The sequence below is a fragment of the Schistocerca nitens genome, chromosome 3 (genome assembly GCF_023898315.1).
Source record: "Schistocerca nitens isolate TAMUIC-IGC-003100 chromosome 3, iqSchNite1.1, whole genome shotgun sequence".
NCBI lineage: Eukaryota > Metazoa > Arthropoda > Insecta > Orthoptera > Acrididae > Schistocerca > Schistocerca nitens.
In genome coordinates, this window is record NC_064616.1 from 247,308,509 (window position 1) to 247,596,866 (window position 288,358).

Sequence of the window (288,358 nt, forward strand, 5' to 3'; positions counted from 1 at the left end):
GAATGAAACAAGTGATCAGAGTGATGAAGTCAGAAGTGTAGAGGCTTAATCTTTAGCTAGAGGTTCTGCTAGAAATACATTAGGCGGAAACAAATATCGCTGCCCGTTGAAGCCCCTTCCAACGATGGCCAATGGCATTATTTTTCCACATGTTGGACATAAGCTGGGTGAACGTGTTTGTCCTTCACAATTCCTATAAAGACAATACTCAGGTGAAGCGCTTTGTTTTTTGAAGAAGCTTGTAAACTCGTTGATGAAACCACAGACAAAACTCTAATCAACAAATATCATATACCCCGTGAACTTTGTGCTTCCTTCATCACGTTTTGGGAGTAGCAGAACCAAGAGTAGAAGTCGTTGTAGAAAGATTGGAAAAACTCAGACTGCATCTGGGACAATGTGTGAGCAAAAAAATGACATGGGAACCAAGGGTTAAATTTACACACCTACTACAAGGTGGATTACAGGAACATCACAGTTGATCTAAATATTCAAACTTCAGCCGTGTTAAAAGATGGCGTTACGCGTGGCAACATATAGTGGGTGTTAGCATGTTGGAATGAGTTGGGGTAATCAACACTCGGCGATATTTTTGCATGCCCGCGATTTGTAGCAGTGTCGATGAGAACTAAGAACTGGAATTTAGTGTGAAATGAGAATGCAGTTTTTTGTATCACAAAAGTGTTTTTGGATATTTGATCAAACTGCTTTTCTTACACCCGCCGTTACATTACGTGTCTCGCTTGTAACAAACGTGTAATGTGGTCGCCGTCTATCAAAGCCGCCCACAGACTTCGCCATGTCGTGGCACTTCACTGTGCATCAGGCCGGTGCTATCAAAACGCCACTAAAACTGATGATCCCACAGGTCATCAACAATATGGATGTGGATTTTCAATGGCATACTGGAGTTTCCGCATCCATAATTAATGCTGAAACATAATGCTGTTCCGGCTCACAATCTTTGCAGACACCTACACGTCGCTTGGTAACGTACAGTGATCAACCAATTGCTTTAAAATGCTAATAACAGCCGACTTTATTTAAGAACATGTATGTAGAACAATAATATTTTTCATAATGCTTTCACCAGTAGCAGCTAACATTTTAAGTCTGGATACCTTTATCGGTTTTGATTTTCAAACACAAGATTCATTTAAGACAGCCTGAAATAGTATGCAAGGTATACTCTGATTTATTTGACTCTAATGTGGTTTAGCCACAAGACTATGAAATGCACGTACCATTAAAACTTCAATCTGCCCTTCTTTTTGGTCTAGCCCCCATGCCTTTTCGATGAAGAAAGTAGTGAAATCAGAACTTGATCATTTACATGCATCAAGTGTTGTGACACCATTCGCCTCTAGTCAATGAGCGAACCTCATGACAGTAATTACTATGCCTAGCGGTGCATTCCGGATTTTTGGCGACTTTAAACGATCTGTCAACACTCAGTCTAATGTAGGTTTTATCAGATTACGTGAAATCCAGAAGAAGTACTGGTAAAGTTATCAGGGGGCTTGTTCAATTCTAAGATAGACTTAGCGGATTTACCTGCCAATACCCATAGTTACGGAATCAAAGCATTTTATGGTAACCTTTTGGTCTAGATCAATATAATAAATTACCTTCTTGTGTTGAGAGTGGTCCTGCAATATTCAAGAATTCTTATAGCAGATTATGCGTGACATACCGCAAGCCTCGAACTGTCTAGATGACATAGTAACTGGACCTACCTGAAAGCATCACCTTAACAATTGAAAATAGCTATGTAGTAGACTTAGAGTTAGTGGGCTCAAATGTAAATTAAGCAAGTGTAGTTTTTTTCAACTGAATGTTATGTTAAAAACTGGAACAAAAAAAATGGTTCAAATGGCTCTGAGCACTATGGGACTCAACTGCTGTGGTTATCAGTCCCCTAGAACTTAGAACTACGTAAACCTAACTAACCTAAGGACATCACACACATCCATGCCCGAGGTAGGATTCGAACCTGCGACCGTAGCAGTCCCACAAAAACTGGAACACACAGTATTAATGTTCCACAATAATATCTATCTTATATTTTGTTGTGAACCATCTTTCGCTTTCCTACGCAATAATCAGACAGCTCAAGATTAAGTAGAGTGTCCACACATTAGCGAGAGCTTCTAACTGTTTTATTTCCGAAGATATATGATCATTTGAAGATTATATACACTACTGGCGATTAAAATTGCTACACTACGAAGATGGCGTGCTACAGACGCGTAATTTAACCGACAGGAAGAAGATGCTGTGATATGCAAATGATTAGCTTTTCAGAGCATTCACACAAGGATGACGCCGGTGGCGACACCTACAACGTGCTGACATGAGGAAAGTTTCCAACCGATTTCTGCCGACCGGGGTAGCCGAGCGGTTCTAGGCGCTACAGTCTGGGACCGCGTGACCGCTACGGTAGCAGGTTCGAATCTTGCCTCGGGCATGGATGTGTGTGGTGTCCTTAGGTTAGTTAGGTTTAAGTAGTTCTAAGTGCTAGGGGACTGATGACCTCAGAAGTTAAGTCCCATAGTGCTCAGACCTATTTGAACAAACCAACCGACTTCTCATACACAAACAGCAATTGTCCGGCGTTGCCTGGTGAAACGTTGTTGCGATGCCTCGTGTAAGGAGGAGAAATGCGTACCATCACGTTTCCGACTTTGATAAAGATCGGATTGTAGCCTATCGCGATTACGGTTTATCGTATCGCGACATTGCTGCTCGCGTTGGTCGAGATCCAATGACTTTTAGCAGAATATGGAATCGGTAGGTTCAGGAGGGTAATACGGAACGCCGGGCTGGTTCCCAACGGCCTCGTATCACTAGCAGTCGAGATGACAGGCATCTTATCCGCATGGCTGTAACGGATCGTGCAGCCACGTCTCGATTCCTGAGTAAACAGATGGGGACGTTTGCAAGACAACAACCATCTGCACGAACAGTTCGACGACGTTTGCAGCAGCATGGACTATCAGCTCGGAGACCATGGCTGCGGTTACCCTTGACGCTGCATCACAGACAGGAGCGCCTGTGATGCTGTAATCAACGACGAACCTGGGTGCATGAATGGCGAAACGTCATTTTTTCGGATGAATCCAGGTTCTGTTTACAGCATCATGATGGTCGCATCCGTTTTTGGCGACATTGCGGTGAGCGCACATTCGAAGTGTGTATTCGTCATCGCCATACTGGCGTATCACCCTGCGAAACCCTGCATTTCATAAGGATAATGCATGACCGCATGTTGCAGGTCCTGTACGGACCTTTCTGGATACAGAAAATGTTCGACTGTTGCCCTGACCAACACATTCTCCATTTCTCTCACCAATTGAAAACGTCTGGTCAATGGTGGCCGAGCAACTGGCTCGTCACAATACACCAGTCACCACTCTTGATGAACTGTGGTATCGTGATGGAGCTGCATGGGCAGTTGTACGTGAACACGCCATCTAAGCTTTGTTTGGCTCAATGCCCAAGCGTATCAAGACCGTTATTACGGCCAGAGGTGGTTGTTCTGGGTACTGATTTCTCAGGATATATGCACCCAAATTGCGTGAAAATGTAATCACATGTCAGTTCTAGTATAATATATCTGTCCAATGAATACCCGTTTATCATATGCATTTCTTCTTGGTGTAGCAATTTTAATGGCCAGTAGTGTATCTCTTAAAAAAACACAAGTTGTAGTGCATCAATTTGACATGGATACAACACAAGAAATATTATATAACGACCTACTGAATGTCCCAGGCCCTAAAGATATAAGTGTAAATCCCTAAAGCCACTTACTGAACGTATTGCACTACACAAGATATACTTTTGTTAGTTAAATTCTCTAAACTATACACGAACTGGTAAAGTGTCATAACATGTTTAAATGTACAAAAAGAATGTATGTGCTAATAAAGACTATATTACATTGTAATCAAAAATTAAAAATAATGGGCTGATCAAAAAATGAATTGCAGTTCTGTAAGACCCCAGATGATCATCGTCAGAGAGTATGACAGTGACCGGAGGAAAGGTCGCGTTCTTCCAATGTTTTGTAGAGGCACAGCGTTGCCACTCCTGATCTCATGGCATGCGAAGCCATGGGGTCTGACCTCAGCTCACGGCTTATAGTGGTAAAGGAATCTCTGGCGACACAGGGGCATATAACGGATATCCTGCACCCTTATGTGTTACCTCTCATCCAACAGTATCATGGTGCCAGTTTTCAATAGGATACTACTCGTCCACACGAGGGACATCTCTCTGTGAACTGTCTGTGTGATGGTGAGGTACTCCTGCGGCCAGCCAGATCAAAATGGTTCAAATGGCTCTGAGCACTATGGGACTTAACATCTGAGGTCATCAGTCCCCTAGAACTTAGAACTACTTAACCCTAACTAATCTAAGGACATCACACACATCCATGCCCGAGGCAGGATTCGAACCTGCGACCGTAGCGGTCGCGCGGTTCCAGACTGAAGCGCCTAGAACCACTCGGCCACATCGGGCGGTCCAGCCAGATCCCCAGATCTGTCCCCAGTAGAACATGTGTGGGACCAGCATGGACGTAACTTCATCCCAGTGCCAGTATCCAGGACCAATTAAAATAGTTTTGAGCCAGCTTGCCTCAGTCAGCATACAACGGCTTTACGACATTCTACCTCAATGAATCAGTTCAAATGGCTCTGAGCACTATGGGAATTAATTTCTGAGGTCATCAGTCCCATAGAACTTAGAACTACTTAAACTTAACTACCCCAAGAATAGCACACACATCCATGCCCGAGGCAGGATTCGAACCTGCGACCGTAGCGGTCGCGCGGTTTCAGACTGTAGCGCCTAGAACCGCTCGGTCACACCTGCCGGCTAATGAATCTGTGAATGCATCCAGGACAAACGGGATTCAACGTCATACTGAAAAGTAGGCTCATACTGCCAACTTCTTTGTAAATTTAACTCGTTTGCATAATCACTAAAATAACATCACATACCCTCTAAACCAGTCAAGTTTCATTTTGTTTCCTCCTCCCCTTCTGGATGTTTCACTTCGTTTGTCAGGCAGTGTATCTGGAGACATGAGGCTAAGATATGGCCCATGAAGAGGTGAAGCAGGCCGTTCAGTTGTTACACAGGCAATAGTTTTCATCTCGACTGATTTGCCGTTATAACGTTGGCCAGTATGACCTGAGGATATTGGATCTGTATCATGACTGAAAGCAACAGGACACGATAGTGATTACACACTGAAACGCCAAAGAAACTGGTATAGGCATGCGTATTCAAATACAGAAATATGTAAACAGCCAGAATACGGCTCTGCGGTCGGCAACGCCTATATAAGACAACAAGTGTCTGGCGCAGTTGTCAGATCGGTTACCGCTGCTACAATGGTAGGTTGTCAAGTCGGCGAACGAGCGATAGGTCATAGCATCTCCGAGGTAGTGACGAAGTGGGAATTTTCCCGTACGGCCATTTCACGAGTGTACCGTGAATATCAAAAATACGGTAAAACATCAAATATCCGACATTGCTGCGGCCGTAAAAAGATCCTGCAAGAACGGGACCAACGACGACTGAAGAAAATCGTTCAACGTGGCAGAAGTGCAACCCTTCCGCAAATTGCTGCCGATTTCAATGCTGGGCCAGTAGCAAGTGTCATTGTGCGAACCATACAACGAAACGTCATCGATATGGGCTTTCGGAGCTGAAGGCCCATGCGTGTACCTTTGATGACTGCACGACATAAAGCTTTACGCCTCGCATGGGCCCGTCAACACCGACATTGGACTGTTGATGACTGGAAACATGTTGTCTGGTCGGACGAGTCTCGAGTGGGTGGACATGTACGGTTGTGGAGACAGTCTGATGAATCCGTAGACCCTGCATGTTAACAGGGGACTGTTCAAGCTGGTGGAGGTTCTGCAATGGTGGGGGGCGTGTGCAGTTGGAGTGCTTGGGACCCCTGATACGTCTAGATACGACTCTGACTGGTGAGACGTACATAAGCATCCTGTCTGATCACCTGCATCCATTCATGTCCATTGTGCATTCTGACGGACTTGGGCAATTCCAGCAAGACAATGCGACACCCACGTGTCTAGAATTGCTACAGAGTGCCTCCAGGAACGCTCTTATGAGTTTAAACACCTCTGCTGGCCACCAGACACCCCAGCCATAAAAATTGAGCATATCTGGGATGCTTTGCAAAGTACTGTTCAGAAGAGATCTCCACCCCCACGTACACTTACGGATTTATGGACCACCCTGCAGGATTCATGGTATCAGTTCCCTCCAGCATTACTTCAGCCATTAGTCGAGTCCCTGCCACGTCGTGTTGCGGCACTTCTGCGTTCTCGCGAGGGCCCTATGAGGTGTCTTGCCCCACTCGTTGCTAATGGGGTACCTATGGGACGCAGCGTTCTTGGAACGCTATACAACAATTCAATAAAGTAACTTTAGTAGTTTTATTTCTAGAAAGGAAATTGACAATACTTAACTTGGCTATAGCAAATGTCGCTAGCGAGAGGCGACATGAAAACAATACAGTCCGACAGCGAAGCACTAAACACGTTGTAGACTCGGGCCGATCTAAACAGGCGAGGCTAGCAGGAGCTACGTATATACACTACCGGCCACTAAAATTACTACACCAAGAAGAAACGCAGATGATAAACGGGTATTCATTGTACGAATATATTATACTAGAACTGACATGTGATTACATATTCACGCAATTTGGGTGCACATATCCTGAGAAATCAGTACCCAGAACAACCACCTCTGCCCGTAATAACGGCCTTGATACGCCTGGGCATTGAGTCAAACAGAGCTTCTTGGATGGCGTGTACAGGTACAGCTGCCCATGCAGCTTCAACACGATACCACAGTTCATCAAGAGCAGTGACTGGCGTATTGTGACGAGCCAGTTGCTCGGCCATCATTGACCAGATGTTTTCAATTGGTGAGAGATCTGGAGAATGTGCTGGCCAAGGCAGCAGTCGAACATTTTCTGTATCCAGAAAGGCCCGTACAAGACCTGCAACATGTGGTCGTCCATTATCCTTATGAAATGTAGGGTTTCGCAGGGATTGGATGAGGGGTAGAGTCACGGGTCATAACACATCTGAAATGTAACGTCCACTGTTCAAAGTGCCGTCAATACGAACAAGAGGTGATCGAGACGCATAACCAATGGCACCCCATACCATCACGCCGGGTGATACGCCAGTATGGCGATGATGAATACACACTTCGAATGTGCGCTCACCGCAATGTCTCCAAAAACGGATGCGACCATCATGATGCTGTAAACAGAACCTGGATTCATCCGAAAAAATGACGTTTCGCTATTCATGCACCCAGGTTCGTCGTTGAGTACAGCATCACAGGCGCTCCTGTCTGTGATGCAGCGTCAAGGGTAACCGCAGCCATGGTGTCCGAGCTGATAGTCCATGCTGCTGCAAACGTCGTCGAACTGTTCGTGCAGATGGTTGTTGTCTTGCAAACGTCCCCATCTGTGTACTCAGGGATTGAGACGTGGCTGCACGATCCGTTACAGCCATGCAGATAAGATGCCTGTCATCTCGACTGCTAGTGATACGAGGCCGTTGGGACCCAGCAAAGCATTCCGTATTACCCTCCTGGACCCACCGATTCCATATTCTGCTAACAGTCATTGGATCTCGACCAACGCGAGCAGCATTGTCGCGATACGATAAACCGTAATCGCGATAGGCTACAATCCGACCTTTATCAAAGTCGGAAACGTGAGGGTACGCATTTATCCTCCTTGCACGAGGCATGACAACAACGTTTCACCAGGCAACGCCCGTCAACTGCAGTTTGTGTATGAGAAATCGGTTGGAAACTTTCCTTATGTCAGCACGTTGTAGGTGTCGCCACCGGCGCCAACCTTGTGTGAATGCTCTGAAAAGCTAATCATTTGTATATCACAGCATCTTCTTCCTGTCGGTTAAATTTCGCGTCTGTAGCACGTCATCTTCATGGTGTAGCAATTTTAATGACCAGTGGTGTATTTACTTGGTGCAGGGGGCGCGCCTGGTGCGGCGCGGTCTGATTCCGCGCACCATTGGCCGCCCTTTCTTCACCACCTTCTCTGCTCTTGCGTGCCGCCTCTTCGTTTCGGCGTCTATGGTTACGCCGGAACATTAACCCCCCCCCCCCCCAATGCGAAGTACTGTCGTCGTGTATGGAATGCGACAACAGCAGAAGGGTGGACGCTCTGGTGGGCCAGAAGGGAGCTGCAGGGGACGACCAGCTTCCGGCCGTACCCCGCCATCCGGCCAGCGCTCTGGTGGAAACGTCCCCCGGAAACCGACCAGAGAGGTACGCGTCCACCCCCTGCTGCCATGAACCATATGAAGATGGTGGCAACAGCTGCCGTGCGGACGGGTCCATGTCCATGGACAGGACGAGAGGAGGCGGAAGGAGGCGAAGGCTCCGTCTGCATCGGGACGTCTCGCGGTGTCGTACTGTCACCCTCCAGCGGCTGCTGCGGCCGCGCTGTCCTCTGGACCCGTGAATCTGTGGGAACAGACTGAAAGATCATCGTGTACGTGACAGAGTCGAAGTTTATTTTGATGGCAGCGCTGCAAACCATCTGGATCCGTAACAAGATGCATGCAAGTGCCTAGTTGACGGACGATCTCGCCTCGTGCCCACCGTCTGCTGCAGCGGATAACCCTGTAAAAGACAATAGCATGCGGCGCGAAGCGATACTTGTGGCCTTCCTGCGGCGCCGGATGCTGAGGAGGGCGGAGTAGGTGGAGCAGTGTGCGATGGCGGCGGCCGTGAAGTAATTCCACCGGCGGTGGTCCATCTCAAGGGTGCGAGCGATATGTGGCGAGAAACAGTGGCAATGGTGGCCGAGCGGTTCTAGGCGCTACAGTCTGGAACCGCGCAACCGCTACGGTCGCAGGTTCGAATCCTGCCTCGGGCATGGATGTGTGTGATGTTCTTAGGTTAGTTAGGTTTTAGTAGTTCTAAGTTCTAGGGGACTGATGACCTCGGAAGTTAGGTCCCATAGTGCTCAGAGCCATTTTGAAACGTCCCCTTAGAAAAATTATACATGACTGTGCTTAAACTGACACACAATATTTTTTAGCGCAACGCAATCTGACTTTCAATAATCCCTACAAGAGAATGGCCCTGACTAAATTAACCTATACGTTTCACAAATCACTTACCTCACAAAAATCTTCATTACTCGAACTACTGCAATACAGCGAGCGCCACCACTGCCAGCAAAATAAAAGATTCAAACTACTGAAGGCACTAACTACTGATAGGCATAGTTACCAAATTAAAGATTTTGATAGAGAACAGCCGGCCGAAGTGGCCGTGCGGTTAAAGGCGCTGCAGTCTGGAACCGCAAGACCGCTACGGTCGCAGGTTCGAATCCTGCCTCGGGCATGGATGTTTGTGATGTCCTTAGGTTAGTTAGGTTTAACTAGTTCTAAGTTCTAGGGGACTAATGACCTCAGCAGTTGAGTCCCATAGTGCTCAGAGCCATTTGAACCATTTGATAGAGAACAAACAATGTATTTACCTTAATAGTGTTCAAAAGTCATAATATATATCAGTCCATGATATCCAATATTACAAATTTACTGTCTCTGATGGACACGCGTCCAGATCGTCCGCTCTCAAGATTCCGCCGTCTCTCTCCCCACATCGACCACTTCTGGCGGCTCACCTCCAACTGCGCAACGCTACGCGCTGTTAACAACCAACTGCCCAACACTACAATAGCAAATTCCAACAATGCCACCCAGCCACAGACTGCACACAGCACAGCCAGTGATTTTCATACAGAGCGCTACGTGGCGTTGGCGTTACCAATATAAGAACCTAAACAGCCTACTTACAATTTGAGCCAGCCAGCCAAAGAGTGGCAATGCTTGATCCCTGGTGTGTGCAGAGCGAAGTTTGTCTATCTGCTGCTTGAATGTTCTGACAAAACATTCCGCTTCGCCGTTTGACTGTGGACGGAACTGTGCACTAGCTAGATGCTGTATGCCATTGCATTCACCCAATAATTGAAATACATGTAACGTGGACTGAGGTCCGCATTTCAGGTAAACCTTCTAGACAAAAAATCGATGACAACACCTGAATTGTGCTGCGGGACGATGTCGAGTTCATGGGCACACCAAAAGGCAACTTACTATATGAGTCAACCGCAATTAACCAGCGAGTTTCCGAAAAAGGTCCCACAAAGTCTTGCACACGTTGCCATGGCGATTGCGACTTAGGCCAAGCAGAGAACTTTTGTGGCGCAGCGAACTGATTTTCCGCACATGCGTGACATTGTGACGTCATTTGTTCTATTTGGCCATGCCCTACCAATAACAGTGTCGACGCGCAAATCTTTCGTACGAACAATTCCCCACTGTCCTAGGTGAAGTAACTGCAACACATCTTTTTGCAAAACTTTAGGGATCAATACACGTGACAGTCCATTGTCATTTTGAAAAAGAATCACACCTGTTTGTAGAGTGAAGCTATGCCGACGTGCAAAGTATCGGCGCACTTCAGAGTTTTTTATGCTATTCAATAAGTGAGGCCAAGATGTGCGAATATAGTTGACTAAAATGTTGAAATCGGGATCAGGTTCCGTGGCCTGTGCAATTTTCTTATAACTCAACGGAAAAGATTGAAGCAATTCAGAATCCTGAGCATCGATATGACAACAAGATGCAGCAGAAGCGTCAAAGTCCGTGTCAGAACCAATCGGAAGGCGTGAAAGTGCGTCCGCGTTACCATGGTGAGCTGTCTTACGATACACAATCTCATACGGGTATTGAGTCAACAACAAAGCCCATATTTGCAATTTTTGGGCAGTACGGACAGGAACCGGTTTCGTCGGCTGAAACAAAGACTGCAAAGGCTTGTGATCCGTAACCAAGTAGAATTTTCTGCCATTCAAATATTGGTGGAATTTTGTGACACCAAAGCCTCTTTTTCAGTTTGTGAAATGTTACACTGAGCTTTGGATAATACTTTTGATGCGAAAGCAATAGGTCTATCTTTATCACACCGCGCGGGATTAGCCGAGCGGTGTAAGACGCTGCACTCATGGACTGTGCGGCTGGTCCCGGCAGAGGTTCGAGTCCCCCTCGGGCATGGGTATTTGTCCGTAGGATAATTTAGGTTAAGTAGTGTGTAAGCTTAGGGACTGGTGACCCTAGCAGTTAAGTCCCATAAGATTTCATACACATTTGAACATTTTTTTATCTTCATCACCAATTCTGTGCGAAAGCACTGCACCGATTCCCTAAGAGGAAGCGTCAACTTGCAATAAACTGGTTTTTGAGGATCAAAGTGAACTAAGCATCGATCCCTGAGCAATGCAGCTTTAAGTTTTTGAAAAGCTACTTGGCACTCATCTGTGCCAACAAAGGAGACATTCTTACGACGCAAGTGGTGCAATGGAGCTGCGATTTGTAGAGCGAGCATCCGGTATGGACTGAATATAATAATTCATTTTTCCTAAAACTGACTGAAATTCTGTGATAGTACGAGGAACTAGAAAGTCTCGTATGGCTAACGTTGACTGTTTATGACATGACCAAGATACTGTAACTCTGTTTGCAGTCTACACTTTAGTCCTGCATCAGCAGGTAAAGCAAGTAAATTTGCAATATGTTCTTCAGGTGTACGATCTGCTACTGCAATATCGACCAAATAGTTTGAACAGTTTCGCACTTGTGCTGTCAGCTGTTCCAAATACCGTTGAAAATGGCGGGTGCGGAAGCACTGCCAAAACGCAAACGGATATGTTTAAATAAGCCCAAGTGAGTATTCACTACACACACTTTTTGAGATTCTTCAACGAGCGGTATTTGAAGCAAATCAATTCTTTAAAAATAGCGTCCAGCGCCTAATTTGTCCATAAGATCTTCTGGCCATGGAAATGGATAACTATCAATGACTGTTTGTGGGTTGACTGTAGACTTGAAGTCAACACAGAGGCGAATGCGACCTGAAGGTTTGGGGAGTAAACCCAGTGGACTTGCCCACTGACTAGCCGATATGGGCGCAATAACTCCGTTATCTTGCAATTCTTGAAGTCCAGCAGCGACTTTGTCCCATAATGCAATGGGAACAGCTTTGGCCCGACAAAATTTTGGCTGAGCATTGTCTTTCAGTTTAATATGTGTAACAAAATTGTTAGCTTTGTCTAAACCTTCAGAAAAGAGTTGGGAATTCTTCGAGCAAGCTAGCTATACTGTCTTTCACATTGAATGTAGACACTGACAACACATTGTCCCGAATGTTAAAGGCAAACAAGTCAAAAGAATCAAGACCAAATATGTTCTCACACTTGCTTGATTGTAGCACTATAAATGTCACTGTTCGCATATGCGAACGATACATGGCAGGCAAAGTACATGTTCCGAGAACGGGAATGTCTTGGCCATTAAAAGCCGTCAGTTGCATACTAGTTGTAGACAGACGTGGGGAGCCTAACAGTTCATGTGTGTGACGATTGAGTAATGTGATGGAGGCACCCGTGTCCAACTAAAATTTCACACATTTCCCACAAATAAGTAAATGAACAAAAAGTTTGTTTGACTGACATAGCACTGACGAAACTACACGCTCGATAGTTGCAGACGTAGAATATACTGCATTAACGACATGGGCCTTATGATGAGAGTTTTGTGAGTGCGCTGAATGCTGATGTTTGTTCCTTTGCAAAAATATTGACTGCACATGTCCTTTCCTACCAGCAGCGGAATATTGAGCTTGTCGGGAGGTGCAGTCTTGACGTTTGTGCCGTGTATAGCAGCGAGGGCAGGACTTAATTGCCGGCCTCTGTGACCGAGCGGTTCTAGACGTTTCAGTCCGGAACTACGCTGCTGCTACGGTCGCAGGTTCGAATCCTGCCTCGGGCATGGATGTGTGTGATGTCCTTAAATTATTTAGATTTAAGCAGTTCTAAGTCTAGAGGACTAATGACGTCAGATGTTAAGTCCCGTAGAGCTTAGAGCCATTTGAGCGAAGACTTCATTTTGTTTGCCTGTGTAGCCGCCTGTTTCGCGAACTGCTGCCGCGGCGTGGACTTGTTTACGTGGTGTGGCTAGCGCACACCGCCGGTGTGGAATGGGGCGATCACAACTAAGGGACTCAACCCAAAAAATAGCTGGCTGCTCAAATGTATGAGCCAACAAGGCACCGGAATCGTACTGTTGTAATATTTGCACTACCTGCTGAAATGATGGATCTAACTGTTTCAAAATTTGTTCTCTGACTTTGACATCAGGCACATCGTACAGGATCGCATCACGCAACATAATGTCTGAATAGAAAGCACAGCAAGCACATTTAAATTTGTGTTTCTTGTCATACCCTACGGCCTTGCCGCAGTGGATACACCGGTTCCCGTGTGATCACCGAAGTTAAGCGCTGTCGGGCGTGGTCGGCGCTTGGATGATTGACCATCTAGGCCGCCATGAACTGTTGCCATTTTCCGGGGTACATTCAGCCTCGTGATGCCAAATGGGGGAGCTACTCGACCGAATAGTAGCGGCTTCGGTCAAGAATACCATCTTTACGGCCGGGAGAGCGGTGTGCTGACCCCACGCCCCTCCTATCCGCATCCTCCACCGAGGATGACACGGCGGTCGGATGGTCCCGGTAGGCCACTCGTGACCTGAAGACTGAGTGAGTGCTTGTCATACCCTGCAAGTCTGTTATCCACTCGCGATATATTTATTCTGACCGTTTTTTGCAATTAAAGAATTTATACCTAGCTGGTACCACATTCACTTGTTGCTCATAATAGTTCGTTAGAGAGGCGATAACCTGTTCGTAATTAAGTTCACTCCGAGTGGCGTTCGGAAAAAGTTTGTTGATGAGGCGGAACACTGCACTTTCTTCCGTTGATAATAGATAGGGAAGTTTCACAGTACCTGGAACGTTGCGGGTGAGTAAATGTGCCTCGAACTGGGACAACCACTCGAGCCATTCTTCTGCTTTTTCACTAGACTTTCGAAAAGGTGGTATAGCAGCTGTAGTCGGTGGTGCTGGTTCTGTCGGGAGCGCAGCGTTGGCGAGTAGCTGCTGCACCGTGTTGAGAAGAGTCGAAATCTGAAACTGAAACAACTGCATTAGCTGTGCGGCATCTAAGGCTTGCGGCTGCAGCGCCTGAGCAGGGGGCGGGTCAGGTGGGGGTGTCGTATTGGAAGACACAAATGCAAAAAACATATATGGCAACCAAGGTAAAGAACGACGAAATCAAATAAATGTTCTGCAACGTGCACCTGAATACACTGATTAGGAAACCTAACAAGAAACTGTTAAAACCAAAGCGAGCGCCCCTGCAAAGTAAAGACAAAAGAGAATTAAGGCGCCTGCACATAAAAAAAAACCAAGTCCGTAGCCGGCAGGCACATAGTTCCGCGATAAGACTCGTCGCCTGTTGTGGTGTCTTGCCCTCCTATTAAGGGTGCCTACGGGATGCAGCGTTCTCGGAATGCTATACAACAGTTCGGTCAAATAACATTAGTAGTTTTATTTCCAGAAAGTTAATTGACAATACTTGACTATAGCGAACGTCGCTAGCGAGAAACGACATGAGAACTGATAGCGAAGCACTAAACACGATGCAGACTCGGGTCGATCTAAACGGGCGAGGTTAGCAGTAGCTGCGTATTCAGAGTGGTCCATTGATCGTGACCGGGCCAAATACCTCACGAAATAAGCGTCAAACGAAAAAACTACAAAGTACGAAACTTGTCTAGCTTGAAGGGGGAACCCTGGTGGCGCTATGATTGGCCCGCTAGATGGCGCTGCCATAGGTCAAATGGATATCAACTGCGTTTTTTTAAATAGGAATCCCCATTTTGTATTACATATTCGTGATTCGTGTAGTACGTAAAGAAATATGAATGTTTTAGTTGAACCACTTTTTCCGCTTTGTGATAGATGGCGCTGTAATAGTCACAAACATATGGCTCACAATTTTAGACGAACAGTTGGTAACAGGTAGGTTTTTTAAATTAAAAAACAGAACGTAGATACGTTTGAACATTTTATTTCGGTTGTTCCAAAGTGATACATGTACCTTTGTGAACTTATCATTTCTGAGAACGCATGCTGTTACAGCGTGAGTACCTGTAAATATCACATTAATGCAATCAATGCTCAAATTGATGTCCGTCAACCTCAATGAATTTGGCAATACGTGTAAAGACATTCCTCTCAACAGCGAATAGTTCGCATTCCGTAATGTCTCACATGCACTGACAATGCGCTGACGCATGTTGTCAGGCGTTGTCAGTGGATCACGATAGCAAATATTCTTCAACTTTCCCCAATCCGGGGACGTCAGATCCGGTGGACATGCGGGCCATGGTATGGTGATTCGACGACCAATCCACCTGTCATGAAATATGCTGTTCAATACCGCTTCAACCGCACGCGAGCTATGTGGCGGACATCCATCATTTTGGAAGTACATCGCCATTCTGTCAGGTAGTGAAACATCTTGTAGTAACATTGGTAGAACATTACGTAGGAAATCAGCATACATTGCACTATTTAGATTTCCATCGGTAAAATGGCGGCCAATTATGGTTCAAATAGCTCTGAGCACTATGGGACTTAGCTTCTGAGGTCATCACTCCCCTAGAACTTAGAACAACTTAAACCTAACTAACCTAAGGACATCACACACATCCATGCCCGTGGCAGGATTCGAAACTGTGACCGTAGTGGTTGCGCCGTTCCAGACTACAGTGCCTAGAACCGCTCGGCCACTCCGGCCGGCGGGGCCAATTATCCTTCCTCCCATAATGCCGCACCGTACATTAACCCGCCAAGGTCGCTGATGTTCCACTTTTCGCAGCCATCATGGATATTCCGTTGCCCAATAGTGCATATTACGCCGGTTTACGTTACCGCTGTTCGTGAATGACGCTTCGTCGCTAAATAGAACGCGTGCAAAAGATCTGTCATTGTCCCGTAATTTCTCTTGTGCTCAGTGGCAGAACTGTACACGACGGTGAAAGTCGTCGCCATGCAATTCCTGGTGCATAGAAATGTGGTACGGGTGCAATTGATGTTGATGTAGCGTTCTCAACACTGACGTTTTTGAGATTCCCGATTCCCAAATGGTTCAAATGGCTCTGAGCACTATGGGACTTAACATCTGAGGTCATCAGTCCCCTAGAACTTAGAACTACTTAAACCTAACTAACCTAAGGACATCACACAAATCCATGCCCGAGGCTGAATTCTAACCTGCGTCCGTAGCAGTCGCGCGGTTCCGGACTGAGCGCCTAGAACCGCTAGACCACCGCGGCCGGCTTCCCGATTCTCGCGCAGTTTGTCTGTTACTGATGTGCGGATTAGCCGCGACAGCAGCTAAAACACCTGCTTGGGCATCATCATTTGTTGCAGGTCGTGGTCGATGTTTCACATGTGGCTGAACACTTCCTATTTCCTTGAATAACGTAGCTATACGGCGAATGGTCCGGACACTTGATGATGTCTTCCAGGATACCGCGCAGCACACATAGCACACGCCCGTTAGGCATTTTGATCACAATAGCCATACATCAACACGATATCGACCTTTTCCGCAATCGGTAAACGGTCCATTTTAACACGGGTAATGTATCACGAAGCAAATACCGTCCGCACTGGCGGAATGTTACGTGATACCACGTACTTATACGTTTGTGACTATTACAACGCCATCTATCACAAAGCGAAAAATGTGATCCAACTAAAACATTCATATTTCTTTACGTACTACACGAATATGTAATAAAAATAGGGGTTCCTATTTTAAAAAAACGCAGTTGATATCCGTTTGACCTATGGCAGCACCATCTAGCAGGCCAACCATAGCGCCATCTGGTTTCCCCCTTCAAGCTAGACAAGTTTCGTTGATTGTAGTTTTTTCGTTTGATGCTTATTTCGTGAGATATTTGGCCTGGTCACTATCAATGGACCACCCTGTATATTTACTTCTTCCAGGGGGCGCTTGGTGCGGCGCAGCCCGATTCCACGCACAATTGGCCGCCCTTTCTTCACCGCCTTCTCTGCTCTTGCGTGCCGCTTCTTCGTTCCGGTCTTTGTGGTTACGCCGGAACACCCTACACCATATTAGGCAGGTGTACTCGTTTCTTTGTCTCTTCAATGTATATTCTGAGAACATGCAGAGCTACTAAATGGTTCACCACACGTGACAAGGTAAAGGCTGTGTTGCAGCAGTGGCGGGATCACGGCGTTGTTTCTCCTATTTTGTCGAGTCAGTGGGACACCCCTTTTGTGGTGATTCAGAAGCTCGAAAGTACTGTGAGGCTTTTTGCTGATTTTAAAAAACGTTCAAATGGTTCAAATGGTTCAAATGGCTCTGAGCACTATGGGACCCTACATCTGTGGTCATAAGTCCCCTAGAACTTAGAACTACTTAAACCTAACTAACCTAAGGACATCACACACACCCATGCCCGAGGCAGGATACGAACCTGCGACCGTAGCAGTCGTGCGGTTCCCGACTGAGCGCCTAGAACCGCTAGACCACCGCGGCCGGCTGTTCAAATATGTGTGAATTCCTAAGGGGCCAAACTGCTGAGGTCATTGATCCGTAGACCTACACACTACTTAAACCAACTTATGATAAGAACAACACACACACCCATGCCTGAGGAAGGACTCGAACCTCTGGCTGGAGGGGCCGCGCAATCCGTGACATGGCGCCGCAAACCGCGCGGCCGCCCGTGCGGCTGGTGATTTTAAACAGATGATCAGCAAGCAATGTGTCGTCATAGCTGTCATGGAGCGAGTATATTTCCTGCATCAACTAGCGCGATGCTTACCTGTAGTTGCGGCTGGATTCAGTTTCCCAGACTTTCTTGGTCTTCGGTGTCTCTTTTGGAATTCATGATTTTAGGTCACAGACACTACTTGGGAGGAGCCAGAATGGCGATAAGTTTCTCTGGTCTGCGAATTGTCAATGGGCTTTAAGTCTCTCAGACAGCTTTGGTTCAAATAGCTCTGAGCACTATGGGACTTAACATCTGAGGTCATCAGTCCTGTAGAACTTAGAACTACTTAAACATAACTAACCTAAATGAAGCGCCAGCTCAGACAGCTTTGGTGCCCTGTTTCTTATCTGGCTTCCTTTACACCTGGTAAGTCTTTAACTCTGGTCTGCAACATATCCTAGTATGGCACTGCAGCCATCCTGTTCCATCGCATCCCAGACAGTACTGAACAGCCCATTGCTAACTTGGAGATGGAGTACTTCCTGCATACATTTAAGCCCCAAATAAAGAAGTCTGATTTTGCTGTTCCCTGTGATGATGCATTATCGAGATTTCTGGCTACATACTGGGTGATGCTGGTCAGTGAGCGCAGTTTGGTGGAACATTTGCACAGGTGCCAGCCATGGGGTGTCCTGGATTTACTGTATCCTGAATCATGTCCCACAGATCTCTGTGGACTACTGTCTTTCCTCCTGGGGTGCCATTTGGGTCTGCTCCTTCCGTCAGCAGCAGGAATGGCTGCCAGGTGTCGTGGTGGGCCACAAAGGTCAGCAGTTGTTTGGGTGATGCTGGTAGCGAACAAGTTACCCGCCATGCAAACCAGCTATGCCCATGCCATGTTTGGACTTCACTGCCATGGTATGCTGGTCTGCCGGGCAGCAGGTTGGGTCATCATGTTGTTCTGGTTGATGTCTCCCACTTGTGGCGGCGTACTTCCCCATTCTGCCACTCCCTGCACTCTCCAGTACTTCTGTTGCCTGCAGCAGTGGCCCCCAATGGAGCCTGCATCTATGCCCATGGATTTTGAGCCACCCTTCTCCTCCTATACCCTTCCACCCCTCGTTGATGGAGGTGGCATTGTCTCCACTGCCATTGGTGGATCCCCCATTGCTGCAGCCCCCATGCCTTTCTGCCCTTTCGGCTGAGCCATCAGCGTCAGCATTGTCCTCTTTGGTGCTTGGTCTGCTCCTGATTTCTCCATAGGCCGCTCCAGTTTCATGCTGAAGTTGCAGCGCAGTCCTGGTCTTTTTGGCCCTACATGGACTTTTTAGGGAGGCGAGGCCACCTGGGGTATCGCACAGGGCACTGAGACACCTGGCAGTCATCAGAAAGTAAGCTCATGTAGTTCCGCAATTTGGGCAATGTCAGCTAAAGATGGGTCAGAAAAGGTCACGCCTAAGTCTTAACGACATGATGAGGAGCCATCCAGGACAGTCGATTCTGAGTTAGCGAGTCTACATAAGAGGTAGCGCATTTGGAACATTCAAAACGACACTTGTGCGAGAGGGCCTGCAAATCAGTGACCCTGACGATATGTGACTTCCCAGGGCCCTTGTGGTGCTGGTTAACCTGCAACAACACTGCCACCACATGGGTTTGATAGCCAAAATACTGCATAAACAACAGTCATAGATATCAAAGGAAAGCTTGATAGACTTATACTTCTTACCTGGCAGTGCAGGATGGTTCAAATGGTTCAAATGGCACTGAGCACTATGGGACTCAACGGCTGTGGTCATCAGTCCCCTAGAACTTAGAACTACTTAAACCTAACTAACCTAAGGACATTACACACATCCATGCCCGAGGCAGGATTCGAACCTGCGACCGTAGCAGTCGCACGGTTCCGGACTGCGCGCCTAGAACCGCGAGACCACCGCGGCCGGCCAGACAGTGCAGGAAGAATAGGTGCAGGTAATTCTCCCGCCTTACTGTCGACTCACCGAAACCAGCAAAATGCGTTGTAATTATTATTATTATTGTCATTGTTATTATTATTATTATTATTATTATTATTATTATTATTATTATGTTATTGTTTACGATTATCTATTATTGCGCTACATCATGCCCTAGTATTACACTGAATAATCCCGTATGCCGTATATTAAAGCACAAGGTCCAACCTTGTAAAGATTTGGCCTACTGAGCGATACTGGATACATGGAAAATATCAATTACTGGTTCTACATGAATAAGGACGGTATTAAAAGTTGCAGTACTCAAAGTTTTATTTACAATTAAGGTCGATTCTGCGATCCTTCTTGTCGAAACTTCAATCATGGACCACAGAACAGGTCCTTCCAGATGCTACGAAGAGCATTGGGTGCAGCCAACTGCAGGTGGTGGCTCAGACTGAACCAATGATGTGTGTCGCTTTTGATCAGAAGAGATTCTCTCTGGTTTCGAGCGGCTATCAGAAATGGTAAAGACTGCCAGTCTTGCATGCGAGATGAAAGCACAGCTCACCATTTGCAGCATAGTCGTCAGGACCGTTGCGGGCCCCTGGTACAGAGCCGAGTCGAGGGTCAGAATCAGAGGCTCATACGGTTCTACGACCATGTAGGTTGCAGATTCCTCGACTTGCACCATAGGGTTGTGGGGTTTCAGATCCCGCTAAATAGGTCAGGAGTCCATTACACGCAGCAGTCGGCTACACGGGTAGTGGGGATTGTGTGGAGTGGACTGGGCGGATTTTTAGGTTAGAGGGCCTTGGGGAAACACAGAAAGGGCTTCAGTCTCAGAGAATGCAGGTCGAATACAGGAACAACGTAGATCTAGGAACCATCGGTATAACAGTTGTAAAATGTTATAGCTGTGTTGGGAAAGTTCCAGAGCTCCAAGTGCTAATAGAAAGCACTAATGCTCAAATCGTTTTAGGCACCGAAAGCTGGCGAAAGCCAGAAATAAGTTCAGCCGTAATTTTTGCGACGCACCTAACTGTGTTCAGAAAGGATAGGCTAAATACAGTTGGCGGTGCCGTGTGTTGTGCTGTTAGAAGTAGTTTATCTTGTAGTGAAATCGAAGTAGATAGGTCCTCTGAGTTAGAACGAGTAAAAGTCATTCTTGGCAACCGGAATAAAATAATAATTGGATCCTTTTACCGACCTCCCAACTCAGATGATAAAATTACTAAAAGATTAAAAAAAAAGCTTGAGTCTAATTTCAAACATGTACCTGACTCATACAGTTATAATTGGTAGTGACTTCAATTTACCCTCGATATATTGGCGAAAATACACGTTGAAATCCGAAGGTTCGCGTAAAACATCATCCGAAATTGTGTTAAACGCATTCTCAGAAAATTATTTCGGGCAACAAGTTCACGATCCCACTGGAATAATAAATGGTTGTGAAAACACACTTGACGTCTTAGCAACAAATAATCCTGACCTATTAACGAGCATCAAAATGGATACAGAGATTAGTGAACACAGGGTTGTCGTAGCGAGACTGAATACCGTAACTCCCGAACCCACTAAAAATAAACGAAAAATATTCCTATTCAAAAAAGCAAGTAAAAATTCGCTTGACGCCAACTTGAGAGACAATCTCCACTCCTTCCAAACTAGTGTCGACAGCAAGTGAGATATTAATTAACAAACGACGGAGCTCATCCCCCATGGTACTCAAAACAGGTCAAGACACTGTTGCATAAACAACGTGAAATGCATGCAAATTAGACGTTTACAAAAGTCCCAAGATTGGTGATCTTTTACAGAAGCTCGAAATTTAGCGTGGACTTCAATGCGAGATGCTTATATTAATTTCCACAACGAATTTTTTTCTCTAAACCTGCCAGAAAATCCAAAGAGATTCTGGTCGTAAAGTATGCTAGCAGCAAGATACAATGTCTCTTCTGCACGATAGTAATGGAAATACTATCGATGACAGTGCTGCTAAAGCAGAGTTACTAAACACAGCCTTCCAAAATTCTGCCACCTAAGAAGACGAAGTAAATATTCCAGGATTCGAATCAAGAATGGCTGTCAAGGTGAGGAACTTAGAAGTAGATAATCTCGGTGTAGTGAAGCAACTTAAATCACTTGATGAAAGCTAGTCTTCCGGTCCATATTGTAGTCCTTTTAGGCTCCTTTCAGAGTATATTGATACAATAGGTCTGTACTTAACAGTCGTATTCAGCCGCTAGCTCGACGAAAGATCCGTACCAAATGGTAGGAAAGTTGCACAGGTCACACCAATATTCAAGAAAGGCAATAGGAGTAATCCACTAAATTACAGGCCGATATCATTAACGTCTTTATGCAGCATGATCTTGGAATATATACTGTGTTCGAGCATTATGAATTACCTTGAAGGGAATGGTCTATCTACACACAGTCAACACGGATTTAGAAAACATCGTTCTTGTGAAACACAACTAACTCTTTACTCACTCTAAGTGTTGAATGTTCTCGACAAAGGATTTCAAATTGATTTCGTATTTTTAGGCCTCCAGAAGCCTTTTGACTCCGTACCTCAAATGCAGCTTGTAATGAAATTTCCTTGCTTATGGAATACCATCTTAGATATGCGGCTGCATTCGTGATTTCCTGTGAAAGAGGTAACGGTTTGTAGTAATTGATAGAAAGTCACCGAGTAAAACAGAAGTGATTGCTGGAGTTACTAAGATAGTGTTATTGGCCCTCTGTTGTTACTTATCTATACAAATGTTGTAGGAGACAATCTGAGCATCCGTCTTAGGTTGCTTGCAGATGATGTTGTCGTTATCGTCTAGTAAAGTCATCAGAAGATCAAAACCAATTGCAAAACGAATTAAATAAAATATTTGTATGGCGCGAAAATATTGAAAAATGTGAGGTCATCCACATGAGTGCTGAAAGGAATCTGCTAAACTACAGTTACACGATAAATCAATCAAACCTAAACGCCACAGATTTAACTAAATACCTAGGAATTACAATTATGAACAACTTAAATTTGAAAGAACACAAAGAAAATGTTGTGGGGAAGGTAAACCAAAGTCTGCGTTTTGCTGGCGGAGCACATAAAAGATGCAACAGGTCTACTACGAGTAGGACCGTTTTTAAGTAAGGACCGTTCGCGCGTACAGTCACGTAGTTCGCGCGGACGCCGCAACAAGCCACCGCACCACTTGCCGGCATCCTTCCCGTTCACACTGATGCAAGTTGCAGCTCTGTAGAAGACGTGTACGCATCGCTGTGCTACTTTATAATGTTTACGATTATTGAATCGCCCGCCGCGTGTGAGATACGGTCAGTGATACGTTTTTTGACCGCGAGAAGCCTATCAGCTACAGAAATTCATCGTCAGTTAACAGAAGTTTATGGCTTGAATGCAATGAGTGAAGGTAAAGTGCGTCAGTGGGTTAGAGAGTTTAAAAATGGCCGTCAAACGTCCATGGCGAAGAACGCTCAGGCCGGCCCTCTGTGATCACTGATGATTTGGTGGCTGCAGTCGAAACAAAGATTCGTGAGGACAGAAGATTCACAATTTCCACTCTTTCTTTGGAATTTCCACAAGTTTCAAGATCGGTTTTGTACAAAATTGTGTCTGAAAACCTAAACTTTAAGAAACTGTGTTCTCGGTGGGTACCCATACTTCTTACAGAGGACCACAAAGGGAAGAGATTTGCCACTTCATTGGACTTTTTGATTCGTTACGAGGAAGAAGGGGATGACATGTTGAGTCAAATTGTCACTGGAGATGAAACATGGGTATCCCACATCACTCCCGAAAGCAAGCGACAATCGATGGAATGGCGACACACGACCTCACCCGTCAAGGTCAAAGCCAAACAGACGCTGTCAAAGCGCAAGATTATAGCAACTGTGTTCTGGGACCGGCGCGGTGTTTTGCTAGTGGACTTTATGCCACGAGGAACGACAATCAACTCAGATGCCTACTGTGCAACTCTAAAGAAGCTCCGCAGAGCAATTCAAAACAAAAGGTGCGGCATGCTGACAAAAGGAGTTTTGCTCCTGCATGATAACGCTAGGCCTCACACCTCTCAAAAGACTCGGGATTTGATTGGTTCTTTTGGCTGGGAAGTTTTGTCCATGCACCATACAGCCCCGACCTTGCTCCTAGCGATTTTCACCTTTTCCGGTACCTGAAACACCATCTTGGCGGGCAGCGCTTCAATGACGAGGATGAAGTGAAAGCGGCCGTGAACTCTTGGCTGTAGGAGCAGGCGGCCGAATTCTTTGAAGAGGGAATTAAAAACTTAGTTGTACGGTATGAGAAGTGCTTAAATAAACAAGGCAACTATGTAGAAAAATAGGTCAAAGTGTGTAGAATCAGAAAATAAAAGTTTTTTTACAAAAGTATTTGTATTTTTTTTTAAAATAAAAACGGCCCTTACTTAAAAAACAACCCTCGTACTAAAGAGGCTGCCCACACTATGCTTGTACGTCCTGTTTTGGAGTACTGCTCCACGGTATGGGATCCTTCCCAGGTAGGATTAACGGAGGACATCGAAAAAGTTCAAAGAAGGGCAGCCCGTTTTGTATTATCGAGAAACAGGGGAGAGAGCGACACGGACACGTTACAGGATTTGGAGTGGACATCATTAAAATAAAGGCGTTTTTTGTTGCGGCGGGACCTTCTCACGAAATTTCAACCACCAACTTTCTCCTCCAAATTCAAAAATATTTTATTGACGCTGACCTACATATGGATAAACAACCATCATTAGTAAAATAAGGGAAACGACGAACTTTTAAATGCCTACTGTGAAACTTTGAAGAAACTTAAGTGAGCCATTCAAAACAAACTTCGCATTATGTTGACATCTGGTGTTGTGCTTTTGCATGACAACACTCGTCCCCACAGTGTCTGGGAAACTCTAGAGGTTCTGAAGCAATTGAAATGAGATTTTTTGATTATCCCCCATACACACCAGAGTTGGCGCCAAGTGATTTTCATCTCTTCGCTCACATGAACAAGTTGCTTGCGTCAAAGTACTTCGATAATGATGAACTTCAAAATGTTGTGAAAGAGTGATTGTGCACCTAGCAGGCTAAAATTCATGAAGAAGGAATTTGTAATTTACTGTAACGCTATGACAAATGCTTAAAGTTAAATGGTGACTATGCTGGAAAATAGCAAAAAGCTGTAGTTTCAAGATGCATATAATAATTTTTTTCCATGCCCACTTTTTATTTACAGCCAAATGGAGGTTACTTTTTGAACCGTCCTCACAGCATTAAGCATGTATGAATTCTTGCAGATAGGAAGGTTTCCGAAAATCCTACTAATTTCATTAAGAAATTTCTTAGAAAAGTACACATGCATTTTTCTGTTCAAAAGCGATGTTTCTTGTGTGTGCAAGCGCATGGTAAATTCCTGTCAGATCCTCTCAGCATGCTACTGGTCCCACCTAAAGACATATGAAGTATCAGCATTATATTATATATGCTTAGTGGCTGAGTACCAAGCATTGCTCGAGTATGTACTTATTGCACTCTTCTGTTAGTCCATCTCCTCCTTTCCTCTCTCTCTGTCCACCTCCTCTTCCTCTCCCCCTCCTCTCTGTCCATCTACTCCTCCCCACTATCTGTCCACCTCCTCCACTTCCTCCTCTCTATCCCCTCCCAGCCCTCTGTCTGTCTCCTCCTCCATCCTCCCTCTGTCCATCTCCTCTCCCCCCCTCTCCCTCTTCACCTCTTCTTTCCTTTCTCTGTTCATTTTCTCCTCTTCCTCTCTCTGTTCAACTTCTCCTACCCGCTCTATCTGCCTATCTTGTCCTTCCCCTTTCTCTGGTCACCTCCTCCTCTTTCCTTTCTCTGTCCATCTCCACCTCTTCAATTTTCTGTTAATTTCCTCTTTCCCCTCTTTCTGTTCATCTTCCCCTTCCCCTATCTATCTGCTTATCACTTCATCCTCCTGTCTCTGTACGTCTCCTCCTCTTTCCTATCTCTGTTCATCTCTCTCTCTCTCTCCTCTCTCTGTCCATTCCCTCACCACCTCTCTCTGTCCATCTCCTCTTTCACCTATCTGTATCCATCTCCTCCTTCCCCCTGTCTGTCTGTCCATCTGCTCCGCCCCCTTCTCCCTCCGCCTTATCGCGCTCGTCCCAGTAGTAGGCTGGTGGTTCTTACCTCCAGAGTATTTCTTTCCAGATCGTAACTGGACGTGTACTAAATTTGGTTGAAAGCGCTCCAGGGGTTTAGGTTGAGCTTTTTACCTGTGACTTTGCCCATGCACGTACATATCAAATATATTTCACATATATTTAACATAGTTCATATGTATTTGTACGTATATTTCACCTGTGTCTCTAGCGAATTTCACCCTACGGTTTCATTTCCACACAGCTCAAAGTTTATGATGTTGATTCTCCTGAAATATTTGTGTTTACAGTGACGTAATTTTGCAGGTACAGGGTGTTTCAAAAATGACCGGTATATTTGAAACGGCAATAAAAACTAAACGAGCAGCGATAGAAATACACCGTTTGTTGCAATATGCTTGGGACAACAGTACATTTTCAGGCAGACAAACTTTCGAAATTACAGTAGTTACAATTTTCAACAACAGATGGCGCTGCAAGTGATGTGAAAGATATAGAAGACAACGCCATCTGTGGGTGCGCCATTCTGTACGTCGTCTTTCTGCTGTAAGCGTGTGCTGTTCACAACGTGCAAGTGTGCTGTAGACAACATGGTTTATTCCTTAGAACAGAGGATTTTTCTGGTGTTGCAATTCCACCGCCTAGAACACAGTGTTGCAACAAGACGAAGTTTTCAACAGAGGTTTAATGTAACCAAAGGACCGAAAAGCGATACAATAAAGGATCTGTTTGAAAAATTTCAACGGACTGGGAACGTGACGGATGAGCGTGCTGGAAAGGTAGGGCGACCGCGTACGGCAACCGCAGAGGGCAACGCGCAGCTAGTGCAGCAGGTGATCCAACAGCGGCCTCGGGTTTCCGTTCGCCGTGTTGCAGCTGCGGTCCAAATGACGCCAACGTCCACGTATCGTCTCATGCGCCAGAGTTTACACCTCTATCCATACAAAATTCAAACGCGGCAACCCCTCAGCGCCGCTACCATTGCTGCACGAGAGACATTCGCTAACGATATAGTGCACAGGATTGATGACGGCGATATGCATGTGGGCAGCATTTGGTTTACTGTCGAAGCTTATTTTTACCTGGACGGCTTCGTCAATAAACAGAACTGGCGCATATGGGGAACCGAAAAGCCCCATGTTGCAGTCCCATCGTCCCTGCATCCTCAAAAAGTACTGGTCTGGGCCGCCATTTCTTCCAAAGGAATCATTGGCCCATTTTTCAGATCCGAAACGATTACTGCATCACGCTATCTGGACATTCTTCGTGAATTTGTGGCGGTACAAACTGCCTTAGACGACACTGCGAACACCTCGTGGTTTATGCAAGATGGTGCCCGGCCACATCGCACGGCCGACGTCTTTAATTTCCTGAATGAATATTTCGATGATCGTGTGATTGCTTTGGGCTATCCGAAACATACAGGAGGCGGCGTGGATTGGCCTCCCTATTCGCCAGACATGAACCCCTGTGACTTCTTTCTGTGGGGACACTTGAAAGACCAGGTGTACCGCCAGAATCCAGAAACAATTGAACAGCTGAAGCAGTACATCTCATCTGCATGTGAAGCCATTCCGCCAGACACGTTGTCAAAGGTTTCGGGTAATTTCATTCAGAGACTACGCCATATTATTGCTACGCATGGTGGATATGTGGAAAATATCGTACTATAGAGTTTCCCAGACCGCAGCGCCATCTGTTGTTGAAAATTGTAACTACTGTAATTTCGAAAGTTTGTCTGCCTGAAAATGTACTATTGTCCCAAGCATATTGCAACAAACGGTGTATTTCTATCGCTGCTCGTTTAGTTTTTATTGCCGTTTCAAATATACCGGTCATTTTTGAAACACCCTGTACATTCAGTGGTACGTGTGGCTATTGTCTGCGAAATGTGTTGTGAATACCGTCAGTAACAAAGAATTAATAAATTAAACCGTCATGCATGATGCAGCAGTTTTTCTATTATCTCCGTATTTGAAGTCGTATCTCCTGAACTATGTGTCGTACAATTATATATTTTTGTAGGTACATTCAGCGACATATATGAATATTGTCTGCGAAACGTGCCGTGAGGAGAGTTGGTAGTAAAGAAGTAATAAATTAAAAAGTCATGCATAATGCACCAGTTTTTTTGCGCGTCTCAGTATTTGACATCATATCTTGTGAATTATGTGTTGCAAAATGATATATTCTTGTAGGTACATTTAGCGGTCTATGTGGATACTGTCTGCAAAAAATGTTGCAAACAGATTTACTAGCAACGAAATAATAAATGTAAATGTCTGTAAGTGTTGTGTTGGCAGAAGAGCCAACACCGTGTTACTAGAGGAGGCCGAAATGCACGCGTTTTAGCTCACGCAGGCTGGCGTGAGGAGGGAAGGACTATACTGACGTGAGGTCTGGAACATGAAATGGAATTAGAATTCAGAAAGCGGACGGAATTCGTTTGATACTTAACTTTAATCCATTAATGAATAACGTCGCTCTTGACGGTACATGATTCACAATATTATCTGTTCAGATTATAGTAACTGAATATGGCGCCTCGCTAGGTCGCAGCAAATGACGTAGCTGAAGGCTATGCTAAACTGTCGTCTCAGCAAATGAGAACGTATGTAGACAGTGAACCATCGCTAGCAAAGTCGGCTGTCCAACTGGGGCGAGTGCTAGGGAGTCTCTCTAGACTAGACCTGCCGTGTGGCGGCGCTCGGTCTGCAATCACTGATAGTGGCGACACGCGGGTCCGACGTATACTAACGGACCGCGGCCGATTTAAAGGCTACCACCTAGCAAGTGTGGTGTCTGGCGGTGAGACCACAGTAAGAATGTGGCAGTTTTTCACACACCTCAGTGTTTGAAAAATGAAATGTGTGTGAATTCTTAAGGGACCAAACGGCTGAGGTCATCGGTCCCTAGACTTACACACTACTAGAGCTAATTTAAACTAACTTACGCTAAGAACAACTCACACTCCCCATGCTCGAGGGAGGACTCGAACCTCCGTCGGGAGGGGCTCATCTCAGTGTGTATGATGTCATATCTCCTACACTACGTGTCGTGCAGTAATATAATTTTTCTGGCGGATTCAGTGGTATATGCGAGTGATGTCTGTAAAATGTGTCATGAATGTAATTAGTAGTAAAGGAGTAATAAATTAGAACATCATGCTTCATGCAGCAGTTTTACTGCATGGACTGCAAAAATGTTGGACCATAAGTGATTAACGTTTTTTCCTTTCGCCATTTTGTGTTGATTGTCAGCGAAAATTTTTTGTTAGGGGTTTGAAATTGCGTGTAAGGTTTGTTGCAAGTTACTAAGTATTCTCATTCTCAAATACTGCAGCCGCGCGGGATAGCCGCGCTGTTTGAGGCGTCTTGCCACGGGTCACGCAGCTCCCCCCTCGGAGGTTCGAGTCCTCACTAGGGCATGGATGTGTGTGTTGTCCATAGCATGAGATAGTTTAAGTTAGATTAAGTAATGTGTAAGCCTAGGGACCGATGACCTCAAGAGTTTGGTCCCATAGGAAGTTACCACAAATTTCCGATTTTCAAACACTGGATGACTAAAATATGGGCATTCACACATCATGTGCTACACTGCTTTTTCATTCCAAACCCACCTCTTTGATAAGTCAGTGATTCTTACCCCCACAGCGATACTTTCCAGACGGTAAGTGATACATGTGCCAGGTTTGGTTGAAATTGGTCCAGTGGTTTAGGAGGAGATGTGGAACATGCATACATACACACATACATATACACCCATGTTTATAATATGTATGGTTCTCGCATTAGTGCCTCAACGGCACCCTATACATGTTTATTATGCATTGGTGTCTCGCTGACACATAGCCAGTTGCGTCATGATTATTGTGAGTAGTAACCTTAAGTTAATTTTACTATACAGGGTAAGGCACTAACTATTGCCACCAAGAATAACTCTGAAAGTATGATAGGAGCTGAAAAGTTTGTGGGACAGAATTTGCATGAGACAACGGGAGCCATAATATGATAATGGTTTTTTATTGCTAGGTGGGGTCGCTTCAGAGATATGAAGGTCAACTTTGTTTTTTCAAATGTGATGCTCTAGTTTGGTACATATTTTCAGATAGCGGCTATCGAGACGAATCCAGTGATGTGCAACGGTAAGGTCTTTGAAGGTTAACGAAAGTCACAAAGATGGCATGAACGTCCATTTACAGAAGGTGTTCGAAGTGATGACCATTGGTATCACTGCAGTGCTGCAGGTCTTCTTATCATGGATTGAGTGGTATTCCTTATCACTTCGGCACTTCTCGAAGCACATGCTCTGACAATTCTCTCTCACATATCTTCAGGTGCAGTTGGAACGTCTTGATAAACAATGTCTTTTTACGAATCCCCACAAGAAAAAATCGAGAGGCGTCAAGTCTGGCGAACGAGCCGAGCCGACCACGACACGTCTCCTCCGCGTTCAGTCCAACGATTTGGGAATTGTCTCTGAAGCTCATTTCTAGCCATCAGCGAAAAATGTGCCGGACACCCATCGTGTTGGTACCGAATTCTGTTCCTTGTTCCTAAAGGTATTTCTTCCAACAACAGACCTAATGTTCCTTGCAGGAATATGGTGTACTTCCTACCATTAAGCTTTCCTTCGATGAAATAGGGGCCTATAATTCCGTCCTCCATAATCCCACACCATACATTTACCGAACACGGTTTTTGGTGTGCAACGTGCTGCAGCCAACATGGATTTTCAGTTGTCCAATAATGCATGTTACGCAAATTAACATTTCCATGGTTCGTGAATGTAACCTCGTCTGTAAATAAAATCAAATTAATAAATGTATCATCCCTCTGAATCTGAAGTTGAGCCTATCGGCAGAATTCAGTGCGACGCATACAACCCGTAGCAGTTAATTCTTGGTGCAGACTGATATGGTAAGGATCATGTTTATGGGGATGCAGAACACGAACAACACTACTCTGCCTCATGCCAGATTGCCTTGCGATTTGACGCGAATTAACACAAGGATCTCGAACCACAGTGGCAAGAGTACCAATTTCCGTTTCATCGTTAGTAATTTTCCTTTGCCGGATATGTTTCCGATGCGTTGTTCTCAATTTATCATACACATATTTAAATGTACGACGTGTAGGGTGAGTACGTTGAGGATATTTTTTCAGCGTATAGGTCTCTAGCTCTCACTGAATTTCGTTGGCAACCTCCGTAAATGAGAAGCATATCGACTTGTTCTTGGAAGGAATACATCATTCAAAAAAATGGCTCTGAGCACTATGGGACTTAACATCTTAGGTCATCAGTCCCCTAGAACTTATAACTATTTAAACCTAACTAACCTAAGGACATCACACACATCCATGCCCGAGGCAGGATTCGAACCTGCGTCCGTAGCGAATACATCATTCACATTCGCTTGATTCGACGATACTAGTCTTACCGTTCCTGTTAGTGTTGTATTGCGAAACCGTAGAATGATGTTTACATGTAAGTGGCACGGAAGATGGACACGCCGTATTCGGCGAATATTTGCTATTTGCACGATATACAAGAGAGAATTGTCAGAGCATAGGCTTCGGTAAGTGCCGAAGTGATAAGGAATACCACTCAATCCACCATAAGAAGATCGCAGCAATGCAGCGACACCAATGGTCATCACTTCGGACACCTTCTGTAAATGGACGTTCATGCCACCTTTGTGACCTTCGTTGACCTTCAAAGGCCTTACTGTTACACATCATTGGATTCGTCTCGATAGCCGCTATCAGGAAATAAGTACCAAACTATGACATAACATTAAAAAAAACAAGGTTGACCTTCATATGTCTGACGTGACCCCACCTAGCAACAAAAAAAACCAACATCATATTATGGCCCCCGTTGTCCCATGCAACATTTGTCCCACAAACTTTTCAGCTACTATCATACTTTCAGAGTTATTCTTGGTGGCCATAGTTAGTGACTCACCCGGTATAATGGAAGAATGTCTTGACATTTTTATAAGACATCAGCGTTATATACTGCAGAGGATCTTCATCTACTATGAGGAAATGAGAGTACACACAATTATTTCAGTACAGTTAAACACTAACGGTACAGTGAGAAAATATTATTTATATTTCAAGACAAGAATTCTTCTTTGCAGAAACTTAACGCTATTGGTAGTGGAGTCAGCCTTTGGCAACCTGTCACAAGGCTTTCAGTCCTACCCATAAACAAGACGTTTCAGGTCATGAAAGCTAAAAAGTAACCACACCATATGGACATGCCGTACTTGTGGAACTGATCATGGAAAAAGTGTTTCTTCTCTCACGCTTTTCCAAGACGAGTGAGGAGGAATCAGTATTCCTCAATAATGGAAATATGTTTTATAGTGGAAGAGTAAATGGGATGGAGACTACGGATTTTACCTTGTAGTAGTAAATGTTACTGAATCATGAAAAAATGTGAAATACACATTTGGTGTTAAACTTTTTATTTCTCTCTCCGTTCTAATTTTTTACACATCGCCTCCATTTCTCAATATGTCATCATCTTAATAAAACATTTTCTTCATGTCGCCTGGTGTTCTGCAGTCTTGACTCTTTCGAGTGTATACATAAGAAGCTTCGAAAGTAACACTCTCCCTAACACAATGGATGGCTGAGTCACAGCTGTTTTGAATCAAATATTGTACGTCACTTGTAGTCTGTGCAGAATCGGAATACACCTGCATTCATCTCTTGAATCAGCATCGTCGTGCAGTGGAATACACTGGGCTTGTTCGCCCTACATTTTGAACATATGATGTGAGGCTAGCTTCCTTCGATGGCTGCTCGTTCACAATACTCTGTGTGATTTAGCTGACATTCTGTAATATACCGAGCGAGGTGGCGCAGTGGTTAGCACACTGGACTCGTATTCGGGAGGACGACGGTTCAATCCCGTCTCCGGCCATCCTGATTTAGGTTTTCCGTGATTTCCCTAAATCGCTTCAGGCAAATGCCGGGATGGTTCCTTTGAAAGGGCACGGCCGATTTCCTTCCCCATCCTTCCCTCACCCGAGCTTGCGCTCCGTCTCTAATAACCTCGTTGTCGACGGGACGTTAAACACTAACCACCACCACCACATTCTGTAATGTATAATGTTTCTAATACTATCATGTGAACATACCCATTTGTTAGACATGTTGATGTTGAGTTAATTTCAGCTTAGATTCTCATAAGGTCATTATTTCCAATGTGTTGAGGAAATATCATTGCATTTCAAGCTACTTGTTTGCAAGGGTACTGGAAGTGAAGCTTAATTTTTTGTGAACATCTGACTCGATACAGAAGACCAGAAGAGCACGAGTCACTGAATAGACAGTATCGTGTCAAAGACAGTTATGTCCATGGATTTCAGAAGAGGAATAAACGAGGTACTATTCGGCAAATGATAGGCATTTGTGTGAAGCATTATAGTATGTTTCGCAAAACAAGAGTTGCTGCGTTGACGTACATTCTTCTCCTATTCATCATGACATGCAAATTTACAGTCTCAACGAAATAATTATAAACACAATGGAATGGAACATGGCAAGGACGGCATGTGGACATATTACGGTCATTTACAGTGTACCTGCACTGCAGTAGCACAAGCTTCAGGAATAACATTATTCCATTAATATTTTCCTGGTATGTGTAGGGCTAACACTTTAGTCATAAATCGAAGCTTAACATACAAACAAACACAATAAATAGTGTAATAAGATCAGACACATACCGCAAAACGTGATAGCACATCCTATACAACAGTGACATACAAACACACAAAAGAGTGTAATAAAATCAGACATGTGCTGTAATACGTGATACCACCTCCTATACAACAATGTCTTGATTTCCTCATTAAATAATTAAAACTATAGACAGACAGATAACAGTTGGCATTAGATCACACTTGTTAAATGCAGTGGTTTAAGCCTATTCTACATACTGGTTATTTTTCTTAAGACTTACGGAATAACATGCTGTTAGGATTAAATCATAATTCAGTAAGAGTCATAATTGTTGGTATTGTGGCGAAAAATATGTCTGTCATGTTTCTTTAATATAACACTAACGCAATGGCATTGGCATACTCTTCATTTTTTAGTTTACACAAGACATTTGATTCGATCAATTGACGAAATGTCCATACGCATTTTCATATCAGCGAGACTTGATGAGTTGAAGGCTTGCAAAAGGCACTTAGTCAGCGAGTCAACACTTTAAGCAGTCATTGATAGAGAAGAGTTTGCATTTCACAATACAGACTGAGACGTGTAAAAATGCTAGTTCAGGATTGTTGCTACATAATTGGCGTGCATGCCAAACAAATACTCTACAGAGCCATACCTAACATTCAAATACCAGTGGCTCAAGTGTCTCTCTCGTGACTGCTGACACATGATGTAGACCACAGCACACTAATGTTTAGTGCAAGAGAGTGTGCTAAAAAATAGGGCGACGTAATTTTTTATGTAAAAACTCTTAAGCTTTTTAAATAGAACAAACTTTATTAACTATCTACATCGTTATTTATTTCTCAACATACAATGAGCACACCTCTCTCAGTGAGAGATCAGTTTGTTGATGTCGTCAATGTAGAATTTTGGACTTTGTTGACAACCTTACTTCTGCTTGTATTGCTTCATCATTATCAAAGTGAAGTCCTCAAAGGTGTTCTTTAAGTTTTGGGAACAGATGAATATCGGAGGGGGTCAAGACGGGTTGTATGAACGATGATCAATGACAGTCAACCTAAGACGTTGGATTCTTGCAGATGTCGCAGCGCTTGTGTATGGTGTGGCGTTGTCATGCTGAAGGAGATGGTGCACCATGAGTGGAGGCACGTTTTCTGCCGTGAGAAACTCGATTGCCTCACGCTGTTTCTCACACACTGACATTGTTACGTTACACACCACCATGTTACACACTACAATTTGAAACCCTCTAGTGACAGACTGTCACTAGACTGGCAATGGCAAGGAAAGCGTTTCTGAAGAAGAGAAATTTGTTAACATCGAGTATTGCTTTAAGTGTCAGGAAGTGGTTTCTGAAAGTATTTGTTTGGAGTGTAGCCATGTATGGAAGTGAAACATGGACGATAAATAGTTTAGACAAGAAGAGAATAGAAGCTTTCGAAGTGTAGTGCTACAGAAGAATGCTGAAGATTAGATGGGTGGATCACATAACTAATGAGGAGGTATTGAATAGAATTGGGGAGAATAGGAGATTGTGGCACAACTTGACTAGAAGAAGGGATCGGTTGGTAGAGCATGTTCTGAGGCATCAGGGGATCACCAATTTAGTACTGGAGGGCAGTGTGGAGGGTAAAAATCATAAAGGGAGACCAAGAGATGAATACACTAAGCAGATTCAGAAGGATGTAGGTGCAGTAGGTACTGGGAGATGAATAAGCTTGCACAGGATAGAGTAGCATGAAGAGCTGCATCAAACCAGTCTCAGGACTGAAGACAACAACAACAGCAACAACTAGTGACAGAGGGTTGCAACTTCTATCAGCGAAGTAGGAAAGTCGACTGAGTAACATGCATGGCATTTAACACCTCAACTGATATTGAGAACACATAAAAAATTCGGAAGCATTACTTTTCAGCACGCCCTCGTAAATACACACAGAAGGCAGTGCAAAATGTGTTTACACACAGGAATAGTTTATTTGTTGAGCTTGGAATGGGTATTTGTGTAACAAAATCAGCTACAATTATAGAAAACTGCAGAATGTGTCCAGTACTTTGCTGCTAATTGTGTCGATTAAGTTAGAAAACTTGAAGGCCGTCATTAATTACGGTAATACTGGCTAGGATCTTTAGACAGGATAGCACTCAGCTACACACAATTTGCGTAGATGATTAACATTTTTGCGGAATGGACTGTGACAGCCGGCCGGGGTGGCGAGCGGTTCTAGGCGCTACAGTCTGGAACCGCGCGACCGCTACGGTCGCAGGTTCGAATCCTGCCTCGGGCATGGATGTGTGTGATGCCCTTAGGTTATTTAGGTTTAAGTAGTTCTAAGTTATAGGGGACTGATGACCTTAGAAGTTAAGTCCCATAGTGCTCAGAGCCATTTGACTGTGACATCATCAAATTATGCCCACGCAGTAATATCAAAGTATCTTACTTCAATATTTACAACCATTTTGCAGAACATGATATGACGGTATTAATTTTATTCTGTGAAAGTATCTTACCTCATAACATTTGCAGTCATTTTTTAACTCTGATGCTGATTGTCTTCTCACTGCAGCGTACTGACAATGAATGACAAGACTCACATAATATCAATAAAATTAATTTGTTTTAACAAATACTCACAGCCTGATCCTCTTACTACAGAGCACAGACATATAATGGAGATGAAATTGCCTGAGAGCAGTGGAGCACTGCAGCCACTAGCAGAGAGCAACAGCGCATGATTGGTAAATAATTCAGATAATTTTGAGCACAGGCTACAGTGTAACTGGTTCTCGCTTGAGAGCAGAGGACCGAGTGGGGCAGTGCAGAAGTTTGCACACTGGACTCACATTCAGGAGGATGACTGTTCAAACGTGTGTCCAGTGATCCTGATTTAGGTTTTCCGTGATTCCCCTAAGTCCCTTAAGGCAAATGCCAGGATGCTTCCCTCTCCATCCGACCTTGTGTTCCGTTTCTAATGAACTCATTGTCGATGGGACGCTAAACACTAATTTCCCCCTGCCTCGAGAGCAGTGGGTCCCCTGCAGCGATTACTTGAGAGCACGATGGTGACGTCAGTGGAACACGACATTGACCTAATGTGCCATGCATGTAATGTGACGTTGATGTCAGCATGACATTGTCATTAACATTACTCTGATGTCAGTGTGATGTTGGTGTAACGTGAGCCTGATGATGTGAGCTAGGAGCAGACACTTAAAGTCAAGCAGTTAATTATTTAGAATGTCCAGTTACATCCTATTGTACCTGTCTTTTCTACAGGAATGCACGCATTTACACAATTTGCAGAAGAGAGGTACATATCAGCATGGAAAGTTAAATTTTTGGGCGGGTGCATCTACATTTCTTGTTTATCCTATCAATTTGAAAAATAAATTTCCAATTAATTATGGTTCTCCAACTACAGAGTACAAAGCTAGAAAGGACAGAAAATTTGCCTGAAAACAGTGGAGCCCCCCCAGAGATTGGCTGAGAGCATGATGGCATCTACAGGGAGGGAAGTGGCGAGTGATCTTGAATATGACAAGAAGAATTGCCTCAGCGCATTGGAAGTGCAGTTCCTAGAATGCTGATACCAGAATGTGCTGACATCAGTTCCTGAAATGCTGACACCAAAAAGTGCTGACATTAGCTATTATCTGCCCAGAACTGCGAGTGTTATTCTACTTACTATGACAATCATATGAAGTGTTCAAAATGTTGATCTTGGGCGTTGATACACCATATAAAGCGATTTAAGACAGACAATGCTACATGTTGAATTTGATTGGAGTTATTGCAGCACAAGCTCGTGTTGTATGGAATTTCATATCTTTATGAGACATCTATGTTTCCTTGTCGATCTATCGTGTTTTTTTTTTCCTTTTTTTTTCAGCCTCACATAAAAGTACAGAGGTGTTAAAACTGATGAGTGTGCATGTCATTTTGTGTTTCCTATATGACTTGTCCAGTGATCTCCAAATGTTCTGTTAAAAAGGTATGTTATGATTTGTATGGAGTGGGTAGAACATCTGTCATGTTGGCACAACATTAATTGCCTTATGACTAGTGTTATGTCTTACAATAACTGTGGAAGCATATCTGTTGAGTATTGTAGGTACTTAGGAGTCCAGTCAACAAACCTGAGACCGGTTAATCCGCCCCTGAATAGCCTGCACCACACATTGACAAGCCGAGCTCATTGCTTACCCACTTCTCTCAGCCAGTGTGGATTTTTAACTGGCTAGTAGTTGTGAAGATTTATCTTCCCATGGTTTGCTAACGATGCTTCATTTGTAAACTATATTTGCATAGAAACGCTGCATCACTTTCCAGTTTCCGTGAACGTCATACTGAGCACTGTAACTGTTTTTGAAGGTCATTGCAATGAAACTGTTGTTGGAGTAGAGTGTAAAATGGATGAAATGTGTCTGAATGTAGTATTCACAATACACTCCTTTGTGTGATCCTACTTATGCACTCAAGTTTCCTCATGTGGGATACAAATACACACAGAATACATAAAACAGCTCACAGATTCATTTGCGTAACTTTATGCATGCGAGATCTGTTCAAAAAATTCCGGAACGTTCGTAAATGTGTTGTTGCGAAATGCGGTTAACAAAGTCTGTGTTTAATGTGTAACTGCCAGAATTTTCATTGTTGTATGCCTGTTAGTTATTGTTCAGTGCTGTATTGAGTGGAACGTTGTGTCGTACAGTTTGCGAATTTCAATATGGCCAAGTTAGAAGAGCAACGCGTCCGTATTAAATTTTGGGTGAAACTCAAGAAAACCTTTACAGAGACGCACAAAATGATGCAGGAAGCCTACGGTGATGAGTGCTTAAGCCATACTCGGTGTTATGAATGATTCATACAGTTTAAAAATGGCCAGACGGAAGTTGAAGATGGCCCTCACCCAGGACGCCCTTCGACGTCTACCGACGTTCTTGTCAGAAACGTCACGAAATTGTGCGTGGCAACCGAAGACTGTCTGGCTGAGAGATTGTACAAGAATGTAAAATTTCAGTTGGATCATGTCTTGAAATCATATGAGAAGGAAATGGCCTGAAATGGGGAGAGACTATTCATGGTCCTTGCAACACGATAACGCACCAGCACACGCATCTCTGTTGGTGCGCCGGCCGGGGTGGCCGAGCGGTTCTAGGCGCTACAGTCTGGAACCGCGCGACCGCTGCAGTCGCAGGTTCGAATCCTGCCTCGGGCATGGATGTGTGTGATGTCCTTAGGTTAGTTAGGTTTAAGTAGTTCTCAGTTTTAGGGGACTGATGACCACAGCAGTTAAGTCCCATAGTGCTCAGAGCCATTTGAACCTGTTGGTGCATGACTATAGCACAAAAAACGAAGTCACTCCGCTCATCCTTCGTAGTCTCCAGACCTGGCCCCTGCGGATTTTTTTGTGGTCAATGTTGTAAACGCCATTGAAGCGACGAAGATTTGCAACGACAGGCGAGACAAAAGAAAATTCGCAGATGGCGCTTCCCGTGATCCAGCTGCTTCCGGAATTGGAAACGGCTTTAGGAGCGGTGTATCAATTGTGGAGGACAGTCTTTCGAAGGAGACTTTGTGGACAACGTTCCGGAATTGTTTGAACCGACCTCGTAGTAGCGCTTACAAACAGCATCCAGCTTGGTAACCACATAGGTGCAGACTGCCCATCTTACATCTACATCTACGTACATAGTCCTCCAGCCACCATACTGTGCATGCCGGAGAGTGTCTTGTGTCAGTACTAGTCATTCCCCTTCCTGTTCTCGCAAATGGAGCAAAGGAGAGACGAATGTCTGTCTGTGCTAGTGTAAGAACCATGATTTCTCTTGTCTTGTCTTTGTCGACCTTATATGAGACGTTCCTTGGTGGCAGTAAAATCGTTCTGCAGTCTATCACAGATGCGATTTCCTTACACTTCCTCAAGATTGTTTTGTGTAAAGAACTTTTTATTCCTTCCTGGGTTTCCTTTTTGACTTCATGTAACAGGTCCATAATATCCGCGAATTAACTGAATCTACCAGTAAAAAATCTAGAGGCACCATGTGAATTGCTCCATTGTCTTCCTTTAATTTGACCTGGTGAGCAGCACTGAAAAGTGGGTCACACAGGTGTTCTGCACGAGACATCTTTTATAGATGAGCTACACTTTCCTAGAATTATTTCAATAAACTAGACTGTACCATTCGCCCTTCCTACAACTGACATTATGTGCTCGTTCCATTTCATGTCGCTTTGCGAGTCACACCTAGATATTTAATTAACATGACTCTGTCAAGCATTACAACACTAATAAATACTGTATTCGAGCATTGAAGTATTATTTTTCCTACATTTAGAGCATACAGTGATTCATCATATCTAATAGAAATTCTGTTCAAGTCATCCTGTAGCCTCCTACAGTTGCTCAACGACGAAACTTTCTCGTGTTCTACAGCATCATTAGCAACAGGCTCAAATACAGAGAGCAAGAACGGTCTTATCACATTTCCCTAGGGCATTCCTGTCGATGCCTTTGTCTCTGACAAGACTTGCAGCTCAGAACAAAGTTCTGTGTTCTATTACTTAAAGAATATTAGAGCCATTCAAGTACCTAAGAACCTGTTCTATATGCTCGGACCCTCGTTAACGGTCTGCTTTGTGACACTGTGTCAAACGCTTTCCGGAAATCTGAGAATATGGCTTCTGCCTGTTGCTTGTAATCCATGGTTTGCAGAATATCATGAGAGAAAATAGCAAGCTGAGTTTCGCACGAGCGATGCTTACTAAATCCGAGCGGAGTTTTAGATAAACGCTTTTCCTCATAAAGAAATTTATTACATTTGAACATAGAATATGCTCAAGAATTCGCAGGCAAGCCGGCGTTAAGGATATTGGTCTGTTATTTTGTCGATATGTTCTTTTACCCTTCTTATATATCAGAGTCACCTATGATTTTTCCATTTGCATGGATCTTTGTTCTGGACGAGAGTTTCACGATAAATGTAAGTAAGGTGCCAATGCTGCGGAGTACTCTCAGCAGAACCGAAATGGATTCCATCCAGACCTAGCGACTTATTATTTTTCAACTCTCTCCGTTGCTTTTCAACGTTAGGGATGTCTACTGTACACTGGTCAGCCAGAACATTATGACCACCTACCTAAGTGCCGATATGTCCACTTTTGGCAAGGATAACGGCGGCAACGCGTCGTGGCCTAGAAGCAGTGAGGCTTTGGTAGGTCGATGGAGGGAGTTGGCGCCACATCTGCACACGCACAAGTCACTTAATTGCCGTAAAATTCCGGGGAGAAGATCGATGACCTCTGACGCCACGTTCAGACGTGTTTGACCGGATTCAGATCTGGCGATTTGGGGGGACGGAGGCAGGGGCAGCACATCAATTGAAACTCGCCACTGTATTCCTCGGACCATTCTAACACACTTCTGGCCTTGTGAAATGGCACATTATCTTGTTAAAAAGTGCCACTGTCGACAAGAAACATGGCCGTCATGAAGGGGTGTATGTGATCTGCAACCAGCGTACGATACCCCTTAGCCGTCATGGCGCCTTGCACGAGTTACAAAACCCATGGATGCCCATGTGGATGTTCCCCAAAACATAACGGAGCCGCTGCCAGCTTGTCTCTGTCCCATAGTACAGGTGTCAAGGAGCTGTTCCCCCGAAGACGGCGGATTCACACCCTCCTATCGGTATGATGAAGAAGGTATGGGGATTCAGCAGACCATGCAGTGCTCTGCCACTGCAACAACGCCCAATGCTGATGGTCAAGTACCCATTGCAGTCGTAGTTGCCGATGTCGTGGTGTTAACATTGGCCCGTGCATGGATCATCGGCTGCAGAGACTCATCTTTATGAGTGTTTGGTGCGCTGTGTGTTCAGACACACTCATACTCTGCCCAGCATTGGAGTTTGATGTTAGTTCTGCCACATTTTGCCACCTGTCCTGTTTTACCAGCCTGCTCAGCCTACGGCGTATGACATCTGTGATGAGAGCTGGGCACCCAACCCCATGATGCCTGGACATGGTTTCACCTTAGTTTCACCATGTATTGAAGGCACTCACCCCAGTACTCTTCGAACATTTGACAAGTGCAATTTGCGAAATGCTTGTACCGAACCTCTGGGCCATCACAACCTGCCCTCGGCCAAACTCAGATAGATCGTCTGCCTTCCCCATTCCACACGTGGACAGCACACTCACTGATACATACACCGTGTGTGTGTCTGACTAACAGTCATTCCTCGCCAGGTGATGCTTCTATCGCCTGGATGGGTTTATATCGATAGTAGGTCAGTGATGATAATGTTCTGACTGATCAATGTATGTCCTCCATACAGTAGTCAAATGGTAGTATGTCTGTACAGTCCTTCTGCATGAATGATTCTTTAAACCTTTAAACACGAGATTTTAAACGGCAGCTTTCCTTCACTGCGGGTGGTCTCTCGTAATACCAGGTAAATCTGTGCCCTGATGTTGCTGATTCCGCAAAGTTTAACTGTGGGGCATTGCACTACCGCACCACTTCCTGCGAAATGAGAAAGAAATCATAACGGCAAGCGCATAACATCGCTCATGGGTCCAGGTGGAATTGCACTCTTCATCCATATTGCATCATCACCGTTGCGCCCTTGTCTTCTGGGATCTGTCGTGACGCAGTGCCCATGTCTGGATGTGGCGTTGGTGCTGACTGAATTGGTAGGGATGAGAAGTGCTGTTGGGCCTGTGAAGCCATGGAATGTGATCCAGTAACATCATTGGCATTCAGGTATGCCACTTTAAATCGATCAATGGGCACAATTTTCTTTCTTCTTTTAGATGGATTGTCAGTGCCCCATCAACCTGAATTATGGCCAGGAAGGGGCCTTAGTAAAGCAGCTCCAATGCTTAACACACTCCAGTCTAGCCACAGTCACTGTTACAGCCCCCCAGATGTCATACACTTTTTGGACTTCTTTGTGTGGCTTCTGCTTATAAATGAAGTATTCAAGCAGAATACTGTCCATTTCAGAAATACTGTCGTCGATTTCAAAAGCATTATCATCAATTTTAGAACCAGAATCTTCAAGCAGCCTCAGATATTCATCAGTCAAACTGTCTCCCATTTTACGACAAACTTTTGTGATCGAGACAACCACGGAAGCGCGCAGCAACAACGATTATGCGGGAGGTTATTATGCCCATAATGTGTTTTTTAAGTCGTGTAGCACTTTGTGGAAGCACGAACATTCATTTAGCGGCTTTCAAAATTACTAAAAGAGCGAACAACTAACTCCACACCTTTACTGTTCGGAAATAATGCATCTAGAAATAACACTCAGGGAATTCGCATGCGGAAATTCTTCGTGCGTCGATTATTAGGGAAATCACAATGCGCCAATAGTTTCTGGGGGCAGCGACCAGAATGCGTTAATATAGTGTAACTCAGTGTAAGAAGACATGTTTCATCGCGGCCAGGTCTTTGAAAACAAACATGAGTTGTTCATTATGGTGCAAGGCAGGCGTTAGTTGCAAATCGTCCTCTGGAGGTTCGCTACAAATCTAGGTGCTGTACAGCCTGGTGTGACAGATTGGAGGAAGAACTCATGTGGTGACTACAGGGGCTCACCATACATGAGATCTACCACAGATGCCTGAAATTCCTCCTTCCATGCCATTAGAAGCTGCTTGATATGGTGTTGTTCTGCTGAACAATAGTACCATGATACAGAAGCTCTCTGCCTTCCATTGGCGACTCTGTTTCGTATCACCTATTCTTGACAGCAGAAACATGCTATCCGGCCTAAGCTAAAGGCACAGTCCATAATTTCCACTGAATGATCTTGTAGTGGCCAAACTTCTGGTCACCTTGTGAACCTTTTAATCATTGTGAGGCAGTTTCAGGAGCTGCGGGGAAGAGGTAGTGGGCCAAATAGCTCCACATACAGATGTGCAAAATTATATTGGTGTTAACAAAGGTCCCATGTGGCACTTGTTCGTAGCATGTCTCTTTGCCCTTCTGACGGGGGGCTGCATTCCTCGGTCCATGAATGGCAATCTTGCAGCACACCAGGTCACACAAAGCATTGTGGCACCCGTGTCATTGTAGAGCAGATGCCTATTTGATGCCTTTTAATTTAGTCCGTGCAAGGACTAAGTATTTGGCAGCATAGTGATGTAGGTACATACAAAGATAGCCAGCCTGTGGTTTTGTCACATTAAAGGGTGACATTGGTGCCTGGCAGTGGCAAGCAACATTCCTTGCAGCAGCTACGTCAGTTCTGCATTGTTGTTCTGTGCCATTATCAGCTCATTAAAATCTATTTTCTGAGATATGGTACCAACTCTGGACAAGACATTAGCAATCACATTTTCTGCGCCACTAATGTGGGTTGTGAAGTGGACAATTAAATTCAGGTGGTTAAGTTAGACTGGCAGGTAACTGCTCTGGGGCAGAAAAATGTGAATATCAGCAGTTAATGGATGGTATGTATGGTGAAAATGTGGCCTTCGGCTGTAAACCATTAACTTTTTATGGCTTTATAGGTAACGGGGAACTCTGTATATGATAGACAAGAACACCATTTTTCAGGCGGTTATTTGGAGAAAAGCCCAAGGGTTCAAATGCTTTGTTCATACGATGTTGCAGAACGACACTGAAAGAACGAATTGAAGCATCTGAAAAAAAATTGCCAGGAGCAAACGGATGCGCAAGAAAAGCAACTTGTGTGAATCTCTCCTGGCATCAGCTTGAGAGATATGGAAGTGTGGGGCCAGCTTGCAAGGACCATGTGGAGTGACATCTTGACACTCGCAGCCCGAGGTATAAGATGGCGATAGAAGTATACCATGCCTAGACATCCATACAGTTCTCACATTGTTGTTGTCGCCAGATAATCTCCAAGGGCAGCAGATATCTTTAATCCGATGACGATCACTTCTATAGTGCCACTAACACATTTGGTGGAATCCAGTGGTTTTCTATAGTAGTCAAAAAGACGAGAAACTTCTCAGAGAAGATGTTTGTGTTCTTTTAGCGGAGATGATACTACCAGCATGCCATCATTGTAGGCAATACAGAAGTCTAGGCCCCGTAACACTTCATTAATAAACATTTAGAATGTGTGTAGCGTTGCACAATCTGTAAGACAGATAAGGGAGTTCAAAGGCTGAGAATGGTGTTGTAATAGCCATTTTTATGTGTCCTTTAGGGCCACTGGGATTCGGTTTTAGTCCCTGACAAGGTCCAGTGTGAAAATTACCAGATAACCGGAAAGGTGACATAAATCCAATGTTTCACTACTGGTAACAGTCGAGAATCGTAAGAGCATTAATTACTGGATGGGCGCCAACAAACAGGCTTCTTTGCTACAAACAGCGGTGGCTACATCTACTTGCTTTCTGACAGTTGTTCGGTGCCTGTGTGAATTATTGCAATGAGTACCGCCTTGGTGAATTGTAGCTTGCCAGGAGTAAGATGCCATGGTTGAGAGAAGACCGGAGGACCACTGTAATTTTTTTGTATTTTGTAATATTCCTTAAGACAGCAAATTAATTGTTGTAACATGAAATCAGTCCCACTTCTTTGTTTTCCCTAATCATTTCATTTAATTTCCTTTTCCTTCCATATGATACTTTAATTACATTTGTAATGTCCGCCTGCTTAGCTGATTAACGGGCACGGCAGCTCAGCGTGTTCAGCCAGACGGTTAACCGCCGTCTGTAAATAAAAAACTGAGTTAATGGAACTACATGAACTTGAACAAGCGTCATGGGACGTCCACCCCTAACAAATAGAGCGAACAATCACGAAATTCTGGCCAACAATGCCATACGGTCATTTCATTTCATTTTTCCGTTTGTAATCCGAAACTTTTTGATTTTCATGAGAAATCAGCTCTTAAAGACTGACAGAAACCCATCTATAGATACATTAAATTTGGCATTAATAACTGTCATGTTGTAAAAGCCCGTCTAGTCAGCTTCCTGTAAGGCTGTCTTGAAATATTCCGTTGCTTTTTTTGGTAAGTACTGAAACTGTTTTCCACAATACCACTTCGTTGTAATCAGTAAAGTTATTTAGTATAGCTAGTTATTTAGTATAGCTAGTTATGCACTATGGACAGAGAATCCATTCCCTACTGGCTGAACACTTATATTATCATTGATTAAATGTATCACTTACAAATACGTTGCCTATTAGTTTACTGTTTTCCAGTGAAATTAACGAGGGATAATTAACAATGAAACTACGGTTATAAGTGTTGAATAAGGATTCCAAGTCGTTTCTTGTTTAAGAATCTTTCAGAGAATTAATACGAAAATTTGCACTATCATTTTTTTCTGTCTGTCACTCAAATTTTCCTAAGGATATTTAACAACTTCCCAGTGGAGATTTATATACTGTAATAATTATGCTATTGATCTAAGCAGAAACTACCGGTTTCAGCAGAGTTGAATTTCATGTTATTTTTTACATGCACGACAACTCCTTTCTTCATATTTTACCTACAGAAAGAGGTTCTAATTTATCGTGTCTATATTTAACATTTAGAGTCCTGTGTTTACATGATGCTCAGACAAACATAATACCTTACATCAGCTTTGTGTTGACATCCTAGATCGCATAAACAGATAAGAAGTTTGTTAACTTATTTTGTTTTCTCCTCTGACATCCTGATGGATCAGGGTAAGCTTATTTGAACAAATTTCATTTGCGTGTGACCAATTATCCGGACTTCTTTTACGGCAGTCTCTTTAGGTGAAGTAGAAAACGCTTACATCTAACATCTGAAATCAGAGTAGGCTAATTCTGTCATTTTGACGGTGCCCCCATTCCCCCTATCTTTTCAGCTACCAGTTCAGCTACTCTCCCTCCTCCTATCATCCTTACATTTTCAGCAACACAACATATTTCACGTCGAATTGGCATTTACGCACTAGAAGTGATACCCATTAGTTCAGCCCTCATGCTTTGTGAAACGATTTACAGTACTTGCTTCATGTGGGATTTCATTTGTGTCGCTGCATTTCTTCTCTGCCACTTGTTTTGACAGTAAAACTCGTCCAGCGCATTCCATCACAACAGACATCTCATTTCTTTAGGTATTGATGATTTTTCCTCGTTCCTCTTGCAATTATTTCAGAGAAAATATAAGCAATTTTGTGTTGGCGCCGTCTTGCCTAGTACGATTGAAGTAAGTATCGGTAAGTTATAAGATGACCAAGAGCCAAGTATTTCTACAGTGAGATTCGACCAAAGTGCAAACCACAAATACATCAAGAAACCAATGAAACATATCAAGCTGACTGACAGCATTAAAAAAATTCATTAGAATGTTTGTAGGTATGTTACCTTAGTTGTTTACTCAACCACAGAACATTTTACACTTGTTTTATTTAATTTGGGTATAAGCAACATTGACCATGCAGCCAGCAGTAATCATTTTACAATTGTATTAGAAATGTTAATTTGGTACAACAAGAAAACAATTAAAAGTTAATAAACATTCGAGTATATAATACGGTAACTTAAGGGTCTAGTAAATCCTTAAACTAATGTTACCCCATTTATTCAGGTCTTCCCACGAATCACTGCACACATTGCGCTCAGTCCAACTACTTCTTCACAACTCACTGGACATATTGGACTCAGTGCAAAAGTACACTGGCAGAAAGTATAAAGACGAGAACGAATCATGTTTTTTTTTTTTTTTTTTTGCTCAAAGAATTTTGATTGAAATTGATTAAATGATTGAGCTCTTTAAAACATTTGGAAGTAGTACGTCGGCATGAAACATAGTTTTCTGAGTATTGGCTGAGAAACCGCTGCTGGCAAGAACTGTGACGTTTGCACAAACACAATCAGTTCGATGATGAATCGCTCAAAAATAATGAGAGCTTACAAAACAATATAGGATTATGGTCTGAAACAAAACATGCTTATTGGTAACGGGCCCTTATAGCACGATATACAGTGAATTAGCAGTGTGCAAACTGACTGGTATTAATCGCAACTATCTCATGTATTTGTTTTACGGCACAGCTGCACATTAATTATAAAAAACGACTGCACCTTAGAAATGAATTTCGCGCCACAGAAGTAACGGGCATTTGTTTAACTCCCATCGTTCAGTGTCCGACTGAGGTCGGAAGGAGGTACACGCGGGTCGTGGAGTCTTGAATGTTTATTTTGTGCTTATTTATGTACATCCATGTGTTTATTTCTATCATGTTGTATCATCCATATTGTTTCAATGTTAGATGGCAACATTTACGTTCGATCACACCTTTTAACTGGAAAATATGACGCATTCAATCATCTTGCGAAAACTCTCCGCCATTCCTCATGACGTAACCCATCTAGCGTCGTGTGAAGGTTTTTGTGAAAATTGTACTGAGGACGGTGGTGTATATTTGTTCCCAATAATGAAGACTCCAATATATGTATTATTTCTTATAATTAAGTGATGAACAAGTGTACTAGTGTTATTTTAATTATATTAGTAGAATGTTAAAAGACGTGTAAGGAGTAATTTACAATTATTACAATGTCCTAAAGAAAGAAAACCATGGATTCAGTCCGAGCATTCAACGCAGAGGTTAGTTAAATTATGTAAATAGTTCTCAAGTGACGTATTTATTTGTTTTTATTGTTTGTTCACTGCTTTCGAAATGTCCTGCCTCGTGTTGAAGCCCGATAGATTATACTCGGTTGCCAGTCAACACATCGTTAATTGCCCCTTCTCTGAATTCTGTTTCGTGCAGAAAGATGTTTTGTACTCTTTTAAATAGTAGAGTATGTGTTGCACCTTCAAATCCCTGTCTAAATGTTGTATTCAAATGTACGTAACGCTGTTCCGTATTTCCATGTCTTGCCTCGTAAAACAAATTATCTGTAGTCTCATGGTTGATTGTGGCTCCGCTTTATATGTAAATAGTTGCACGTCGTATTTTTTTATTCACCTTTGTATTTAATCACTTAAAATACCTAGTATAGAGCAGTTTCCATACAGGTTACCGTACAGTGTCTATGAGACGGTGGAATATATGTACTGAAGTAATTCACTGCCGTGGTTCCGCAAAGAAAAAAGACTAAAATAAAAGATAAAAAATTTCTCTTTGCTTCCCGTGTGAAATGTATACTGTGTACTGTTTCATGACTCCCGCGCATAAATTTCCCGCGTGGTTTTTGTTTTCAACAGCTGGTCAAGTGCAAAAATTCTTTTCAACGTGGAGTATTGTGCCCTATTATAATTACTAACGCCGCCCGGGCCAATTAAAGTATTTTTTTCAGTTGTCGTTGATGATTTTCGTATAAAGAAACGGTGATAGCGTACTGACTATTTTATACCTTGCCCAAGTATGATGGTTAACGTTTATTTAATTATTGCATTGGTTAATGTTTATTTACTTATTGGATTAACATTTTTCATACATCATCAGTCTTTTGCTAATTAATATATTACGAATTTCTTCTCCCTTCTCACCTTTCATTACCCTTTATAAATCTTCATTAGGCCTAAATGGTTTTCAATTGTGTGCTGTGCATGTCACTGCCCAGGAGAGCACTTTGAAATCACAATATATGTCCAAGACTGACTGTGGGTGTTGGAGAAATGTAGAGTTTTCAATCGACACCGAAAGTCAGTCGCAGTAAAAGTTTAATCCTTTGCTTTGCCATGTTACTTCAGTTGTCTGTATTGATACTGTAAAATGTAGTATTGTAGCTATTGACAAAAATCATTATGTTCACTTTGTGCATTATGGTGTGAACATAACAGGCACTTATTTAGCTTCTATAAGCATTACAGATTTTATTTCTACAATTTAACACACTTCTAAATACACATTATTGGTGTAGTGTAATGTTTAGAAGATACTTTTTCTGTTTAGAAGATACTATTTCTTGCATTGATTAATGTTTTCTTGTATACACTACCCTCTCCCTTTTCATCAACTAAAATTCACCTTTGAGTTTCTGAATGCAGTTTCTATGTGTGGAGACTAGTAGCAAATTATTCAGTGTTTTATTGCTCTTGGATCACCAAGACATTTGTGCCAGTATCCTGTTCAGAGTTACAGGAATACCAATTGGAGAAAACCTGAAAATTTTGTGCTAATGTGAATAAACCTGCATGAATGCATGACTTTGTAGTGAATATGATTTACTGTTGTATTGAGGTCTTACACAAGCAGGAAATGTAGCAACTGTTACACAGATGTTAAAATATCAAACACTTCAGGTATAGGAAATGAGGATAGTGTTCTTCGGCATTTGGTGGGATTATTGAGGTAAAATACTTTAGAAACTCATTGAGCTGTCTAACAGTGTTGTATCCATAGAACAGTGTGATACGGTAGAGATCAGTACTTAGTTGTAAGTGATATGATTTGAACTACTATAATATTTAGCCTCTGCACAAACCCAGAAATGAATAATATTGAAACAAGTATTCCTGGAATTGAAATCCAATTTAAATTATTCAGAGAAAACAAGATACCATGCTGTGACAGAATTCAGATAGGTTTTTATACCTAGTAGACTGTTGAATTAACACATTGGCTTGTATTTGTAGAATAGCCCCATGCGACTGGAAAAAAGTGCATGGAATTATTATGTATAAAAATGGTTTTGAGACAATTTGGGCAGTTTTGCAGAGCAGTAATACCAAAATCAGTTTTGCACAATCTTAGAGCATATTCTTTGCTCAAAATTTGCGTCAGCACTAGAGGAAAACAAGCATCTCAAAAAATCTCAGCATATGTTTGCAAAACCAGCTTTCTTGAAGCACTGCTCCCCCCCCCCCCCCCCCCCCCCACACACACACACACACCAACCACGTGTTGAAATTATTAGGTGGAGGCAAACATGTAGACTTTGTATTCTTAAATTTCTGATTGTTATTTGTCAGAGTGTTAAGTATCTTAGGGCTAATAATAATAATACGAAGTGTACTGAATACGAGGAATCAGTACTAGGGAAGAGAAGGGAAAGACTAATATTTTTGAGGATGGCGGACATTACAAATAAGTACTGCAACAATAAAGGAAACTGTATATGGCACCAATAGGAAATACTATACAAGATTAAAAACAACTTAAATTCTTAAGTACGTATATTGGTGGATGCTCAGAATTGGAAAACAAACATATGGCCTCTTCCAGTTCAACTACTTGTGCTGTAAAAATAAATAAGACCACACAAAAGAGGGTAGTGAGGCCATTTCTAGTATATTACTCTATCATTTGGAGTCCTTAACAGATACAATTGCCAGCAGATGACAAACTAATTGTGAGGCAGGCTTCTATGGTCATAAGATTCGTTCAGCTCGCGCAAAACGTGTGTAACACAGATACTTAGGGTACGTCAATAGGCGTCTTTATAATAAAAGTAACACTTCTTGGAGAAAAAAAAAAAACTGCTGGGTAAATATAACAGTGATTTGAGGAAGACTGTTCATAGTTTTGCTTCCTCCATCATACATTCCACAAAGGGGCCATGGGAATAAGTTAAGAGAGAGTAGGACTAGTACCAAAGTGTATGATGTCATTTTTCACCTCACTCCATGTGCAAATGGAAGGGAACAGGAAATCTGATACTGATACAAAATGCTTTATGCAATGCACTGAAAATTGAGTATGGAGTATATGTCCAGTAAGTGTACAAATGTGACTAGCCTCTCAAAACACAAAGCTTGTGTTTTCAATACTAAGTAACAGCTTTAATGTGGTAATCAGTTGCTTTTCATTATCCATAGGTACACATTGATCTTACCAGGTTCTGAAAAATTGTCTTCACAGTACTGAACTACTGTGGAGCAAAATATTAACTAGTATGACCAATATATTAGTACTTAAAGATGGACACAGTCTGTTCTCCCCCTCTCTCTCTCTCTCTCTCTCTCTCTCTCTCTCTCTCTCTCTCTCTCTCTCTCTCTCTCTCTCTCCCTCCCTCCCCCCCCCTCTCTCCCTCCCCCCCTCTCTCCCTCTCCCCCCCTCTCTCTCCCCCCCCCTCCCTCCCTCCCTCCCTCCCTCCCCACCCACCCACCCCCCCTCTCAATGGTCAACTACAGTTTATTGGGAGAATTTTTAGGATACTGTTCTTGAGTACTGCTCGCGTGTTTTGGATCCACACCTGGCTTGATTAAAGGAAGACATAGAAACAATTTAAAGGCGGATTGTTAGATTTGTTACCGGGAGGTTCGAACAACATGCAAGTGTTACATAGATGCTTTGTGATCTCAAATGGGAATCCCTGGAGGGAAGGCGACGTTCTTTTCGAACAGAAAAAGAGAAGACTGCATAGTTGTATAGGGTATCCTCCGCCACGCACCATATGGTGGCTTGCGGAATATGCATGTAGGTGTAATTTAGATATTCACACTGTTGTCCCTTTCCTTCTTTCTATTTATTCTCTATGAGTGATGCATGTCTCTTGAGTTATTATCTTGTAGATTGAAATTATTATTATGGTTGAGTTAGGTAATTTATTGTTAGCACTCTGTTGAGACTGTAAAAAAATTTTCTATGGTTTAGACATTTATTTGGGAAAGAAAGTTCAGGCATCCACATAAAGTTTTGCTTCTGTACAATTGACACCCACACTATAGCATTATGTATTCTCAGTTGGTATTGATAATGACCCACACAAACTAATTTCCTGGCAGCAGCTAGGGAACTACCCCCTCTAGTGTGCCACTTAACCATCCTGAAGATTTCTTTGTTACTGAATTTGGTTTTAAGGAGCTCATTTTATGTAGAATTCTCCTTTTTTTCATATTTCTGTTGGGTCATTCAATGCCAATTTGGAACATTGTCTTGCTCGACCATCGTGGATTTCATTGAAATTTTGTGAGATCATTCGCACATGGCCCCAATAAACATTTGTAAACTTTGATGTTCGTCAAAGAAATACTCATTGAGATATAGTCACTTCTTTGACTCCATGCGCGACTTGGCGCAGACCGAGGATAAATTTCTGGTGAATATGAACTGTTATATCTCTGACAATGTTTTCTTGAAAAACATAACATTTGATAATCTTGTATGGCATCATGCATTTTGTTGGAAATAATCATATTCAACCATAAAATTTTGGACAAAGTTGTCGAAAAAATATTAAAAGTTTGGCTTCTTATATCTCTGGGACTAAATGTATGACACATGTGAAACTTGGCATGTTGTAACCAATCAACTCAAGGTTCTCAAATACAAAGTTCCATTTATGTACCACTTTCTCATACTGAATAAATGAAGTACAGGGTTGAAGATCCTGTGAAAATGTAAAAAAATGCAATATTTTCGACCTCATTTTCCCAAAAACTTGTGTACTGTAAGATTTTATAAACTGGGCTCATTAGAAAAACCATAGTTTTAACCGCCAAAACAAGTCACACGCTAACAATGCTAGATAGTGTACAACAAAGTTGGGCACGAAAATTGCAGCACAGAAAAAACATAAACTTCGGATTCTTATATCTTGTAGAATAAATGCATGATGAACATGAAACCTAACATGCAATAGCTTGGCAGCACAAGGAAGTGGCATACAAAATTTCATTCACCTTCTATGTTCCAGTAATCTGTAAATTAGTCAAAAAGATGATCTTTGTGAAAAGGTGAAAATAGAGTGTATTCAGCACTTCATTTTACTAACACAGTTTTATGTTGAAGCTTCAGAAAAGTCTTATTAGAAACAATGTGTTTTAACCCCCACCCCACCCCACTGGGTTTGATTTCCAACGTGGGCTAACAGTGCTATGTAAATTGAGGCAAACTAACCGGTAAAATCACACTGCTGATAAAGTTTTAACTTGAAAATCGTGTTCTATCTTTCAATGTGGGCTAACAATACCTGAAAATGACATACAAATTTGAGGGAGCCCGTCAAGCCATTCTACATTATAGCAACCTGTCTCTGTGTGTCGTGGAATGTTTTTTTAAATAAGATAGAAATGAGGGAAATGTTAAATGACTTTGTAAGCAGACAGATATCACCACAAGGTTTTGGAACCTAAATTAAGAAACCAAATTACAGGCTTGGGAACCTGGATGAAGAAACCCACCAGTGGCTTGTATTGCACAGCTATTGGGCATGATCCCTCTGGTATTGGGTGTTGTTGGTTTGTGTTCTTGAACTGGTAGTGACAATGTCTCCATGGACCAATGTGATATAGTGATATATTACTTAACAATTTAAAAATAAAATCCACATGCAACAAAACATGGACAACAGGTTGTTGCAATATAGCCTGTTTGCTTGATAAGAGTCCCTCAAATTTGTCCGTGATTTTCAGGTATTGTTAACCCACATTGGAAGGTAGACTGAGATTTTCTGAATGGTTGAAAACGTACTCCTTCCAACTGTGATAAGTTTAAAATCATTAATGGAAAACAGATATGCTAAAAGCAAATTGAATGTGACCTATCATTGTAATGTTTACGAAAATCAAGTTTGGACTGACTTTGTAGAAATTTAGAAATCAGTATGTGAATGGTATTTTGTATTGGAAAACCTTATGTTACTAAGTTGTTGCCTACAAAGTTTCATGTTTATCATACCTTTAATCAATGAAATATAAGAAGCAAAAGTTAAAACTTTATCCACAGTGCGATACTTCTGGCTGGTTTGCTTCAATTTCTGTAGCATTGCTGGTCCATGTTGGAAATTAAACCCTCTCTTTGGGGCTGGAGGCATGGATTAAAACACGTTGTTTCAAATGAGACTTGTTTTGAAGCTTTAATAGAAAATGGTATTTGTAAACGAGGTGTCGAATATACCCTATTTTCACGTTTTCACAAAAATCATCTTTAATTGTAAGTGAATGAAATTTTGTACACCACATCGTTATGCCGCCAAGTTATTGTGTATTAAGTTTAATGTTCAGGATGTGTTTACTCTACAAGATATAAGAATCTCAAGTTTACTTTTTTTCCATGCTGGGATTTTTGTGCCCAACTTTGCTTTACACTATCTAGCATTATTAGTATGCTTTGGATAATCAAATACGCTATTTTGGTGGTTAAAACTATGATCTTTCTAATGAGCTCATTTTATAAAATTTCACAGGACATAGTTTTTTGGAAAAATCAGGTTGAAAATACAGTGTTTTTTTTTTCCCCAAAATCTTTCATTTTGCACTTCATTTATTCACTATGGGAAAGTAGCGCATACATTAAACTTTGTGCTTGAGAACCTTGTGTCATTCGCTTACTACATGCCAAGTTTCACTTGCATAATACCTTTAGTTCCTGAGATATAAGAAGCAAAACTCTGATATTACTTCTGGCAATTTTGTCTAAAATTTTCTGGCTGAATATGGCTCGTAACTCTTTATAGTATTATTTTTAAGAGAGCGCATAAAGTTGTAAAAGGTGTAAAATTTCGTTTCTTTCAACAAATTACTGCTCGAGATATAACAGCTCAAAGACTCCAGAAATTCATACATAAGTGACTGCTCCAACGAATGTCAAAGTTTACCAATGTTCATTGGGGCGATGTGTAAATGTTCACACAAAATTTCAATGAAATCAATGATGGTCGAGGAGGGAGGCCTAGGTGATTTGACATGGACTGACTGTATTTACTAACTTGGGTCATGTAAAAACTTCAGTTTCTTTTATTTCTTTGTTATTTCATATTTTTTTCAGTGCTACTCCATCTTCTTCCTATGTTGCCTTTTCTTTGTTGTGTCGGTGTTTTAATGACTTGCCTAATTTTGTAAATTTTCGACACATGCTGCAGAAATTTAATATAAATGAAACTAAATCATCATATTAGCTATAGAATCCAGTAATGTATGTCATTTCCACTTCCTCAAGAAAAATAAAGAAAAACAGATATTTGGTTGTTAATTGATGTTTTCAGTGTTAAGTATATGCCATACTCATTCCGCATAGCTCATAATACTTAATTACCCTCTGACAATTTTATACTTGCATTTAGTATATTTTATGGTCTTGGAATAGCAGTTTCTTACAAAGTTGGTTTCGCTTGTAAGAAGAGTTTTTTTTACAGGAATTGGCAGACAATCTGTATTTTAGGGGATTGCTGAGAAATTATTGTTTGTAGTTACATCTACATTTGTGCTCCACAAATACACCCATTGTGCATCATCACCATCATTACCATCATCTTGAACAGTTTCCAGCCCCAGGCTGAATCAGTTTGGAACATAACCTCACCATCTAGACCTGTTTTCCCACTATCTTTCTGTATTCACTGTGGTGCAGTCCTGACCTCCTTTTTTTCAACATAATCCTCCACACTTTTCAGCCATCTATCCCTTGGTCTTCCTCTTGTTAATTTCCTTCACATCTCCATTTCATGTACCTTCTTGGGAATCCTCGTTTCTTTTTCTGCTTAAGTCCCCTTTCTTCCTCAGCATTGATTTTCTATCCTGCTCTGCAGGGGCCTTCTCTCTCAACATTTCCATCACCTTTTCAGTCCTCATCCTCTCTCTCCTTGTTACTCCTATCCTAATTCTGAGGAACTGTATTTCACATGCCTGTAATCTGCTTACATCTATTTTCTCCATTACCCATGTTTCAGATGCGTAGGTCAGTATTGGGATGTGGTAACTTTTGTTTATTACATCGTCCTTGTGTGTGTGTGTGTGTGTGTGTGTGTGTGTGTGAGAGAGAGAGAGAGAGAGAGAGAGAGAGAGAGAGAGATGTCTTTGTTGCAAATCAGGCTCCTAACACTTCGCACGAATTCTTCTGCCTGTGTGCCACATTCACTGATATCTTTCTTCCATTTCCATTTTCCTCTGTCGCACCTCCCAAGTACTTGATGCTTTCCATGTTCTTCATTCTTTCACCTGTAATCCGTATTCTGCTGGTTGGTCTATTTTTCTTTCTAGTTGTAACAAGGATCTCTCATTTGTTCACATTAAATGTCATTCTGTACTGTCTCACAGTTTCTTCCCAGGTGTCCAGCTGTTCCTGAACCTTCTCCCTCTTTCCCCAGATCATGAAGTCATCTGCAAATAACATTGCTTTCATCTTGTCTTCTCCAGGTTTTTTTTTGCCATCTTAGTCATTATCTCATCCAAGATCACAAGGAAGAGGAGAGGTGGCAATGCACTGCCCTGTTTCCCACCAGTTGTTTGCTAGAACCAATCTGTCCTTCATTTCCCACTTTCACACAAGTCATATTTGAAGAGACATATCCTCCACTACTCTGCTTGTTGTCTCTGTTTCCACTCCCTTCTTTTCTAGTCCCTGCCAGACTTTTCTTCTGCAGATGCTATCAAATGTTTTTTCTGTATTGAGAAAGGCCATCAGAAGGTCTTCCCCAGATTCATAATGGTGCTCTTGGAGCTGCCTCTCTGCAAATATATCAACAGTTGACTTGCCAGATCTGAAGTCGTGCTGTTCCTCCCTCAATCTGTTCTCGATTCTTGTTCAACTTCTGCCCTCCAGGGTCTTTTCATACGCCTTGGCACAGTGTGGTATCAGTGTGACTACCCTGTAGTTTCTACTATCCTTCCTACTACCTTTCTCGAATATAGGGACAGTTGGTGCCCTCTTCCAATCTTCTTCTCATTCCATACTACCATCAACACATGATACAGCCACTGTTTCCCAACCTCTCCTGGTGCCTTCACCATTTCGACACTTCGTCCATCCATACCTGGTTCTATTCCTCCTCTCATCTTGTGCATTTCAGGTCCCCCTCCCCCTGAGTTTACTTCTACCTCCTCCAGTTTGTTATCCTCATCTCCAACTCTGTTTGGATTTAGCAGAATACTCCTTCCACAATATCTTCAGTGTCTCTCTGTTATTAAACTCCTTCCCATTTTTATTCATCATAGTTGCATCCTCTCTCAAACATCTCCTCTTACTTTTGACCATTCCATATATAGTGCTTTCTGACTTCCTCTGCTAGCTGCCTCAGTCTTCTTTGTCCATTCTTCCATCCACTTTCTTCTCTTCTCAGTGACCCTCTTACTTGCCTCTTTGTTCTTTTTCTTATACTCCTCTCTTGCTAATTTGGTACTTTCATGGAACTACAGCCTGAAGGTCTTGGTCTTCTTTCCCACTACCTGCTTGACCCTTTCATTCCGTCATGGTGTCTCCTTCTACAGTTTTCTGCCACTCATCCTTCTGCACACAGCTACTGCACTTTCTACCATAGCACTTTTAAATTGTCCCCATTCCTCTTTTCAGGTTTTTGGTTCATCCTTTGGTAATCTTTCCCTTATAATCTCCTGATATTCTTCCTAGACTTCTTTTTATCCTTCAGTTTCCGTACTCTAGTCCCCATTTCCTGGTTATCTGTTGTCTATGATTTCTTCATGATTCTCATACTCTTCACCAGTAGCCAGGGGTACCAGCCATTAGCCACAGACAGTAGTAGCTTTATATCCGTTACAGTCTTCTTCGTTTCCCAGTCATAGAGCATGTAATCCACCAAATATTGTTGCCCTATATTCCTGCTGTACCTCATTACTTTGTGGGTCTGTTTCTTCCAAAATCAATATTACTAAACCATTCCTCTTGCAGAATTCCTTCTTCATTTCTACTTCCCCATCCTTCTGTTCCCAGTACATTTCATACCCCTGTCTTTCACTCCTTACACGTGCATTAAAGTCTCTGATGACTATTATCCTTTGTCCATTCACCTGCTTTTGCAGTTCTTCTTCAAAGTTTTGCTTCTCTGGAGATATACAGCTCACTTGAGGGGGCTACTTCTGAACCACCTGATGTCACTTCTGTGCCAGCCACTTAAAAAAAAAAAAGTGGCTACAGGAGCCACAGACTGCCAGATTCAGGGCTTCACTGCCACCACCGCCACCACCACAATCATCATCATCATTACCTGAAAGTGATTCAGAGAAGCACTCACAATCATACAAATTCTCTAAGGAGAGGAAAGATAAGAAGTAGACCTCCAAGAAGAAGGAGATTCCAGTGGCCCCCACACCACCAGATCCCACATGTTCCACTCCTGTAGTCCAGGCGGAGAGTCCGGCAGCCCCTGAGGCCCCGGGTCGCACTACACAACGGAAGCCAGAACCTGTGTATGTTGATGCCGTAACCCCTCAACCAGTGGCAGCAGGTGACCCTGTGGCATAACCTGCCTCCTTGATCTCTTCATGGCCTCACAGTAGAGTGACAACATTATTCTCCAGTGGAATTGTAGTAGTTTTTTTTTTTTTTTTTCATCATCTGGCTGCACTAAGACATATTTTAAGCATTTCCCTTGCCTTCTGCATTGCCCTTCAGGAGACTAGGTTTCCAGCAATGTGGGCTCCAGCCCTTTGTGGATGCTAGGTCTATTTTAAGAATCATGCTACATATGACAGGGTGGCGGGCAGTTTCTGCATGTATGCTCTGGACACTCTATATAGCACACTTGTGCCTCTTAATACATCTTTGGAAACTGTGGCTGTTCAGGTAAGGGCATTTAAGGATATTACTATCTGCAGTTCTTACCTCTCTCCCAGTGGTGAAGTGTCTCAGAACATATTGTTTGCATTGGTTTCTCAGCTTTCCCCACCTTTCTAGTTTTGGGTGATTTCAATGCCCATAGCCCTCTGTGGGGTGGAGCCATGATCACTGGCTGTGGTCAAGACCTTGAAAACTTACTGGCAAAACTTGACCTTTGCCTCTTAAGTACTGGAGCCCACACACACTTCAGTGTGACACACGGAACTTTTCTGCCATTCACCTTTCCATCTGCAGTCCTAGTCTTCTCCTATCCATCCACTGGAGGTTCACGATGACCTGTGGTAGTGACCACTTTATGATCTTTCTGTTGCTCCTTCAATGTCACTCCCCTGGATGCCTGCCAGAAAGGCTCTCAATAGTATTGACTGGGGTGCTTTCACCTCTGCTGTCACCCTTGGCAGCCCACCACATGGAGATATCAATGAGGCAATCCACAATACAACTACAGACATTCTTTCAGCAGCTGATTTAGTGATCCCCTGTTCCTTGGGCCCACCCCAACTTAAGACAGTACTTTGGTGGTCATCAGTAATCACAGAAGCCATTAGAGATCTTAAGGTGGGGCTCTCCAACGCCACAAGTGTCACCTATCAGTGGAGCACCTCATTGCCTGTAAGCAGCTCTGTGTCTGGATCCGTCACCGAATAAAACGACAGAAGCGAGAATGTTTCAACCATCGGGCTATGCTCATCTCCTTCACAGGTTTGGACCAAGATCGGACATCACTACAGATACCAGACACCTGCAGGTGTACCTCGTATTAGCTTGAATGGGCACTGTCTACACTGACCTAGATGCTGTCGCCAAACATTTTACTCTGCATTATGCTCGAGCTTCTGTGTCTGAGAATTATCAACATGCCTTTCGTGTCCCAAAACAGTGGGTGGAGCGAAAGCAATTATCTTTTACTGGGCACCATCTGGAGCCATACAATGCTCTGTTCAGCAAATGAGAATTTGTCAGTGTCCTATCCCACTGCTCTGATACAGCCCCAGGAAGGACCACATTTACAACCAAATGACTAAGCACCTATCGCTGGATTGTCAGTGTCATACCCTTGCCATCTTTAACCACATTTGGAGTGAGGGTGAGTTCCCATTGCAGTGGCGGAAAGCAGCATTGTCCCAGTACTGAAACCGGGTAAGCACCTTATAGGGATGGATAGTTATCACCCAATTAGTCTCACCAATGGTCTCTGTGATATGGTGAGCTGGCAGCTTTGTTGGATCCTCGAGTCTCGGTGTCTTGTGACTCCATCCCTGGGTGGTTTTTGCTGAGGCTATTCCACTACTGATAGTCTGGTTTACCTGGAGTCTGCCATCGAAACACCTTTTGCCTGACGTCAACAGCCTATAGCCACCTTCTTTGACCTGCAAAAGGCTTATGACACCACATGATTACACTGAATTCTAGCTACCATACATGAATGTGGTCTCCAGGGTCCGCTACTGATTTTTATCCAGAACTTCTTATCACACCGTACTTTCCGGGTTTGACTTGCCGCTTCCCACAGTATCATCCTGTATCCAAATCTACTGCAGTGGCGACCCAGATCAGGGATTACAACCATAATCTGCATTGAGTCCTTCCTCTCTGAGCTCCAGTTGTTCCCTCTAACACCTCTCCTCTTGGCCGACTCATGTACACCTCTGTGGCGCATCCCTCACCCACAGCTTCATCTTGACCTATCACAAGGTCCGAAAGACTCGGTTCATCTTGAGGCCCTCCACCGCCAATTTTTCTCCATTTCTGGCACGTCCCGGGTTTCGGAAGTAGTCTATACTGATAGGTTGATGGTTGCTGGTCACGTACACTTTGCTTATACTCAGGTGGGACGTACTGAACTGCACTCCTTGCCGGATGGCTGTACTGTTTACACCATGGATTTGGTAGCAGTCTTTCGTGTTCTTGAGCATATCCACTCTTGCAATGGTGAGCCCTTTCTCATCTGCAGCGATGCCTTGAGCAGTTCACAAGCTTTCAACCATTGTTACCCTCACCATCCCTTGGTCATGGCTATCCAGGATTCTCTGTATGCCCTTGAACAGTGTGGACACTAAGCGACTTTTGTCTGTACCCTGGGCCGTGTTGGGATCCCAAGGAATGAACTTGTTGATAGCTTGGCCAAACTGGCTACCAGTGAGCCAACTCTTGAGATCAGTATTCCAGAAACAGACTTCTGATCTACATTATACCATCAAGTATGAGGGATCTGGGATACAGAATGGCTCACTTTGACTTTACCAAAGAAATTACGGGTGATAAACGAGACTACACAGTCTTCTATGCAGGCCTCTTGCAAGAACTCTACCGTCCTTTGTGCACTCCGCATCAGCCGTACTTGGCTGACACATGGTAATCTCCTCCATCACAAGGACCCACTTCACTGTTGTTGTTGTTCTTGTTTGTTGGTGGTCTACATTTTTCTGAACCGTCGAGATATAGCCACCCTGTGGCAAACACTTCAATCTTCCAGACTCGCTACTCCTGGCGTTAGGAGACGATGCCTCAGCAGCTGACTTAGTTTTATGTTTTATTCATGAAGGGGACTTTTACCAGTCTCTTCAAGGGAGTGCCACTTAACCTTATCGGCCCATTGAGGGGTTGGTAGAACACTCTGATGCCTCCTCTTCTCAGACCGGGCTGCTGCTGTCCAGGCTTCGTGGTCCATCCCGGCCCTCACCCTACCTGCTATTTTACTCTTCTCCCCCCCCCCCCCCCTTCCCTTCTTGGATGATCTGTTCAACTTGTTCGTCTTATGTCTATCTATACTTCTCTTCCCCTCTCCGTGTTGCTAGTCTTTCCTAGGCAATTTCTGAGTGAGTGTGATACCTCTGTATGCTGCTTTCTGGGGGCTTCCGGCTGCTCCCTAGATGGGGCACCTTGCCTGTCTTTCTTCCCATATCCTCCCCTCCTCCTCCTCCTTCTTCTTCTTCTTCTTCTTCTTCTTCTTCTTCTTCTTCTTCCCCCCCCCCCCCTCTGCCCCCCCTAGCCTTTGTTGATCTGTGGTAGACCTTGGGGTTTTCTTCCCCTAGGTCTTTCATGGTGGGCCATCTCTGATATACAGTCATGTATACCTGTCTGCTTTAAGAAAAAGGGGCTGATTACCTAGTAGTTTGGTCCCTTCAACCAACCAACCAATGAATGGTTAAAAGACATACTCGAGGCTCGTTTTGTCCCCCTCGGGTGACAAGATTAAAGAAACTTTACTGAGAAGTACAAAGGAAACATTGTAATACAACTGATACATCCCCCCCTCCCCCCCCCCCCCCAGGAAATGCATACAGCATGCTGCAGTTGATAGCCTACCCCCCTCTCCCCCTCCCATTTCCTATAAAAAAACTTGATCAGTCTGTATAGTCGGTGCAAATTACTTGCATTTCAATGTGAGCGTATAACTTTGTTTGTGTGTTTTATCCAGCAGCATCAGAAAGAAACAGATTGTTGTTTACTTGTCCCCCTCACCCAGCATAAAAGATTCAGTTTTGAGAATAAATATGTGGAGTAACTATATCTCCACATAAAACGTATTTAAGCTATGTGAAAGATAAATACATGCTATAAAAGATAGTGAAAATGAGAGACAGGTTGAAAATCCCATTGCTATTGTCTAAGATTGAGCACAGGCTGGAATTGGAAAAGACTGGGTAATGAACTCAGCTGTGTCTTTTTTAAAAGAATCATTTTAACATTCATCTACTGCAGTTTAAGGAAACTGTGGAAAACCGAGTTGTGGAAGGCCTGACTGGAATTTTGAACCCTTTTTATCCTAAATCCAGTGCTGTAAGTAGTGCCATTCTCACTTTGTAAAGAAAGTGAATAATGAGAAAAATTAACCATCGTTTCCCAGTGAGATTAGGAAGCATAGAATAGCAAATACACACATCAAAAAAAGTTTTGCAATGCCCCGGTTCCCAGAACTCCTGAAGATAGACGTTGACATGGATATTGTATCACAGACACAGTCCCTTTGACTGTTCAGAGACGTCAGTAAACCCGTCCAAAGATGTAAACAACCACGCATGAGCAGTGCCTATTATACGGAGGGTGTCAGACAGCTGATCGGTCCCCCCACCCCCACCCCTCTGTCCCCTCCCCTGCGGGTCCGAGGGTTAGAATAGGCCCTAGGTATTCCTGCCTGTTGTACGAGGCGACTAAAAGGAGTTTCACACGTTTTGGCCTTTATGTGACAGTCCCCTGTACAGTTTGATCTTCATTCTTCAAAATTTTCCCGAAGAGCGAGCCAATTAGGGAAGGGTGCCTTACAAGGTGCATTGTGTCCATTGTGCACTGAGATCCTTAGCCGATTTTCTCGTCGTCGCATTGCAGTCCTGCCCATTCTCCATCTCTTCGGCGAGGACACCTTCCTGGGTGCATCTCCCACCATGCACTATGCAGTGCCGATTTCTGTGTTGACGATGACCATGGACTTCTTTGCACCTGATATCCAGCACGGTAGCCAGTCCGTTGTGCTGGGGCCGCCATGTACCCTGTTGGTTGTAGCCCCCTGACAACACAGGGATCGCTCTATTGATGCCTGTGCTGTTAACTCCCCACATATGCCAAGGAGTCGATGCCTGTCTCCCTGGGGCATCGGGACTCCCGGCAATGGCCATCCTGCCAGGTGGCCCTTGCTGTGGCTGGGTGGCACCCGTGGGGAGGGCCCTTAATTGGTGTAGGTGGCATCAGGGTGGGTGACACGCAATGAAGCATGGCACATCTTCTCTTGCTGGTGGCCAACCACCAGCAGTCTCTAAGCGTTCGAGGGCTCACTTTAATGCAAACTTGTATGACCCCAAATCGTTCTCCTCCCAGGCCACACCATGGGTGGAACGAAAGGCTATCAATGACAGTGAGATATATTCCCTCTGGTATCTAGTCTGTACGAGAGCTGATGGGGAATCTTTTGTGTCCATAAAGCTTCAGTTCGTTGTAGAGCATGTAGAGGACAAGTTCGGGGAGATGGAGGGCTTGTCAAAAATGCGGTCTGGGTCAGTCTTGATAAAAACAGCAGCCTCTGCCCAGTCACAGGCATTACTCACTTGTAAGAATCTGGGGGATGTTTGTTACTATCACGCCCCACAAAAGCTTAAATATGATCCAGGGCATTATCTTCCACAGCGACCTTCTTTTACAGTCCGATGACGAGCTGTGTGCCAACTTAGAGCGACGAGGTGTCCATTTCATCCGGCGCATCCCCCGGGGTCCGAGGGATAATCAGGTTGCCACTGGTGCCTTCATCCTGGCCTTTGAGGGTGACACATTACCCGAGAAGGTGAAGGTGATGGTGTACCGCTGTGATGTTAAGCCATATATCCCTCCCCCGATGCGGTGCTTCAAGTGTTGGATGTTTGGCCATATGTCTTCCCATTGTGTTTACAGCCTCATGTGTCGCAATTGTGGTCATCCATCCCATCCCGATACTCCATGTGCCCCGCTTCCCATCTGTGTCAACTGCCGAGAGCACCATCCCCCTTGCTTGCCGGACTGTAAGATTCTACAGAAGGAACGGAAAATAATGGAATACAAGACCCTGGACCGACTGACCTACACTGAGGCTAAACGGAAATTTGAACGGCTTCATCCAGTGCGTATGACGTCATCTTATGCCGCCATTGTCACTCCTGTTACAGGTCCATCCGCTGCACCACATACAGTCAGCTCTCAGAGCTGAAGGATCACACCTGCCCTTTTGATGGTGAGGGGCACTTCCCTCCCTGTTGCTCCCACACCAACTACCTTGGGAGCAGCATCCCCTCAAACATCAGGGACATCAGTCCCCACTTCTAAGCCGGAGAAGCGTAAGTCTTCTCCAGCTTCTCTCGGTAGGAAGGGATCCCTTGGGTCACTCTCTTCCCAGGTTCCTAACAGTGGCAAACCAGACATCCGCCAGGGGCTGAAGGAGCCCCAGGTAGCTGGTTGTAGGGCTTCGCTGGGACTTGTTCTCCTCCACTGCCGCTTTTGAGCCTCTCCCTACTGATGACATTGATGCGGTGGTTCAATCGGTCACCACCGGCATCGTTACTGCCGCCGAATCTGCCATTCCCCGTTCTTCTGGGTCCCCTCGGCGGAAGGCTGTGCCTTGGTGGTCGCCTGCGATCGCTGAAGCGATTAAAGATCGCCGGCGGGCGCTCCAGCGTCACAAGCGACATCCCTCCATCGACCACCTTATCGCCTTCAAACGGCTGCGTGCGCGGGCACGCCTCCTTATCCGCCAAGGCAAGAAGGAGTGCTGGGAGCGGTATGTATCCACCATTGGCCTCCATGTCACTCCATCGCAGGTCTGGGCCAAGATTCGACGCGTCTACGGCCATCGGACCCCTGCCAGCGTCCCTGCGCTCTCACTGAATGGAGCAGTTTGTACCGACTCCGACGTCATTGCAAATCGCTTAGCAGAGCATTTTGCTATGAGTTCCGCTTCTGCGAATTACCCCCAGGCCTTCCGCTCCATTAAAGAGCGGATGGAACGTCGGAGCCTTTCGTTTCGCACCAACCACCCAGAATCTTACAATGCTCCATTCAGTGAGTGGGAATTTCGCAGTGCCCTAGCTGCTTGCCCTGATACCGCTCCTGGGCCAGATGGCATCCACTGTCAGATGCTGAAACACCTTTCAGTGGACTGCCAGCGGCGCCTTCTCGATCTTTACAACCGTCTTTGGGTCGAGGGGGAGTTTCCGTCGCAATGGCGGGAAGGCGTTGTCATCCCCGTCTTGAAACCTGGAAAGAACCCTCTGGAGGTGGACAGCTACCGTCCCATTAGCCTCACCAACGTTCTTTGCAAGTTGCTTGAACGGATGGTGAGCCGGCGCTTGAATTGGGTACTGGAGTCTCGGGGCCTTCTTGCTCCGTCTCAGGGTGGGTTCCGTAAAGGCCGCTCCGCCACCGACAATCTGGTGAGCCTGGAGTCGGCCATCCGTACTGCCTTCGCCCGCCGTCAGCACCTGGTCGCTGTCTTTTTCGACATGCGGAAGGCGTACGATACGACATGGCGTCATCACATCCTTTCTACGCTTCATGGATGGGGTCTTCGGGGTCCTCTGCCGATTTTTATCCGCAATTTTCTGTCGTGTCGTACGTTCCGCGTGCAAGTCGCGGCCTCGTGTAGTTCCTCCCACGTCCAGGAGAACGGTGTGCCACAGGGTTCTGTTTTAAGTGTCTGTCTGTTTTTAATAGCCATTAACGGGCTTGCTGCGGCCGTGGGAAATTCTGTCTCCGCTTCCCTGTATGCTGACGACTTCTGCCTTTATTACAGCTCTACTGGCATTGCAGCAGTTGAACGTCAGCTACAGGGCGCTATCCGCAAGGCGCAGTCTTGGGCTGTAGCGCATGGGTTTCAGTTTTCGGCAGCCAAGACCCGCGTTATGCATTTCTGCCGGCGCCGAACAGTCCATCCTGACCCGCAGCTTTATCTTGCCGACGAACTGCTTGCTGTGGTGGAGACCCACAGGTTTTTGGGGGTGGTTTTCGATGCCCGGTTGACTTGGCTGCCTCATATCCGGCAGCTCAAACAGGCGTGTTGGCGGCATCTCAATGCTCTGCGCTGTTTGAGCCACACCCGCTGGGGCGCCGACCGCTCTACCCTGTTACGGCTCTACCAGGCGTTAATCCAGTCCCGCCTGGATTATGGGTGCCTGGCTTATGGCTCAGCATCCCCATCTGCGTTACAGGTGTTGGACCCAATTCTCCACAGCGGGATACGCCTTGCCACTGGTGCTTTCCGCACCAGCCCTGTGGACAGCGTACTAGTTGAGGCAGGTGTACCTCCACTGCGGTTCCGACGCCAACGTTTGCTGGCCGCTTATGCTGCCCATGTTCTAAGCTCGCCCGGGCATCCTAACTATCGTCTCCTGTTCCCACGATCGGTCGTCCGTCTGCCAGAACGTCGGCCCCGCTCTGGTTGTACAATAGCGGTCCGCGTCAAAGAGCTTCTCTCTGGGCTTCAGGTTTTCACTGTTCCACCTCCTTTCCGGGCTACTTTGCATACACCCCCATGGTGTGTTCGTCGCCCTTGCCTTCGGCTCGACTTGGCACAGTGCCCGAAGGATTCAGTCCCTCCAGAGGCCTTCCGCCGCCGCTTTCATTCCATCCTGGCCACGTATCAGGGCTCTGGCATTGTTTACACCGACGGCTCGATGGTTGCTGGTCGAGTCGGTTATGCGCTCACTCTAGGGGACCATTCCGAACAACGTTCCTTGCCGGCTGGCTGCAGCGTTTACACTGCGGAGCTGGTCGCCATCTTTCGAGCCCTAGAGTATATCCGCTCCTGCTCAGGTGAGTCCTTCGTTATCTGTAGCGATTCCCTGAGCAGTTTACGAGCTCTCGACCAGTGTTTTCCTCGTTCCCGTCTGGTGATGGCTATCCATGAGTCCCTGCATACTCTTGCGCGTTGCGGCCGCTCTGTGGTCTTTGTATGGACCCCCGGTCATGTCGGTATCCCGGGCAATGAACATGCTGACCGCCTGGCGAAGGAGGCCACGGGACAACCGTCTCTGGATGTTGGCCTCCCAGAGACTGATTTGCGGGCAGTCCTCTGCCGAAAAGTTTTTGCGATTTGGGACGCTGAATGGCACGATCGGATCACGCACAATAAACTCCGTGCCATTAAGGAGACGACGACTGTGTGGCGGTCATCCATGCGAGCCAACCGCAGGGACTCAGTCGTCCTTTGTCGGCTCCGAATTGGCCACTCCCGGCTGACGCACAGTTATTTACTGCGACGGGAGGACCCACCTTTATGTCGCTGCGGCTCCATTTTGACGGCGGTCCACATTTTATTGGACTGTCCACTTTTAGCTGTGCTCAGGCAGTCGTTCGCACTGCCTGACACGCTCCCTGCCCTTTTAACAGATGACTCGGCTATGGCTGACTTAGTTTTACGTTTTATTCGGGCAGGGGGCTTTTATCATTTAATCTGAGTGTTTGATTTATGTTATTGTTTTGTTGATTCTGGCCTTTGGCTTATGCTTTTCAACTGGTTTTTTTAACGTGTTTCTAAGTGGTTGGCTTTTCCTTTTTTCTTTCTATGGTCGGCCAACCACCGTCACACTCTGTGTGGTTTTAGTTCGTTTTGTCTTGTCTTTGAGTTTCTCTTGTTCTGTTTCGTCTGTGTTCTATTCTGTTCCTCGTTTTTATTCTCTGTGGGTGTTCTTTGTCTTTGGAAAAAGGGACCGATGACCATAGCAGTCTGGTCCCTTTCCTCCCCCCAAACCAACCAACCTAGGGCTTCGCGGTCCTCTTCAGTCCCGGAGACTGAATCAAAGAAGCCCTCCCAGCAAGGGCAACCAAGGGAACAACATGAGAAATCGAAATCAAAGACCCCTAATACCAAGGGAATTGTGGTGGCACCCACTCCACCGCTACCTACAAGCTCTGCATCTGAGGACGCGGTGGAGATTCTGGCATCCGCTGAGGACGTAGATGTCGCCGGTCCCTCAGACATAATGGACGTCGCTCCCGTCGGTACTCAGTCGGTGGCAGCAGGTGACCTAGCGGCGTAATCTGCCTCCTTGGTCCCGTTACACCTTTCTTGGCCATGGACAATGTCATCCTCCAGTGGAACTGCAGCGGTTTTTCCATCATCTTGCTGAGCTCCGACAACTCAGCCTTCACCCTTTCCTCTGCATTGCTCTTCAGGAAACATGGTTTCTGGTGATGTCAACCCCTGCCCTCCGTGGCTATCGGGGTTGTTATAAGAAACGGGCGGCTTAGGAGAGGGTATCTGGTGGCGTCTGCATCTATGTCCGTCACTCTCTTTACAGCGAGTCTGTACCTCTACAAACACCTTTAGAGGCTGTCGTTGTTTGGGTGTGGACACCTCAGGCTGTAACTGTCTGCAGTCTCTATCTTCCACCGAATGGTGATGTCCCGCAGCATGTCCTGGCTGCGCTGATAGACCAATTGCCGCCACCTTTTTTTGTTACTGGGCGACTTCAATGCCCATAACCGTCTGTGGGGTGGATCAGTGGCAACAGGCCAAGGCAGCATTGTTGAGCAAGTATTGTCACAGCTCAACCTTTCTCTTTTAAATACTGGTGCCTTCACACATTTCAGTGTGGCACATGGCACATACTCAGCCATCGACCTTTTGATCTGCAGCCCTAGCCTATTACCATATGTCCAATGTAGTGTGCATGATGACTTGTGCGGTAGTGACCACTTTCCGATCTTTCTGTCACTGTCACAGCATCACTCTCCTGGGTGCCCCAGCAGATGGGCTATGAATAAGGCTGACTGGGACTTGTTCACCTCCATTGCCACTATCGAGCCTCTTACCAATGACGCAATTGATGTGGTGGTTCACTCGGTCACCACCAGCATCGTTACTGCCGCAGAATCTACTATTCCCTGTTCTTCTTGGTCCCCGCGATGGAGGACTGTGCCTTGGTGGTCGCCCGATATCGCTGAGGCGATTAAAGATCGCAGGCAGGCACTCCAGCATCACAAGCGGCATCCCTCGTTAGAACACCTCATCGCCTCATTCACCAACGTAAGCAGGAGTGCTGGGAAAGGTATGTCTCCACCATTGGCCTCCGTACCTCTCCATCGCAGGTTTGGGCCAAGATCAGGCGACTCTATGGCTATCGGACCCCCTTTAGCGTACCTGTGCTCTCACTGAATGGAGCAGTGTGTACTGACTCTGACGCAATTGCAAACCGCTTAGTGGAGCATTTTGCTCAGAGTTCCGCTTCTGTGAATTACCCACTGGCCTTCTGCTCCCTGAAAGAGTGGCTGGAATGTTGCAGCCTTTCATTTCACACGCGCCACCTTGAATCGTACAATGCTCCATTCAGTGAGTGGGAATTCCAAAGTGTCCTAGCTGCTCGTCCTGATACAGCTCCCGGGCCAGATCGCATCCACTGTCAGATGCTCAAACACCTCTCGGTGGACTGCCAGCAACGTCTCCTAGACCTTTTCAACCATATCTGGGTTAAGGGTGGGTTCCCGTCGCAGTGGCGGGGAAGCATCGTAATCCCTGTGTTGAAACCTGGCAAGAACCCACTGGAGGTGGACAGCTACTGCCTCACTAGCCTTACCAACGTTCTTTGCAAGTTGCTTGAACGCATGGTGAGCCAGAGGTTGAGTTGGCTACATGAGTTTTGGGGCCTTCTGGCTCCATCTCATGGTGGGTTCCGTAAGGGCCACTCTGCAACCGATAATCTGCTGTGCCTGGAGTCTGCCATCCGTACAGCCTTTGCCCGCCATCAGCATCTGGTCGCCGTCTTTTTTGACATACGGATGACATACGATACAACATGGCGATGTCACATCCTCTCTATGCTTCATGGTTGGGGTCTTCGGGGTCCGCTCCTGATTTTCATACAAAATTTTCTGTCGCTTCGTTCCTTCCGCCTGCAAGTTACGGCCTCACATAGTTCCTCCTGAGTTCAGGAGAATGGGGTACTGCAAGGATCTGTCGTAAGTGTCTGCCTCTTTTTAATTGCAATTAATGAGCTCGCTGCGGCGGTGGTAACGCCTGTCTCAGCTTCCTTGTATACTGACGACTTCTGCCTATACTATAGCTCCACTGTCATTGCAGCTGTTGAACGGCAACTGCAGGGTGCTATCCGCAAGGCACAGTCTTGGGCTGTAGCGCATGGCTTCCAATTTTCGGCTGCCAAGACCTGCGTTATGCATTTCTGCTGGCGGTGCACTGTTCACCCTGAGCCATGGCCTTATCATGACGGTAAACCTCGTGCTGTGGTGGAGACGCATCGGTTTTTTGGATTGGTTTTTGAAACCTAGTTGACTTGGCTCCCTCATATTCGGTAGCTTAAACAGACGTGCTGGCGGCACCTTAACGCACTCTGTTGCTTGCGCCACACCAGCTGGGGTGCCAATCAGTCTACACTTCTACGGCTGTACCAGGCGTTAATTCAGTCCCGTCTAGATTATGGGAGCCTAGCTTACGGTTCGGCATCCCCTTCCGCATTGCAGTTGCTGGACCCCATCCTTCACAGTGGGATCCGACTCGCCACTGGAGCCTTCCATAGAAGCCCAGTCAACAACATACTTGTGGAGGCAGGTGTCCCTTCATTGCGATTCCTCCGCCAACAATTACTGGCCGCTTATGCTACACATGTTTGTAGCTTGCCTGGGCATCCCAATTATCGTCTCTTTTTCCCTCAGCCGGTCGTCCATCTTCCGGAAGGGCGGCCCCAGTTAGGGTGTACAATTGCGGTTCGCGTCAGAGCTCTTCTCTCTGGGCTTGATGTTTTCCCTCTTCCACCTCTTTTCTGGGCCCCTCTGTGTATATCCCCATGGTGCGTGCCCCACCCATGCCTTCGGCTCTATTTGGCACAGGGCCTGAAGGACACAATCCCTCCTGAGGCCCTCTGTCGGTGCTTCCTTTCAATCCTTGCCGTGTTTCAAGGCTCTGACGTTGTCTATACTGACGTTTCGATGGTTGCTGGTCGTATCGGTTTGCTCTTACTCTAGGGGATCATTATGAACAACTCTCATTGCCGGCTGGCTGCAGTGTTTTCACTGCCGAGCTGGTCGCCAACTCTCGCGCCGTGGAGTATATCTGCTCCTGCTCAGGTGAGACCTTCGTTATCTGTAGTGACTCCCTGAGTGGTTTACGAGCTATTGACCAGTGTTTCTCTCGTTCTCGTCTGGGGATGGCTATCCAGGAGTCCCTCCATACTCTTGCCCGTTGCGTCCGCTCTGTGGTCTTTGTGTGGACCCCGGGTCATGTCAGCATCCCGGCAAATGAACGTGTTGACACGCTGGCCAAACAGGCTGTCGGTGCACCAGCCTTGGAGATTGGCGTTTCGGAGAGTGACCTCAGGTCAGTTTTGCAGCAGAAGCTACTTCACACCTGGGGTGAAGAATGGCACACCCTTCCTTCACCCAACAAACTTCGGGCCACCGAGGAGGCTACCGGTGTGTGGTGCTCCTCCTTGCGGGTCTCTCGCAAGGACTCTGTTGTCCTCTGCCGGCTGCACATTGCCCACACCTCGATGACATACAGCTATTTACTGTGCCGCGAGGACCCACTTTTATGTTGCTGCAGGTCAGTTTTGACGGTGGTCCACATCTTGTTGGACTGCCCGCTTTTAACTCCGCTCAGGCAGACGTTCGCGCTGCCTGATAAGCTTCCTGCACTTTTGTCAGATGACGTTGCGATGGCGGATTTAGTTTTGAGTTATATTCATGCAGGGGGTTTTTATCGCTTGATCTAATAAGTGTTTGGCCCTTTTTTTGTGTGTTGAATGGCCATTGGCCTACGACTTAAGACTGGGGTTTTTTAGTGCGTTTCTTGGTGGTTGGCTTTTCCTTTTTTGTTTCTATGGTCGGTCAACCACTTGTCACACTCAGTGTGATTTTAATTCCTTTTTTCTGATCTCTGTCTGTGTCTTTCTTGTCCTGTGTCATCTCTTGTCATCTCCATTGCTGGTTCTTATTCTTTGTGGGTGTTTCAAGTTTGTGGAAAAAGGGAGTGATGGCCCTAGGGAGTGATGGCCCTAGTAGTCCGGTCACTTCAATTCCACAAACCAACCAACCAACCAACTGATTGGTTCCAGTCTTTCCACCAGGAAGGAGGTACACGGCTCGTGATGTATGTAGTTCAACCATGCCTAGATGGTCAATACGGTGGTTTGATCGCGTTCGCATTGTTACTTTGTGCCAGGGAGGGCTTTCAACAAGGGAAGTGAACCAAAGCGATGTTTTTTGGACATGGAGGAGATACAGAGAGACAGGAACTGTCAATGATTTGCCTCACTCAGGTCACCCAAGGGCTACTACTGCAATAGGTGATCGCTTCATACGGATTATGGCTCGGAGGAACCCTGACAGCAACGCCACCATGTTGAATAATGCTTTTCATGCAGCTACAGGACATTGTGCGACTCAAACTGTGCGCAATAGTCTGTATGATGCGCAACTTCATTCCTGACGTCCATGGCGAGCTCCGTCTTTGCAACCACGACACCATGCAGCATCTCTTCGCCGATGAGTGTCGCATATGCCTTCAAGCAGACAATCGTCGGAGACGTGTTTAGAGGCAACCCGGTCAGGATGAATGCCTTAGACACACTGTCCAGCGAGTGCAGCAAGGTGGAGGTTCCCTGCTGTTTTGGGGTGGCATTATGTGGGGCTGACTTACGCCGCTGGTGGTCATGGAAGGTGCAGTACTGGCTGTACGCTACTTGAATGCCATCCTCCGACCGATAGTGTAACCATATCGGCAGCCTATTGGCGAGGCATTTGTCTTCATGGACTGGGAAAGATTGAAAAGGGCTGTTTATGGATGATGTGACCCACTAACCACTCCGAGGGATGTATGCCGAATTGCTATTGAGGGGTGGGACAATCTGGACCAACAGTGCCTTGATGAACTTGTATGTAGTATGCCATGATGAATCCAGGCATGCATCATTGCATGAGGATGTGCAACTGGGTATTAGGGGTACCGGTGTGTACAGCAATCTGGACCACCACCTCTGAAGGTCTCGCTGTATGGTGATACGACATGCAATGTGTGGTTTTCATGAGCAATAAAAAGGGCAGAAATGATGTTTATGTTGATCTCTATTCCAATTTTCTGTACGTTCCGGAACTCTCGGAACGTACAGAAAAACGTACAGAAAACTTTTATTTGGTGTGTGTATAAATGACTTAGCATGGTGATTCTCCTGGAAAACTCTGAATTCTCAGGGAATTATGTTTTACCTGGAAGAATCAGGGAAATCTCAGGGAATTCTGCACTTTTAACCTAGCATTGAAACTGAATTTGATTGACTTACAAACCACAAATTTTAAAATACTTACTAATTCAAAGTGTGTTAATTATATGAATATTATTTCATATGAATTATCAATGTTTGAAAACTGCAGTTAATCTGCTGCTTGTGGATGCCGTATAGCTCAGAGCTGAGAAGAAACTAAAGTCATTACTGTCATATGCTGGACCCCCACCCTCTGCCCCCCTTCCCATCGCTGCTCATGATTAATTTATCAGGAACTTCTTGACACTATCTTCCTTCTCGCATCTGGAATTCTCAGGGATTTTTTTCTTTCCCAAGTTCGTGTAGCCACCCTGGTATATAGTGAGGCTGTGGTACATGGTGGGACAGCTAGTAGATTCTATATTGATTACACAACACAACTGGTAGCCAGCATTTGTTAAATGTTGCTGGAAAAACTAAAAAAGACACAATTATTGCCAGTTATGCATACATAAGTTTCATTCATATTGGTTTGTTATATAATTACTGAACTCATTTTTAATGACTGTGATGACTTTTGGGGACGAAAGAATTGTATTAGAGCCAACGTGAATTTAGGAGTTGTAGCTGTAAGATTTTCAGCTCACCTATTTCAGTCAACACACTAAGAAAACTGTAGAAAGTGACAAGATGTTTGCACCTTGTTACTCACCTTGCAGAACGGCTGTGATTCACTTTTTCATAATTATTTTATAAACAAAATACAAAAGGAAAATCGCACCAGATACATGACTAAATTGAAGATTTTCTAACACTCAGTGTTCAGCATTCTTTTCTTGATTGCAGAACGTTCATTAATGTGAAAATAGTATTGAGTGTGCAACAAAAAAGTGTTGAAAGACTTTCACAATATATAATAATAATGTAATAGAAGATGATTGTCTCTCTCTGAGCTTGTTTGGAACAATATTGCTGCACAGAGAAGTGGCATTGGCACATTATTGTTGCAAATGCCAGAAGCCGTACAGATTATCAGCAGTTCTTCAAAGGGTGACATCTGAATCTCAATATAAGCAAATGTAATGTTATATTGAGCCATTGTCATTTACAGCAGATTAAGTTGGAGTGACCACGTAACTATAGTTGTTAGGAAAGGATACACCACACTGTTTCAGTACAATAAACTTCAAAAGAAGTTGCTTAAGTAATGCTTTTCTGACATACACTTCAGTATTGTTTCATTATCTGAGATCCTTAGCAAGCAGAAGTAATAGTATAGAGAGAAATAGATTAAAAGGACTGTGTGATTCGTCCCAGATTTATCTTGTTAAAATGAGAATGTTACAGATACTCCCAACAAACATCAGGGCAGATGCTTAAAAAAGGACATTGTGTATCACCAAGGTGCTTACTCATAATATTCTCAGTTATAACCCTCTTTTTGATAAGACACACTACTTCAGACACATACAGGGCACAGAAAAAAAATCTTGGTACTAATGTCGTAGCAGCATAATGGGAATCAAATCAAGCAAATTTGGTCAAATAGCTGTAGACCAGAACTTTGCAATAGTGCAGCTGCAGCCATAAAATGCCAGCCAGACAGTGACAAGTGCACAGTAGTGTGTCTGGTCAGAGGATAAGGTTGACCATGTTCAGTGTTATAGTCTTGTTTCAGTAAGCTGTTGTATTGTGCTTTGCTGCAGTTGCTGTGCTGCACTTCAGATGAAATTTCATTGCTGTTACCACTATTATGGCAAAAATTAATACATGCTGCCTCTAAATTTCATTATTAACAGCATTGTAACATACAGTATTTTATTTCAACTCTCTCACTGTTTTGCTGTTTCTGTTGTGCAGTGCAACAAATTTTTGGAGTTATGGTGCTCCTAACATAGCTAATTTAATAGACATACACTATGTGATCAGAAGCATCCGGACACCTGGCTGGAAATGACTTACAAGTTTTTGGTGCCGTCCATCGGTAATGCTGGAATTCAATATGGTGTTGGTTTACCCTTCGCCTTGATAGCAGCTTCCACTCTCGCTGGCATACGTTCAATCAGGTGCTGGAAGGTTTCTTTGGGAATGGCAGCCCATTCTTCATGGAGCGCTGCACTGAGGAGAGGTCTCGATGTCGTTTGGTGACACCTGGCATGAAGTCAGTCTTCCAAAACATCCGAAAGGTGTTCTATAGGATTCAGGTCAGGACTCTATGCATGCCAGTCCATTACAGGGATGTTTTTGTCTTGTAGACACTCCTCCACAGGCCATGCATTATGAACAGATGCTCGATCGTGTTGAAAGATGCAGTTGCCATCCCCGAATTTCCCTTCAACAGTGGGAAGCAAGAAGGTGCCTAAAACATTAATGTAGACCTGTGCTGTGATAGAGCCACGCAAAACAACAAGGGGTGCAAGCATCCTCCATCAAAAATATGGCCACACCATAACACCACTGCCTCCGAATTTTACTGTTGGCACTACACACTCCAGGCAGATGATGTTCACCGGGCATTTGCCATATCCACACCCCTCCATCAGATCACCACATTGTGTACCGTGATTTGTCACTCCACACAATATTTTTTCAGTGTTCAATCATCCAATGTTTATGCTCCTTACACCAAGCAAGGCGCCATTTGGCATGTACCAGTGTGATGTATGGCTTATGAGCAGCCACTCTACCATAAAATCCAAGTTTTCTCACCTCCCGCCTAACGGTCATAGTACTTGCAGTTGATCCTGATGCAGATTGCAATTCGTGTGTGATGGTCTGGATAGATGTCTGCCTTTTACACATTATGACCCTCTTCAACTGTCGGCGGTCTCTGTCAGTGAGTAGACTAGTTCGGCCTGTACGCTTTTGTACTGTACATGTCCCTTCCCATTTCCCCTTCACTATCACATCGGAAACAGTGGACGTAGGGATGTATAGGAGTGTGGAAATCTTGCCTACAGACATATGACACAAGTGACACCTAATCACCTGACCACGTTCGAAGTCCGTGAGTTCCACAGAGCACCTCATTCTGCTCTCTCACGATGTGTTATGACTACTGAGGTTGCTGACATGGAGGACTTGGCAGTAGGTGGTAGCACTATGCACCTAATATGAAAAACATCTGTTTTTTTGGGGGTGTCGGGATACTTTTGATCATATAGTGTACATCCCAGGAAAAATTGGATTTACTGTTACCAGCCTTGGCTACAAATCTAACATTTTCCTGACTTTAACTGTTTGGTTTATGCAAATTAACCATTATCTGTGCTTCTTAGCATAACAGGCAAGTTACTTCCATACATTGGGTGAAGAGGAATATTCAGTACTAGTCATTGGCATTGACCAGTGATGTAATGTCAGTGGCTGCTGTTACATCACCTTTTGGTGCCTATTTTCACAATTTGATTGTTAGTTGTTGAAGCCGATGTATGTGAAACCAGAGGAATCTGGTTGTGGTGACTGATTTGTAGCTTAGCCAATCCGAAAATATCGCCACTGGTATCGTATTATAGTCTCCATGTTGTTTACGATGTTTGTCATGTTTTTCCTATGTCACTCGTAAGATGCTGAATAATATGGAACATTCATCTTTATACCATACACTTGTTAATCAGCAGGCAGCCGTTTTATGGCTGTAGCTCCAGAACACAATACATTTCCAACTTATGCATATTTTGGGAAATTTATTCTGTTTGGTGGCACCTGCCTTCTTCTGGTCATACTGTAGTTTTTTGTGTTTTAATTCTGTTCCCTATAGGACATGTAATGAATGTAATGCTATAATTAAAGAAATTAGATCCCTAGAAGGCTCTAGCATTTTCCAGAGTCATAGAATAGTGTGATCATTTGTAAAATGCATGTCTATATGCGATTTTTGCTCTTAGTTACCATAAATGTTAAAGAATGCACTTTGGGTGTATGGTATACATACAACAGTCATAATTAGTTAAATGTTTTGTAGATAATTTACACGTTTTTATCATAATGATGGAGAACAGTCAGTTCACATGCTACATACATATGATTTTTTGTGAATATGGCTGGCTGCTGGCCATTTTCAGGTTTTTAATAGCTCACTGACCATAGGTTAATAAGAACAAATGTATTAGCGTTTAACACTCATCATTTAACTACCAATTTTTATTTTTTGACCTACATTTACTATCACTTTTTAATTAAAAATTCATCTACGGGATAGAAGTTATCAAGAAGAAATTATTTTAGTCTAGATTTGAAATTTGTTTTGCTATCCATCAGACATTATAGATTGTTGGACAAATGATAATATTTTTGCCTGTGTATTAATCTCCTTTCTGAGACACTGATACCTTTAGTGGTGGGTAATAAATGTGACTTTTTTCCTTATGTTGTTGCAGCTGTGAACAACATTGTTCCTATCAGTTTGTCATCATTGACAGATTTCATTAGGGGATGGTCAAAAAGTATATGACTTTGATTTTGTAAATAAATCTTTATTCAGATAAAATTGTTTGACATCAGTCACCTTCAAAGTAATCTCCTTCAGCTTCTACACACACCTTCCAACGTTGCTGCCGCTGCTGGAAGCAATGCTGGAAAGCGCCTTTTTGTATGATGTGGAACTGCTCCATTGAATTCTGTGCATAATATCTTCCCTGTTAAAAAATGTGCTTCCTTTCACATTCTTTTTCAGTTTAGGGAAATGCCAGAAGACACTCGGTGCTAGGTCAGGGAAATAGTTAGGCTGGCAAGCTACAGCTGTGTTGTGTTTGGCCAAAAATAACCCCTGAATTAATTGAGAATGATGAGTGAGTTCCAGTGTATAGCCCGATCGAAGTGGTGACACAGATTTGCAGTTGAATTGAAATCTGCGGAGTTTGGTGGCCTCGCGAGTGAGGCAAACTCATTGTGGTGGTGTTCGAACACATCATGTACACTAAGAGCTGTGTGACATGTTACATAGTCCTGCTGGTACATGCCGGCATGCCAAGGAAAAACAAGCTGCATGTAAGGGTGGACATGATCCCTTGTGTTGATCCAGTGCGCCTTCCGGAATGACGAAATCACCTAAGAAATGCCATGAAAACATTCCCTAGACCATAAAGCTCCCTCCTTCCAGCTTTCATTGCCGATGAACAGCAGTCAGAATGTCATCATGGGTACATGAACCAGGTGCCTGCTGTGGAAGCCCATACACAGCTACACTCACCGAATGGTCCTTGTGGAGACACTGATGGCAGCTCCTTGGTTCATGTGGGTGGTCAGTTGCTCAACAGTTACATGTTGACTTGCCCTACACATCTATCATGCACTCTTGTCATCTATGGCCTGTAGTGCATTGCAGTTACCTCGGTGCCAGTTTTGCATGGTGCCATTTTGACATGTATGGTATATGTTACACATGATTATACACGAGCGGCCTACAAACTTAGCTGTTTCTGAAATGCTTCCACTGGCCTGAAAGCCAATGATAATGCCATTTTCAAGGTCACCTAAATCACTCCTTTTTCACATAACAAAAACGACTGCACTGTTTTCTGCGACCCCCCAGCACACTTTATATACCCTCCACTGCTAGTGTCACCTGCGTGTGGTTATTGCACGTTGACGTTGAACATAGGTGGTGCTCACATTAATGTGACTGGACCATGTTGAAGTAGAACTACCTTTATGAGGCTCTGTGTGTGAAGCTCTTAGGCATCCAGATGAATAATACACTGAGATGACTCAAGTACATGGATAAGTTAATGGAGAAAGTTCAATTCTGCTTGATTTGCATTTAGAAATCTCTCTTTGTGTTGACCTGCAGAAGTGATTTACTGGCATACATTTCAGACTTTGTCAGTACTGTCCTATTGCATAATTGTCAAGAGCAATACAGCTAAGGATAAAACTAGTATTTATTCTACATTCTGTAGAAGCTTTGCCAGGGACCTTGCAATTCTTACACTAATGTGAGAATACATTTAATCCCTAATGGTCTTTGTTGTTATTATAAGTGTGAATTTAGGGTGAAGTGTAAAAGTCACATCCACAATACTAGAAGTAAAAATAATTTCCAAATAGACTGTGCACTTACATTTAGAGTTCAGAAATTAGTTTTCTATTCTGATGTTAAACTCTTTTATGGGTTGCTGGCAGGCATCAGGCAGGGAATTAGAACTGCTCCGATATTGAAAACTAAAGTAAAAGAAAATGTTATTTGCCACTCTTACTATTATTGGTTGGATTATTTGGACACTGGTAAGTAAATTCCAGTTTACATTAACATTCACCTTAAACATGTTTTTTAACTTTTTCAGTGTATAGAAAGCTGGTAGTGTTCTCAGTAAAGTTATTATATGCTTTGTTTGAAGTTTTAGATAGAAACACCAAGAGAAAGAGCTGTGTTGTTATTTTTTAATCTCTCTTTAATGTAGCTGCTTTTCTGTCGAGGTACAGTTTAATTAATCTAGAAGTTATTCTCATAATTACCAGTGTGAGTAGATTAACGTTATACAGTCAAGGCTTTCACGACCGGATGTTTCAGCTGCTGAGAATTCTTCCAGGTTGTATGGCCGTGGTCCATGGAACTCTTCTATCCCTGACGTTTTGTCCAAAGCTATGTTGGACATCTTCGGAGGTGCTCCTGGTTCTGCTGAGTCTTGCTGGCTGACGACTCATACGTCGAAGAATGGCCCAAATACCGTGGAAAGTGGGTGTGGTCTGTATTTCACTTGATAGCAGTGATAAACCTTGAGACTAACTAAGAAAATAGGCCAAGCACTTTGTTCCGTTAAGAATAAACGCCCCCCTCTGTCTGTAAGTGGTGTATACAAGATTCTTTGTACATGTGGTAGGGTCTACATTTGGAACTACAAAGAGAAGTGTGCATACAAGGTTGAAAGAACATAAAAGTCTTTGCCAACTAGGGAAAACAGTAAAGTCAGCCGTGGTGGAACATGCTCTTCAGTCAGGTGATCACTTAGTGAAGTTTTCAGAAACTGAACGAACTATTATCCATGTCTATATAGAGAAGCCATCGAAATCCACGTCTATATAGAGAAGCCATCGAAATACATAAACATGGGGATAATTTTAACAGAAAAGAAGCAGCTATGGAACTCAGCGATATATGGACAGTGGCGCAGTAGAATCGATGAGAAATTTTTATCTTTGACGTACTATGATTGATATTTACATTTTATCCTTGACGAGGTTTATCTCTGTTATCACATGAAATCCAAACCACAACCACTTTCCACGGTATTTAAGCTGTTCTTTGATGTCCGACTCGTCAGTCGGTAAGACTCGGCACAACCAGGAACACCTACGAAGATAGCTTTGGACGAAACGTCAGGGATAGAAGATTTCCATGGACCACGGCCATACAACCCGGAAGGATTCTCGGCAGATTAACGTTAGTTGTAATAAGTCGTTGCTATAGCTTACAGAAGCTGCTAATTAACCTATAATTAGACTTGATGAACACCCTTGAAGGCTCTCTTTTATTATGGCATTTATAGAGCATAATGTAGAAATTAATAGGTGAAAACCAACTTTTCTTCCTTCCACATTGAGTGTGTTATAACAAGCCCTTGTGTAGTTTACTTTCCATATTTTTACAATCAAAGTGTATTTGTAAAACATGGTTTATAAACAATGTTTTACAAAATACTTTTACAAATACCTTCAACATCTTTGATTTTTTTTATTTTATTTGGTCCATGCAAAATGTTCTCGGAATCCTTAGAGGAAAGGATTCCAGTCCCATTCTGAGTGTTCAGCTATAATTTCTTGTGATTTTCTAGAGTTAATATAAATACACACTGAAATTGTTTGTACAAAGATTTATTAATTTCTCCTCCACCTTTGCCATGAGAGGCGTATACTGCCCTCTTAATGTGTACACTTGATACAACATAAAAAACTAAAGATCATAGTCTGGAAATTTTAATCATCATCCATTTTCCAGGTAGTACTACCAGTGCTAGACAGAGGACCTTGTCCATTAAACATCACAAATTTCCTATTGACTTACCAATTTTCACATGTAACACATGAGAGATTATTTCCAAATACCTTGGTGGTGGTCTGCAACCAGAAGTTACTCTAAAAAGTAGTTACGTGATGTATAGATAAAACTTATTGAAGAACTCTGTTATTCATTGATGAGCTTGGCTTATCATAACATACAGGGCCCCAAGTTCAGTACCTGATTTTCCCAAAAATTGAGTTCTGATGAGGGCGCCCATTCTGCATTGCGATATTAACTTGAGGTGCTTCAGTGCAGATGTAGTGGATTCATAAACATATTCTGGGCAGGAGGTAGGGTACTGTATTTACTCGAATCTAAGCCGCACTTGAAAAATGAGACTCGAAATCAAGGAAAAAGATTTTCCCGAATCTTAAGCCACACAGACTTGAAATTCAAGTGGCGATAAAAGTTTTAGACTGCCCCTCCAAATCGAAACAAAGTTGGTCCATTGTAACATGAGACACAATTGAGGTCGAATGGTTTGAAGATACAGCTACAGTAGTTTGGTTCGAGTCATAAGCTTAACAGTTAAGCTTTAATCAAGTAGCCATTGCTATGTGTCAGGCGGGTACCCTTCCTTTTTCATGTGCTTCGTCTGGTTTGAATCGATTGCTTATTTTGCTTTGATCTGATAAGTGCCGTTCTCTTTGTTATAGGTGTTTACGTCACTCTAAGCTGAAAATGCATTATTGTACTGTGTCATGCATTGTTTGTCGCACTCTGATAATGAGTGTTTACGACCTGTCGCCGCTCGCGGCATGGCTTGCTTTTGTGCGCTCTACCGCGGCTTACAATTAAAAAGAGAGAGAGAGAGAGAGAGAGAGAGAGAGAGAGAGAGAGAGAGAGAACTCTCCCCGAATTTCAATAGTAATCCTCTCCATGATGCACATCATCTCTCACTTGTAGCATTTGCCATTAGAGGTTGTGGAGTATCTCCTTAACACTCTCAAGCTCAAGAAGAAACATATTAGTCATCATTGGAGCTTCTCTAGTTCTTCTATTAACCCCTTAACATATTGATATTTGTTTCAAATTATGTGCCAAAAAATATTATTTTTTTATTAATGAGAAACATCGTACAATGAACAGCATTACATATAGATGTATAAAGATAGCTTTTAAAGTTCAAAATAATGAGTTACTGAGTTACAAAGTTTTGAACATCACCGGTAATAAAATCTTGAGTATACTCGTGCACTAGACTTCGACTATAGTAGCCTGAAACTTGAAGTCAATTTTTTAGTTTATGTGTAGCTGTGAAGACTAACCTAACCATGTATTTCACAACAGTTTCCTGAAACCATTGTCTAAACGACAATGCAGGAGAGAACAGAAAGTGCGCATTTCGTTGTCTAGTATCCAAAGCTGCACACAGTAAAGACAATATCTAGTGGCAACCACCTTAATCATAAAATGACAGCCGGTCTACAAATGTAGGACCAGATGCTCTCTAGTGGCCGAACACATAACTATCAGTGCTGAAATGGTTATAAGCAAAGCTGTGAAGACTAACCTAACCATGTATTTCACAACAGTTTCCTGAAACCATTGTCTAAACGACAATGCAGGAGAGAACAGAAAGTGCGCATTTCGTTGTCTAGTATCCAAAGCTGCACACAGTAAAGACAATATCTAGTGGCAACCACCTTAATCATAAAATGACAGCCGGTCTACAAATGTAGGACCAGATGCTCTCTAGTGGCCGAACACATAACTATCAGTGCTGAAATGGTTATAAGCAAGGTTTTATTTTTTCGAAGCTCTGTTGTCAAAGTATACTCCGGATTTTAAGTTTCTGTCAAAATAATAAAAAAGAGATAGCTCTGGGTTTTGTGTTAAGGTAAGGGTCCCAGACTGGTGATCAGTTCTCAAGTATAGGTTGAATAAGTGGTTTGTAAGCCACTTCGTTCTTGGATGAAATCCATTTCCATGAGATTCTTTCTATCAAATTGTCTAGCATTTGCTTTCCATATAATTTTTTTTATGTTGTCATTCCACCTTTATGTTACTTCGAATGGCTACTCATAGGTATTTTATAGTAGTTATCATTTACAATGATTTCTCGCCAATAGTTGAAGTATATGGTAGTGGATTTCTTTGCATATTAATGCAAAATATGTTACATTTATTTATGTCGATGCTAAATGCCAGTCCCTTGCATCAATCATTGATCTCTTCTGCAGGCCCTCCTATAATTCACTTCAGTTTTCTGCCTTTGATACCTTGTTATAAGCAACTGCATAATCTGCAAACAGCAATATGGAGCTTCTTCAAACTACCTCTACATCTGTAGATTTTATCCTATTAAGAGTCACATGTTGATGTATCTGCAAAGAAGTCTTGAATTCAGTCACAAATCTAGGCCGATACTCGATAGGCTCATATTTTGTTCACTAAACGGCAATGCAGAACTGTATTAAGTCAAGGAAAACAGCAGCCACCTGGGACTCTGAAAGTCATAGTAGGGTCTAAGTCCTATCACGTATGCAACAATTTCGAATTCAGAGGCTCTCTGCCATCTTGTCGATAAACGGATATTTGCAGATGCATTGAGCTTCATTGACACAGGGTTTTCCATATTTTTGGCATGGCTTTTATTTGATCTGTTCATTGCTTAATGATAAATCATTTAACAGCGTATCTAGAAAGAATAAATGTCAAATTATGCTTTTGTGTCTTTCGTATCAACATGTAGAGTTTTCATAAGTTACTCACAAAATTACCATTTGTAGCTTCTTCCTTAAGCTATGTATTGTGTGGTTTGCTACATCACATAACGCATTTGTGATATAGTAATGCAGCAGTGGTGGGGGCAGTATACAATCATCCAAGAGAGACCACTTTATGTATGTACCCAGTCTGGGGGTTGCTTTCTCAATTTGATTTATTTGAAAATAAAGGCAGCCATAGCATGACAGTAACACAAGGATCTTTGTAAGAAATACGCTGTTGGCATTTTTGGTTTTTAGAACAGCAATTTGCTGTAATGGAATCTTCATCAAAGTCCCATACTCAGGTTGCATCCTTTCTTAATATTTAGCCGTGCCTTGCATTGATTTGTTGCTGACAACTCTAAAATTGGTTTGTTTGTAAATATAGCCATTATGTTTGTTTCACATTCAGGTAAGAAAATGAATAACATAATCTCATCTTTTGGAGGGAAGCAACTCTTGATTCGGGCTGGCTTGTAAGCGCAGTAAAACTCAGAACATCTAGTTTCTTACGAAAGTTCCTTTTTACACTGTCCTTCAACTCTCTTACAATGGTAATCTGATCATTTAGGTAGAGGATACCAGGTATAAGGTATTGATAGTAGATAGAGATCCCTTACTAAAGGCCCATCTTCATGAACTGTTGCAGAAACTGAATGCCACTGTATTTACAGTTAAAATGTTTTCAACAGTTAGTGCCAGTGACAAACTAAAACTTGTTTATTTTGGATAATTTTATCATCTTGTGGTGGTGCAGTTCTTCTTATGTCTTTGAAAATAGGACAAGGAATTCCACCTTATATAAGACACCTTTTCAGTTTCATTTTACCCAGACATGTTTCAGCACTTTTTGTGGTATCTTCAGTGGGTTATTTTATTTTCTTAACTTACATGAACGTATTGGGTATTTATGTTGGTAGCTAATCTGCTACACAATCTACAACTTGTCATGGATTTGATGTTGTAGTGTTTCCATTGAATAGTGACAAAACTCTACCCATGTTTGAAAATTCATAGAAAGTGCATTATCAAACGACCATAAGTCACAGAAATCAGCGTATTCACCTCGCCAAAACATATGAGAAAACACTATATTATCAAAGCCGTGACATGTTTTACATTGTGTAGCAGACTAGTTATCAACATAAATACCCAATAGCTTCATGTAAGTTAAGAAAATAAAATAACCCACCGAAGCACAAAAAGTGCTGAAACATGTCTGGGTAAAACAAAACTGAAAAGGTGTCTCGCATAAGACGGAATTCCTCATCCTATTGGCATACTTTTATTCCTTGATGTGGTAGAGGATATCATCTTGTGGGCAATTCTGCTCAACCACAAAGAATAGTTTTAACCAGAAAGTGAGCAACCTAACCTCTATATAATAAGCTTAAACTGACACCACAATAAATCTTCTCACTTATGAGATTTGTGGTTGACAGTAGGAACTTGGTTAACAAGGGCAGTGATAGCCATTCAGTTGCTCATAAGATGACGAACAGTTTTTGTCGTGAGTATATCTTTAAGTAAGGTTAAAACATTGCACAGCACTCTGCTGTATACAGTTTCAGTAGACAACTACAACAGATGTAGGCTGTTCGAGAAAAACTGCAGGTTTTTTAAATTGAAACTGAAAGCTTTTCTCCGAGCAGGTGACTTTTATTCCATCCAGGAATGCTTAACCTTTACCTAATTGTGTTTTATTAATGAATTCACTAAAATGAATGGAATAGTGGACAAAAATTCTAAATATTTTAGTATCATTCCATGAAAGTATGGTTACTTTTAACTATTAAAATGAATTCAACATTTAAAGAAACTGTTGATGTAAAGAAGATTCAGGCTTGTTTATGTAGTCCAGTTATGCCAATTGGGGTTTTCCCCGTTAATTCCAGGTGAATACCGTTATAGTTCCTAACATTGGGCAAAGGCTGACATGTTTCCCTTTCATATCCCATTATTAAGCGTGAGGAAATGAGGTACAGTCTTATGCTGTATGTTTATTATTATTATTTCATATTCAGCATTTTGTTTTTATATTTCTATTTTAAACGATTCTGGGTATATTACATACCTTATGTGACTGACTAAATGAAAAATAAATGTTTTGGTAATTTGAATGTAATATCAGAATTTTATTCACTTTGCTTCTTTTCTTTCAACTAAGTGCATTTCGTTATTGTGAACATTAAAAATTATTGAAACCTATATGCCTGGCATCCCTGCCCCCATTCTTTCCCCCTCCCCCCCCCTCCCCCCTTTCTCCCAACAAGTACATTCACTTTCACTAAAAGTGTTGACACACAACAAATAGTAAAGGGTACAGTAGTCAGTTGCAAATAATGTTTATTGCTTATCCAGACTTCAGTCACTGTGTGGCCATGTTCACTGCTCAAAGAACCAATTGCAATAAGTTAACTGTTAACTGAAAAACATTAGTCACCATTTGTAGTTACACCTTGTTTGTTTTATGTAAATAAGTTTTTTAAAAAGTATAAAATAATAGCATGGGAGTTTACTAATTGTAAAGTAAAGTTTTCAACACATCACACATGTAAAGAGGTCATTGTAGATTCATATGAAGAACACTGAAGCCATCTGCATTGTAACCGTAAACAGCAATCTCAGTGCAAAATTGGCCTTTGACGTGAATAGTCTATTTGGGACTGTGCATATAAAAGTGGTTTTAAACTTTTAACTTACATTTATTGATATGTATTTCTGATTGACACATTTAAAGCTTATACAACTCTACATTTAATGAGGCATGCACATTACCTTATTGTAACGGTTTCTTTTTATGTCTTTTTTAGCACAGAAGATGGCCACACTGTGACCAAAATCTGTATATGCAATCGACATCATTTGACTAACTACTTCCCTATGGAACCAAACATAGTTGACATATAAATATCCTTTGATGTCTGTTTCTTCTGTTGCAGCTGTCAGCTCTGTATGAGGTGAAACCACCTATATCAAAAGCCAAAATGACTAGCATAACTAAAGGAGCTATCAAAGCCATAAAATTCTACAAACATGTTGTTCAAAGTGTTGAAAAATTCATTCAGAAGGTATTTAGGATGATAATCAATCATGACCTTTTTTGCTATATTTTGTTTTTCACATCTCTTATCAAGCTGATATATGTAGAAAGTACGCTCATTTAGTTAGAGTAATATTAATGTGTGGTTAATAATGATGAACATGTTCTGTTAATTGCAATGGGACAACATTGACAGACTGATATACTTAGTAGTGAGGTATTTATTACTGAGATATTAAGTTTTATATTTAACTTTCCTAAAGTAATTTATGAAATCATGTTTTTCATATCAGTACCATTTGCCCAGATAGGCACACTCAAGGCACGTGTGGTCTCTATTTCATTATACGGTAAAAGTTAAATAACATTATTTTAAATGTGATACTATTTTTCACTGATGTAACTGAATTTTTTTTTTAGTGCCGGCCTGAGTATAAGGTTCCTGGACTATATGTTATTGATTCAATTGTTCGGCAGTCGAGGCATCAGTTTGGAGCTGACAAAGATGTTTTTGCTCCCAGATTTGCAAAAAATCTGCAAAATACTTTTGTACATCTTTTCAAGTGCCCACCAGAAGAAAAGGTTGGTTGTCAGCTATTACTTCATGGCTACTTTTAGGAGGGAGTAGACCTCGAATTATTGTTATACTGTTTGTGAATGTTGACTTTTTTGTTACAGAGCAAGATTGTCAGGGTGCTGAATTTGTGGCAGAAGAACTCAGTTTTCCAATCTGAGGTTATTCAACCTCTTTTTGATCTTGCGGATCCAAATCATCCGATACACAAGGAGCAGGCGCAAGTAAACACCCCAAATAATGGCTCAATAACCACTATGAATAATGTTGGGAAAACACCACCTCAGTTAAACAGAACACCAAACAAGACTCCTTCATCTAATAATAAATCAACCGATAGCAGCACACCTTTGTGGACATCTCAAAGTGATTCAAGCAACAGTTCTTCACTTCAAGTTTCAAACCAAGCTGTTGACACTGCAAGTTTGAATAGCAATCAGGTGTGTGCAGAAGTGGTGAGTCCACAGACAATTGGCAGTTTTATGCTATTAGTTATATTTGGTAGTACACATACTTGCTATTTGAAAAGGAACAAAGGAAGTATTGCTCTCACAGTTCAGTCCAAACTTATGACAGCTTAAAAGTTAGATGTGAAATGAACTATCTGCAGCTGGAAAAAAGCAAATCCCCATTCTCCACCATTTCCTTGTCTGGCAATTAACTTCTGCTGCCTGTATCTGGATCAGAATAATTACATGATTGATAATGGAACCTGGTTAGGCATGAAGAAAGGCAATGTTGTAAGTTTGCTATTAGTTGCTCGTGCAGTATAACTTGTGGCCACAGTTGTTTGGTTTAGTACTGAATACTGTCAAAGTCTTACTTTTAACAAGCATTTTTGCATAAAGGGATCCAACTCTTAGTAAAAACACAATTTTATTCTTATTTATGCACAACCATTTTTCACCACTGTTGTGGCATCTTCAGGGGTCATTTTTTCCTACTTTCATTACATAACGTCTTTCCTGTGATTTTATTATTGCTTTCCATTACAGGTCTAAGCTACATGCAGCATAGACCTGTGCCTGCAAGTGGTAACCAGGTACAGGAAAGACTAAGTGTAATACAAGAAGTAGTAAATACACACTCACGGAAGATGTCACAACAGTTGGAAACATGTTCTTGCAGAAATGCGGACCATGTTAATCATTATTTTCTGTGAACATTAGAACAGAGCTTAAAAATTTAAGATGATGATGGAATTTCACTTTGTGGATTCATAATATCCTTATCACTTTTCTGCACATTTTTATTGATACCATCAGACATGTTGTTATATTATATGAAGATACTGCACAAAGAGTCATTAGCTTGTGGTCTTGTGGTTAGTATTGCTGACTTGATCTCGGGGCCCTGTGTTCGATTCCTGCTGGCTTGGTTGGGGATTCTTTGCACTTGTGTGCGTGTTTTTTGTCTTCGTGATGGTGGTGGTGACGATCATCGATGGGCAAGTTGCCGAAGTGGCATCAACTAAAAAGACTTGCACCTGATTGCCAAATACCCCAGAAGGGTGATTCCAGCTTCAAAAGCCTTAGGCACATTTCATTTCATTGCACAGAGAAACAAAGCACATGACAAAAACAAATTAGATCAAATACTTTGCAGGGGATCAATCCTGTTTTGTCAACCATTGAGCAGCTCCCCCTTTTATTCTATTTTAAATGCAGTTTGCTTCCTTTTCTGTTATATCCTATTTCTCGTTTTGGGGGTACCACCCTGTTGAATAGTGGGCACTCTTTAGCACCTTGACAATAATGTATCAGTGATGGGATGGCTATAGTGTTGCATGCAGAGCCCCAAGGACACCCACTTGGCGTTTTACCTACTTCTCCCATTTTGTTTTTATTATTGGTAGTCCAGTTGATAAATCTGCCGACTAGAAGGCATTCTTTGTTCTGTAACTGCCTTCGTACTTCATCGGGTTGGCAGGGGTCAGATGCGGCACGGGGTTTCTCTCACCAAGAATGAGTCCTCGGAGACTCCTCATCTGCTGTGACCTATGTACTGGCTATGGCATCAGCTTCGCTTTCAAAGCCTCGATTTTACCGCTTCTGTGTAGTTTCGTCATCAGAACGTGTTCCTTGTGGATGTCACTAACTCTGGATGAACTACTCCTAGATTGATTGGTTGATGAGCTCGCTGTTTAGACCCTTAACTCCCAGTGAACCAATCAACCAAATACTTTTGCAGCTATAAGTATTTTCAGGAACTGACAGTGGCAACTGGCACCTGATATAGCATACTGTTATGACACTGTTCTACAGAACAGAAGGCATAGCCAAGTTCATTCTCTGACTGGCTGCTCCTGTGGTTCTACATCTACATATACTCCGCTAGCCACCAAGCGGTGTGTGGCGGAGGGCACAATTCGCGCCAACGTCCTATTCCCCCCCCCCCCTCCCCCCTGTTCCACTTGTGGATCGCGTGAGGGAAAAATTACTGTCTGAACATTTCAGTATGTGCTCTAATTTCCCTTATCTTTGCACGATTAGAAAGTTGGTGGTAATAATATATGCTCTACATCCTCAGCGAAGATCGGATATTGGGATTTAGTGAGCAGCCCCTTCCATTTAGCAGGCCGTCTGTCTGTCACTTCAAACTATCTATAAGATTTGTAACACTCTTGCGATTACTAAATGTACCAGTCAAGAATCTTGCTGCTCTTCTTTGGACCTTTTCAGTCTCTTGATTCAGACCCATCTGGTAAGGGTCCCGTACAGATGAACAATACTCTAAGACTGGACGAACTAACGTATTGTAAGCAATTTCCTTTGTTGAAGGACTGCATCACTTCAGGATTCTACCAATAAACCATAATCTACATCTCGCCTTGCCCGTAACTTGTGTAATCTGATCATTCCATTTGAGATCATTTCGAGTAGTCACTCCCAGATACTTGACGGATGTTACCGCTTCCAAAGACTGGGCATTGTCGCCTTGTTATATGCAGTATGTTACACTTACTAATATTGAGAGATAACTGCCAGTCATTACACCACACATTTGTTTTCTGCAAATCCTCATTGATTTGTTAACAACTTCCATGTGATACTACTTTCCTGTAGACTACAGCATCACTGGCAGACAGTCTAATGCCACTGTTGGTACCATCAACCAGATCATTTATGTAAATCGTAAAATGCAGTGGACCTATTACGTTGCCCTGGGGCACACCTAAAGTTACGCTTGTTTCTGTCGAAGTCACCCCATTCAGGACGACATACTGCTCTCTGTCTGTTAGAAAACTTTCTATCCAACCGCATTGAGCAAGCGACAGTGCAGAACTGAGTTGAAGGCCTTTCGAAAGTCGAGAAATATGGGATCAGCCTGGGAGCCAGTATCTAGAGCCTGTTGTATATCATGCACAAAGAGGGCCAGCTGTGTCACGCATGATCACTGTTTCCTAAAACCGTGCTGGTTCTAAAGATGAGCTTCTCAGAGTCTAGAAGGGTCATTATGTCTGAACACAAAATATGTTCCATGATTCTACAACAAATCGATGTCAGTGAAATTGGCCGGTAATTATGTGCATTCGATTTTCTCCCCTTTTTATAGATTGCTATGACCTGGGCCTTCTTCAAGTCCCTTGGAACTTTTCGCTGTTCCAGTGATCTTTGATGGATGATGGATAAGCATGGTGCTATATTTATAGCATAGTCAACATATAATCTTACGGGGATGCCGTCTGGGCCAGATGCCTTCCTGGCGTCTAAGGATCTTAGCTTTTTTGCAATCCCAGATACACTAAACACTATGTCAGCCGTCCGCTGCAGTTCTCTACCGTAAACGAGTTTTTGAAAGGTAGGTTTAGAATTTCGTCCTTCTGTTTATCATCATCCGTTACATTACCCGTGCTGTCAGCAAGAGAAGGTATTGAAATATTTGTAGCGTTGATAGATTTTACATACACCCAAAACTTTTTGGGGTTATTTTTAGAATCTGCAGAGAAAATATTGCTTTCAAATTCATTAAAAGAATCTCTCGTTACCTTTTGACAGCTGCTTTCATTTCGCATAATCTGTTTGTCAGCGGGGCAGTGACTACATTTAAAACGACTGTGCAAAATTCTCTGCCTTCTCAGCAACTTCCTAATATGTTTGTTGTACCGAAGTGAATCCTTTCCCTCCCCTATATTTTGCTAGGCACATACTTCTCTGGCATGTGGTGGACAATACCTTTAAATTCCGACCAAAGATGCTCGATATATTTGTGTCCTGCAGTGAAAGCTTGGAGCTGAGTATGAAGATATTCATTAATGACACTTTTATTTGCTCTCCCAAACAAGAAAACTCTTCACTGTTTCTTTGTTTACTTTTTTTTTTTTTTTCCTTTTTTGCAACTTCCACTGATATAGAAGCCACAACGACATTATGGTCGCTAATACCTTCTTCTAGATTAACTTCCTTAAAAAGATCAGGTCTGTTTGTCGCCAAGATATCTAATATGTTCCCATCCCAAGTTGGTTTTCTAACCAATTGCTCAAGGTTGTATGTTGAGAGCGTTCCCAGAATAACTTCACACGAGTCTTTGCTTCTGCCCCATGTGATAAAGATGTAATTTTCCCAGTCAATGGATGCCAGATTAAAGTCTCCACCTATAACTAATGGATAATTTGGACATTTATTTCCTATGTACTCTAGACTTTCCCTGAAACATTCTGCGACGTTTGTTGCGGATGCTGGTGGTCTATAAAAACATCCTAATTCAATGGTCACTCCTTGTCTGATTGACAGCTTTATCCAGACTATTTCACAGCCTGACCCAATATCGATTCCAACTGCGTGTAAACAGCTTTTAACTGCAATGAACGCACTATCTCCCGTAGCATCAGTCCTATCCTTCCTAAACATTGTCCAATCCGAGTTCAAAATTCCACTGCTATTTTTGTCTGGTTTCAGCCAGCTTTCGGTATCTAATACTATATTGGCATGGCTACAGTTTATTTCAGAGAGTAACTTGGGGAGCTTGTTACAGACACTTCGGCAGTTTATTTCAGAGAGTAACTTGGGGAGCTTGTTACAGACACTTCGACAGTTTACTAACATGAGATGTAGCATATTTAAATCCTCTGGAATGACCTGTTTAGGTGAACTAACAATTTTTACAGTTGGCAGACCCACATCAGTGTCATGAACTGGTAATTTTTCAGGCCAGCTGTTTGTTTCCCATGGGGAGGAACCTAATCTAAAAACCCACAAGTACTGTGCTACCCATGTAGCTGCTTCCTGTGTGTAGTGCACCCCTGATCTATAGAGGGGCATCCTACAACCTTCCATCCCATAGCATAGATCGAGGAATCTACAACCATTTTTGTCACAGAGTCGATGTAGCCTCTGGTTTAGATTCTCCCCTCGACTCCAAACCAGAGGGCCGGACTCCAAACCAGAGGGCCGGACTCCAAACCAGAGGGCCTGACTCCAAACCAGAGGACCCCGGTCGACCCTGGATACGATGCTGCAGATCGTCAGCTTGACTTCCACTCCTCGGGAGATGGAGGCCACCTTCACCAATATAGCCAGCCGTCGTAAGGACCCAAGAATTTCCTCGGAACACCGACGACAGGCATCGTTGGTGCCAACATGTACAACCATTTGCAGCTGGCTGCACCCCGCATGCTCGATAGCCGCTGGAAGAGCCTCTTCCACATTCTCATTCTGGACAAGCCCCCCCCCCCCCCCCCCCAGCAAGCACACAGAGTGAACGTTGGACATCTTCCCCACCCTAGTCATTATGTTCCTGAGGGGCTCCATGACCCGCCTAACATTGAAGCTCCCAATAACTAACAAACCCCTGTCCCCACATGCCTGTCCAGACCTTGCTGAAGGAGCGGCCACTATCGTGGCAGAAGGTGCATTCTGATCCGGCTCAGCCTCCCTCCCCCCGCCCCCCAACCACCAAGCATCAGATAGCACACTGAATTTATTATGAAAGTGCATGGGATTTGGCAGGAGCCTGCGTCCCCCATGCAGCCTCAGCCTTTGCCTTCAGGCTCGAGACCTCGACACAGTCCACCACCCACACTGAGGTGAGAGTTGGCCGGCCGGCTCAGTCGCACCTGAGGTTGGCTCAGTGACACAGAGCTGTGACATCCCCCCCTGCACATCTAGTACAGCAGAGGCTGCCCCAGGCACCTCATCCCCGTCACACCTCAAGGTGGCACTCTGGAGCTTGTTGACTGTGGCCAACAAAGCTTACAGGTGCGTTTGGACTTTGGCCACCTACTCCTGCATCTGCAGACAAAAGACACAGTCCCTACCCATCCAGCTAATAACTGATTTACTATAAGAAACTTAAGGAAACCTCCTGCCACACAAGGTTAACAGGTACACTGTAGTTGGCAGAAAGGACACTCAACAATGAAAAACAATAAAAATTTATGGTAGAAGCTAGATCTGGTGCTTATTTTCCTGCTAGGGGCTGTCTAGTGAATACTAAAGAATAAGACAGTGACCTACAATAAACTGCTAGGGGCTGTCTAGTGAATATTATTAACAAATTAAACAGTAACCTATGGTAAGCTACACCTACTGATTATACCTCGTATTTATAATGTAAACAAGTGTTTACGTACGTGCGAAAATGACCTAATAAAACTAATAACTGTCAATCACTTTTACCATGCTGATCTAGGTATAGTATGTCAAGTTCAGTGCTTGAGATACATGATTGTGTAGTATTGTGTTGTCTTTGCACCCTACTGTGTGGTGCAGTTTATTTCAGCTGCGTGGTATCAGTAGTACCAACTGAGGGTAGGTAATCTTACAGAGCAAATTTCATATTCACTCTATATATTATTTACAGATCTTTTTAGGCAGATAAATCAGTAAGGAGAAATCTAATTCAGTTTGTGCAAATTGTGTACAATGTACACATTACAAGAGACATATGTATTAAGAAGTTTGTGGGTAAGCTGGTTCAAGGACATAGTGTGATCTTGTAAATGTTTAAAGTACAGAACAAAAGAACACAGGTAGCAGTCCAAATTCCTTAAGTATGTGGTCAACTTTTGTTATGTAAGAAATATTGGTTTTTAATTATTTTTTCAGAGTCTCCTTCACTTGGTTGACATCACATTTTGTATACAGTAGTTCACGAATGAAACAATGGAAAATCCAGGATGGAATGATGACAGAATTATGAAAAGGATAGTTGCTACTCACCATATAGTGCAGATGCTGAGTCACAGATAGGTGCAATAAAAAGACTGTTAAACAAATAAACTTTCGGACAAAAAGGCCTTCATCGGAATCTCTCTCTCTCTCTCTCTCTCTCTCTCTCTCTCACACACACACACACACACACACACACACACACACACACACACACACACACAAAATAATAATAATAATAATAAAAACCGCAACCACAGTCTCTAGCTGCTGAGACCAGACTGCTAGCAGCAGCACATAATGATAGAAGCAACCTGGGTGGTGGGGGTAAAGAGGAAGCTGGGGTGGGTAGGGTGGAGGCCAGTAAAGTGCAGCTTGTGGGAGCATACAGGGATGAGGTGAGGAGAGGGTAGGGCAGCTAGTTCAAAAATGGGCGGTGTCTTGGTTTTAATGTAAGTTGGCATTACTGTTGTTCTATTTTATAGTACAGTTTTCTTTTATCTGGTAATCATTTTGCAAGGAAGTTATCCCACCAACCATAGTTAGAGAATTTCATTTTCTTATACACTGATGTTTAAGGTGTTTTATAAATGCCAGCATCAGAGTATTGTGATTGTTGTGGTTTATATTGTGGCCAGGTCTCCCATATTAGTATGATGTGACTGAAATCTGAATTAATCTTCTCTCTTATGACCTTCGTAAAGTATGCTTTATCCAGTAACCCATAACATTTTAATATTATCCATTATGGATGGCTGACACTTTTATCAGTGACCTAGAAGATAGAGTTTTAAACTTCGACCAATCCATTATGGGTAAAATTGTTTATTGTAAATGTTGTGTAGCTGAAACTTTGTTACTCATTGACAATTATGAGGAAGATATACAAGAAATAGCAAAGCAGTTCAGCAATGCCAATAGAAACAGTAAGTTTATCGTGGAGCATGAAATTGTAAGCAATTTGTAATTCCTTGATTTCAAAATTAAAGGCCAGGGTAATAAGCATGTGTTCACCGTTTATAGGAAACTGACAACAACTAACTGTTCCACCATACATAGGGCTCATAAAGAATGTTCCTTCGGTTGTTTAGTGGACAGGACAATCAACATGCCAATGAGCAGGAGGGGGCACCATTAAGACTGTAGTGGTTAATAACAGTTAAAGTATAGGAATTGTTAATAAATTGCTGTGCAATGGTAACAACAACGGAAAGAATAAACTTTGCGAAATAAATGAAAAGGGTCACTATGCTGTGTTATGGAACAGATCATGAACATTTTAAGCTGCACGGTGTTAAAAAAAAAAAAAAAAAAAAAAACAATCTAGTGAGTTATAACCTGAAGCTGCTGATGTTAAAAAAAAAAGATGAGTTTGCTACGTTGGGAGTTCATAAAATTCATAGTGCATCCTCTGATGCAAAGTATATTGGACAGACAGGAAGAACATTTTCGAACAGCTACAAGGAAGGTAAAGGTGCATTCAGACTGAGTAACTATGGCAAATCAGCTGTTGTGAACAATATATACAGGCCCTCCCCTTAATGGAATAGAAGACAACTTGGAAATCTTGCATGTAGAAAATAAATGGAGGAAACTAAACTTGCTGGAAGAATTAGAGATCACCATTTATAAAGAAACATGACAATATTGTGGGTGCATAATGTAATGACAATGGAATGAGATTTCTTAATGTAAATAGTAATTTTGTAGAATTATTTCAAGGCAGATTCATAAATATAAATACACAATGCCTCTTCAACAAAATAGCTGGAAGCTGACAACCATAGATGTAGGAAATGAGTAAAAGAAGGTGACCAGTAGAAGAGAATTATGATTGAGCCAATAGCTGCGCTTACTTGGAAGTACTACAGGCATGTCAGTTCACAACAAACAACCCTTGGACCTCTGCATAAGCATGAAATGACATTCTTGGAGCCCAGAGCAGATCAGTAGGATGTGGCCTGATGCATTGCGCAGTGCCAAATGGGACAGCCACAGACAGAACTCATCAGTTTTATTATAAGAGGAGGATCCATAGTCCACTGTGTTTTGATTCCATTTTATTTTATGAATACCACAATTTTGTTGGTAGATGTGTTAGGGTTTTAATGCCATGAGCAAAGTTTTGCAACCTGAGAGTATCGTGTCTTGAAACACATTATTTAGTAGTCTGTAGGGCAAAAATATGGGTAAATTATTACTGTAGACACAAAACATACTTTGTTCTGTGGTCTTTATATCAGACACTAATTTACAGAATGAAATTACAGTGAAATCCAGATCATTAGCTGCTTACAGGCATTGATAAATATCAACAGGGCCAGTTGAAAATGTGTGCCCCGACCCGGACTCGAACCCTGATCTCTTGCTTACATGGCAGACTCTCTATCCGACTGAGCCACCGAGCACACGGAGGATAGTGCGAGTGCAGGGACTTATCTCTGGCACAGTCCCCGTGAGACCGACATTTCCAACTTACTGCCCACACACTACACTTGCAGTGCCACTATTCTCATTACTAGTGGCAGCCAATCTACCGATTCCCATAAGTGTTTGGGCAGTGTGAGTGCATTCTCACTGAAGAAAATCATTGGCCGATAAGACTTACTTATATATGAAGATGGTACCTGTTCTTTCGGACATGTTCCCGTTGATAATTATCAATGCCTGTAAGCAGCTAATGGTCTGGATTTAATTGTAATTTCATTCTTCGAGAGCTCCAAGACCATCTTCATATATAGATAAGGCACATGTCTGAACATGTCCGAAAGAACAGATACTATCTTCATATATAGATAAGGCTTACTGGCCAGTGATCTTCAGTTGGATGCACTCATGTTGCTCAAACTCTTATGGGAATCGGTAGATTGACTGCTGCGAGTAATGAGTATAGTGGGCAGGGGCACTGCAAATGTAGTGTGTGGACAGTAAGTTGGAAATGTGGGTCTCATGGGGAGCATGCCAGAGAGAAGTCTTAGTAGTCGCACTATCCTCTGGCTCAGTCAGATAGCAGGAGATCCTGGGTTCGAGCCCCGGTCGGGTCATACATTTTCAACTGTCCCCGTTGATATTTATCAACACATGTAAGCAGCTAATGGTCTGGGTTTTATTGTACTTTCATTCTTCGAGAGCTGCAAGATCACCAATGGTATCTGTTCTTTCGGACATGTCCGAAAGAACAGATAGCGTCTTCATATACAATTTACAGAATGGCTGACACAAATTCTGCTATACAGTTGCCTTTTGATTAGTAGTATGGATTTCAAAGCAGATCAGTATCATGATTTCAGGCCAAGTGATGTTGATTGTTGGCAGCAGATCACTGAGGAACATGACTTAAAGTAAAATAAGAAGCTTTTTATGCCATGGAGGGAAGTGAAAATGAAAGAAAATGGCTGTGAGAAAACTTAGTCATAGGGGGAAGCAGAAGTGATGTGTGCGGAAGTAAACAGTGTATAAAATTCCCGATGATAAGTGTATTTTTTAAAGTATGGAGCACTTATTATCATTCTATAGCAATCAAGATTGCCGTCTGCTCAATTTGTTTTGTGTTATTTGTTTGCTTTTACTGTGGCTGTCAGTGTTTACATGCTGACTGTGAGAGGCGATGTGTTCGGCATCAACAATTCTGTTTATTCTCTGACTTGATACTACTACATTTATTGATGTTAATTGCTTGTTTTGTTAAGGATCCATTACTCTTCAGAAGTGACATTTCTACATGGATGTAGATATTTTCTTTCTGTGTTATGCAGAATAAAGGTAATTTCCTTGGTGCGTGGAACTTAAGTATTGTTTATAAGACAGGCTGAACATTATGATACCCATACAGTTAAGTTGTTCACACGGCCCTCACCTTAGCGTTCTCAAACTGATGCCTCCGACATGATTGGCCTGCATAAACAGCACAGAAAATGCAAGAATTTCCATAAAATCAATTCAAAAGATGATAGATGAACCGACTGAGACAATTCCTTCAGTGTCCAAACTTGCCATGCGATTGCTGCATTGCTGGCTGTACAACCCCACACTATGGTCTGCGCAAGTCAAGGAAGTTTGCATTATGCTGGAATCTCCACAGATTACATGAAGTGTGCCTTAGTGGTCAGTCAACTGGATCACCATTTCACTGCAGAGGTTCAGGACCTGTGATTAACTCCTACAAAAAAACTCGAGGCAGAACTGCTCTGCAGAGTCTTTGCCTCACAAGAAGAATGCATATGCCAAGTTTTGACACAGGAAGACATCAGCGAGAGGAAACCACCAAAGTACCTGAGATTTTGAGAAGCAAAGTTAATACTGACGTTGTGCCAGACAACCTACTACACATGTTCTGCAGCAGCCACCTCCACTGCAAGTCAAGGCTATTATAGCGTCACAAGCTGAGGTGCCCTTAGACACAGTCATAGACCTGGCTGACAAAATACAAGAAGCCATGACACCCACTTCTATCCGTATAGTGACAGTGCCATGTAACAGTGTATCAGCATCAATTTTACACACATGGACAATGATTCTCTTACAGCCAAGGTCCATGTGTTAACGAAACGAATTGGTGAAATGTTGTCTCATTGTGACTCTAGAAATGACAGGGGACACTACCGCGAGAGGTCACTTACCTATTCCTCAACAAATTCTTCAACTCCTGGTGCAGAACAGCAGTCCATTTATTTGTATCACAAAAAATTTGGAAACCAGACTTGCAAGTGCACTTCACCTTGCACATTGCCGTGGGATGTAATTGCATCTGCAGCCTATTGCCAGGCAGTCATGGCGCTTATTTATCAGTGATTGAAGGTCGGGTTAGAAAGTCTTGGTGGACACTGGATCACACTTGTGTATTGTACCTTGTTACATGGTTGGCGACCACAGACTCTGTTCTTCTTGTCTGTGGCAAATAGTTCTTCAATATCAACATATAGTATGCAGCAGTTTGAGTTAGATTTTGGATTATGCTGTGCCTTAGCATGGGACTTTGATTGCTGACATCACAGAACTGATAATTGGAGCAGACTTCCCAGCATACTACCACCTGCTGCCACACATGGCGAATGCAAAACTCATTGATAGTGTTACCATCCTGACAGCAATGGGTTTCCGGTGCAGTACAGCACCGTTAAGTTTGTCCAAGTGGTAAGTGGTGCATAGCGTTGTTCACTGATGGACCACCTATCTCGTGTAGACCCAGCCAATTATCTCGCAACCATTTGGACACTGCAAAGACAGAATTTGATTCCATGCTCAAGGAAAGCATTATTTGCCTGTTAATTAGTCCATGGTCAACTCCTCTCCATCTTTTACCGAAGAAGTATGGTGCATGTCACCCGTGCAGAAACACAGGCACAGTACCGGACCATTCTATGTTACCCCTGTTGTAGGATTGTAATTATGCTTTACATGGTGCAACTGTGTTCAGTGTGCTTGAGCGTGCTGAGGCTCAAATCTCACTGGCAGACGAGGACATTCCTAAAGCAACCATCATCACACAAATTGGTTTATTTGAGAGTCTTTTTATGACATTCAGCCTAGGTAATGCTGCAGTCATGACAACCGTTTATCGACTAAGTACTGCAGGGTCTACCATTTTGTTTCACCTATCTGGATGGCATCCATGTCTTTTTGGCCACTGCAGTGCATCACTAACAACGCTTAATCGACATTTTCAAACACTTGAAACAGAGTGGAGTGGTTCTGAACACTGCTCTGTGTGTGTGTGTGTGTGTGTGTGTGTGTGTGTGTGTGTGTGTGTGGCCAGTTGCAAATTAACTTTTTATGCCACTGGATTTCCTTTTCAGTCTCACTGGCATTACCAGAAAAAGTAGAAGCCAATTTGAAGATAACATGACCAAACACTGTTAAAGAATTATTCCACTTTTTGTGTATGTCGAATTTTTATCGTCACTATTTGCCACATTCCACTGAAGTACAGGAGTTGCTGACTGCAGCACTTGCTGCTTCCAAAACCAAAGTAAATTCTCCAATTCAGTCGATAGATACAATGAGCTTTGCCTTTGAAGTGGCAAAACAGAGCATAGTGATTATAAACAGAGCATAGTGATTGTCATGCTCTTGGCACACCCTGAAGTGGATGCATCTCTTGTGTTATTGGTAGATGCGAGCCGGACTGCTATCAGTGCAGCGTTGGAACAATTACACAGTGGCCCATGAAAGCCACTCGCTTTATATTTGCATAAGTTGTCACCATTGCAGCACAGGTGGAGCACATATGATCAGTAACTTCTCACTGTCTGTGAGGCAGTTGAGTACCTTTGCCCATAATTAGAAATCAGTGTGTTCACCAGCTTCACAGATCATAAGCCACTCACTTACTCCTTTTGACAAAACAACAATTGCTCACCATATGAATACAATCATTTGCAATTTATTGCCCACTTCAGTACCGATGTCAAGCATATTTTGGGCATCAACAATGTGGTAGCTGATTGTCATTCTTGCGTCATCAATATATCAAGCACCATTCATTTCGCACAATTTGCCAAGGCACAACATACAGACAAGGGGCTCCAGAATATCTTCAGTGACATATCATCAACCTTGGAGTTGCAACTAGTTGACATTCCTGGCAGAGATGTCAAGTTATACTGCGATGTCTCAAGTTGAATGCCTCTCCCCTTTTTACCAACTACATTTCACAGGTGCACCTTTGACTGCTTGCATGACTTGTGCCACCCAGGAGTCAGACCATCACTTAATCTGGTCTTGAAATGATTTATTTGGCCTAGAATGCAAAACGACTGCTACAAATGGACTTCTGCGTGTTTCCAGTGTCAACACTTCTGTCACTTGCATTCATCAGTGGGAGACTTTTACGACACAACTTAGGTAACTTCACGATTGATGCATGTGCACATCGATGTTATACATTCACTACCTCCATCAAATGGTCAACTTTACCTTCTAAAAATGATTGATCACTTCGCCTGCTGGCTGGAAGCAGTGCCAGTTGACAACATTTCAGCAGAAATGCTAGCCTACCTGCCTCTATGGCCGAGATCACTAATGCATGCTTGAATCCTGGTGGTGGAAAAAATTATCACTGCTAGTATTTGGTCAGTGAGGGGAGGAGAGGTGGTGGCGTAAAGTTCCTACTCACCATACTTTTTGCCAGTGTCCTCATTTAAATACCAAACCTCTCCACAATGTCTCATTAAGTGAGGTCATATGACACTGTTGATGGTGATCAGTCCATTGGATGGCGACATTAAGCTTGGCGGCCCCCTTCATGCTATTCGCGAGGAGTAGGCTATATGTTGGCACTGGGGTTCCCCCACTCCCTTCTCTCACCAACATCACTACACACACACACACACACACACACACACACTACGTATTACAAATATTATGTAATTGAGCATATTGTAACTAAACAAATGCTAGTCTCTGCCTGTGTATAAAGTTGAATATTTCGTTTTGGATGCTCACTGCACATCGCAACAGACTGCGGCTGACAATACGAATGTGATCTGTGTGCCCCAACTTGCCAAACTTTCTGGCAGTGTGCACACAAAACTACAAGTTATTATCTGGCAAGCAACAGAGTGATTGAATGTTGGCACCATTCCATAAAAGCAGCACTGATGTGTCATAAACTAATTGGATTACAGCTCTAGCAATAATTCTACTTGGTCTGTGGAACGCGTGCATACAAGCCTGACTTGGATTCCTCATCAACAGACCTTGTCTACAGTGAAGTGCTACGGCTTCCTGGAGAATTTATTGGCACAAATTTCCTGCAGCCTTCTAACCAAGACAAGGCAGAATTTGTTCATCAATTGAGAGGTCATATAGCCAGCATTTGCCCTCACAAAGCTTGGAAACATGCATGCATGTTATGCTACATATGGGTTGTGTTAAGCTCTCAGCACCTACCTTACACAGGTCTGTAGTGTCTCTGACAAAGAGGAGCACAAACACTGGACATAACAGTAAACAGCAAACCCTTTACAGTTTCCATTGACAGAGTCCAACCAGCGTCTGTGTTCCCAGATGCACTGCCAACTGATGCACCACAGAACCAGCCTCAGCAACAAGTACCGATACTCCCCAACCCAGATCTGCTTCCACAACACGCAGCAAGTTCCAGATGATGCACAGACTTCCATGCAGTTTTTTTGGATGATGCTCCGCTTCCCCGAAGAGACTGTTGTAGCAGTCAGTTTTGCCGTCTGCTGCGTTTGAGTTGTGTGTTTGTTTTTGCTGCAGCTGTTCAAAATGGTTCAAATGGCTCTGAGCACTATGGGACTTAACTTCTGAGGTCATCAGTCCCCTAGAACTTAGAACTACTTAAACCTATCTAACCTAAGGACATCACACACATCCATGCCCAAGGCAGGATTCTAACCTGCGACCATAGCGGTTGCGCGGTTCCAGACTGTAGCGCCTAGAACCGCTCGGCCACTCCGGCCGGCGCTGCAGTTGTCAAAGTGCTTATACGCCAACCACTGCAGGCGTTGTATTCAGCATTGACAATTCCATTTATTCTCTGACTTGATAATACTACATTCAATGAAGTCAATAGCTTATTTAAATACAGATTCATTACTTTTCTGAAAAGGGTGTTACTACTCGCATGTAAGACTTCTCTCAACTATGTTCTCCTAATGAGATATTTTTTGACTGTGTTATACTGAATAAAGATATTTTCCACAGTCTGAGGAAGCTATATTTCTGTATCAGACAGGCTGAAATTGTGACATATAGTTAAGTTGTTCAGGCGGCCCTTGTCTTAGCCTTCCAAAAATTCTATGTATCCATTGTGGATGACAATCTGCAGCTATAATGTATTAATATAATAAAATAAAAGACCAATAGCTGTATGTATTCATTGCAGAAAGTTCTGAGGTGTGGGCCTGCTAAATCATTGTTACACTAGGTATTACTTTACAGCGTGTATTTGTATGTGCCAGTAAAAAGAAAACTTGTAACCAAGAAGCATTATAGCGATAATTCAGCTGACTATGTGCTGTTGAAAGAATTGTGTATTGTCACTGCACAGTTAATTTGGAAAATTACTTACCTTCATTTGAGGTGAATCATTCCACATTTTACTGAAATTAGTTAATTTCCTTGATAGGCATGTTGAGCGAAATCTTTTTGGGTTTCTTGGCACGTCAATTCATATGGTGTTTGTGACCCTTTTGAAAGCATATACTATCCTCCATTTTTTGGTAGAAAATAAAAAGTGAGTATATACATTCTGAAACATGTAAACAGAAAGGATAATACTTGGGTTCAATTGCCTGTCATGCTGATGCAGTTAAAAGGTATCATATAAGGAGAATTTGTATGTAATACAATGAAAAATTTTAGAAACCCAAAAAATGCAGTTTGACATGAAAAAGTTCAATTTTTCACATAAGTGTAGTCAACTGACTAAATGTGTAGTACTGACATGGAGAAACATCAGTTGCTGAAGATACACTGTGAAACCATATTTGTAAATGTTGAAAATGGTACCAAAAGGAGATGCCAAAGTATTGCTACTGTCACCAAATGTCAATGAAAAGGAAACATAGGTGAATATAATTTTGGAGAGGATGTGTGCAATACTATTAGCTGAGAATGTAGCTAATACTGCGGACAGTTTTAATAGCAAATCTTTAACAAATCATTTACAGTTACCTCTTGTTTAGTACAGAAGTAACTGAGGTATGTGTTATGAAGAAAGATAACATATGTTGTAGAAGCAACATTGAATAGTATATAGGCCCAGAAACTACACATTGTTGACTGGAGCTCATTTCTTGGTCTTGCGCACTTTGTTGGTTTGTAGTAAGTGGAGGGAGAGGTGGCGGGGGAGGTAGGTTTGTCATTCCACTTAAGGTAATTGTTGCTTTTTCTTTGGATTGAATCATTAGGTCTCTGGCAATGGAGCATGTGACCCGGCTCTTATACGACAGCTACAACACTTACAGTTGTTACTGCTACAACAACAACAACAACAACAACAACAACAGCAGCAGCAGCAGCAGCAGCAGCAGCAAGAGTCTGGTTCTCGATCTCAAACTGATCAGGTAAGTTTCCTTGTGTGGTAACATTCAGTTCTCTTTTCTGTAATATTTCTGCACCACTAACTGAAAAATAAAATGAAATACATTTTTTCACATTTGGTTCTTGAGTGACTGTATGCTATTTTATTTAGTTACTAACAGGAATCTTTTTTATATCTTTAGGCTCTACAATTACATATAATGTAGTATTAGAGTGAAATTTTTATCATTCGTTTTGCATGTAGCTTTATACTATATTTTAACATTTACTTAATAGAAATTTTGTTTCGCCTCAGTGGAGAATGTTATAAATGTTTAACAAGATTGTGAATGGTGTCATGAATAAAACACCATATCTTGTGTATCTCCACTTTCAGTTTTGATGGTAATAATTTCCTCCTTTCTTTAATCACTTATGGTTGCAAGTGACCAGACCACTTTGAAACTCAAGCCTAAGCTTATAGGTTCAAGGGTTTAATATGTTGTAGAGTAGCAGGCTCATATATTTTTAAGCCATGAATCTGCATGCCACATTTTTCTGCTTTAATATTTTAGGTAATTTAACTGAATTCTTGCTTTTTATCCTAGTCTGTATAACAGACTGGAAAGATAATTGTAGTATTTAAAAGATTTTAGTATATGTGCGTAAGACCAGTGGGACAATAGGACAACCAATTCTCGAAGACCAAAGAGAGAACGGTCTGCTTCCTCTTTGGAAAATGTAGTATTGTATTTTAGATTTTAGTACAGGTGCCCAAGGCCAGTCGCACATATGGACAACCAGTGTTTGAAGACCAGATAGAAAACAACCTACTTTTCTCTGGGAAGTGTAGCATTGTATTTTAGAGTCTGTGTAATTACAAAATGGATGAAATGGCATGGGAAAAGATATATTCCTTTGCATTAAGAAACAATATTCTTACATACCAAGTTACTGAAGAAATTATGAAACATTATTTTTAATTCAGAAACTTCAGAGCACCACTAGATGTCCAGCATAAAAAATGTTTGTACTTAAAAATTATTATTAAGGGCCACATTATGAGCTCTTTTCAACAGGAGTGGTGTGATATGGAGGGACATCATGCACAAGCGGATGAGTAATTGGAGAAATGAATTATGACATGAAAAGAGTACCATGATTGAAAACATAATGAAAATAGTCAATGGTTGGCTAGAGAAAAAAGCTTGATATGAATTTACTGTAATACGTGAAACAAAGTTTGTTCACCTTAAAGCATAGCTCTGCTCCCACATCAGTTTCTAATGCCATCTCTGGGGCTATACCACCTTCACATCTATAAAAAGGATGCGACTAGGCAAAAAATTGCTGAAACGTCTTATGAGTTAGGAGTGTCACATTATTTTTTAAAGTCTGCTACTGCTTTAACTTTATTTTCTCATTTGGTTTTCTGGGGATGGCCTTTATATTTTTAGAAAAAGAAAGTACTTTACATATAGGAGATCTACCAGCATACATACTTTGAAGTGAAGAAAACTGTACAAAGCTTTGTAACTGCCAATTTTTACATCTCTGTTACACCAATATTGAAAGATTCAATCTTTAATTTAGTTGTAACAAAGCCTACACTGATGTAGCATTAAGTACAGCGACTGTCAATTCATCTCTCCCTTTCAGAATTATGCCACTGAAGATAGTTACCAACTCTCATTCCAATGTGTGCTCCATGTCATGCATAAACAGAATACCTTGTGCCTACCTGTGTGTGTTCACTACCTCCCACAAACAAAATCTTGTCAAAATTGAAACTGAGTTGGAGGAAATTGGACCAAAAATGCTGATTTGACAACATAACATAACTAATGTGAGCAACTAGAACAGAAATATAAATCGTGTTAGGCAGAGACAAAATTTCATGTCTCTCGTACCCATTATAGTCTCAGCACAAAGTTGGAAAGAAAAGGGGAAGTTGGAGCTCGATCATGAAATGCCTCACATGTTTATTTGGTATACAAATAGGTTAAAAGTTCACATGGTGAATTGTGTACAGAAGATAGATTTATTTACATTCCCCTTAACAGTAACTAACTCAGCAAGGCCCTTCTCTTGTTTGTGATAAATGTATCTTTATTTTGGGGGTAATTGCAATAACCTAACCATTCATAAAATTTAACACTTTTCTTCTTAAACTTATTACAACGATTTTGTAGGTAAACATACCAAGCAATGGAAAGCACTCTTAGTTACATTTACCACTACAATGTTAACTCTGTCACCTGAGACATAAATAGTTAGATGCCAACAGCCTGCAGTTTTTTCCTTCCCTTCCTCTGTCTTCCTCTACTTCAGAGGGTTGGTAGAGAAAACCTATTTTATTTCTTATTTGTGTTATTCGCAAGTTCAGCTAGAACTCTAAAATGAAAAAAAAAAAATCCAGAGTAAGAATAGTAACTACTGGTGCCTTGTTCTGTTGAATCTCCAGTTTAATGTACAGCATTATTTGTGAATATTGCAACCCCCTGAAAGAATGGTCTCATTCGATCCAAACTGTGAAGATATGTGGAAGAGTGTACCAGCAATAAGTGTTCAAGATGACTGAGATCCAGTAGAACTCCCTCTAATATTATGTGGAAGGTCAGTGTTATGCAATTCTGTCATTTAAAAGATATCAAAGGGGAAATGAAGCAGCAATTACCCTTATTCCTCTTTGACATCAAAGGCTACAGTCTCGGAAAATGAAGGAGCTAAAATGGGACAGTGATAAGCATGTGACAAACTGACATACCATAACATTTTTGGCTTATACAGGGCACATTCCTACACTCATATTTGCAGAACCAGCAGTGTAGTTGTGGTGGGTGTATATGTGTTGATTATATGCACAACACTGTTGGGGTGGATAGATGGTATGTATGCTGTTGCATCAGCATGCACTCTCTTCAGTGCTGTTGCTGATATCCTGCACACCAAAATGTTTTGTTTTCAGATGGATCCCACTTTCACCTATTCCACGGTGATAGGCGCACAGGCGATAGACACTACTGTGTTGAATGCTATCAAGCAGTCTGGGTTGCTGGACAGTGTAGCAGAAAAATGCAAATGTGGTGGTTTGGCATGCTTGTATGTTGTGTGTGTAATCTGTGTTATAAAATTCTTTTCAGTCATATGTATCATACTTGACCTTATGTATCATACTTGACTGTGTTGCCATTTTCTCGAACCTGCATTTTTTATAAACTATCGTTCTTTGTTAATAGTGAGATGTTGCCATTCTAGACACTGTCACTTTAATGTTATGAAGTTTTAAGTGGTTGAAATTTGTGATGGTAATATACATTCATGCAGCAGCTGGTACAACAGCAGACACAGCAGCTGCCCATACATCAAATACAACAGTCACAGCAACAGCAGCAGCAGTTGCTGCAGCAACAGCCACAGCCACAGCCACAGCTACAGCTACAGCAACAGCAACAGCCACAGCTACAGCCACAGCAGCAGCAGCAACAGCAACAGCAGCAGCAACAACAGCAGCCGCAGCAGCAGCAACCACAAATACAGTCTCCATTGTCTCAACAAGTACAGCAACAGAATCAGCAGCACCAAACAACAGTGCAGTCAGTTGAAATGCAGGCTGTGCAAGTGCCGCAGCAGACGCAGGCTCAGTCTCAAACTCAAACTCAGACTCACACAATATTATCTGCCGTTACTTCACAGCCATCAGCTACTGGACTTGACAGGTTTGGTACTTTGTATTTTTTTTAACTCGCAACAGTTTCGTTTGGAGTTATAGATTCAAACAATTAGCTGAACTCTAATTTCAGTTCCAGGTCGTTATTTCTTTTTTCTGTGGAAGCATCTAATTTTGACTTTTTAACAGGCATAACTGATATTATGGGTGATATACAGTGACATGCAGAAACTGTTTGCTGTTCTGTTTTGAAACTAGTCAACCACATATTGTGCAAGATGAATAACTGTCATCTCCTTATAGTTTTGGCTAACAAAAACTGCCTTCAGATAGCTATATTTGAAATTTATAAATCATGCTTGTAAGGAACTGAAATAATTTTAATTTTTAATGAAGTGAAGCAGTGATTCAGTTACTTGTACCGTAAAGGAGTATTTACCGTAATAGTTTCTAATAGAGATACTTTTACAGCATTTTATCGAACCCAGAACTCATACGGCAGCTTCAGAACATACAGCAGCAGATATCACTCCAACCAGTCAATCAAGAATCTGAGGATAACCTAAGGAAGTTACAAGAAATGAAACAGCAAGAAGAGGAATTTGACAAGCATTTGAATCAAACAGTGCAGGTAATTGTGAACAAAGATCATGAAAGCTGCACGCATTAGCAGTGTGTTGTCGTCCGCGAGTGTGTGCCGCAAAAGAGCAATACTGTGGACTTCCGATAGAGCCTGTCACAGACAAGTGTCTATTTAAACCCTGCCGCTCTACGCTCTCGCTCAGTTATCATGTTATTACTGCTTAAATACATTTGCCTTATCTTATTGTTTTCAGTGTATGTTATGGTGATTGGCATACATGGCACAGTCTAATAAAGTTGATTAACATTCTTAGTTGTGTTGTGTGTGCAAGTTACAACACAAGTGAAGATGAGTGTGAGATTGTTGTCCGTGCGGTTTTCAGTATCTGGTTAGCCCTCTGTTGCGCCTACAATGTCTGACAGTACCACTGGCTGGTTGATCAGCAAGGGTTTCTTACTGCAGCGTTGCAGCATCTCTGTCAAAAACAGGAGGTGTTCACCACAGCACAGCACAACACAATCAAACCCAGGTATTCCAAATGGTTGCCTCTGTTTGGGTCTGTCTCAGTCTACGTCACCCGCTGTCACCCCTTGCACCTTCTGTTTCTGTTTTGCCTGTCACTACGCCGGTCGTTTATCCCCACGGTTTCCGGCTTACGATGAGTATGTCGAAGAATGCGAAGCCTACGAAAAATGGTTCCAGCAGCATTTTCACGCATTTGGATTGATTGACGGATCTTATGCCGAGCTTTCTATTTGTCTTGGTTACTGCCTCACATTTATCAGCTCCTTTGTCAACTGTTCCCCCTGTGGGATCCATCTTTACACTCTTTTGATAACATGTACGACCTACTTTCGAAGTACTAATGTAAACAGACACATGTTATTGCCACTCGATTTGATTTCTATTTATGCTGCAAGAAATTGGAACATACATATAAAACTTGGGCAGTTAAACTTCATGGTTTAAGCCGTCTTTGTCGCTGATGTACGTAAGGAGTTGTACGATGACTAAACGGTTCGTGATGCGATCATTTGGTTGGCCCCCAGTCATGAGGTTCGTTCAATGTGAAAACCCTTTCCTCTCCAACGTTCTGACTACTGTACAATCGTTTGGGATTTCGAGGGCTGCGGGTACTCAATTTGAATCGTAGTGTGAGGTTGCAGAAGTTGAACCCACTTTCCCCCGCCATTTGTCAGACGTTTCACAGGGGGATGATATGGTGGCAGTGGTCCGCACGTAAGTGAAACGCCTCGGCAGCCGCCCCAACTCACTGCGGCGGCCACACCTGCAGCAGTAGCATAGCAGGCCCGATAATGAACGACAGTGCAAGCGCTCCATGTGTTCCTCTTGTCCATCGTGTTTTGTCACTCATGATAGGTGAGATTGTTCTAAGCAGTGCGCTGTTTGCCGCCAGTACTAGAAAACAGTCCTCATTGCTCCTGTTTGTAACGCAAAATTCCAACAGCCTATTGCAGACGCTGACGTGGATGTCAGTTGTGTATTGGCAATGTCCATTGCAAATAATAGTCTTTTTATTGATGTCAGGATTTATCAGAAGGTTTTGCAGATGTAAGTTGTACATGGACGTGGTTTCTCGCCTTTTTACCACCAGTGTCATGTACATCAGTCACCTACAGTAAACAACTCATTCTGATATTGGGTAGTTTCTCGGCCCCAATCACATAGAAATCTGTGGTTCGTCCAGTCTTTTCTGGTGGTGAACAATACATGCACCGAAAATTTGTTTGGTTTGGACACCCTTAACTTTCCAGGTTTACTATTTCTGATGAAGTTAATCTCGTCTCTGATCAAGAGCCTTATACACAACTCAACTCTTTATGCTCTGAATTTCCTGCCCTGTTTTTTGTGGGCTTGGGTTTTGCCAATAATTTCAAAGCTACATCACCATGAAACCTTCGGCCCAGTCCAGTTTCTTTCGGGCTCGCCCAGTGCCAATGGCACTCCATGACCAAGTCAAGGCAGAGCTCGACAGCCTCACGGCCTCTGGGGTTGACCAACTGATTAAATCCAGCAAATGGACTACCCTCTTAGTCATTGTCGAGAAGCTGTCGGTGGTTTCAAAGTTTCTGTCAATGCACAGTCCATCATTGACTTGTATTCTTTGGTGTGCCCTGATGAACTTTTTGCTAAGCTCACTGGTGCTCAGTATTTTTCCAAGATCAACCAAATTGAGGTCTGTGTTACAATCTGCACTTTGACTCACAAATGACCAACTGGGTCAACATTTAGTGTTAGTAACAGATGTATCCTAGCATGAGCTGGGGGCAATATTAGCTCATAAATATTCTGATGGCTCCAAACGCGTATTGAATACACGTCGAAGGCACTTAATTCGGCTCAGACTAGATATTCACAAATAGAGAAATAAACCTTCGCCATTATTTATGCTTTTAAGAAGTTTCATGTTTTCTTGTGTGGTGTAAAATTCCATCTCATCATGGATCACAATCCGTTTGTGTTGCTGTTTAAGCCCTCAGCGTCATTGCCAGACAGCAGCGCATCTCCTTCAACATTAGGCACTATTCCTCTCTCAGTACAACTGCAAGATTCACTTCCGCCTCGTGGCTAAACATGCAAATGTTGACACGCTTGCCCATTTTCAGGTTGGTCCAGATCCATTTTTGATTGGGAGGAGCTACTCTGTTTCTGCGTTGATGAATGCGCGTGACAAACTGTCGATTGTTTTCCAATGACCAGTGCTTGGGTGGTACAAGCTAGTGGTACCGATCCGATTTTGCAGAAAGTGATACATTGCATACAACATGGCCTGATGTGCCTCCATCACGGGCTTCCAACCCCCTCCGTAACTACTATGTGTTTTGGCATCGTTTCTCTGTCAATTGATGGTGTTCTATCCTTTTATATGGACTATTGAAGTCCTCGTGTAGTGGTTTCTTTGGCTCTGTTTGGAGATCCTACAGTTGCTGCATTCTGATCACTGGGAGGTGTCACGCACCAAGGCATTAGCCCTTGGTCATGTTTTTTGGCCTGGTTTCTACAGCGACATCACTGGTTATGGTATGTTCTCAATGCACATGCAGCAAGCTGCCCCGCGGCTAGCATTGTCTCTGTGACCCAACCTTCGCAGACCGGAGACTGTCTCCACATCGATTTTACCAGCCCTTTGCTTAATGCGTATTGGTTAATAGTAATTGATGCATTCTCTCGATTCCCATATGTTGTTTTTTTGCCTGTCAACTTCGGCCTCTACCACCGTGTAAGCCCTGTCAAAAAAAAATTTCCATTGAAGGTCTCTGATATCGGCCCTCAGTTTGTATCACAGGAGTTTTCTCTCCTCCTGCAGTTCCTGTGGGATTCACCACATTTTCGCCCCGCCCTTCCACCTGCAGTCCAATGTTGAGGCCAAAAGGTTATTCAGAACATTCAAAATGCAAATGGAAAAAGTATGTGACTTGGTCCCTGTTTGACGTGGCCTTGGATCAGTTTCTGTTTTCCTATTGGTTCACGCTGTTCTGCGAAGACAGTCTCGCCAAACTGCTCCACGGATGTCAACCCCAGGCACTCCTGCATCTCCTGTAGCCCAGCCAGGTACGCCAACGTGTGCAGCCGTTGGCCCATTTCCAGCCCAGCATGGCTGTCTGGGCATGCAGGTTTGGTTGTTGCCCAAAATGGATTCACACTGTGATCTGATGCTGCGGCCACCGTCTCTTGTGATGTCTGTACGTAGTAGGGCCTCTGTGCATGTGATTATGACCACTTACTCCTGCGTGTGGACAATGACGACCCTGGCTGGGACACTGATTTCGCCATGCCAGTTTGCGTCATTCAATGGATCACCTGATATGGCTCAGTCCCTGCCATGACGTACAAGGGATCCCTTATCACTGGTGGGTGAACCTGGTGCAGCATCTCCAGTACCGTGACCAGTAACGGTGCGGCTGCTGTCTACACTGGAACCGTGTTCTCTGCCTCAGCCTGCCAACTGTGGGGGCACCACCACCAGCAGGCCCTGGACATTACGTGGACATGAAGCTCACTCCATCAGCCATCTTACCATCTGGGTTGACGTTAGAAGGCAGACTGTGACACTACTCACACCACATGTACTCCCGACGATATGCCCCAGTAGCAGCATGTCATCTCAGTCAGAGCCTCGTGGAGGAAGATGCCATGGACATCTCAAGAATTGGAGCTGTTCCCCAAGGGAAGAGGAATGAAGTATTGCTCGCACACTTGATAGCCGTGGACATTAGCAGCATGTTGTCATCCGTGAGAGTGCGCCGTGAAATGCAATATTGTGAACTTCCAATAGAGCCCACCACAGTCAAGTGCCTATTTAAACCCTGCTGCACTACGCTCACGCTCAGTTATATGTTATTACCGCTTGCATACATTTGGCTTACCTTATTGTGTTCAGTGTATGTTATGGTGATTGGTGTATATGCTACAGTCTAATAAAGTTGTACTAACATTCTTGGTTGTGTTGTGTGTCTAAGTTATAACATTAACAAAAACAGTGAAATAACAATATGAATTTGGATAAATTGCTACCTACCACATAGAGGAGATGTTGAACATCATTCAGACTCATTTGAAAGTAGACTGTTAGTGGTTTTTAAAATAGATATCAGAGAAAGTCCTTTATCACTCCGACATACTTACATGCATGCACGCAGGGCCACTGTTAAGTTTTGGAGTTGTGACGAGTACCAATCTGAGATGAGGTAGGTAGTGGATCCAGAAGAGCTGAGGGTAGGTGGAGAGATAACAGGTTAAGGGTGGAGTAAGATGCTGCTGCACAGCCTGTAGGAATGAACTGAGGCATGGCTGGTACAGGATGTTGGGCTGCTAGACTGCAGCATTGGGAGTGGTGTGCTGGGGGGAGGGGTGGAGGGAAGTGAGACGAGAAGCATAGAGAGGGAAAAATATACACTGATAATCTGGGTGGTGCTGGTAGACATGTGAGGATGAAGTGGGAGCAGGGAAGGGTAGGATGTATGCATGCTGTGTGTGGATGCAGTAAGACCTGTCTGCAGTTCGTGAATAGGTGAACGTGCTGTTACGTATGGTCAGTCACCTTCAGGCTGCTGCCTCGGTGTGTAGTGGTGAAGGAGAATCTGGTGCATTGCATGGGACATTTCAGGTGTCACTTGTTTTGCTCACTGGCTCAGCTCCTGAGGCACCTCCTAGTGCGCACGATGCAGTGGATCTGCCCTCACAGCAGGGTAAAGTGGCGGGTGGTAACGCGTTCGCGTCGCTTGAAGTGGAGGGCCAATGTGGAGGCTGGCTGCCTGGTCTTGCTCATTCACCCTGTTAGTGGACAGTTGGCCGATCCTTCAGCAGGGTCTGAGCAGGCTCACAGGGGGAGGGGTTTTGGGTGTGACAGCGAAACTGTCTGGTCACATATAATAGGTGTAAGTGAAACTTAAGTTAATTTTTCAATGTTTTTACTGGCCACCCGATTCCGCTGTGGCAGTTTTAGGGTCATTCAAAGAAAGTCTACGGTCAATAGCGCATAAATACTTAGATAATGCAATAGTAGTTGGTGACGACTTTAATCTACCGAGTATAGACTGGGATGTCTATGGATTTATTGCGGCGGGGAGGGGGGGGGGGTACAGATGGACAATCATGGGAAATACTTTTGAACATATTTTCTGAAAGTTGTCTAGAGCAGCTAACTCAGCAACCCACATGCAATGGAAATATCTTAGACCTTATAGCTACACATAGGCCAGTCTTATCAACAATGTCAGTATAGAAACCGAGATTAGTGATCATGATGTCATTATAGCGACTATGATTACAGAAGTTAATAAATCAGTCAAGAAGGTTAGGAGAGTGTTTCTGATAGATAGAGCGGATAAGCAGTTATTAACATCTTACTTAGACAGCATCATGTAGCACCAGTAAGACAGATGTAGAGGCATTACGGACAAAGTGTAAGCAGATTGTAGATTGTGGTCTGGAGAGTTATGTGCCTAGTAAGTGGATAAAGGATGGAGAAGACCCACCATGGTTTAATAACAAAATTTGTAAGATGCTGAAGAAGCAGAGCCTGTTGCACTCTAGGTTCAAAAGGGGCTGCACAAATGATGACTAGCAAAGGTTAGTAGAGACTCATGTTTCTGTGAAAAGATCTATGCGTGAAGCATTCAACTGCTACCACCATGACACCTTGGTAAAAGATCTGGCAGGGAACCCAAGAAAATCCTGGTTGTGTGTAAAATTGCTAAGCGGGTCTAAGAGTTCCATTCAGTTCTTTGGTGACCAGACTGGTGTGGCAGTTGAAGATAGCAAAGTGAAAGCCAAAGTTTTAAATTTTATGTTTAAGAAATCGTTCACACAGGAGAACCATACAAACATGCCGTCATCACCATTGGACAGACTCCCGTGTGGACGACATAGGAATAAGCACACTTGGGGTAGAAAACAACTGAAAGATTTGAAAACAAATAAATTACCAGTTCTGAATGGAACCCCAGTTCGATTTTAAGAAGAGTACACTATGCCATTGGTCGCTTACTTAGCTTGCGTTTGCCATTAATCTCTCGCCCAGAACCAAGTCTCAAGCGACTGTAAAAAGGCGCAGGTGACTCCAGTGTATAAGAAAGGTGAAAGAACAGGCAAGCATAATTACAGACCAGTATCTGTTTACTGCAGAATCCTTGAACACATTCTCAGTTCGAATATAATAAAGTTTCTTGAGGCTAAGCAGCTTATGTGCACAAATCAGCATGGATTTAGAAAGCATCACTCATGGACACTTGGCTTGCCTTTTTCTCACATGATACACTGAGAACGATGGGTGAAGGTAAACAGGTAGATTCCATATTTCTAGATTTCCAGAAAGTATTTGACATGGTGTCCCATTGCAGGCTATTAACAGAGGTACGAGTATATGGAATAAGCTCACAGATATGTGAGTGGCTCAAAGACATCTTAAATAATAAAACCCAGTATGTTGTCCTCGATGGTGAGTATTCATCAGAGACAAGGGTATTGTCTGGAGTGCTCTAGAGAAGTGTGATAGGACCTCTGTTTTTCTCTAAATAAATAAATAAGTTGGCGGACAGGGTGGGCAGCAGTCTGTGGTTGTTTGCTGATGATGCAGTGGTGTATGGTAAGGTGTCGAAGTTGACTGACCATAGGAAGACACAAGATGACTTTGACAAAATTTGCAGTTGGTGTGATGAATGGCAGCTAGCACTAAATGTGGAAAAATTTAAATTAATGTGGATGAGTAGGAAAACGAAGCCTTTAATTTACAATACAGTATTACTAGTGCCACGCTTGACACAGCTCGTATAAATATCTGGGCATAATGTTGCAAAGCGATAGGAGATGGAATGAGCATGTGAGAACTGTGGTAGAGAAGGCAAATGGTCAACTTCAGTTTATTGGGTGAATTTTAGCAAAGAGTGGTTCACCTATAAAAGAGACCGCATATGGGATGCTGGTGTGACCTATTCTTGAGTACTTCTCGAGTGTTTGGGATCTGTACCTCGTCCAATTGAAGGAAGACATCAAAGCAATTCAGAGGAGGGGTGCTAGATTTGTTACCGGTAGGTTCGAACAAAACGTAAGTGTTATGGAGATATGTTGGGAACTCAAATGGGAATCCCTGGAGGGTAGGGAGCATTCTTTTTGGGAAACACTATTAAGAAAATTTAGAGAACCGGCATTTGAAGCTGACTGCCAAACGATTCTGCTCCTGCCAACATCCATCACACATAAGGACCATGAAGATAAAATACAAGAAATTAGGGCTGATACAGAGGCGTACAGACAGTCATTTTTCCATTGCTCAATTTGTGAGTGGGACATGAGGGGAAATGACTAGTAGTACTGGGTACCCTCTGCCACGCACTGTGTGTTGATGTGTGAAATATCTATGTAGAAGTAGATGTGATGTAGATGAAGGGTATGTGGACAAGTGAAGGTTTAGGCAAGGAGTCTTTTAGGGATCAGGGATGTGTTGCAGGAGTGTTTCCACATGCACATTTCAGAAATTCAGAGAAGGTGGTGTTCGTAGGGACATAAGCTGTGATGCACCCTTTGAAGCCAAGCACAAGCACACCATGTTGAATGGCATATGCGGCAAGTCGTTGGCCACAATTTGACGTGTTTGCATATTTTGCTAAATCTTAAGTGAATTATGATACATGATCATTATTTTCCCCCCCTTTAAAGATTTAAACTGCAGGTCCACATGTGAGACTCAGTAGCACAGATTTAATAGTAAAAGAAAGAAAGAAACATGTTCGGGAAACTTGCAACACTTTTGGTACTCATCTGCGTACTGGTGTTGCAAAGAAATGTGATTTTTTAAACAAACACACCTGTACTAGATGTATTTAAAAGAAATTAAAACACTAGGTGAAAAAAGTTAATATTGTTAGAGAAACTGCTAATAGAAAAAATAGCACACATGTGTTATTTAAGGATAAGTACTGAATTAATTTAATAACATCCTTGGAACTATTCCCATTCTGTCAGGCCTGACTAAATTAATCTTCCAATGTGGAGATTACTTCACTCATCAATTCCCTCACAACATGGTGTAACATGCGAATTTTGCTATTGCTGCTTTTCATGTACTACATCATACAAACCATACATTGTCATGCCAGATACTAATGGTATGCTTGACTGTATAAGTGCTAGAATAATTTGACAATTTTTGTATCAATTTATACATGTACTTCATTATGTGTTATGGATTACTGAGAAGCACGTAACTTTCAGGAGTCGAAATTCTTTGTACTGACAATAGACAGATATGAAAATGGGTTGGGGGGAGAGGAGATACTATCCTAGCTTTTGAAACCATTAGTTTCTTCCTCAGAGAGGAAGGGAGGATTGGTTGGGGAAGGCCAAATAGACATCAGGTTGAGCGAGATCTGCCTGCCTGGGGGGTGAGGGGAGATAATCTAAAGGGTGAGACATCAGGGAAAGTAGAAGTTCAAAGGCAGTACATTAGCAAGCAATGTCCTGGTTTTATTCCAGATTTAATAGAAGGTGAAGTAAGGAGGAAAAAAAAGTATCAAAAGAATGAGAAATTAAATGAATAGTGAAATTAACTCTTTCATGGTACAGACATGCTGTCTGCATTCCTTGCTGAGGGCGGCTTTAATTATGGCTGTACTGCTTGTGAAATGCTGGTGCCTGTGCTGAGGAGCAGCGTTCCAGCTTATATGAAATACATATCATCCAATTTTTCTAAAAACTATTTGCTGAAAAAAAAATATTTCTGCATATCTTTACAAAATTTTAAAGTGTTTGCAGAGGAAAAAACGCATTGCGTAAACTTTGAATGTGATTGATCTTAGCTCATACATTGCAGTGGATGACGTGTAGACAAGATATCTGTGAGCAGAATGATATCTCATTTCATTCACAAGTTATTGGATTTTGTATCTGACACACAGTTGCATGCAATGTACGCATTCATGTCCTTGCAAATCACAAATCATGTGGTCATAACAATTTTCATATCTCATAATGATTCAAGATATTGAAGCAAGTTTTTGTTGTGTGTGTGTGTGTGTGTGTGTGTGTGTGTGTGTGTGTGTTTGTGTTATGCAAATGATAGGTCACAATGAGGCACAGATGTTGTATGATAAATACTTGGAATTTAGTGTTCACTGAGACATGGAAGTAACTCGCCTGCAGTGGTGAGAGGTCAGTGGCTCAAGATGCATATGGACGTCCATAGCAGTGTAGGAAAACCTGAGCAGTGCAAGTCTACATGTCCACAACACCTGGGGAATGACGTAGCAGAATGTGTGTACACGTCCACAGCAGTGAAAGGGTTAAGAGTTAGGATGAAAGCGAGAAAGAAAATGAAAAAAAAATGTAAAGAAAAAGTGGGGTCACAAAGATGAAAAACAAGAAGTAATAGAGTGAATAATTGAGAAAATAACTGAAGAAAATTACAATGAAAGGAAAAAGAAAGAAAAATTGGGAAAAAGGGAGTTGGTGGGGAGGGAAGGGAGTGGGGGGGGGGTGGGGTGGTATTAATGATCAAGTTCAGGAGGGTGACAGTATATGAGGATATGTTGGAGAGCAGATTCCCATCTGTGAAGTTCAGAAGAGCTAGTAGTGGGTACCTTCAGTCAGGATGGTAGAGCATGCGCAACAACTGGGTAGTAGGTCTGGGATGACAATAAGTTTTTTTTTTAGATACTTTCAGGTGATTTCCAGGTGAAAGAGGAGTGGGATTGGATTTGAGGCTGATCAGAGCTTGATTAGCGTCATTTTTGTGTAATGGGAGGCTCCGTGTGAGGGGTTTGGAAGGTTTACCAGGCCTGAGATGTGTTTGACAGGGACTTTGAAACCTGCTACAATGAGGATTTTATTTCACACACACACACACACACACACACACACACACACACAGTAGGAGTTGTAAAATGGATGATTTAGTGTCCGTGGCCAAGGCATGCAACAGGTCACAATTAAAATGCACAGCTGGTATTAACAACTGTTTATTCTTAACAAAGAAATGGAACTTGGTATACTGTTTCTGTGGGTGAGTGTCCAAACTGAAAAGCCAATTTCTGATGTTGCCTTATAGGTGCTCATAATGAGGTCCAAGAATGCCGTAGTCGGCTTGGCTCTAAATGGTTCTAAGCACTATGGGACTTAACATCTGAGGTCATCTGTCCCCCGTAGTCGGCAGTGAGCAGGTTGGGTGATGGTGGCCGATTAGCAATAAGGTCTCACAAGGCCGTAGGCTTGTGGGCAGTTGATACAAAAGTCCTTTGTGTTGAGCTTCACTGTGGCAGTGACACAGGTCCAATGTAATGAGGCACTCCATGGCGTTGACGGAAGTCTATTGATATATTGAACAGCTGGTGTTCATGGCGGGGCAATGGCGAACATGATTCCATTTGATGGGCTGCAGATGCCGCCAGCCTTGAGCCCGGAGTCTGTGCTAAATACCCACCAATGGATGCATACTTGTGGGGCATTCATAGGGCATGTGATTTCCTGGTGCCTGTGACTGCAGCACTGTTCACTCCGATCTGTGCACTGCATATCAGCATGGCTGGCGCCACCCAATGCCGTGGAGGCTATGTGAAACTTGGTTGAAAGCAGCCTGATTTGTGTTGATGTATGCCATTTATGTGCGATCTTATGGGTTTGTGTTACTAGTGGGACAGGTCTATGGCTACCCGCAATACATGTATGTAAGAATGGTGGCTGTCCAGTGTGTATGGTATGGGCGGGTGGGGGGGGGGGGGTTAGGGAGTTCTGTGTAGACAGATATGATCACCTTTTGAGGAGCCCACACTTTCTGGCATTCCTGCAGGTTGGTCTGTATGGAAAGAATAGAGTCATTAAGAATAGTTTTGGGTGTCGAGGTGCTCAAAAGCTAAGTTTCTTTGCCATGTACTCCCCTCAGTGGTGCAGCTTTTGTCTGCAGGGAGGGTGGTGATAAGAGTGCCTTTGGATCACAGATGTCTCCGTACTCATTGTTTTTTTTCATACCTTTCAGGAAGGGTTGGAAAACTGAAAGAAGTGAGGAATTCCCGAAATCCTGGGGGAGAGGAGGAGAATCCCAATGGGATTTGGGTTGAAACTGTTCGTCTCAGTTATTTGATTGTGGGTTAAGGTTGTTTAGTGAAATGGTATTTCCAGTTGATGTTGGACCTAGATAAGAGATCTTTGGCTCCTTTACTTCATGTTCCCATACAAGAGATGAGTCACCACCAACATTGTCTCATGCTCTTGTTCCACAATGCGCTACAGGAAATAGATTTTAACCCAAGACATTGTGCACAGTCTGCTGATTGGAAGGTAAGTCACCATGTCTCTCCCTGTATTATCGCCTCACTGATCATATTCTGATAATGAAAATTTCTTACACTACATAGATATGATTTAGCTGTCTAGGGTTTAAATGCCACCACACTGACGTGCTAAGTCACCTTGGCTGTGGTAGTGAGTTTAATTCTTCGAGAAACAAACTTCTGAATGATTTTCTGAAAACAACATAAAAGTTTCAAATTTTTGAGTGTTTACTGAAATTTAGTAAAGGCTGTTGATGAGATCACAAATAAGCGATAGAAGTAGCAGGAGTGCTTGTAGATTGCCTTTTAGCTACCCATATTCTAACAGAACCACAGAATAGACTCTTGTTACTTATTTTATGTAGGGTGAAGTGGGTATTATTACTTTGTCTTGTTTGGCGTACTGAGGACTACATGAAATAACTTAACATCTTTCTTACGTTCTTTTTCTTTCCAGTAGTTTTTTATTGTTTCCTATATTTTTCTCTTTTTTCTTCTGTCCATACTGCATTTTTTCTTTGTTTTCTTGGGGAAGCCTGTGAAACGTTTTACTTTTGCTCTGAACTTTTCACTTTCTCCTATTTATTTCCTCTGGTCTGCTGAGGATCCAAGTCATTGATGTCTTTGAGTTTCTGTCAGAAAAGTAAAAAAAAATGTTTTTGTTATAATTTTTATTATTTTTTTATTTTTTATTTATTTTTTTTGTTCCTTTTTTCACCTAGGCTTTTTAGGTATCCAAAGAGTACAACTCTCCTCTTCCTCATTGTGTCCAATATTGGATTTATTCTTTTGTAAACTTCTTTATTACTAATTAATTTCCATTTTCTATTGTCGTGTTTTGATCCCAAGATTTTCCTGATTATTTTCCTTTGCTTCTTTTCTATTTCACCAATTGTGTGTCTGTATTTAACAAAAAGCATCCTGAAGCATAAGGGCATTCTTGTCTAATGATAGTGTTGTAGTTGTTGTATTGCCCGAGTGTGGCATTTAAATAGATTTCGTGTTACATAGGTGTTTTGTTAATTGAAAAGCTACTTCCATTTTCGTTGTCCTTGCCTTGTTAGTTTCATTGTCCAAAGCATTTGGTTGTATTAGTTTGCCTACATAATTAAATTTTGTGGCCTTCTTTATTCTGTCATAATCAGTTTTCATGTATTTTGGTGCCTCATTCCCATCTGTCATTATTATTATTATTATTATTATTATTATTTTGTAGATTAGTTCTCTAAGAACCACAATCAGATGTTTTTCATAAATTCACTGCATCTATAATGTTGTTCATTTTGATAGCTGTCATGAAGAGGCTGTAGATCTGTCATCTTCAGGTCAGATACTCATTTCTTCTTGATTGTTTTTAATATTTATGTATCAGCTTATTACTGTTCTACATATTGAAGATGTACTTCATCTATCTGGAGGCCTTCATTCTTTGTAGTTTACCATAAAACCAAACTCCATATTTTCATGTTGTATTTTGATTTTCTCTATTTTAGAATTACATTATTTTGCTATTTATGTGAAAGCACAAATGTTTATTGAAGTTTGGAAAGCTATTTCCAGTTTTCTGACTCTTTCGATGCTTCTATATCTATCCTAGTAGCTTCCATCCATGTGCTCAAGAACCATTTGCACATTTTATTGTTTTGTAAGTCCTTGATTCTGAATAATTCCAGTAACAGCTTCATTGTCAACTCTTATCGTTGTCACTGTGATCAGTTTATTAAGCCCAGTTGGGAGACATGTAGTCCAATATTTCTACAGCTGCTTTACTATCGGCAATAATCTCAGCTGGTATTCCGGATACTGCAGCTGATGTTTGCTGTCAATTAGTACAGATAACCGGCACACCAGTGTAAAGACAAAACTCCTCTGGATGTGGGTAGTCGTGTACAAAGGTCACCACTGTGATCAGTGTCACTATAACACACCAGAATCCCTGTGCTGGCATTGGTTTTGTTCATTATACTTTGATCAGAAATGCCCTACAGATACTGAAGGATTTCTTTGACTTGGATTACGTTGTGAACTAATTGATTTTCTAGCTTTCTAGGTATTGTTATTACTGCATATGCTGTATTAGGTCAAGTTCCACATATCAGGAACACAAGAACTCCTGCTGCTTGCCTGTAAGGGAATCATTAGGTGACCCTTCTTCTGTATCACTGTCCTCAATGAGTTTAGTTGCTGTAGGCTTATGCTCACTCATGATAAAACATTCCAAAATTTTCTTCGTGCAATGAAACAGACCCATTTGTAGATATCCATCTTACATTTGATGAATTTTCAAGCCGAATTTAAATGACACTGGCTCTGAAGCAATTCTGTACTTTTTTAGATAAACTGTACTAGAGTTATTACAAAAATTCTATATGAGGTGTGTTACAATATTTTCCACAAACACTTAATTTTCCAGGCAGAATTTTATAAATAAATGAACATAAAACTAAACAAAATAGGATATTTTTATTATTTTAGTTCCCGTATGTATTAAGTCTTATTCTTGACATGCTTTAAAAATTTCATGTATCTATGTACAGTGCTTTTTGAGGTAATTGGTCATTTACAGAAGGAAAATAAAAAGTAGTTCAGGGATGTTGTACAAATTTTTTTAATTACAGACATTTATACACGCTACCAGCCCTGACTGTCATTCCAGAATTGTCTTGGACAATAATCTGTGCCCTCTTCAGTGTTACAATCACCTAATGCTAGCCTTCTTCTTTACTGTCGTGCTTCCTTTGTCATTTACTGAACAGCAAACTCTGCTTGACACATGTGAAGCACATGTAGTTTTCACAGTCCTTTACGTGTGTTATGCCTTAACTTCTCCATTACCCCTGTGTTTTGCCTTAACTTCTCCAGAACCTTCAGTATTTTATAGTTCCCAGCGCTCATGTTATTACAGCAATAGACACAGCTAACTTCAGAGTCATGAAACCAACAATAACATTGTAAGCATGTGGCACTACACAACATTACTGAAGGAAACAGTCACATTCTATGTCTTCCCATGCAAACATTTCTGTAGTAGTTCTGGATTTGCTAAATCTGTGAATATAGGTTTGATTGCCACCATTACTGTCAAAGGAAGAGAATGTTTATGTATACATACATTTAGGTTACCAGAAAATTCGGCTTTCCTATACTTTATTCCAAACACTATGGAACATGGTCACTCCAGAAACATTATTCTTGTTATTTATGCTCCCTTCACTGCTTACACACAAGTTTTCTACCAATAGAGATGCAATTTTAATTCTCACTTATCTGTTACCCACAAATTGGCATTTCTTTTGTGCTTGGTCATTATATAGAAGAACAATATATGCAAGTAAACTACAGAAATCACTGGATAGGACATTATTTTCTATCAAACACATGCCAGAAATGAAGGACTGATTAGTTTATTTCTAATGTCAACTACTGAGACATAACAGTGGCATGGAAACATGACATTCTCAGCCTTCTAGGCTGTGTAGTTCCCAAAATACGATTTTTCAATTCTGAAAATGTATATGAGGTGGTGGAAATTGTCAGTCACATGTCAAATTTAAAAACATTATTTGAAGATCTTAAAATTGTCTGTCTTCAGCGAATGATAAACGAAAATGTTCAGGAGATAAAGTACATCATGGAATAGAAAACAGGAAATGTAAAATTTCGTCAATTTTGACATACAGTCCCATCTTAATGTATTAAGTTCTTTCTCACTGTTACCTGCTATTAAGTCACTGTCACTGTAAGTGGGGGAAAGTGACTGGAGTGTTTGAGCTTCACAAAGTGACAAGGATCAGCTTCATTTCTTTCAAATCCCAGCTCAGTAATGTGGTTTTTGGATATTCTATTCCAAGAATCAGAAGCTTTTTTTTTGTCCATATAAAATGTTCTGTAAATGATACACCTTATCAGAGCCATCATCTCAGGTTGTTTCACATCATCATGTTGGATTGTTTCACATAGATGGTCTGCTCCAAATCGCTACACAAAAAGTAGTAGACACATGTATTTGGGTAATATTAAAATGCTCATTTGTAGCCACAACTGCTAATGTGCAAATAGTGGATGTACATGCCACTGTATTAAAATTCTAATCATAATTAACAGTTTTTTGTTGTGAAAAACCCTTAATTACCAATCTAGCCTGAAGTTTATCAACAGAACAATCAGTGTTCATTTCTGTTTTGTAAATCCATTTGCAAGGAATGGTTCTTTTCCCTGAAAGAACAGCTTCCAAAACTCAGCTCTGATCATCTTGCAGTGCATCTATTTCTTGGTCGAATGTTTCCTTCCAGTTGTCTTGTTTACCTAATCTCATGATTTTGTGAAATATTTGTGGCTCTTCACAATCTTTTAAATCAGAAGTTATATAAACTTTGTTTGTTATTTGCTGTATGAGTGCTGACCAATCATGTAACTGTATTTCTGTTATTTATTGTCTTGTAGCATCATTGTCAGTTTTCTTTTGCAATCGTCACTTTGAACGTCAGCTTCAGGGTTATCTTCAGTTTGAGTTTACCTGAAATTCTTGATAAGGAGTATCCATAGTTGCTAAAACAGGCACGTCTTTCTTCTGAAGTTGAGGTCTTTTCCTGAGAATGATATCTCTTGATCTGATTAATTTATTTTTTGATGACATATGATAATCTTCCATGTCTTAATGAATCAAGATTTCTTTTCCAGCTTCCTGTTTTCTTTCTTATTTTCCATTGAACATGAGTGTAGCAAACAGATCCATTTATACTGCCTGACAAAAAAAGTGAAGCACTGAAAAGAGGAGGAGGAAATAAAACGAAACTTGATGGTTTGTACAGATGTTGTTGTTGTTGTTGTTGTTGTTGTTGTGGTCGTCAGTCCTGAGACTGGTTTGATGCAGCTCTCCATGCTACTCTATCCTGTGCAAGCTTCTTCATCTCCCAGTACCTACTGCAGCCTACATCCTTCTGAATCTGCTTAGTGTACTCATCTCTTGGTCTCCCTCTACGATTTTTACCCTCCACACTGCCCTCCAGTACTAAGTTGGTGATCCCTTGATGCCTCAGAACATGTCCTACCAACCGATCCCTTCTTCTAGTCAAGTTGTGCCACAAACTCCTCTTTTCCCCAATTCTATTCAATACCTCCTCATTAGTTATTTCATCTACCCATCCAATCTTCAGCATTCTTCTGTAGCACCACATTTCGAAAGCTTCTGTTCTCTTCTTGTCTTAACTATTTATCGTCCACGTTTCACTTCCATACATGGCTACACTCCATACAAACACTTTCAGAAACGACTTCCTAACACTTAAATCAATACTTGATGTTAAAAAATTTCTCTTCTTCAGAAACGCTTTCCTTGCCATTGCCAGTCTACATTTTATATCCTCTCTACTTCGACCATCGTCAGTTATTTTGCTCCCCAAATAGCAAAACTCCTTTACTACTTTAAGTGTCTCATTTCCTAATCTAATTCCCTTAGAATCACCCGACTTAATTCGACTACACTCCATTATCCTCCTTTTGCTTTTGTTGATGTTCATCTTATACCCTCCTTTCAAGACACTGTCCATTCCGTTCAACTGCTCTTCCAAGTCCTTTGCTGTTTCTGACAGAATTACAATGTCATCGGCGAACCTCAAAGTTTTTATTTCTTCTCCATGAATTTTAATACCTACTCCGAATTTTTCTTTTGTTTCCTTTACTGCTTGCTCAATATACAGGTTGAATAACATCGGGGAGAGGCTACAACCCTGTCTCACTCCCTTCCCAACCACTGCTTCCCTTTCATGTCCCTCGACTCTTGTAACTGCCATTTGGTTTCTGTACAAACAGCCTTTCGCTCCCTGTATTTTACCCCTGCCATGTTCAGAATTTGAAAGAGAGTATTCCAGTCAACATTGTCAAAAGCTTTCTCTAAGTCTACAAATGCTAAAAACGTAGGTTTTCCTTTCCTTAATCTATTTTCTAAGATAAGTCGTTGGGTCAGTATTGCCTCACGTGTTCCAACATTTCTACGGAATCCAAACTGATCTTCCCCGAGGTCGGGTTCTACCAGTTTTTTTATTTGTCTGTAAAGAATTTGTGTTAGTATTTTGCAGCTGTGACTTATTAAACTGATAGTTCGGTAATTTTCGCATCAGTCAACACCTGCTTTCTTTGGGATTGTAATTATTATATTCTTCTTGAAGTCTGAGGGAATTTCGTCTGTCTCATACATCTTGCTCACCAGATGGTAGAGTTTTGTCAGGACTGGCTCTCCCAAGGCTGTCAGTAGTTCTAATGGAATGTTGTCTACTCCCGGGGCCTTGTTTCGACTTGGGTCTTTTAGTGCTCTGTCAAACTCTTCACGCAGTATCATATCTCCCATTTCATCTTCATCTACATCCTCTTCCATTTCCATGATATTGTCCTCAAGAACATCGCCCCTGTATAGACCCTCTATATACTCCTTCCACCTTTCTGCTTTCCTTCTTTGCTTAGAACTGGGTTTCCAACTGAGCTCTTGATATTCATGCAAGTGGTTCTCTTTTCTCCAAAGGTCTCTTTAATTTTTCTGTAGGCCGTATCTATCTTACACCTCATGAGATAAGCCTCTACATCCTTACATTTGTCCTCTAGCCATCCCTGCTTAGCCATTTGCATTTCCTGTCGATCTCATTTTTGAGACGTTTGTATTCCTTTTTGCCTCCTTCACTTAATGCATTTTTATATTTTCTCCTTTCATCAATTAAATTCAGTATCTCTTCTGTTACCCAAGGATTTCCACTAGCCCTCGTCTTTTTACCTACTTGATCGTCTGCTGCCTTCACTATTTCATTCCTCAAAGCTACCCATTCTTCTTCTACTGTATTTCTTTCCCCCATTGCTGTCAATTGTTCCCTTATGCTCTCCCTGAAACTCTTTACAACATCTGGTTCTTTCAGTTTATCCAGGTCCCATCTCCTTAAATTCCCACCTTTTTGCAGCTTCTTAAGTTTTAATCTACAGTTCATAACCAATAGATTGTGGTCAGAGTCCACATCTGCCCCTGGAAAATCTTACAATTTAAAACCTGGTTCCTAAATCTCTGTTTTACCATTATATAATCTATCTGAAACCTTTTAGTATCTCCAGGGTTCTTCCATGTATACAACCTTCTATCATGATTCTTAAACCAAGTGTTAGCTATGATTAAGTTATGCTCTGTGCAAAATTCTACCAGGCGGCTTCCTCTTTCATTTCTTAGCCCCAATCCATATTCACCTACTACTTTTCCTTCTCTTCCGTTTCCTACTGTCGAATTCCAGTCACCCATGACTATTAAATTTTTGTCTCCCTTCACTACCTGAATAATTTCTTTTATCTCATCATACATTTCATCAATTTCTTCATCATCTGCAGAGCTATTTGGCATATAAACTTGTACTACTGTAGTAGGCATGGGCTTCGTGTCTATCTTGGCCACAATAATGCGTTCACTATGCTGTTTGTAGTAGCTTACCCGCACTCCTATTTTTTTATTCATTATTAAACCTACTCCTGCATTACCCCTATTTGATTTTGTATTTATAACCTGACCAAAAGTCTTGTTCCTCCTGCCACTGAACTTCACTAATTCCCACTATATCTAACTTTAACCTATCCATTTCCCTTTTTAAATTTTGTAACCTACGTACCCAATTAAGGGATCTGACATTCCACGCTCTGATCCGTAGAACGCCAGTTTCTTTCTCCTGATAACAATGTCCTCCTGAGTAGTCCCCGCCCGGAGATCCGAAGATCCGAATGGGGGACTATTTTACCACCGGAATATTTTACCCAAGTGGACGCCATCATCATTTAATCATACAGTAAAGCTGCATGCCCTCAGGAAAAATTCACGGCTGTAGTTTCCCCTTGCTTTCAGCCGTTCGCAGTACCAGCACAGCAAGGCCGTTTTGGTTAGTGTTACAAGGCCAGATCAGTCAATCATCCAGACTGTTGCCCCTGCAACTACTGAAAAGGCTGCTGCCCCTCTTTAGGAACCACACGCTTGTCTGGCCTCTCAACAGATACCCTTCCGTTGTGGTTGCACCTACGGTACAGCTATCTGTGTCGTTGAGGCACGCAAGCCTCCCCACCAACGGCCAAGGTCAATGGTATCCACTGTGGCAAGGCCGTCACCCTCAGAATTCGTATATTACTAATGAATCAAGCAGGTTCTCATTTGCAGATACTGAAATAGCAATCGGTTGAGGAAACCGACCGAACTTCCAATTGTATAAATTAGACACATCGCGAGTGCATAAATTACCCTAAATCCTCGCTGTCTTCACTTACAAGAGATATGTGATGTTATTCCAGTGATTACTACATTGAGTGAAATCTAGAAATAATATGGTAGTATGAGCCAACTTACCAAAATGACATTGCACTCAATCTAGCACGGATGAATGAATTGATTTGTTAAGCCATTGTATCCTCTCCTTAGGCAAACTTGCCCACAACTGTTGTAACTGGTACCTAATATTCTGGTACTGGCACTGAGATGTAGTTGATGCACGAGACAGTAATTCCTTAGTCCAGCTGCTGCTGGTCTCTGACCGATGGTGCAGCATAATACAGAATATTGCTGGAGTCCATTTTTTGTTGTTGGATGAAAGGCACAAATTTAAAGGGACTATGACATGCTTGGTGCGCAGTATGACAGTCCTCCCTTGATGTGATCAGATGTGGTTGACCGGAACCTTGACAATGACACAGATATGCAGCATCTACATGTCCTTCAAAAATGCTGTTCACACCTCTTAAATGCCATGCCAGGTCTGGTAACAACACTAGTGCACACTCCTGGCTGTTTTACCTGTCACAGAGAACTGACATCCAGCCGCGTCTTCAGATATTTCACGTTTCTTGTCAGGCAGTGTATATGCAAATGCTTTGCTCTAAATTTCTTAACATAACACAGTTTGTATGGAGATACCTACAATACATTTGAAGAATCTGTTAGATTTAAAACGTGTGTTGTTGAATCCCATTTCAGAGAACAGACACTGGATGTTATCATGAGCATGGGTCATGGCTATAACAGTTTTGAGAAGAGTATGGCTTTCACAGTAGCCATTTTTTTGTTGAGTGTGGGGCATTGTCAAATGTTGAAGTGTGCTCTCTTTATGAAGAATTCCTCTAACCTTTTTTTATCTAAATTTCCTGCTATTATCATTCAAAAGCACCTTAACAAATATCGGTCTTTGGTTCAGCTATAAATTTCCTCAATTCACAAATAACCTTGTATCTTCTTCTGATCAAATAAACATTGAAATATTGTGTAATCATATTTAAAAAGTACAGAATAATGATATCTGGACCCAGAAATTTGAACTGGACCACAAACATATGAATATATAATTTCTCCTGGTTTTGTAGCTTTTTCTGTTCTGCCAAAAGGAAGTGTATGAACTTTTCCATAAACACAACCTCCTAAGAAGCCCAGATCAGCATTGAGATTCAACTCATTGTGAATAATTTCTTTCACGTGATATTTATTTTGATGTCCAAATGTTTTGTTGATGCAACTGTAGTACATTATCTTGATTGGATGCATTCACTACAGCAAGAAAATGGGCTTTAATACTTTTCATACCTGGTTTGAATAAGCCATTTACTATCCCCACTAGTAAGATATTTGAGTCAATTTTGAAACTGTATTTTACTACTGATGTTACAAATTTAGTATCTGGATTTTTGTACTGTGCAGGATGAACAGAAAGCAAATGACTTTGAATCTTTGGCACATACTATTCGTCTCCCAGTGTCAGTTTCTACCAATTTCTATTTACCTCTGCTTCAATATCCAGTTCTTTACGACTCACTTCATCAGTAATCCCATCTGCAGACAAAAATTGTTCAAATGGTTCAAAGTTCTGTTATTTCATTGATAATGTGGCTTGTTGCTCCATTAGTTACTTACACATCTATATACTGTAAGCCACATTATGGTACCTGGCAAAAAGTTGTTTTGGTACCATTGTCATCCCCTCCTGCTCACTTTTCCTTGTTCTGTTTTGAATGGTATGTGAGAAAAATGACTGCCGATAAAAGTCTGTGCGAGCCCTAATTTTTCTTGCGATGGTCAATTTGCAAGGTGTATGTGCGAAGAGGTAATTTCCTTAATGTAAGAGTATTTTGTGAAGTATAAAATTTTGAAATTTGTGAAAAGCTGCACGACAGCTCAAAAACAATTTATCCACAATATTGTTACAAATATTTTTCATGGAAGTTCTGGCAGTATCAAATTTTAAATTGAGGTTGAAGTTTTTAAAAATAGTAAGAAATTTAGTAAATACTATTGTATTCTATGCTTGTACACTAAGGTGAACACAGAGAAAAGTCAGTTTAGTAACACCAACAGTCAAATAACGAAATACTTTATTTAATAGAAAATCGAACTAATCTTTATCGCTCTTCACTGCTATGATTGGAGTAAGCGCACGTGGAAGAGTATATACAAATACAATTCACGATAGACAAGAAACAGCTGTAGGCACAGAGCAGCATATAATAATCAGTGTGAGTCTTGAGTTCTGAATGTCGGAATATAGATCAACATTCCTTGTCCGTAGGGCACAAGTTAACACACTGTATAAATACAAGTCTGTTAACGCTTTGAGCACTGCAGTTGTGAAATTCTGCCGCGCTCCACCTTTCTGCAGGAGCTGTGGACGTCATTAGCTGCTGCAGTGGTATTTCCCATGGGCACTGCAGACAGCATTCACCATCGTGACCTGGCCAGTACCTGAGTCGTAATGATGGCATTTACCATCAGCCGGTTCTGCTACCTGTGGTCTTGCGGATGTCTATTGCCGCTCAGTGGTGTTTCCGTCGGATTTCACAGTTGCTGTTTGACATTCACGCTAGCTGGTTCGTGTGATCATTGCATTCTGCTTCTGTGGTGTTGTTTAGCTTTCTGCCTATTCCACAGGATTTTTAGAGTGCTGCCACTTTTTGAGTTCCACAAAGAAATGGCACGTTGGCATGGTTGCACTGGCGAAGAGATACTGGAATACTGGAGATGCACACAAGCAGTGACAGTGACATTGGGTGTGGCATCTCGGAGACTGTAGTGATGGTGATGGTTCTTCAGAAGAATCTCGTAATAATATGCGTCCATGTACTTCACCTAGTACAGTTCCACAAAGAAATGGCATGTTGGCATGGTTGCACTGGCGAAGAGATCCTTTAGATACGCACAAGCAGTGACAGTGACATTGGGTGTGGCATCTTCAAAGACTGAAAGTGAAGACGAATCGATCGGTAAAAGGCCATGCCTTAGTGACAAATTTGATTGGCAAAAGCATGATTTCAGTTTGGCACTGCACGCATTTGATGACTTATCTTCAGGGCGTAATTGCCAACAAGCACCTGATTCAAGCGTGATATCCTTCTTCATGCTATTTCAATCAAAAAGTCTGATGAAAGTTGTAACACTTGAAACAAACCAATTTTACACTTTTGCCATGGAAAATATATCAGAATTAGTTCATTCTCGACTGTTCAACTGGGAAGATACTGGTTTTGAGACACTGTATTGCTTTATTGGTATTTGGCTTCTCGTGGCCTGTGGTTAAGAAGTTGAGGGTAAGGAATTATAGGTCCAAAAATGTACTATTGAGCACTCTAATTTTCGGCGAAGTTATGTTCCGTGACCGTTTTATGTTACTTTTGAGAATGTTGCATTTTAGTGACAACTGTGCTAGTCATGGAGATGACAGTTTGTTTAAAATTAGGAAAATAATTGATACAGTTTGTATGGTGTTCCACAGTGTGTTTAATCTGTACAAAAATTTCTGCAACAATTAAAGCCTATTATTGTTCAAAGGTCGCTTATCTTTTAAACAATTCATTCCTTTGAAACGAAGTAGACTTGGAATCAAGAAATTCGTGTTGCGCGACTATAAAAGTGGATATGTCTCACATTGTATACACAGGCACAACAGTAGGAATTGAAGTCCATAATTTGGGTACATCCCGCTGTATAGTGGCGACACTAAAGGAGCCATACTGTGAACGTGGACATACACTGTATGTCAGCAATTGGTATACAAGTCCAGACTTGTTCCTCTGGCTGCACAACCATAGAACAACAGCATGCAGAACTGTACATAGCAACAAACACAATTTGCCGAAGCTACAGAAGAAATTGAAACGGGGAGAAGTTGAATTTATGTCAACTGACACAATGCTTGCCATCAAGTGATGGGACAAGGAAGGAGTGTTGATATTGACTACCTGTAACACTATAGAAATGTATGCCATGGGAAAGAACATCAGGAAGACTGTCGAGAAAGTAATGAAGCTGCAATGTGTTGTCGACTACAATGCAAGTGTAGTCGCTGTGCGCTGACACACACAGACCGGATGCTTCAAGTCCAGGACAAAAAAACAATTATTCGTGTCGATGATTTCAATTGCGAATAACGAAAATCGTTAAAATCCTATTTTAAAAAAAAGCTCTCTCCGTATTTCCAGAATTTTCCAGTTTTCTAGGGAACTTTTACAGACTTTTCTTTCATACAAACTTTGCCTTAACGGTTATGAATGCAACAAAGAAATACGTGACGTTTAATTAGGTGGTGTAGAAACTTTAGTATTTCTTTATTGATTTCTTAAACAAAGGTTGTACATCATCATCTGTTTCTACTGTATAAAAAGAATTCAGAAATGTTGACTTTTTGGTTTTGAAGTTTCCCTGGAGGTAATTTATTGAGTTAGTGGTCCCAAAATACCCTCCTGGAAATGGAAAAAAGAACACATTGACACCGGTGTGTCAGACCCACCATACTTGCTGCGGACACTGCGAGAGGGCTGTACAAGCAATGATCACACGCACGGCACAGCGGACACACCAGGAACCGCGGTGTTGGCCGTCGAATGGCGCTAGCTGCGCAGCATTTGTGCACCGCCGCCGTCAGTGTCAGCCAGTTTGCCGTGGCATACGGAGCTCCATCGCAGTCTTTAACACTGGTAGCATGCCGCGACAGCGTGGACGTGAACCGTATGTGCAGTTGACGGACTTTGAGCGAGGGCGTACAGTGGGCATGCGGGAGGCCGGGTGGACGTACCGCTGAATTGCTCAACACGTGGGGCGTGAGGTCTCCACAGTACATCGATGTTGTCGCCAGTGGTCGGCGGAAGGTGCACGTGCCCGTCGACCTGGGACCGGACCGCAGCGACGCACGGATGCACGCCAAGACCGTAGGATCCTACGCAGTGCCGTAGGGGACCGCACCGCCACTTCCCAGCAAATTAGGGACACTGTTGCTCCTGGGGTATCGGCGAGGACCATTCGCAACCGTCTCCATGAAGCTGGGCTACGGTCCCGCACACCGTTAGGCCGTCTTCCGCTCACGCCCCAACATCGTGCAGCACGCCTCCAGTGGTGTCGCGACAGGCGTGAATGGAGGGACGAATGGAGACGTGTCGTCTTCAGCGATGAGAGTCGCTTCTGCCTTGGTGCCAATGATGGTCGTATGCGTGTTTGGCGCCATGCAGGTGAGCGCCACAATCAGGACTGCATACGACCGAGGCACACAGGGCCAACACCCGGCATCATGGTGTGGGGAGCGATCTCCTACACTGGCCGTACACCACTGGTGATCGTCGAGGGGACACTGAATAGTGCACGGTACATCCAAACCGTCATCGAACCCATCGTTCTACCATTCCTAGACCGGCAAGGGAACTTGCTGTTCCAACAGGACAATGCACGTCCGCATGTATCCCGTGCCACCCAACGTGCTCTAGAAGGTGTAAGTCAACTACCCTGGACAGCAAGATCTCCGGATCTGTCCCCCATTGAGCATGTTTGGGACTGGATGAAGCGTCGTCTCAAGCGGTCTGCACGTCCAGCACGAACGCTGGTCCAGCTGAGGTGCCAGGTGGAAATGGCATGGCAAGCCGTTCCACAGGACTACATCCAGCATCTCTATGATCGTCTCCATGGGAGAATAGCAGCCTGCATTGCTGTACTAGTGCCGACATTGTGCATGCTCTGTTGCCTGTGTCTATGTGCCTGTGGTTCTGTCAGTGTGATCATGTGATGTATCTGACCCCAGGAATGTGTCAGTAAAGTTTCCCCTTCCTGGGACAATGAATTCACGGTGTTCTTATTTCAATTTCCAGGAGTGTATAACAATTAGCTTCAAAAGTGTGTCTTGGCATTCAGTCTCTTCTGTCAAAAGTTGTTTGTGGGCAAATTACAGACGAATGTCAACGTTTGATCGTTACGGATTCTCCAGCGTTTACATCATAAGTTATGTACAAAAAACTGACAATTAAGTATCAGTATACTGATGACCTCAGAAGTTAAGTCCCATAGTGCTCAGAACCAGAAGTATCAGTACATCAAATGAAACTCGGATGTATACAGAAACCTTATGTGGTTCCCAAGAACTTCATGCAGATGAAAGAAAGCCTTTGATGAGGAGTTAGCAGCATTGGCAGTCTCAGTGTACATTATATCAGCCGTGCAATTCATCTCCAGATTCAAAGCTATGGAATAAATATCCAGATACACTGTGTTTAATTGTAATGTCTGTGATCTCTCAGACTGCCAGACAATCGCAATCACACTGGCTCCTGAAATACTCAGCACAGGGCGAGGTCAGTCAAGCAGAGAGCTCAGGCAGACAGCAGTCTGCGAAGATGGCTATCAGCACAGGCAAACGGATTAGGCGACCTCAAGAGCACGCTCGACGGGCCAGTCGCACATGCAACTGTGGCAGCCAAAGGGTTATAGCTCAGCAGAGTGCCAATGTGTTGACTCTGTGCTCTGGAGGCAGAATTAGAACACCAACTAGAGATGTAGCCGAAGCTGGAACTCACAAAACTCTCTCTCCTGATCCTTGCAGTTATGTTTTTTAACACTCTCACCATAGTGGTGTCTGGCAGCTCCGGGAGGCACGGCTCTCGCCTCGTCCAGATTTGATCTGCCAATGATGCTACTTGGACTTGCAGCATCTTTGCAGTGGTTTACCTTGGTGCGGCATTATCGACTATTGGCAACACCGCAAATAGGGTTTATTTTAAAAAATCTATGTTTGTTTGTAGAAAATAATTTTGTAATAAAGGCTAGTCACTTAAGCCTAAAGTAAGAATATAAGTTATTTGAGGAAAAGAGCTGAAGTTAAAAATATTAGCATAAAATTGTTGTGGCCATAGTCACAGCCCTATAAACAAAAATGTCTCATAAAAAAAATTTAATTATTATAAACACCATAATAGTAATTTCCTGTGTTTGTAGGAACCATATGTTCACTTCTTATTTCACAAATTTGTAACTTCCATTACCAAGCGAGGTGGCATGGTGGTTAGCACCCTGGAATCACATTCGGAAGAATGACGTTTCAAACTCGTATCCCTAAATTGCTCTGGGCAAATGCCAGGATGGTTCATTTGAAAGGGAATGACTGATTTCCTTCCCCGTCTTTGACACAATCCGAGCTTGTGCTCCATTTCTAATAACCTCGATGTTGATGGGATGCGCGCGCGCGCACACACACACACACACACACACACACACACACACACACACACAGTAACGACAAATTTTGGGAAACAGGTTTCTATTACTACACAGTGTCATTTTGAGATACATGAAGTTGTACATTATATATGAGATCCAGAATAAAACTGCTCAGAGATGCAGCTGTTGCATCTTGTTGCTTCGTAAAACACCTAAATGTTTATTTTGAACACCTGTGTATGGTAATAGAATTACTCACAGTTAGGCATGTCAGCAATTCACCTTTTAATCTTATCCTCCCACACATCACTCTTAAAATTCTCTGTCTTTGCACAAATTTTGCAAGCTTTGAGAGGCATAAGATATATGAAAGAATAACTATTTACTTATCTTCATTATCTCTGGTTGTTGTCGATGGCTCAGAGTCTTGTATAGGGGTACATTCTTGCAACTGAAATTTCGATTTTGTAGGTTCTTGATGACTAAATAACTGATGAAGATTTGCTATATTATTCTTGAATTTTATTCTTTGTCACATCTTTCAACATCACACTGTTTTTACATTTTCCACATTCAAAATAACCAGTAATTACATTGTTGGTGACGAATTTAGAAAAGTCTACTTCCATCAGAGGCATGCCCACCACTACTTAACCGAGCGAGGTGGCGCAGTGGTTAGCACACTGGACTCGCATTCGGGAGGACGACGGTTCAATCCCGTCTCCGGCCATCCTGATTTAGGTTTTCCGTGATTTCCCTAAATTGTTTCAGGCAAATGCCGGGATGGTTCCTGTGAAAGGGCACGGCCGATTTCCTTCCCAATGCTTCCCTAACCCGAGCTTGCGCTCCGTCTCTAATGACCTCGTTGTCGACGGGACGTTAAACACAAACCACCACCACCACCACCACTACTTACATTCTGCGGTACTCAAATTATTCCAAAGAATTTACAAGGCAAAAGAGTTTACAAACTTTATCAAAGAATAATCTTCACCAAATTATAAATTATTTTATACATAAATCCAGAAATAAATTTAATAATCAGAGTTAGAGTGTACAATTAATAATATGAATTTTAAATATACCAGAAATTTTGTAATTTCTAATATTTTTGAAAGAAGAATAATTTTAACTGTTAGTACATATTGATTGTAACACATTAATTTCTTTTTTATACATTTTAGTCTGAAATTCAATACACCGTATACAAAATCGCATGAATTCTTTTAGTGAAACAGCTGAGATAATTTTAACCTATGCAAGAATCAATAGTACAAATGGTGTCAGTTATCTCTACAAAAAGAAAGGTGGTGATAAGAGTAGGGTGTTTCGTTATAACCTTCAAGGGAAAAAGAAAGAAAGAAAGAAAAAAAGTTTATTAAGAATGTAATATGTCAGTACTTCATGACTCTTGGCTTATTGTTTCAGCAACATCCATTTAACTAACTTCAAGTAATTCAGTAGAATGTTACATGTAAACAAATGTACTGATAATACTGATTGAAGAAGAAGAAGAAGAAGAAGAAGAAGAAGGATCAGCACTGTTACTGCTGCCAAGTACAAACTTACTATGCAGCGCCAAACAACGTTGCTAATGTATCGTGGAAGTCCTGATTATATATGTAACCTCATATTAAGCATGCAAGCAAAATTATGCACAGTATCCACCAGAGGTTGGGCAATGACATTCTATCTTATCAAAAGAAGTTGAGCTGGAACAAGCCACACTCCATGTGATTGTTTTTAATTATGGCAGTAAGGACGTTAGGAATAAGTGATATGTTATTTCTGTCAGTAGCGCAAGTGAAATGTTTGTAGATCTATTTCCGGCCTTTATTTGTATAAAGATTTTCAGATTTCATCTGTATCCAATTACCATCTTTTGTTATTGGAGTCAGATTACATCACAACTGATATTACAGCAAGCAGCTCCATATTCAAATATGTGAAACATTGTCAACTTAAAGAATCAGAGCTACTTTCAAGTTTGCTGGCATTCCATCTGCTATCCACTTTCAACATCAATCAAGCAATTATATTATTTTCTCCCTCTGCTTGAGCTCAGTACAATATTTCTTCTGTATTTTTGTGTCCCTTGTGATGTAGATGTTTCTGTCTCTCTCTTTTTTTTATGAAGTCATTCCATAAGCTACCAGCTGTGTTGTCAGATTATCAACTGTTCTGTCACATAACCATCTAACTGGATATAAAAAAAAAGTGTCCAGAGCAGATTTATGTACTGATTTTTCTGTCAGATATGTACCTTCTGCAACTATGTTTGGTTTTACTAACTTACATTCAACATAATCAAATACTCCTGAAATAACCTCTCAACAAACACTTGTTTTGTATCTCAATGTGTTCCAATTAGATTCTTCTTTCAGCTTACCTGATGTTTATGAGTCTTGCTGTATCCATTTCCATGCCACCACTGAAACTGCAGTTTTTCCACAGGGTATTTGTACTTAACAAATTGCTAACATCAAGTACTCCAAAACGTATTTGACTGGGCCAAAAACCTATTGAGGTGTTTTCTTTGCAGAGAACATGTTTTCGTTTTGTGTATGGTAACACAGTGACACACATTCAGCAAAGTATAGTATAAAATGAAAACCAAGGCAAAGATACTAGCAGTGGAGAATCGAATAAACGAGATGCACGAAGTTTGAAATTGTACACAAGTTGTTAACATCTTTAAACATCAAGAAAGTACTTACATCGATTGTATCACAATTATTGTTATTGTTGTTACTGCTGTAATTGAGGACATTCTTGTACTTAGGTGCTTAGAAATCTGTATCTTTACTTTCAGAGCCACCCCTTCACTTCAGACTGTGATCCTAGAACGGCAGGTGACATTAAAGCCACTACTCCGACTCCTTTTGAAAAAGTTGAAATAGAACAGCACAAACCTGCATACACATATCCAGTTCTCAACATGTCTCATCCTCCACCAGGATTCATATCAGAAACCAGTAATTCTGCAACAACTGATAATCACAAAAGTCCACTGGAAGATGGTGAACATGCTGATTCTGAAGTGGAGTTTGTTGACAGAACTGTGTAAGTAAAAACATGTAAACATTTTTGCTCTGTTTTAAAATTTGTTCATGGGCTGCAATAGAACTACTTTACCTCAGTACTTCGGCTTGTTTTGTGAAAATGTAAGCTAAATTTCTATTGCATATGTTAGCTGGTGTGTGAAGTAACTTTCCAGGTAGATGTAAGAGAAAATAGTAATACTTTTGTATTTGAAATTATATTTAGTGCAGTGCTAAGCATACCCAATGAGCATTGTAGGAGCCAAGGCATTTGTAATGGCTATAGAGGTGTCACACATCTGTAGAAATCAGAAAAAGAAAATGTAAACCTAACGTGAGATTGTTATATAAACATTTAGAAAAGATCCCAAAATTACTCTCACTTAGTAACATTATTAACATGTATACAATAGTTTGAACAGAAAGCTACCTGGGATTACAAATAAACTGCAGCAAAACCTTATATTCTGAGTGGAATATATTTCTGGGAGATAAGTTGGACTCTAATTATGGTAATGTGCGTATGGCTGTAAAAACTCGGTAATGGGACAAATACAGAGTTAAATCCAAATAATCTGGCTGAATTCAAGTGAAAAAAGTGGAGCCAATAATAGTTACATTTCTCTTGGCCACTCACATCACACATCGAAGCAGTGGAATTCTTTAGAGACAGCTTGTAATATATTATATAAATTGTCAAACCATTTTATAATAATAGGAAAGAGCCGCACGGGATTAGCCAAGCGGTCTACGGCGCTGGAGCCATGGACTGTGCGGCTGGTCGCGGTGGAGGTTCGAGTCCTCCCTTGGGCATGGGTGTGTGTGTTTGTCCTTAGGATAATTTAGGTTAAGTAGTGTGTAAGCTTAGGGACTGATGACCTTAGCAGTTAAGTCCCATAAGATTTCACACACATTTGAACAATAGGAGGAAAGAGATCAATTTGCTAGCTATATACGGAGATAAGCACCTGTTTAGAACAAGTGGAAGGCTAATAATTCAGGTTACTGTGTGCTAAATTTCTTTCTCAAAAATATACTCCGTAAATTTTCAATACAAATGAGGGAGCAGCATTAGATCGATACAGATAGCAGTACTGTGGGTGCATCCATAATGCAGGGGTATATGTGGAGAGGGTAATTTGTTTCCTGAAAGAGGGGCAGCAGCCTTTTCAGTAGTTTCAGCAGCAGTCTGGATGATTGACTGATCTGGCCTTGTAACATCAGCCATTGTGGCCTTGTGTGCTGGTGCTGGTACTGCAAATGGCTGAAACCTAGGGAGAACTACAGCCATTAGGACATGCAGCTGTACTGTACAGTTAAATGAGAATGTGAAATGTTATATCCCTTAATCAGGTAGATAGGTTAGAAAATTAAAAAGGGAAGTGGAGAGATTGAAATTAGATGTAGTGTAGGTCAGTTACGTTTGATGGGAGGATGAACAGGACATTTGGTCAGGTGAGTACAGGGGTGTAAATATGAAATCAGATAGAGGTAATGCAGGAGTAGGTGTAACAATGAGTAAGAAAATAGGAATGCAGTTAAGCTGTGATGCAGCAGCATAGTGAACACTTATTGTAGCAGAGATAGACACAAATGAAGCAGGTGAGAGGGCATACAAACGTTTAAAAATGAGAATGACAAAAGGTGCAAAATGGCCAAGCAGGTATGGCCACAGGACAAGTGTAAGTATAACTAGGGAAAAGATAGATACTGCCAAAAGGAAAATGAAAGAGGCCTTTCTAGAACAGAGAAGCAGCTGTATGAATATCAAGAGCTCAGATGGAAAACCAGTTCTAAGCAAAGAAGGGAAAGCTGAAAGAGGGAACGATTATACAGAGGTGCTAAAAGCAAATAAACTTGGAGACAATGTTACTGAAAGGGAAGAGGAAGTAGGCCTAGAATAAGATGAGATTAGAGTTATGACACTGTGAGAAGACTTTGACAGAGCTCTGAAAGGGCTAAGCCCAAACAAGTATAGTAGATGGCATTCCATCTGAAGTACTGACAGCCTTGGGAGAGGCAGCCATAGCAAAAATATTCCATCTGATGTGCAAGAGATATGAGACAGGTGAAATACTCTCCTACCTCAGGAAGAATGTAATAATTACAGTTTCAAAGAAAGCAGGTGCTTACAGGTGTGATTGTTACCGAACTGTCTGTCTAACAAGTCATGGTTGCAAAATACTAATACAAATTCTGTACAGAAGAATGAAAAAACTGGTAGAAGCCAACTTCAGGGAAGATCAGTTCGGATTCCGGCAAAAAGTAGGAACATGCAAGACAATACTAACCCTGTGACTTCTCTTAAAGGGTAGGTTAAGGAAAGGCAAACCTACATTTTTAGCATTTGTAAACTTAGAGAGAGCTTTTGATAGTGTTGACTGGAACATGCTCTTTGAAATTGTGAGGGTTACAGGTCTAAAATACAGGGCACAAAACCCTATTTACAACTTGTACAGAAATCAGATGGCAATTATAAGAGTGGAGGGACACGAAAGGAAAGAAGTATTTGAGAAGGGAGTGAGACAGTGTTGTAGCCTATCCCCGATGTTATTCAGTCTGTACATTAAGCAAGCAGTGAAGGAGGCCAAAGAAATTAAAGTACAGGGAGAGGAAATGAAAACTTTGAGTTGTGCTGATGATATAGTAATTATGCCAAAGATAGCAAAGAGCTGCATTTGAGTGGAATGGATAGCATCTAGAAAGGAGGATATAAGAATAACATTAACAAATGCAAAATAAGGGTAGAGGAATGAAACAATTAAATCAGGTGATGCCGAGGAAAGTAAATTAGGAAATTAGACACTAAAAGCACACTGCACAACACACTTAATGGGTCATTTCTTTGAAACCCTGTATTTGTCTCCCATTGCAATGCAGCCCCTCCCCCCCCAGTTTGGCAACACAATTGGTGCCACCCACACACCTTGTCGAGCTCTTCAGAGACAGTCAGTCACTGATAATAGGGTGCCAGCATGACAATCACCCTGTTGGACAACTGCTAGATTTCACATTTGGCTAGCGGCTGCTAGTTCCGCAACATAGGGCCACTCAGATCAAGGGTGTTGAAATAGTTGTCTGTCACACCAGCACCTAGTAATCAGTGACTACCTGTCTTTGTACAGGTACAGTTTTAAAGTGCTCATCAAAGGTGCGTGAGTGGCATCGAGGATGTTGCCGAACTGGTGGATCTCAGAGGGACCCTTTAACGTTTTAGTCACACATGTGTCAGTGTTGCACACCTCAGCCCCCTCCACGATCTCCACAGGGAGGGTGTGAAACAGGAGGGCTGAATAAGTATAAACACCCTTTGCTGTTTCGGTTCACATTCAAATGTTGTCAAATGGTTTTGAATGCCCCTAGTAATTCCACCCTGGGTGTGATCACTTGGCAGACCCATAACGTCCTTCGAGAAGGGTTGAACTGTCCAGGTGGGGGACGGGGGAGTTGTTGGGTGTTAGCAATGTCAGAGATTGTCAAGAATGTCATCTTTTTGCTCGTTTCACTGAGAACTGTGGTTTTTGACCACAAAATGTGTGGGAATCAATGCCCCTTAGGAAAGGGGTGGCTTTAACGATGTCCTTTATGCGACCCTCTGAGGCCTTTTCATGTTGAAGCTGAGCAGTGGTGTATCTGAAATGTTTTCCTCAGGCCACCAAAAAGAAAACTGGTTTCAATGCTGGATGTTGTAGTACTGACCTAAATCATAGAGGCATCAAAAGAAGGTGTGAAATGTGGGTAAGAGGGGATGTGATGACCTTTTTGTGTGACATGTCCACAGTGGCATTGGGCAGAATTGTGGTGAATTTGGTGCCAGTGTGACATCATTAACCCATCTTACACCTCACTTGAACTTCTGAGCTCTGGCTTATTTTTTGCATGTGTTGAAACCCAACTGTTTGGAGCATTGTCACGTCTGAGGGTGATGTCACAGTACTGCACTTTTGTGCCATTACAGAGGAATGTTGTAGGCAACCTTTGAGCCAAGTTTCGAACTTCTGTGTTACAATCGGACAGAAGAGAGAAGAGATGGATTTTCAAAAAAGTGGCCCTATAATTGTGTTGCGCAGTGTAGTATGTGTTTTTTGTGATTTGGGCAGTAAAATAACTGATGGTGACCAAAGTAGAGACGATATAAAAAGTAGAATGAGAATAAAAGTGTTTCTGATGAAGAGAAATTTGCTAACATTGGATATAAATTTAAGAGACAGGAAGTCTTTTCTTGAAGACATTTGTCTGATGTGTAGCCTTTTAGGGAAGTTCAATGTGGACAATAAGCAGTTCACACAAGAAGAGAATAGAAGCTTTTGAATTGTGGTGCTGCAGTAGAGTGCTGAAGATTAAATGGTTAGATCGTGTAACCAATGAAAAGATACTGTATAGAATTGGGAGAAAAGAAATTTGTGGTGCAACTTGACTAAAAGAAGGGATTGGTTTATAAAAAGTATTCTGAGACATCAAGAAATCGTTAATTTATAATCAGAGGGAGGTGTGGGGGGTAAAAATTTCAGAGGAAGACCAAGAGATGATTACATTAAGCAGGTTCTAACGGATGTGAGTTGCAATAGTTGTTCAGAGATGAAGAGGCTTACATGAACATAGTAGCAGGGAGAGCTGCATCAAACCAGTCTTTGTACTGAAGACCACAATAAACAACATCATACATAAGCAAGGATCCTTGTGGCACATTCAGAGCCAAATTTTTGCTGGCAAACCAAGCTGAATAACATAAGGGCAGGTAAGTGCAAAACATTCAGCAAATTTGAAAGCAAGATTTGACCTGCCAAACTATCAAGAAACCGTAGACATTTGGCTCCTATGTAAAATTGTGAATTGTCAAAATTACCTGTTGGATTGCTTTGTTGATCATGATGGCACCAAAAAGAAATATCATAAAATGCAGGGTGAAATACAAAATTCTGCCTCATGAAATTTATGTTTTGGCCTAATTCCCGGTCACTGATCACTGTGCAAATGCAAAAGTGACATACAGAAATAGATGAAAATTGGAAGAACAACAGGTATCTACAGAGTTGACAGCACACTCAGTACAGCTGGTCGCCCTATATGGGAATCACATTTTGATTTAGAAATACCATGCACCTTGTTGACACCAGCATCATTGTGCCCATTGTTAGAGGAGCAAGTCTCCTCACGATGAATTTCTGTTTCAGCATTGAAGTTGTATACTGAGCTAAGTTTAAATAAAACTATCATTTGCAATTTGTCTGACAATGTAACCAACGACCTGCGCCAGCTTCACATGGGCAGCACTAAGTAGCAATAGCCGGACAACTTGTCTGGTGTAGCGCTAATAAATTGTACTCACAAACCTTCCTCGTGAATCATGCTGTATATTAGTGAAAACAATATAAAAATTGCTGCAGTAGTTCCTGAGATTAATCTTCACATACAAACAGAAAAATGTGGCAGGTGATTTTAATTTATAAAATATAGTGATGCGCTTTCACGTCAGTTGTGTTGCAGTGCTTGATTTGTTAACTAATTGTGATTGACATTCTCTGTGGCCACACCCTTCCAGTTTTACGTGGGAAATGTAATGATACAGGATTCATTTCAGCATCATTTATGCTGTGACGGTGTCAGCAGTCTTGACAGCAATGAACCACAGTCGGATGAGATATGGCAAATTAAAGCTTTCTTTGTATGTCACTTACACACTATTTTAGTTCAAGTGGACACTTTAGGTTGTGTAATGTTATTAATTTTGTTTTAATGCTGATAGTGAAACTCTGCATCTGCTTGTGGCAAGTGACACATTTTATTGAGATGTTATCAGCTACTGCTCAGTGTAGCAGATATTTGTTATTACATCTCCTTCTATATTTCACTATTGCTTCATTGTCAGCCTGACACCACAGTAAACAGAATCTCTCTCTCTCTCTCTCTCTCTCTCTCTCTCTCTCACACACACACACACACACACACACACACACACACAAACTGATATTTAAAATGATCTCTGTTGAATCAGTTGTGTGTAATGTGAATATCAGCAGCCCTTCGTAGTTTCTTGGAGCAGTCTTATAGTTACATTTGTTTCTGGTAATCTGCCTCCATGGTAATTTATTGGGTTCTTTCAGTCAGTAAGTTCTCAGTACAGTCAATTTATTCAAGCTCATAGTTTTATTTACTCCTTATGAGAGAAACTAGGGTAGAATAGCATAAATTTTACGGTCTTTCTGATAATTTTATCATTTTGTTACCTGTATTTGTTCTGGAATCTATGTAGATCATAGTAATTTAAGATGATGATGCAGTTATAGAGCCATAAAATTGTTGGCTATAGCGTTTATTCTGAGAGATGTGGAGTGGATCCTTTGTAAGAACCACCTTCCACTTACAGAAACCCTGTTTAGCTTAATGCCACTTCATTTTTTTTTTAAATTAAGGCCTTACTTTTTATTAAGTAAATTGCAGATGATTGTGACAGTAATCATTATAGTTCACGTGGGATGATTCTGAATTCCATTTAATTGATATAGAGACTGTTCAGTGATGATCTTGTTCCCCATGGCAGGATGTCCTGTAGTATTTATAGATAATTGTGAGGTCTGTGTTTTCCATCATGTAGTTTGTGTGAGTGAACCTAGCAAGAATGTGTACTTAACATCTAGGTACTTACAATATCTTTTATTTTGTATTTATTTTTACTTGGGAGATGCAAGAAGTTGTGACCTCGTGTAGGTGAAATGATGGGGCTACTTTTGCAGATTTGATTTCCCAAATTATTTTGGGAGGCTTTATGAAATGCAAAGAACTGAGTTTCTTACATTTTAACTGTACCGACTCACTGACTCTACAACAATTGGAAAATGCAGGTTGTAATAAACAATATTATGAAAAGGAAAGTTGCTACTCAGTGTAGTGCGGAGATGCTGAGTCGTAAAATAAGCTGTCAGCCAGCAAGGCCTTCATCAAAAATAGGTCTCACACACACGCACGCGCGCACACACACACACACACACACACACACACACACACACACTTCAGTTGTCAGAGACTGCAGTCAAGTGTGTGTGTGTGTGTGTGTGTGTGTGTGTGTGTGACCTATTTCTGATGAAGGCCTTACTGACTGAAAGCTTATTTGTGACAGTCTTTTTGTTGTGTATCTGCGACTCAGCATCTCCGCAGTATGGTGAGTAGCAATTTTCCTTTTCATAATATTGTTCTACAACAATTGACAATTTTATGTAATTATCAAGTGCAAAAAAATGTGATGTCTACAAGGAGTGCTTAAGTTACAGGATTTTTGAGAGATAGATGGTACACTATATATATTGGCAGTGTATACCATGTTTACCTGATTATAAGATCAGGTTTTTCTCTAAATTTGCCATGCAAAAAATGTAGGATCATCTTACACTTGCAGATGAAGCTTTGGCAATTGAGGTCATGTGCTGATTTATTTTGAAGAATTTGGAAGGACTGAAGAGGGAACTAGGACACCAGCTTGGCAGAGAACTAGGGCAAATGTGGGGAGGGGAGAGATGAACAGATGAATTTCGTAATGCTGCCAACCATGTAACACATACCTCGGCTTTTTGTTAACATCTGTCATGTTTAAACTGCAGTTTACCTGAACCTACTTGCAGTCAGAATTGAACTGACTTTAAAATTGGACAAATTCTCAACAATAGTGTGTGTTTCTGCAGGAGATGATAAAAGTCTAGGCAGAGGCCAGTGGCATACTTTCTTGCCCTGTGTAACACAGTTGTCACTGTGAGATATGATGGGAACAAAAGAGGATCTGTCAGCTGCTGGGTCTGTACAGCCAGTGAGAGAGCAGTGGGCAGATGATATGTTTGGAAACAAAGACGAAGTAATATTGTCACATTCTCACATCTATAAAAGGTTTATCAAAATGGACTTTACAACTTTGAAAACTGATATTGATGTATTCATTTAACTTGTAGAAATGGTTTGGTGTCCATTTATAGCAAAATACATAAAGTTTTTTAACCTTTCACATAAACAGCTTCAATGTGACTTCCATTGGTTATGCATCGCATATCCCATCTGAAGTTGATTTCTTGCGAGACTTGCTGCAGTATGACAGGCATGACTTGTTCAGTTGCGAGATAGTCTAGCTGTGAGCTCTGGTAGAGGAACCGGTAATGGTGGAAAAAACATGATATCTTCGATGAATCCCCAAAAGAAAAAGACAGGTGTCAGGTCCGGTGAACATGGGGACCATGCAGTTGGCACATCTCGACCCATCCACTTTCCTAGAAAGCGGGCATTTAGAAAATCCTGGATGTCGTCTGAGAGTTGGTGTGATGGTGTACAATATTGCATAAGCTGTATACTGCGTTCTTGGTCACCAATGTCAGTCTGGAGGATTAAAAAGTTTTCCAGCATATCTAAGTACACAGTTATGTTGACAGTTTTGTCTTGGAAAAAGAACAATCCATTAACTTTGCTCTTACTTAATGCACAAAACATGTTCAATTTTGGGCTGTCATGTACCAGAGATCTCCATGGATTTTCACAGCACCTTATCGTACAGTTGAGTAAATTAACTTTACCACTTAGGTGACAAGTTGACTCAGCACTACAGATAACCTTTCTATTGAAATCTTCATCCAACTGATGTAACATTTCCACACAAAAGTCCTTAAGAGCCATCCTGAATAACCGGACATCACCCATTGGTATTTTTTGTGATCTCTCAAAGGCCTTGGAGTGTGTAAATCATGGAATTCTTTTAGATAAGCTAAATCATTATGGTTTGAGGGGGGGGGGGGGGGGGCAGTGCACAAGTGGTTTAATTCATACTTAACTGGAAGAATGCAGAAAGTTGAAATAAGTGGTTCATGTAATGTTAAAACAACAGCTGATTCCTCAAACGGGGGGGCTATCAAGTACGGGGTCCCACAGGGTTCGGTCTTAGGTCCTTTACTGTTCTTGATATACTTTAATGACTTACCATTCCACATTGATGAAGATGCAAAGTTAGTTCTTTTTGCTGATAATACAAGTATAGTAATAACATCCAAAAACCAAGAACTAAGTGATGTAATTGTAAATGATGTTTTTCACAAAATTATTAAGTGGTTCTGAGCAAACGGACTCTCTTTAAATTTTGATAAAACACAGTATATACAATTCCGTACAGTAAATGGCACAACTCCAGTAATAAATTCAGACTTTGAACAGAAGTCTGTAGCTAAGGTAGAATTTTCAAAAATTTTAGGTGTGTCCATTGATGAGAGGTTAAACTGGAAGCAACACATTGATGGTCTGCTGAATCGTCTGAGTTCAGCTACGTATGCTATTAGGGTTATTGCAAATTTTGGTGAAAAGAATCTCAGTAAATTAGCTTACTATGCCTACTTTCATTCACTGCTTTCGTATGGCATCATATTCTGGGGTAATTCATCGTTGAGGAGAAAAGTATTCATTGCTCAAAAACGTGTAATCAGAATAATTGCTGGAGCCCACCCACTGTCATCCTGCAGACATCTATTTAAGGATCTAGGGATCCTCACAGTATATATATTCACTTATGAAATTTGTTGTTAATAATCCAGCCCAGTTCAAAAGTAATAGCAGTGTGCATAGCTATAACACCAGGAGAAAGGATGATCTTCACTATGCAGGGTTAAATCTGACTTTGGTACAGAAAGGGGTAAATTAAGCTGCCACAAAAGTCTTTGGTCACCTACCAAACAGCAGCAAAAGCCTGACAGATAGCCAACTAACATTTAAAAATAAGTTAAAAGAATTTCTAGATGACAACTCCTTCTACTCATTGGCTGAATTTTTAGATATAAATTAAGGGGGGGGGGGGGGGCAACAAAAAAAAAAAAAAAACAACAACTAACTTAAACATTGGTGTCATGCAATATTTTGTGTAATGTAATATCTTGTACAGACATCTTTTATTAACCGACACGTTCCACATCATTACGAAGTGTCGTATTCATGATCTATGGAGCAAGTATTAATCTAATCTAATCTTATCTGTGTCATTTAGATCGTGCACCATTGTAAGCTTGCATGGTTTGAGATTCAACCATTTTCTTGGCACGCGTCAAACAGTCACATGTTGGGTGCTCAGCTCTCGCAAAGCACACAGGGTTGATTTTATTGGACTTTTCATAAAGCTGTGTCTCACTTGCTCTACAATGTCGTCAGGTGCATGGGGACAACCTGAGGATTTGTTATGTCTTACTGAACATCCAGTTTTAATAAAACATGTATGTCACCCATAAATAGTAGGCCTACTGGGAGGATCTTGACCACACACTGTACGAAAATTATGTTGCACAGTTGTCGCAAACTTCCTCTTCAAACCAGAATACACAACGAGAATACTCGGGACCGGTAAAGGCAGTCATCTTTGCTGCAGCTGCCACTAGTGCTTGCGTTCGTGCAGTTCTATAGTAGCATACCACGTGAGTCAAAACTTGATCTATTTTCCTTGAAGATGACACCAAGACTAAATGTGTAAGTCATATGAATAAGTTTTTACTAATTTTCAAAGTTGTAGTCTTTTTTGATACATCGTGTACAGATGCAAAATCGCTAGGTGAAACTGTCATCCCATTGACAATGCATACCTGACACATTGCCAACCTGTGAGCATTAGACACACTCTTTCATAACTGGTAGTGGCCCCAGTGTAAGCTATAGCCCAGGAGACAAGTTAATGCTAACAAAAATGTGTTCATACAGAACACCTGAAACACAACACAACAAATAAAAGTGCAACAGCTGTACAGCACTGTTGATTTTCATGATTTGTTACAGTATTATAGAAGTCTTGAGAATTCCGCCCATTCAACTGTAGGGAGAGCTGAGAAGATGAGTTACGGTATTGTTATTCAATTTGCTTATATTTCCAGTACTGCAAGAACTCTATGATTAATGTCAAATTACAGCTGTGACTTTTGAGAAATACGGATCTGCAAGTTCACAGTTCGCCGCTAGTCCACACAGACAATATGACACTAATTTTAAGTTAATAATGGGTGATTCATGAAGCAGAAGCCAGAAGCAACTGTTACTGCCACGGATGCAGAATAAATGAAAGAGCACCAGACCTATGTACCGAACTTTAAGGTGACCAAAGCAGGCAAAGTTTCACAAACTGTACCAGCAGATTTTTCAATATTTGCAAGAGAAATGCAACGAAGGTATACTGGTTACTAGAGAGATTATCAGAATGAAGACCCTGGAAATCAAGAAGAATTTTCCAACTGCATGTGTTGCGGGATTCAAAGTGAGTACTAGCTGGTGCATAAGGATGATGGAGAGTGCAGGGCTAACATTATGACGCAGAACAACACTAGCCCAGTGACTTCCCACGGCGTATGATGAAAAATCAGTTGTATATCAGTGTCACATAATCAGTCTGAGGAAACTACGACCATTCGCTAGGCCATATGGTCAGTGCCAATCAGGTGCCTGTTTATTTTGATATGCTGTCAAATGTTGCTGCCACTGTGAACAGCATTAAGTGTTCCTATAAGAAGGTCTGGCAGTGAAGAGGCCAGAATAACAGTAATGCTGGGTGTGCTAGCGGATGGAAGAAAGCTCTCCCCATATGTGATTCTTCGCAGGGAAAAGATAGCGAAAGTAAAACTGCCCGCAGAAGTCATCTTTAACTGCTGAAGAAAGTGATGGATGACAAATGACCATCAAGATTGGTTGAAGGTGCCTTGGAACAGAATACCAGGGTCTTTGCTTCACAGAAGGAAAATGTTGGTGCTCAATTCTTTCAGGGGATACGTCACCCAGGAAGTTAAAGATCTGATAGCAAAGAACAACAAAGACCTGCCAATAATTCCTGGTGGCATAATCTCATAATTTGAGTAATGGATGTTGCCATGAATAGACCTTTTCAGGCTCACCTGCAACAGCCTTAGAATAGTTATAATGTTAAAATTTTTAGCCAGGTACTTTATACCAGTAAAACAATTTGTACCTTTGATTAGTTGGAATATGTTAAAAAAACGGGAGAGGGGGTGTGGTCTTATTTTCAGGGTCGTCTTATTCTCTGGTAAACATGGTAAATCACTTTGCTTATTTCTGTAGCATTTTAGTGTCAAAAATGTTAATCATAAAATAGGTGTATTTCCAAGTGTGTGTGTGTGTGTGTGCCAATAACAGGCAACAGGAGAATGGGAACTCAGTGGAAATAATAAACCTCGATCGCAGCAGATCTGGCAGTCCATCAGTCAACTCAAAGAACTACAGGCGTAGGCACAGCCGTTCTCGGTCACGAGATCGTCGCCATGGTAGAAGATCCAGGTCGAAATCATCCGACAACAGAGCACGATCACAGTCGAGGCAAAGGAGGAGAAGGTATAGTGTGATAAAATTGTTCTTTTTACATTTAGATAATATTCTGAGAAAATTTGTGATACTTAGCTTTTTAATAATAGGTCAAGGTCACGAGACAAAGAACGTGATCGAGAGAAGGACAAAGAACGAGAGAGGGAACGGGAGAAGGAGAGGGAGAGAAGAAAAAAAGGTCTGCCACCATGTAAGAAAGAACATTTGAGTGGTAAGGATTCATTTCATACATTGTGTATTTGTATGAATGGAAGTGTATTTAAAAATGTATTGTGAAAAAATTTTTGCTTTTCAGTTTGTAGCACAACTCTTTGGGTTGGACATTTGTCAAAGTTGGTTCATCAGGAAGAATTATCAGACACCTTTGGAGAATATGGTGATATAGTATCAATAGATTTGATACCACCTCGAGGTTGTGCCTTCATATGCATGAATCGACGACAGGATGCTTTTAGAGCACTACAAAAACTAAAAAATCACAAACTACAAGGAAAGGCTATTACAGTAAGAAAACTAATTCATCTTTTGTCACAATATAACTTTCATTTAAAGGCTGTGCTTATTTGTGTGGAGAATATTTGCCCAAAAACAGGTTTCCAAAGCTCTGTTTCAGAAAATCTCCATGTGATTACATTATGAAGGAAGCAGAGAGTTTCAGTGTGTAAAAACATTATCGTTTATATACAGGGTGAAGCGAAATTCGCGCACTCGGGCTCCGCAGCGCGATTCCATACATGCCAGCGATAAAAAGAAGTCTCTCTCAAAATTTCGTCCGGCGAGTACATCCAGCAGAAAACAGACATTTAAAGAGTGGCAATCTGGCAACACTGTAACCACATGTATGGTAACTACCTCTGTCAGCACACATTACTTGTGCTGTACAGTTGGTGCAGTGGGTAGGGTTTTGGGTTAGCATGCAGGAAGTCAATAGTTCGATCCTGGTTTGAGGCATATGTTTTAATTTGGTAAATGTAGTGCAGGTTGTACGGTACTTGGCATCTTAATTGTCAACAATGACTACAGCGGGTCCTCTAGAAGACATTTGCAGTTCCAAACGACAGTCGTAGAAGGTGGAAGATTGGTCAGTTTTTAAAGCAGCCCTTTCCACATTGTGGGTGTGAATTTATTCTCACCACTTCATTTACTAGATGCAAAACTTGTTTTCTTTGTATCGTTCTCCAATGGTACCATAAATTAATACCGAGTATTATTCTTGCCTCATTCAGGTCCATTACATTTCGTTAGGGCCTTATGTTACCAGTAGGACTAACAGCATGCTTTGCGAATACTGTAAGTGGTTCCAACAAGAACAGGAAGCCAATGACAACTTCGTGAACACTGTAATATGGCCAGATGAAGCAGCATTCCCTCTTGAGGGTGTCTTCAGTTCGCACAATGCCTACCATTGGTGTGTGGTTAACCTGTACGTCACCTGCGACCGTGGATATCAAGTTTGCTTTGGTATCAATGTCTGGGCCGGAATATTGGGTAACAGGTGTTTGGGCCATACATATTGCCTGACTAGTTGACTGCACGAAGGTATCATTCATTCCACTCAAACTATCTTCCTGATGCACTGGAAGATCTTCCACTACATGTTTGGCAGAGTATATGGTTGCAACACGATGGTACGCCTCCACACTCTGAAATTAATGTGCGACAGTATTTGGACAAAACATTTCCAGGGAAATGGTTTGGACGTGGAGGTCCAGTTGCATGACCACCGTGTTCACTTGACCTAAATCCCCTGGATTTCTTTATGTGGGGACACCTGAAGGAGCACGTGTACTCTACTCCGCCAATGAATATGGAAGAATGGGTAGTACTTGTTCATGCTGCTCTTTTTACTGTGGATGCAGATTTTCTGTGAAGGGTCCAGAGCTGCGGCGGATTGCACAGCGGTTTGAGGTCGCTTTGGGAATCTGTTGTTCTGAGGACAAAGTACTCTATTGTGAAGGTCATGCGGTCATTAATTTGGACATTGTTACTGTCACCGCTTGCTAATGTGCGTCATCTGAGCGCTCATATTACATGTAGTATAAATGACAAGTAGATGTTGTGTTATTTTACTGTGCTGTCGTCTTTAGCATCTCGAAATTGATAATGTTTTTGTAGTTATTCTGCCCTATGACAAGTCATTTGTTTCAACTGTCTCTTTCTTATTTGTCTAATCACATATTTGTTATGTTCAACATTACAAAATGTTGTAAATTTAGGATACATGTGACCTAAGAAATGGTGTATATTATAGTATGAAATGTCAGAATGAAATTAGCAAATAAGAAAAAAATGCGCCCCAACCCAGTGTCGAACCCCTGACCTGCATGCTAAACCGAAGCTATCCACTACACCAACTGCACAGCATGATTATTGTCTGCTGACAGAGGCTGTTAACATACAAATGGTTACAGCGTTGCCAGATTTCCACTTTTTAACGTCCGTTTTCGGCTGGATGTACTCGCTGGATGAAATTTTGTGAGAGACCTATTTTCATCACTGGCATGTAAGGAGTCACGCTGCGAAGCCTGAGTGCGCGAATTTCGCTTCACCCTGTGTAGTAGACTTAGGGCGAATGAAATATAGTTACTGTAGATTTAATAGTAAGGCCTACTCCCGAACTTTGGGGAAAGTAATGCAATTGTCTGCTTCTTATATATATATATATATATATATATATATATATATATATATATATATATATATATATATATATATAAGAATCCTTCATATCTTCTGAAAATATTTTTCTTAAATGAACATTATTTTTTGAATATGATTTGCAACAACAGTAATACAGATCAAAAAATTCATCACACAAAACTGTATTAATACTTTTTTATTATTACTACTGATTTTGGTAATATACCAGCTTCTCAGTATCTCTATCAACCTAAAGAAAGCAAAGCCAACTACAGAAAAATGTGGACATATATTGTTAGGTTAATGGCTGTATGTAAAGTAGTACATACGAGAAAGATTAATAGTACTTATTTGTTACCACAATTTCTGCCATGGAAATCATCATTTTCATATAAAATCTTCACAGTTGTCCATATAAAGAAAAGTAATAAATGCTATAAGCATAGAAAGGCATAGGACTCATTAGGACAGTGAGTTAAAAAAATTTAAAATTCTTGGTTCTTTAAATTGTTAGTGAAGCTAAATTCGCTACATACACTACACAGTAAACATTACACTGTCTTAAACCATGTAGTGAACACACTCTGATGTGATTTTCCAGATTGATTAGAAGGCAGAAACATTTTGTTCCAAGGATTCTAGCAATCTGTACAGTTGGTTATTTTGTTTTAGCACAGAGGGGGAGCTTAGGGGGGCAGATATCTTGTAATGTAGATGCAAAAGTATATGGATTTTGAGCTTCCAGCTACTTGTTTGGAAAGCTGAAGGAAGCTCACTACAGCAGACACAGTTAGTTTTTACTGCTGTGTCTTCTTGTAGTGTAATTTTGACAGTTAAGTTCTGTTGCCTTGAAGAAACTACAGTGTTCTTTTCTTCGCTCTCTTCTCTTGTGTTGGATAAGTGTCCTTCGATGACTCCTGCTTCATTTCAATAACAAATAGATACATCCGTCTTTAATTACGAGTTACCGAATATCATAATTATACCTGTTGAGCGTCTGTTATTGTTCTTAGGTCTTCAACCATCAGGTTTGTTATCAGCAGTTCACTATGTATTTCTGTCTTTGACCTTCCTCTTGACAGCAGTGTAGGTGGTGCAGTTGGTATCCTACATGATCTAGTTGATGTATTCTAGTTTCAATCTTCCTCTCATACTTTTCTCTTTTACTCTCCTTTCAGCAATACTTTTAATGATACTATCATGTTTCATTAGTTGGCCAACTTAATAGTGCCTTCTGTGTTCGCTTACCTTCGGGCGAAAAGGCTTCTCTTCATCCACTTTGTGGAGCACTTCTTCATTGGATATCTTGTCTACTCAGAAAATTTTGAGCATTCTGCAGTAGCGTCACATCATGAAGATTGTTATTTTACATTTTTCTGCTTCTCTGAGTGTCCATGTTTCACTTCCGTACAGCAGCACACTGCAAACAAACGTCTTTATTAGGTTTTTCCTAAGATGTTTGTCTTTGCTGCTGGACGTGGAAAGGTTTCTCCTCTTGTTAAAAGCAGCTTTTGCCTGGTTTGCAATATCCTTCCTTGACCTTCCATATTATGTATTTTTACTCCCTCTGTAAGCAGTGTCCAGTCACTCATTGTTGTGTGAGCACTGGGCAACAGTGTTTTGTCTGCTCACCACTAAGATTTTTGTTTTACCTTTATTTATTTTCATATTATAGGAAGAGCTGAGAGTGGTTTCCATCTGTGCCAGCACCATTTCTAATTGTTCTGCATATTCACTTAACACTGTGATGTCACAGCAAATCTCAGCATGTTTTTTTTTTTTTTTTTTCTGACCATGAATTTCAATTCTTCCTATGGCTCCCAGTTTCTTCATAGCTTCATCTGTTGCCCCCTGAATGTATCCATTGAACAAGACAGGAGAGAGTGAGCAAGCCTGTTGTACACCCTGCTTAGTAATAGTAGCTTCTTCTTGATGTTCTCCACACCTTATCCCACCCACCTCTTCTCTTCTGTCCTTATACTTTATGCCAATCTCTCTCAGCTTTTTGAAAGGCTATATGACCATTCTACCCTATCAAATTCTGTTTCTAAGTCGATGAAGGCGATATATGTATCTTGACCATCCTTTATTCTTTTCTCAAAAATTAATCATGAGCTGAGTATTGCTTCTCTTGTGCGTACACCTCTTCTAAAGCCAAACTGGTTGTCCGTTATCAATGCATCTATCTTGCCTTCTGTCTGCCATAAAATGATAGAGATCAAGATCTTCGAGGCATATATTACCAAACTGAGAGTCCTATGTTGTTCACATCTGTTTGCAGGTGCTTTCGTTGCTACTCTTGATTTTCTCAGCATTCTCCAGTTCCAGATCTTCGGTATTTCCTGCATGGAGTTTTTCGTGGTATTGTTTCCACCTTCTACAATGCTTCTGGCTCTGTTAGAGAACATTAAATACAGAGCCTTCTATTCCTGGAATAGTGTGATGTGCATGTGCAAATGTTCTGGACATGAAGGTTTTACAGGTAGCTGCCATTGATTCCAAAAGCAGATTGAATGTACTAGTAGGTGTGTTGGATAGACACAATGTGTTGTCAATAGAATGCATGCTTCTTTGTCTCAGTCAGCTGAAAACTCTTGTTGTGGTTCCATGTTCATATAAGTGTCTCTGAAGCTTTATAAGTACTAAAATTATTATTTATTTAACAGATGTGTGTTCTTCAACCTTACATTGTATTGCAACCTGTTCTTTGGTTTATTCTTTCCTAGTACTGGACTGCAGTTCTTTCCATTCAGGCCTAATTGTGCAAGGCATGTCCAGAAAGTGAGAGTACTGTGCCTTCTACACTCAAAGGGAATTTTTTTTCAACAGTTGCCAGTACTGTTCTCAAGGATAATGTGTTGGCAGTAGAATGCATGCTTGTTTGTCTCAGTCAACTGAAAACTCATGTTTTGGTCCCATCTTGAAATAAGTGTGTCTGTTCTGAATCCCACCAGCTGTGAAGTGAAGAGCATAATCCAGTCTCTTCTTGCAAAGGAAATGTGCTGTTTCAGATTTTTAATGAAATTGGAACTGTTTATGCGTGTGGTGTGTTGAATCATACTGATATGTACAAGTGATATTGTGAGTTTAAAATTGGCAGAATGATTGTTCATTATGAGCAAAGGAGTGGGTGTCAGTCAATTATGACCGATGACATGAAATTTTTCTTAAATATATTGCCTTTTCAATTGACTTTAGACAAGATGAACACAATGTCTCTGCATTAAGTCATTACTGAAACATATGGTTTTCAAAAAATTATGTGAGAATTGAATACCAAACCAATGTACCAATCAATACGAAATCAACAGTATTGTATCTTCAGGGATACTTCACAATCGGTTCAAACTGGAATATGAACAATTCCGTGACTACTGTTACTGGTGATGAAACATGGCTGATCCACTAGAGCCCTGAAGTGAAAAGACTATCCATATATTGGCGACATCCCTCCTCTCTGTCAGTGCAAAATTCAAAACCCTTGTTTTGACCTTAAAAATCATGGCCTCAGTTTTATGGGACTGTAAAAAGGTTTCTCCTCTCTGAATTTTTTGCCCAGGGGAAACAGTTGATACTGTGCAGTACTGTGAAAGCTTAAAAGAACTTTGGAGGACAATACAGGACAAAACAAGGGGATGGTATCAAAGGGATTGTGCATGTTGCATGACAATGTACGTCCGCACGTAGCCAATAGTTGGGACATCATCAGCTACCCCGTTCACAGCTCTGATCTGGCATCTTCAGGTCCCTGAAGTTGTTTCTATTGACACCGAGGTCCAGAGTACTGTCAAACAATTGGCCAAAGTGGTGAAGGGAGACTTTTTGAAAAAGGTATAAGAAATCTCATCCCTCAGCTCATGGATTGGGAATGAAGCTGACACTGTTGAAAAACAATATTTCATGTAAATTTGTGAATTTGTAAGTTTTTCCTGAATATATTGTCTTTTCAATTTGTAAACAATTGCGTTTTCTTAATATCTGGGCAAGCCTCATATTCAGTTTTTGAACAGCTTCAGTGAAAGGAATGTAGTAGTCTAGCATGTAAGGCATATGGACTGGAGAACTGACACAAAGATGTTATTTAATATATACTGCTCAAGTCCAGTAATAATAAAATGATTGTGAAAGTTGGAACTAACATTCTGGGGATGAAGTTTTCCTTTAAAGAATGTATGATTAAGTTAGTGCAATTTTTCTGTACCAGATCAGATATTTGCCTCTCTCTCTTTTTTAAAAAAACAGAGTGATTTACTCCAAAAAGTTTCTCAGTTTTAACCACAAAACTTGAAGGATTACAGAAAGTGTGGATTGTATACATTGTTGTACATGCTTTTTAACCCTTACTGTTATTCTGGCTTAATAGTCACAAATTTCCATTACAAGCATTCTCACAAGAAGAAAAATTGTGCCCTGGTATATAGGGGGAATATGCCAGGAACATGAGCTGATTAGCTGTGTAGAAATAATAAACATGAAAATGAAGAGTTTTGTTTTTCAGGTATCGTACATATGCATGTCATTTTTCTATGTAACCACTCTTTAATTCAAAATCTCTTTGCTTCACAATAATTCTTTTCAAACCCTCTGTTAAACATTTTCTTTTTGCATTCATACACTGATTTACATTTGTTGGCTCTTTAAAGTAACCTATTGACACGAAACTGGCTATTAATGTAGATCCAATAAATAGAAATTTGCAAATAAAATGGTAGTTTTAGTGTAAACAAAGTCATTAACCATTGACTTAGAAGTGTGTTGCCTGGTATTTTTGTCAGCGTGGCACTGAAATGGTCAATTTCTTTTTCCTCAAACTGTTAAAATGTAATACATGTGTTGTGATGCTGGAAGAGATTGGTGATACAGGGTACATGATCATTGTGAAAACAAAATTATGCTGGCGCATGCAGTTGTGAAGGATTGTAATTTCAGAGTAACCATTGTTAATTGATTGTATTTTGTTTCATTTTTCAAATTGTTTAAAAAAGTGCTTGCAATGTGAGGGATCTATAAAGCCTTCCAGAAACCCACAAAAGGCACATTATACACTGAAGAGCCAAAGAAACTGTAACACCTGTCTAATATAATGTATGGTCTCCATGAGCATGCAAAGTCCCTCAACACGATGTGGCATATCTGAAGTAGTGCTGGAGGGAATTGACATCATGAATCCTGCAGGGTGGTCCATAAATCTGTAAGAGTACGAGGGGCTCAAGATCTCTTCTGAGCAGCACATTCATGTATGGGGAGTTTGTTGACCAGCAGAAGTGTTTAAACTCAGAAGAGAGTTCCTGGAGCCACTGTGTAGCAATTGTAGACATGTGGGGTGTCACAATGTCCTGCTGGAATTGCCCAAGTCCATCAGAATGCACAGTGGACATGAATGGCTGCAGGTGATGAGACACGATGCTTACGTACATGTCACCTGTCAGTCATATCTAGACGAATCAGGGGTCCCATATCACTCCAGCCGCACACGTCCCGCACCATTACGGAGCCTCCACCAGCTTGAACAGTTCACTGCTGAGCCATGGATAATCCATGGATTCGTGAGGTTCTCTCCATACCCACACATTTCCATACGCTCGATATAATTTGAAACGAGACTCGTCCGACCAGGCAACATGTTTCCAGCCATCAACAGTCCAATGTCGGTGTTGATAGGCTCAGACGAGGTGTAAAGCTGTGTGTTGTGCAGTCATCAAGGGTACATGAGTCTGCCTTCAGCTCCAAAAGCCCATATCGATGATGTTTCGTTGAACGGTTTGCACGCTAACACTTGTTGATGGCCCAGTGTAGAAATATGCAGCAATTTGCAGAAGGGTTGAACTTCTGTCACGTTGAACAATTCTCTTCAGTTGTTCTTGGTCCTGTTCTTGCACGATCGTTTTCCAGCCGCAGCGATGTCGGAGATTTGATATTTTTACCAGATTTCTGATATTCATGGTACACTCTTGAAATGGTTGTACATGAAAATCCCCACTTCATTTGCTATCTCTAAGATGCTGTGTTCCATTGCTTGCGTGCTGACTATAGCACCACATTCAAACTTACTTCAATCTTGATAACCTGCGATTGTAGCACCAGTAACCAATCTAACAACTGCGCCAGACACTTGTTGTCTTATATAGGCGTTGCCGATAGTAGCGCTGTATTCTGCCTTTTTACTTACAGTATGTGATCAAAAGTAACCGGACACCTGGCTGAAAATGACTTACAAGTTCGTGGTGCCCTCCATCGGTAATACTGGAATTCTGTATGGTGTTAGCCCAACCTTAGCCTTGATGGCAGCTTCCACTCTCACAAGCATACATTCAATCAGGTGCTGGAAGGTTTCTTGGGGAATGGCAGCCCATTCTTCACGGAGTGCAGCACTGAGGAGAAGTATCGATGTCGGTTGGTGAGGTCTGGCATGAAGTCGGCATTCCAAAAACATCCCAAAGGTGTTCTATAGGAATCATGTCAGGACTCTGCAGGCGAGTGTCGTGTAACCACTCCGCCACAGGCCATGCATTCTGAACAGGTGCTCAATCATATTGAAAGACGCAATCGCCATCTCCGAATTGCTCTTTCACTCCACACAACGTTTTCCCATTGTTCAATTGTCCAGTGTTTACGCTCACTGCACCAAGTGGGGCGTCCTTTGGCATTTACCGGCTTATGAGCGGCCACTTGACCAGGAAATCCAAGTTTTCTCACCTTCCGCCTAACTGTCATAGTACTTGCAATGGATCTTGATGCAGTTTGGAATTCCTGTGTGATGGTCTGGATAGATGTCTGCCTATTACACATTACGATCCTCTGTCAGACGACAGATGAGGTTGGCCTGTACGCTTTTGTGCTGTATGTGTCTCTTCACATTTCCACTTTACTATCACATCGAAAACATTGGACCTAAGGATGTTTAGGAGTGTGAAAATGTCGCGTACAGACATATGACATGACACTCAATCACCTCACCAAGTTCGAAGTCCGTGAGATCCGCGGAGTGCCCCATTCTGCTCTCTCACGATGTCTAATGACTACTGAGGTCACTGATATAGACTACCTGGCAGTAGGCAGCAGCACAATGCATCTTACATGAAAAAAGCATGTTTTTGGGGGTGTCCGGATACTTTTGATCACATAGTGTATCTCTGTATTTGAATATGCATGTCTATACCAATTTCTTTGGTGCTTCAGTGTAGGCTCCTGAACATAAGTTTTTCTCTTGAGTCTAGTTTTTGTAGGTGGACCAAGATTATTATTTTGCAGTGTGAGTCTTCTGTATGAGCACTGACATTCGAAAATCACACGTCGTAAACCTGTGCCACATGAAGTAAGATTTCCTGTAGTTTACTTGACAGCATGTGACACCATCCAACCAGGCACTGTAGGCTATATTCTTTTCTCTCAGTGCTATCTGCACTGGCCAGTGAGGAGTCTTGTCAGTATATTGCATCACAAACTGCAACTGTGGCCATGCTACAAAGGTGCTCAGTAGGCAGTGCTTGACCTGACAGGGCCTTTTAATTATCTCGCTTGGCTCCACAGTGCAGTGATCTTCAGTCCAAACATTGGTTTGATGCAGCTCACCATGATAGTCTGTCATGTGCAGGCCTCTTCATATATGCATGACTACTGCAAGCTTCGTTCACTTACTGTAGCCACTCCTTGGTATCCCTCGACACTATTTGCCCCCAACACTTCCCTTCATTAATAAATTGATGATTCCTTAATGAGTCCGGATGTGTCCCATCAATCGAGCCATACTTTTGGTAAAGTTCTTCCACAAATTTCTTTCATACCCAATTTAATTCACAGCCACCTCATTAGTTATTCGATCTAACCATCTGATTTTCAGCATTCTTTTGTAGCACCACATTTCAAAAACTTGTATTCCCTTATCTAAACTGTTCATAGCTCATGTTTCACTGCCTAACTAGGATGCACACAATACAAATACCTTCAGAAAAGACTTCCAAAAATGTTATTTTATGTTCAGTATTCTTTCTCTTTTTCAGAAATGCTTCTCTTTCTGTTGCCATTCTGAATTTTATATTCTCTCTATTTTGGCAATTGTTTGTTATTTTGTTTCCCAAATAATAAAACTCATCTACTACTTTTAGGGTGGAATTTCCTAATTTAATTCCATCAACATTGCGTGACTTGACTTGGCTACATTCCATTACCTTTGTGTTACTTTTGTTGACGTCCATCTTAAAACATTTCCCCCAGATCTTATCCATTCCCTTCAACTGATTTTCCAAGTTCTTTTGCTGTCGCTGTCAGAATTACAATGCCATCAGCAAACCTCAATGTTTTTATTTCGTCTCCATGAACCTCAGTTGCCTTTCCTAATGTCTGCTTGGTTTCCTTAACTGCTTGCTCTATGTACACTTTTTGTAATATTGGGGACAGGCTACAATCCTCTCTCTCTCTCTCTCCCTCTCCCTCTCCCTCTCCCTCTCCCTCTCTCTCTCCCTCCCCCCCCCTTCCCTCCATCCCTCCTTCCCTTCTAGCCCACTGTTTCCCTTTCATTTCCTGTAGCTCTCAGTCTGCTTTCTGTACAAGTTGTGAACCCCCTACTCCCCGTATGTTAACCCTACTGCCTTCAGAGTTTCAAAGAGTGTAGTGCACTCAACTTCGTCAAAATCTTTAACTAAATCTACAAATGCTATAAACTTACGTTTGCCTTTCTTCAACATATCTTCTAAGAGAAGTCATAGGGTCAGTATTGTGTTACGTGTTTCTATATGTCTCCGGAACCCAAACTCACTTGGCCAAGATTGGCTTTTATCAGATTTTTTCATTCTTCTGTGAATAATTTGTGTTATTACTTTGCAGTTGTGATGTATTAAACTGATAGTTCGATAATGTTTACACATCACTGCTTACTTTCTTTGAAATTGGAATTGCATTCATATTTACAAAAAAATTAAGTATTTCACATGCCTCATATATCTAGCACACCAGGTAGAATTGTTTTGTCATGGCTGGTTCCTCTAAAGTTCTAAATAATTCTGAGGAAATGTTGTTTATTCCAGAGCTCTTGTATCGATTTAGGTCTTTCAATGCTCAGTCAGATTCTTCACGCTCTTTCATGTCTCCCATCACATACTCGTCTGCTACTTCTTACCTTTCTATGATACTGTCTTTAACCTTGTATACCTTGTATAAATCTTCTATGTATTCCTTCTATCTGTCAGTCTCCCCTTCTTTACCTAGTACGGGCTTGTCATCTGAGATCTTAATATTCGTACCAATGCTTCACATTTCACCAAAGGCCTCTTTGATTTTCCTTCATGCATGCTTCTATAGCTTTGCATTTCTCCTCTAGCCATTCCTGCTGTGCCACTTTGCACTTTCTGTCAATCTCATTTTTTTAGATCCATATTCCTTTTTGTCTACTTCATTTGCAGCTTTTTTATATTTCTCCTTTTGTCAGTTAAATTCAGTATCTTGTTTGTTATCCATTTATTTCTACTGGGTCTTGTCTTATTCTCCATGTGATCCTCATTTGCCTTCACTATTTCGTATCTGAAAGCTACCCATCCTTCTATTTCGCTACTACTATCCCCTGTTTTAGTTACTCATTGCTTAATTCTCTTTTTCAAACTCTTCAAAAACCTCGGTTCTTTCAATTTATCCACATCTCATCTCCTTATTTTCCTACCTCTTTGCAATTTTCAAGTTTTAACTTACACTTCATAACCAATGAAATATGGTCAGAGTCTACATCTGCCTCAGAAAATGTTTTACAATTTAAAATGTCGTTTCAAAATCTCTTTCTTTTTCTGTCTGAAACCTTCCAGTGTATTCAGATCTCTTCCACATATACTAACCCCTTTCATGGTTCTTAATTCAAGTACGAGCAATGATTAAATTGTAGTGTGTGCAAAATTCTACCAGGTGCCTTCTCGTTTTATTCGTTTCTCCTCGGTCTATGTTCCATTACTATTTGTACTAAAGTGCAGAAAGAAAGGATTACAGCTTCAGTTAAAGTGCTTAGTGTGTTGTCATTATTATGCTGAAAAAACTCTCAGTTATTATAAGATACATCTGCACCTGCAACAGCATTTTACCGCCAAACAAATTGCTGTAGGCCATTCACTATGATACCTTTGGCAGATGAGGTAGTCAGCCACATTGAATGTGAGTAAACTTAATGGTGAAACTGCTCCATGTGGTAAAGACTACAAATGAGGAAAAATTGTCCCCTGCACTTCATAACATTTAAAATTTTGAACTGTTTTGGAATTGAAACTTCCTGAAAGGATAAATGATCCAGGGTGAAAAGTTCACTTTCCTGGTTGTACACACCATGAAATTGAAATTGCCAATTTATATTCAAAGCATGTCACATTTTTCATCATGAAAATTTGACTGGCTTTCCACAATTCATGGTGCCATGGCATCATTTCTCATGTAATAAATTTTGTATAGTCATATGTTTCACACAATTTACAATGTGTTACACAATCACACTAATACACCTAACTGCTGATCAGACTTCATTACTGCTAGGAGTTCCAACTTTCCCAATTATTTTAATGTGCTGTTACTCAAATGCAAACAACTGTATGATGATTATTTGGAAGATATGTGTCCAACACATCATTTGAAGTTTGTTGTCTTCTGGAATTTAATCAGGATTGCCAGTCAGTTGGGATTTTTAAACTCTCATAATTTTGGAGTGCTCCTATTATGATCGAGCTTAAATCGCAAATGAACCAAGAATTTTACTTAAAAGCATGGGTCATGCTCTGCTTTGTAGTATTTCATTACATTATAGTCTTTCATGTACATAGATGAGTTTTAAACTGTGAATTTCATTTTTAGCTTGCGTGGGCCCCAGGTAAAGGAGTGAAGGGGAAAGAGTGGAAGGATTACTGGGAAGTTGATTTAGGAGTATCTTACATTCCTTGGGATAAGCTCACTCAAGCAGCAGATTTAGATGCTTTAGAAGAAGGTGGCATGATTGATGAAGAAACTGTGCCTGATTTTCTGAAAGGTATGTATTAATATTTTCATAATAATTGCACCATAAACTACACTACATTTGATGTGATACCTTCAGAAAGTGCAGTTCTAAATGGTAACATGTGACAGGTTTCTTCACTGTTTGTGTCTCAGGTCAATTTTCATACAGGGTGTACACAATTTTGGGCGGGAGGGGGGGGGGGTGGAAGACGAGGAGGAGGAGGAGGAGGAGGAGGAGGAGCAGTATTCCTTGGACAAAAACTAGAAAAATGAGTCATTATGTCTTTGTCATTCCTTAAAGAGTCCATGGGAACATAATGTTCCAAAGTCCTTCATTTTCTTAAAAGTTATTGATGATAGAGTGTTTTATATAGTTCTCAAATCAGAAATTTGTAACAGACAATAAAAATGTCCATTTGCTTCAACATATGAATTAATTTATTGGTTTACGTATTGTCACACTATTTTGAAGAAACCCAGGACAATTTCAGATGGTTTCACAACCTTTCATGACTGCACAACCAGTTGTTTTAATTGTCTGACAGGTACTCGAAAGGATTGAGGTCAGTGGAATGTGCGGGCCATAAAACTAATCTTCTTGTAACTGTCTGTCTGTCATGGTAGATATCATCTAGAGTATCTCAAACAATATGACCAAAATGTGCTGGAGCTCCATTACATGCAAACCATATCTTTCCTCTTATTATAGTGACAAATTGGGAAGAGGGTTCCAAATATGTTCTTGTACACCACATCTTCAAGATGTGATGGAAGAACGTTTGGATCTACCCAACAGTGAACCAGAATTTCCACAACAAATTAATCTTAAATTGCTGCTGATGTTCAGCTTAAATTGTATCAGATATTTTCATACGTCTACAGATATATGTAATGAAAATTTGCTCTTTCACCTCTTTCAAAAGTTACCTAATCTATAAAGAAAATGCCGGCCATTTTGGCCGAGCGGTTCTAGGTGCTTCAGCCCGGGACCGCACTGCTGCTACGGTCGCAGGTTCAAATCCTGCCTCAGGCATGGATGTGTGTGATATCCTTAGGTTAATTAGGTTTAAGTAGTTATAAGTCTAGGGGACTGATGACCTCAGATGTCAAGTCCCATAGTGCTCAGAGCTATTTTTTTGTAAATAAAATGGAAGATACAGACCATAGATTGGCAGTTCATGCAATAAACCATCAGCACAGATTGTTCTTTGGTCAGTGATCATCAATGGAAGACTCTTAGGCACATTGAAGATAATGTGAATACGTGAAATGCCCTCCATTCTGTCCTGTAACAAGTTTCACATGCACTGGATCTTCATAGACAGCTTGCATGATGCAGTCTTTGTATTCAGGGGTACAAGCAAATGTCGTACTACCTTGATTCACCATTTGTGATGGTAGATATCCTGTTTCAGACGTATTGAAATAAATCCATGAAAGGTGGTATCTTTCATCTAGGAACATATTTTGATACAGGTGTGGAGCCATAAGTCTGTTGTTATGTGCATGACTGTACGTAAATATCATAATCTGACTACTCTCAAAATGAACATACTGTGTTGGTTAAACTTAAAACTTGTTAGGTAACTCACAACAACTGTACACTTCATTCAAGACACAATAACCTAAAATTTATTTAAATCTCAAATGTAAACACATCATCATCTGTTTCATTTGCTATCATGAACCTGGAGCAGAGTAATGTAAACTTAAGCAGCCTGAGTTGAGGTTTTCCTCTAAACCTGTAGTGCACAAACCATGATATATCTGATTTTTACTAATTTAAAATTTTGTTTTTGTAACCGGTAGTGCTATCAGTCACATTTGTCATTGAACGAGTTGAGGATATACATCAAATTCTGTGTGAAATGTGGCAGATCAGGAGCATGCTTTAACAAAAACTACTGAGAGATAATTTTGTCTTACTATTGTGTACATTATTTTTCTTGCCTCTTTTCATTTTCCAAACAAACGAGAAAAGGATGAAGGAAACTTTGTTCAAGATTGTTACTGGGTTGTCATGGTAGCTTTCCATTATTTCAACAATTGACTTTTAAAACATTGTTTTGAGCAGTGGATACAGTGGTGAGATCAATATGTATCATAAAGAATGAGCTCTGATCAAGATTATTCACAACTCCTGTAATTTTTTTAAAGTAAATCTAGTAGTTAATATCAGATGCTATATGTGGTTTCAGTTTCTTCAGGTAACTAAATTACTAAGTTATATTCCAGTTGCAGTTTTGTTTTATTTACACTACATAGTATTTTTATAATCTGAAGAAAGAGTTGTGTGAGATTTCTGGCACACTACAGCCTCAAGGCTGTATGAAAGGTTTCTGCATTCAGTAAAAGCTAAATATTAATGTGCTATTTGCATAATGTGTATCACTTCAGGGGAGGGGGAGGGGGGGTACCTTCATAGTCTCAGATGTTATTGAATTTAGCATATGTTAAAATTCAGGAGTAAGTAAAAAACACTGTTTTTTGTTTTCTGCACAAAAAAAGTGCCCTGAGATACAGGCATCCAAAGATGACACTACAAACACCATTTTGAAGATGCAAATTTCAGAAAAATTTTTTAAATGCTGTATCTCTGTAACAGTTCTAGATATTTTGTTAGAGTTTTTTTATTTGAAAAATAATTGCTTTTTGATTTCAATGGTATCCTCCATTTTTTCAAAAATGCCAATCCAGGAAAGTTAGATTTTTTTCTGTTGTTTGGTACCATGTAGTACTATATTCTCTGTAAAGGAGAGCTTCTACTTTTAAGTTGGACATGTTTTATTTTTTAAAAATCTTTTTTTTTAACTTTCAAGTGTAATGTATGTCTTCACTGAAGTTGTTTCTTACTAATTTCTTTGTTACAATGTTTATTTCTATTGTCTTTGTTGCAGTTATTTCTCATCACTTTCTTTGTTGCATTTATTTCTTTTCACTTTCATTGTTGCAGATATTTCTTACACTTTGTTGTAGTTTCTTGTCAGTTTCTTTGTCATGGTTGTTCATTATTTTCACTTTCATTGTTGCAGATATTTCTTACACTTTGTTGTAGTTTCTTGTCAGTTTCTTTGTCCATAGTAAGTTTCTGTATTGTAGTCGTTCAGTGCTAATTTGTTTACTGAAGAGGCTTTTAAGAAAGCTGAGACCATCCAGTGGGTTCTGTGTTTTCATGAGGAATTTGCCAGTTGACACAGTTGCAGTGTATTGTGGAAAGGGCTGTTCAAAATGTTTTCTGATTGGGTGCATAGGAGAGTGGAGTGTGCTGACTATTTACACATCCATAAAAGAGTGATATATAAGAGAAACAAAGAACCAGACTTTGTTCAGGTTGGGAATAAAGTGTTCTCATTTGAAGACTGTTTCAAAGTGAAGGTGTTTCCAGTGACGGCTTTTGTGTTCTAAATGTTTTGACAGAATAACAACAATGATAGTATCTGAAAAGAGTGAATCCTCCAATGGTTCATATGATGCAGATTTTGCATCAATAGAGGAAGAATTAAATACCCTGAATCAGTCGGCTACAGAGGTAGATGTTAGTCTTGTTAAGAAACTGTGGTCAGTGAAGTCAAGTCGTAAGCTCTATGCATCAAGAAAGCACAGAGAAATGACTAAAGTGTGGATACACTACAGCAAAACTGACCACACTCTTCACAGTAGAAATTCCATCTTCAGAAGAAAATGAACCAATGCACTCTTGCACCTCTTGCCAGGAATTTTTCACAAATATCAATTCAGCTGTTGAATATTGTGCACCCTACAATGAAAAGATGCAAGTTTTAACTGTTATTCCAGAAAAGTTTTCAAAAAACAAAAATTTTTTTTAATCACATTCCATCAGTATCAAAGTAAATGGTAGACAAATCAAGAAATGTGAGGTCTGTGAAAGGAGTCTTTGGAAGACCAGATCCCTATTATGGTATTCTGTAGAAGCAGCTCAAGTTCAAATAGTGCAATCATTTTATCTGGAAGATAAATGGGACTGTTCTCGTGAGAGTGCCAACAAGGACGACATTAGAACTGTAACAGCTGAAGGTCAAAAAGTTGTGAAAGCGAAGAGGTACATGACTCACAGTATTAAAGAAACTTTTGCAATTCATAAGAGCAACTATACAACTTATCATACTGGAAGATACAATTTTATGCACTACTACCTAAGAGGGTAGTTCCACACCCATCTAGAGATGTCTGTTTATGTGTGTACTGCGCAAATTTTGAACTTTGTGTGGTAACTTTGAAGACCTTACTTGGTTGGGTGTGTGAAGTAATTAGTAGTCTGTGACGTAAAACGAGAGACTTGTTTGTTTCAAGAATGTGACTGCCCTGGAAAAGGAGGAAAGTCTTTACAGACACTTGGCCTGGAAGACGTAGTAGATAACTCTGCAAAAATTACATATGCGACACTGAAGGAAAATAAAGGACAGTTTCATTGTTGAACCTGGTAAATGGTCAGTGAAAGCAGTAACACATCAGCATCTGAAGAAATTGCAACAACAGCACATTGCAGAAGTGAAAGGGTGTGTACAGGCTGAAGAACTATGTTTAGTGCTTCACTGTGATTTTGCTGAGAACTGGTCTGTAATTCTCCCAAAAGAAGTACAAGGGTATCATTGAAGTAATGACCAGGTTTCAGTTTTTACATATTTTCAAAACAAGACCACAAGTGTTGCAGTTATGAGTGATGGCACAGAACATAACTCAGCCCAAGCTTTGCAAGCAATGCGCAAAATTCTTCAACGGCAAACAGGGGCAGAGAAGATCATTATTATTTCTGATTGTGCTCCTAGTAATTTTAAAAATCATTACCAGCTGTTTGAATGGAGTAAGTAGTTTGCAGAAACTGACTGGGTATACAGTGCTACTGGTCACAGGAAGGGGTCATGTTATGGTGTAGTGTACTGAAGCACCATACTACAAAACATAATCTTTGCAGACCAAATACAGCTGTGATTCAGAATGCTGAGGATTTTATGAGAGTCGTGAAATCTTACACATCCACAGCCCTCATTCTTTTGTGCAAAGAGGAAATTGAAGAATTGCATGAGCAGAAAAAAGAATAATAGTCCAAACAAACTAATCCTGTAAAGGAAAGTCAAAATACACATTTTTGGACTCAGTGATGGGCAAATTCATATTACACACACTTGAAAGAGCAAAATAGAAGAAATTTCATTCGTTTGACCAACACCACAGAAACAGTAAGGTAATATTCAGATTCACAATCTTTGAAGGGGGATGTTTGTGGCATGTGTGTATGACTGTGAGTTGTGGATTGCAGAGATTATGGACACCAGTTATGAGTTAAACGAAATTATAGTGAACTTTATGCTACCATTTGGACCAGCTGCTGGATATAGGTTTCCAGCTGAAGGACAGCAACAACTCCATCAGTGCTCACTTCCTGTTCACAATGTTTTGAAGTTCGTAAGTGCTCCAGTTCCTATTGGTTCAACAGGAAGGCATCACTTTATACCAAAGAAAGATACTGCCCCCCGTCGGGCGGACCATTCGCTGGGTGCTGGTCTTTCAATTTGACGCCACTTGGGCGACCTACAGTCGATGAGGATGATAGGATGATGATGATGATGATGATGATGATGATGATGATGATGACAGCACAACACCCAGTTCCTGGGTGGAGAAAATCCCCAACCCAGCCAGGAATTGAACCTGGGCCCAGAGGATTGACAGTCCGTCACACTGACCATTCAGCGGACAAGGAAGATACTGAAGCAGTGGAACACAGAGTGCACGGAAGTTGTATAAATTGAAACCTTTAAGTCTTTGGACCTTTCACATACATTTTGGAACTGTTTAAAATTCTTGAAAAATGAGTCTTTTTCTCATCTTTCAAAACTAAAGTTATGTTAAATAAGGCTAGGTTTTAATTTTATGAGCCTGTTATGTGATAATGTGGTACTAAAACAGGTTTTATGTATGGCAAAAATTACAATTGTTCATAAAAGCTGTTCAGCCTAAAAGTGGAAACTCTCCTTTTGAGGGTATGTAGAACTATATGGCACTAATCAACAGAAAAAAATCAAAGTTTTATGGATTGGCATTTTGAAAAAAAAAAAATCTTTTCATAAATTATGAAAAAAGTTCAGAATACTATAGTAGAAGAACTTTGGCAGATAAGTCCGCATGGAGGATTTCTTTGTAATCATAAAGCAATTATGTTTCAACTGTTCCAGGGAGACAGCATTTTAAGATTTTTTCCAAAATCCACATCTTCACCACATCTTCAAAATGGTATGCGCAGTGTCATCGTTGGAGGGCTGTATCTCGGAGCAGAAATTTTTTTTGCCGAAAACACGTGTTCCTTACTTTGTCCTTCATTTTAACATATGCTAAATTCAATAACATCTGAGACTATGAAGGCAAGATTTTTTCCTAGCCTGCCTGAATTGATACGGACTATGCCTGTTAGATTGTTCAGGCTCATAGGACCTTTCTTTCAAGGCAAGAGGTTTGTTATAGCCTGTTAACAACATTATGCTGCTACTTTGCAAACTTTTCTTGTGCCCATGTAAGTACAATATCTTATTAAAGTTAGCAAATTTCTTCAGTAGGGTAATGTAGTCCGTTTTAGTTGAAGAATTTCATTGACTATTTCGGAAAACTTTCTTCATAATGTGAGCTATCTGGACAAAATAATAATAATAATAGTAAGAGCAAAATTTTGAGTTGTTGTTCCAGAGGAAAACAAAATTAAGTTAAACTTAGTGTGAGACATAACGTTTTTGTACTCAAACCCCTATTACGTTTTAAAAGTGTATGCTATGCTTAATAATTTAATAATTGCTACCAGTTTTTGTATCATAACTCGGAAAATATTGACACTATAAGTAACTCTTCAGAAAATATACAAAGTTATCTCATTGGGTAAACATTTTAAATCGCATAAATGAGGCTCTACATCCTATGAAGACTTTTCTAATTGTATCATTACCTTTTGCTTTTTTATAAACGACAACTATGGTAGCACATAGCAAGCAGCAAATGCCTGAGGAAGACAACTAGGGAAGCTGTTGACATAGTGTGTAGAGGGAATGAGAACTTTACTACAAACACAGAATCCTGTACATCATCTAAACCAGGGGTTCCCAAACTGGGAGGCGCACCCCCCTTGGGGGGCATGATGATGTTGCAATGGGGGCGCGGGTGGAGTTAGCGGTATAAACCTAATATTTTTTTTAATATGGATATTTTAATAAAAATGAATGTGCAGGTATTAATGATAGATTATGGTGCTAAATGCAATCGTTTGGCGTCCCACTTCCCGCAATCCTATCTCAATAACCTATCCTAGAACATACAGCTTTTGAAGATCACGTTTAGAATATCATGTTTGGAATGTCACACACAGAAACTCTCAGAATTACGAAGGCGATATGCGTTAATTCTAATATATCAGATTTGTAAACAACTTACTTCTGACAACTGGAAAACAGAAAAGTCGGGGATTAACTATTCAGTACATTTGTACACATGAACTGAACGTAATCATGTTATAACTTTTAGCGGTAGTAGGCCATGTTCATCGAGTAATAATCGCTTATATTGCGTAACTGCAAAAACGCCGTTTTATTACCCTCTCAACCTGCGGATCCCCATGTGATGCGATTACAGTCACTTTAATAGACTGTATACACTTCAAATGAACTGGCGGGTTTGTAATTTGGACACCAGGATCATGCTCTTTGTCACCAGAAAAATGTGCACAACGTGAATGCGAAACTAGTACAAGTGTTTGTTCTGAGCAGAGTACTTCACGCCGTTCTGGAAACATTGTCGTGACTGCTAACAATGAAACATAACCCAACGGTCAGTACTACAGCTCTTTCATTCGGATTACTTATCTGACAAAACAGTTATTTTTCTTCTGCCTTTTTGAAATAGGGCATAATTTCGTTTGAAATTAGTGTACGTTCTTTGCTACGACAATGGCTTCTTTTGGTAGGACTACAGATATAACTGCTTGGCACTGTGCACAGTTTCCAGCGATGTGTGACGTGTATCCATGAAATTTCTCCCAGCAAGAGCCCTGCTCGGCCACCAGGTCGCAGACAGACAGTGCACTGAAACTTCCTGGCAGATTAAAACTGTGTGCCGGACCGAGACTTGAACTTGGGACCTTTGCCTTTCGCGGGCAAGCGCTCTACTGACTGAGCTACCCAAGCACGACTCCCGCCCCGTCCTCACAGCTTTAATTCCACCAGTACCTCGTCTCCTACCTTCCAAACTTTACAGAAGCTCTCCTGCGAACCATGCAGAACTAGCACTCCTGAAAGAAAGGATATTGCAGAGACATGGCTTAGCCACAGCCAGGCTGAAGGGGGGCCTGACAAACAAAAGTTTGGGAAACTCTGATCTAAACCTTTGTCCCATTCTCACACAAATTTCATTCAGCGCATATGGTGTTTAATTCATTTCTACGACGAAATCCTCATTTCATCAAATTTTTTACTCTTAACATTTTTGTATTTTATCTTAATACTTCTTGGTGCAAATTCATCCTTTGATGACTAAAATGTAGATCCTAATCGACATCAGAGATTTTAAAATTGGCTCCACCCTGTAGAAAACTGTCACTCTCTGATTTTCGTGGTACTGTAAAAGTTTCTTGTTGTCAAACAGAAATTTCTGCCTAACGACCCCTTAACTTCTTCCAGGTGAAGACACAATAAAGATAATTAAAAAAGTAACAGTTGTTTCTTTGCATCAACACTTGCCTTATTAGTGTTATGGACAATGATCAATATATTATAAAACAGTCAGAGGTTTTGTGCTTAATACGGTAGTATACTTTGTATTTGCTTAGAGATAAGAGGCAGAATGCTCAGAACTAATGTGTTGCCCACAATCTGTTATTCTGAAGGTTTTATCCAAAAATAATGGCGTTGTTAACTATACAATGAAAAATACGTTTGTGTAAATACATTTGTAGCACAGACTCAGCAACAACAGCAGCCGCCGCCACCGCCGCCGCCACCGCCACCTCCCCCGCCACCTGGACCACAGCAGCAGCAAGAACAGCAGACCACCGCATCAGACCCAGCAGTATCTTCAGCTCTGTCTCCAGCTCCAACCCCAGCTCCAGCCCCAGCCCCAGCCCCAGCTCCAGCTCCAGCAGCTTATATTCCGCTACCAGATGGAATTCCTGTACCGAGCACAGCTGCCCAAAATGTTGACACCTCCCAGCCACCTCCACTGCGAACTGCTGATATAACTGGTGTAACAGCTCCAGCTGGAGTTCCTGGGCTGCCTGCACAAATTCCTACTGCTGTTCCTCCACCCTCTGGACCTCCAGTGCCCATTGTAACACCGTTTGGGATTCCTAATGTGCCTCGTAAGTCGTCTTTTTGTCGTATCGATGTCACTGATAAAAATCATATTCGCATTGTTGCAGATTCTTTTGTAATCGATTATTAGTGAATAGTCATTTAAGTGAAAAATGCTTTTTGATGTGTGTAAAAAGCACTGAGGAATATTTCACAGTAAGTTATCTTGAGAATAAAGTGGGTGTTTTAGAGTTAAAATTGTCATTTCAAAATCTGATTGATGTTAGTAGCAATTCGACTTTAATGTCCCTTAAAATGAATCCCCTTATAAGCATTAATTGGGTACACAGTAAGGATAATAAGGCAATCTAATCGGTGATGTTTAGTTTACCTACTGATTTCTCTTTGATTTTGATATTTCCAAAGCCAAACTTTTGCAATATTTAGTTAAAGAATTTTTTCCCCTTCAGCTAACTTATGATGAGATAAATATGAAGATCAGCTGTACTGATGATGATTTGATGTAATATTTTGTATTTCTTCAGATATTGTTTAGAGAAAAATCATCCTCCATTATTCATACTTTACATTACTGCTGTTAATGACTGTTGACCGAGGCAGGTTTAGATATTTTAGCCCGTCTGTTTATTGTGTGTTAACGGGTATTGGTAACAAAAAACCAGTTTGCACTGTGTTCTCAATATAGTTGTGGTGCACAAAAATAATTGGGAATAAATTGTATAATTTTTTTGAATGACAGAAATTGAATAATAATGTGTTTAAAGACTGATAAGAGAGAATAAACCAAGATAAATCAACCTAATGGCAGAAATGTGAGTGAATTAACATAGCATTATGTTTTATGTTGTGCTTATGGATCTGTTGAAAATTTCCTATTGCATTTAATTAATTATATGCTATTAATACCTGTGGAGGATGTACTTTTCATGTGAACTTAGATTATTCTGCTAGTTGTTTTGTAAGATCATAATGTTCACTTTTTGTAGCAGTTCTAATGTGTGATGTTTCCTCTCACAATTCAGCACCCATTAGCATGACAATGGGACATGGTATTATGCCTAGTGTGCCAATTGGAGTACCACCACCAGGTATGCAGAGTTTGCTGATGCCTGGGAATCAGATGGTCCACCACCAGCAGATGATGGGTGGGGTACCTCAACCAGTGAACTCCCCATTTACTTCAAGTGAGTGAAACAGATGTTCAAAGAGGCATATCGTGCTGTCATATTGTTAGGTTGTATCATTGTAAAATTTAGAATCATAATTTGTGAGTGCTGTATAGGTACAGCATTCAGAAAATAATAGTGACATCTACAAATTTTAGGAATGGGAATTCTCGTCCAAATCTTGATGTAAACAATGACAATCTGTAGTTTGATAAATTTGTGGACAGTTTTTATATGTCTCCTCATGTTGGCATTGATGTATGTGGTTTTCTGGTGATTTAACATCAGTCATTGGTTTGAATACCATCTGAAAATTTGTTTTCCTTGCCTGTAAATTTCTAATAAAAAATAGCAGTGCAGTTTTCTAATATTCAGCAGAATATGGTGAAATTGTTCCAGAATTTGTTGAGAAATTTGTGCTGTGACATGTTTTTCAGGTTTTCTTAGTGTCTGATAGAGTTCTATTTTTAGAACTGACTTGCCACTATCTGCATTTATTGTTGTAGTGATAGTATTGGTTTAATAAGTGTATTGTGTCATAGATAAATAACTAAGAGGGGGCAGTTATGTCAGTTAATATGTTTCTTTATCAATTTCACTGGTGGCAGAAGTGTTAAAACATGTCACAGTTGGAAGCTGCATAAATGAAATGTCTATAATGTGTACATTTGGCAGTTTTTATTATCACATGCCCAAACTATGCGCTCTTTATATGGATACACTTTTTCATCCCCAGAGTTCTGACCTTCAGGAAGTAAAGACACCTTAAGGATTCATCACACCTGTGAAAGTGTTTTGTGTGTTAGAGAAAATCTATTTGTTATGAACATGTTACACATGGAAAGAACCTTTGTAAGCAGTTATGCTTTATACAACCAAAGATCATGTCCTGTTGTCACACATCTTCATTATGTAGACAATAATCATGATAAAAATTGCAGAAAGGAACAAATTACTGTGTTAATCATAAACTCAGATGAACCAAGGTAAATCATGTCTATGCATCTTGAATGTGTAGCTACTTCATTGATTGTTAAGTACTCTTCTCACTTTTTTGCTGCCTTGCTTTTATGCCGCATTTGACAGAAGATATGAGATGGACAATAGGACAGTACCATTATCTGATTGAATAGAGATATGGTGGAAAAAGATGAATTGTGTGTTGTATTGAGTTGAAGTGTTTAGCCAGAAGGGAACTTGCAATGGAAGAAAACCCAGTAAACACATAAAATAGGAGTAACACAACTAAGCACAGATACATTAAAGTGGAAATTGTCCCATAGGTAATGTATGTGCATAAGAATTTTAAAAAGTAACAAATAATATCTTTTCTGCTTAACATGCAACTCCACACCAAGCCATAAAGGCTGCTCCAGAAAATATTAGGCATTGTACCTGCAAAAGTTTCAACATTTTCATTTGAATGCTGGTGATTGAAGATAAAACAAAAGAGAATAAATATTTTTTAATCCTTATAGCAACAGCGTTTGGTGCTTCTACAAAACCTTTAACACTTTTTTTTTCTTTTTCTTACATGGTTTTCTGAATTCAGGTTCTTCTCAACATTATTCGTCTTTTTGCATCTTTTTAGATTATTTAAAGATCTGTAGAACACTGATTATGAACCAGTAGCATATAGCCCCCGATTAGCATATTAGAGAGCCTTTTCATGGTGATTCAAAGCTGTGCAACTCATAATCGACATTTGACAATGCTACAGATAGAACTGACAAGGTACTTGAGTATAAGTAGGACCAAAAAGTGTTGATTTACGCTTACAGAAAGACTCGGTGTGGTCGAAATACATTACCAGTTTTGTCTCTGGACTGTATAGTACATACACTATAATTGGTCACAAGCATAACCAAATGAGAACTTACACCATCTGTGGGGCGAGGAGCAGTGTGGAGAAGCTCCACCTCTTCCTCACCTGGTAGAGCCCTGCAAGCAGGTGGCTCGTATGTACTTGGCAGTGTGCAAGTGAGAGTGTGAATACACTTCGCATACATTGGTGGAAGTTGCTGAAGATGATAGACAATAATGACAATTGCGTGAGCACAGGTACACCAGCTGCGGAGCGGTCACAGTGCATGAGGGCTTGTCCGCAGTCATGGGAATTTCACTTGCGCATAGGTTGTGAATTTGTAGTGTGCACATGCTCAGTGCACTTCACTTAGCACCAGACTATGGCAAAATTTATGCGAATACTGAAAAGAGGATATAAATTACTCTTTGTCATTTGTGAATAACAAATGTTATTCAAAACATTATTCACTTACACAAATGAAAACACTTATTCGTATCGGTGAACAAGAAGTGTTAAGAATAATAGATAAAGTTGAAATCCAACTGCATTTATTGCTTCACTTCTTTATCATTTATTAAATGAATGTACTTCTCATTTCTTTTAAATTAGTGGTCATAAAAACTCTTACTTTGAAACAGCTCATTAGAAACTTTGATTGACAGAGATTTACTGTTGTGACAATAAAGTAATACATTCTACACATGCAATGCACTTCGGAATTCATCTTTAATCATGACTTCGTGGCGTGACTTTCAGCTCACGAGCTTCTTCAGCAAACATTGAAAAATCATCGATCCTGCGGTAGTTTTCATCGAATAATTTGGTATGATGCCACTTTAACTTTGCTGCTCAACTCACATTCCAAACAAAAACTTCTTTTTACATCATAATGTCACTCAGAACTCGTGACGCAATTTCTTTGACATTTCTTTGGCTATTATATGCTGGAAGTTTGTTGTAATCCTCCATTGGTCATAAATGGCAACAGAGGCAAACTACAACTATTTTGAATCACATGTAAGACTTTACTTCAAGAATTTTGTTTGGTATAGAATGGCAAAAATGTTTTTAATTGTATCTTGACACTTTAACAGTACACAAGTTGCAAGTGCAATATTACGAACTCTTTTATATACTTGAACTCAGAGTCTCTTCTGAAATTTTTGAATCTCAGAGCCCTGCGTAATTGCATAAACAGATGTTGGATCAAAAAAACTATTCCATATTCTAACAGCAAACTTACTCAGAGTTAATCCTAAAAGACTTTAGGTGACTTTGAACTTCCAAGGGCTTTCTATAACATTTTAGGAGACATTTATTAAACGTCTGACAATGTTAATCATTAGGAACCACTGTGCCCTTGCTTGGTTCACCCATTTTGTAGCATTACAACCATGATTTGCATAATTATACTAAGGAGACACGCTTATCTGATATTGTTAGCAATCTAAGAAAGGTTCTGAAGATGGAGAGTTAGTGTTGGCTGCTTGCGTAGAGTACTTGCGCCGTGTGAGCAGTGGGAGGGGGAAACGTATTGGCAGATGCAGAGATAGCTGAAGGGGTCTGAGCCAGTAGTGCAAGGGCTGTAAAGTGCTTGCCAGGCTGTCTACAGCAGCCAATAAAAAAGTGACGTGCATTGTAGTCTGTGTACTGGGCAACTGTAGTTTCCTGGCTGTGGCAGTCACTAGCACACATCAGACTGCACAGCAGCCACATGGCTCTGTACAGGTGGTTGTGACCAGGGTGTCTAGTGCAGAATGCATGTGGGAATTTCCAGTTCCGGAGGGATGTTCAATGTGCCTTCAAATTTGTAGCCATCTCTCTGGCACATAATTTTATAAAACACAGCATACATGTATTATGGAAGCTACAAATTCTTTTCGAACATCCATTGGGCGTTGGAAAATTCTGCATTCTCCATTTATTTGCCAGAGTGTCAAAAGTTCATTCTGTAAAATGCCTAGTCTGAGATAATTGGTATGTAAATGTTCTTTTATTGTTTGTTAAACTCCTTCCTCCATAAGGATGCATTCAATTTTCAGATAAACCAAATGCCTCATCTCCGACAACAGTCTCAAGTCCTTCCACAGTTGCAGAAAAACTTGGTGTTGGTGAGTCCACATCTACATCATCATCATCCTCCTCCTCGTCACCACCAATTTCAGTTTTTACACCAATATCAGCAACAAACAGCTCACTCATGTCCATAGTGGGTATAGAAGTAAGGACATTATCATCACACGAAATAAAATCTTGGAATGTCACAGTCTCAGGAACATGTATAACATTCCAATCTTCTTCATGGATATCGTCCTCCACAAATGATGTTGCACCACAGCCAGAATTTGCAAAGCAGTTTATGACAGTATGCTGTGTGACTGCATTCCAGGGGGCAACAAACATATGCATGGCCTGTAAAATATTCAATTTCGTAACTTGCTTCCTCTGCAAGAATGAAATTGATTTCTGCACTACAGCCATTCTATATTTAGCTTTAACTGAATGGATTATGCCTAAGTCCAGTGGTTGCAAGTGACTTGTGCAGTTAGTAGGAAGGTACACAACATTTATATTTCTTAAAAAATCAGGTATCTTTGGGATGAGCAGGGCATCTATCTAGGATAAGTACAATCTTTCTTCCTGCTGCACCCATCTTTGAGTCCAAGATCCTCAGAAACCTTATAAAAATATCTATAGTCATCCAGGAATTTTTATTAAATTCATATTTGCATGGAAGTGTCTTTATGTTCTTAAAACACCTCGGAGTTTTAAATTTACCAATAATTAAAGGTGGCAACTTTTCACTTCCATCATTGTTCACTCACAATAATGCTGTCATTCTCTCTTTACTTTTTTGTCCTCCATGACATTTTTCACCCTTAATTGAAAGTGTTTTAGATGGAAGGAGGTTATAAAATACACCAGTCTCATCAGCATTAAAAATATTTTTGGAATCATACCCTTGAATCAGATGTGGCAAAGTATAACTTTTCCAGTGCTCCACACTTTCATTGTACACAGACGCACTTTCTCCACTTAAATTTTGGGTTGAGAGATTGTGATGTTTTTTTAAAACGATCTAGCCAGCCGTGAGATGCACTGAAGTTCTTATGTCCCATCCTCAGTGCAATTTCTCGCCTTCTCACGCAACACATTGCCACCTATGGGAATATTTGCGGCTCTTATTCCCTGAAACCAGTCTAAAAGAGCAGTTTCTGTGGCTTTGGAAGACGACTCACAAATATTCTTCCTTTTTGATGAACATGAACTGTGTGCTTCTAAATTTAATAAAGCCTCCTTATTTTTTATTATTCTGCACTAAGATGATGGCGGCAGATCGTACTTCTTTGCAACATCGCATAATTTCATACAGGTATTGCGATTTTCTTCAAAATCCCGAATAATTGTTAGCTTCTGCTGTATTGTCAGTTTTCTTCGTTTGCTGGCCATATTACATGTACAAAAACACTACTGTAAGTAGACTACACAACTATCGTATACACTTAATGCTTTCACTTTATAGTGTCAGACACAACAGCTGGAGCGCAGTAGTGCGGAAGAATTGTGTTTTCAAATCTCGATAACTTCACAACTATCGATACGAGACCAATATCAGAAAGCGAACGCGGACATTGATTTTAAGAATGCAAATGATCAAAGCCTAACGTTACGGTTTAATGTCCGAAAACAAGAAATGCAGCTGCAGACCATATTTTAATATGCGAATTGTAACACACTTATTCCTTAAAAGCGGGATTTAAAAGAAAGTGCAATTTGTTAAAACTGAATTTCAGGAACACTGTTTTTATGGCGTTATCGCCGGGACCAACAAAAGTATTCCTTAAAAGCGGGATTTCCTTAAAAGCAGGTTCATTAATACGGGGTTTTACTGTAGTTCATTTGCTCAATTTACTCATGAAAGCATATGGTGTTGCTAGATTGAAGTTTCTTTTGTTAATTATAAACAAAGTTGACAATTATAGTCTATTGTCACACTCCTCAACATAATTATTTTGGATTTATTCTGTTCAAAAGTCCAATATGATTTTAGCAGCTGACTGAAAGCTCGCTAGCTATTATTTCATGGAAATATACGGTTCCATGGCTGAAACAATAACATTCAATATTTGATTATCATTTAATTTTCACGGTACTGTTGTAACACTTGGTGAATCCCAGGTGTACAGCACACACCTTCTCTATATAAAACATGGAAAATTGACAGCTTAAAAGAAACTCTAATTCTAAACACATTTGATTACTTACCAGGCCCATTAATGGTACTATGTTGTGTCAAAGCTGTATAGGTAGAGGCTTTGGCTCCTTAGCCACATGGCAGGGCCATGCAGCTGTTGCCTGTCAGTCCATCAGTGAGCACAACGTGTTAGCCAATGAGTGAACTGCCAGCCACATAATTTTGCATGCTCGTGCACAGGGATTGATGTAAATGAAAGCTACTCGTACAGATTTGACATTCAGATGCAGCACTCTACTGATGGGCAGCCAGCATACATCTGTGTTCTCTGTTTCTGCGAAAGCAGATCTGTCACATGGTCAGTGGTCACCAATCCCTCCTGCTACTGTGTGTGCCGTGCTTGAACCTCGTGGTTGGCCGTTATTAAGACAAGAAAATGACACACAACCCAAATCAAAACAGAGTGTGTGTAGCATTTGGTAATGAACTACCAGGTTGCTGAGGTTTGCAGCATTGTAAATGAAGTAGTTCAGGCCCAACCTCTTCTGGAATCTTACACAACCACAATTCAAAATATCCCCACCTAAAACTGGCACATTGAAGTGCCTGCTTAAATACCAGGTTTAGCCAGCAGCTAGATGTATGTGTTTGTTTCTTCTAAAATGCTAAATCTCATGGAATTGATGTGGCAGCAGTTCATAACTTAAACAGGTGCACTGATATGTCCTTGCTTTCGTGTACAAGTGCCTTCTTTATTTTGCAAATGTGTTCATACTCTTTCCAAATTGAGCTTTGCCAAAAGTTGTGAGATACCAGTAACTGAAAATTTGTTGCTTTTTTGTATTTGCATTCTGAAAATAAATCTGTTTCAAAGTATCTCTGATAAAATAGTTCCTCAGTACGATTTGCTGTGAATTAGTATTTATTAGGTAATTTTGCATTTTTTTTATTTTGAGATAGAATTCTTATCTATATTTGCATTTACTACAAACAGATTTTCCAGGTCTCTACCAGTGATTGACTGATAGACGAGCTACGCAGAAAAATGTTTGTACATCTATTTGAGCAAGTGAGTTGGTATTTTGGGAAGCAACACGAATGGTGGTGTGATACATAACAAATCAAACTGTAGCATCATTTTTAGGCTTCAGTTCATTTTTACAACGGCTTGTTGGGTTGCTATGATCACTGTGGGAAGTCACAAGAAGTTGATTGTGGATGTATTACACCATATATCTACATCTATGGTGCATGACAGAGGGTTACGCGTGCCATTACTGGTCATTTCCATTGCTGTTCCAATTGCAGATTGAGCAAGGGAAGAGTGACATTCTGTAAACCTCTGTGTGAGCCCTAATTTCTTACGTCTTATCTTTATGATTGTCACGCAAAATGTAAATTGGAGGGCAGTAGAACCAATCTGCAGTTGACCTCAAATGCCGAATCTCTAAATTTTCACAATAGTGCCTCTCAACAAGAGCTTCATCCTCCCTGCAGGGATTCCCATTTTAGTTCATGAGGCCTTTCTGTGATACTTGGATGTTGATCAAACCTACCGATAACAAATCTAGCAGCACGCTTCTGAAATACTTCGATGTCTTCCTTTAATCCAAACTTGTGGGGATCCCAACTCCTTGAGCAGTACTCAAGAATGGGTTGCACTAGTGTTCTATAGGCTGTCTACTTTATGGATGAGCTACAGTTTCCCAAAATTCTCCCAATGAAACGAAGTTGAGCATTCACCTTCTCTGCTACCAACCTAACGTGCTCATTCAATTTCATATTGCTTTGCAACAGTAAACCTGGATATTTAATTGATGTGACAGTGTCAAACTGCACACTACTAATGCTGTAATCGAACATTATAGGGTGTTTTTCCTATTCATCCACATGAGCAAGCTGTCGTTCATCGCACCAACTATAAATTTTGTCTAATTCATCTTGTTTACTCCTACAGTCACTTAATGATGACACCCTCCTGCACACCACAGCGTCATCAGCAGACAATTGTAAATTGCTGTTCACCCTGTCCAGCAGATAATTTATTTATATAGAGAATGAGAGTGATCCTATCACTCTTCCCTGCGCCATTCCTAACAACACCCTTGGCTCTGATGAGCACTTGCTGTTGAGGAAAATGTACTATTACTTGAAAAGTCTTTGAGCCACCCTCGTGTCTGGCAACCTAATCTGTATTCTCGGACCTTTGTCAATAGTCTGCAGTGGGGCACCGTGTCACACGCTTTCCAGAAATCTAAGAATATGGAATCTACCTGTTGCCCTCCATCAATAGTTTGTTGAATATCATGTGATAAAAGGGTAAGCTGAGTTTCTCACGAGCAATACTGTCTATAACTGTGCTGATTTGTGAACAGAAGATTTACTTTCTTAAGGAACTTTGTAATAATTGAACTCTGTATGTGTTCAAGAATTCTGCAGCAAACCAATGTTAAGGGTATTGGTCTGTCATTATGTAGGTCTATTCTTTTACCTTTCTTTATAACAGGAGTCATTTGCACTTTTTTTATCCCACTGCATGGGACTTTGCTCTGGGCAAGAGATTCGTAATAAAAGCAAGCTAAGTAAAGGTCCAGTGCTGCGGAGTACTCTCTGTAAAACGTACAGTCATATGACAGAATGTTTGTACATTCATCCTGCTTAAATGATTTCTTAAACATGAAATTTAAAACTTCAGCTTTCCTTTCCCTGTCTTCTATTGCCACATCAGACTGATCGACAAATAACTGGATAGAAGTCTTTGATCTGCTTAGCGATTTTACGTGTGACCACAATTTTCTCAGTTTCTTTGCACCATCTATTGCTAACATCTGATGGTGGAAATTATTGTATGCTTCCTGCATTGATCTTATGGACGCATGATTTTCTACTTTTACCTGTAAACATTTGTGCATTCATTTTTTAACAAAGAGTGCAACAGTCTCTCTTTCCTAAGATTTTCTGAATTTGATCATTAAATGATGCAGGGTCTTTTCCATCCTTAATTCACTTACTAGGCACATACATCACCACAGCATGATTTGCAATCAGTTTAAACGTTACCCTTAAATCTGCTACATCCATTGTATTCAGCTAAATCATGTGCATTTATTGTCTAAGTGGGATGTTAACAACTGCTTATCTGCTTGTTCTAGCACAAATACTCTCCTGGCCTAATTGTGATCACTAATCCCTGCCAACAAGGTTAGGCCTGCTGTCAATCCTGGTCTGAGCTGCTGGAGGTGGCAACCGTGTGTGTGTGTGTGTGTGTGTGTGTGTGTGTGTGTTTTAAGGAGGCTTTGTCTGAAAGCCAAATGTGTAACAGTCATTAAAGGTTGATTGATGTATGTCTGTTTTCCTGAATTTATTTGAAATTGTGCAGTGTGTTTGTAATATTGCTTTTTAAAGGCACCACCAATCATCTCAAGTATGTAATAGGATGTTTCTCCCTTCATGTCCTATATTTGTAAAATTTGTCTGGTTGTCTAATAACTGACAAAAGATTGTACAGTACTCGTCATGTTCTTTTCAAGGCTAATATTGGTTTGAAAAGATTGTAACCTCCTTAGTCTTGCCAAAACTGACGACTGGGATTGGACGTACTGTGACTAAACTGTTGGCCAGTATTATCAGGCAGCCTGTGGTGACTGTGTCTGGCGACCGTTGTCAGTGCCACTGTTAACACAGCATAAGTTATGATTTATATCTTTTTTATGTATGAATTCCTATTTATTTTAATTGCTTTCACCTTGGTCATCACCATCATATTCTGAGTCCAGAATTGCTAAGAAACCTACCAGAAAGAAGGAAATACCGCCTACAGATACATAGTGTTTCGAATAATAATGACAGAATCCACAGAGGTGACTGATAGTCAATCAAGATATGTCCAAGGACATCACATTTTTGCAGTGTTCACACAATACTATTTGCAAGTTGTAGCAAGCTGCGTATGATGTGATGGTAAAGGAAGAAACCTCCCAAACGCTGCAGGATGATTGGTGTACCTCTGGCATTAGCCAGCTTGGCACTATTCAGAGTACTGCTGTGGAGTTTGGATGTTATGAATGTAGGGCTTGAACTGACCTCAGCCCACATCATGCAGTATCGCCTATGGCCAGTCTCGTGCACCAATGAGTATGTAAGAACAATCTAAGACCAAGGTGCTTACGGTTGCCAAGTTATGTGCAGTTGTTAAAGATTTGTAGTGTATGTATTTTGCCCATAGTGAAAATTATGTATGACAAGATAATTTACTGTACAGTGTATAAAATGGTTAAGTGAATCTCCAGTGTGATTGACATTCCAGCTGCTGGTGGCCCAGTGGGAATGATGACAGGCCCAGTGCATGGACAGCTTTCACAGATCCCATTGCCTGCACCTGCTGCTCCACAGGATAAAACAGCAACTGGTCTTCCACATGCTACTCCTCCTGCTCCTGTTGGAGTTCCACCTCCCACATCGGAGGCAAACCTTCCAGGCATTAGTGAAGCTTTGCTCAGAGTTCCTTTTGGGGTACCTGCACAGATGCAACAACTAGCAGGTAAGCAGGGCATCTCAAACATTAACTGACTTGTACTGTTGTATAAATTTTCTTATTGAAGCATCCAGATGTTAAATAACAAGGAACAGAGAAAGAGGATATTTTATTCATATGATATTACACTGTCCACTGAATTCAGTCACTATGTTTATGGTAAAAGTTTTGTTTCTGTAATTGTCTGTGGTAAGTAGAGCAGGGGAGATTGCTAAGCCTTCTCAACACTATACTGTACTATGTGGTGAGTTTCTAGAATTTTAAACAGGTCAAATGTTTAGTATTTTTTTAATATGATTCATGGTGGTGAAATGGTGGCGTGTGTGACTCACACATCGATGAGCCAAACCATTATGATCACGTGCTAGTACTTGGCAAGGCAAAGTGGTAATTCAGCAATATCAGGAACTAACGTAACCACATTACTAGACACAACCACGTTCCAATTAATGTAGTGTGCATTGTTTCATCACAGTACAAGCATAGAAGATGGATGCTAAAAAAAGTCTTTGTGGGCTGGCATGACTGCTTGTGGTTAATGTGATTAAATTTGTTGACAATGACAATGAGAAAGAGAAGGGCCATACTGTGCTGTTTGAGAAGGTGATGGAACGTACAGCCAGAAAGTTAAAAACTAAGCAACAGAATGGTTTGCAAATTATGGAAGGAGGTACTGGAATTCAAGTTTCGGTGCTAAGGAAGGAGAAGCAAGATCCTTGCAAGAAGTATTCCATTTACAGTGTGAAGAAAGGTATCATCAGGCAGCAATTTCTACACTATTACAAACAACATAAAAAGATAGCAACTTTGCAAAAACCACACAACTTTTGTTATACATAACTAAACTTCAAAGCTAGCAAAGAAACTTGTAGAAAAATTGTTTTCTGTATGAGATTTAGTGTTAAAAGGTGCCAAAATAAAAGTGCTATTATCTGTGAATGAGAGGACATAGTTGCTGAAAGGACATATTATATTAGGATTTTATGGGACCTAATGTAGTATGCCATTTCTGCAACAATCAAAAGCACCAGAAACAAAATGGACAGAGATTTACTTTGATGAAACACGGGCTCACTCACATTGCACTGTAAACAAATGTTGGCAAAGTGACAGTGTCAGGTGAGTATTGTTGAATAAAAGTGCTGGTCAGTATTCTATTGTTCTGCATGCAAGGCAGTGATGTGGGTTTCAGTTTGGATTCACTTCTCATATGTGAGTCAAAAAACAAATTGCCTGCAACACGGCAGTTACAAGATTTCTTCTTGCCTTTTAAACTCTTGATTATTTGGAGGAAGTGATTTTGTGGGGAATAAAGGGAAGAAAAGTATTTTGCTAATTGTGAAGTCTTTACTTTATCTATTTGAGGAGAATCAAATTTTCTCTTTCTTTTACAAAATGAGATACACACATGCTGAAATACCTTCTGAACTAACAAAATTAGACAAATTGATGACAGCTGTATTATCCTTTGTTGTGGGTTAATTTGCAAATTATTATACCCACTTTCTCTTACTGGCAAATACACTTGTCCACATTCGTTTCCTGGTGACAAAATATCCGGTAACTTACAAGGGAAGGTGTGGAATCGACTTTTTGAAACTATCTGTAGCATAATGGGCAAATAGAAACTTAACTCAGTGGTTAAATGACATGACAAAGGATTGGAACTAAAATAAATACAATTAATTGGTTAAAAATAATTAATCAAGTCATTTTCCTAAGGATTAAAAAGTAAAAATTTCAAAGCACCTGACACTATTCCAACCCACAAGCCTTTGCTTGTTATGATTGTATCTTAACTACCATGCTGTGCCAATGCTTTGAACATGAATATTAATTTTAATTATGTCGAACGTCACGTGAAATAGTTTTTGTGATTAGTGACAATATTTATATCCATTTTGAATATTTTTAGCCATTGTAAGTGTCCAAAATTTTTCATTACAATAATGTTCAGTTTCCATAATGCAAGTGATCTGGTGAGAGCAATAAAACAATCTTGCATGGATAAGAGTTTTGAATATCTCTTCTTGTTCCTCTCTCCGTAAAAAAAAAAAAAAAAAAAAAAAATCATATTTGACAAGTGACATTCAAAAATCGATATTTGATTGGTTTAGCAAAATAGTTTGAGGCCTAACATGTAAACACGATAGCAGACATCAGATACTGATTTCAAAATTAGATTTTCATCTTCCACAGATTGTGTCGTGTATAAGCGGTGATAAACAGACTACGTGTAACAGTGCTCCACTTGTAAGAATACTGGTGTGTGCACAAGTATTACTTCCCCTTTTTGTTTCTTGGGCATAAGTGCGACAGTGTTGCCACCTTGGTGAGATTGCCACTTCACTTTGCCAAGTAATAAATACCATGTTGGTCCACCTTTGGAATGCAATACAGCAGCGAGACTACATGACGTGGATTTGACAATTCTTGCTAGGTTTCTGAAGGTATGTGGCACTAGATGTCTATGCACAGGTCACGCAATTTTCGTAAATGACAGACTGGTGATTTGTTAGTGTGGAACTGACATCTGATAGTGTTCCAGATGATCAATTGGGTTCAGATCAAGTAAATTTGATGGCCAGGACGTGTCAGTTCGCTATTGTAGCATGATTGTGGCACTCTGAGGCATACAATTATCCTGCTGGATGATGCCATCTCCATCAGGAAAGAAGTAAAGCATTAAGGTATGCAGATGGTCTGCAATAATGTTCACACAGTCCACAGCTGTTGAGGTGCATTTGATTACTACCAGAGGTCTCACGGAAGCTATGGTGAACATCCCTTGTAGTATAATGCTGTTCCCACTGCACTGTGTCCATGGTGTAGTGCGTGTTTCGAGTAATCATTCTCCAAGGTGAAAGGGTGTCCATAAGCTATTATCAGCCTTGTGTAACAAGAAACATGATTTATGCAACCAGGCAACATCTTTCCATTGATCCATGGTCCAATCTCAGTGATCCTGTGCTCACTGCCATCATAATTGATGATGCTAGTGGGTCAGCAAGGGAACACACAGTATTTATTTGTCTGCTGCAGGCACCCACTTTCAACAGTGTACACTGAAAGGTGTGCTTCAAAACACTTGTGCCTGCACCAGCATTGTACTCTGGCATCAGATCTGCCACAGATCACCTACTATCTTGCTTGGACCGCGTGTACAATCCTCAGACCTCCACATTCTGTGATGAGGCTTTGAGTCCAACATCTAATTGCCCACTCATGGTTTCACTGTCCCTAAACCACTTTACATAGATGGTCATAAGAATAGAATGAAAACTGCCAACCAGCTACACCATTTCAGAGATGCACATTCCCAAGAGCTGGGCCAAAACAATCTACTCTTTGGCAAAGTCGCTTATGTCAGTGGATTTCTCCATTCATCCCTGCTCCTCTTACATACTTTCTGTACTGCATCATGTACCGACAGCGACACTAGGCAACAGTCAATCTTGCAGTGGGCAGTGGTCATAATGTTTTGGCTCATCAATGCAGTTGTACTCTAGTGATAGGTGTATGCATGAGTAGAAGATGGGTTGAAGTGAACATAAGTTTCAAAATCTTCATCTTTATTATTGGCACAGCATTGGTGCACGGCCTCAAGTGTTACATTGTCTACAGCCACAGTTAGGTAACAAATTATTTCACTGTGAACTGAGTATACACATTCCTTTAGTCCACCAACACCAAACCAAAGATGGCACCCGGTAGGGGGTACATTAAAAATGGCTCTGAGCACTATGGGACTTAACATCTGAGGTCATCAGTCCCCTAGAACTTAGAACTACTTAAACCTAACTAACCTAAGGACATCATACACATCCATGCCCGAGGCAGGATTCGAACCTGCGACCATAACACCGCGCAGTTCCAGACTGAAGCACCTAGAACCGCTCGGCCACTGCGGCCGTCTAGGGGGTACATTAGTGTGTACGGTGCTGTACTAATTGGTAGCTAGTAATCTTTTATTTACTCATCCAGGGCTCATCTCACAATAATACAAGATTTGTCATAATACCCACTGGTTACTCCAGGACCAAGAACATGTATGTCTCGACACACTCCTTTCAGTCCATCTGAGTTTCCTGCTTCCCTGAGGAGCGAGATTTTGAATTCAGAGGATTGACAAGACATTAGTTATGCACTATAGACCTTGGCACATTTTCTTACAAGAGTATTGCATTGTCATTATTTAGTATAATTTGACGGTGTTATAGTTTTCTCTTTTCATCATTATTGTCTACTCTGAGTCCTCTAAGTAATCTTTTATTGTATAATGTGCATTACTTACGTGCCTCCATAGCCAAGGTCGCTAACTTGTGCCTCTGGGGTAGCACTCAACTCAGAGGTAAGCTGGTTCAAACTGGGAATGAAATTTTCACTGCCAATATTTCTCCGTCAAGGAGAGGAAAGGTGGTGGTGTAAAGTTTCCGATCACCAGTCTTTCCACCATGGATTAAATTCCAAACCTCCCTGCAGTGTCTTGTGAAGTGAAGTCATGTGACACTGTTCTGTGTCTACATCTATACTCTGTGAACCATTGTGAAGTGCGTGGCAGAGGGTATGTTCCTTTGCCTCTGTCCATGCTGTAATTAATCTAATCTTATCCTCATGAGCCCTATGGGAGTGATATGTAGGAGGCTCTAGTATATTTCCAGAGTCATCATTTAAAGCCTGTTCTCAAATCTTCATTAGTAGACATTCTGGGAACAGTTTCTGTGTATCTTAAAGAATCTGCCAGTACAGTTCTTTCAACATGTCAGTGACACTCTCCCACATGTCAAACAAGCCTATGACCATTCTTGCTACCCTTCTCTGTATACGTTCAATAGCCTCTGCCAGTCCTATTTGGTACAGGCCACACACACTTGAGCAGTATTCTAAGATGGGTCGCACAGTTGATTTGTAAGCAGTAGCCTTCGTAAACTGACTGCATTTCCCTAGTATTATACCAGTAAACCAAAGTCTGCCACTTGCTTTACCCATGACTGAGCCCATGTGGTCATTCAACTTCATGTCCCTACTAAGTCATTCTTGCAAGTATCTGAGTTTACAGATTCCAGCTGTGACTCACTGATATTACATTCATAGGGTACCTTATTTTTGTGAAGCGCACAAGTTTACATTTTCGAATATTTAATGCAAACTGCCAATCATTGAACCGCTTTGAAATATTATCAAATCTGTCTGAATACTTGTACAGCTTTGTTAAGACTGTATTTTGTTGTAGATAACTGCATCATCTGTGAAAAGTCTGAGGTTACTATTAATATTGTCTGCAAGATCATTAATATACAACATTAACAGCAAGGGACCCAACATGCTTCCGAGCAGTACACTCAAAGTTACTTCTATATTTGTTGATGATTCTCCATCCAAGATAATGTGCTGTGTCCTCCCTACCAAGTAATCCTCAATCCAGTCACATATTTCATCTGGTACCCCCTGTGATAGAACTTCTGATAAAAAGCGTAGGTGTGGTACCGAGTCAAATGCTTTTCAGAAATTGAGAAATACTACATCTACCAGACTGCCTTGATCCATGGCTTTCTGGATGCCACGTGAGAAAAGTGAGAGTTGGGTTTCACATGATCTACGTTTGCGAAATCCTTGCAGGTTGGCATGGAGGAGGTCATTCTATTCGAGATACCTCATTACATTGGAGCTCAGAATATATTCTAAGGTTCTACAACAAATGGATGTCTGGGATATAGGATGGTACTTTTGTGGGCCACTTTTTTTACCCTTCTTGTAGACAGGTCTGACCTATGCTTTCTTCCAACTACTTGGCACAGTTTTTTGTTTGAGGGATCCACGATAGATTACAGTTAACGGAGGGGCTAACTCAGCAGTGAATTGAGTATAGAATCTAATAATGATTCCATCGGACACTGGAGCTCTGCTTATTTTTAACCATTTCAACAGTTTCTCAACACTACTGCCACTAATATCTATTTCATTCATCTTTTCAGTGGTACAAGAATTAAGTAGGGGCAATACTGGGTTTTTCTTTGTAAAGAAATATTTGAAAACAGAGTTGAGCATTTCTGCTTTTGCTTTGCTACTCTCAGCTTAAGTTACAGTCTTGTCAGTGAGTGATGGGACATTAACTTTGGTGCCACTAACAGCCTTTACATATGATGAAACTTTCTTTGAGTTTTGTCAAAGCTAATTTGACAATATTCTGCTACAGTAAGTCACTGAAGGTTTTACGCATTGCTCTCTTGCCTGACAAATGTGTTTCATTCAGCATATCTGTCTATATCCCTATGCTTTGTTTTATACCTATTATGTAGTAGTTTCTGTTTCTGTAGAAATTCATCAGGTTACCTTCCATAAGGAACGTGGGTGCACTCAGCGACAGTGATCTGATTTATAAATGATAGAGCACAGCAGTCAGTCATCCTTTTTTGCGGGTTTCATTTGGCAAATCCAGATTTTGACTAGTGCCTAGCCATTATCAATGCACTATTTCGTAGTCTCAATGCATGTCAGTTCCCTGTTGTTTGGGTGTCTGTCACAGTTCTTTCAATATTCAGTAACTGCACACTTTTTCAATGGATTAATAAAATGTTTTAAGGGTCATCAATGGCTGATGAAATGAGAATTAGTATGCATTGCAACAGCAGAAGTGAAGAAATTACTGATACACATTTATGATGATAATTATTTTTTTCTGAGAATGTTCCCTTTCATAAGCTGTTGACCTGATTTCCCCTTAGTTCCTTGTTTAATTAAACTCTCTCTCAGGATTTTGTCATTATCACAACAGCGGTAGCATGTTAGTGAGGAGACATTATGTAAACTTCACTGTGTTGTGGCAGAATAAGCAAATTTTAATATGGCAACAGGAGAAATGTTAGTGTTACTCCAAATTTACCACTGATGTTGCTTCTCAGGAAGTGAAGTAAGTTCAGTAAGTTGAGCGAAAATAAATAACTCCTGTTGCAGTTTTAGTCGACTCTGGTAACACTGTGTGTGTGTGTGTGTGTGTGTGTGTGTGTGTGTGTGTGTGTGTAATAATGAATAGTGGCTGAGGGATTTTATTTCTATGCTCCAGTGAGAAATACGAAAACAATTCGCAGCACACAGTTCCTATCCCCATTTAAATGGTGTTGCTGAACTATTTCACCTAAAAGATCTTTTTGATATATTATAATCTGTTTTGGCCTTGATGAGTAGTTACAGCAGCATATAAAAGGAATTAACGGTGCTTTAACAAATAGAACTACGCTCCTTTTTGGCTCCAGAATAGTACTTCTTGTTGAGGCAATGTATGTTGTAGCTTTGAACCTGTTATCACTTCACCGACTTGCAGCATCATGCCAACTGCTTGTCAAAGGGAAAATAGATTGTCAGTATCTTATATAAATTAAAAGATATCTGAGGTGAATAAGTTTAGTCCTTGCCTCATAGGACCAAAAATATGGTGTGAATTTTTCATATTTCTCAGATCATTGAGGTGTAGAAAGTAAATACTTCGCTAAGTTTCAGTACCATGTTCTAACATAGCAGATTATTATGAGTTGTCATCTTGCATTGAAAGCATAGCTTGCCGTGGAGCTGGGAGGAGAGCTGATGTTTCGTTCTCACACTGACGCAGCTGGTGCTAGCTACTGGGCTGAGCGAGCCAGATACTTACTTAGCACTCTGTGCATCTGAAGAAGTACCATTAAATATTAATCGAACTTTTTCACACTTAGTATACCAAATTCTATGGGTAACTTAACCCTATTGTTAAAATTTCAAATCAATAACTTCAGTACTTTCGGAGATATAATTCTTTACCTAAAACACACAATACCTGTGCTGGTATTGAGAAACTGAATAAGGAACTGTAATGTATACATCTATAGTTTCATTTGAAACTACAGCCAAGAGGATAGGTTCCTATAATCTGATTTTCTGGAATTATGTTTGGTTTCATTACCACAAATTTCTGAAATAGTTAAAAGTACTTTGGAAAATTATTGTTTCATCGTGTTGTGGTGGTGTGAGTGTTTTGGGGAGAGTGGGAGAGTGAATGAAGGGCATACTTAAAGTGAGGATGTGGTATTTTATTGAAACTGTGTAAATGTATGTGAGAAGGTTTTTGTGCAATAGGAGGATTTGTGATGTATGTTTGAGTCAACGTGAGTTTGTAAAAGGCAGCCAGAAGGGGTGTTGAGTATTAAATTTATTAGTAATTTATTTTGTGGAAAGTAATTGTATTTATTTTTTCATTAAATTTTATTTAGTTTCAACATTATGAGATTTGTAGTCTAAATTACTTGTGGTAATTAGATTGGCTGCTTCACATACTAGCTAGTAGGAATTTAGCATTTTCCGCACATTCAAGTCGGGTTCTGTGCCTAAAATCTATGAGTCAGTATAGTCGCTTGGGAGCAATCTTCTGGTAAACACCTACGTTAAACCATGCTGATCAAATTTATACCAAAATTAAGAAATTCGCACAGTTTGATTGGTTCTACATGTCGTTGACGAAAAGCGAGTACAGTATCCAGTATTTTGGGAAAGTTTGAGCTTTGAGAGTAGTTAATTTTAGGAGATATTCACATTTGAACATCACATGTCGTACATAAACTCCACGTGGTGTTTCCTGCTGATTACGAGACATTATAGTGAGCACTTCTTTACTAACAGAGACGTCAGTAGAATTGCATAATGATGTCGGGATATTAAATATGGGCTTGAAAGTTATTTTCTGTGTTTTAATGACAACAAACCAACTTAAAGGAAATTTTAGACATTTTTTCAAATGAATTGTGCAAGTTTAACTCACTTTCAGCTACTGCTCATGGACTGGAGTTATGTGGCCTTTGCGTGGTAGGTATGTAGTCGAATTTTCGTCAACACTGCATTTGTCAGCTAAACAAGTATCTACCATTGCAGCGTGAAGGGGCAGACAACCTTAAACCTATCTAGGCATATGGACTGATTGTTTAATGGATAATGAGAGAATAACCCACCATGCCCCAAGCTGTTCATTATTAGAAACTTACTGGGTTGCAGATTCCATTGAAATTGAAGCAGAAGGAGCTGTTTATTTTCATTTGACTTATTAACCTTTCTTTACATTCAGAGAAGTGTCGTCAGTGGTGAATTTTGAGTAACATCTACATTTCTCTTGTTGTCACATTAAAATTTACTTCTTGTGCAAAACACACTGAAGTTTACACAGGAATCCCACTAACATGCTAATGCAGTTGCAATTGTGATGGAATCATGAAACAGTGGTTTAATAAAATAAGGAACTGAGGACAAATCAGGTGAACAGCTTGTGAAAAACCACATTCTCAGGATAAAAATAAGTATGTAATTTCTTCACTTGTGTTGTTACAAAGCCACACTAATTCTCATTCCACCAGCTATCGCTGTCCCTGTAAAAAATGGATTATTCCATTAATTATGATTATGTGTTAATCGTATAGTGAAAGACTACCCTCTTTGTGTGCGAGAAACCCATTTCAGTATCTCAAACAAGTTAGGAGATACAACAGATGTTATGAATATTTCATTACCACTGTACCTTTAAGAGTGCATGAGTAGAAGTGAACCCGCTACGTAAAATCAATTTTCATGAGATTGGAGTTAGATATAGATTTCCTCCCAAGTTTAAAGAAAAATTGAGTATGTTAGCTACATTTCATTTATAGCAGTGTATGACCTAACCTGCACAAAGTGTAAATTCATAGCAACTCCTATTTTTTGTCGCAATCTATTTGAATTTTGTGCAGTGTGTTAGTTCATTGGGAAATTCCACAGTAAGTATGACCATTAACTAAATGATGGGCACTTCACTGTGAAACTGAAGACTGAAGCTACATGATAAAAAAGAATAATTTTTTTTACCAAATAGTTTCTTTAAAATGGTGTAAGAAAGATTGCAGAACAGCAGGTGTGCCCATGCTATCAGTCCCTCTGTGGAGTGTATCAGCCATCTGTTGTGTCAGAGTGGCCAAACAATGTTTCGTTCATTCTGGCTTGCTGGTGGGCTGGTCCACTACAGTCAGTGCTGCCACCCAGCAGTCTCTGTTGCTGTCTTATTAGATATGCCTCATGCTGGTCTCCATGATGTGGGTAATCTGTTTGCTTTTGAATGGGTGACCTGAAACTGATGATGATGATGATTACATTTGGATGAGGAAGAAATGCTGTAGTGAGTGGTGTATTTTACTTTGACATTCTCACTATTTCTGTCATAGTGTGTCATAGATTTGTCATATTGAAAGAGCTACAGTCATTGTTGCAAATCTCAGCGGCCAACGTTTTTCGTACATAGTTGTTTGTGTGTATGAGTCCACAGCTGCTGCAAATATCTTGAGGGAAGTTAGTGTCCTGTGTAGGCTGTTTTTATACTGGAAATAAACGTGTTATTTCATGCTTTTACACTATTAGCTAATTCTCTCTCTCTCTCTCTCTCTGATAAACTGCAATCCTTAAGTGGGTCTTTGTCACTGTGCCATTGTAAACCACACTAAAATCTGTTAGTTCACATTTCAAATAAAACTAAACATAATATGGTCAACGACAAAAATCAAATGACATACATTTGAACGAATTTTAATGCATGGTTGTATCATAAGAGATATAAAAATAGCTTAAACAGTGGAAATACACATTTGGTCAAATGCATTATTAAAAGTTATTCAGAAAATCTCATAAGTGAAACATGCTAATATTGGGGACACATGAAGCTTTGAAGCTTCCAAAAAATTTTATGATTTAGACGGGGATTGTGCAGGCCTTTATTGCATTTTTAGGGTGCAAAGAGCTAGTCAAAACACTATGAAAACATGGCCCAGTCACAAAATTGCTACATTACATACGTGGAACAAGGGACTGCGTTCTCAAAGTCTTCTACCGTCTCAGTAAGTGATGGCATGCAGTCCTCCCTCAGCCGTTGGGACCATTTCATATGACCGTTGCATGTTACCTTGCAAAATGGAATCTCTTAAAACAATAATACAAATAATAAACAAAACATTGAAGCATCGATATAGGTATGGTCACAGTATAATGAAATAAAATTGTCTCAGATATCTGGGAATCGTCTACTAATTGTGGCAGGAGATCATTACAAATGGTGATAATTACATCTTAGGAAGGTCCGTTATAAAAGAGTTACATCATATACATTTACAGATAGGGAGATGCATTCCAAGTGAGACGGAAGAACAACTGTTTCAAAGTTGTATAAAAATTGTCTAAAAACCATCTGTTTTTCAATTCTGTTGATTTAAAATCTTTTCTGTGTGTTTATTAAAATCGCTAAAAGTCTCGATCTCTTCTAAAATATTCATGAGACATCCTTTGCCTACCTTATGTGATAGATCCACAGCAGCATCAGTATCTTTAGTGACATAGCTCTTACTATGCAGGTGAGACTTTTGATGAAGTGTTGCTGTTGCTAGAAGAATATGTTCCCTCAATCTTGTATTATTAAATCATCTCTGATTTAGAAATTATCGCATGTGTCACAGCTGATTTTGTAAATCCCAACTCGGTAATTTTCTTTTTAGCATGCCTGATTGTCTTGCCTAAAGAGATGAGGGTTCAGAAACTGACGTGCACACCCATATTACTGAGCAAACGAGCTATTCTGTCAGATATTTTGTTGTAGTATGGCAGTACAGCATATCTTGGTATTTCTTTACTCTTTTCCATTTGTGAATGCATCTTATAGTGACCATGTTTCTTCATTGTGACCAACTGATCAATATATTGCTTTCATACCCATTCGTAACAGTGACTTATTTCAATATAACACTCTTCCTGTCTGATGGACATTTTCAGGGCTCTAGCTTTCTTATGTAATTCTGGCTGTGGCTGACAGTGTCTGTTGTTTGTTTTCAATAAACACTGAAATAGTGGCTACTATTAATGTTGGTGAGGGTCAGGTCAATGAAGGTAACACTACGTTGCTGCTCTATTTCCACTGTAAATTTCATCTTAGGATGCAAACTATTCAGTTGAGCCACCATTGTATTGATTTCATGTGTGCCTCAGTTGAATAAGACAAGTGCGTTGTCTACATATCTTTCGTAGTAAATTATCTTTTCGCCTATGCATGTGTATTCATTAAAAAATTTGTTCTTAGTGTGTGTTACAAAAATATCCACTAATGTGCCAGCTATATAGTTACCCATGTCAACACTTTCATGTTGAGAGTACACCTCATTGAATAAAAAGTAGTTAAATGATAAGATCAACTGCCCTAATCCTACAGTTTCATCTATCTCTGCTATGATAACCTTTCTGTAAGGAAGTAGATTATCTGGTTATAATAGAGGGAAACATTCCACGTAGGAAAAATATATCTAAAAACAAAGATGATGTGACTTACCAAATGAAAGTCGTGGCAGGTCGACAGACACACAAACAAACACAAACATACACACAAAATTCAAGCTTTCGCAACAAACTGTTGCCTCATCAGGAAAGAGGGAAGGAGAGGGAAGAGGGTAAGGAGTCATTCCAATCCCGGGAGCAACAGTTTGTTGCGAAAGCTTGAATTTTGTGTGTATGTTTGTGTTTGTTTATGTGTCTGTCGACCTGCCAGGACTTTCATTTGGTAAGTCACATCATCTTTGTTTGAAGTAGATTATCTTTTATAATATTGATTGTTTCTGGAACATTGTAATATAAGTTTAAAATATCAAATGAGACAAATTTTGCTCCACTATTTTTATTTCATTCACCGTGTTCACAATATTTTTAACTGAGTAATTTGTTTCAAAAGTGTACTCATTTTTATTATATTCGATTTTTTACTAATTAGATATGCAGGACTGTTAATGCAGTTTGCTTGTGAATTTTTGATTGAGGGTGGGAGTTCTGGGATTGATTACTACACAGACCCTAACCTATTGTGCTGAGAATATCATTCCACAGTTTTTTAGGGAGTTTTTTAATCATTGCATTAAATTTATTTGTCGAATCTTTCTCAAGATTTATGACATTATTATTATCATCAAAAGCTTGTACTGTGGTACTACGTTCTTGTTCATACCACATTACTTTGTTTGTGTAATCTCTATTATGTTTGGTATTCCTGTCATGTTTTAGCTGCTCTTCAGTTAAGATAGCGATTTTGCTTGTAATTCTATTTTTTTTGGTAAATTTGCAGGCGAGTCTTGTCAAGTGCTATTTTTGTGTTAGCTGTTAAGTGGTTGATCACACTGTCTTTAAATGTGGGCTCTACATTAAATTTAAGGCCTTTCTTGAGTAGGTTAAGCTCAGATTGAGAAAATATTATGTTTGTTAGGTTTTCTCCTTGTTTACTAAATTTAAGTTGGAAACATTATTTTCTCATCCTTAATGTCACTAACTTGTATTCATTTAGTGGTATAGAGATCATATAACTTCCTCTTGTGCCTAGAACTGACCTCTTTGTTTACCAGATGTACAAAGTATTGGCTCCATTATTTGTACACGTGTCAACTTGTGTGTCTGTCAGAGATGTACCCAACGCCATATGAGCTAAATACAAATCACAATGTAATCAGTTTTACATTTAAATTGATAACGAATCTCCTCTTTAAACCACTTAACTTCACAGTACATTTTTATGCATTTTACTGTAACACACAAAACCAAGGAAAGAGGTTCAGTGCAGCATGGTGTGTGCATTGTTCACTTGAAACTGTGTAACTCTGCACAACAATGAACAGGTTTTGCACTGTGTTGGTATATCAAAGGAAATTTTTTGTTTTGTTCATATGTGCTCTGGACGGCTCTTCTAGTTTTCCAACTTTATTGATGCTCATTGGAACATTGCTGTGCAACAATGAACTCTCTGCTCCATTCTGTGTAGTTGTGTCCTGGCCTGCATCGTGTCTCTGTGCTCCACACTACGCAGTAACTGCAGTGTAATTAGGAACAAGCTTGTCTTTCAAACACATCTTATTAAAATGAATGTTCTCTATACGCTGAATTATTTTAACTTTTTTTCAGTGGTATTTGAGCTCCTTACCCAATACCTGGTGAGGTAATGCATGCGTAGTGTTTTGTATACGTGTGTCCAGAGCCGCTGCTAATTTCATGAAGGAAGTCACTGCCCTGCATAGGCTGTTTTTATTTTTTAAAGAAAACACTTTATTTCATGCTTTTGTGCTATTGGCAAGGGACATTCAAGAAGTAATGCAACACATTTTTTCTCAGCCAATTTCAGTTGAAGTAATGCAGAATTTTTTGTGTGGCAGTGTGAAATAGTCAGCTCATATAGTTTCATAAAATTTCGATAGATAGTGGTGTTACATGTAGCCTGCAAAACGGTGGCTGTAATGGAGGTGTGCTCCGAGCAAAGAGTGGTCATTCAGTTTCCATTGTTGGAAAACCACAGCATTGCAGATATTCAGAGGCTCGCAGAACGTCTAGAGAGATCTGGCAGTGAACAAAAGCACAGTGAGTTGTTGGGCGAGGTGTCTGTCATCATTGCAACGAGGTTGCATAAACCTTTCTGATCTCTGGCATTCCGGTGGCCACACACAGCTGTGACTCCTGTAATGTCAGAATGTGTGGACACTCTCATTCGAGGTGGTCGATGAATCACAAGCAAACACCTCACTGCACAACTGGTCATCTCTGTTGGTATTACTGCCACACTTGTCCACCAGTTGGGGTACGCAAAGGTGTGTGCCCACTGGGTTCCTCTCCACCTAACAGAGGACCATAAAGAACAACAAAGGCCTATCTGTGTGGAATTCCTTGCACATTATGATGCTGATCATGACTATTTTTTGTCAAACATCCTCACGGGCAATGAAATATGAGTTCATCACTTCGAAACAGGAACAAAAAAAGCAATCCATGGAGTGGCGCCACACCGCATCTTATTCAAGAAAAAGTTTACAATCACACCCTCAGCTGGTAAGGTCATGGTGACGGTCTTCTGGGACTCTGAAGGATTATTCTGATTTACGTCTTTCATCATGGTGCATGGCTCTGAAGCATATTGTGCTACCTTCAGGAAACGGAAGAAACGATTTTGGCATGTCCATTGCCACAATAATGTAAACAAACTGTGGTAACACAAAATTGCACACCCGAGAGGAACTCACGAAACTTCATTGGACTGTTCTTCCTCATCTGCCCTACAGCTGTGATCTTACGCCTTCTGACTTCCGTGTGTTTGGGACAATGAAGTATGCACTCTGCAGGAAGCAGTATGTGGATGATAGGGAGGGTATTGATGCAGCAAAACATTGGCTCCTACGTTAACAAGTGGAGGGCTACCCCGTGGCCATGCAGGCCCTCCCAATAAGGTGGTGTAAGGCCATCGCACTGAATGAAGATTGTATTGAAAAATAGGGTTTTGTAGTCAGAAGAGTGGAGAATAATATAGTGTATTGGAATCTTGAATAGAACTAACCCGCTAAAAGTGTTTCACCGGTTATTGAACACCCCTTGTAGTTCAGGCATATGCCTTTGACCAAGTGTTTATGTCTTTTGTTTAAGCTATTTTCATATCTATGATGACACAATTGTGCCAGTAATGTTCGACATGGATGTCTTTTGAGCTTTGGATTTTGAACATGTCATGTGCAATTTTATTTGAAGTGTGAGCTTACGGATTTCAGTGTAGTTTACACTGACATAGTGACAAAGACCTGCATAAGGTTCATTTTTCATTTTACACGTGGAATTCATATCTGTGAAAGTAAGTTGTAACTTAATTTGACAATAATACCAAATATAATGCATATTTTTTATGTGAATTGTGCTAGCTAGTGATGTATGAGCAAGCAGAGCCCATTACCATGTTTATTAGTAACCTTTATGATATGATATGTGACTACAATTTTTCACTGTGACGGGAGTGTGTGAGTAGTTCTATGTATATCGTGGACTTAATTTTTCTATTCTTGAAGGTGCTGTAACTTTCATCATTTGTTTCACTACCAGGTATGTTACAAAAGGTTAATCCTTGCTCTTCCCGTGCAATCAGTTTTCATCATTATCCTCCACATATGATGAGTCATTAGCAGTTAATAGTTGACTGTTATGATCATTAGTGATGACACATTTTAATTGTCCTAACTGATAACTGGCATTTAAAAATTTCATCTGATAAATTCTTTCTGGAGACGATATACTTAACTGAGACTTCAAGCGGCAGAGAAACTCTTTCATTATTATTTGTGCTGTCAGTTGTTATTATCAAAGAAAATCTCTGGAATGGAGAAGTAAGTTGGGTCTTTGAGAGTTACACACGTTAAGAGTGTATAACATTTTTGGTTTATTTGCAGGTGTTCAGGTGCCTAGAATTAGCCGTGATGACACTTCGAACATGGATATGGATATGGAAGATATTGATGGTAAAGCAAACAGTTCTGCAGACGCATCATCCAGGTAGACATCTAATTTTGCTGTGCATCTACCCCCCCCCCCCCTCTCTCTCTCTCTCTCTCTCTCTCTCTCTCTCTCTCTCTCTCTCTCTCTCACACACACACACACACACACACACACACACGTACGTCTCTTCGAGCTTGTCCCTTAAATTAAAAGTTTTATGCTTTAAGGCTAGACTGTGATAATTTACTGTTTAGATCATAAGGATATTTTTATTTTAGCCACAAGCAGTTTACACCTCATCTGCTGATATCCTTTGTAGGAGACATACATGCAAAGAAACTATCATAAATAGTTTGGATTTTTTAGTTTGACATAATTTTCCAGTTGGCATTAAGAAGTCTGGAGCTTGTAGTATTCAAGCAATACTGTTAAGTCTATTTTATTTAAGCTCCAAACTATCATCAGGTATTGCCTGTGGTGCCCAAAAGACTATACACAGGGTCAGGGGAAACATTTCATGGTCTAAAACTGTGTGTCTTAAGTGAAAAATGCACTTCTTTTCCGACACAACCCCCTTTGAGGTAAGTGTATTTTGTCCAACCACTTTTTTTCTCATCGTGAACACATTCATTGATATGTGATTTTGGAAGGTGTGCTGAATACCCATTCATGACTCCCATAACTTCTTCATTTGATTCAAAACAGCTTTCTGGACACAAATTTCATTTTATGCATCAATAACTGGGAGTTGGAGGTTGTCAAACCTGGTTAATAAGGTGTATGGTCCAGCAATTTGTACATCAGTTTGCTTAGTTTTACCATTGCCAAAACAATTGTGGTCGCATATTTTCATCAAATTATTCCAGAAAACGTGCTTAGTATATTCCTCTTACTGTTTCAACCGTCATAAAGTAATCAGTAAGAGTCACAGAAAACAAAGGCTATATTCTTCCTGGCAGATCAACATTGGTGCAGGGGCACAACATCCACACACAATTTTGATTGCTGTTTTGTTTCTAATATTAAGTAATTAATCTAAATGTTATCTACAGTAGCACATTGGTACATAATGCCAGTTGAATAATTTTAAAGCCTAACGTTGCTGGGAAATTCTTTTCGAATTTGTTTTGGGTCAGCATTCAGCAAACGCAACATCCAACTTCCTGAAAGCTATCAATTCTTCATGTAAAATAAATCATACTCATTGTTTTAACATAGCTTTGCTGTAAGGTTTTTCATATATCTTCAGTCACAAATTGTTCAATACCATATTGTGCCCTGTTATAATGAATTCGCATGTGGTGGTATTTTTGGGTTATCTTCCATGCACATCATATTCTGAGCAGTAAGGCCACATTTGATTTCAGTGTTCATTTCTTATATGTTCCAAGTAAAGGTGTAGATTCCTAAAAAATATTCAGACTGTGGATAAATTTGCATTAGTGATAAATTATACGGAGCAAATCATTTTTTAGTGGCCTGGTGTTCCAGTTTATTTTTTGCACAAAATAGACATTACACACAAAAATTACAAACAAATCTATTCCATCAATCAAGTTGACATGTTACTGCAAAATGTGCCAATGTAACAAAACCTAGATTTCATCCATCTTGAAAGTATATATCTGACGTGAAAATTTTTCCGTAGAGCTTCACATCTCCGACTCCATCTCCACTTGAGAGAGAGTGGGGAGGGGGGGAGAGCTGGCAGGGGGAGAGAGCTGGGAGGGGAGGAGAGGGGCCAGAGAGGAGTATAGGGGAGGGGAGGTGAGGGGGAGGTATTGTGAAGCTCTCCCCCTTCCAGCTCTCCCCTTCCTCCCAGCTCTCCCCTTCCTCCCAGCTCTCCCCTTCATCCCAGCTGTCCCCTTCATCCCAGCTCTCCCCTCCTCCCATCTCTCCCCCTCCTCCCAGCCCTCCCCCTCCTCCCAGCCCTCCCCCTTCCATTCCCTCCCCCTTCCCTTCCATCCCCCTCTCGCCTCTCTGCCCCTCTCGCCTCTCTGCCCCTCTCTCCTGTCTGCCCCTCTCGCCTCTCTGCCCCTCTCGCCTCTCCGCCCCTCTCGCCTCTCCGCCCCTCTCGCCTCTCCGCCCCTCTCGCCTCTCCGCCCCTCTCGCCTCTCTGCCCCTCTCGCCTCTCTGCCCCTCTCGCCTCTCTGCCCCTCTCGCCTCTCTGCCCCTCTCGCCTCTCTGCCCCTCTCGCCTCTCTGCCCCTCTCGCCTCTCTGCCCCTCTCGCCTCTCTGCCCCTCTCGCCTCTCTGCCCCTCTCGCCTCTCTGCCCCTCTCGCCTCTCTGCCCCTCTCGCCTCTCTGCCCCTCTCGCCTCTCTGCCCCTCTCGCCTCTCTGCCCCTCTCGCCTCTCTGCCCCTCTCGCCTCTCTGCCCCTCTCGCCTCTCTGCCCCTCTCGCCTCTCTGCCCCTCTCGCCTCTCTGCCCCTCTCGCCTCTCTGCCCCTCTCGCCTCTCTGCCCCTCTCGCCCCTTCCCGCCTCGCTCCCCCCTCCCTCCACTTCCCGCCTCGCTCCCCCCTCCCTCCACTTCCCGCCTCGTTCCCCCCTCCCTCCACTTCCCGCCTCGCTCCCCCCTCCCTCCACTTCCCACCTCGCTCCACCCTCCCTCCACTTCCCACCTCGCTCCACCCTCCCTCCACTTCCCACCTCTCTCCCCTCTCTCTCCCGCCTCTCTCCCCCCTCCCCGTTCTCCCCCGCTGCCCTTTCTGTTTTGTATTTTTATTTACAGGAAACTTTGACTATGAGCCACTGTTTTCATCATTGTGGTGTGGAAACATTTTTAATTCTTTTGATGTATTCATTTTATCAATTTGACAACTCTCCCACAATTTTATTTTTTACTATACATCCTTTTTTTCAGGGTTGCTGGTCAAATTCTTGCAGGTGTTGGCCATGGAATGTCACCATTTTCGGCACCTCCGCCAAATCACATGGGCCCATTGTCACACCATCAGAACTCTGGTCAACATCTTGGTGATCATAATAGTCGTCAGAATAATTCAGTGCTTGTAAATGACTTGGATTCCCTGAAAGAGGGCAGTGGGGATTATCCAGGACAGGTTCGCGGCAGAGAAAGGAACCGTGACAGAGACAGAGATAGGGAAAGAGATATAAGGGACCGTGAACGTGATCGAGATCGTGATAGAGACAGAGGTCGTGACAGAAATCGTGATCGTGATAGGGATCGTGATCGTGAACGTGACAGGGATCGAGATCGTGGCAGTAGATGGAGTGACAGAGATAGGGATAGAAGAGATCGTGACCGTGATCGTGATAGGGATCGAGACAGGCCAGATAGGAAAGATCCGTCAGCTCCTGATACACCTACTACACCGTGGTCAGAAAGAGGAGAGAAACCAAGTCTTCTGGAACGCCTAAGGAGCCTAGCGAATGATGGAATTGCAACTTGTAACAAAGAGGAAGCCAGGTAAAGCAAAATTTTAATTTATGCTTCTTAATTTCAAGTATGTAGCAGTCATGGAGGAGGTAGGTGAGCTAAACTAGTTCAGATTTATTTGACTATGAATATGATAGGATAGTTTTCCATATTGTCCCATTTATTTTACTTTCTTGAAATAATTGCATCTCTTCAATCTGCTGAACACATTCATTGTTTCACACTGGTAAGCAACCCTCCTTCATACAAAATTTTTGCTTCTGAAAATGCAAGCAGTCACACAGGGGAAGATCAAGGAAGGGACCACAGAATCTTGCAGCATACTGAGTCAATATGAATTTTAACCAATGTGTTGGAACACCATTGTGAATAAAGATCCAACTCTTGGCTCTCGGTGTTAGTTGGATGGTGTTGAGACGTCTGCAACTCAAGGCAGGCATTGTCCTGCACACCACTTTCTAACAACTTTAATTATTGTTATAATAATAATAATGATAATATAAATAATATATGATAATAATTGTTGTTGTTGTTGTTAGCACTACATCTCTTTGATATAACATTTTATCTTCATTAGTTTCCCTTCAAGAGCCAGTGAAGGTGGTTGTCATTGAACCATTGGAATATGGTGGAACAATGAAGACAGTTTTCTGCAAACACAGGAAATATTTCCCCTAAGCATTGAACAGCTGTCAGTCTGTTGCAAATTGTGAAACTACTAATTTATCTTCTTTCTTCTTCTGTAACGTTACTTGATCTTAACCAATAATAGCTGTGCCAAAACTGCCTGGAGAAGGTAAAGCTTCTGGCTGCAGTGCATTTATGGATGACCCAAACAGAAACAAAAAGTTGCTTCTGCCTTGTTCATCTCGAGTCATACTGCAAAACTTTTCCTTGATGTACTTCTGTGTAACATTAAAATACTGTAAATTGCAATGTTTTTGATGTGAATGATTTTTAATTTTCATGTAAACAATGACTGACTAGATCATACTTCCTCTGCCAGGCATGGTTTCAACATAAGAGAGGGTAAAGCAACACAAGAAAGAACATCTGCTGAAAGAGAACGGCCTAAGGATCGTGAGAGGGACCGTAATCGTGGTCGGGACCGCGATAGAGAAAAGGAGCGTGAACCAGATCGTGAACGCAGTCGAGACAGGGAACGTGATCGGGATCGAGACCGTGAACGTGATCTTGACCGGGATCGAGAAAGGGATGGTGAGTAGTCTAATAATATGCTGTTTACTTCTCATGAATTGTTGTGACAATGCTATTTGACAAGTTCAATAGGTCTGCTTGCTTTTTAACAGTGTATGTAATCTAATGCCTATCCATCATATCATAGACTACTTTATTTTTCTCTTGTCTCCACTCATCTTCATCTTTAACTGGTCTGAATATCCTTGTCATAACCCTTGTATTGAAGAAAGCAAGTGTTGTTCTACATACTTATCTTTCTACATATGAGCTGTATGTCACAATGGGTTGACGATGATGTCTTATCTATCTTTATCTTTGTTGTATGTGCCAGGACTTAGAAATCCTGGGGAAGGGTGTTCGACAGTGCCCCGTTGGATAAGGGTGCACATCAGCTCACTCATGGGCAGACACAGGCACTGTATTCTAACTACCAGGTGGCCCAGTTACACATTTTGCAGCATGCTGTATGATTTCTTCTGTCACATTTTTCAGCTCATCTTTGTCTTGACATTATTCCTACATTATAATTTACATACATCCACCACGTACGGGGCACGTTCAATTCTGAACCACTGCATTCCTTATGGCCCCCTGCAGCTTTAGATTGGGGAAAAGAAGAAGAAGAAGAAGAAGAAGATTTGTGTCACCCTCTCTGAGCTGTATTTCATCTAAAGTGTCTGACACATTTCCATCACACTGCAAACCATTGTATGCACATTCTTGTTAGATTGACCAGATTTTTGTGTCATTAAACGTTCTTGCCGTATTATTTAGTCTCTCTATGTGAATTCTGTTTTGTTCCTTTTTAAAGTCGATGTATAGGGTGAAAAGTTCATGTTATGCTCATAGTACTTTTCCCATAGGTGTCTTAGAGTGAATACATTGCCCTTAGTTGTATACGTAGACAATATTTTGTATACTATGTTACAGAGGGAATGCGTTGGTAGTTGTAGCAGTTTGTCTTTTGGCCTTTTTTGGAGAATGTGTATTTCAGAGTTATTTCTATTATTCAGACATTTCCTCCTGTGTTTCATATCTTATGAATGAGATGCAGTATTTCACTATGGATCACAAATTTCTTTTCTTTCAGCATTTCTGCCACAATTTCATGTTCTCCAGATGTCATGTTGTTCTTTAACCTCGTGATTCTCTTCTTCAGTTTTTCTGTATTGGCTGCTGGTGTCTCATCTCCCATCTCACCTTCCATTTTCTCAGTACATTATATTGATCTTAGTGGAGCTTAATTTAAGTGGTGAAGTGTTGTCTTTAAAATTTTGTCTTTATTGGCCACTAAGCAACTATTCCTATCTAGAATAAAAGTGGCTCTCATTTCAGTTCTTCTTCTTGAGTTTTTAGTTGCTTAGAAGAGCTGCCTCAATTTGTCACCGACTTACTTTTTTCTGATTGTATTAATCTTCGTTTCCCCCTCTGGCCTCCCAGAAAAGTTCTTTCCTCCTGTCAATGGTTGGATTGGCTAGTCATTCAACTCTCCTCCTTCTGAATCAATTGTGTGATGACATCTACATCTATGTAGATACTCTGCAAGCCACTGTACAGTGCATTGTGGAGGGTACCCTGTCCCACTACTTTTGATTTAATTTCCTGTTCCGTTCACAGAGCAACAGAACAACTACTGTCTACATGCCTCCATGTGAGCCTTAATTTTTCGTATCTTATCTTGGTGGTCCTTACGCAAAGTGTATGTTGCAGCAGTAAAATTATTTGGCAGAAGAGTGTTGCCTGCCCTCCAGAGATTCCCATTTGAGTTCCCGAAGCATCTCCATAACACTTGTGTGTTCAAACCTACTGGTAACCAATCTAGCAGGCCGCCTCTGAATTCCTTCGATGTCTCCTTCAATCTGACCTGGTACGGGTCCCAAACACTAGAGCTGTATTCAAGAATAGGTCACACCAGTGTCCTATATGCAGTCTCCTTTACAGGTGAACCAGTCTTTCCTAAAAATTTTCCCAATAAACTGCAGTTGACCATTCACTTTCCGTACCACAGTTCTCTCATGCACCTTCCATCTCATATCGCTTTACAACATTACACCCAGATATTTAAACAAGTTGACTTGCTTTTAATTAATTTCTCTTCTATTTTGTTCAATAGTTGCCTTCACTGTCTTCGTCATCAAATACCTTATTCAGCATCTTCACCCTCTAGTTGATTTCTTTCTTCTAAGTTATCAAACTGATTCCTAATTTACAATTTGTAACCAAGCCTTACTTTATTGTGGTTCAGTTTCTTTCTTTTAATATCAGATAGTCTATTGCTGTTTCTCCTGTACTTGGTTTTCAATTCAATATCCAGCTTGCAAATGACCAGGAAATGGTGTATGTTTAGGACTTTGGACTCTTAACAGCTATTAATGTCTACAATGGCTACCTGATTTATGGTTTTGCCACGTGGTGAGACTAAATTCATATATATATCTGTTTGTTTGGGAACATGGTTGATTTTACATAAACACCCCCAAAACTTGTGTTAAGTTGTACCCTATTCACAGTGAGTTTTTTGTTTGTTTGATTTTTGTTTTGTGAAATATATTGTGTTTCTCTGCTTTTAAGTTAATGTAAGAACCTAAATAATTGCAAAACCGTTTTTGTAATGAAAATTACACAATTCTTCCATATAACTTTGTTGTGCCTTGGTATTAAATTCCATCAAAAGTTTTGAAATTGTCATGACACCTGACAAAATTATCTTGCACAAATAAATTTGTCTACATTACCGTTTCATAAGTCTAATAATATATTGCCAGTTGGTTTTTTTCTGATCCCTCCAAGTCTTTCAAATGTCATGATACTCTCTTAGAAAAACTCTAGTTTCATGGAACTGAAAGCTTCACACACAGTTGATTTGAATCATATTTGACAAACAGAATGCAAGAGGTTTTCTGCATAATTCAGACAGTGTTGGAAAGGTAGAAAATGTTGGTGGCTGGGGTAAAATTTTGGATCCACCCCTATTCTTTGTATATGTGACTAACCTTCCACTTACAAGAAAAATTCGTATGTTTTGCAGACGATACTTGTGTTACAGTAAATCCATTTAGAGAGAAAGAAACAGAAGAGTTGTAAAATATACTTTCCAAATAATTATTAAGTGGTTTTTTGATAATGGACTCTATCAGAATTTTGAAAGGAGGGGAGGGGGGAGGAAAAAGAAGAAAGAAAAGAAAACAAAGACGCCCTACATCTGTCAGTTCTGTACAACAAATACTCATACCAACAACTGATGTAGCACATGAGTGTGTGTCAGTAAGTAGAGTAGAATGCTCCAAATTTTTGGGTATACACATTGATAAAAATATGAACTGGAATAAGTGTATCACTGAGCTTCTCAAACAATTAAGTTCAGCTGCTTTTGCTAATCTTGGAAACAAGACATATCAACCTCATGACATATTTTGCATATTTCCACTTGATAATGTCATACAGAATACTTTTCTTGTGACTCATCTTGTTTCTTGTAACTTATCACTTAGAAAGAAAGTATTGCTTGCGCAAAAGCGAGCAGTAAGAATAGTATGTCATGTTCACCCATGAATGTCGTGTAGGTACCTGTTGAAGGAGCTAGGCATTTTAACTATGCCATCAGAGTACATATTTCCGCTAATGAGATTCGTCGTAAATAATCCCTTATGGTTTGAGAGGAATAGGAACATACACACAGTACTAGAGGGAAAAATATCCTTTATTATTAAAGTTGTCAGTGTCTCAAAAAGGAAAATTATGTATCCTGGGCAACTCGTCCTATTCCACTGGCAAATTTCTACTTTTAAAAATGCAGCTTGTTTTCAAGCATGAGTAGGAATAAAATGATAAATATGATCATTCATGTTAATACTAATCACGTATACATATCCCACAAACTGACTCGTTCCACATCATTTGCATAAAAGAATCATTCAAATGACCTACAGAACATATAACTAACTACAGAAACCATGATTTAGTGATGGTTTTATTATTTATATATATACACCAATGAAGGCGATTACCACCACAATTCAAGTTCCATAATAGTGATAATGTAACTTCTGTGAACACTGCCTGTATGTTGTGATGAGTTAACTTGTTCCATAGGTGTTTGAATTACTCAAGATGAGTGTGAGGATGTGCTTTCTGAAAACTATGTGACTAATTTTGTTCCACTCTCTTGTACAATGTGAGCTTGTACTTCAATCCTAATTATCTCTTCATCAATGACATCTTTAACAGTAACCTTGCCTCTTTGTTTCATAGCCATCAAAGTTATGATTTTGATAATCCTCTGGAACTGTAAGTAAGAATAAGTGACAAAACCACAAAATTCTATATTTTATGATTGCCAGGGCATATACAATGATATGTAGATTATTTTATGCACTATGATAACTAGATGTGAGCTGTGCATTACCTGCAAATGACTTCTCATGTCATCAGTAACATGAAACTTTGTAACTACAGCGCGACTTCTTCCATTCATGGCTTCTACTATTAGAGAACTTATACAGGGTGTCCCAGGAGGAATGGTCAATATTCAGGGATATGACAGGAAAGCTCATTCAAAGCAAAAAAGTCGAGTAAACGTAGACTCTAAAGCACACTTTTCAGTAGAAGAGGTGTTTCATAGTAGGGAAGATATATATGTGCTCATAGCTCTTAAGGTATGCACATTAGAGCCCATGTTTATTGGACATTTTTTCCTTGTTTTGGTCCATGCTACCATCTCTCAAAATATGGAAAGCAAAGAGCATGCAGTAGAATGGATTTGTTTCACAGTCTCAAAGACATAGTAGTGCTCATATCTCTTAAGGTATACATTTTAGAGCCCATGTCTATTAGACTTTTTTGCTTCAAATGATCATTCCCCTCTTATCCCTGAATATTAATCCTCCTTGGACACCTTGCATAATCGATAATAAAATATCATTCTTCTTTATTGCAAAATTTAAAAACAGGAAGATATAACAGTATCTAACAATCCATGTAGAAATGGAAGTAACTTTGTAAAACATACTGTTCATTTCAGCACGTAATAAAAAATTTCTGCACTAATTCATTTACACTCCTGGAAATTGAAATAAGAACACCGTGAATTCATTGTCCCAGGAAGGGGAAACTTTATTGACACATTCCTGGGGTCAGATACATCACATGATCACACTGACAGAACCACAGGCACATAGACACAGGCAACAGAGCATGCACAATGTCGGCACTAGTACAGTGTATATCCACCTTTCGCAGCAATGCAGGCTGCTATTCTCCCATGGAGACGATCGTAGAGATGCTGGATGTAGTCCTGTGGAACGGCTTGCCATGCCATTTCCACCTGGCGCCTCAGTTGGACCAGCGTTCGTGCTGGACGTGCAGACCGCGTGAGACGACGCTTCATCCAGTCCCAAACATGCTCAATGGGGGACAGATCCAGAGATCTTGCTGGCCAGGGTAGTTGACTTACACCTTCTAGAGCACATTGGGTGGCACGGGATACATGCGGACGTGCATTGTCCTGTTGGAACAGCAAGTTCCCTTGCCGGTCTAGGAATGGTAGAACGATGGGTTCGATGACGGTTTGGATGTACCGTGCACTATTCAGTGTCCCCTCGACGATCACCAGTGGTGTACGGCCAGTGTAGGAGATCGCTCCCCACACCATGATGCTGGGTGTTGGCCCTGTGTGCCTCGGTCGTATGCAGTCCTGATTGTGGCGCTCACCTGCACGGCGCCAAACACGCATACAACCATCATTGGCACCAAGGCAGAAGCGACTCGCATTGCTGAAGACGACACGCCTGTCGCGACACCACTGGAGGCGGGCTGCACGATGTTGGGGCGTGAGCGGAAGACGGCCTAACGGTGTGCGGGACCGTAGCCCAGCTTCATGGAGACGGTTGCGAATGGTCCTCGCCGATACCCCAGGAGCAACAGTGTCCCTAATTTGCTGGGAAGTGGCGGTGCGGTCCCCTACGGCACTGCGTAGGATCCTACGGTCTTGGCGTGCATCCGTGCGTCGCTGCGGTCCGGTCCCAGGTCGACGGGCACGTGCATCTTCCGCCGACCACTGGCGACAACATCGATGTACTGTGGAGACCTCACGCCCCACGTGTTGAGCAATTCGGCGGTACGTCCACCCGGCCTCCCGCATGCCCACTATACGCCCTCGCTCAAAGTCCGTCAACTGCACATACGGTTCACGTCCACGCTGTCGCGGCATGCTACCAGTGTTAAAGACTGCGATGGAGCTCCGTATGCCACGGCAAACTGGCTGACACTGACGGCGGCGGTGCACAAATGCTGCGCAGCTAGCGCCATTCGACGGCCAACACCGCGTTTCCTGGTGTGTCCGCTGTGCCGTGCGTGTGATCATTGCTTGTACAGCCCTCTCGCAGTGTCCGGAGCAAGTATGGTGGGTCTGACACACCGGTGTCAATGTGTTCTTTTTTCCATTTCCAGGAGTGTAGTTTTTAAAGTGACTAGTCGCCATTATGACAAAATCATGATATTTATTAACTACTTGTATTTCACAGTCAGTTTGAGAAGACATGTCGTGTGTCACAGAACCTTTGTAAACAATTATACAATATTTATTGACACTTATTTCATTAAGCAGTGATAATTTGGTAGCTAGTTTAATCCTATCATGACCAAATTATTTGCAAAACTTGTGGACTTTTTATGAGCACTTTATTGAGCTAAGAAATCACTCATAAAATCACTTTTTAAATCTTGAAAGTGAGAGATTAGTCTTTTGGAGGGAAAAAAAAGTGTAGATTATTGTTCTCACTAAATGCTCAAGTACCTCAACTTAAAAGAAAATATTTATTTCTAAGTACAGAAAATGTCTTTAATATTACATTTTTTGTGTTAATTTCTGTTTTCCTTTGAGCCCACTGAGGTGATCTACCATGGAACTTAGAGAGGCGTAGTATTGCACACAATGTACTTGACAGCTACTACATGTTATGTTTGTTGTCTTTTCTTCATTATTTGTGCTATATTGGTGGCATATTCTGTTCGTTGCAACTTTTTTGGGCAAATGAGTCCTTACTTTCTGCATATGGAACTCCATGCATTCCTCTTGTCAGCATTCAGAAATGCACTCTTCGCTTCTGACTAAGCCAAAGATGAGCTGCCTTGCCAAGTGCAACCTTAAAGGTAGCTTGTCCATCTGTGTCCTTTGAAGTTTCCATGTAATGTAGGAACAAAGTGTCTGTGCCACCATTTCAATTAATGATGACCTACAGCATACCATTCTTGCAGATGATCATATCTATCAACTCCTCCCATTATTTTATTGTACTCTGACACAGCCAGAGGTTAGAATACTTCACTTCTGCTACCATTTTTATTTGTTCTCAAAACGATTGTTATGTTTTTGGTTTGTGATAATTTGATAGTATACTCTCGCAGGTTTACCATCCTGTCATTTGACTGCTGCTGCAGTGCAGGACCTGACAGCAAATTCAAATTCTCTTCTGCTAAGTTGTGATTTTTTTTTTTTTTTTTTCCTCCAGCATATCTGGCAAATCCTTCCTGTTTGAATGAACAGTTCCAACATCATAAAGTCTGTGAGACTGTAACTCTTCCATTATTCGATATATTATAAAATAATTGTTCATAAATTGTAAAATAATTACCAAAACCCACCGAAGTAGATGCGTGTGTTAATGTGACCACTTGCAGAACAGGAAGGTGTGCCAACTCCGGATCAAATTAACCTAGCAGATTAACAGTGAGGGGTCAGTGTGCCAGCCAGTATAGATGTGGTTTGTAGGTGGTCTCCCACATTCCACTAGGTGAATACTGAGCTGGTTCCCATGTTCTGCCTCAAATACATGCTAAGCGAACATTTAAAACACTTTTTCACACTTCCACACAGAATTTATTCTATACACAGACAAATTGGATACACTGCTTGTGTCCTTGTGGGGGGGGGGGGGGGGGTGAATAGCTGTTTGGTCTCCTTAAATGCTTGCTCAGCATCTGCAGCATAATTATCAAATACCACCAGACTTATGCTTCCAACCATTACATTTGGTTAGTATAAGCAACTTCTTCATCCAACAAAAATTCGGACCTATCATCTTTCTCTTCTTTTTCCAGTGTAGATGTCAAAGTTTATAATGTACCCAGCCTTTGCATCACCACTTTATAGCCATGCATGATTGCTTTTATTGACATATATTATTTGTGTTGAATGTCCTTTGAAGGCCACCCTACATTTGTAAAGTGCCAAAGCAAGAGGTGGTTGCCACAGTTGGCACAATTTCTTTGATAGAGCGGTGATGACAGATCGGACTGTGTGCAGCTTGTAATACCCCAGTTGTCCATTTTTGACAGACATGCTGTTTTCATTGCAGTGCAAATGCTCAAACCCCCCCCATGCTTTGTCATCATTGATGAGATTACAGAAACACCAGCAATAGGATTGTTACTCCAGTAATTTCAGGAGTGTGGGCTCTGATGTATATCCATCAAAAGTAATAATTCCCATAAAAGCTTTTAGCTCAGGAACAGTAATGTATTACCTGTTGGAAGTTACATGATTTCTTCCCTGACTTACCTACACACCTTTTCTGTTATCCAGATCAGTTCATTTGATTGCAAAAGTGTAACAAAATATCTCTGTAAATAAAGGCCGGAAATATATGATTTCAATATCATATTCTCAGAAGCTAGCTTGATTTTCTGTGCCTCCTCCTAATGTCATTGGAAGATTTTCAAAATGAGAAGTATTCTCACTCCATTGTTAGCACTGGGTGAAAATGCGGAAGCATCTCCTTCCAGGGCTGAGTTGGATACATTATGACAAGGAGACACATTTCCAATTTCACTAGCTTCTGTTTTCAAATCAAAACCCATAACATCACTTGGTACAATAATGTTATCATTAATTTCATTGGAAACCTGTTAACTATTTGGTGAGTTAATGTCTTCATGAGAATCGAGTCAGTATGGCAGTCTGAGTCTTCTACATCGTCTGATTTCAGAGTGCAAAATTACCAGAATGTCATTTAGTGTGCACACATTCTAAAAACGAGAAACGTAAAATAAACACAATGCTGTTTCCACAGCCTCACACCTAGCACCTCACACACAGTTCAGTGGGATAAATAGTTCCCACTAACGTACCTTGCAATATTTCTGTGATTTTCAGTGAAAGTTGGAAAATATAGGCACATACTTTTAAAAATTTAAAACAGTCTGCAATGCATAAAGTATTTATTAAAATTGTGCCGGTTTCAGTTGATTATGATCATCTTTAAGACAGATCTATGAAATACAGATAATGCTGCAATTTAGAAGGACACAGAAACAATGAAGTCAAAAACACCGATAAAGGAAAAGAGAATTGATGAACAGGTGTATACCCTGAGATGGTGAGTGGGAGGAGACAGCAGTAGAGTGCAAATCATTTGTGCAAAGACATAAACGTTGAATGCTGAAGTGTCAATACACTATGGCTTAAATAGGAGAAGCCTCTCAGACAGCCTGCTGCGTGACAATGGTAAGACCCATTGAGGCGATATGTGAGGTAAAAATGTCAAAAATATTAGAAAAATAGATTTGAGTGTTAAAAAATAGAAATAATACACCAAATTATATCAACAATAACTGCTATGGGCAGTAGGTAATCAGTGGAACAATGATAAAAAGTGAATACAGAAACCAGTCATAGTCAGTTATGGGATTATTAGCTGTCCTCTATGGGCAGTAAGTAACAGAATAAAACTAATTGTAGGAATACGACTGCAGCAAAGATGATTAAAAGTGAAACCATGGATTGTCATGGAGATGGCACAAAGAGTACCGATGTGGTACACCCTCGGTAAGCTGACGACAAACCGAAGGTGTAATGCAGACTGTATACAGTGCTACACAAACGAAGTTTTGGTGAATGACTAGTGCGTTGAAAAGCAGATGCCATTAGTTGCTGTGGAGATGTATACAGTCGATGAGCAGCCACAAACAGATGAATGTATCTGTGATGATGCACATGTTGTGCATTAAGATTATGCCACTGGACACGGTGGAGGTTTGAAGATAGGTGAACAAACTGAAGTATGCAGGTTAAAAAGTTGTTGGCATGGAACATAGAAAACATATACCAGCAGCCAAAATATGCTGTCTAAAACTGGTCAGCTGGGAATTGGAAAAAATATACAAACAGCCAAAAATAATCAAAATTACCAGTAATTGGCAAATAAGTACAGTTTGAGACTCTATATACCATCTATGGACCATGTAGCCCAAGAAATAAAATGATATTGAAACCAATAAGTGAAAAATGTAAAAATACAAGTTATGCCATAAAGAGAGACTAAGATAAAAAGGGAAAGAAAGAGCAGAAATATTTAATAACAAGTCATGAAAAATATCATAAAAATGTTTTTCTCATAAGTCCAGTTGCTCATTTAGTTAGGGAAGATGGCTCATTTCTGTAATGTGCATAAATCTCAATATCCTCAAGAGTATTATTATCAAGTACCCTTTGGGTGCATTATGCAGAATTTTTAAATTATTCTGGATAGAACTTTCAGAATGATTATTTTGCATAAGGTGTTGGCTAAATAATGATTTACCACAGGCACTGCCTGTAATGTGTTCTGTAAAGTGGATAAGGAAACTTCGGACCACTTGCCCGATGTGTTGTTTACCACAGTCATCACAAAGAACTGTGTAAAAACCAGAATCTGAGTATTTGTTATTGTAACTACCAATTGTAAGTTTACGCACCTTCTGTAGAAAGGTGTTAGTAAAGTAAGTTACGGTGGTGTCAGTATTGTTAAAAAAAAATTATTTATATTACGCATAGTAATTTTGCTAAATTTTAAATTTGTTCCATTAAGAGACTGTCAATTTCTGTAATTTATTGACCAAATCATCAACTTCATTAGTAATGAAATTGTTGGCCCTAGCAATCTGTTTAAGAATAGCTAGTTCTTTCTGAATTTTGTCCGACTTGAGCAGAAATTTTAATATTCTAGGTATCATTGAATCACACAACACTTTTTTGTATTTATGATAACATTTGTTGCAGTTTGTTTTCTGTAAGTAGCAAAAAGTTTATCATTGTGATTAGAAATGGTAAGATCAAGAAAACTGATTCCTCTTACATTTTTATGTCATACAGCAAATGAAAGTTTAGGATCAATGTGTTGAAAAGTTTGGATGAAGTATCTGTTTCAGCCAGTTTGAAGCAACAGTGACACCATATTTCCTATTATTGTCACACCATATTTCCTATAATTAATGATTTTATTGGTAATTTCAGGAGTTTCTTCAAAAAGTTTAATTCCAACTGCTAATGCAGTGCTAATTTTATCACTGAAAGGAACTAATATAATTAAAATTTTGCTGTTTAATGCGTTATAACATGGAAACTAATTGCTGTATGAATACCAAACTTGGTAGCATTAATGACCAGCGTATGGGGTGCATGATTTCCACGTGTCACAGTGCCACTGTCCATTTCCAACTACGCCTACCAGGTGCCATGACCATTCATCATGATTCATAGCCTTACACATGTGACAAGTCACAGTGCAATTGTTGACATGGCACCATGAGCTTGGAGAAAAGGAGTAGGGCATTTTTGGTGAAGCTCTATTATCAAAACAACAGTAATGCTGCAGATGTACTTCGAGACTATTGACAGCTGAAAGGATTACAGGAGGGTCCTCTTTCTCACCTGCTGTACAGAGCATGAAGTAGTAGTTCAAATCAACTGGAGAACTGGGCATTGCTCTGGGAAGAGGCTGACGAACCGTTGCACCACAGGTTCCTGATGAAATTGCTGTTGCTATGGCAGGCAGCGCTGCCCACAATTCCCGATCATCAGGCAGTGAGCATGCTGTGTCACGACAGTTGAACAGCCCATGATCCACTGTACATAAATGTGCTTCGGAACTTTCTCAAGTGGTATCTGTACAAAATCTATTTTGTACAGCAGCTTGCACCACAGGATGCATGATAAGATGTTGATTTCGCTCTCCACTTTCTCGCAAGGATTGGAGTTGATGAGAGCTGGCAGTGGACCATCCTATGAACAGGTGAAGTTCATTTTTCTCTGATGGGAGAGGTGAACACACAGAATTGCCGAGTGTCGGGATCTTCACCCCCAGTCACTGTGCATGAAGTTCCTCGGTGTGATGAATGTGTCACCATATGGTGTGGCTTCACGGCTACATTCATCATTGGCCCATCCTTTTTTGAACAGGTTCATGCTCAAGGACCAAAGACGTGCAGTGTGACTGGCCAGCGTTACTGCGATATTCTTCACCAACATATCATACCTGCCCTACACGAGAGAGACGCATTGAAATCAACAGTTCTCATGCAAGATGAGGCCCCACTGCACTTTGCTTGTGAAGTTCATCTGCTTCTCCAAAACACATTGAGAAATGATCGACTTATCAGCCGATTGTTTCCAAATTCTTGGCCGGCATGACCACCTGATCTCACTCTGATTTTTGGTTGTGGGGCTACCTGAAGAACAGGGTTTTCCAGGGGAACATTCACACAAGTGCTGATCTGAAACGCAGCATTTCAAGACGGGTAGCCAGCATACCTATGGACATGCATCGTTCCGCTGTGCAGAATCCAATCCTGTGCTTTCAGACTATTCTGGAAACTGATGGCCACCATATTGAGCCCCTTTTGTAGCAGTAATGGTGGAGGTATGTAATGGTATGATGTACCATAGCAGCACATTAAAAGTGTTTCAATTGAATTGATTTTGCAGTATTTCTCTTCCCCATGTCCTTGACATTAATGCTACCAAGTTTGGTCCTCGTACAGTAATTAGTTTCTGTGTTAGGGAAAGTTTAATTATAACCATCTGCTATTATTTTTAATGCTTTCAATAGCTTACGAAATTGGTATGTTGATGTAGAAATTTGTCATGTCTGATGATGCAAATCTAGCACCATCGGGAATGTTATAAATTGTTTGGGCAACTTCATAGCTATTCTTAATATTAAAATTTTCTTCATGAATGAAAAGAGATTTAAAATGTCAGTTAGGTTTTTGTTTTATGTATAGGTTCCCGATTCAATGCATACGCGTATTTTGTGAGTGTCACTTGAAGTGTGACCTCAACTTGGGTATTTATGGACTCTTAATTTTGAAAGAAATCTCCTGTGGCAAAAATTAAAAAATGCTGTTATCAATTAGCTTTGTAATTGTAGTTTTAAGTTTAAGCTGTTAGATGTTTATTAATTTCCATGATATCATTATCATTGAAAAATTTTTAAGTTTTGGAAACGTATTAGTCTTTAGTAATCACTAATGTAGTCTCTTTATCTGCTTTGGTTGTAATTGCTTTAAGTATTGTCAGTTTATTATTTACACTTTTTACTAAGTGAAAATCATTATTTAATTTGTGTTTGCTTATTTATTTTGTAATAAGTTGTTTGCTTTCTGAAGCTGTGAAACTGAAGAACTTATTACAAAATAAGTAAGTAAACACAAATTAAATAATGATTTTCACTAAGTAAAAAGTCTAAATAGTAAATTGACAAAAGATACAACTGTAACCAAAGCAGAAAAAGAAGGTGATTGTATTTCCATAATTTTTCTATGAAAATCACATCATAGAAATTAATAATGATGTATTATCAAAATTTAAAACTGCAATTAAAATGCCAATAGATCATAGCATTTTTTTTTATTTTTGCGAGAAGAGATTTCTTTGAAAATTATGAATCCGTAATTATCCAAGTTAAGGCCAAAAATTAAGTTACACAAAATATGCAAATCCTCCAGTTGTGAACAAATAAGGTGTTCTTACAAGCTGAACAAAAATCTTAATGGCGTTTTATTATCTGTTGCATTTATGAAGAAAATTTTAACATTAAGAATAACTATGAACTTGCCCAAACAATGTATAACACAGGCATTCCCGATTTTGCTACATTTGCCTCATTAGCCATGACAGATTTCTACACCAGCATACAAATTTCAGAAGCTATGGACATCATCAAAAATAATTTGATAAGACATAATATAATGAGGCCTCTTAACAGATACCCCTCCATTGTGGTTGCACCTACACTATGGCTATCTGTGTCACTGAGGCACACAAGCCATGCCACATGGGGCAAGGTCCATAGTTCATAGTTGCAGGAGCAAAAGCCTGGATGATTGACTAAACTTACTTTGAAACATCATCCAAAACTGCCTTACTGTGTTGGTACTGTGAACGGCTGAAAGCTAGGGGAAGCTACGGCTGCAATTTTTCCCGAGGGCATGCAGCTCTACTGTATGGTTAAATGATGATGGCGTTGTCCTGGGTAAAATATTCCGGAGGTAAAATAGTCCCCCATATGAACCTCTGGGTGGGGAATACTCAGGAAGATGTCGTCATCAGGAAGAACAAAACTAGTATTCTACAGATCGGGGCATGAGCATCCCTTAATCGGGCAGGTAGATTAGAAAATTTAAAAAGGGAAATGGATGGATTTGGAGTCAGATATAGTGGAAATTCATGAAGTTTGGTGGTAGGAGGAAGAGGACTTACGATCAGGTGAATACAGGGCTATAAATACGAAATCAAATAGGAGTAATGCAGGGGTGGGTTTAATAATGAATAAGAAAATAGGAATGTGGGTAAGCTAATATGAACTGCATAGTGATGCATATCATAGCCAAGACCATGCTGACTAGCTCTGCAGGTGATGAAGAGAGTGAAGAAATATATATGATAAAAGAAATTATTCAGATTGTTAAAGAAAGGAGATGAAAATTTAATTGTGATGGGGGACTGGAACTCGACAGCAGGAAAAGGGAGTGAAGGAAAAATAGTAGGACTCGGGGGAAATGAATGATTGAAAGAAGAAGCCGCATGGTAGAATTTTGCACAGAACATAATCTAGTCATCGCTAACACTTGCTATAAGTATCGTAAATGAACGTTGTATACGTGGAAGAGAACTGGAGACACCAGAAGGTTTAAGATTGATTATATGATGGTAAGATGTAGATTTAGAAACCAGATTAATAATTATAAGACATTTTCAGAGGCAGATGTGGACTCTGACCATAATTTGTTGGTTATGAACTGTAGACTAAAACTTAGGAAATTGAAGCAAGATGGGTTATTAAGGAGATAGGACATAGATATGTTGAAAGACCTAGAGGTTGTTGAGAGTCTCAGAGGGAGCGTTAGACAACGGTTGACTAAAAAGGGAAGATAGCTTTAAGAGATGAAATATTGAAGGCAGGGGGCCTAGTAGAAATCTTTGGGTGACACAAGAGATATTGAATTTAATTGATGAAAGGAGAAAATGTAAAAATGCACCAAATGAATCAAGCGAAAGGGAATATGAATGTTTAAAAAATGAGATCAACAGGAAGTGCAAAATGGTTAAGTAGGGATGGCTAGAGGACAGATGTAAGGATTTTGAAGCGTATTTCACTAGGGGAATGGCAGATACCACCAACAGGAAAATTAAAGAGGCCTTTGCGGAAAAGAGAAACAGCTGTATAATCATCAAGAGCTCAGATGGGAAACCGGTAATAAAAACAGGTTCAGGTTTCCCTGAAAAATGGAAGGAGTATATAGAGGGTCTATGCAAGGGAGGCAAATTAGAAGGCAAGATTATAGAAAGAGAAGTGGATGTAGAAGAAGATGAACTGGGAGACATGATACTGCCAGAAAAAATTTGGCAGAGCTCTGAAAGGTCTAAGTTGAAACAAGGCCCCGGGTGTAGGTGATACTCTGAACCAGTGATAGCCTTCGTAGAGCCAGCCATGACAAAATTATTCCATCTGGTGTGCAAGATGTATGAGACAGGCGAAACACCCCCAGGCATTAAGAAGAATATAATAATTCCAATTCCAAAGAAAGCAGTTGCTGACAGATGGGAAAATTATGGAACTATCAGTTTAATAAATTATGTTTGCAAAATTCTAACATGAATTCTTTACAAAAGAGTGGAAAACTGGTAGAAGCGAACCTCAGATAAGATCAGTTTGGTTTCTGGAGAAATGTAGGAACAGGCGAGGCAATGCTGACCCTGCAACGTATCTTAGAAGATAGGTCAAGGAAAGGGAAACATACATTTATAGCATTTGTAGACTTAGAGAACGCTTCTTACAATGTTGACAGGAATACTCTCTTAGAGATTCTGAAGTTAGCAGAGGTAAAATATGGGGAGCAAAAGTCTATTTATAACATGTACAGAAACCAGTCGTCAGTTACATGAGGTGAGGGGTGTGAAAGGGAAGCAGTGGTAGAGAAGGGATTGAGATAGGGTTGTAGCCTGTCCTCGATGTTATTCAATCTGTACATTAAACAAGTTGTGAGGGAAACCAAAGAAAAAATTGGAGTAGGAATTAAAGGTCAGGGAAAAGAAATAAAAACCTTGCAGTTTGGCGATGACATAGCAATTCTGCCAGAGACAGCAAAGGACTTGGAAGAGCAGTTGAACAGAATGGAAAGTGTCTTGAAAGGAGGATATAAGATGAACATCAACAAAAGCAAAACAAGAATAATGAAATGTAGTAGAACTAAATCAGGTAATACTGAGGGAATTAGGTTAGGAAAAGAGACACTTAAAATAGTATATGAATTTTGGGCAGCAGAGTAACTGATTGTGACTGAAGTAGAGAGGATATAAAATGTAGACTGGCAATGGCAAGAAAAGCATTTTTGAAGAACAGAAATTTGCTAACATTGAATATCGATTTAAGTGTTAGGAAGTCTTTTCTGAAAGTATTAGCCTGGAATGTAGCCATGTATGGAAGTGAAACATGGACGATAAACAGTTTAAACAAAACGAGAATAGAAACTTTCGAAATGTGGTGTTACAGGAGAATGTTGAAGGTTAGATGGGTTGACCATGTAACTAATGAGATGGTACTGAATAGAACTGGGGAGACAACAAATTTGTGGCACAACTTGACCAAAAGAAGGGATCGGTTGATAGGACACATTATGAGACATTGAGGGATCACCTCTATAGTATTGGAAGGAAGTGGGTGGGGGGTATCATAGGGGGAGACCAAGAGCTGAAATACAGTAAGCAGATTCAGAATGATGTAGGCTGCAGTAATTATTTGGAGATGAAGAGGTTCGCACACTATAGAGTAGCTTGGAGAGCGGCATCAAATCAGTCCTAGGACTGAAGACAGCAACAACAACAACAGCAATATCATGAGCATAGGAGAAATAATTGAATGTACTGAACTGCTTGAAAATACACTTGCTTTTGATTACATTTATTTCAATGATCAAATTTATTTAAAAAAATGCATTAGCAGTGGGGAATTCTTTACCTGGGACTTAAGCAGACATTTTTGTTAATCATTTTGAAATTAAACTGTTTGAAGAAAATCCTGAAATTACCAGTAAATCATTAATTATAAGAAATATGTCGTGACAATACTCTGTTGCTTCAAAAAAGATGAAACAGATACTTCAGCCTAACTTTTAAATACATTGGTCCCAAACTTTCATTTGTTGCAGGACATGAAAATGTCAGAAGAATCAGTTTTCTTGATCTTACACCATTTCTAATCACAATCATAAATTTATTTTACTATTTACAGGAAACCAACTGCAACAGATGTTATCATAAACTTTTTTTTTCCCATTCAAATATAAAAAAGTGTTATTTCATTCAATGATTCGTAGAATATTAAAATTTTGGCTAAAGTCAGACAAAATCCAAAAAGACATAGCTATTCTTAAACAGATTGCTACGGCCAACAATTTCAATACTAATGAAGTTGATGATTTGGTCAATAACTTATGGAAATTGATACTCTCAAAATGCAATGAATTTAAAATTTACTTTAATTACTGATACGGGTAATATAAATAAATTATTTAACAGTACTGACATCACCATATTTTTCTCTACCAACAATTTTCTACAGAAGGTGCATAAACTTGCAGTTGGTAGCTAGAATATCAAAGTCTGGTATTTACAAAGTTCTTTGTGATGGCTGCGATAAACAACACATCGGGCAAACTGTCCGAAGTTTCCGTATCCACTTCACAGTACACACTACAGGTAGTGCCTGTGGTAAATCATTATTTGGCCAACACCTTATGCAAAATAAGCATTCTGAAGGTTCTCTCCAGAATAACTTAAAAATTCTTCATAATGCCCCCAAAAGAGTACTTTCTTAATATCCTTGAGGAAATCGAGATGTATGCGCGTTACAGAAATGAGCCATCTTTCTTTACTAAATGAGCAACTGGACTTAAAAACATTTTTATTGTCTTTTCGATGATCTGCTAGTAAATATTCCTGCTCTTTCATTTCCCTTTTTTATCTTATTTTATCCTTATAACATAACATATATTTTTACATTTTTTAGTTATTGGTTTCAGTCATATTTTATTCTTGGGCTACATGATCCATAGATGGTATAAAGTGTCTCAAACTGTACTTATTTCCCAGTTAGTGGTAATTTTGATTATTTTTGGCTGTTTGTATATTTTTTCCAATTCCCGGCTGACTAGTTTTAGACAGCATATTTTGGCTGCTGGTATATGTTTTGTGTGTTCAAGTTCCAGGCCAACAACTTTTCAACCTGCATACTCCATTTTGTTCACCGATCTTCACATCGCCACCATGTCCAGTGGCATCTTGTTGCCACAACAACAGTGGCACAACATGTGCATCACCACAGATACCAGAACTACGACTTTTAAACTCATCAGTTCCTGGTGTCTCATCAACTGTATACATCTCCACAGGGATCAGTGGCATCCATTTTTCGATGCGATAGTGGTTCACCGAAACTTTGTCCGTGTAGCGACAGATTGTGTCACCTGTCGGCATTACACCTTTGGTTTATAGTCTGCTTACCAATGACGTACCATATTGATACTCTTTGTGCCATTTCCACGACAATCGATGGCTTCACTTTTAATCATCTTTACTGCGTATTCCTTTGATTTGTTTTACACTTTTACATACTGTTCACACAGGGCAACTAATACTCATAACTGATTGTTACTAGTTTGTTTTGCATTTGCTTTTTATCATTGTTTTACTGATCAACTACGGCTTGTACCAGTTAATGCTGATGTAATTTAATGTCTTTATTTTTAATTTTTAGTTCTCAAATTTATAATTGTGGTGTATTCAAGCTTTTCAGCAACTGACATTTGTATCTTTGCATATATGTTTCGTGCTCTGACTGCCGTCTGTGCTCACCACCTGAGATAAACATCTTTCCATTAATTTCACGTTATTTTATTGGTCTTAGTTTTTTAACTTCATTGTTTTCTAAGTTGTTACATCATCTGTAATTCTGAAATTTTTTCTGAATATGATTGTAATTGATTGAAACCGCTGACCATTTTAGTAAATATTTTATGCAATGAACACAGAATTCAAAAAATAAGTTGTTGCTACCAAAATAATCAATCCAGTTCATTCACAAATAATACTTTTGCATTAATTGATGAAGAATGTAGATGTACAACAACATCTGCATGCCCCCTGACATACTACACACAGTTAGCACACCATAACAAATATAGGTGCCCAAGCTATAATTTGGAACGTTGATTGTCCCTCAACTTAACAGTGAATATAACACAGTGGGAACTATATATAGATTCCACTGGTATACATCAAGTGCTTACCTTCAGTGTTGGGAATGTGAACCATTTAAGTGTCGTATTTACCCATTGGTGTGGTGCACAAGTGACCCCTGTGTGAATTTTATGAATTCGCCCGTGCCTAACTCTCCTCAACATGCAGGGTAGATCGACTAATGTTGATGACTGGGAAGAGGTCTGGTAGCAAAACCTACAGCTGAGATTATTTTGAAATGGGAAAATATACCAAGGAGCAGGAAAAACTGAAATTTTGAGTAAATTTTCTGACCTCATATCGGTGTGTGTTCTCTCTAACAAATGCCTACTATTTTGTGGACTGGGTCATCTAGTACACCATATTAGACTCTCACCAACTGTTTGTGATGGGCACTTGGAGTAGTAACTTATTAGGATGTAAATTTTGCTGAACTCTCTCTACATCATATGATAAAATAATGTCAGTTTCTAAGAATATTGGTAGTTTTTATTGTCATTGTGAACACCTCCTTTCCATTTTGTTTCAGCTACTGGACCACCAGTGTTTCCTGGTCCTAGAAGTGACTTCAGGCCTGCAGGTCCTGATGGGTTTATTCCTCCAGGACAAATGGGTTTTAGGCCACCAGGACCAGGACAGTTTTTAGCAAGAGGGGTTACTGAACCGTTGCCACCAGGACACGAGAGAGAGAATTTTGATCCTAGGGGACCACCACCTCACGAGATGTTTGAAGGTCGACAGAGACCTGATGACTTTGCACAGAACAGGGAAGACTTTGATCATAGAAGAGGTCATGAAGATTTTCCTCCAAGGGGGCCACACCATGCAGAAGATTTCAATATGTCTTTGAGAACAGACGATTTTGAACGCCGAGGGCCTTCCCGTGGACCGCCTGTTGAAGAGTTTGAACCGAGAGGCCCGTATCCTGATGACTTTGGCCGTGTGCGAGGTCCTAGACCTGACATGTTTCCACCTCGAGGCCCAGAAATGTTCGGACCGAGAGGAATGATGGGCCCCAGAGGTCCGATGCGGCCCGAAGGCTTTGGACCTCGTCCGATGCTAATGCGTGGACCTGGTAAGTTGAATTTCTTACAATTAAAATGTTTATCTGTTGTTCTTTCGTATACAAATTCCAGGAAATTTAGAAGGAACATGTGTCAGTAATGGTTGGCAAGATTATTTTTGTTTATCTTGTAAGAAGAGGTGGTTATTGTACCCATAGTAAGTGTGTTTTGCCTAGCTCGACTTTAAAGCACTCGATACACAACTTAAAAAAGAAGAGGGGAAAGAAAAGTGTAATCTAGTTGTAATCACGCCTCTCTGGATTATCCTTTTGGTAATAATAATATCAAATATGACATTAGCAGTCTTGCTTTTGTATTTACTACATTTTATGAAACTTGTTCGATTTCTGTTATAAGGCGCAAATATTACAGAGGGTAATATTATAGAGAAAAAAGAATTAGTGAAGAATATATGTGTTTACAGACTAAGATTCTAAGTGTAATTCCCATTGAGTTTGTTCCCTGCTTAAAGGTATGAAAAATTGATAGTAATGGTGGGTATAAATGGGCACATGTTATATACGTGCAACATTTGTACTTGATGTCAGCGGATTTTCGTTTTCTCGTTTTGTTGTGAAATCGTGCAAGTCGAGCATCATTAATCATTTAGAACTGTAGGTGTAGGTGGGTGATGCCAAATACTTATGGTTCCTTTATGATGTCCACTACCATCACTCCCACAACATTCATTTCTATTTCTGCTGCATTCCAGGCAAAATTTCATTCCACTGCTTTCTGTATTCCTTCGTACAGTTCTTATCTGTGTTGACCCTTGTTCTAACAGATCTAGTGTAGAACCAGAATGAGATTTTCATTCTGCAGCAGAGTGTGCTGATATGAAACTTCCTGACAGATTAAAACTGTGTGCCGGATCGAGACTCGAACTCGGGACCTTTGCCTTTTGCAGCAAGTGCTCTACCAACTGAACTACCCAAGCACGACCCGTCCTCACAGCTTCAGTTCTGCCATTACCTCGTCTACTACCTTCCAAACTTTACAGAAGCTCTTCTGCTAACCTTGCAGAACTAGCACTCCTGGAAGAAAGGATATTGCGAAGACATAGCTTAGCCATGTGAAGTTTGGAAGGTGGGAGACGAGGTACTGGCAGAATTGAAGCTGTGAGGGCGGGCCGTGAGTCGTGCTTGGGTAGCTCAGTTGGTAGAGCACTTGCCCTTGAAAGGCAAAAGTCCTAAGTTCGAGTGTCGGTCTGGCACACAGTTTTAATCTGTTATGAAGTTTCAGATCTAATGTAGTTATACACAACGATGTAAATACAACACAATGACACTCTTAATTACATTTAAAAAGTCCACAGCTTTAGTCATTCTGTTATTCCATGATTTCGTACTTTTTTTGAAAATTGATCAGGTGGTAGGCATACTTTGTTTTTTATGCTGGGCAGTTGTGTCGGGATGAAATAAGTTCCCATAGAGCTTACAAAGCGGAGTTCAGGAATGTAAACTTGTTTGTGGCCTTAGTGTAAGATATGACTATTTCAAATCCAGGTTTTTCAGCTTTCAGGACTGTTCATAATGACAGCTGAAATCTTTCATGTTAAGTGGTTGGAACTTTTGGTGTCTTATATGTGGTGGTAGTATGTCAACAGTCAGTGTGATTTGAAGTTGTATTTCACCATTTATGATTTTTACTACATGCCTGAAGTTTGTGATTGATAGAAACAATAAGTAAGGGCTGTATTTTCAGTGTAATGTTTTACTAATTTGGTCATTCTGTATATTTTGTGGGATATCACGCATAATTAGGAACGTGTGGATTTTAATTGGCATGAGATCAATTCGCCATTACTTTCCTGCATCTGCATCATCCCAAAAAGCCACATTATGGTGCACAGCAGAGGGTACTGAGTGCACTATCATTACTTCCTCCCTTTTCTTTATAAACTGTGGATAGTCCATGGGAAGAATGTTTAATGTTTATCTTCTGTTTGAGCTCAGCTCTCTCTAATTTTATCTTCGTGGTCTTTCCACAAGATACAGTAAGTACTATATTGATTGACTTTACTAGGAGTGTACACTCTTGACATTTTTACAGCAAACCACACCATGATCCACAATGCCTCACTTATAGCATCGAGCATCTGCAACTGGAGTTGACCGAGTGTCTTTGTGACACTTTCATACATACTAAATGAACTTGTAATGAAACATACCTTGTGGGTAGACTGCAATTCTAGGGGACTCTTACAATGAATCTATGTGGCATCTGCTTTACCTGTGATTACTTTTATGTGGTCTTTCCACTTTAAATTGCCCCATGCATATATTCCCAGGTATTTTATAGTGAGACTGCTTTCAGTGACTGTTCTGCAATCATGTACTCATACAATAACAGGCCTTTTTGCCTATTTACGTGGAATATATTACATTTATTTATGTTGATGGTCAACAGTCAATTCCTCCATCAAATATTGGTCTTCTGCAGCTCTTCCTGCAGTTTACTACATGCTGGTTTCATGGTTAATAACTACATTGATGACTGTACTGTAAATACTAGCATTTATATCTCCCCTACAATCGTCTTAATATAGTAAATTAAATGCTACTACTAATAATATTTTTGTGAGAGTCTGCATCATGAGAAATTTTTCATTTAATTAACGTTAATTTGATATCTCATTGGTGTAAATCTCTTGTCATTGTAGTGCTGCTGATATAGATCGTTCTGCATTGTGTTAAGAGAACAGAATGTTATTGTTATTATTGTTTATTATTATTTATCATCATCATCATCATCGTTATTATTATTAGCCAAACAATGGCTGTCTCGTCTGTTAAAATTAAGAAAATATTGAATCAGCTTACAGCATTTTATCATAAAGTAGGAAACCAGAACATGTAAAGACATAAATGTCGGACTGTGTCCTGCTGTCAGTATGTTTATTAATGGTCTAAAATGACTTCCAACTTATTTGTCCATTATTTCTGCAACTCTGTAGGACCCATGTTCCACCCAAGAGGACCACCTCATCCAATGGCAATGAGAGGAATGGGACCAGGACCAGGACCGGGGCCAGGACCAGGGCCTGGTCCAAGACCTGGTAAATATAATTATTCAATGGATATTTTCTTTAATAATATTGTTTTCTTCTATAGTGTGCATAGGTTAGGAAAACACATTTCAATTATAGGAAGCTAGAGAGCAAAGAACATTGTGAAATTTTTTAATGATTTCATTTTTGTTGTTCTGTTAGTAAGAACATTTATTACAATTGTAACAGATTTAAGAGCTTGCATGATATCTGCACAATTAGGTTATAGACTGTCACTGTGTTCTGTTGTATAGAAATGCAAAGAGAGAAATTATGAAACTGTTGCAGTTTTCAACTACAGCTATTGAAATACAAAATTTTTAATAATTGTATAATCTCATATATAATAGACAACTGTATAATTTAGTGTTTATGTGTTTTTAGGTATGTGGATGGATAATCAGGGACCTCCTATGTATCCACCAAGAGGATTTGAAGGACCTCCTGGCGAGGGCCCACCACCAGATGGATTCTTTCAGAGACCACCATTTGATGACATGGAGCGGCGGCAGTGGGAAGATGGGAGGCATGCACGGGGCCGTGGACAGGGTCCAAGAAGAGGTCCTGGAACACCTGGACCTGGATTTGCTCCTCATGCAGGAAACCGTAGACGTGAGGAGGAGTCACCACTACTTCAGAGTCCAGCAAAGCGTGCAAAAGCTGAGGATTTGCCATCCGCAGAAAAATGTAAGGAGGAGAAGGTATTTAGAAAATCAGAAAGGGATCGTAATAGGCGGTCCCGGTGGAGTAGTGCTTCTCCTAAAGAAGATAAGTTTGAGGAAGTTAGTGTGGAAAATAATAGTGACACTACGTTTAAAAGGTCAGGGGCAGTAGATGAAGCATCACTGTGTTCTATAAAATCTGAAGAGCACTGTGAACAGAAAGAAAGTGTTAATTCTGAGAAATGTGTGACTTCAGAGCCTGCAACAGATCTAGACTGTGGGGAAAACACTCCTTGTCCAAGTAACAATCAGTCGGACCACCAAAAGCAAGTCACGGATAATGAATCACATGTAAGTTCCCGAGGTGAACCAGAAAAAGATCAAGAGTCATCTTCTGCAGTGAGTTTTGATAATACCACAGAAGTGAGTTTTTCTGGTGCCAGAGAAAAGAATTTTGGTGACACCTCCAAAGTGTTTCTCAGCACAGAACTGTCTCATACAGATACCACCGAAGTCAATTTCCCAGACGGAATTGAAATGATTCACACCAATGAAGTGATTCATACTGACACCAGTCAAATGAATTCTCTTGTCGCCTCTGAACTAGTTCATTCTGACACCACTAAAGTGACTCACACTACTGAAGTGGTTTGTACTAACACCACTGAGGTGCTTCATACTGACACAACTGAGGTAGTTCATACCGACACCGTTAAGTTGGTTCATACTGAGACCACTGAGGCATATCATAGAGACACCACTGATACATTTCGTACAGATGCCACTGGGGAATTTCATGAAGACACAAATGAGGCATTTTGTGAAGACACAAATGAGGCATTTTGTGAAGACACAAATGAGACATTTCGTGAAGACACCAATGGGGCGTTTCATGAAGACACCAATGGGGCGTTTCATGAAGACACCAATGGGGCGTTTCATGAAGACACCAATGGGGCATTTCACGAAGACACCAGTGGGGCGTTTCACGAAGACACCAGTGAGGCATTTCATGAGGACACCAATGGGACGTTTCATGAGGACACCAATGGGGCGTTTCATGAAGACACCAATGGGGCGTTTCATGAAGACACCAATGGGGCATTTCATGAAGACACCAATGGGGCGTTTCCTGAAGACACCAATGGGGCGTTTCATGAAGACATCAGTGGGGCATTTTGTGAAGAAACAAATGGGCCCTTTCATGAAGATCCAAATGAGGCTTTTCCTGCAGACTCTACTGGTGCATTTCATCCAGACTCTACTGAAGGGTTTCATGCTGATTCTACTGATGCATTTCATGCAGACTCCACTGAGGCATTTCAGACAGATGCCACTGATGTATTTCAGACAGACACCACTGAGCCGTATCAGTCAGATGCCACTGATGTGTTTAATACAGACACTACTGATGTGTTTAATACAGACACTGCTGATGTGTTTAGTACAGACACCAATGAAGTGTTTCAGTCAGAATCTGCTGATGTGTTTCGTACTGAGTCCACAGAGGTATCTCAAACTCCAAGCACTCAACTATCTGACAATGACACCACTCAAGTGTCTGATGCTGATGTCACTCAAGCGTCTCATAGTGATGAAACTTCAGCATAATAAGCTACATATTTACAAATATTTTGATACATTTCTCTTACCCCTCAAAATTTTTTGAAACACTCTTATTTTCAGATATTCCTCTTCCTCAACTACTAAATGTGAATGATGTTTTAGTCTCAAAACTAATTCACAGAAACATGGGGAATGAAAACTGATAAAAGTGTTTAACTGAAGTAATAATGCACAGGTAGTCTCCGACTTACTGATGCCCAATCATTCAGTATTTTTAAGAATCAGATTACTGTAAATTGGGTTATAGGTCACTCCTTATTGCTTACTTTTGATAGTTATTGTCTTATGTTAACAATCTCTCTTTTTGGTCACCAATCACAAGGTTGATTCTTGTCACTTATCAGCTATTCGCTTGATTTCTGTATAACTGTTGCACCTCATGTCATTAATGGTTTGCCTTTTGCACTCATATCTAAACCTGCCTGTGAGATTCTTTCCCCCTTCTGTTCCTTCAACTATGGTTTTTAGAAACAACAAATTTTGTAATGTGTGCCAACCATCCTATTTCTCTGTTTCATTATGCTCTTTAGTATAATTTTTTCCTGTTGACTCATTGCAATATGTTCCATTTTATAAAAATCATTCTTTATCTTTGAAGAAAGGAAATGTAATGCATTTGCTTAGTCTCTGTTTCTGTTGCCTCCAAAATAGAAATCTCAATCTTGTCATCCTATGAATGAAGATGTTTTGCTGTATCAGTCACAGATTTTGTTTACATTTTTGAAAGGTATTACGCATTTCAAAAACGGTCCACATTGTCAGGTGTCCTTACAGGTAGTTGCATTTACGTGATATTTCTCTGTATTTAAATTCAGTTAATTTCATCAAAAAGTTGGTGCTGCTCACCGGGAGCATTATCTGTGAATGCGTCAATGGTAATTTTGTAATTTCAGTATCTTCTTTTAAACAACCCCCTCTAACAAAAGAATACAATGCTTGCATGTAAACTTTTGTGGCTCAAAGGCAAAGCATGTTAATAATCCCATGTTTACATTCTCGTGTCACTTTTTCGGAAATGTTTCAAGTGAAATAAGTCAATTCCATGTTCAAAAAATAAGTAGGACACGTGCAGACCCAATTTATTTATATATTTTTTTTTTACTAGAAAACAATTATGAATGCTCTAATTGTCAATTAATTTTTTCCTAAGGACTGCAGTGTGACTTTCTTTGTAAAAGGGAATCAAATACAACGTGATATAAGTAAAAGAAGGTAAACACACAGTGTCATTCAAAAATTTATTATATTGCTCCTAATATACAACAGTGAACAGTTGTGTTCTTGTTCAGCTATAATTTCATTTTCCCCAGTCATCATGACTCATTGTGCCCTTTCCCCTTTCAGCTCTTTTTTTCCTTGAAGATTTCAACTTAGAGCATAAATTGACTTTTTTCTGACATGATGACGTAAAGCTTGCACTTTTTCTTCAGATCTACAAATTATACCTAGGAACCCATAATTTCATATGTATTTCAGTTACAGTATTTCAAGAGATATTTTGATTAGATGTATGTTGTCACATTTTATCATAGCTTAGGCCTGTATTAGGTTGAAGACTTCCTGTGCAGTTAAATGTGTGAGCACCCCATGGTGTTTGTGTGACACACATTTGTTATATCTGTGTTTCTCTTGTGTAATGTAAAGGAGTACTTGCTGAGGAGATTGGAACAAATATTTTAAAATATCGTGTACTAATAATTTTTGTATGTTTTGCTAATTTGTTGCTCCTTTAATAGTGTTTCTGTGTTGAAATGTGCACGTCCATCTTGTTTTGATTGATGAATGTAATGGTGAAATAATATTAATTTACCATATTTGCAGTTAAAATTAATTACGTTGTTAAGTCTTATGATATAATTATAAGTACAAGGTGCACGAAAATTGCCATCCTTAAAAGACTGTTTTTGGGCATGCAAGTGAACACAGGACAATTTTTGAATAAAGACAAAGAAATTTTTATCTGTGATATATACAAGCAACTCTTGTGGAGTTAGTTATTTTTTAGAATAACCACATTGGTTTATGATCAAGTTTTTATTCATAGTGTTTTATGAAAATGTTGTTTTATTAAAAGTTTTCATTTCCAAACTGTTCTGAGTAGTTACAAAATGGCTGGTTTTCAACATGCTTTCTTTCCACATAGCATCTGAGAATCTGAACTATTTTTATTATTGACACAATGTGTTCCCTCAATAGAGAGACAAAATGTTGGGAGTGATATGTTATATAAATAATAAACCTCATTCATTTCCCTCCCTTTGTTCATCCAGAAGCTTTTTCCTTATTTAAAAGTTTTTAAAGTCATCAGTAGTTGGGACCCTTTCTTTTAATTGTTCAGTTGACATTATAAATTTCACTGTCGTGTAGGTCAGGCTTCCCAATTCATGTCAGTGTTCGGGAATGTATAATGAAAACAATGAGTACAATATTTACAAATCTATTTGTACATACCCATTTTTCTAATTCATTACAAGTTATGATGTTATGTATCAATTTTGCAATAAAGCCAACAGCATTTTCTGCAAAAGTCAGGCTGTGTAAATAATTCTGTGTGTGCTAGGAGTGTTATTTTAAAAAGTGAGAGTGGTCCATAAAGTGTAATGAATGAAGTAGAATAACCATATAGAAAATATCTCTTTATGTTTGTAATAATTTCTCATCTCTGCTTTCTACTGAACACCAAACAAGACATGCAGTGTTGTGCAAGCACTTAGGAATGCTCTTGCTTTTCTTCTTATTCCATTATTGGGAACCTCAATGACATTACAAACCTTGAATTTCTCTTTCACTATGCTTAAATTCACTTACAAGTGACTGAAAGACTTTGCAAATTTCACAGTTGTATATGGCTGTGGTGATGTATCTACTGTAGCATAAAAATTACATTTTCATGCGGTGATGCCCAAAATAGTTTCCATTCAGTTGTAAATCATATCTACATATGTATGAAATTTTGCTTTACTTTTCATGGCTGGTAAAGTGGTGAAGTCTTGGTATAACATTGGAATCGTATTAATCATTGCCTTAGTTAATACATACATAAAAACAGCAACTGAAAAACAGAAATAGAGTGCCAATAAGTAGTATGATACCCATTTATCTTCAGAAAAAGCCGGAAACAGATTTAGCTGTAAAATGTTACATGTAGTTCAGTGCTTTCTCATCTGTCATCAGCTATACTCTAGTGTTACTGTAACACATGAAAAGCCTGTGTATCATCTGCAGAAGTCTTCTGTTTTTAAATCTCTCCATGAAGACAAAATCATTTCTGAACTACAACTAATGGTGTGCACTAGATCATTAATACACTTGTCCGCTATTTTACTGCCCCTATCCTCAGCTCTTGGAAATGATGATGATGATGATGATGATACATATAGAAAGTTTTTTTGTGCTCAATCCTCATTTCATTTTACCTGGTTGTTTCTTTTCGAAATATTGGTTGCAACAGTAGAAAATGTTCTCCACAATCCTAATTCAGCTTAACATTAGTAATATGCACACTATATTTCTTTTAATTTTTTAGGTGACAGTATCATGTGCTCTAGTATTCTAGTCTCTTGGGTGGAGTGAGAGTTCTGAAATTTTACATTAAATAGCTTTTACTAGGTGTAATTCTAGGACAGATTCTGATAAAAAATAACTTCATGATCTTCACAGTATCATATTTACACAACTTCATGATCTTCACAGTATCATATTTACACAACTTCAGATAAAAATCCAATGTTTTTGTGCCTTTCTATTTGTTCTGAGCCTAAAAAACTGTTTTATTTTTACATTTCACTATTATGATGTTTTGACCACCATTTGCAACCCAGAATTTCTTTGTTTTAGGTGAATGGTGATGGTGGGAGAAAGGGGGTGGATATACACTTCATTTCTGAATGTACACCCATTGCTGGGTACTTTTTTTTGTGTTCCAGTTTTATACATCTCATCTTTTTATTTTCCACTAGTAGGAAATGCACAAGTGATCTGTTTCAAGAACTATAGCTTGACCATTGACACTCTTATGTTACTGCCAATCTTGACAACACTTTTTGGTGATGGCACTTTTCTTAGGATAGTTAAATATTTAGGGCATTACAAAATATTTATTTTGATACTGAATATAAAAGGTTCAAAAAAATAAAACAGTTGTTTGAGTGCACTAGAGATAGACTTGTACCAAAAACATTGTTTTACTGAAGTTGCAGGTGAATGATAAGCATCTGTGCGATTGGGTTTTCAATTTATATAAAGAAATAGACAAATTAGTTATTGGTTAAGTGAAAGAAGTAGCTCTCAATTATTGTTTATCAGCCCATAACATTTGCTACACTCAGTTGATCAGAATAAGAATGGACACAATCAGATAATCAGAGGAAGAAATACGTATGTATGAACATTATCTGCAGCAAGTGGGCAATAGTGCATTTCTTATTTATCAATATTATGTGTGCTGTACATTGTGCTTATTGGGATTTTGTGCAATAGCACAAAATTATCTGATGAAGTGACATGTTTTTATGGGTAGAAACACTCTCTCTCTCTCTCCCCCCCCTCTCTCTCTCCCCCCCTCCACCTCCCTCCCTCCCCTCCTCTCCTTTCTCTCCGTCCCTCCCACCCTCTCCCTCTGCCCCCCTCTCCCTTTCTGTCTCCCCACCCATCAACCCCCCCCCCCTTATCCCCCTCATCTCTGCTGAGAGGGTCAGTGTTTTTGGCTGTCTGTCAGCATGTAACAACCCCATCTTTCTGAAGTATAATTTATTTTTGCAGCACATTTTCCATGTTTTCCACTTCATTTCGGTACCCTGCAGGTTTGGTCTTAGTTCATTCATGTAAATATTTGTCTGTTGTGGGTTTCTGTATCATGTCGACCTAATCCCAAGGTATTTGCTGGATTCAGTTTCAGAGAGACTCCATTACAGTTCAGGCGCACAGGTTTTCTATAGTTGGTGTTTTTTTTCCCCCAGTTATAACTTTGTAAGCTAAATGTGTATGATAGAAGGGAAAGTTTGCAATGTATTAAACATATTGGTGTAATTGATTTGTTATTGATATTAGTACTGATAAATCCACAAGACAAAATTCAGTACTCATTAAATTTGAGGGACTTTTCTTTTTGTCAGTAAACAGTGCACATTTTGCTGAAATTGCTGCTGGCTTTATAGAAATGTCTATCTGTGTACACAATTAGTTTAAGTGACATGATTATAAAGGAAATATGACCAGTGCCAGTCGTACACTTGTGGAGTATTGTGTGAGATTAAGTAACTATCACCATTAATAATAGTGTGCATGGGAGTGAGATGAATGAGGTTTCAACAGGCAAATGCTGAAGTGACTAAAATATGCTGTTGAACTGTAAGAAGGTTTATGAGGTGAGAGACTGAAGATTTCTAGATACTGTGTTTTGCCTTTGTGAGATGAAGTTGACTCATATTACTAATGTTAACTACATGGAACCTAACATGGATAATATATTATGAGCAAAATTGTGAAAATATACTTCAGGTGCATCTTTATGATCAGGACACCTGTTCTACATCTATGTTCATAAAATACATCAGTTTTTCTGATGAATTATGCGATTCTTAGATGCTGATCTATATCTTTTTGATTACTGTAAAGAAAATAAAACTAATGACCTGCTTCTCAATCAGAAAATAAATATTTCTTTCATTTAAAAGTAGCTTCATTAAATTAATTAATTTTAATTTGTTTATGTTCTAACCTCCAACTATTTCTTATAGTACTCAATCAGGTCATACATAGGCACGTTAACATACTATGCTGTGCTTCAGAAAATTAAGCAAAACAAACCATTCATAGTACTTTTCAAAAGTCATGAAATTAAGAATATTTGAATAAGGATATTGGAGGACCACAAACTGAATGCCAGAAATGTTACAGGCATGTTTGTTGCCATTACTTCACACCTAAAGAATGGTAACCATCTGATACCACCTTCATTTTATGTATTCAGAATAAATCAGTCATGCATGTATACTTGTTAGGAAAAAATGTTTTACTTCATTTGCTGGCCTGTTGAACCTCAACTCCCCCATACAGGTAATATAAAAGATATTCCATAACACACCATTGACAGCAGGAGAATGTGAACTTTCTACTCATATTCTAACGCAGACATAAATAAAATGATTTGCCAAAAGGACACAAAAGGACCTTAATCGCAATGAATAACTTGACCTAGAATGTATTTTTTGCTCAGCTGCGTCTGACAGTCTTTGTGAAGAAGAGCATTAATTCTCCATCCTGAATTATTAGTTCTGTCATTCATTAACTGCTGAATGAGTTTTCATTATTAAAAATTTTTCAGTGACTGCATACTTTTTGCACTCATTGGATCATCTGAAGCAATTCATTTTTATATTCCAACATAGTTAATCAAGAAACAGCATTTTGGAAAACTGTGTGCTCAATATTATGTTGAGGCAGTATAAATCGAATAAACAAAACAATATCACAGTTTATAATTGAGAATCTACTGCATTTTTTCAATGTGTTTGAAGTTTATAGTTGCTGTGTCACTGTGTGTATCATCTCATTGATTCTTTTTGGCAGAGAATGCGAATGTGTACACTCCTCTGAATAGCTTAAATCTGAAAGTAAAAAGTCTCTCCAGTGAATAGGTAATTAGTGGCTCTCTCGTTTAAATTCTACTCATTTCTGAAATACTTAATCCTCAGAAAAGAAATGGGACCCAGAAAAATGTTAAATGCAATTTAAAACATGATTTAGCACAGTGTGCATAATTTTTAACTCTATTTAGTAGATAATGATAAAGACCAATTCATATCAAATGTACCATTGTGAGTAATAGACTTACTGTAACTATAAAATCTGAAGCTTTCATGACATAATGGGTAGTGTAATAGCAGGCATTGTTCGTTGTTTGCTGTACAGTAGTTTGCCAATTTCCATGATATACATTTAAACCAATCACAGTGTGGTTTTCTGTGTCCTTACAAATGCAGCTACATAGTTTTTGCAACTTTGTTGGTTGATAAATACATAACTGCCAGATGCAGAACAATCTGTTGTCAAATCTTAAGTTGAATAACCAGCCATCATTTAGCTATCTCCTGAGTTGCATAAGTAACTTCAAAGGTAGGTGTTCCTGTGTTCACGTCTGCATCACCTGACATCGAGGAGGGGGATCTCGTGCTTGCACTCAAATTGAGTGACAAGTGCAAGGTACTGTGGCACTTTAATTTTCATTTATGGATGGGGTGCAGAATTTTGTTTAGGAAGTGCCCTTGTTAAAATTGTTTAGTAATAACTCTGTAATTGATGAAAACTAATAATTAATATCAGTCTGTATGATTGTATGACTTACATGCATGAGCATTATGCAGAGTATAAATGTATGTATAAAAGCGTGCACACAGTTTGACATGTCTGTGAATTTGAACTAGAAGGGAAAAAAATTGTGCACTATCTGTGATGCAGCACCCTAAGTTGTAAGAAGATTGTTAGTTCCTTTTTGATGTACAGTTTTGCATGAGAAATGTACTTTTGTTTATTCATTTGGTTTGATTTTCTTAAAAATATCATGAAGGTAGTGCTGCACTATATATATGGCTTTTGTATGTTAGTATTTTGCAGATGAATTTCTGTATTAATCTTCCATTTTATAGTTTCATAAGTATGATGCAGCATGGCTACATATATTTATTTCGTATCAGCTCTTTGCAAAAATATTCTTGTTAATTAAGTCACCTGTTCATATTGTACCTTTTTTTAGATTTTTTTCTTCAACCTACAGCGCCAGAAAAAGTCGTCTCATTGGTTTGCTTCAGTTGAGCTTACCAATCTTGGTATTGTAATGTGTGATCACAAATTGAGATTCTTATGAAGAAAACAGTATAAAAGACATAGTCGCAACAGTGATATATGGAGTGGATTTTTAATTGCTATTGTCAGAGCAATGTTCATATGACTGGTATGTGAACTGTATGAAAGGACTGTTGTGTGAGTTTTCTAATTTTTTATTGCACTGTTTCATAATATTCAGTGGCGACAGACATTCAATAGCTGATGTAACGTGTTCTCAGTTCTGCATATCGTAGTGAAAAATGAGCAACATTTTTATTCTAAATTGACATATTTTTTGTAGGCTGTAAAACTAATCTATGGAAACATACACCATAATTTGATGTACATATTTAATGTGTCAGGATGGTATGTATGTTATGGAAGCTATTAAGAATATGAACAAGAAGCCGAGGTGCCTTTATTGTCAGTTCCATACTGCAGACAGCCTTATCTTCATGAAGTAAGAAATGCTATGATTAATAAAGTGGAAAGTGGAAGCTGTCATGTAGCCTATTAAGTCTTTATATAGGATTTTGTGATAAAAGTACAAACCCCATGTTATTGTATGAAAACACCAAAAAAACTCAGATTTGGTAGCATACTACATTTTTCTCAAATTTCTGCTGAGGATCTTTAATCATAATCAATTTCTGTACCAGTTGATGCATAGTAATTACAGGAATGGATAGTGAGATTCATTTATATTCATGCAAGACAGCTCGTAACTTAAGCTTTGAAGTAGGTATAACTGAAATATGTGTACAGAAATCATATTTAGTATTAATCTTACATGAGAATGGATGACAATGCTTGAATTTTACAGTTGCCTTTCCTTATGAACTGCCTGCAGTTGAATGCTCATCCTGGCTTTCTCTTTTAGAACAGCTTGAGTTGGCAAACATATAACCAATCTCAAGAGTATATTAAGTTAAATAGTGGGTTTATTAATAATTTATTGCAGATTATAGAGAGAGATGAAAAAAGTTTTTTTTTTCATATCAGGTTTTGTAAAATAATTGGTATTTAATATGGCTCCTCTCTCAGCATGCATGATTATCATCCTCCTCTCCAGGAATACATACAAAACTTGTGATTTACAACTGATGTTTCAAACTGAAAGCACTGCATGTTTTGTGTAGTGTTGGAAGCTCTAGTGCAGTCTAAAAGTAAATTCCCTTCTGGATTAAAAGTTATGATCATTGTAAAAAAAGGTTCTGGTAACACTGTGACAGATTTGTTTATTAATATGCTATTATTATAAGGACAGTTTCCTATCAGCTATGATTTTATATTATGGTTTAGAGTTCAAAATAATGAGCCCTTTAATACATTTTTTAAAAATTTCTTAGTCACTTTGAAACTTACTGCTGTGTTTACTTGAGTGATGTCGCGGTTAGTGTTTTTATTGATGAATGGGATACATATTGTCAGGATTAGGTTTGTTTAAGTCACAGAGAAAGTCATTAACAAGTTCATGATACAATCTGCTGAAATTAGTTTTATCTGTTCCTAAACAGTTCAAGCAGGATATGTCCAGTTTTGATGAGTGAAGTCATGAGTGCTGTGTAACTTATAATATAAATATTTGCAGAGTTCAGTTTATTTTGGGCACGTATATGTCATGATTTTTTTCCCCAAGGTGGCAGTATGGCTAACCAGTGCTTACCTTTGTGAGACAAAATTCAAATACTTCCAGTAAACACAATGAAGATAGGAAAAACTATTCTCAGCTTTCAGAACTGTTAGTTCCTTCTTCAGCGAGTAGTGATAGTTACATTTTGGAAAGTTGGGAAAGAGGGAGAAATCCCCTTCTCCTTGCATTGAATGGGTTCTCCTCATCGTGGAGTCTGGTTGACATACCCAGTCTAACCTAACCCATCCCTCTTTTCTCCATGAAATACCTGACAGTTCTGAAAGGTAGGAATAATTTTTTTTCTACTTCTATTGCGTCTATTGGCAGTATTGGTACTAGAATTTCACCTCCAGAATGTAAATATTGGCCAGTCATACTGTCATCTTGTAATTTTTCATGTTTCTCAGGTGCATTTTCCTTTTGATATTTGTAATTTTTTTCCGCTAAATTCCCATGTGATTCATACTACTTTCCAATATATTCAGAGATAACTGACTGGAACAGAGAACACAAATTGCACATTTGTAAGTAACTGACAGCTGTGTATCAGAGCTGTATCAGATCTACAAAATACGTCATTCAGTGAAGAAATCATAAATTAATACATTAGATGCTATCATGTAAAATACCATAATGGCTAAAATTTGGGAAAGTATCATAACTTCTTGAAATTAGTTCTTATGCTAGAGCTTGCCATTATGGTAGTCTTCTCATGAGGAAATTCCAGTGTGAATAGAAAACATCATGACTGGTAGTTGTTTTTGAGGGTGTTAGCCAAATTGTAAACGTCATAAGTTTTGTAATAGTGTGTTATTGCCCTTTTTATGATTCTCATATTTTATAATGTTTGGCATGATCTTGCACTTCTCCCTACCTGGGCCATTCCACAGAAATGGAAAACTTCACACAGATAAAATTTTTTTCATTTTGTAGCTTTATTTACAAGCAATTGGGTACTTTCCATATCACAATTCTCTCTTAAAGAGCTTATATTGTTTTTATATCATCCATGTTGGCTCATTCCTTACATTAAGAGAATTAGGCCATTTATATCAAATGTCTTGGCAAACACTCTCTATATTTTTAAAATGATTTTCAAGTTCCTTGCCACAAATTGCTATGTAACTGTTTGCAACAGCAATAGAAGATAGTGTTGCTCCATTAATTTGCCATTGCAGTGGAAGTGTTTTTCCCTCAGTAATTGACTCCTAAAGTCATAATTCTTGTAAGAAACTAGGACTCTTAAATATTCATTAGTGTATTGTCCATCAGTTTTGTATCTGTGCTGTAATACAGTTTGATGGCCAGTGTTCACTCTTATGAACCACTGGCCATCTGCATTCAGTCCAGTTTAGAGTATAATTCCACTTTAAAAATTTTATATGAAAGTTGCATGAACAGTGTACTTCTCTAAAATCTTTCATCAATTCATAAGTGTTTTTCTTGTAAACATCGCCTAAACAATTGTCAAATATATTTTCCTAAATTTATTTGTAAACATGTCAAAATAATTATTTGGGTTGTGAATCCTAATGCTCCTTAACAAAATACTATGAAATGCATATTATTTGCAGGATCTGTTTGCTATTTTGGCAGAGATCTTGATTGTAAATGGCAACTATATATCAATTTTGTTCTGCGTATATCCAATTTGGTCTAATACAATAACTTCTTTCAGTTTTTGACATGAACGTGTTTTTGTAGCCACTTCTCAACGCATTACATTTACAGTAATGGATTTGTTTATTTAAATTTCATTCAACCTTTTGAGTACAACAAACTATTTCTGTAATGCTACATTTCCAACTGAGAAGCCACGAGGTCACTTCCCACTTTAAATTCACTTCTTCTTATTTATCACTTTGGTGTATCAGGTTATTGCCACAATGCGAATATCTGCTCGAATAGCGGGCATGACTTGCTTTGTAAAGCCATTAATTTCTATTGTAACTAAAGATAATTATCCAAACTTCCTTTCCCAGCTGTTATTTTGCTTGGCTTCAACACATTTCATTATTATTGTCATTATTACTTCTTCTTTCAGAATGAATGGTTACATATGGTTTGGTATTGGAAGCATCTTCACTTGCCCATCATTGTACTATCACATGTGTGTTGCTCATAATATCTCTGCTTGTCATGCAGATGTCTAAAAGTGTCTAATGGTTTATCAATAATGCGGTTTCTAGCCTGAATTTTACATGGTATTGAATGATTGCTATAGGCTTAGTTCATTTCCTATCTCAATAAGTAACATGGTGGGTTACAGTTAATTGTCACTATTATTACCTTAGGGGTTGTTTCAGTATAATTGGATTCTTTTTTTGCAACATAAGTAGTGAATGATTTTTGGTTGTGGGTTTGCTGCAGTCTGAAAACTATTGAGAGGGTTTTTGCCACATGCCCATGTGTGCATGCACTACTCCTCTGATCCATGCACGTGACAGCTGCCGCTACACCTACAAAACCCCCCTCCCAAATCTTCCCTCCTACACACAGAGAGGTTAACATCATTTGTCGTGAACCATTCATTATTTCTGCATCCATTGCTTGCCTGAGGTGTGTGTGTGTGTGTGTGTGTGTGTGTGTGTGTGTGTGTGTGCGTGTGCGGACGCAGCACTTTGTTGGGCGACATACCCTGCTGTGCTTGGAAACTATTTAATGAGTTTGTTACCAGATACTAAAAATAAAAAAAAAAGAAACACCACAAAAAAAAATTACATCCCATCAATGGAAGTTCCCACAAAAAGCAATAACTAGTGTAATATTGCTTATGAATATGCGAAAGTACCAAGTGGAGATGAACTATGTACTTTCTGTTACCAGGCACAGTTGTTCCATTTGGGGTAAACTGCAAAATTCAAATTAATGCTTCAATTTGTAAATAGTAAGTGTGATTAATTTTGTGTTTTAGAAAATAATGGTTTTACTGTCATCAATTTTTTAAGCCATTTGTTTAGCTTGTCACACTCAAACATTGTAATGGCTAATATGAATCCCAATAGAAGTGTGCCGGATGGGGGAAGGATTAGAGGATACAGTGTATATTTAGTTATTCACAAAGTTTTCTGTGAATTTATGTATCATTGTATTTTGGATAAAATTGTTGCACATTTTCTTTTCAACGTACTGTTAAAGAAATGTATTTGTCTCATGGAGATCACTGCCAGTACTCAATTTTTTGCGCAAGTGTCAAAGAGCACTAGTCATAGTGTGGCATTTGAATTCCAACTGTGGTAAACCTTGAGAACGAGAACTGTTGTTTTGCATTGCATGTCATATAGAACAAATTATTATAGATGGAAAGATTAATGTGCACAAAATTTGTAATAGTGAGTTTTCTTCGTGCGTGCCATATCTTTCACACACATGTTAAATATGTAAATGTGTCTCATTGACTTTTGAAAGTTGCATTACGGGTTGTAATTATTTTAACCATGATTGTAGAGTGTTCCTGGGTGAAAATTTTATTTGCAGCTATGATTTAGCTTTTTGAGTATGAGGTCTGCATGAGTTTTCAGTCAGAAGTATGCATATTGTTGGAATGGTCAGTTTGTGTCTGAAAATAATGCAACATATATGCCTTACAGGCGAAGTTGTTCCAGTCTGATGCATATAATTACACAGATGTGAACAAAAGTTTAATATAATTTTAAACATCTGATTACCTAATTTGTGAAGACAACTCAAGTTTGTAACTAGTGTTAAATGTTCCATAAGACGATTCTGTGCCTTAATAAAACACCAGATAAGCAAGAATTGTTGATGTCTAACATTTAAAAGGCAGTGTGAACACCAGGGGGACAGGGAATTACTAGTAGTTGTAGCAAATATGTCTTTATTAAGAGAAAATATTTTTCTCGCAGGTTTTGTGAATGTGAATGTCTTGGTGGTTTGTGATGCCAGTATGATAATTTTCTGTTTTACTTCTATATCTCAGTTCACATACAGACCAACAAGCCTATCATAAACATATTCTAAATGAGCAGTGATGAATGATCCATCGGAAATTATGTATGGTAATGTCAGTCTGTGTCTCAGAATTGCAACGGAAGCAAATTGAAATGCCATTTGACTGAAGGTAGTATTTTCACTTTGGAGTCTCAAGGCGTATGCTGATACTGGGTTAAGGCCATGTGATATCAGGAGCGATGAGTGAACAATGATCTAGGCTTCAGTTAGGTAGTATACCTGGCCAGTAAAGTGTTCACAGGGCCATTTTAAAATTCTGTGTGTCTGTTGGCCAACTTGAATTCGGGTAATAATCTGTAAATTGAATGGAAAACTTGGGGACAGTGTGTGCAGAGTTTCAGGATAAATACCAGTTTGCTGTCAGCTGAGCTGCAGGTGTCTGTCAGGACCTGACAACCATTCATAAATAGTCTTCCATTGTGTACAAATATAGCAACATTTTTGTTTAAAATTAAATGAGAGTTTTTCAATATTTTCTAGTTAGTCATTTGTGCCTTTGTCATTGTTCTTTGGGAGAAATATGGTATCAGAATGTAATTACAAATGAAGCAAAAATAATAATATTGCCACGCAAAAGTTCATAACTTGCAATGAGAATACTTGTTTGCTTTTAGAACTGTTGGCTTTTCTGAAATCATTATTTAAGAGGGAAAATGAACTTGATGCAGTTGAGATTTAAATGAAATAATAAACACTCTTGAAGGACAAATTCCACCCTCACTGGGAAGGTCATGAGTGTTGTCAGAATCAGTAGCAGTGAAATCGATAGTAATAGTTGTGGTGCCTCAATGAAACAAAAGCAATGAATCAGTCAACATTATTTTCTTTTCTTCAATGGTGGAACATGTTGCTTAGTAATTAACAAATACCTTCTAATATTTAAACATTTGTATGTATTGTGAAAGAGTGATTCACCTCTGAGACTACTAACTTCCTACTGTTAAACAACAAAGTTGTAGATAATTAGTATACATTGCTGTGTGTAATGGTTAGAATAATCTTGAAACATTTTTGGGGTGTACCAAATTTGCAAGAAATTTAGTGCAGTTACAGGGATTAACAGAGACTGATGACGTCACATGCTTCTGACAGGTGCTCGAATTTAGGTCCTGTAAAACGTTTATCCCTTAGAATGAAGCAATGGTTATGAATTAAGGAAGAGATATAATCCAATAATTGTTTTCAAACGTAATGTCTTTGTATTTAATATTAAACAAGACTAAAAGTGATTATTCAAATTTGTAATTGACAGAATTACAGCCAGTATATGAATGCATGTATGCAAGTCAATAATTATCCAGTCTGGTTCCTTAGTCAGCTTTGCTATTATTCTGGTAGACGTTAAATGATTAGTATGCTGCGGACAGTATACTGATATTGAAGATGAGATAAATGTGTGTGTTGAGGTAAAAATTTTTGTTTTTATGTGATCATTACATTATTAACAGATTTTTAGGGCAATTATTTAATTTTTATCGTAAGTTAGTGATTTCTTTTCAATGCGGAATGCTGCAGCATTACTTCTTGTGCAAAATTTTCTCACACCAAGAATGGTTTCATCTGATCACTGGATTAATTTCACTTGAAAGAAAGGAGTCCCAATAACTGCTATTGGAGCTGATGTAGGGAAATAGTCTTTATGATAAGGAAAGAGGCAGATGTAGTGAGAGTTATTTCTTATAGTCTTGGAGAAAAGAATAATCTATTATAGCAGATGAAAAGCAATTTACATTGTTGTGGGAACCTTTAAATGAGTTGTTGTCCACAAATGTTACTTGTGTCAGAATTAATATTTAGAAAAAACTCATTTTAATGTTTTTCCTTTGTGAAAGAACCTGGCAACACTTGTGAACTAGTCAGTATCTCATGATTAATTAATGAAAGCCTACTGTTTTCACACAACAGAGCATGTTGTGAAGAGTTATGTGAATTGATTAAGAAATGTAATGTATTTTATCTAGGAGTACACACACACACTTGAAAAACTTTGATTATGAGGAGAAACAGGAAGGTGAGTGTAGTATGTAGTTATGCATCAGTGCTGAAGTTTACGTGGTATGACTTAACTGTAAGTTTTTGAAAATGTAATTTTTATTTCAATATAAATTGTCAAAAAGTGCCTATACAGGAGAAACACCAAATTGTCGTCTGAATTACTGACCAATTTTCTGTATATGAGTTAATAGTCATTAATAATGGAGTTCTGTGGTGCAATTATAAAACTAACAAATGCATAGTCCTATATGAAATGTGGAGTTTTAGGTGGTATTTCACTTTTTAAAAAAAATCTGTTTTGTATGAATGTGCAAATGAAGAAACTGATTCCTTTATTGACAGTGCATATGTTTACAGCAGTGTGAACTGTGTGTTTGCTGCTGCTTGTAGTTTCAAGTGATAATATGTCAGTTGAGTGCTTGATTGCGATGTGGGCTAGAGCAAATCAGTGGATTAAAATGCACACCATCTGTTTACTGATACGTAACAGATACTTCAATTATTAATTTTTAAAAATTTCGTTTTGTAAAAAGAACAATCAAATAAAATTATTGTATTGATAATTGTAGATTATATGTGTGATGGTTATAATACTTATTAAATGATGTGTAGCACACAAATAATACAAGAGTACTTATGAATATTATACTTGAAATTTTAAGATATGTTGTTGAAATATAGATCACCATAAGTAGAACATTTGTATTTTATAAGCATTGTGTATAATTCGGGAAACCTTCTCAACTTCTCAGCTGGCTGAGACACTGAGAAGATTTTCGGAATTATATTTGCCCATCAGACTAAAAGAAAGAGTGTATGATAGTAGGTATTCAAGCACCATAGCTTCAATTTTGATAGTGACATACAAGCTTCTTAAGGGTAGCAGCTACAAATAGCTGATATTCATAAATTTAAGTATAATTAAGAGGACCAAATGTCAGTCCATGCATAATTAATATGAAAGAGTATACCTCACAAAATTGTAATAACTGATATAAATAAATACAATTTTAGAATAAGATACCATGTAATTCTAAATATATGCATATCGCTTAGCAGTAATTTTGACTATTACTGAAAGTTTTACTTTGGTAATGTATAGTTACATAGCAGCATACTGAATGCAGTTTTCAAAATACTTGTCATTAGAGATTTGGGTCAAAAGTTTATTAGATTTGATATTATTTGATAGGACTTTGGTTTTCCACTAATGATGAAGCAGTTCATGTACAGTATGACAAAATTAATAAAGTGTTGTGATGTAATATCTTTTCTATGCATTTTTTTAACAATAGTGGTGAAAATTTTATTTCAAAACCTCTGTTAACTTGTTTTTGAAAGTTTGCATTCACTGTGCGCAAAGCTGTTACTTATTGTTCTTTTTTTTGTCAGAAATGAGGTATTTTCTTGCATGATATAGATTTTATAAGAAACTAGTGTACATTGCTTCAGATAGTCTTCATTAATTTTTTTCTTTCTAAGTGCAGGGCTCTGCATGTATTAAAATGTAATTAAAGTGAAATATAAAAATTCTGTGTTTACTTCTCATGTAATTTAACTAACTATAATTTATTAAATAGTACAGGATGTCCCACTCAAACCTCCCTGATTTCAAATACCCAGGGGACACACACACACACACACACACACACACACACACACACACACACACACACACACACACAGTGGATACGGCAATGAAAAATGCACCACATTGTAGAGCATCTCAAAGAATTTATTTATTTCTCATCAGTACACCTCTACATGTGAACCATTTGTAGCACAAAGAATATGGAGTCTATATGCAATTTCTTGCCAAGTTCTTTGTAACATTTCCTCTGTTATTGTTGCAATCGCATTAGTGATACGATGTCGCAACGTAGGAATATCATCCACTTTGATCGCATACACACGGTCCTTCACGAATCCCCACATGAAGAAAACAAGCGATATAATGTTGGGTGAATGTGGTGGCCAGGCAACGGGTCCTCTGCATCTGATTCAACAATTGGGAAATTTCCTATTCAGGAATTTGCGAACAGCCGTTGACCAATGTAGCGGAGCTCCAACTTGCTGAAAAATGATGTTGGGTTGCAAGTCATGAATCTGAGGGTACATAAACTGCTCCAACATGTCCAGATACACTGACCCATTCACTGTTTGTTCCGTGAAGAAGAGCGGTCCAACAATCCATTCGTGCATTAGCCAGCACCAGACGTTTCGTTTAGGGCTATCGTGAACATGTTCAATGACAACATGTGGATTTTGCCAACCCCAGATCCAAACATTATGCCTATTAACCCTTCCAATTAGATGAAAGGTTGCCTCATCTGAGAATAAACATCATTCCAGGAAGCTGGCATCCATATCAATACTCTGCAGTGTATCCGCAGCAAGTTGTTGTTGGCATGGTTTGTCGTCAGATGTCGCAGAATTTGCACTTTGTAAGCACACATACAAAGACGCTGGTGAACTACACGATGCAATGTTGATCAAGGTCCATCAAGTTGCTTAGATGCATGACAAATTGACTTATGTGAGGTTCTGAGGAATGTTTGTCTGATATCCTCCACTGTCTCTTCTGAAACTCCGTAACATGCACTGCCAGAATGTTTTAGAATACTTCCTGTTGCCAGTAACTTCCTATACCATTCCTTAATTGTTTTCACATAAGGTGGATCATATTCATACACATGACGATAATTTCTTTGCACAGTAATCAGCGATTTTGTTTCTGCAAACCACACGACTGCTGGCGCGCACTGTTGTGGAGTCGCCATTTTCAGTTCATGCGATCATGCTGCACTCTGGCGATGATACTTGGCCCTTCTGATGTGTGAATATAAATTCTTTGAGATGCTCTACAATGTGGTGCATTTTTCATTGTCGTATCTACTGTGGTTTTTCTCTCCTGGGTCCTTGAAATCCGGGAGGTTTGAGTGGGACATTCTGTATATTGTAGTGAAAAGAAAAGAAACCAACATTATGGACACAGTGAGACAGTTTAGTGTAAGGCAGTTTCCTGAAAATTTTGCAGACTTAACATTTACAGTTTGTTAAGACTAGTCTTACAGTGCTAACCTTATAAAGTTGAGTATGAAGTACATTCTAAACAACACTTCTGAGTAGGTTGCGTGAACAGATGTAAAGTTGAGTATGTCACGTGGGTCAATTAGCACAGAGATGTAAGGTAGTTTTTTCCCCTCCACTACCCCCACCCCCCCACCCCACTCGCCCCTTTCCCATCCCTCCATTTTGTTTTCAGTTCAGAGGAGTCAGATGGAAAAGTGTCAGAAAACTATTTATGGTTTCATCACAGCTTAATGCCCAACAGAAACAATCAGAAAATGAAACATTTACAGCAATTACTTTTTGCACTGCAGGCCAGCATCTCTCTTGTGCTAAGTGCCTCACCATTTTATACAGTTGTGAATTTTTAAATATTTCATTCAAATTTTTGAAAAATACTTTAGTGCATTATATCTAAAAACAATAAATTACATGTTTTGCTACCTACCACCTATCGAATACTCATATCAATATTATATTTGTTTTGTGTACCAACTCTTGATGTTGCATGAGAAGACATTGTTGCATTTCAGATAGGTGGCGTGTGGGTGGGGGGGGGGGACATTCTCCTCATTTAATAATGTTGATAAGAAGTGCCGTTAACTTATTTGGTGGAAAAAAAAGAATATAATCACAGTCCAACCATCTGGATCCAAATTTTCATTTGCATTGATCTGAAGGAACTTACTGGTTCCATCAGGAACACAATGATAGATTAGTCACACAGTTTATGAACAAAAATGCTAATATAGTGTAACCTCATCACTCTTTTATGGAATATTTGAACACTGACAAATAAAAAATACTCAGCATACTGTAGTGGGAAGTGTAAATGTACAGGGAACTCTAGACCAAATTAAGGGACATGTAAGCATCAAAATGTCAGTAATAGCAGTTAAATTGTGGAAGGGGTACATGAATATGCAATTCAGTTACTAGAAGAAGAGAGTAAGTGCGTGGGACAAGCGGGGAGGGGCACAAAAATGAAGTGAAGATGTAAATGAGTTTGTACATGTGAGTTGAATAGGGAACAAGTTAGTTGTGTTGAACAAATGAAATAAGAAAGAACATATCTGTTCCATTAAGACGAGACTGACACCTAATCTCACATAGAAATCACCAGCAGTACATAAGGTGAAAGTAAAGGGACCAGAATTTACTTTATTAGTGTAAGATTTATCAAGTGATTGACCAGAGGCAGGAAATTCACACAACCACTTCAGTAATTATCAACAAGAGAAATATTCTCCAAACCCTTTTGTTTTCACTGTGTTTTCCTAGCACTCAAGAACCAATTTTTACCTAAAAAACGAGAATTCTCATTGTGTACTCATGGTTTCCTTACAGTGGAACTATTTCTTCATGAATTAATAAGTACAACCTATTAATGTCTTTGTACATGCTTTTTTTATTGTTTCCATACTAGTGTAGGGAAAAAACTGAATGCTTAATGAGATGTCACACAAATATCTTTTTGCCAAAGCAGCAATTGCAGGTTATTCTGACTAACTGATGTAATCAACAGTTTTCATATACCACCCTAGGCAAATTCTGAGCAGATTCCTTCCACAATGCCTAATCAATACATTCCATGTCATGGTTAAATTTAACTGAAACAGTTTCTTCTCTGAGTGATTTTATTAACAGTGTTGTGCACTAACAAAAAAAAATTAAATTCTGGTTAAATGGAAAATTTCTTTATAGCCATCTTATTATGTTTCTGTTTTCCCATTCTCATTTAGGTCTCATTGTTTACAATTAATTTTCCAATCATAATTTAGGCCGAGGTTTCAATAACTTGGCCTTTTGCAGGAGTCAAATTATTTGTTTGTTCATAGTTTAATGTGAGTTGCCTTTGTTTTAGATTGTTTGCTGAATCAGACTCGATATGGGGAAGCTGGTCAGTCATTACTTTAACAGGTGCACAAATCTCTGTTGAAACCACATGTATGTTGCCAGAAGGCTTTTGGTTCAGTTGTCCTTTCTTACTGCCTTGACCATCCTTTTATACCTGTATTCAAGATACAATAAATACTTCTACTGCAGTTTATACATTTTGCAATCAAGGTCTTTCTCTGCATTTTAACTTTGGTTACTATTTCCATTGCCAAATTACGTATATCGACTTACCCCTCCGACAGTAAGGCATTCACTGATTTCCTCTCTCTGTTAACACCCCCTCTTTTTATTTTTCTGATCGCTTAAATTTTTACAGTTTTCTTCAGCTATGTCAGCATTTCAGCGCCCTTTTACAAGTTTATTTAGGTCCTTAATTTGAATAATAATGTTTCAAATTCAAATACAGAGCTTGTTTTATTCTCAACAGTTAAAATGTTGGTGATTCTAGTGACATGGAGTTAGAACTTTAGTGTCAGTTTATGAGGAGTGTTCAATAAGTAATGCAACACATTTTTTTTCTTGGCCTATTTTGATTGCAAAAATGCAGAGTTTGTTGTGGAACATTATGGAATATCCCCGCTTCAGCCCCTACAGTTTCATGAAGTTCTGATAGGTGGCAGCACTGTATGTAGGCTTCAAAATTCCATCTGCAATGCAGGCATGTCCCAAGTGGAGAGCTGTCGGTGAGTTTCTTTTGGCAGAAAACGAGATCATTGCAGATATTCATAGGTGCTTGCAGAATGTCTACGAAGCCAAGGCAGTGAACAAAAGCATAGTGAGTCGTTGGTTGAGGTGTCTGTCATAATTGCAATAAGGTTGCTCAGTCTCCCACGTGCCAGTCGGCCACACACAGCTTTGATTCCTACAGTGTTGGAATCTGTGGACACACTCATTTGAGGTGATCAATGGATCACAATGAAATGCATAGCTGCACAACTGGACGTCTCTAGTGGTGGTGACACACTCATCGTTCAGTTGGGGTACTCAGAGTGTGTGCCTGCAGGCTTCTTCGTCACCTAGTGGAAGACTGTAAATAGAATGAAGCATCATCAGTGCAGAATTGCTTGCACATTACATTGGTGGTCATTGATGCAGCAAGATGTTGGCACTGATTTCAACCAGTAGAGTGGTACCACGTGGGCATACAGCCCCCCCCCCCCCCCCATAAGGTGGTGTAGGTGATCACATTGAACGGAGATTATGTTTAAAAATAGGGTTTTGTAGTCCAAAGAGTGGGGAATAATATGGTGCATTGGAATCCTGAATAAAACAACCTGCTTTTAGAAAAATATTACTTATTGAACGCCTCTCATTGAAGACTTGAGACAGTTTTAACATTTAAGTACAATGATTGAAAGACTCTTGCTCAAATATAGTCTGAGAAGACTGAAAATGTCCACTGGTTAATGTCATCTACATTTTGCTGTGGGCTGCAGAAATCCCTGAACGTTGTTCGTTCAAGTACTAAAACTTCTCAACATCCAATTTTGCGTCATTCAACTCCTTGGTATGCCACGCTGCATCAGGAAGTTCTATAGGCTTGACTGTGGACATTGTCATATGGTTTGAACATTTTCTGTATGCTGTTCTGCAGTCTTAACAGATTGTATTAGTGTGCACTGTTGTAATAATATCCATCAGAGTTGTCTTTTTTATATTGTAATTGCCACTACTGGTTTCTAGCAATGGTTCATTGTCAAGTAGTACATTATAAGATATCACTTGAGAATGAGCCACTGCTCCAAACTCATAGCGGCAAATAAAATTTAAAAAAAAATAATTAAAAAAAAAGGTCTTGCTGATCTTATTACAACAGTGTGTATTTCATGCTATCGCGTGCCTTGCAGTGATCTGTTCAACTCCCAATGCTCCCAGATTTGTCTCATGGTAAATCTTTGCGCTATAGTTGATCCTCCTGTATGAAGCAGTGCCTGGTAACCTTCAACTAATTGTTTAATCAATTTCTTCCATTTATATAATGAGATTAATGAAAGGATTTTGTGTTGCGCACTCAACAATGACATCCCTTTATATTTTTTTACAGTCCCTTTTGCTCTTCTTCTTGGGCATTAGGATAATTATCACCACCATCTGAATGAGATTAGAAGTTTGCTCTGCAGTGTTTTCTCTCCTGTCTTCAACAATTATGCAGTTACTTTGTTCTCACTGTGGCTGGGGGTCTTTCTGTGTTTCAAATTTTCTAATCACCACTCACATCCTATTCAGTGAGTTCAACTTCTTCTTCCATCTTGTTTACATCCTCAGAAACTGGGAACCTCTTAAGTGGATCCTCTACATTTAGAATATTCACACACCTGCCCTATATCTTCTCCTTACTAGTGAACATGTCTGCTTCTACAGTTATTTATCAGTGTTGGATTCCTTTATCCATTCATTATCTGCTTTATGTTCTTTTGAGCATTTGTGTGCTATCTTTCTTACTGCTCATTCTCTCTCTCTCTCTCTCTCTCTCTCTCTCTCTCTCTCTCTCTCTCTCTCTCTCTCTCTGTCTTTCTTTCTTTCTTTCTTTTGTCGTCTACAACCTGAACTTCCACTTCTCACTGTGCACTGTTTTAGCTATCTGCTTCTTTTGATTTTTGACTGCTTCCCTTTTACTCTCACACTGATTGTCATGCAGATATAGTTTTCTTGCTTTGCTTCCAGCTTTTACAGACTTTTTAGTAGCCTAATCAAGCCATTTTTCTTTGTTCTTAACTTTTTCTCTAATATTTCTTCTTCTGCCTCTACTGTCGCTACTTGTATGTCTTCGTGTTTAACATAGCATAATAAGCAATTGATTGAAAGAAACAGTCGTCACAGTAATGTACTGTCTAGACTATACAGTTACATATCTGATGTGTGACACTCAGATTAATCACACTCTAGGCCACCTGCCTCTAACAGGACCTAACTGTGATAGCAATGTGAGTTTTGATAAATTAGCAAATCGTTAAATACTTCTCACACTTCAGTTTTTACATGTTGGTTCGGTCCCACAATTCTATTCAGTAATAAATTCACTGTATTCCGTAATAAATTAGCTTTTTATGAATTTCAGTTTGATGATATTTTTGGTGCTTGTTTTTATTTCAAAAGAGTGTTAGTCATCTCTCAAGATTTGTATGTATTTGAACCCAGATTCGCTGACAGCATTCTAAAATATTGAGAAACTCTATTTTTCTATTGCAAATAACAATTACTGTTGTTCTGTTATACAGGGTGTATCAAAAAAGTATTATCCAATTTGGCACATCTACATTTCTGAAACTAATAAACATATACAATAATTATGTTTTTTGATGAACAGGAAACTCAAAAAATTATTTGTTCAGTATGTCCCCCTTGAGACACATGGCATATTTCAATGCGGTATTCAAATTGTTCCCACACTGCAGCGAGCATGTCTTGAGTTACAGCCTCCACAGCTGCTGTTATGTGATGTCACAGTTCATTCATTGTAATGGAGGCACAAAACAGAGTCCTTTATAAATCCCTACAAGAAATAATTACATACAGTCAGGTCCAGTGACCTTGGAGGCCAGTAATGTAAGGCTGAATCATTTGGTCCAGTGTCACCAATCCATCGTTCAGTAATTCTTTGATTTAAACATTCTTGCACTTTCAGATGCCAGTGTGACAGTGCCTCATCCTGTTGGTAAATGAAGTCATTCAAATCAGTCTTCCACTGTGGGAAAAGAAAGTTCTCAAGCACGCTTAGATGTGATTCCTGTAACAGTGTTCTCGGCAAAGAAAAATGGACCATACACCTTATCCTGTGAAACTGGACATAACACATTAAACTTTGGAGAGTCCCTCTCATGTTTTACAACTTCATGTGCGTGTTCTGTACCCCATATTCTCACATTATGACGGTTCACTTTCCATTTAAATGAAATGTTGCCTCGTCACTAAACACTAAGTGTGGAAGAAAACTGCCATCCTCCATCTTGCCAAGAACAAAATTACAGAACTCCATGCATTGTTATTTGTCACCTTCACAAAGAGCTTGCAGTAGCCAAATTTTGCATGGTTTCATGTGTAAACGTTGATTCAGCGCACACCAGACGGACATCGGGGGCATGTTAAGCTGTCGAGCTGCACAACGAATGGATTTCTGCTGACTCCTTGTGAAACTATGGCGGATGTGTTTGATGTCTGTGTTGGACACTCAGGGGTGCCCCAGTGATTTACCTTTACACAAACAACCTGTTTCTCGGAATTGTTTGTGCCATCATCTAATGCTCCACACTGTAGGAGGATCCACACCATACCTAGTACAAAAGTGACACTGAACAGTTATTACTGACCCGCACTGCACAAAATGTAGAACACAATACACTTTCTGTTGTCCTGACACCATTTTTACTAGAACTGAACTGGGCGCACACTGCTGCTACCTAGCAGAACCATGTAAAATGTGAGAGTTTGCTCTTTCTGGTAGTATGTTGTTCACGCACATATCTCAAATAATATAATAGTTATGATTTTTTAAAATTGGATGATTCTTTCTGACCTGTATAATCTCCAACATTTCCACCACCAACTTTGAAGGTTATCACTGATTTTCACTGTGTGGTCACATATATATTATATACCCTGAAAGAAAATGTAAGCCTTTTTATTCATTATGCAAGTCTGCTGCTTATCCTAACATAACTCTATCGCCAATGTGCTCTGCGAGTGCAGGCATGTAATAGTAGTAGAGGAGTGAGTGCTGTACCACCTCCATTGTCTGAGTGGTGGCAAGGGAGAGGGGAGCCGCATGGAGACTTGAGAGAGGATGAGGCAGACACTGTGTGTTTCTCAGGCTAGTTAATTGTGCATCGAGAAGTATATTAGTCACTGTTAATGAGGTTCACCACTATAAAATAAATTAAAAAAACGTAATGCTGCCATATAATTTTATTATTAAGTAGGTACATATTTCCAATTTTACTTAATCAGCTGTTCCACTCTTGATATTCTTGCTCTTCTTCACTTTTACTAGAGCTTCTATGTTTGGTGAAATCATTTGTGTGCATTTCAGACATAGCAATTAGGTCATATTACCTTCTGACTGAGTTTCTCAACTGCATTTTACTGTTCTTCATTGTCAAAAACAATTGTTCACACTTTACACTTCTGATAAAAATGGGTAGCATGTGATGGTTCCCTTTCATCAAGGGCTAAACTTTCAAAAATTTGCAAGCTGCTTCTGAACGTCGTCTGCCATATCATGTATCAGTTGAAACCACAAAGCATTCTTTTATTAAATCACTGACCCTGGAAAGGAAAAAGAGCTTTGCTAAAATAGGTGCACTTTTGTATCTCATGTCAATGGTAAACTCCTCTCTTTTTCTTTGTCCTTTCCTCCTCTTCACAGAGCTTCCTTTTACATTTCAAATCTTATTGTACATGCTCAGGTCCTCGACATTTTCCATTTCTATATTTTTTGATGTGGTAAGAAATGTAGTGGCCTTGTAAATTAAACATCCTAAAAGTACTTAGTGTGTTGACAGACACTAAACAATTTGCAAACCCATCTTTTTGTGTTAAAAAAAATTAGGCTCCTCCCACTGGGAGTTGAAACGCAAAGGTATTTTCGGTGTTACACTGAGCTGACTTGCCACTGCTTCTATTAGGCAGCACAGTTGTCCCTCATTTCACAGCTGACGCTTCTGAAGTGTTGTCGCAACCACACTTGGCACGCATTTCATTCACTCTCCTCTCCGCTGTTACTGGTAGTGCTTGAGAAGGTGAGGGCTCTCATTCAAAATCAGTGAGTTGTTAAGCCCTCCTGCCTGCTCTATCATGTGCTGTCAGGCATGTATTGATTGATGTTTTGGAAGATATTAGCAGTTTCATTTTGTAGTTTCTAGATGGAGTCGGTCCAAACACTGCTAATCATGTGTTTTATGTGATGTCTGTAGTTGATGAAAAATGTCACTTTGTTTTGCAATATAAACAAAATGTTTTTTAAATGGAGTTTTATGTGCCCATTCAGTAGAGTTTGCCCAGATTAGTGTGACATTCTGTTTACTGATAGGTATTGACGGGGACAGGAAAACATGAAGAATGACCAGTATTACTCCAGCATTGCCGTAACAGTAGACCCTGACTGCTTGTCAATAACAGACAATGTGGCTAGTGTTGGGATACAAGAATGTAGCCACAGTACTAATACCGCGCTATAGTGGCATCCATTGATTATGTGAGGCGCCCTTTTTTTTTTTTTAAACTGGTCCCCACCCCTTCCCCCACTGATGATATGTGGTGGGACCCCCCTACACCTCACATAAGGTTTATCCCATAATTTTTAATTAATTAAATTTATTTGATATGTTCATGCTTTTGCTTCATACCATTAAAAATACCTAAAGCATATCTTCTGTGTGCTACCTTTTTTCTGTGAAATTAGAGGTGAAAATTATAATTACAGTTAACATGGGCTATAATGAATTTAAGTAAATGAATTGTCTTGAAAGCTGCCAAATGGCTCTCTACATATCATGATTTTTGCAAATAATTATTGAAAATAAGCAATTACAAATTAGGCTGTGTTACCACCTTCCTCAGTTCTTCACTCACTCTGTGGGCATTCATGTGCTCCCTCTATTCTACTTATTGGACACATGACATCTGTGTGTTTTGGTAGTACAGGAATACAGTCATTAAACGTGTCTACGTCCTCCTCATGCAGCCACTCCAGCCTATCATTCACTGCACACAGCAGCTCCTCAGCCCCAAACCCTGATCACAGGTGCTCATGGGGTTGCATGAAATGCTGACCTGTGTTGTGCCAGCTTCACACCCAAAGGAAAGTAGATGCCACAAATCTTGCAGCATCAACTGTGTAGAGTTCAATCATTCATCAAAAGAGATGGGCAGTAGGCATTCTATGGTATTTGGGAATAGCAAGGGCAGTGGTTGTCAAACATTTTTGCTCCAGCACAAATACTGACATTGTGATGAGGGACCTCGAGCCACATATATACTGATCTTATGATTAATTGAAGCATTGAGTTCAAGAAGGTGACTAGTCCATCAGCAATCATTTTGAGAAAAACAACAAAAACTTTATAAATTGCATAATTTTGCAATAGGCTTAACTTTTTTCGTACATTTGAGTGCTGTATGTCATTTTGTACATACACAGGTGGAAAAAAAAATAGTACACCCTCAATCAAGATTTATTGCTGCGACAGTGCACATAGAGTACATGAAGTGATTACATTAACAGATCATTAGCACAAGTGGGTCTGAGGTATCAGGTATAGACTCATACTGAAGCACCCGTATTAGTATGTGGTGTACCCTCCACATACGGCAATGCAGGTGCTGACTGGCATCCAGTCAATCATACAGATGGCAAATACTGTCCTAGGATATGTTATGCCATGTCTCCTTGACCTGTTCACGTAATTCTTTAAGAGTTGTGGTTGGTGAGTCACGCAAGTCACTTCTCAAACCATCACATCCCACACATGCTTGATTGGAGACAAGATTGGATATCATGTTGGCCAGTTAAGTTGCTGTACGTCTTGCAGAGAACATTGAGTTTCATGGGTAGTGTGTTAGCGAGTGTTATCCTGTTGGAGCAAAACATCACCTTCCTGTTGCAAGAACGGAAAAAGAATACCAAAGGTGAACGAGAGTTGTAGCTTATTGCACTCCAGATTATAAGGCTTGGGGTGGAGCCAGTGTGTCTTTAAAAAATGCACTAGGATTTGTGATGGAGCCAGTGTGTCTTTAACAAATGCACTCTACAAGGCAGCGCTTACCAGATCTACGTCGTACACATGAACAACCATCACTTGCTTGCAGGCAGAATCTGCTTTCATCACTGAAGACCATGGCACACCATCCTCTGATGGCACGAGTCAAGCTGTGCACATCGATGCTGTAGCTTGAGTGGAAGACAGGCTAGAGGTGTGAGTGCCTGTAATCTCACAGATAATAACCATTATGCCACAATTTGTTTTGACATGTCTGGGCTCACAAGCCCACTTACCTGTCCTGTGGTTGCTGTATGACCTGCCACTGCTGCCCTTACAATACAACAATACTGGTTGGCATCTGCGCTACGTAGATGTCCAGAAAATAGTTTACAGATGTGAGATGTTCACATGGCCACTGATACCAGCGTCGTTGCACAACTGATGCAGCACATTCAACTTGTTTGGCAATTCTCTGGAAGGACCATCCACCGCTCGGAAGGCCGCAGTTTGACCCCTTTTGTACCCGTTCATATGGCTGTAGGAAGCATGAGTGCATCTCTGTGATATGGTTTCCTGCCTGCTTCACACATTTGCACCACACTTATCCTTCTGGCTGTGAGCATTCCCTCTTAAAGGGTAGATATAAATGGCACTCTATTAGCTATGCCACTTACACTATCTGTTGGCACACAATGTTGAAACCATTCTCAGTACGTCTACTATCCCCCAGGTGGCATAAGCCATCATCGGATCAGAATCGATGTTGTCCTTCCAGATATAATAATTTTTTCTAGCAGTGTATGTAGAAGAAATGTTTGAATTTGAGAGAGTTTTACAATAATTAAAATGAGTTTAAAAACTGCCAACAAGGCCACTTTTGCACCGAACAGAAAGGCCTTATTTTGAATAAGTACAAAATAGAAATATTAACTATATATTTATTCTCTTCATACTCTGGCACACTCAACTTGCCATAACTGAACAAATTTAGATTCATTGCAGCAGTTTTCAAATGAATATTACAAGCAAATTTGAAATCAGTCCAAGTCCCATGCTTCACTTTCTGAATCTTGCAGTGTTGGTTGTTGTCCTTTATCGGAAAATGGCCTTGAAATAATGCTGGTGTTCTAAAAATATCAATTCCAGCACTTTAACAATATCATTGGCGTTGGCAGCTTTTATTGGTACTAGGTCAAAGTAGGCTGGGGGCACACCAGACATAGGAGGATGCCTACCAGGTTTTGCAAGTGAGAAATTGTATATAACTAGGGCCACTGCAATGAGGAGATACTGTTATACGTTTTTATGTTACCGGAGACTCAAATATTTTATCTGAAGTCACAGTCCACTTATTTCCTTTCACTGTACAGATTTTTTTGGAAAAGGAATCAAAATGACTAGCAACATTAAAAAACATATTTTGAGGGCACATTTGGAACACCAACTTTGTCAGATTAATACATAATACACTCCTGGAAATTGAAATAAGAACACCGTGAATTCATTGTCCCAGGAAGGGGAAACTTTACTGACACATTCCTGGGGTCAGATACATCACATGATCACACTGACAGAACCACAGGCACATAGACACAGGCAACAGAGCATGCACAATGTCGGCACTAGTACAGTGTATATCCACCTTTCGCAGCAATGCAGGCTGCTATTCTCCCATGAAGACGATCGTAGAGATGCTGGATGTAGTCCTGTGGAACGGCTTGCCATGCCATTTCCACCTGGCGCCTCAGTTGGACCAGCGTTCGTGCTGGACGTGCAGACCGCGTGAGACGACGCTTCATCCAGTCCCAAACATGCTCAATGGGGGACAGATCCGGAGATCTTGCTGGCCAGGGTAGTTGACTTACACCTTCTAGAGCACGTTGGGTGGCACGGGATACATGCGGACGTGCATTGTCCTGTTGGAACAGCAAGTTCCCTTGCCGGTCTAGGAATGGTAGAACGATGGGTTCGATGACGGTTTGGATGTACCGTGCACTATTCAGTGTCCCCTCGACGATCACCAGTGGTGTACGGCCAGTGTAGGAGATCGCTCCCCACACCATGATGCCGGGTGTTGGCCCTGTGTGCCTCGGTTGTATGCAGTCCTGATTGTGGAGCTCACCTGCACGGCGCCAAACACGCATACGACCATCATTGGCACCAAGGCAGAAGCGACTCTCATCGCTGAAGACGACACGTCTCCATTCGTCCCTCCATTCACGCCTGTCGCGACACCACTGGAGGCGGGCTGCACGATGTTGGGGCGTGAGCGGAAGACGGCCTAACGGTGTGCGGGACCGTAGCCCAGCTTCATGGAGACGGTTGCGAATGGTCCTCGCCGATACCCCAGGAGCAACAGTGTCCCTAATTTGCTGGGAAGTGGCGGTGCGGTCCCCTACGGCACTGCGTAGGATCCTACGGTCTTGGCGTGCATCCGTGCGTCGCTGCGGTCCGGTCCCAGGTCGACGGGCACGTGCACCTTCCGCCGACCACTGGCGACAACATCGATGTACTGTGGAGACCTCACACCCCACGTGTTGAGCAATTCGGCGGTACGTCCACCCGGCCTCCCGCATGCCCACTATACGCCCTCGCTCAAAGTCCGTCAACTGCACATACGGTTCACGTCCACGCTGTCGCGGCATACTACCAGTGTTAAAGACTGCGATGGAGCTCCGTATGCCACGGCAAACTGGCTGACACTGACAGCGGCGGTGCACAAATGCTGCGCAGCTAGCACCATTCGACGGCCAACACTGCGGTTCCTGGTGTGTCCGCTGTGCCGTGCGTGTGATCATTGCTTGTACAGCCCTCTCGCAGTGTCCGGAGCAAGTATGGTGGGTCTGACACACCAGTGTCAATGTGTTCTTTTTTCCATTTCCAGGAGTGTATGTCAGACCATTTTGAAGATGCCATATATGAATGGCCATGTGAAGAACACACGTCATACTACTGTTGTGCATTAAAGTTTACCAAAAATGAACAACTAAATCATAACTATTTTGGCCTGTACAAGCACCTGAGAAAAATACAGTTTCCTTACAGTAGTAGCTATATGATTTTCAATCAAACCCATTAGCAGAAAAAAAACTCCATCTGGCCCTTTTCTAGCAGTTGTCTCATCATAAACATACATAAACACTTTATCATTAGAGAACCCACGTATCTTAAAAACAACAGCCCAAAATAGAACATTTCTGTGACAGGTATACGTGCAACTGGAACATTCTGCATATAACTGAAAGTAATCATTTTTTCTGCTCCTTTATCATCCCCTTTAACCAGTTCCTCACAGCTTTTCATACTACCATGAAATGCTTTCACTCTTAACTTGTGAAGTTTAAGTTCATTTACCTATTGTGTCTTTGAATCTATGTTTGTTTCACTGTTGATTTTACATTTAAGTTGTTCATAAATCCCACATATATCCACTGTAGCGTGATCAAATCCATAGCTGAAATGATCTTTGAAACAGTTGTAGAAGTAATGGTATTTCACTTTGGGACTGAATACATTTTTATTAGTTCCATTGGATTTCATATGTTGATAAATTAAGTACATATCTGGCTCATATTTCTGCAAGAACACCTTCCATAATTTTGAAGTGACAAGTTGCACGATAGATACTTCTTTCTTCCACCGGTTTTCCCATAATGCGCAATCCTATACAGAAATGAATAAATAAGTTGTCATATTAAAACACTGGTATGCTCTGGGGTCTTGCACTGTTGGTTGTGTTTTTCTCAACCATCTGATAGTGAACACACACCCTCCTGGAAAGCTGACACAGTCTTTCCATTCATCGTTTCGCAATGCCATGAGTTGCTACAAATGTCTTTGCATATAACAGTGTCTCAGAAACAAGCTTTAACCTAAGTCAGAATAAAATTATTAATATATTACTATTCCATGTTTCTGTTCAGGCTCATAATACACTGAAGAACCAAAGAAACTGGTACACCTGCCTAATATCATGTCGGGCCCCCACGAGCATGCAGAAGTGCTGCAACATGATGTTGCACAGACTCGACTAATGTCTGAAGTAGTGATGGAGGGAACTGACACCATGAATCATGCCGGGTTGTCCATAAATTCGTAAGAGTAAGAGGGGTGGACATCTCTTCTGGACAGCATGTTGCAGGGCATCCCATATATGCTCAATAATGTTCATTTCTGGGGAGTTTGGAGGCCAGCGGGAGTGTTTAAACTCAGAAGAGTGTACCTGGAGCGACCCTGTAGAAATTCTGAACTTGTGGGGTGTCACATTGTCCTACTGGAATTGCCCAGTCCTGTCGGAAAGCACAATAGACAGCATGCTTATGTACATGTCACCTGTCAGAGTTGTATCTATCCGTATCAGGCGTCCCATATCACTCCATCTGCACATGCCCCAGATCATTACAAAGCCTCCACCAGCTTGAACAGTCCCCTGTGACATGCAGGGTCCATGAATTCATGAGGTTGTCTCCATACCCATACATGTCCATCCACTCAATACAATTTGAAACAAGACTCATCCCACTGGGCAACATGTTTATAGTTATCAACAGTCCAATATCATTGTTGATGTGCCCAGGCGAGGCATTAAACTTTGTGCTGTGCAGTCATCAAGGGTATACGAGTGGGCCTTTGGCTCCAAAAGCCCATATTGATGATGTTCCATTGAATGGTTCACATGCTGACACTTGTTGATGGCCCAGCATGGAAACCTGCAGCAAATTGTGGAAGGGTTGCACTGCTGTCACTTTGAATGATTCTCTTCAGTCGTCATTGGCCCCATTCTTGCAGGATCTTTTTCCAGCTGCAACTGGTTTTCAGAAAGGCTTTTCAACAGAAATGCTATATATACTTTCGCTGATCAAATATTAAATGCATTGAATAACCAAACATCACCCATTGGGATATTTTGTGATCTCTCAAAGGCTTTTGATTGCATGAATCATGAAATTCTTCTGGATAAGCTTAAGTATTGTGGTATGAGTGGGACATTGCACAAACAGTTTAATTCATACTTAACTGGAAGAATGCAGAAAGTTGAAATTAACAGAACAGATAGTCTGCAAAAACCAGCAGAGTTCGCTAACTGGGGAGGTATCAAGAATGGTGTCCCACAGGGTTCAGTCTTGTCCCAAATATATATTAACGTTGCCACTCTGTATTCATGAAGATGCTAAGCTAGTTCTTTTTGCTGATGATACAAGTATAGTAATCACATCCAACGAGCAAGAATCAGCTGAGGAAACTGCAAATGTCTTTCAGAAATTTATTAAGTGGTCCTCTGCAAATGGACTCTCACTAAATTTTGAGAAAACACAGTTTGTACAATTCTGTACAGTAAATGGCATAACACCATTGATAAATACAGACTATAAACAGAAGTCTGTTGCTAAGAGAGAATACTCAAAATTTCTGGCTTTGTGCATTGATGAGAAATTGAATTGGAAGAAACACATTGATGATCTGCTGAAACGGTTATGTTCCTACTTATGCTATTAGGGTTATTGCAAGTTTTGGTGATAAACATATCAGTAAATTAGCCTACTATGCCTATTTTCATTCACTGCTTTCATGTGGTATCATATTTTGGGGCAATTCGTCATTAAGGACAAAGTATTCATTACACAAAAGCGTGTAATCAGAATAATAGCTGGAGCCCACCCAAGATCAGCTAGCAGACATTTATTTAAGGAACTCGGGATATTCACAGTACCTTCGTAATACATATATTCACTTACGAAATTTGTCATTAATAACCAGTGGCGTAGCGTGGTTGTAAAGGTTGGGGAGACTCTACATTTATTATAGGTAGACAAAATAGTACAAGAAACAATAATTTAAACAAATGAAACAAAATGCATCAAATAAAACAACAACAACAACTACTACTACTACCACCACCACTACCGCCGCCACTAATAATAATAATAATAATAATAATAATAATAACTAAATTGTTCAAGAAACGATGATAATTTTGTAGGACTCCAACAGCAAGAGAAGAAGCACTTATATTTTCTTGTATACAAGTGCAATGTGACTGTCTTTTCTTTCCACGAATGAGTCTATAACTCGGTCTACAAAGATCTGATCACTGGATAACTCTCCAAGTAGTGCTCAAACACGACAGCCGGGTGTTGGACATTGAATTCTTTAAATAATTCTTCACTCGTTTAAGAGGTAGGGCCTACTCATGCTTCGTTCACTGCCTGCTGTAGTTGCAGGTAGGGTCAAAACCAAACCCAGGAACTTCGTTGTTTCTTCATAAACAGTGTCTGGTGCATTTTCAAGTTGTCCTTGTTTGAAAAATGGGTACTGTTCTAATAACTGAAGCAGTTTCAACTTTGGAAATTCTCTTTGATAGTTCGGGAAACACTTTTCGTTCAAAAGTTCACAAACTGAATTTGAGGAAACTCTTGAAATCTTCTTTCCATCTGAACAATTTACAAATCCAGTATCTCGTAAGTTAGTGCCCTGTTACATGTCTTTTCACTGTCACGGAATGATAAGTTGCCATTCAAACACAAAGTGCATTTAATGCATTCATCAACGAATGTTTCCGTTCTTAATTGGCGTAAGTTTCTGAAAACAGTTCTTATTTCGTCGTGGTAAGCAGTTATACTGACAAATTTTGACTGAAGAACATAAAAGAATTGAACAGCATAAACAATGGAGCCTCGGTAGAAACAAAGCAAGTAGACAAACGTAGGATCATCCATCCGTCGTTTCATTCTCACAGCACAGCTCAAAGATTCTGGGTCCCACTGAGCGTCTGCATCATCAATTGTTTAATTAAAAACACTATATAGCTCTGAGAAATGACTATATATTGTTCAAACTGCCCAGGAATGAAAGTTCCAGTGAGTGTTTTCTGCATGTGGCAGTTTAAGTCCTTTCTCTTAGCAATACACTTCGTTTTGATGATTTGCTGAAAAACGAATGGAATGCAGTAAAATCACTTCCAAACATGCGTACTTGTCGTATGATTTCGGAGGCATGTAACAGTACCAAAATCAGTTGGTGTGCGTAACAATGAATAAACAGCGCATAGGGACAGAACTGCTTCACCAATTGTTGTATTCGTCTTTTTCTCTGCCCGCCATTGCGCAAGCGCCATCATATGTTTGACTAACCACTTTTCTTTCAACATTCCATTCTTTCAATACTGCATGAATAATGTTTGACAAACCTTCAGCAGTTTTATCTCTAGAAACATCGTAATATCCAACGAATCTTTCCTCAATTTTGTCTGCAGTACAGTATCTGAATATTATACTCATTTGACTCTTGCATAACACGCCTAATATTTCATCAGCTTGAATCGAAATGAAATTGCAGTTCTGAATTTCAGATCTTATTTTCTCATTAACTGCCAGAGTTATCATTTCTATTACATCATTCTGTATATCTGGAGAAGTTCCTTTAAAGGTTGAAGATGATAACAGATGGTCTTGGATTAACTGCTCTCCTTGAGATAGTAAATTCAACAATTCCAGATAGTTATCTTTGTAGCTGGAGGATTCATCCTCTCAATGGCCACGAAAGGCTAGTTCTTGTTTACAAAGAATTACAACTGCCTGAATAATACATGCCAATACTCTCCTGTTGTATGCAACTTGTTCGTTGTATTTTGTTGCTGTCAGACGAGCGGCTTCAGAAAGGGCGTGCTCAATTCTACTTTTGCCCAATAACTGAAATGATTCTTTGTTCTGCAGGTGACGTTTTGATATCTGATGCTTTGGTGCTTTCCGGTCAAAGTTCTTTATTGTACAAATGCCCTGATTGCACCATTCCTTTTCACCACCAAACAGAAAATATATAAAACAATATAATCTGTTATTAACTGCATTCGCAGTCAGCCAAGTATACTTTTCGTACCAGGCTGTCTGAACAGCGAGTTTTTGTTTGGCTTCTCTTAAAACTACACTGAGTATAGGAGTAGGTCGCTTGTCCTTCAATTCGCCCTTTTTTTCGTACGGTATGTTAATGTAGAAAAAGGCGTTTTTAACAAAAAATTCTATAAGGTGTTCAGTTGCTGGCTCACTCATGTTGGCGACACAACGAAAATATGCACTAAAATCACACAAGAATGACTATGAACACAAACCGCGCGACTGTTCACTTCCGTGTTAAAATCCTGCATAGAAGCGGCAGAGACTAGTCTCGATACCTGCTAGCAAGTGCAGCGCACCGGCGCACCGGGAAAGTGGAGGGGGTGCAGGCGCACACAGCCAGGTAGGAGGCAGAGACAGAGCAGTCGAGTCTCAAGCAGGCAAATACACCAATACTGGGGGTGCGGCGCGGGCTACAAGACTGATGTCTTCGCACAATTAGAGCTCTTAGCAGAAAGTAATTTATATTTTTGTTATGGATTACTATTGAATCTTTTTTAAGCACGAATACAGGGGAGACTATGTCTCAAAGTCTCCCCTCGCGCTACGCCACTGTTAATAATCCATCCCAGTTCAAAAGTAACAGCGAAGTGCATAGCTACAACACTAGAAGGAAGGATGATATCCACTATTCTGGATTAAATATCACTTTGGCACAGGAAGGGGTGAATTATGCTGCCGCAAAAATCTTTGGTCATTTGCCAAATAGTATTAAAAGTCTGACAGATAGCCAACCAACATTTAAAAGCAAATTAAAAGAATTTCTGAATGACAACTCCTTCCACTCAATAGATGAATTCTCAGATATGAAGTAGTAACTGTAAAAAAAGAAATAAATAAATAATTATTTTTTGTAAAGAAAACTTATGTTAAAGTGACACATTCCACATCATTACGAAAGGTCGTATTCATAATCTATGGAACAAGGATTAATGTATGTATATGTACGTATGTTATGTATGATAATTATTAGACATATTTAATATACACTGACGGGAAAAAATCACAACACCAAAAAATAATGTAGAGTAATGAAATTTCGGAAATACATTTGTCTAGGCAACATATTTAAGTGATTAACATTGCGAGATCACAGGTTAATATAAACATTAGATAAGCCATTGCAAATGTGAATTGCTGGTACGTTAATAACCGGTGTAACCGCCGGAGTGTGGAATGCAAGCATGCAAACATGAATGCATTGTGTTGTACAGGTGGCGGATATCAGTTTTTGGGACAGAGTTCCATTCTGGTTGCACTTAATCTGTCAATACGGGGGCGGTTAATGTTGGTTGTGGATGACGCTGGAGCTGTGGCCCAATGATTCCCATATGTGCTCAATTGTAAATGGTGATCGAGCAGGCCAAGGCAACATGTAGACTCCTGGTAGAGCATGGTGCATTACAACAACGGTATGTGGGCGAGCATTATCTTGTTGGGAAACACCCCCTGGTATGATGTTCATGAATGGCAGCCCAGCAGGTTGAATCACTAGAGTGACGTACACATTTTCAGTCAGGGTGTATCGGATAACCACGAGAGAGCTGCTACTGTCACATGAAATCGTAGCCCGGACCATAACTCCACCTGTACGTCCATTTTTGTTGCAGGTGCTCACCTGGTCTCCTCCTACCCAGCAAATGGCCGTCACTGGCACTGAGGCAGAACCGCTTTCATCAGAAAACTTCCACCCTGCCCTCCAATGAGCTCTTGCTTGACACCAGCGAAATGGCGGCGGTTTGGGGTCAGTGGTATGCATGCCACAGGGCATCTGGTTGGGAGCTGTCCTTGAAATAACCGATTTGTGACAGTTTGTTGTGTCACTGTGGTGCTAACTTGCTGCTCAAACGGCTGATGCAGATGTAGTACATTGCACCAGAACCATACTCTGAACATACCTAATCTTCTTACGATTGTACATTCTTGTGACCACCGCTGGTAGCTATCATGTGCAGTTGCTACATTCCTGCCAAGTCTTTCTGCAATATCGCAGAAGGAACATCCAGCTTCTTGAATACCTATTACAAGGGCTTCGTTGAAACTCGATGAGGCGTTTATAATGGTGTCTTTGTCATCTTGAGGACATTCTTGACTAACACCCACACACCACATCTTACTAGTATACACTGCACGGCCTATTAGGGCCACTCTTGTGCGACTGGCGCGAAATCTGAGAAGACATCAACTTTCACATGTGGAAATATGCCTACTAACTTTCGTTTATGTTGCACAACTCCTTCTTGGTGTTGCAAATTTTTTTCTGTCGGTGTATTTACCTGCTGTCTGCACCAGTTTGTCTTACTGGAACAAGCTCTCCTTTCGAATTTTGATGTTCTTCACCACTTACTTTCTTCAGTTACAAAATATTTGTTTCCAAATTTCAGGTCTCCATTTCTTTTCCCGAAAGAATCCAGAGCGTGGTGTGTCACCATCACTCCTACTGTAGGTCATCTTGCCACCACTAAAACAAATGAAAGTGAGCACACGGCACTATTCCCATCAAGCGGTAGAGAACTTAATGCAAGAAGAAGACTTGTCAACTGACAAGTCCTCTTTTTCAATTTAGCTCAGGAATTTTCCTGTGAACATAGTGTGTAACAAGTCTCGTTTTTACGTTAAATAATGCCAACTGCACTGGTATACACTGCATGACTCTGAAGTTAGATTCCGTAAAACAGCGGACAAGGCCGCGTCTTGAACTCAGTACTTCAATTGATAACCTAAATCAGTTAGTATATCATGAACCCTGAACAGACTAGCACCAGTAGGGCTCAATAACGTGGCTGCCAGACCCCAAGTACTGATCCTTAAAGCCAGTACCATTCAGAACACGGCATGTCGATTGCTCTTTGTTTCAAATTGCTGCCACCCTCAGTGGCCCAAAGTAATTGCTTGAAGAAGTGGTGTTGTATTGTGTATAAGCTGATGATTACCTGATTAATAACAGTAGTTGTAACTGTATTTAAATTTTTTATGCGACTTACACTGAAGAACCAAAGAAAGTGGTAACCTGTCTAATATCGTGTATGGCCCTCGTGAACATGCAGACGTGCCACAACATGACGTGGCACAGCCCCGACTAACGTCTGAAGTAGTGCTGAAGGGAATTGACACCATGAATCCTGCTGGTCTGTCCATAAATTCGTAAGAGTAAGTGGGGTGGACATCTCTTCTGAACAGCATGTTGCAGGGCATCCCAGATATGGTCAATAATGTTCATTTCTGGGGAGCTTGGAGGCCAGCGGAAGTGTTTACACTCAGAAGAGTGTACCTGGAGCGACTCTGTAGGAATTCTGAACTTGTGGGGTGTCACATTATCCTGCTGGAATTGCCCAGGCCTGTCGGAAAGCACAATGGACATGAATGGATGCAGGTGATCAGACAGTATGTTTATGTATGTGTCACAGAGTCGTATGTAGACGTATCAGGGGTCCCATATCACTCCAACTGCACGCAGCCCACACCATTACAGAGCCTCCACCAGCTTGAACAGTTCCCTGCTGGTATGCAGGATCCATGGATTCAAGAGGTTGTCTCCATACCTGTACATGTCTATATGCTCGATACAATTTGAAACGAGACTCGTCTGACTAGGCAACATGTTTCTAGTCATGAACAGTCAAATGTCAGTTTTGATAGGCCCAGGCAAGATGTAAAGCTTTGAGTCGTGCAGTCATGAAGGGTACACGAGTGGGCCTTCGGCTCCAAAAGCCCATATTGTTTATGTTTCGTTGAATGGTTCACACGCTGACACTTGTTGATGGCCCAGCATTGAAATCTGCAACAGTTTTCGGAAGGGTGCACTTCTGTCATGTTAAACAATTCTCTTCAGTTGTCATTGGTCCCGTTCTTGCAGGATCTTTTTCCAGCTGCAGCAATGTTGGAGATGCTGTCTTACTGGTACACTCGTGAAATGGTTGTATGGGAAAATCCTCACTTCATCGCTACTTCGGAGATGCCGTGTCCTATTGCTCATGCACCAACTAAATCACCACGTTTGAACTTACTTCAATCTTGATAACCTGCCATTGTAGCAGCAGTAACCGATCCAACAACTGCGCCAGACACTGTTGTCTTATATACGCGTTGGCGACCGCAACGCCGTATTCTACTGTTTACATATCTCTGTATTTGAATACGCATGCCTATACCAATTTCTTTGGCGCTTCAATGTAAGACACTATCACGAATGTTTTGAATGACATTTTTCTTCTACTCATTGTGTTGTACTGCAACAGATTTAATTTAATTTAATATTACGCATTTGAAGATGATTGTCTGTATAATGCACATCCATGAATCCATGTTACTACCATGTAAAAATTTATATCGCAGTAGTTGATCGTCACGAGTTGCACAAGTCTGTCGGTTGTCAGTACTGGAAGACAAATAACAAAACATTCCCTCTCTCATGTCCTTTAACCCTGTAGTGGCTGCACTATTTACCCCTCTTCCCTGAGTAAGCAGCCTATTATACTTTACTTAATTTATAGCCGAATTCACCAATGTCAACTAAAATTAAGGACATCTTAAAATATTACCGTCTCCGTAAGTACTTTTTGTGACTGACACTCTTAAGAAGCTTTTAATATTAACTGACCTTCTGCATTCAGGTGTTATTTGCTAGAAGTATACTATTATAAAATACGGCTGCGAACCACGGGGCACACAGATACTTGATTTGGGCCGCATGCAGCATGTGGGCCACAGTTTGGTGACTACTGAGCTTAGGGTGAAGAACTCTCCAGTATTTCCCAGGATCTCCCACATTATAGCAATTTCCCCATCTCCCTTATTGATCGGCTGTTTCTCTCGTATATTTCCTCTGTGATCACTGTTATGAAATGCAACCCCACAAAGTACAATCGATAGTTCAAATTCCTTGACCAACAGATCTCGTATTGCTTTCATATAATAATCAACACTATAGTGGACATTTAGTCATTTTTGTGTTCATAATTCTACAGAAATCAGAGAGTTTTTTGCTCAGAGGAATCCAACGAGTAGAGAAAGAATGACATAGCCTGCACGTAATTAGGTGTTGTAAGAGGGGGAATATTTCTTTGTTTCTTGATCAATACTGGTAACTCATGGGTGCGTTTGCCTTATACCAATTAGCAGTTTTGGTATAAAAAACACACGGTAGTAAAAGTACTTGCAAAAGTGGATTACAGAGACGTTCATGTGTAACACTAGTAGGGTTATTGCAAATTTTGGTGATAAACATATCACTAAATTAGCCTACTATGCCTACTTTCATTCACTGTTTTCTTATGGGATCATATTTTGTGGGCATTTCGCCATCAAGTGAGAAAGTATTCATTGCACAAAAGCGTGTAATCAGAATAATAGCTGGAGCCCACCCAAGATCATCTTGCAGGCAGTTATTTAAGGAACTCGAGATATTCATAGTAACTTCGTAATACATATATTCGCTTATGAAATTTGTCATTAATAACCCATCCCAATTCAAAAATAACAGCGAAGTGCATAGCTACAACACTAGAAGAAAGGATGATATCCACTATTCTGGATTGAATCTCATTTTGGCACAGAAAGGGGGAATTATGCTGGCACAAAAATCTTTGGTCATTTGCCAAATAGTATTAAAAGTCTGACAGATTGCCAACCAACATTTAAAAGCAAATTAAAAGAATTTCTGAATGACAACTCCTTCTACTCAATAGATGAATTCTTAGATATGAAGTAGTAAGTAACTGAAAAAAAAATATTTTGTGTAAAGAAAACTTATGTTAAAGTGACACATTCCACATCATTACGAAATGTCGAATTCTTGATCTATGGAACAAGGATTAATGAATGTATGTGTGTTACACTACTTATTTCTCAGTCGACTCACACAACACAACAACATTTCACAATGCTTGAAAAGAGATAGTACTGATGGACCATACAAGTTGACAGTAATCGGAAACATGAGAACAGTCAACATGAAATATTCCAATTTGTATAGTCATCTTTCTGTAATTGTACCTACTATACTCCTAAAATGAATCAGTTTTCATCATGCACTCGTACCGTGAAAATGAAGATGTAAAAACTCCATGCAGTAAGAAGATTAAATACAGTACTGTACTCCAGTATTTATTTTTGAAGAAGTAGGAGGAACAATATTCTTGGTTAAAGCCCATGACTTCCGATGTAACTGAGCTTACTTTGGGCTATGCAGGTGTGACTTCAGTCTCGGTCATAGGGATAATGCTGATTGAAACCAACATGCTAAATCTCCCTTAAAAATCATGGCCAGATGTTGTTTATCTCTTTTAAAACAATGTTCATATGTTGGTCACCCTACGAATAGTCCACATGTTTGGGATACACAGTGAGACATCGCTGAAGCATGAGTGGCGCGAGCAGTCAAATATAAAAGCCAATTCAAAAAAAAGTTCCATTCTTGTCAGTGGTAAGATAAGGGGTATCAGGTTACATATCCACTGTCGGGTTACCCACCTGGCCGACTTACATTCGAGGTCATCCCCACTGCCTCTTCCCTGGGGAACCACCAAGTATTGATCAAGTTCACTCGGGTGAATCACCCGGGCCATCCCTCCTCCCCCACTCCCACTCCCCCCTCCCCACTGGACCAATGAGGATCAAGCAATCCCTCCTATAAGTACTCTGATTTTTATGCATTTTTCCATATTAACCTGTTGTCTTCAATCTTAAGCATTTTCCCCTGGTTTAGTATTTTTACTGGGTTTTCCACAATTTTAGGCATTTTGTCCACCTCAGTGTTCCCAACATCACATTGTCATCATAATGCTCTCAAGCAATCACAATACAGTATGCACCTGAATTAGATATCACTGATACTGAAGCACACGTCCCAGCTCCATCTCTTATAACTGGGACAACTGAGTGGTCATCATAGAGATAGGCTGTGTCTATTTGTTAATAACAAATTACGTCACTTGAGTTCTATTTGTAAATAACAAATTAATATTTTGTCATTAGAAGCACCAACAGACGCCACACCAAGACAGACATATAATTACTCCAATTTTCCATATTTTCCAAAATTTTACATATTGTATGCATAGCACATTGCTACAAAATACGCACCTAGAGATAAAGTCGACCAGTAAATGAAAACACCTCAATGAAAATCGTGTCGCCTGCAAGGTAGATCATCCCTCGGACTCAGAGGTTTGGGTGTATTGCAGAGAACACTGTTGCTTGGAGTATGATGGCGAACACACTAGCCAGCAATGACCGAGAAAATTGCATTATAATAGATGTAATACTGTACAGTCTAATGGCTGACTCTGCTGCTATATCTGTTCTGGCCAAGGGATCTACCACCCACGGAAATAATGGCAAACAGATTCCAAGACGACGGTGGAAATATCACAGACAGCTAAAACTACACACCTAGATTATGAGGAACTCTCCACAACGTTCACATGTCCAATGAGGCAAGTGAGACGCTGGTGGGTTATGGAACTTCTCGAGTGGCCGCGGTGGCCACCGAATGCATGACTGTGAAAGGGATAGTCCATATTTCCGCCAAACACTACGCCAGACCATCTCCCCAGGCATGGTAGAGAAATTTGCACAATGTATGTGTAATTGTCTCACCTTCTGGCTGGCACAAAAGACACTCAATCATTCAAGGAAAGGGGATACACCTAGGCAAACCAGTCGTAGCTTGCAGACACCTACACACTCTACAGAGGAAATCTGTGGATGCCTTTGCGGATAAACGCTGCTAATAGTTTAAGCGCCAAGCACTCCCCTCCTCCCTTCCCTCTGGACTCTGTAACTTGCAGACTACATGCTCGCCAGAGAAAATCTGTGCACACCTTTGCGAATAAACTCTCGCAATATTACAGCGCAAAGTCACTATAAGACTTCTAAATAGATGTGGAAATAATCTGAAGTTCAGAGTGTCCATAAAATCTGGGTACATAGGGAATTCTAATAAATAATAATGAGGCGCATTTTAGTCATTTTAATGTTAATAAATAACATTTTCAGCAATATCTCCATGCACTTCAATGCATAATTTGATGTGCTTTGCAAGATTAAGGTGAGCTCGATGAAACAGGTTTACACTGTGTCGATTTTAGCACACTGACTGGTAACGCATTCTTTCAGAGGATTTAAATTTGTAATCTTAATCAAGTAAACTTTCTCTTTCAGCGTACCCCAGAAAAAGAAATCAAGGGGAGAAAGGTCTGTCGAACGAGGGGATCACTCCACATGACCTTTCCTCCCAGTCCACTGGGCAAACCTGTCATTCAACCAATCTCTAACAGCTGCAGGGGCAGGGGCCCCACCTACTGAAACCAGTCTGGAAGTCCCTCAACCAAGCATTCAATTTGAGGCATCAATTTGTCTCTCAGCATGTTCGATAAGTCTGATCTGTTACATGTTCATCAAAGAAAAACGGTCCTAACATATGAGCTTTCCACAGAACACACTACACCATTATCTTTTATGGCAGCCATGCTGTTTGGATGGACTTATCTAATGTGGATTGCCTTGAGACCGGTATTGAAAATTTTATCTGTTCACTTCAACATTAACATGAAACACAGTCTTTAGTGAAATTGATATTTTCATCCAAATTATTTGCAAACCATTCACACATCTACATGCATCTATCGGGGTCATCTTCATTCGAGTGACGCAATATCTGTATCTTGTATGGCGAGAAACCTCTCCTCTGCCAGGATGTTGTTGATGGTTGATCTTGGAACACTCAACTCCGTGGATGTCTGACAAAGCGATTTCTCTGGGCTAGCATAAACCTTGACCAAGACAGCATCTTTCGTTTCGTCTGAAGTCTCTGGTCGCCTGGAATGGGGTTTGTCCATCAGCCTGTTTCTTTAAACTTGGTGATTAATTTCCAGATGGCAGTAAAAGAAATAGGTTGACGATGAGGATGTCAGAGGTTAAATTCAGCCACAATTTTGTGATATGACAATTCTTCTCGTCCACTTAAGAGTACCAACTCTACTCGTTCTTTAGACAGAACAACCATTCGATCTGGAAAAAACAAAATCTATTAGAATTGTTAGAAATTATTTTATTGTTATTTATTTATTTATTTATTGATATTTATAGAATATAGAATATTTATTAGAATTCCCTTTATACCCAGACTTTGTGGACAACCTGTATATACCTGCTCGTCACACAGAAACAAGATAGAGCAAAGACAACTGTCCACCAAAAATAAACTCTTCATACATACAAAGTCACAATCGCATAGAGATCGTGATACATGTCGTGCTATACAATAAAAAATGCGACCTTACAGATCGAGCACTGTCTGTCGATAAGCATATTCTCGAAAGATCAATCATCTATGTATATATATGAACATGGTATCTGTTCTTTCGGACGTGTTCATTCGGACATTTCCGAAAGAACAGATATCATCGGTGACCATGCAGCTCGTTAGAATGAAACTACAATGAAATGAATACCCCTGGTTGCATACAGGCGTTGATATAAGTCAACAGGGACAGTTGAAAATGTGTGCCCCGACTGGGACTCGAACGCGGGATCTCCTGCTAACATGGCAGAGGCTCTATCCATCTGAACCACCGAGGACACAGACGAGAGTGCGAGTATAGGGACTTATCTCTGGTACGCCTCCCGTGAGACCCAAATTCGCAACTTATTGTCCTGCACTATATTCATAGTGCTCCTGCCCATTACACTCATTACTCGCGGCTTTACTGCCAATTCCCGTAAGAGTTCGGGCACTGTTAGTGCATCTGCACAGTAGAAGATGGTCAAATGGCCGGTGAGCCATGGTGAGTCGCGTAAGACGTAACACCCCCTTTATTCCGGGGGCGATTGCACGTATCGGCATGTAGTTTTCGGCGAATCATAGCGGACTATGGGGCACATACGTTGGTACATGCACAATAATCACAACGTTTAAATTGACCGAGATAATGAGGCAAGTGCATGTTTTTAAAATGGGACGCTGTACTTTTTTACCATCATTCGAACGCTCTGGAAAAGACGCGTATAGTGATGTAACGCATGTTGCTATTGTGATTCAAACTTTGCTTAAAAGAGGGCGGATGAGGATGTACCTACGTAGCGTAGTCCGTGCATGCTGCATGGAGCACAGCAACTCGGCCTTGGGGTCGGGCGAGGCGTGTTTACAGTCTGCAGCCGCTTCCGACCGCCTCGAGCTTCAATAGTACAATATTTCCCAGCGTCTTTTAAGCGAAGTTTGAATCACAATAGCAACATGCGTTACATCACTATACGTGTCTTTTCCAGAGCGTTCGAATGATGGCAAAAAAAGTACAGCGTCCCATTTAAAAAACATGTACATGCCTCATTATCTCGGTCAATATAAACGTTGTGATTATTGTGCATGTACCAACGTATGTGCCCCATAGTCCGCTATGATTCGCCGAACACCGCTTGTCGATATGTGGAATCGCCCCCGGAATAATGGGGGTCGTTACGTCTTACGCGACTCACCCAGATGATATCTGTTCTTTCGCTTCTGCGTGTTTTATGCACCTCTCCCAGTCCTGCTGAGTGACGTTGTCAAGAGCTTCGTGTGTTGGCTTCTCGACGTCAGAAAGTTTGAAAGTAGTATATCTTTTCACTACATCTCGCTTTACTTGGACCCATATCAATTCAGTGGGATTATACTGGCAGTGATACGGTGGTAGACGTACCACTTGGTGTCCCATTTCGTTTGCCAGTTGATCTAATTCGTAAGTCTTTTTGGCACCTACGATTTCTTCCTTAGACAGGACTTCAGCCCTTGTTTCATCGACTGAAAATGAAACATTCTTTCTCTTTAACCATTCCATAATATCTGCCTTGCGCCAATTTGAACGTGGCAGCTTTTCTATCTGAATGGAGTGGTAGCTGGCATTATCCATCACGATAATTGACCCTTCTTCCAGCGCAGACAACAGTCGAATAAACCAATTCTTATAAACTTCTCCATTCATTTCTGAATGGTAATCGGATTGGCAAGAACTTTTCCCATAACGAAAAACAAGTTTTGCCTCTGGTACGAAGCCTGTCGTTGATGAACCAGCGTGGACGATGATTAATCGGCCACCTCTACCAGTAGGCACTTTCAAACCGCCGCTTCCTTTGGAGTCGTGCCATATATACTTATTGGTGTGGTTCTGTGAAACCCAAGTTTAATCCAAGTACGCTACAGGCTTGGTGACTTCAGCACGTAAGAAGTGCATTGTACGCAAAAACTTCGCTATTGTTGCTGCAATGTCTCTGCGTTCCATTAAGAATTTCCGTCCGTCATTACACTTTTTGAATCGGAAACCAAGGGAGTGGAGAAGACGAAGAACGGAAGTCTCTGAGCCCAAGAAATTTATTTTTTCACGAAGGTCGGCCTGTATTTTTTTAGCCGTTGGATACTCTTCTCTGTCATAATATCCAAGTACAGTTCTACGCACGAGCTCTTTGTTAAAATCGTCAAAGTCGGTTGATGTACGTTCACGTTCGTATCCCTTTCTTGGAGAATCGAAACACTCATTCATGTCTGCAGATTCTGCCAATGACACAGATTTGCTAATATGGCCTACAGTTGACTTTAGCGGTAAGTTTATGAATTTGCGCAAAATTTAAGTTATTCCTCGCTTCTTCATTGTCAGCCAGATCAGTAAAAAACTTGAGTACATTCGATATGATAATTTTCGATTGTTTATGAATGTCTTTCTGGCCTTTATGCACACCGACTGGAGGAGTACTACAAGTAGGCCGTTGCTCATGCATTGTTGTTCACCGCCGAACACACATCAAAGCACTTTCTAAAAACAGTAAGACACTGAGATCAGACGTGAACACTCGATATAGCACGGTAACACTGAGATTTCAACTGCTCTGACCTACCGCACCGCTAACGGTACCTACATGGCAACAAAGCCGAGAGGCGGGCGAATCACAGCCCGCAGCCCATGTTGTCGGCAGGCAGCGGCCATGACCTTGAGGACTCTAATTTTGTGCCGGCCAGTATAGAACATTACTGGTCCAAACTAACCTGCAGTGTCGTGAACATTTGCAGTTAAGACACAGAAAGAGACTAGCTGAGAAACAACATGGCTTCGATCGTGAATTAATTTCTAAATAGAATGAAGTAATATGCGGTGAAACTGGCGATATGCTTCTTAGGGTACCAAGCGGAAGACATAAGCTCTCGTTCTTAGGTAACGTAGTATCATAATTAGAAACAAGAGTGATGAAAATTGCTAGCTTAAACACAGCCCTCAGCGTAATTTTTCTGCATTATCTGAGTATGATGTAAAGGCGTATTGCAGAGATTTCACCATATAGGTATACATAGAATCCACTGAGGTTATTTCTTAGTCAGTCATTTGGGAATTTCTGAACTGCTTCCATACCCGAATCTGAGAAATACATTTCGGTACTGGAAATATCATCTGCTACGTTGATAAAAAGACGATTAACAACAGCAATCACGAAGCCATCCAAATGCCACATTTTCTGCTCTTTTTTAATGGTGCATTGTTCTACATCCCGCCAGCGTTAGGCAGTGATGAGCGACAGTGCTTCGTGCATGATTTACAGCAAGTCTGGTTGCTTAAATGTCTTGTTATTTCTCGCACCAAACATCTGATCTTGGCTTCAGATCAATTCTATTGGGTTCAGAGTGTAGTGATACGAGGACAACTTTACAAATGAAGTATCTGTGCAATGTGTTCGTTGCTGTCAAAACTGTTTTCCATTTGTCTACGACGTTTATCACTCTGGCTCGTGTGAAATCACATCTGTGTTATGAAACAGTTAGAGAAACCAAGATTCATTATGCTATCATTTCAAGCAACAGGAATGGGAACCTGGGAAATGATTCAATGATGTTCGACAGTTGTAATGTAAATAATTCCAGTACCTACCTGAATTCAGTTTATTATCCCTATGACAATTTACATGCGGAGTGGAATCGTAACACCTACAGTCTGCCGGCCGCTGTGGCCGAGCGGTTCTAGGCATTTCAGTCCGGAACCGTGCTGCTGCTACGGTTGCAGCTTAGAATCCTGGCTTGGGTTAAAAAAATGTTTCAAATGGCTCTGAGCACTATGGGACTCAACTGCTGTGGTCATAAGTCCCCTAGAACTTAGAACTACTTAAACCTAACTAACCTAAGGACAGCACACAACACCCAGCCATCACGAGGCAGAGAAAATCCCTGACCCCGCCGGGAATCGAACCCGGGCGTGGGAAGCGAGAATGCTACCGCAAGACCACGAGATGCGGGCCCTGGCTTGGGCATGGATGTGTGCGATGTCCTTACGTTACTTAGGTTTAAGTAGTTCTAAGTCTAGGAGACTGATGAACTCAGATGTTAAGTCCCATTGTGCTTAGAGCCATGTGTGAACCTACAGTCTAGTATTCAACATTTATGCAAGGTTTCGCCATTCTTACTGTGAGGGTGCTAAAGAAAAAGATCGATGTCTGCTCACCCTTCGGAAATTCAAAGAATTGGCACCACTCATTGTGATAGATTGTTCAAATCAAAACGAATCTGTGGAACCTGATCCGGTGGATGTACATATTGAATTAAAATCTCCAGAAAACTTCTCAGCAGGTATCAGAGCATACGTTCTAGCTCTGCATGACTGCATGATTAACTGTTAACCTCTCACTAGAAAATGGTTCAAATGGTTCTGAGCACTATGGGACTCAACTTCTGAGGTCATCAGTCCTCTAGAGCTTAGAACTACTTAAACCTAACTAAGCTAAGGACATCACACACATCCATGCCCGAGGCAGGATTCGAAGCTGCGACCGTAGCAGTCGCGCGATGCCAGACTGTAGCGCCTACAACGGCTTGGCCAACCCGGCCGGCCCTCTCACTAGAACTGGGTAACGAGTTGTAGAAAGGAACAAGTGCTGAGCCACATCTAAAGCATTTCACGATGATGCCTCAATGTGGGAACGTCATTGCGGATACACAAGGTTTCTACGACGAATGTGGACAATTTTTATTTAAGGATATCGCTTTCATTGGATTTACCAATGACAGACGCGTAATAACGACATTCTCAGCAAATATAGCGTCACCAGAACCTTTCAAGTATGTGAAGTGTGGCAAGACATAGAAGAATGCATTATAGTTAACAGAATTTTTCCATGGAATTCATTGCAATGAGTCTAGCATATCTTTACAAGAATGCAGTTACAACACTTCAAACTTTTTACCTCACAGGCACCATTGTCCACATCAAAGGCATCAAGAAGGCAGCATGGATGTGTAGTATCTACAAGGGTGCAACTATCTGGGATCTGGAATCCTATGGATGTCCTGCCCTCAGGCAACTCAAGAAAAAATATGGAGATGAACAAAATAGTGTTGTGTTAGCTTCAGAAAAGTAAAATTACTTTTAAGTTGGGTGTTAAATAAATGAATTTAAAACAAATTCACCACGTTATTAATGAGCTACTTTCGTTAAGATAATGTGATGTTGTCCAGATATGATGACCATGGCTTTATTCAAGCACAGGTGATTTAATTTTAGAGATGGCTTCTATGCATGTTTGGAAACAGTGGCGATCACAAGCTGCCTGTTCCCAGAAACCTACATGTGCTGATCGGTATGAAAAATCCCAAGTGATCAGTCTATGAATTGTATTATCTTCATCTTTAAATCACACCTTTTTAATAGAATTCAAGTTCAACAAGTGTCTGATGTGCACATTTCACACACTTCATGTACTACATGACTTTGACAGAATTATTGTAACTACCAATATGATCTGGGGTTTTGCAAATAATAACAAGGGTATATGGTCACAAATTATTTTCATTTTTTATTCTTCAATAAAATAATACACTTATAATTTGGTAGCATCAGTAACAATAATTTTTTTCAATAGAGAGATACTTTTTTGGTTATATTAATGACTAGTAGCAAATACATTTCTTATGAAACTCTTCAAACAGAACAGAAAAAAAACGATTGGACTGTTGTAATGTCACGATGGAAAAAAGATTTTCTTATTGCAATGTTGGAAGACATTTTTGCAGCAGACGAAGAAAAACTTATGTGAAAAAATATATACTTGCATTTCTTTACAGTACATATAATGTTCAATAAACTCAAAACTATGATAAACAGGTCATCCTACTATTCACCATATACTTATACAAACACACACTTGCTATTTAAAATCACTTGAGTGAATAGTGTGAGTATGGGAGATTTTTCAACCTCATCTGCACAAATGACCTGCTTATCATCAAGAGGCAACAGACTGATTTTCAGCTGCAATACAGTATACACCTCATGGCCCTATGATAGGAAACTGACTAGTCATACGAAATGCAGTGACTCAGGCGGAGCATCACCAACACCACTGACAGACACTCCAAGTAGCCTTCAATCTCGCGCACCATTGATGCCACACGATGCACACCATTTGATCACCTTTGGGTAGCACCTGTCACTGTACTATATGCATACATTTTCGTTCTAAGACCTACAAACCCTTCAATCTACAATCCATTTGCCCCATCTTCCATGAGACCAATAACCTTGTTGTTGGTAGTATTATACAACAAGGATAATCAGCTTCATAGCAGATGTTTAGAATGCATGTGGGTGGCCCTTCATTACTCCATATGGATCTGGCACCTTCACCTCATAGACAAGTCAGGATCAGTCAATAACTCAATGGTGACACATGTCTTTTTCAACATACTGTCACACAAAAGCCCTTGCTTTGTGTAATAGAAGGCAGGGCCCAGAGTACACGTGATCATTCATACACTTTGGAACTTTTCGAAAACGTCTACAAGCAAGTGCATGTCTGCATCCATGTAAACTCTCACATACCCTCCTAAATTAGAGATAGTAAATTCCAGCAAAACATTCACCACACACCAATACTCCACATCAGTTATGCCATTGCCTGTAAGTTTGATGGTTAATGCGGTTAGTCAGGCAATATGGTTTCATCAAGTCTTGTCACAGAATCCAAATATTCAGATGGGAAGAACTCCTTCTATCTCACAAGCTGGAACCGTGTCATTGGGATGTGCATCTCAAGTGATATGTATATCTTCCTAATGCATTGTTTCAGCGTACTTCTGAAGTGGTGCAAATAAAAAGTGCAGTGAGTCCAGGAAGCGGAATGTAATTTTAGACATAATTTGTTTGAAGAGCGGAGTGTAGTTTTCAACACTCTCTGGCAGGACACTAACCTGATCGTTGTCCAAGCCAAAATCAGCCAATATCTCAATGATGAAGTGAGCATATTATCCGCTCAAATTCTGGAAGAAGACGGATCTGTGCTGGGGTAACTGATATTTCAAATTGCATGCACTGTGAGCAGTGCTACAGAACTTCCCTGTTGGAAGACAGTGGTCCTTATATGGAGTCTCCGCATCTCTGTCTAATGACAGATCACAAATGTGGCATTTAACCACAATATTATATATATCGTCATTCTCCCAAAATTTGGTCACGGAGATGTTTTGCTAGCATCAGTTTTGCAGGATCATCCCCAATGTATGAGGCAAAATGATTATAATTGTATGAGAATGCAACTTGACATGCTGCCTCATACGGTATGTGTCATTCTGTGAAGATGGTGTGGAAGGCTGTAGATCACCCTCACAATGTGTGAGAGGAGTAAGGAGGCACTCAAATTCAATGTACACTATGAAGGGGCAGTGTTCCTGATGGTGGGCATTCTTAGACTTTAAGAATTTATTTTCCTCTGTGGGCATTTTGACACTTACAAGTTCCTGTTAAGAGCAATCTATTAGATGCTTTGCTAAATGCTCGCTTTTACTAAAGGAGTTGACACATATAGGACAGAAATTTCGTTTATGATTATATTTACTCGGTTAAGGAGGACAGGAGTTTGGACATGTTCTTGATCCAGCAGTACTGTTGACTGTCGCCCTCAGAGAATAGCGGTAAATCTATATGCATCTGGCACTGACTGGTGAAATCAGAAAAATCCAATGACTTTATTAGTGATTTTACCTTTATCATCTGGCTTGCTACCCTTTAGATCATACTCATGAACTAGTACATCGGTATTTTGCTTCTCAAATTTAGGTATGTCCTGAACCTTAATTGGGAATTCGATACCATCGAAGTTATAACTGCCAGCGATATTATTACCCACCCAGTATTCAGCTGGACACTCAGGATGACTCTATAAATTTCTTTCATAAGCCAAGATTGACAATGTAAAATAAATCTGGTCGTTAACGTTTTAGACGTTAATACATGCGTTCTTGTACTCAGTACATTCAGTACTCAGATGAAAACCTTACCACACCCTCTTACCTTCGTCTCAGCAGAACAGTCTAGTATAGCAACCAATGTGAAAGTTCGAAACCATGGAGCAGTTGAAGTGCTCTGCGTTATCACACCATCTTCCACCCAAATATGGATGATGGTCTTCTCTTCAACACCATTGTGTCACTTCTGGGGATGTGTGAGTTCACAGCATAACACTGCATTACACATGATGGCAGGATACTGTGGATCGTTAACGAGTTAAGAGAACTCTCTTTCCACAATGGGTTTACATGTGTTCAAAAACTGAATTGGGTCCATATACCAAGCAGTCGAGTAAAGGAGATCCACCCTTCAAAATCACTGCAATCACTGAGTAATTTAAAGGTGATGTGCCACTAATCTGGCGTGTACCTACATTATCAGTTAGAAGGGAGAGAGAACTGCTCCTAATCAGAGGCTCACTACAACTGGTAGTGGGCATCGGCCCAAGATGCTCAAGGGTAGGTCCCCAGTGCTGATGGGTCAGATAGTTCAGCACGGAGTGTGCAGTGGCGAGTTGTGGCAGTGATGTTGCCCGTGATGAAGGACTGAGGCACAGTGATGGTGGTAATGTCATCTGCAATTATGGACCAGGTCGTGGTAGCCATGCTAGCGTCAACTGCGGAGGTGGTATTTCGTAAGGTCTGGACCCCTGAATCCATATCCAGATGGATTAAGCGCTCTTGTAGAAAAAAAACAATAGTATTACATTATAGAAAAAATACTGTGGATTATATATACACTCCTGGAAATTGAAATAAGAACACCGTGAATTCATTGTCCCAGGAAGGGGAAACTTTATTGACACATTCCTGGGGTCAGATACATCACATGATCACACTGACAGAACCACAGGCACATAGACACAGGCAACAGAGCATGCACAATGTCGGCACTAGTACAGTGTATATCCACCTTTCGCAGCAATGCAGGCTGCTATTCTCCCATGGAGACGATAGTAGAGATGCTGGATGTAGTCCTGTGGAACGGCTTGCCATGCCATTTCCACCTGGCGCCTCAGTTGGACCAGCGTTCGTGCTGGACGTGCAGACCGCGTGAGACGACACTTCATCCAGTCCCAAACATGCTCAATGGGGGACAGATCCGGAGATCTTGCTGGCCAGGGTAGTTGACTTACACCTTCTAGAGCACGTTGGGTGGCACGGGATACATGCGGACGTGCATTGTCCTGTTGGAACAGCAAGTTCCCTTGCCGGTCTAGGAATGGTAGAACGATGGGTTCGATGACGGTTTGGATGTACCGTGCACTATTCAGTGTCCCCTCGACGATCACCAGTGGTGTACGGCCAGTGTAGGAGATCGCTCCCCACACCATGATGCCGGGTGTTGGCCCTGTGTGCCTCGGTCGTATGCAGTCCTGATTGTGGCGCTCACCTGCATGGCGCCAAACACGCATACGACCATCATTGGCACCAAGGCAGAAGCGACTCTCATCGCTGAAGACGACACGTCTCCATTCGTCCCTCCATTCACGCCTGTCGCGACACCACTGGAGGCAGGCTGCACGATGTTGGGGCGTGATCGGAAGACGGCCTAACGGTGTGCGGGACCGTAGCCCAGCTTCATGGAGACGGTTGCGAATGGTCCTCGCCGATACCCCAGGAGCAACAGTGTCCCTAATTTGCTGGGAAGTGGCG

General features: G+C 40.6%; 1 protein-coding gene across 1 annotated transcript; it reads left to right on the forward strand.

The window, feature by feature from the left end:
• Positions 1–47,713: 47,713 nt before the first annotated feature.
• On the forward strand, positions 47,714–241,757 carry LOC126248207 (uncharacterized). The gene is made up of 21 exons (XM_049949019.1): positions 47,714–48,164; positions 87,341–87,469; positions 87,862–88,023; positions 88,120–88,470; positions 105,003–105,158; positions 108,442–108,833; positions 109,256–109,415; positions 139,423–139,673; positions 151,790–151,984; positions 152,065–152,186; positions 152,271–152,479; positions 165,434–165,605; positions 174,525–174,926; positions 175,902–176,063; positions 186,354–186,587; positions 202,835–202,937; positions 205,742–206,308; positions 207,285–207,496; positions 227,560–228,105; positions 231,051–231,152; positions 231,528–241,757. The coding sequence occupies exons 1-21, from the start codon at positions 48,135–48,137 to the stop codon at positions 233,414–233,416; spliced, it is 6,546 nt and encodes a 2,181-aa protein (XP_049804976.1). The 5' UTR covers positions 47,714–48,134; the 3' UTR covers positions 233,417–241,757.
• Positions 241,758–288,358: the final 46,601 nt, after the last annotated feature.

Excerpts from the sequence above, each read along its gene's own strand:
- LOC126248207 (XM_049949019.1), top strand. The coding sequence starts at position 48,135 with ATGGATTCAGTCCGAGCATTCAACGCAGAG. Across the intron at positions 152,187-152,270 it reads TAAGAAAGAACATTTGAGTG|TTTGTAGCACAACTCTTTGG; the intron begins GTAAGGATTCAT and ends TTTGCTTTTCAG. Across the intron at positions 176,064-186,353 it reads GAACTCCCCATTTACTTCAA|CTGCTGGTGGCCCAGTGGGA; the intron begins GTGAGTGAAACA and ends TTGACATTCCAG.